The sequence below is a fragment of the Toxotes jaculatrix genome, chromosome 8 (assembly GCF_017976425.1).
Source record: "Toxotes jaculatrix isolate fToxJac2 chromosome 8, fToxJac2.pri, whole genome shotgun sequence".
NCBI lineage: Eukaryota > Metazoa > Chordata > Actinopteri > Toxotidae > Toxotes > Toxotes jaculatrix.
The window spans coordinates 11,202,553-11,473,028 of record NC_054401.1 but is presented as its reverse complement, the minus strand read 5'-3'; the positions used below and the strand labels follow the sequence as shown (position 1 = coordinate 11,473,028).

Sequence of the window (270,476 nt, the reverse complement as noted above, 5' to 3'; positions counted from 1 at the left end):
ATTTTTCTTATTAAAATATCTTAGTAGTAGTAAGGGTGTACACATTTAGAAAGTGTCTCATTCATTTTGATAGCAATGTACCCAACAAAGTATTGTTCAAAATGGGGGGAAAAAAAGCCAGCCTGTAATGATGCTGATACTGCCTCATCACACAGAAAAACTGGGTGCGCACAGTTCGAAATTGAAACAGGAAGACTGTAGGACTGTAAGCTGAGATGATGTTAAAATCGAAGAGTTGGGGGCTGTAATTTCATCATCTGCCCTCATTTTCTCCTCCTGATAATTATGACTAACTTGGGGGTTTGTTTCCAACTTGTATGATCATCTGACAGCTCATGCTTGTTGCCTCCGTTGGACCTATTCTTAGTGATAGAATAGAAATAACTTTGGTGAGTACCATGTTATTGGAGCCAATACAACCAATGGCCTGTGCCACACTAGTTGTGCTAAACTTTAGTTCTACTTTAACATATGGTTTTAATGATTTAGAAGACCACCCGTCCCCAGACCTCCCTACATCCATCTACAACGCCCCCAGGGACACACAAGCAGAAAGACCACAATACATATGATGATTCCCCTGTGTTGAAACACACCCTGCTCCCCATGCTCCCTCAGTCACGTCTGTGTGGTGATGAGTCCTCTGACTGGTGTAGCGAGGCAAGGGAAGCCTTATGGCTCCTGTTTACAAAACCTGCTCCTTCCCACGTGAACACGCCTTTCTGCCTGCATTAATTTAATCGATGGGCCTTGAAAAATGTGTTCTATCCAGTCCAAGGCATTGCAGTGAACATAAGGGGCGACTGCGTCAGCATGTATACGCCCAGTGTTAGGTGCTCATGTATGTGGTGAGCATGTAACATTGGCGTATTTGTGTGTGCGTGTGTATGTGCGTGCATGCACTGAGTGATGCAGCATCTCTCCAGGACCACAGAAGGTGAAATCTTGCTGAGTCATTGATGTCACGTTGTGGCACGTGGGTCCAAATTCAGAAAAAAACTTCTCACCCAGGTGCTTAATCATCAAGTCTGCATGCTGTTTAAACTCAGGTGTGGTTGATCAAGTGACTGGTGGAGGTAAACTTTCCCCTATATTATTTATGTAACTGGGAGACTACAATGGTTTCTCAAACTGTTTTCTAAGGGTCTTGTAAAGAAACCTTGAAATTTATCAACTAGCTTTGGAACTTTTCCTCGTTTTTCTTGGGATTCAAATCAAAAGCAAAGTCATAAAACTTCTTCTCTTTTCTTGCATGGATCCCAGCGGGTCTATAAAGGTGCAATTTCATCACTGATCACTGATGCTGATCATTCCGTTTCGCAAACCTCATGGTGAAATCTACCTATATTTTTATATAAATACATTTCTCCTTTTCTTTCCAATATTACATCAACTCATAGCCTGTTTGAGAAACATTTTTTATGTTTTACATTTCATTTAACCTTGTGCCTTTCTTGAGAAAATCTTGTTAACAGGAAGAGATTTGTTTTTGTTTATAAGAAAAGCAATAGTCAGTTGTTTTGAGCCACAGCCACAGTCATTTGCTAATTGGATGGTTGATGGTTCAATCCCTGTCTTCTCCAGTCTGCATGTCAAAGTGTCCTTGAGTGAGATACCAAACTCTAAAGTACCCCTGGTGTGAATGGGTGAATGTGGCTTGTTGCGCAGACCACTTTGACTAGATAAGTGTAGTCCATTTTCCAGTCTTTGGAATAAACAGAAAAATAACTTGGAAATTAATTTAAAAAACAGAGTCGCAGCTTGTTAGCACTACTGGAAATACCTTGTTTTTTTCTTATACCTTATTGCAGACAATACGTGTCTTGTTTGATGTTATTTAATTTAGGATTTGACTGTCATTTTACAGAATTTGTTATATGTAATCATAAGATATTACAGACATCTTTGCCTTTTCACAGTCACACTATTAGCAGCACAACAGTGGGGAACGTGTGAGCAGCCCACAAGCTTCTTGACAGAGAGTCTGGACACAGCTGAACTTTTCATTGCCATCAGCCATGAAAAGGCAAGCAGACTTTTGTGCCTCCTTGCTTCTTGACCAATTTAATGCTGCATCTCCATCTGACATGTGCAAAACAAATGACATTATGATTACAGGTTCTCAAAGCCATCCAGTTCTCGACGAAGGACCATGGAAATTCAGCAATGCCTGAATAAAGGAATGAAGTAAGTGCCTTCTAGGTTATCACTTCAAGTTCTGTGCTGACATGACATTTATATTGAATTTTTGTGGAGCAAAATTTGTTTTTGTTTTTTTTTTCCTCCTAAATAACCAGTAGTTTTGGCGTGAAGTGGCAGAGTTATGACTGCTCTTGTCTCTGGAGACAAAAACTGTCACGCACATAAAGAAGAAACAGTTTTGTTTGCATATTGAAGGAGACAGGAACACATTCACTGCCTACAGACCAACAATCACATCACAGTGACTTTAACACACTGAAATATTTTTATTCAATCATTTTGAAGGCTTTGATGACATGTTATGACACCACCTTTCTTATTTGTACATTTTGCTTCTCCCTGGTTTCTTATCCCTCAGGTGGATGCAATGTGCTTTGCCCAATCACAACTTCACAGTGCCTGCTTTCCTGTTTCTCCTTTTCTCTCATCCTCCCTCTGAACGGCTGCTCTGACGTTGTCAGTCGCCCCCAGATTTATGCTTTTGGTGTTAGTCACCGCCTGGCTTTCCCCTCGTCCCTTCATCACATGCGCCCCCCCTCCTCCCTTCTCTAAGTTTAGCACTAATCCTCTATTTCTGAGACAGAATCTGTACAGGCCCAACAGATGGGACGGTTATATTTACTCTGTCTCTCTGTCTGACATACACATCCATTCAATACACATGTTTTATCACTGTGCAAAAAATAAATAAATACACACTTGAGATGACTCATTAATAAAACTTTTGAGACTACAGAGTAAATATGTAAATTGAAAGGGTAATTTGATCCTTCATCTCATCCCAGTGTGGTTTGTCAGGTCACAGGGAAGCATCCAGTTTATACATGATGCACTGCGACATGTGACAGCTTACATGTGCATGTATAATTGAAGTGTGTGTCAGCCCAAGGGTAGTGCATTGTTATTGCATTATTAGAGATGCCTGTGTTGTGTGTGACTGAGCATATATGAGTGCTTTTGTGCAAATGTGAGAATTAATGTTAAAGAGTGTTTGCTGTCTCTCTCTCTCTCTCTCTCTCTCTCTCTCTCTCTCTCTCTCTCTCTCTCTCTCTCTCTCTCTCTCTCTCTCTCTCTCTCTTTGTGTATCATATATTGGAACAGATCTTAAGGTCAGACAAGGTATCAGATAGACTTAATGGACTTAGATCTAATTGATTAATCAGCGGGGTGAAGCTGTGTGGTTTAACTGTACCTCTAACCAGCCTGTCCTCTTTTCTTATCCTCTAATCACCAGATTATCAGCCCTCAGATTTCCGGAGTGACGGCCCTTGGTCTTTATTCTGGATTTTGTGCGTTACTGACAACAACAAGAAGTTGTTCTACCTGTTTAGGTTACTCGTACGGGTAGGAGCCCTCACAATACTGGCCTATCTGTGGCACATGACGTATTTTTTCTTGTATGTTTTTCCTGAGATTGATTATCTCATCTTTAAATGTAATCTAAAGTTGCCTTCCTAAATCTAAATTGAAGTAAATACAAGTTTGTTTGTTTTTTAATATTTTTTAAGGTCCACTTACTGTGATTAGTTTGTTTTTATGGGGCTCTCAACCATATTACATGGTCTTCCTCAGTGGATGGAGTTCAGGTTTAAGAGTAAGTCAACACGGAAGTCCTAAAAGTGCTATGGATGGAATCATAACAGATAAAGGACTCGCACGTCAACAGACGAAAGCCATGTGATATGGCTGAAAGCACTAGAAAAAGCTAGTAGGATGACCTTGAGTTGGGATTGTTCTATCAAAAAAAGTTTTTCGAGGTCAAGAATGAACTTTCTTGTTGAGGGAATTGTTTTCCCCTGTTGCTGAAGGTTTACTTGCATTGTTTGTGAAAACAACACTAAAACAGGCCTGTAGTTTCAATTAGGATCAGTTTAACACAAAATAGATAACAAAATATTTATTTTTAACCATAAAGTCAAACTCCTCAATCATACATGCCAAATTACCTGTAACTGATGCATAGAACAAACTACAAATTAGACCTGTAGCAAAATAGAAGAAATACATGGCCATCAAACAGCCATCTCGGAATTCCTGAGGTGTTCAGTAAAGTTTTCAGAGTTTTCAGAGACTTCAGATTTCTGTAAAACACTAACAATATGTAAATAACCCACACATGACACTGGCACCATTAAGTGACATGTGGTAAGTGAGACATGTCTGACGAGCCTGTCTGAATCACTTCTGTCGTCAAAGACACGACACACGCATGCACATACACACATGCACACGCCCTCACACAGCGCTCTACTGTACATAAGTTCGCATATGCATCACACAAACACTGACACACATACTGAAACTGACATGTGCACACCCAGGGCTGCCATCAGGTTGGACATATTGTGTTATTTGTTCTCATGTGAGGCCTGTGATGAATTTCTTCGCACATGCACCACATGTGCACATAGAGTACAACCAGTGCAACCAGCCGCAGCACTCAGTATGACCTCTGTTCCATAATTCATGCATTTATTCATTCATTCACACCACACATGAAGAAAATAATATGTTTACCTCAGAACCCAAATGTCAGGTCGGGATGACAGAAATGGATTCACTGATACATAACTAGGTGCAGATGCTCATCAGCATGGGAATGTGACAAATCTGGGCTTGTTTGCTTGTTTAAATGCGACAATTTCCATGCAGTTTTTTTTATGCCTTAAGTTGAGACATTGCTCAGATTTACATTCTGCTCAACTGCAATGTTACAGATGAAGTTAAAGTGATCATAAACCCAAAAAACATCTTTTAAATGATACGTTCACCTCTGTAAACTTGAACGCTTTAATGTTATTTTTAGTTTCCCTGTCTGCAGATGACAGTCGCTGTGGCCAGCTTGGATTCAGTCAGTCACAATAGCTTCCAAACAACAAGTGCTTATGGTGTAAAACTGGAAAAAAATCCAAAAATTTCATAGAAGCTTCTTTGATCACTTTTGCAGCAGCATCATGTCATTGTTCTACTGAAATTATGCAAAGTATGTTGCCTTAAAGGAATAGCTGAAAGTTTGGGAAATGGATGTATTCACGTATTCTACAAGAGATAGATTAGAAAATCCGTACTGTTCTTCTGTCTATGCAACTCTGTAGAGCGTCAGGCTATTGTTTTGCCCTCCTTCCATGTTAAGCTACGCTCTGCTTTCATAGCCTTGAGGTTACTGTTTAATACTAAAAAGTCACATTTTGGGTGGAGTATCACTTTAAGCTAGTACAGAGTACATTTTTTCTCGATGAATTACCGTGAATCCACATGGACTTCTGAAAGAATGCAATTGTTCATGTCCCATTTATTCATCTGGATATGAGAAGCAAAATAAAAGGCTTAATGTTCTACTTTACTGTTGTTTGGATAAAGTTGAGCTTTGAAAATCCATGGGGTGCACATAAGTGCATGCTAGACTGAAGTGGTGGATAATGGGCCACGGGGCATATGGTGTGTCATCTAGCTGCTGTTTTGTCCCTAGATTTCCTCTTAATCTCTCATGTGTCTCATTTTGTCTTGTCTACTTTTGTGTCCTGCTACTGCTTCTGTCCTTTTTTTTTTTTTTTTTTTTTTTTTTTACTCTAAGAGTCCCATTTCCATTTTTATCCACACAAGACCCTCAAATGCCCAACGACTTTGAAACAAACGTCTGGCCAGCACGCACGCACGCACACACACACACACACACACACACACACACACACACACACACACACAAGAGCTGATGAGCACGACTGAAGCTGTGAGCACGTTGCAATTTGCTGAGTCCTGCTTTGGCCAAATAGAGGAATTAATGAGGGAAAAAAAGTAACAGACTGTCCTAGTGGGACATTGTGACAATTGTGTGTGTTTGTGTGTGTGTTACAGAATAACACAGAAAGACTGCAGTACACTGACCGATGTGGACTCTGTCCTGACATTTAATCCAAATCTATTTTCTATCACGTTCTCATCGGATGTTGTTTAATTAATGTGGAATACTGCTTTTAATTTACAGTAACTCCACGTTCAGACTCTTAAAGCTGCTGTTCTTGTGTCCTATATAGCCTTATGATGAAGTGATTAAGTTACTTGAAACTTTGAACTTTGAATTGACAGTCTAGTTGGACTGATGCTTATCTGAGGTTGAGTGACCTCATACTGTCTGTCTAATTGCCCTGTGTTAGACTGGCGACCTGTCCTGGGCATACCCCACCTCTCAACCAGTGTCAGCTGGCATTGGCACTCAGAGGATAAGCTGTATAGCTAATGCATCAATGGATGTAGGTCTAATTGGAAAAAAATAAATAAATAAAAATTGGCAGGCTAAACATGTGACTAAACATTTGGCATTTATGTTTTTCCTGAGATAATCAAGATGTTTGCGACTGTAATAGCCTTTTAAATAGACTCCAAGGCGTCCAAGATTTCAGGGCACAAGCTGTGGTTTCACCAGCACACATACTACTCTGTCACTCTCTTTCATTCATTCTTAATTCAGTCCAGCAACTTTAAAGCTCACGGAGATGCTTGTCAGTTCAGTTCTGTGAAGATGAGGCTGACAATACTGTCAATTTGTCATTTTCACTTCAGCTCTTCTCTGCGCCTGTCTTTTATTCTTCATTTGTCTCTTAGTGTGTCTTCATATCTCTATTTTACAGCATCATTTCCTGGTGTTCCTAATGTCTCAGCTGCTGTAGTGCTTGAAAATCTTTTTTGGTTGACGCAGTATAAGCTCAACTGCCAGTGCCTCTCTCTCTTTTACACCTTAACACGCACTCAGACACTGATTACTAAGCATCTCGCAGGCTGTAACCTGTAACATGACAATGTAGGACAATGCATTTTAGGTGAGAAACAGGAATTGAAAACCAGAATAACATTTTGTCAGTATGTCATTATACCTGCACATGGTGCAGGCGTATGTGTGTCTGTTTGTATGCTTAATTACACGTGTAATTCTTTGCACATGGTGGCACAGAGGGAAGGAAGGAAACATCCTCCCATGGCCCTGATGCTCTGAACAGACAGCTCAGTGGCCCAAGCTTGTAAAATGAGTGTATCATCCCGAGTGCCCCGGAACACAAATAACCTCTCTCATTTAGTCAAGACATGCACTAAACCTCTACTCATCTTCTTATCTCATGTAATTACAACTCAGCATTGGCTTAATGTTGTTGAAGCTTCATGTCGAGTTTCTCAAAGCTGTTCTTCTTGTGTCCCCAGGCCTTTCATTTTATGGGGGTAAGTCACCTCAAATCAACCCTCAAAATCTAAATTTAAAATCTCTTTAGGATTATCTTGAGCTGTATCACACATAATCTGTGCCCTTTTCTACTTTCTGAAATAAAGATGTATCATTAGAGTGAAGATTTTGGCATGTGAAGATAGAAGCCAAATGTTAGAAACCTAAAATTGACAAAATGGGAATTTAATGTTTTCCTACAGAAAAAAGTTAGATATTTAAATTCTTATATACTTTGATGATCTGCATAAATCCAATGATATTCTTATGCAAGTTGTTTCTTCATAATGGGATTTCATTGAAGCCTATGGCCCATTATGCTCCAATAGTTTCATAACTGAGCCTGTAGGCTTTTTCGCTGCTCTGCCCTGATTTGCCTCGATCTGCCGTGACCCTTGACCTTCACATCAATCAGATGCCAAAAATACACCAACTGTTTTGATAATGACAATCCAAATGAAGTATTATGATGACAATTGTATAACGCCGTTATTATTGCGATAAGTCTCTGCTGGTACAGTAGATGTAGCCTCTGTAGCCAACGGATGCATTCAGGTCACAGCATTTCATAATATACAGTAGATTGAGCCAATCCTTATCTTGTCAGTACTGTCTCATTAAAGTAATGTGTTGCAATATAGTGCCACTAACCCAGAGGTTGAATGTATTAGAGACATTATTTTCAGCAAAAATGCAATAGTAATGAACTATGTAACATACTGATGCATCACGTAATGCATGGATATGTTATCTAATGTTCCTCCCCTTTGCAATCTGTCCAACATAATTTTGATCCTTTGTATCGGGACATGGCCTCAGGCCCCTTGATGTCCAGCCTGCTGTACATTTTAGCCTAATGGTTGCTCATAAACTCTATGGGAAATATTCTCCAAATTCATCACTGTGAATGTGAATTTTGACTGCACCATCAGGTGTAATTCTCCTTTTTCCAAGTGAGCGGCTTCCTGCAATATATTGGCTTTCCTACAAGCTGCTCTCAAAAAAAAAAAAAAAATCCACTCATAACTCACAACCAGTTTAATTTTCTGCAGCTAATTGTTACATTTTCTGCCAGGATTATAATTTAGTGTGTACTACTGTTGTGTTGGATCAAAAGAAACGCTTGTGCTGATGCTTTCTTTCTGTTCTGTTTCAGGATTTGGTTCCCTGTTTTCATGCTGGTCACAAATGAAATACAACAGGGTTTATACATAAGTGAAGTTGCAACTGCGTGAGGTACAAACATATGTTTTTCTTCCTGCACACATGCCATATTGTAAGCACGCAAGCTACGATAGCACCACCACTGCAATCTCACCATAAAATATCTTAAATAATGCCTTTTTCTTCTCCTTGGGCTTGGTGCAGACACAAACACAGGAAACAAAGATAACTTCAAAACCACATAAAGACTTTTATGCATTTTATACTTTCTGTTTACCTGCTCTGCTTCACAGAGATTCTTTCACCAGCAGCTGCACATGTACTGTGCTAGAATATGAAGAAAGTCTTACTAATATTTCTTATCTACAAGTGCTGACAGGATATCTCAGAATATTCCCTTTCATTTCTATCCACAAGGCAACAGCTGAAGGACAAGTATTCTCTTCTAATCTGCAACCTCTGATTTCTAATGCATAGTTATACTTGGCTCATCCAGTGTTAGCCATGTAAAACCAGCACCAGGCTATTCCAAAAAAGATATAAACACAAAACGTCTTTTGATGTTTCTATGAATAGAAAGCTTCTAGTTTTGAAGGGGGCAAGGACTCAGCCAGTGACATCCAGGAATGGTGGAAACTGTGTGAATAACTGTCGAGTTATTCACACAGTTTCTACCAATCCTCAGTCCATCCTTATGCAAAAATGCTGGGTTGCTGGACCTGCATTAGTTCAACAAACCATTTCCTCAACACCTGCCATAGCTTTTTTTTTCAAATGCAGTACATAAAGACCTTTGGCTGCTATGAATGACATGCTGTGGTTGCCCAGCATTTCCTCAGTTCTATAAAAATAACATTATCAGTCATGCAGATGGGATAATTTTGTACAACTGCCAGTATATGCAATTATCCAAAGTGTTTAATCAGCTTATTATCTTTGTTTAGTCAGTTGTCGTATTATTGTGCACGTCAACATAAACAAAGCTGTTAACCAAATGCAACATTTTTAATCAGGTACATTACATGAAGCGCAGACAGGCAGCAAACTAATGGAACCACATTTTATGGTGTTGCCACTTCAGATGGAACTGCACATCTGGTTACTGTGTCAGTCATCATCTTTGACTAAAAGCCTGATGATGTGCATCATTACACACAGAAAACGTGGTGATAAATATTTCAGTGTTTCCAGAAACGTAATTTCAGCTCACAGACGGACATGATCTGCCCTCAGGGATGTTGTCTGAGAGGATACATATTTATGTTTTGGGTTCTGTATATTCATATTTTTGAAATGGAGAGCTGAACGCTGAGTTACCAATTCATTTGGTACACCCACACAGTCAAGTACAATCCAATTTAATGTCAGATTGTCGGTCTATTGGTCTGTTGGTCTATCATTTTGGTCCAAATTGAAAATTTTCAACCGTCACGTAAATTGCCATGAAATTTTGTACAGACGTTCATAGCTCCCAGAGAATGAATCCAAATGACTTCAGTGATCCCCTGACTTCTCCTAAAAGCCATGAGGGTGTTTTTTTATGTGACTTTATATAAATTTGGTATAGACATTCATGCCCCCACAAAAAAATATTAAGTTAACTCAGCATATTCTGTCCTGGCCCCATCTTAAATGAATGGGGGGCTACCATAAGTGTACAACAGGTAGTGTATAGCTCTGAAAAGGTGGTGATTTGATTTTCAGTGACTGATACCTGGTCCCACTGCATCTACAGTACTGATAATGACTCTCTTCCCATTAACCCATTTCACAAGTCAACCAGTGCCTTAATTTTACTAAAACAACTGTAGCATTGCTGAGGGGGTATTTTGCTTTCTGCTTGTGCTTTCATTCATGAAAATAGGGCCATAAACTTATAGTTTTATCTGGTGCACATGATAGTTTGAAAACATCTATTTTGAGCTGTGAATGAGGGACAGGTTAACTATGCAGAAAATCTTGATGTGATTTTACTAGGGGGAGATCTGATCCCATGTTCTACTTTAGGTATTTACTAAGGACAAACATAATAGTTTGTGTAACATTCTCCCATAGACAGACTCAGATAAAACAACACAGAGCCAAGAGACTCAGTCATACACTCACTGACACACATAGTACAGTACATTAGAATGAATCCAAACACCTCATTAACACACATCCTGCAGGCTGTCCTTGATTCATTTTGGCATCAACAGCATATTAACACACATGTCTAATGAGGAGGTTGTACCATTCTAGTTTGAAGGCTATAAATACACTCAGACCCTCCACAGAAGAGTTTTACATGGCAAGTCCAAAAATACCACTTGTACCAGAGAAGAGATTAAAAGGGGAGAGTGATGGACAGACAAATACATAACGAAGACACGACAGAGGGAGAGAGAAGATAAAAGGTGGGGATTACACATATCAACAGCAGTAAGTCACTAGGGCAGGACAGAAGGGCAAAGGATGATGGATGATAGAGAAATGGAGGGATAGAGAGAGGAAAATAATAATCTGGAAACATCTGGACAGAAGTGATGTCTTACTCTGACAAACGTGTGCTCACACAAATCTCTTTTCTATCTCCATACATACTGTTCACACACATTGGTGTAATGTTCCTTTTTTCCACCTGCATCTTCAAACTAATCCAGCATCAGTCAAGTCATTTACTACATTTCCCAGAATCACTTTCACCATTCCTCAGCAAACATGCCCGGACTTATCTAACCATTGTTTATATGTAGGTGCAGACCGCAATGATGATAGTGAATGTGATAATGATAGTAACAGCAAGAGTTCCCCGGAGGGAAAAAGTGAGAATTGTTGTGCCCATTACTCAAAACACAACATGTCTTGTGGCTGTATTGAATCGTGCTTGACCGAGGCCACTGCTGGTGAAGAATTTGATGTTTTTCTTCTTTTCCTCTGCAGGGGATTCCTCCATTGAAAGTCAGTGCAAAATGGTGAGTGGCCTTGATCTTCTATTTTGACAGGGTAATACAAACAACTGGTGTTATTGTGTTTTTTTCTGTTTCACATTAATCTCCACTGCAGCATTAATTATTTATTGTCCTTTTTTCATTAATAACAAAGATATACAGATGGCATATATACACAAGTACCACCAGCATTTCCAGTATGGAACTTTCTTTTTCCTTTCTGCCTTTTTCACAGCAGACATTTTGACTTGCAAGAAAAGCACAGGTGTTACTAACAACATTAACAATGGTTCTGTTCTATTTAGGTGTCCCAGTAAACCATGACAATGTGACAGTGAGCCAGCATGAACAATACCAGGACCCTGAAACTGAGGCTGTTAACTGAAATTCAGCCAGCATTAATTTTATTGTTCACACCTGTGCTTTTTCTGCTGTCTTATAATAGACACAATACACTTGAATAGAATGAGGCTATTGTTAATGTTACTAGTCAGGCCCATGCTTTCCTTCCATGACAAGTAAAAATGTTTGCTGTAAAAGAGACCTTTACCACTTGAATACAGAGTGTACAAAGAGCATTGTGGGTTGTTGTTGTTGGATGGCTGTATGGCTGTATCTCATATGGGATATGAGATATGCACTTTTAAACTCTATTTTATGATGACAAGTGAATTACCTCATATTTTGTTTTCCTAATTAGCTGGGTAGTGGTTTCTAAACGAACTAGCACAAAGATCTGTTTTTTACTTGAGAATTACACCTCATGCAGTCGGAAATAGATGAATCAATTAGCACATTTGCAATTTAGCTTCATTTGCCGCCAGTCATTTTTCATGAGTTTTAACTCACTGATGCGAGAGAACAGTAGTATTTAAATGTTCGTTTAAGGGAATAGACAGCAAATGTGCATTTGAATGTGCATCTGAAAAATAAGGGGACTGCACAACCCAACTTGAAAGTACTTTTAATCGTTGTTCTTTTGGTGTTCTTAAATTTGTTTTACCATCTTTCTGGACAGAAAGAAAGTGAAAGTGCACTTGAAAAGTTGCAGAGTCAGGGAACATGCTGAGGCGCTGATGGGTGTTGTCACAGTCCATTTAACATTAATATGGAGCGAAAGGCTCATAGTGCGATCAGTTCCATCATGTACAACATCATATGCATATTATTTGTAATATTATGCCAGCATCTGATTTGTGTGTTGAAGTGTGTGTGTGTGCGTGTGTCTGCTGTGACTGCTGACTCAAAAGACGAGGATTTCCAGACTGACCAAAATGATCTACCAAAGCTCAATAATCATTAAGCCCAAACAAACTTTCTCTCTCTTTCTCTTTTGAAATCCATTCTCTTTTTCTTTCTCCCACATTAATCCCAAATCTGCTTCTATTCTCTTTTTTTCTTCACATCTTGTTTGGTCCTGTCTCAGGCCTAACAAATGGTCGGTTAATGAGTTTGTTCAGCGACGACCTTGAACGCCTGCTCTTCTCACGTTGGTACACAAAACCCACCAACCCATGCACACAAACACACATACACTGATCTAATTGTTTCCCTTTGGACACAAACAGAATTCTCTTCAGATCCATCACCGAGCAGGAACAAACAGCGTTTTGACAGACACAGAGAGCTCTGTGGTACGAGGAAATGACAGTGGAGCCAAACAGAGATTGGCTGACTGATGGGAGTGTGAAATGATAGGGAGGGCAGGGAAGAGACTAGCAGAATCTGTGATCCCCTCTTAACTAGATCTGCGAGCTGGGCCACACTGGTTCCTGCTGGTGGTAGCATCATAATGAGCACATAGACATGAGAGCGATAGCAGTCGTATTTGCTAAAATGTCAGGCATTTCCTTAAAGTTTTTATTTAGCTTTGCAGTATGATGTGCTTCACAAAAAAACAGAGCTTCTATAGAAAGCGAAACGTGAGAGACATGAAACCATTACTTAGTTTTGTCAGTGTAAAATGTAGTCAATAGTTTCATAAGGATGATGGTTTGACAATGAGAGAATTTCTATACTGCAAAAGCACCAAGTCAATTACTGTGGCCTTGGGTATTGAGGTTTTATAAAAGAAACTTTTATTCCTCACTAGGATTCTCAGCAGCTGTTGCTTCACATATTTACTGCATTTCACTGTTTATTCAGCTCAGTCTGTCTCCTGAAACCAAATCAAACCTCCAATAACACTGTCTAAGCCAACAAGAACAGACAAGCTACAATTAGCAGGTATACAGGAGTGGTAATAGAAATCCGGTATCATGGACTGTAGCACTAAGTAGGAGGTTTCAAGTTTCAGTTGCCTGTAATAATGCTGACCACACCACGGCATCACACAGGAGTGGATACCGTAACACGCTGAGGGTTGACTCAGATGAAACACAAAGCAGGTGGTGAGGTAAACAGGAGTAGTGTTTCTGGATGATGTAAACAGTGTAGTATCAGTGACCCGCCTTACCAACAGGCATGATGTCACCATGTTTAATGTGAGATAAGACAAAAGGACACTTTCTTTCTTTCTTTCTTTCTTTCTCCCATGATATTAAGGCATCAATATTTAGACAGACTGTTCTGTTTAAACTCTGGTTGATTGCACTGTTTTTACATGGATTTTTAACATTTTTGCAGGCCATATCAACATTTATTTAGCATCACAATGTTTGCTTTCTTTCTTTCTTCCTACTTTTGCCACTCTGTTTTGCTGCATATCTCTATCTCTGTCTCACGGTTAAAACATACACAGTTTAACATCAGTGCATGTTATGTTTTTTTGAGTCTACTAACCCTAAGTCCATGATCTCCCTCACCTAAGACACACTGACATGCCATCATGCATGCATACATAAACTCACATGCTTATGTACACTAATAGATACCTTGCACACACTGGTGCACAATTCAATAACTATGCCCATGCATGCACACACAGAGACAATGGTGATCTGATGAAGGGACAATAGTGCCTGTGTAAGCCTTGTGAGCTTTGCTGTGTCTGTCTCAACTTTAATGGATTCCACTTCAGCCAGACACACAGAGAGTACGTTTTCAGAGCTGAGTTAAACAATACAGCACAATACATATTGTCTGTTCAGCCAAAACAACCCAACTTTCAAAGTCCACTCTTGAGAAACAGAGGTGAACTTTGCACATACACTTGTAAGATTAAAGTTTTATTGAGTTATGATAACAAGTACAACCATACTGGCTCTCCCTCTCTTGTTTTATATCTCTTTCTGTACGACTTTCTTATCTCTTCTCCAACAAGGTGCACACACACACACCTAGGTAATAGTTTTCACAAATATCATGTTCACCATGACCTAACGCACGTAGACGTAGCCATGTGACTGAACAACAGATGCACATACATCACGTTAACATGAGCATGCAGCGAGTGATTATTCACGTACACAATCCCATACATGCACCGTTATTTTTTATTTGCATCTTTTGAGTGTATTCTCATGAGTCTTTGTGTTGCTTTGTTGGCTTAAGAAATAAGTAATTCTACATCCCATACATCCCATGATACCACCCAGCTGTGTCTGGTGTTGCCAAGGTAACCCAGACTGACTGGCCAGTCGGAAGCAGGACCTAATTACAATCTGCCAACCTCCGCACACTCACCCTTTCCCCGTCTTTCCATCCCTATACATCCATCTCTTCTCTCTGCATTAATCTCTCCTTTCCTGTCATCTCTCCGCAATTCAGGCTTGACAGAAACAAGAAAATGTGACTTTTTGATAGAAATGTGAGACACAGTGGTTACTGTCTGCTCTCTCTGTCTCCCAGGCATCTGTCAATTAAACTCAGTCCGTCTGAATCTGTCTGATCCTCCTAACCCACAGAGACCAGCCAGTCCGATCCAGGTTTGACTGTAATAACCAGCCCTTAATTTGTGAAGGCTCTGGTGGACTGGACAGTGCATTAAGGACACAGGGATCAGGGCTGAATTTCTAGAAAACCTGCCCTAAATACAGTTTGTCCGTTAACCATCACACTAACAAATGCGCAGCTTTCATTTTCTCCAACAGCTGTATTAATTCTGTTCTTATGGCATAGGACCAGCATCCTTTAAGCCGTAGTAGGTGTCTGTAATGTTGTGCATAAGCAGGGCTTAGCCTACTGTTAGCTGTCTGAAACTATGGACGGATATAGGTCAGGGCAGTCCCTTCGGATGGACACTGCCAAGTTCGACATACTGTATGTGTACATGCTGTTTTCATCCAGTCTGTTCTTTATTGGGTCAGACAGACAGTCTGAGTGATGTTGCTCTTGTTTAGACTGCTGTGTCTACACATTAAGTCATTCTCCGCGGAAAAGTCAACACCAATCCAAGTAAAGCACTGACACTGAGAAGTCAAACACCCCGTGGCTCAAGGCCAAGGCACATTCACCCACCCAAACACCACCCAGGCCTCAGAGACCAATAACTGATGACAATGTGTGCATTGGGTGTATGCCTCAAAAAACTGTGATTTCATTGACTGGACATTTTGAGTTGACATCACCAATTTGTCCATTTAATCATGACTCTTAGCTGCTGTGTGATTTATGTTGATTCCAGCTTTCCAAACAGCTGCTCATGTGCATTTTCTGTTAATCTCACATTAACACAAACATTTTGGTTCAGGTTGTCTGTAAACGTTTCTTCATGTCAGTCATTCACTCCTCTCTCCCCATTTTCGATTTTTTTCCCCTTCCTCTTATCAACACTAGTGTAATATGGTCACTCATTTCTAATTTGACATTTTCTTTTATACTGTACCTCCTGCTACAAAATCCACAAAAGGTTTCTCTCATTCTCTGACAGTGTGGGGCTCAGCTCTTCCTCTTCTCCCCAGCCCTGTGGATCTGCGTGGCGACACGGAGCTGTTTCTGTTACCCTCCAAAATAATTTTGGCTTTATCAGGACAGAGATCAGGTTACTCCCCTTCACCCTCACCCTATGCCCCTTTCTGACTCGCTCTTTTCTCCTCCCTCTTTCTCTCTGTTTCTTTAAGTCTCCCCATTTCCCTGTATCTTTGGATACATTTCTTCTCTTACCTATTTCCACCATTTTATTTCCTCCTTAAATTTCTGCCTCATGCTCATTTCCTGCGCTCTCTGGTTCCCTTGTGGACTGGCGCGCAGTAAAATGAATGGCATAATTAGAATCACACACTCTTAATTGGCTCTTTCCTGCTCCATTCATAATAACTCTATTTAAAATCACACCCCTCTCAGGCTGTGATTTTAAATAGGTGTGTGTCACTGGAGGCAAAAGTGTGAAATTAAGCTCGCCAGAATCCAGTAAAAGCACAGTGAACTCTGGACACAGTGTGTATGTGTTTCTGTGTGTTGCCAGTGTATGTGTGTGGAGTGCACTCATTAGCTCATGTCCTCTAATGAGAGCCATGGGTGGTTTAACACCTCAGCCCTATAGACGGGGCCTGGCTATGCCGGGCTGAATCCAGCCTGATTGTAATTATAGCAGTCAGTCTGAATGGACCACAGTGTATTAACAGCCCTCTCCCTGCTATGTCCTGTGCTGTAATTAGAAATGTCAGAGCTGACCTATTATGTATCTTTGGCCATTCCTCTGCCCTGCTTCTACAGGGACATACAAGACAAGCAGCTGGAGTGAGAATTCAACCGGCAACCCCGTTGGCAGCCATTTGTATTCAGGGAATTATTTCCAGTGCGGTCATGATGGAGTGGAGGCCAGCAAAGAGGTGATGCAAAACTACAGGGACTGGTCCCATGATCATGGTGTGCATGTGTGTGGAACAGAAAGAAAGAGTAGGGTGAGTACACCACAGTGAGCTAACCACAGTGAAGGACTGCAATTAAGATTTTTCCGAGAATAGTGAGAAAAGAGCAGAGAAAACAGTCAACTTCTATACTGACCTTACAGCTTATACAAACACACATCTGTGTGTGTGGACCTGCCAAGTTATACTCCTTCTCTCTTTTTATACATAAAAAAAATTCTACATGAAACGTCTCTGCAAAATCAGTTTAACGTTGACTTGCTTATCAGCAAAAGTACACACCTTGCACAATATGACAACCTTGATAGAGTTTGACTTAAGTGCTTTTCCAAGCCGTCAGGGTTCACTGATTCATTTGGCATTCATATCATCCAGTTTATTCTTCATTGAAATTTCAAGTCTGCTACCTTTTTATTTCTTTTCTTTTTTTTCTGCTCCCAACACACTCAGTGCAGTGTGGAGGCCAGCAGTACAAATCAATTTCAAAAGTTGACATTTTATTGAAATCCATATCAGTGTTTTTTGGTGGATCACATGAATGCTAATGCACCTGCGGCTCACACTTACTTGGAAATCCTCTAAAGTAAAGCAAGGTAACATTAAATAGAAATATTTTGCAGTGGAAAGGGATAATGTTCTGCTATATAAAGAGAGGAAGAATGGCACATAGCACAGATAAAATTGAGAGGAGTTATTTTTTGTTCAGAATGGAGGACGTTCACATAACTGTGACCCACAGAAAGAAGGATGTCTTTACATCAGTAGTTCCCCATCTTTTTTGCTAGACATACCAACACTAGATAATCATTTAATGATTTAAAGCATTATTTATTCCTTTTAGCTATTTCAGTTTCAACCACATTTGTCCATAACTTTTAGTTTATTCTGTCTCAACTGTCTATTTACAAGATATCCATTTGTCCATCACTTGTTGCTACACTCCTTTGTTTTAAGCTGCTTCAACTATTTATCCAGTATACATAGGTGTTTCCACTGTTTATTCATTCATTTTAGTAATCCATTTAGCAGTCCAGCAGCAGTTTGTTCCTTACATTTCGCTGTTAATTAGTTGAGCTACGCCACTGTCTTCCATGTACCCCCTGGCAGCTGCAGAATTATATATATTTATGCAGAAACTCAAACTCAAAGACACTTAATAAATAAATAAATAAATAATTGATTCTGTTTATAAAATGCACATACACATGATCCTAATGCAAGCATACTTACACACACTTGCAACACCCAAGCCTCCAGACAATATTTTTGCTATGATGTTGATAAGAGCATAAGCCAGTTTTTGTTTGCCATTATCATTTCCAAATCTGACACCTTTCTTTGACTGATTTAGGCCAATGCACTGACATACTCCACAGTGTTTTCATACTAGAACACACTGTAGAGTGAGCTGAATACACACACACACACACACACACACACACACACACACACACACACACACACACACACACAAATACACATATATCTCCCTCTGACAAGCATACCCACTGACGTTAACCCACTTAAGTATGATATCCAATAATGGGATTAGCTCTTTTATTCCACTGATGGAGAGGAGTAAAGAGAGGAAAGGGGTCCCACTTGCACTGAGACGACCATAAAATCAGTCCCCAGCGACATTGCAGGATTTATTCTACTCTTCCACTTCTCCTTCTCCATATCCTCTCCAGTTTAAGTCAAACCAATAACAGATGTGTGATTTTAGAAGTGAGGTGCTGTACAGATTAGATGACAATTATTGAGAGTTCGGAGAGATGATCCATGGTGCTTTGAAGCTCACAGCCCTTGACGTAAGCCTGTTGTGACCAGACTTACTACGCCTCCTCTTCATACCTTATCCCTTAGACGTGGACACAGTAATGCGATTGGTTTTAATCGTATAAGAGTAACAATAGAGACTTTTTAGGAGCTACGCAATCCCGTTCAGTACTGTTCTTTGACTGATCTTTGGATAACCCCATGGCCTGCCCTTTAAGTGTATCCTGGTTAACCTGACCTCTGGCTAGAAGGCTGTATTAGATTACATGCCTTCACTGTACAGGCATTGTTGACCAGGCGAAGGAGGAGTACATAGCCTTCAAATGGAGGTTTCACAAAGTCTTTTCCTATAAAATTTCTACAAACATAGGAAGTTTAAGTTCAAAATGATACTGTAAATACAGGAAAAAGAAATAGGAATCCCATTAGTAGATAATCGTTCAATATCTCAAGTCTTAGGTCAGTGTTACACCCAAATCTGGGACTCATCAGAATCTGTGATTCCATGTGTGAAAACTATGCAGACATTTCGACAGGTTTGGCCAGCAAGCCTATGCAGATGGCAGTGATTAAAGCCAAATATGATCACAAAGTCTTCATTTGCCTGCACGCACCCATCCAATTTTGATTTTAGTTAATTTCCAGCCTTACTGTCTTTGTCAAAATCAACTATGATCAAGGGACATGCCTTCTGCAAAATTTATTACAATGCATCACATTCATTTTTGAGGCTGCACTGATTGTGCATCATGCCACAGTGACTAAGACATCTTGGCTGTGAGCACATTCTGTCTCTGACAGTCTATAAAAGCCCACATCAGAAAAGAACATTTTATATGAATGACTTAGGTCCCTGATGAAAAGGCTACTCTAAAAGAACCTCCCTTTCTTTTGCAACTGAATGATCTCGAAAACATCCTTCAGATCCCCATGAGCCTCTTTCCTTGCAGGATCAATGTGTGTTTGTACGTGTGTCTAACTGAATCAGGGTATTTTATTCCATTAGTCCATTCTGGTAGAGGACACCATCTGTTAGTAGTTAAGAGCTTGGGAGGAGACCACCGCCCCAGCTGAACTTTCCCTCACTGCCTGTTTTAACTCACCAAATAACCTCTAAAATCTGACCTGACCTTTGTTCAACCCATCACCTGCTGTCATCAGAAAACTGGACGCACAACCTGTCCACACTTGGTAACTTGGACAATTTCAGTGCCTGCAAGTCAATAAATCACTCAAGTGAAAAATGCTTGTCTGTGTGTGTGGATGACTCTCTGCTGATCAGGTTTGGCAGTACTGTGGAAAATCCCACAGGAACATGTTGTGCATGTATCCATCTGCCAAGGATAAACCATCCAAACCTCCTAGCGTGTGTGTCTTTGTGTTTGTGTGTGGTCTAGCTTAACTCCTGTGCACTTGTGAGGACTGAGAAGACAGCTCACTGGTCTAATGAGGACATTTTGGTTTATGAGGACATTTTGATGAGTCCTCATACTGATTTAGGGGTTACTATCTGTGATAAGGGCTTAGGTAGGGATTATAGTTGTGGCCAGATTCAGGTGGTTAGCATGTAGCAGTACTTGATATCATGAACATGTAAATATCAAGGACATGAGCTTGATATCATCAATGGTCATAACAGCCCAGGTCTGACCACCAGTAAGCCTCACTAGTAAAGAAAAACAGATATGTATGTGTGTATTGGTCTGTGTGTTGGAAGTGTGATAGCTGGACTTGACATTGCTGCCGCCCACTTGTGTCATTTAGGAGACACCATGGTGACCACTCTTTGCCAAGAGGTGCACACACACAAACACACAAACAAACAAACAAACAAACACCCATCTCCTGTTTGACTTGAAGAGGGCATCAAATATTAATGGACTGTGCTCTCTAAATTAATTTCCAGTCTCCCATTAGACAGTCTCTTCAAGAGCAACATCTGCGCTCCCATTCTGAATGATTCCTCTTTGCACCCTTATCATTATCAGCATTTGCACAATGACTTCTCATAGATCTTTTTCAGAAAATGCAAAACTACAGAAGACAGCAACAAAAAAACTGCACATGAAATCTAGCACAGAGAAGCATGATAACTCAAAGTGTGTGGCTGAATGTGGGTGGATTTGGCTGTGTTGTATTGGAAGTTGCTTTCTGTAATTGCTTGTACAGGTGTTTTTCTATTAGCTTTATGCCACGCTTCTGCTCAATAGGAGAAAACAAAAGAGATGATGGTTTAGATAAAGACAGTGATTGACTTTGTGTGCATGAGTGTGCGACAGTGTCTTTGTTGAGTGTATTTATGTACAGAAGGAAACAGGGACAGCCCCCTGACATGGAAAGTGCTAGACTGAGCGTTCTTGATAATTAAGCGACTGTGCGGTTATGCAACGAGCGTGACCATGCCAATGGTAGACAAAGAAAAAAACAGAGAGGCAGAACAGGAGGCAGAGAGAACAGCATGACAAGGGTTGGATGAATTACAGAGAAATGAGAAGGCACAGAGAGAAAAAGATGTACTGCAGAGAAGGAATTTAAGTTGAGTCGGTATGTTTTACTGTTTGGCTGAATTTGGATGGAAACACGGTTTTATGGTGTGTAAGCTGGGATTTATGCTACTAGTGAGCATGCAGTAAACTATATTTGGAGGGGGTCAAGCAATGTGTGTATGCATTTAGAGAATGCTAACGTATCCATGACACACATACATGCACTTTGCCCTTGCACCTGTAACATTGTAACCTTAGCAGTGTGTATGTGTTTGTGTGTTTGTATGTGCTTGTGTGTATGTGCGTCTGTGTACCACATGACCTAAACTTGGTTAGCAGCAGGGTTTTAACTTTTGGCCTTCTCTAACTTGTTGATCCTTTGGGCCTATCCATAGACACATTTAACATAGCATACATGTTCATGAGTCTAAGGGTCACTTCAGAAATGGTTTTGCTCAATCACTGACATATTAGTATGTTTAACTGTAACATGTGCTACAATGTGAGCTAACAAAAGTAAGTGCATGCATGAACAAAGTAAAATGTGCCCTTTTGGAACTGCAGATTTCCAGTCAAGGGCGTGCGCGGATAAGTATTGGTATTTACATACCAAACATGTTTAGTGCCTTCTCCAAATTGTTGCCCCAAAGCTGAAAACACACCGTTGTCTAATATCATTGCATGCTGCAGCATTTGTATTTCTCTGAATTGGAACGAGAGTGGCCAAGCCCAAACCATTACAGGAAAAGCTTCACATTTTGAGAAATATGCTTGTCTGCTTTCTTGCTGTGAGTTAGATGAGATCAATACTACTCTCATATCTGTCCGCTAAATATGAAGCTACAGTCGGAAACAGGGAAACATCCAGGCTGGCTAACACCTCTAAAGTTCACCAGTCAACAAGTTGTGACTCATTTGTTCAATCTGTATGAAAGCCAGAGTTTAAAAATGACGATTTGCGGTTTTAATCAGCTTATGTGCTGGACTACCTAATGGCCGCATGCAGTGACTTCCTAGAGAATTGTGGTCACAATGAGGTTGCCAGATAATCAGAGGAAACTTAATTTTTATTTCCCAAAAGATCCTCAGATTAAAAGTGCTAAAACATATGGGCACAGATGTGACCCCATACTTTCAGCCATATAGTGAAGCATTTAATATTTTTAGGAAAAGAAATCATTCAGATCATTTATGAGAGCAACACAGCTGTACAGTATCCAGGGGGGCAAAATACTGCCTAAAAACTGATGTTGTTTCAGAATCAGTATCAGAATCAGAAAAACAACAATCCCTGTAGGAATTTTTTTTTGTTACGTACAAACTCCCAATTGAAAATGAAGAAGAAGAAGAAAATTGCACAGAGAATGTGTACACCAAGAGAAGAGAAAAATGTTTCTAAAATAAATATGATAAAATGAAGTGAAAGAAGTATAATGAAAAACAGTATAATGAAAATAAAAGTAAAAATATTGCAATACCCTCCTTAAGATATACATATATTCCAATATCAAACTGAAAAATATCATAAAATAAAAACAGAAAAACATAAAGACATCTTCATATTGGCATTATGTACATGAGGTATGTGGTTTAAAGGTTTAAAAAAAAATGATATTTGGTTTTCATGTCTAAAATTCTGGAGCAGCTTTTTCTCAGTTAGTAATTTCTAAGGTTTCCCCATTAAATAGTGATTAATATTGTTCCCAAAGGTGTGAAATCTTACTATTACCAATAGGCAATATGTATGAATATGATTCAGATCTGCATGACAAAGCTATTGTCCTGTGTTAAAGCGATAAAAGTGAAGCTGATTTTGTGTTTGGTTTGCCTGTCTTTTTAAATTTTCTCTGGTTCGACTTTGTAGTTAAAAGCAGAAATGTCACAACTCCTTTTACTCACTTTATATTCAAAGGCAGAAAAAAACTCCTCATCAGCCTATGTCCTTTCTCAGCTGCAGTCTGATAAACTGGCTTTCCAAAAGAAGGGCATCAGAGATGCATATCATCATAATGGAGCATTCCACTACCAGAACAAGCAATCTCTTTCTTACTCAATTGTGATTATGAACACATGTACCCACACACATGTACACATGTAGACACAATCATGCACACATGTACCCAAAAACGTGCATGCACACTCACACACACACACACACACACACACACACACACACACACACACACACACACACACACGCACACACACACGCACGCATGCACACGCACGCACACGCACTCGCACACGCACGCACACGCACTCACACACACACACACACACACAACCGCCCACACACACCCTTGGAAGAAGCCACTCACACTTCGCCCCCGTAGAGTACATGTCAGTCCATCTGGGATCATTAACACTATGTTAATGAATATAGGGCCAGGGCCAGGAGCATGTGAGGAGAGGAGAGAGAGAGGATACAGACAGAGAGAGAAAGAGAGAGAGATAAAGAGGACATGGGGTGGGAGGATGGAGGAGGATAATGGATTCTCTCCTAACAAATGCACTGCCCGAGGTACTTGTGTGTGTGGGGGGTGGGGGGGGGGGGGGGGGGGGGGCAGGCAGCAAGAGGAAAACCCAACCACACCAAGATGGGGAAAGTAGTAACTGAACAGGAACAATGGAGCATAAAAGACAATACAGGTAGGGGAAGATACTCAATAGTTAGTCGATATGAAAATAAAACAAGAAAAAGTAAAGTAATAAGGGAGAGATGTACTTGGTACATTCTGGCCAGGGGCTGATGAAGGCTCCACTGAAATAACTGAACAGATGAACAGAAGAAATGGAAGGAAGGAAAGACAGCAGAGACAACAGATGAGCCGAGAGAACAGGCAGGGAGACAGACAAGAAGATACAGTTTAACAAATGATGGCAGAGGCAATGCAAGCTGAGTAGCGTGGTTAAATATTTCACTGGGGCTTGTTTGTGCTTTTGTGTGCTGCTCTGTGTGCTGCTCTGTGTGTGCTGCTCTGTGTGTGTGTGTGTGTGTGTGTGTGTGTGTGTGTGTGTGTGTGTGTGTGTGTGTGTGTGTGTGTGTGTGTGTGTGCGTGCGTGCGTGCGTGCGTGTGTGTGCGTGCGTGCGTGTGTGTGTATGTGGGCATGTGAGTGAGAGTCCCTGGGAGACAGAAAGGAGGACAGAGCAGCAGGAAGAGAACGAACGAGTGAAGTGTGCCTGTTGACTGGGCAAGTTAATGATTCCTGTGGTCTGAATAGTGAAACAGTGTTAGTCCAGGAGTGAGGGAGGTGGCTCATTTACCCCCTGCTGACACACACACACGCAACATTGTTTTAGTTTGTTTGTATGAGTCTGTTGCTTGTTTTGATACCCTGTTAGGTTCTGTGTTGCACATTTGGAAACAGCTCAGTCTCCATGGCGGCTTTCCAGAGGATGCTCAGAGAAGAAACAACACCTTATCGCAAGCTTGTCATTGCAAGAATCACTATTGCCCCCCTCACCGACCCACTGGGTTAAATCTAGACACATGGAGCGCTATTAAGCAGAAGTGTGCCTCCCTGTGCTTGAATGGTTGACCACCTGTATGCAGATGAATGGGTGTGAATAGGGGCTGGGAGACATGCCTTTGTTGTCCCAGAGAAGGAGCAGCTTGTCGGAGTGTGCTGCTATGAGCCAGAGGGCCAAGGGCCCACAGGAGGCTGGGGATAAAGGGACAGAGGGCAGCAGGGTGACAAGCTGTCCATGTGTAGATGAAACAATGCCAAGTGTTAACAAGCCTAAGCTAGCGGTAATGACAGAGGTTGGGGGAACAAAAGGCAAGTATTTGAAATGCAATCTGTGATTAACTAGAGTCAATAAGGACCATATTACAGTGATTTAGCCCCTTTAAGTCCTTTTATACCCTATTCATTGTATCATAATGTTGATCTTCCATGTGACCTTTTTTCTGATGCCAGCTATGGTTATTCACTGAGGGAAAGGTTAGGGAAGAGAAGCACAAATGGTTCATCAGCAGTGGAGGCAGAAGCTCGAGGGCACAATGCATGATGACTCTATAAAGTCAGGACAAAAAAAAAAAAAAGGCAGATATCTGATCACCAGGATGACATCTCACTTCTGCCTATTCAGCAACAATAGATACAGCGGCAGGGATCAGAGCTCTCCTACACATCTTTAAACTCCAATAAAAACCTGCACAGGCACATGACTGGGTTTGGGCAGATGTGGTCATACACTCACCTGAACGACGACCAAGTGGTTTCTCCATCATCCCTCTTTGGTTCTTGTTATGTTTTCGTGTGGCTGACGCCCAATGTTTCCATCTGTCTTTTATCACCCTTCTGTCACGGTGTTCTTTTCAAAGTTTCACTCCACCTCATTTTGATTTATTCTCTCCTCTCTCTATTAAACATTTCTGCTTGATATTTCTTGGTGTGCGTGTGTCTCCGAAGAAACCTCTCGAAATCTTGAGACAGGGATCCCTGACCGGCTCTGATCCCTGCCTGGGGCCGACAGGATGTGAGTGGAGAGGAAGAAGTTGAAGAGTGAAGCAAGACTGAAAATTTAATAGGCTGAGGGGATTCAAGTCTTTCTTTTTAATAGCTGTCTCCCACATATCCTTAACCCCTCTTATCAAAACATTTACTCTAGCTGGGCTGATACTTCTCTTCCCTTGACACCATATGTTTTTGTTTCATGTATCTCTTCACTCCCCAAAACTCTCCTATATGTTCCTCTCCAGTAAAAATTTGGTTGAGACAGTAGGAAAAAGAAAATCAGGGATAGCCAGGTACAGGCAGCACCCTGCATTCTCTGTGTTTTCTTTTGTTTAATTACCTGAGTTATGTAATTGTGGGATTTCCATAGAATGTTGAATAACTTGTGGCAGATACTGTGACGCCTGGAAACAAGTCCCTAGAAAATAAACAAGCTGGTTTCCGTTTGCTGAAAGGTTTGTACGGCTGTCAGGTCTTCCCCCAACTTCCTTTAATCCTCTTTTAGAACTGTCGAGCTTTCCGTCGTCTCAAACACTTTTTCTGTGAGTTGCTTTTTTGAGCCACCCAGTTTTCTCTGCTTTACTGTGATTCACAGAAACCCTGGTCTTCCCTGTCTGTGTGTATCTGTGCGCGTCTGTGTGGGCTGTGGGAGGATTAAGTCTCACTCTGAGAGTCATCTGTGGTTTCTACTGGCAACAACCCTATCAAAAGAGCCTGTGGAGAAGACCTACATGTTTGTTTGCATGCGTGTTTCTGTCTATGTGTTTGTGTACATCTATAGTATGCATACGGTATGTGTGCATGTGTGCAACAGGAGATCTCAGCCATCTGACTCTTGGCTGCAGCAGCACAGAGGAGGTGTATTTGTGGGTTGTGATTTTCTACGCAACCTCACGACACGGTTGGTTATGTGTTAGGTGAATGCATCATGAGGAGATCCCATGTATGAACAACGGAAGTCTGCTGGCAATGAGGGACACTTTGACAGTCAGCTCTAGTTTTGTGTATGAGTGAGAACTGATCTGATGCTGTTGCTGGTAGTCTGAAGACGGTGAATCACTGGCTAGTTTGGGAGCTGCTGGAACAGTATTTGCATTTCAGTCATTCCTTAGAGGAAATCAATACGTGTGTTTAAAGCAGTCTCTTACAGGAATAGCTGTTTATAAAAATCTCCAGATGTTATGCATAAGCAGAATTTTTCATGAGCTAGAATTTATAATGAAGCTCTCGGAAATTGTTAAATTGACCCCTTGTCCTCATCATTCTTCATCACACATTACGCCACTTCCTCACTCTTCTTTCTCCTCATTTTCCCCTCATTTTTGGGGAGACGTTGTAGAATGGAAAAGCACCCTCAGCCATGATTACACCCCCCCACGGCCTACGGGTTCCACAGTCACTCCATGTGTGTGTGTGTGTGTTAGATCCTCTCAGAATGCCAGAGCGTGTGTGTGCTTGCCCAACCGAGCCTAGGGACAGTCAGACACAGTTTGTATGCACATAAAACACACACACACACACACGCACGCACACACACACACACACACGCACGCACACACACACACTTATGCACACACACACACACATATGCACGCACGCACACACACACACACACACACACACACTTATGCACACACAATGCCCCCTCCTGTGTCCCTGCAGCTCTGGAGGTCTGAACCAGCTAACCCAGGCTGGGCCAGCCCTCTCCTGCTGGGGCTACAATCCTGCAGACACCCCACGGTCTGGACTTTATCCACTCCATCTGGGAGGTTGTTTTGTAAAGTTACCTGTCTGGGGATGCAGCTAAGCAGAGGCCACAAGATTAGACAGACTGATAATAATTCTGTATTATCTGACAAATTACTATCAGTACACCACTGTGTCTAGACAACAAAAGCCTGCAAGAACACGTACAGCTCTCTGCAGAGGGTTCTCAAATGATTGAAATACAAAGGCAAAGCCTCTTCAGTATACAATAAATAAAAGTAATCTGTCTTAAGAGCATTACTGCAGCAGCATATTTACAGATCAGTTTCACAGAGCACAGTGAAAAAAGTAGCGCAAAACAATGCAATTTAGCACAACACAAAAAATAGAAGCTGACAAACATACAGAATTGCAACATAGAGTACGTCACAAAACAAGGCAACGCATCCCAGCCATTACATTACACTGTTACAACACAACAAAATAAAACACGATACCAACAACAACAGAAACCAGCCCAGGACAATGGCTGTAGGAATTACCAGCTCCGTTTCTTTTATGGATAGTAACTAAGTGCATTTAGTCAAATACTGTACTTGCCTACTATCTTGAGGTACTTGTACCTTGAGTATTTTTATTTAATGATACTTTACTCTGATATTCCTCTGCGTTTCAGAGGAATATCAGAGTAAACTTTTTACCAAATTACAGTTATTTCAATTCAGATTAGGATTTTACATATAAAACATACGATGATCATATGTATATGATTTGTAAAATAAACATATCATAGATTAAACTACCAATCTGGTTTTATTTTTTCCACCACTGCCATTTTTATTAATTAACTGTTGACAGCTGACGTGGCTTTATATTTAAGTCATTATAAAATATTGACCACCTGCCTTGTAATGAGTGATATTTATCAGAATCAAAATCAGTTTTATTGGCCAAGTTTGTGCACACAAACAAGGAATTTGACTCCGGTTTTACTTAGCTCTCAAGCAGTTCAGAAAACTATAAAAAAAAAACTAAAAAAAAAAAAAAAAAAAAAAATAATCGTGAAATAATAGTCTGAACGGCTAGTGCTACTATATACATACATTATATATATATAGTCTGTATCATTCAGTCTTATTTCAGTAGTGAGTTTTTTCTTCACGTTTTCTTTCTTACTTACTTATCTTATCACCCTAATATTCCTGTTAGACTTATATTAGTTTATTACGCTTCTAAAATGTTTTATAGATCCAGCAGTGAGGTTGTTTTTGTGTTTTTCTGTATTCCTGGTCTAAAGTGCGAGCAGCTGGAGGACCAGTAGCTGCGGTGGGCGAGGCATTCAGATTGCCTCGCTGCTATTGGTTGGCTTGTAGGGCGAGGGGTGGGTCTTTGACAAACAAAACACACAAGTTGCGCTTCTGTGAACCAGACAGGAGTTGAGCAGTGTAAGATCGTATTCATCAGCTTGCGTTATATTCATTACTACAGCAGGAAAGTAGAATCCACGTCTGTTTGCTGTGCGCGTATTTACGCATTCAGATCATCGATAACAGAAGCAGTTTGAAATCGTCGTTTACTGTCCGAACTTGTTGAGGTTCTTGCAGAGAAGAGGAGCTATGGATTTGGCGTGTCTGGTGTGTTTAGCACTGAGCGTGGGTGCCTGGTTCGCCTCTGCGGAGAGACACAGCGTCTATTGGAACAGCTCGAATCCAAAGTAAGTGCTGATCTTTGCTTTTGTGCGTGTGTGTATCCTGTATGTTTGTGTACCTGCAGTAGGACAGTTGTCTAATGTGTGAGTAGTTGAGAAGCAAACACTGTTTTCTGTCTTGTGTTGCTGCGTGTCTTTCCTGATGCGCCCAGGGGCGAATGGATCTAACTTTCAGTTCCACACATGTGAAGTCTCGACCTATAGCGCGCGCGTGTTTGTCCCTGGTGTGGCCCTGGGGCTGCTCACGCGCTTAAACAGCCACAACTTAAGCTTGTCGTTTTCATTAATGTGACCATTGAAGGCTCATGTGACGTTTAAAGTCAGGCTTGTGCAGTCTAACTTAAAACTCGCCTGGAAGGATTGTGATCAGTGCATTAGACCATGCAGCGGCAGCCGGGTGTAAAAGCAGAAGATTGGGAGCGGATGCCGAGACAGATGGACAGATTCACCACTATATTTAACCGCAACACATAGACACATACTCTAATAGCAGAAAATAGACTGACGAGTATGAACTTGGCCAGTGCTGCACCTGCGTGTGTGTACAGCGTGTGTCATGGAAAGTCTATAAATGAAAACGAATCGCAGGAGATTAATTCCATTATCAGTTTTACACAGATGCCACATCAGGACTCTGTCAGTACGTTAAAGTGGTTTTTCACTGGGGGAGATAGTGTGAGAGTGTGTTTGCGTGAGTCAGAGAGTAAGAGATAGAGAGGCACACATTGCTGTTTATTTTGTCTTGAGGTCAGAAATGTAATGCTATCCGACCACTCAGTGGGATCGATGGAGCTTGACAGGCGTGCAATATGGCAGCGCGATTTATTGAGCTTTTAGCGTGGAGCGAGTGATCCCGACGCTTGAAAGACGGTATTATTTTATAGCCGGGCTGAAACAGAAGGACGGTCCCCGCTTCTCTGCCACCGAGATAGGTCGATTAAAACCCGCCACCGAGACGAAACAAGGGCAAAAGCCATTATAGCCTTTTAGTCCTGTCTTGATTACATTACTGGCTCTCTAATTGCCCTTTAACAATGACAATAGACGCAGGGGCTAAAAAGAGCCCTGCAACAAGGAAAACAATTGTCCTCATAATTGGATAAGGAGTCTAATGGAAAGTCCTCTCGTCATGAGCAGGACTCGTGTCATGGGTTAGTCCATGTGTGACTCAGCGGCCCCGGTTTGATTCACCTGAATTTTAGTCCTGACTCACTACAGACAGAAGGGAGGAACTTGAGTTCAGGTGATATAGTAGAAGGGAAAGGTAACTTCACAGAAGGAAATGTGAAACCAGAGTCTTTCTGGTCAAGGCTGGATAAACGAGGAAACAGGAGCTCTAAGTTTTAGTTCTAATAAGAGAGACTGATAAACACAGAAAGAAAGCAGAGAGGTGTAGAAAGAGATAGGCAGAGAACAGAGGTGGTCTAATACAAAGTCAGATCTTGTGTCTGCTGTCTCTAATCCGGCCATGGACTATTTCTGCTGTCAAATGGGAGTTGCATAACCAGAAGAAAAATCATAATATAACACTAATCCCTTTGGCTAGATGGCTAAACCTAGACCCTAACACAGACAGGCATTAACTTAATACATCATCAACAATTCACACATCACAAACATGCGAATGAATGTTTTCTGTAGTGGCTACTCTGCTTCTGCTTCTCTTACATCTATTGAGTGTCTTTACATCTTCTGTTGAACCAAAACCTTTCGCTTTCTCATTCTCTGCCAGTCAAATTAATCTCGCGTACACACTTCGAGGGTTACAGGGAAATAGAGTTTCTCAGAAAGTTGCTGACAGAAATTTCATTCAGGGGGGATAAAGGCAGCTAAAATCCAAAAGTGAAACCATAATCGGCTGACCCCCGCATGCCACTCGTATTATATGCCTTGCCACATTTAACAGTCTAATTTTTATTTCTCTTCTATAATCTTTCATACCCAGACTCCCCCTCTAACTCCCCCCTTCCTCTCAATTCTCATTTCTCTCTCTTGTCCTCTCTTTCTCCATCATCTCTCTTGTCTTCTGGTTTCCTCCAGCTTGAATAAAAGGCCCACCTGCCTCAAACCATCCCCAGCGATCAATCAGTCACCTGTTCGAAGGATTACATAGATCCATCAGCAGTCTTTGACGGCAGCGGGCCGTGGATAATTGATGCTAATTGATTCTTGGTCTGATTGTGAGCGGCAGCGATTTGTCTTAGGTGGAGGACAGTGACCAGATGGCAGCAGTCTGCCCATTCATGTTGGGGAGAGGTGTGAAGCACTGGCAGGGCTTTAGGTGTGTGTGTGTGTGTGTGTTTCTCTGTAATGTATGTATGTAGTATGTATGTGTGTGTTCACTAACTTGTCAGTTGATGATTATGGCTTAAACCTGTGCTTCAGATCACAGTAGGGATTTGATAATCTGGGTGTGTTTGTGTGTGTAAGTTTTCCTACATGACAGGTGGAGAGGCAAGTTTTTCTCAGTCTGGTCCAGTCTTGTTTTTAACTGCGTGTCTCTGCCTGTGTCGACCTTAAGAGTGTGTGTGTCTGTGGATGAAAGAGAGTTTGAACTTGTGTTGCCCTTAATCGGACTTTTAACGGAAAGTGATTTTATTTTTGTTGTGGACTGAGATTGTGTGTTTCCCCCAACGTCAGAGTAAAATAAGGAGTGGCCGTTACCGTAGGCAGTCTTACCGAGACATGATAAATGTGTGACTCACACTTACACACACTGGGGGGCAAGAGGGAGGACTTGGATGTTAATATTAGTTACAGCCAGCATTCCACCCCGCTGTTACTATACTCAACTCTGTCAGCTGTGTGTGTGTGTGTGTGTGTGTATCTCTGAACCTGTCTGTTCCTCACTTCATCTTCACTCCTCTTCCTCTCTTTAGTAGCAGAGTCTCCTCCCAGACTGGCCCCTGGCCCTCAGCCTTCCATCTCTATACTAACTGATTCAAGTACATTCAAGACCTATTCTTCTCTGCACAGATATGGATGCTATTAAAACTCCACTCCACTGCCTCTTTTCTATGTGTTATCTCTGTGTTATTTATCTGCTTTCATCCATCTCCAGTAGCTGGGCTTTATTTCTCGTGCTCCCAGTATCTGTGCAAATATCTTTATCAGGAGTTTGGTGTAATGTAATACTCTGTTTATCTCCGTCTGTGTCTGGCTCTGTCTGCTTTTTGCTGTTATTGAGGCAGCCGGGCCTGCCTTGACACGTACACATGGCCTAAAGGATGAGTTTGGGGTGAAGGTGGTTGATGTCACACACACACACACACACACGCCACTCCTCTATCCTTCAACTCATACATTTTATACATTTTGTTCCCTCTGTTTCTTTTTTTTTCCCCCACTCATTATTTACCCCTCCCCAGCCCGTGTCCCGTCTGGTTGTTGGCCTCTAATCTCACCAGAACGAGAACACACACACACTAACATAGATTACAGACGGCTTGTAATCTGGCCATCTGACCCATAGACACAAAACCATCATCCTGCTGGCTTCATTCTATTTATATTTATACTTCTGTGATCTTGTGATGTAACGTCTGTGTGTTTCATTACATTATGTCCCCTATAGTCTGTGTGTGTGTGTGTGTGTGTGTGTGTGTTACAACATATATATTTATATATATAAAATAAACCCAGGTCATTCCCACTGTAATCTCCCAGATGCGATCCTTCCTACTTCAGAAAAATCAATTACAAGCACCACAGGATATCTCCATTTAGCTTGCTATGAAACCTGCCCATTCAGTATCAAAAGGCTCTGTGTAAATTCCCTGCTGATATAACTGTCCTCTTACCTAATACACTTATAAATGTACGTGCATACCTTCATGCATCATTGCGCACAGCGGCACCTGGGAGTGTTAGTGACTACATGCAGTTTATAAACTACAGTATAAACTTTATATCTGTGTTTCAGGTCTGTAGATGTCCTCCTCCCAGTCACAGAATCCATGCACCTCTGTTTTCTCCCTGCTCTTCCTCTCGCTTCCTTATCTGTGGTCCAGACTTCCTCCCTCCCCCCTCCCTTTCTCCACCAGTCCCCCTCTTTCTCACAGACCTTCCTCTGTTTTTGCCCCAGTAGTTTTCCACCGGAGGAGGACAGAGCACCCCTCAGCCCTGGCTCTGCTAACACTTGAGAGGGCTACGTTATCGTAGTATGAGTGGGCAAGCATGCTTGTATGTACGCCTGTGCGTATACTGCTCATTCATAGCATTTCAAGCATACCTTGCATTACTGCCCACTAACAGCACACCATCGCCCCCTAAAGGCCAGAATTAGAAACAGATGGACTTGTGCTCAAGTATTCGAGAATATTTAGTTTTACATCAATTAATCCAAAATTTATTCCAAATTTTAAAAAAACCCCTACATATTATGTATATTCTTAGAAGTTACTGAACCTTTTCCCTGTCTCTCAGCTAGACAGACAGACACAGATTAACTCTCTGTGACCCTCCCCAACATATTAAGCCATGCATGATACCATTTGGCCTTCCTCTATTCATTGCAGACAGAATGGAAGGCAACAAAATGGGGGACCGGGTGAAAAGATTTTGTGGGCAGAAAGGAGGAGGGGCCTGGGTGCAGGGTGAGAGAAGGGTGAACTAGAGAAAGGGATTTGTGTTGAGAAATTAGCCTGGATGAAGAGCTCTGGTATATTATGTCAACGTTAAGAGACAGGACAAAATAGGGGATTGGGGAGGGGGGATGGGCTAATTTTGGAAGAATAAAGGAGAGGCAGACGGAGGGAGGAGAGAGAGTGAACAGTGATGGATGAAGGGAGGGGAGAACTTTGGAATTGAATAAGTGAGAAACGGCAGTGTTGACAATTTTAAAAGCTCTCATCCTGCAAGGGCCAAAGAGATTCTCACTGTCTTAACTGTCTCTTTGTGACGTGCACATACAGATTTATACACACACACACATCTACAAAATACTCAAAACTGCAGACTTGTGTGCCGAATGCATAATCCTATGCATCCTAGGAAGAGAAACGTGTATTGGTGCCTAGTGGAGGATGAATTTCCGCGGAGTTTCTTAATGCAAGACAATAAGAGAGGAAGAATGAAGGTAGATTACATTGGAAGCTAATATAGAAAGATTTTTCAGCCTATATTAGATTGGGTTTTATGGCGTATCCCACTAGTGAGTAGCTAAATCCATTAGAACCACTGACAGCTCCTCAGCCTGTGTGAAAGGAGGCGTGTATCTGCCATACCACAACAAATTAATAGGGTATTAAGTGTACATGTCAATGTTAAAGTGTGTGAGAGTGCGACTGGAAATTTGATGAGTGCACCTTGCGAGAACACAGTGAACCATCCAAACCGCAGGCCCCTGTCGTGACATTCCAGTGTGTGCACACTTACTACTGATTACCTGCGGAGCAAATGGTGGGGGGATGCGATTTAGTGTTTCAGTGGTGCTGACTCGCTCTGTGAGTGTGTTTGTGTCTGTGAAACAAATATCCTCAGTGCTGACTCAGATGGTAATGTGTGTGAGAAGCTGTGACTCTGAACTTTAACCCCTTGACCCGACTGCCAGTTTGAAACGCTCCCCAGAGAGACTGTGAAGGACAGAGTTCCTGTGTCAGTTGTTTGACCGAAACCAGTGTGAGCCCAGGAGACAAATGGAGGAAGGGCAGGGTTGTCAGGGAGAATGGGAAAAGGAAAGAGGGATGGCAGGAAAAAAAAGAAAAGAAGAAGAGCAGAGCAAGGACAATGGCAGGACTTCAAAGCTCCAGTGAGGAGGGCCAAGTGTTGAACAAGTCACCTACTGTCATAACCACCAGCACTACAGCTATTTTACTATTTTATGCTCTTACCACACACTCACACGCTCACACACACAACTTGCCCACTGACGCAAAAGCTAGAGTAGCTCCATAGTGAGAAACAACCACCTTCAACCTTCGCTGTTTACCCACACCTCAGTCACATGCAAGAAATAACACAAACGTGCGCACGCGCACCCACACACACTAGGCTCCAGTAGGCCTTGATAAACAGATGTTCTCATAAGCCTGGGGCATGAGACGCCCTGAATAAGGGTCTTCAGAGAATCCCGCTCCCATGAAAACATGCGCACACACACACACACAGCAAGAGACAAACCAACACACAGGAAGAAGGTGAAGCTGTGTGGAAAGTGGGTTTGTAACGACTTACACACCTGCCTCCCGGTCTCACATACGACATAGCTATCACGTTAATGCGACTCTCACTCTCCCGAGAACTGCCAGTCAGAGGAGAGAGGGGACGCAGGGAAGTCTCTAGCATTTGAGAGCTTTGATGAGTGAAGACGTAAAGGTAGACAGCGTGAGGAGGTTGGAGGGAGAGGACTAGTGAAAGACATGGCTTTGCGCTGTAAAACTCTGACCTAGTTTGACAGGGGCTAAAGTTTTCCCAGTTTTCTTGACTTGTGGTCACATGAAGAACACAACTTACAGCAATCACTCGTTCAAGCATAAACAAATCTGGACAGTCATATGAGCACACATATTATACACATCCATAGCAGTCAGGGCAGTGAAAGCTCCACAGGGGGTAAGGTACAGGGGTTGAAGGGGCCCTGTAGCCTTCAGGCATTCTGTCTTTGGGGAGGGAAAGGGTATAATTACACCCTATTCATTCCTCCTCCCCTCCTTTTCTAGAGAACACATTGGCCCCAGACCCCTAACAGCTTTTAATTAGCCAGACCAATGGAGGAGAGGGGGAGGAGGGGGAAATGAGGAGGTGAAGAGAAGGATAAAAGGAGTTTTCTTAAAAGCATGCGCCTTGAATGAAATTAGCAACAGAATCTATCTGTTTTTGGTGGCTTTTGACAAGCCTGTGTTTTCATGCAGAGGGCGGTCAGGCCACTAATAAGGACACCGTGTGGGGAAAAAAAGTGTCCCATTCAATTTAAAACTATTCTTTACTTCAGAGGGAAACACTAGAGACCTTTAAGCAGCTTGTTTTCTCTGACTCTGTTATTACTAGTTTTATTCAAAGAAAACAGAGAAGAGAGAAACAAGACGAGAACAGAGATTATTTGGCCAATTAGGCTGCAACAGATGTTTCTTTTATCCTTTCACTGAAACAATTGCCCCGGCAAACACACGCATATATATACACACAAAACCAAAGGCGTGCACACCTACACAGGAGTGTACACACATACAAAGAACCTTTGCTGAGAGAGAGCAGTGATTGTAAATGGAGGGTGTTGATCAGCCTGTTAGCCCTGGATAACAAGTGGAGGGCTGTGCTCAGCTAACAAAGCATGTTTTGACAGGTAGGTTAGCGCTAACCGATACACACACATACAGAGGCAGGAAGGAGGGGTTAGAGGCCCACGTTTGGAGCCAGTGTGTCTGTGACTTGGCCGGGGGGGGGGGTCCTAACAGGAGTCACAACAACAGAAGCCACAACGTGCTTTGATGCTGGGGCACATACACTTAGAGCACACATGAACAATAGCAGACACACAGGAGTTGTTTTATTATCACTTTCACTCACTACAACATGCTCACACACTAACACAAGCAGTCATTCACTTCAAGCACAGATTGAATTGGCAGATTAGAGTTTTTTTTTTACTCCGGAGGATGAAATTGGAGTCATATGCAAATATCAATCTTTCCTCACCTCCTGGCTTTTGGCTGATCTAACAACACGCCCGCGTACATCTCGTGTACCAGCATAGCACAGCCTTGCCTGCATCATGTTTACTTTAAAGGAAAGACATATTAGTAATGTGAAAGTGCTCTACTAGGTTAGAGTTCACTCATTGCCTCAACAAACTTCGTTCCTCACTGACTTGTTAGCTATTTATTAACAATAAGTCAAAATTCTGCTAGGGTGAAAATTTAACACAACTCCCTGATTCCTGCTTTTGTATTCTCACCGCACACCAAATGTGTGCAGTGGAACTGTATGGGATTTATATTCAATTTTTACCATCTTTCCATACTTCATTAGGAAATAGGGGGAAACAAGGATGGGAAGTGAGCAAAGAGGAGACGGGAAGACTGAAAAGGAGCTATAAAACTAAATGAAGGGTAAAGATGAAAAGGGAGAAAGAGAGTGACAGTCTGGCTGTCTCCACCCACTGTGTCTCTGTCTTTGATGAAATTGGAGCGAAATTGAGAGACAGAGATACAGATAGAGACAGCAAATTAGGGTGTGGAGTCACAACAGGAGGTGCAGCGCCGATGTACAAACATCCAAGTGAAAAAAAAAAAACTGAGACTGGAACAGTTTAAAAAAACTTGACAGAGAGTCTGTGTTGTACAGAGAGAAAAGTGGACTTTCAGAGAACGTGAAAGGGTTGAAGGTGGGGCGGGGGTGAACTGTCAATTAAAATCTTGTCTACCTGTAAGCACATAAGAGAAGTGAGTCTCTGCTGAAGGCAAAACAGGAGAGGAGAGAAAGAAAGGTGTGTGAGTGGGATGGTGGTAGGGCTTAAGGAGATTCTAGGTGTGTTTTCTCGTCCAAAAACAAAGTGAACAAGTCCAGCCTGATCAGGCTCTTTCTAATTCTGTCACAGTGACGGGTTTGCACAAGCACAGCGACACGCGTCAACACATCCTCACATGGTACCCTACTCGCTTTACCTGTGTTAACGCACGTTGTTTGTGTGAATAAGCGTGTTTTCTGTTGCTGCACGTGTTTATTCGTGATTAGTCCTCATTATTATTCTCATCACGTACAGTGCCAGGGTGTGTGTTGAACACGTGTGCAGAACACATGATGTCTGCCTCTGTAATTCATGTTGTTTATCTTTTTGTAAAATCAAAACATTTCCAAACCGGAGGAGGACATTTGTCAGTAACCACCTCTCTCTTCCTGTCTCCCTGCAGCTTCCTGTGGGATGAGTACACTGTGGAAGTGCGTATCAACGACTATCTGGACATCATCTGCCCCCACTACACCCACGGTGAGGTGTCATCGCATGCAGCTGAGCGCTATGTGCTGTACATGGTGGAGAGGGAGGACTATGAGGTGTGTAAACCTCACTCCTTTGACCAGCTCCGCTGGGAGTGCTCACGGCCGTTCGCTCCCCATGCTCCTGAGAAATTCTCTGAGAAGTTCCAGCGCTTCACTCCATTCACCCTGGGAAAGGAGTTCAGACAGGGAGAGAGCTACTATTATATCTGTAAGTATCAATAATTCTGTAACTCTGGTATTTTAATCAACTTATTGTGATCCTGAGAAGGTTTCTTGTATTAAACTTTTCCTTCTTTCTGACTTTCTCCAGCCAAGCCAATGCATCACCATGGCCAGGAGTGTCTGAGACTGAGAGTGGATGTGGTCGGGCATAAAGGCTCTGGAAAAAGTCACCTAGACAAATCCAAGGCAGAGGAGACAGGGAAAAGCTTAGATGGAGGAAAAATGAAGTTTCTTGCTGCCGGAGGAGTGCACAACCCCTCTAACCACCTCCCAGCAGGTGAGGATTCTTCTACAACATACCAGACAGATACAAAATAGTCACAGCAGTGTCGTGTCTGAGACAAGCTCAGCTGGATGTGTTGACCATGCCTGAATGATGAAATCTGAAACTGACTCACCCTCCCCTTTCTTTCCTTAGATGACCCTGCTGTGATGGAGCCAAACGTCCAGAGGAGTATCGGCAGCTCAGCAGTACAGCTGTATTCCTTTCCACTCTTCTTTACCATGATCCCAGTCTTACTAGCCTTGATGCTACACTAAGGCTGACCATAACAGAGACAATACTACCCTACCCGATGCTGGTCGTTGGGACAATGAACTCTGAGAGAAAATTTTTTATACAGATTTTTTATACAAGCATGGACAGTGCTGTCAGCAGGAGTGTGTGTTTGATGTGTTTGTTTGCGTGGATGTGGAATGTGGATCATTCCAAAGAAGAAGACCTCAAAGATGTTTTTTCTTACTTCATTACGTGGATGGATTTCTCATTTTTGACCATTTACGATGCACATTTTTTCAGTCGTGAACAAAACTGGAAGCAACCTGATCAAAAAACTTTATGAATTAATGTCCAATTTAAAATTACAAGACGAACATATTATCCACATTATTATGTTGTCAGATTTTCATACCATTGGTACAAATGTGCATTGTATTACTGATCTCAAACCATCAGTGTCATTTTTTTCCTCTTCATGTAGAGAAGTTATTGTGTATTGGAAATGTTGTCACCTACTGCCAAACTGTTATACATTATGTAGGATTTTTGTCATGTAGCACTCAGCTCCCTGTTATATCTCTGTATGTCTCTGTTAAAGCACCACTGTGACATTTACACCAATACACAAGATACACAATCTTTTACTAATCTATTACATGGTGTCATGTAAGTGGTTGATCAAGAGAACAAAACTGATCAAACCAAAGACTAACGGGAGTGTCAGGGAGCTGAGCTTCTTCAGTACCTATGGTTCTTCACTCTTTTCTGCTGTCTTGACGGTATCATGGTATGGTACACTGGCTGATGTTTGCAGATGTGATCCCACTTGCACATTGTCAAGCCTCAAACTGAAGGGACTACCCACAATATATTTACAGTTGTTTTTCTTGTAAAATGTTCTTGTGTCATTTTGCAAATGTTTATATGTAAATTTGTACATAGAAAAAAAAACTATGAGAAGCTGTTTTAAGGTGTTAAAAATCTTTAGTGAAATAAAAAAAAAATTGTGATGTAATAAAAATATCTGTCTGGTTTTTATCAGCTCTTGTGAATTGTATTTTTGCATTAACTTTCTTTGGATCTTGAAATCCCACTGAGCTCACTGAGTTTTTGATGGATGACACAATATTTTGGCACGGCTATCCATCTCCTACCCGATGAAATCTCTCCAGCCCCCCTTCAGATTTCCACCCCCAGGTCTTTCCCAACCTCTATTTTCTCATCCCCTCTTCTCTGCCCTTTCTGTCTTTCATCCCCAGTGACACGGCTTGCCCTGGCTTAGATTTCACAGTCTGAAAACCAAACACAAGAACTGAGAGGGGGGCGATGAAGGAGCTATAACACGGGATAGTGCAGGGAGAGAGGCCCACAAGCAAACAGACAACTGGGTGTGAAGGTGTCACTCTCGCCTCCTCACTCACATTCGTTTTCTCTTTTTTGCTCTTTCTTTTACAACTCTGTGCATCCTCTTTGGAGGGAAAGCTGAACATCCGTCTGCACAGTTGAATGTTGGAATGAAGAGGAGCAGAGTGCACAGACCTGCAAACCTCAGAGTTGACTGAAAACTGTCAAAAGTCACTATCCCCTGTAAAACCATGCAACATATACATTCAAAACCAGAACATAAAACGGAATTGTTTGTGTTTCCACAATCACGTCATAGTTTAAATTCACTGTAGATGATCACACAGTCTCAGGAATCTTGCTGCAATGTAGCACCCATGTATCTGTACAGTAAGTTAATGCAGGACAACTTTCAACTGAAGGAGAAGTCCAAACATGGCAGTATTCACAGTACAGTCAATGGGAGAAATCCTTTAAAATACCTCATTTGCAAATACTGTAAAAGTACAAGAACAAATCCTTAAAGTTCATTAAATTTTCTCTTTCCTCAGTGTCAAGTTATTGGTGCCTATGGAGTATATAACATAGCTGTATCACTGCTGTAAATCTCAGAAAACTGAAAACTGTGAAAGGAGAAAGGATATTTAAATATTAATGCCAGACAGAAAGACATTTTGTTTTTAAAGTACTTAAAGGTTCTGGACAAGTTTCACATTAAAAACAAGTTCAGAAAAAGAAAATAAATTATAATGACAAAAAGATTCAATATGAACCAGAAAGGTAACATTGTTCAGCATTTGTACAGAACTGACATTAAAAATAATGATATAAAAAAAAATATGTGGAAAAAATGAAATGTCAAACTTAAAAAGAACTTAATAAAATGACAGAGAAGAAGTGAAAAAAATTATATGTCAGAGACTTTTGCTAAAGGTCAAGTCTGAGAGACTATTTTGAAAGAAGAGAGTGAAAAAAAGGTCTGTGGCAAGAGATTCACAGCAATGAGCTGAAAGACTCACCCGCCTTGGACATTTTAGGCAATTAGCATTAAATTCACTGGAACTCCTGCTAAACAGGAAGGCAGCGGTAGTTTGTTTAATTCCCAACTTTAAAAATGAACCTTTATCTTAATTTCTGGATGTAATATCCATAAAATGACACTCTGCCACCCTAACCCTAACCTAAACAATTCTCTGAGTTGGCATCTGAAATAGTAAAAATGTTAGATTTTGACTAGTACACTAGTGTAAGCATGTAAACTTTTATGATTTGCAATCCATTAAAGCAAAGTTTTATTTGCTGGTAATTGCTTGTGTAATTCAGTGTAACAGAAATATGTTTCCTCTGTTGGCCTCTTCTGTTAAAGCTGTACTCCAAGAATTTAGTATTGCATTTCTATGAGTATGAGGAACTCAGAAAAGACAATCAAACAAGAATGGTCAAGATCAACTTTCATTAAAACCCTAGATTCTCGAAAAAAAATTACAATATCTTAATTTGGGCCTCATGGAATAATGATGGGCATTGTTTTTACTGTTTTATATTCAATCAGCTAATCAGTTAAAGTAAATAATTCTCAGATTTACTGATAATGAAATGAAAGACACAGAGTCCCTCTGCAAGAGAAAGGCCATAAGACAGACTGAGCATCTATTGTACTTCAAATGTATGACTAACAAAACTAGGGAGTATTAATCCTGAGTGTACGTCCACTGAATTTGAGGATGAATAAAGTTTAATGCAACTCATTTTAACTCCCAATCCCCGCCCCTCTGACAGTCCTCCATCCACCACACTGAAGTCGTCCACATCCACCAGCCTACTCCATAGACTGGTCTACTCCTACAGCCTCCCAATTCTCTCAACGCGATGACGTAACACGCAGCCATCGCTCCAGCATGCCATTGGAGCAAATCAGCCTCCAACACGAATGTGAACGACGCTCTGTTCGACCCACTCCGATGCGATAGGTGACGGTATGCGCCTAAAAGCTGCAATCCGCCAAAAACGCTAAGAAGAAGAAGGAGAGGAAGAAGAATGCACCCCCACCTGTTCTGCCACATAGCCAATCGCTGTGCAGACAGCGCGTGGACACCGATTGCAAACACGGAAATTCAGCCAGAAGGAGGACGTCACCATAGTTTTGGTCCCTCTGTAATTTCATGTAAACTAAGCGTTCGTGATTAAAAGCAGACAGTGAACGTAAAGCCAGGTGGTGCATTAGCCTTTCTTCTCCCGCTCTATGGATTTGTTGCAGCTTCTATCATGGGCCTGCATCGTGTTCACAGTCGGGATGTTCTCGACTGGACTGTAAGTTGTGTTGATGATTAAATGACATGCGACATGGCAATTTCGTATTCTGATTTCCAGTATTCAGTAAGATGAATATTTGAGATGGCTACTAGTTGCACTTGGTTTTGTTAACCCATTTAGTGAAGTATCTGCATGTGTGTTGACTCTCTCTGGTTTTGTCTACTTGTGTGTGTGTGTGTTTGTGTCTGTGTGTTCATTTTTCTAGGACCGACCTGAAGAAGATGCAAGAATCCAAAAGTGCTGAGAATATCCAGTTTCTCCCCTTCCTCACCACATGTCTTAAGTGAGTGTGTTTTTTGTGTTTGTTGTTGCACAATCCTCGATCTTTCACTACGGTCGCTTCAGTACTACTATTGTCCCGCTCTGGTCATCTGATGCTTGTCCCGTTTCCATAGTAACCTGGGTTGGTTGTATTACGGGACTCTGAAGAGGGATCAGACGATTGTCCTGGTCAACATTATTGGAGCTCTCCTCCAGATCCTTTACATCATCGTGTATTTCCATTACACAAAACAAAAGGTCTGTGTAGATTTGCAGAAAACACCCCACTGAGGTTAGATCCACCATTTTTTAGGATGTGAAAGACCAGCCCACCTGTTTCTCAGCATCTCCCCACCATGTTTGTTTCAGAGGCTGGTGATGTCGGAGACTCTTGCTGCAGGGGCAGTGCTGGCCTGCGGTTGGTTCTACTTCACCACCTTTCTTCCTAAGGGGGACGCTCGGCTCAGTCAGCTGGGCTTCACCTGCAGCGTGGTCACCGTCAGCATGTACCTGTCCCCGCTCACCGACCTGGTACAGCTCACATACATTACAGACAAACACAGGATGCAGGCAGCATATATACAAAGTCACATGAACTTGCTCTTCTTACTTGACTCATAGACAGTGCAGAGACAAACTGGCTTGTGCTGTAATCTGGACTAAAATTACAGCTGGATGACTGAAACAGAAATGCCACCATAATCACAAAACACATTCATTCATTATCAAAAATATTCACAAAGTCAAATTGCTATACATAAGTGATGAAACTATTAGTCACTTAATTACCTAGCTGATGGACAGAAAAGTAATTTCCAACACTTGTGATGAATGAAATATCTTTTAAGTCTTTTATCAAGCAAACATGCCAAACATCTATTGGTTCCAGGCATTTGATGTTTTTCTCTGTTTTATATCACAGCTAATTACTGTTATGACTTAAACCTGGGCTCTAGGAAATTATTTATTTAGTTTAGTTTAGTTTAGTTTAATTTAATTTAATTTAGTTTGACATTTGATATGTAATCAACTTGTTGGTCGTCAGCATAGCTTTAACATCAAGTTGGCGCACATGTAAGCAAGCAAGATAAAACTGTTTGATTTTAACATAATTGTTCCCTAAATAGTTTCCTGTTATTTTTTTTTTTATTAGAATTAGTTAATTTAGATACATTTTTTTATTTAAAATCTTTTTTTTTTTACCTATTTTTTATTTAATCCTTTTAGTTATTTGTCACATAATAAATCTTTTGAAAGAAGACAGACATTGAGGTTAGTGACTCATTGCTCAGCTCTGAGCATAAACCTTCATTCATGGTGTCTAGTCATGGCTGCTTTTTCTCCTCAATGAAACCCAGAAAAAAACAGCCAAATGATGACTGTCTGCATTTTAAAGTGCAGATATAATACATAGACAGTCCATCATCAAGACCTCTGAAATACACTGTTTATGCTCTAAAGCCATACAAATAAAATGGGTGCATGTGTATGACTGAGGTGTTTTATAAATCTAAAAATGGCAAAAATATGATTTTTAATGATTTATAAAGAAAAAGTTAATTTTACCACTAAGAGTACAGATCTTCTTAGAACAGGAATTCATAGGAGTGCACCATTAAAATGACATATTTAGGAGGCAGGTGGGAGCTGTTATTTCTACAGCTGTTTTGTACACATCAAACTTCACAATCTTCATTTGAACACTAACCGTATTCAGATAATACAGCGCATTTCTTGCTGTCTTCTTCATGCCAACTCTGCACGTGCAGCTATTTACCAGTGAAGGCCTAAATCCCCTGTTCTCTCTCTTTCCTTTTGTGTCTTCATATCATCTTTTGGTTCCGTCTACTATCCTGTTTGTCTCCTTCACCCCATCTGCCTCCAGCCCTAAATGACCCCCAGTCAGTTTCCTGCCTTTCTTTCCCTCATCTGTGTCTTCCTGTTATTGTTCCTCTCTGTCTATTTGTGCCTCATCCCCTTGGCCACATTTTGTTTTCTCTTTGCAGTTTACATAAAGTGATGTTGGCACTACACAGAATGAGTAAACCTAAAGCCATCCTCATAGAGGCCATCTTTCCCTAAGCATTGCAGCACGTTCCAGATGTGCATCTGGAGTTTAAAAGGAAATTCCAGGTTAACATTTGTAGCCAACATTCCTGTCGGTAATAATACATTGTAATCACCAGATTAATCACTGAAATGTGTGGCGACATCACTAAAAGGAAATCAGATGGAGGAATAAACAGTGACAGTGAGACAGACAATCACGTTGGTTTTAAAACCAGAGCACAGAGGTGAAAGGTGAAATTATTACCCAAACTCTCCATTTAAAACATACATGCATAAATGAGCCAGCTTCTTGGGTCAATTTTGACATACCACACTTGCCATAGTTGTGCAAGCTCATGGTTTTCCTATGCACTAAGGGAGTGCTACTGACATTTCCGGTGAAGGCACTTTCAGTTTTACTTCTAAGTAAAGCGATTAAAGATAATCCGACTAAACTGCTGGTTTGTTTATAACTGTCGTTGAACCACTGGGGTTTTCAGTATTCCTGTGCTCCCAAATCTCAGCAGTCAATACGTTAGTGAGCCTAAGAACCAGTTATGCTTGAAAAGAAGTACTTCATACAATGTGTTGTACAACCAATGCTGCTTGTATTAAAGCAGCATTACTGTTTTTGTTTGTTTTTGTGACTTGGCTTGACTAGGCAGTGGAACAACTTATAAATCAAATTTAACTTGTTATGGTAAATGTATTAGCAAACACTTTCCAATTTACAGCTATAGCAGACACAGAGCAGCAGTCTAATATTCACTCTTCTTTGTGTTTTGTTTTATTTTTCATCAGTTCCACTTCCTGAGGGAAATATCTGGATCTTTAGCAGCTAAATGCTCCACTGAGTTCTCCAGGCAGTTCCTAACTTTGGTAAAGTTAGAGAAGTTCAGAGTCTCTTTTTAGCAGCTGCCTGCTCCTTCTGAAAACAAGGTTAATAAGACTGATCCAAACAATAAATGTGAGGGCTGGAAAACCAAAACAATGAGCTGAAAGACACTAAAATGCTCCATGGAACTTAGGGGAACTGCAGAGTTGGGTGAACATTTCATTTGTTCATTGCTCACTTGTCACATAAAGTGACTCTTTTCACATTACATCACGCATCATTCACATCAATAGTAAATTGATCCATTGCAAATATGAGAACATTGGCTACTGCAGCTTTAAAGTTTATTTGTTAACTAATTGCTGCTGTCCTCCTCTTCCTCTCTTCTCTTTCAGGTACAGATAGTGCGTAGTGGTAATGTGCAGTGCTTGTCCTTCCCCCTGACTGTAGCCACCTTCTTCACTTCAACGTCCTGGGTCCTCTATGGCCTACAGCTAAATGATTACTATATTGTGGTAAGACAGACCTGTAAACACAGCTTTCAACATTGTTTCTCAATTGAAATGAAAACTGCTATCCTTTTTGTATCTTTTTTTTTCTTACTCTACTGTGTTCCTTCCAGGTTCCAAACACACCTGGAATTTTCACCAGTCTCATCAGATTTTATCTATTTTGGAGATTTGCACCTGTCAATCAAAGCTTGCCTTCCTATAAGTCTATGCAGATATGAGTATATGAGGGTGATGAAAACAGAAAGAGATGACGAATTTGTTGGCTGCAGCGAAGCTCTCCCGTCACTCGTCTTTTCCTCATAATAGAGTGAGGTTGGGTCACATGACGAGAAACTGTCACTGAGTGACACCACTTGAAAAGAGATCATGTGATTGTTGACTTAGTCATTTCAGTTACTCAATTAGGTAGAAAAATGATGACGTCCTCAGTGCAATTCAACTTGGTTTTTTTTTCTGCAGCTGTTTGTTAAACCTGTGACTTGCGTCTCCTCCATGTCTTTCAAGTGCCTTCTGTCAGGTTAGATTTGCCATTAAAGATCAGTGGCATTTACTGATCAACAGACTTGCTATCTCTTCACAATCCAGTGAATTGAAACTTTCTCACCTCATACAAGCCAAAGATTTTGTGGAATTGTAACTTGTTGGCTGCTATTTTAATATTACACATCGTTTCTTTGTACTATATCGTGTCACGTTTCATATTTTCCCCCCACATCCTGGTGAGCCGATGATGATTTCACATCTCTGTAGAGTTGGTACTCGTGCTTCTATATCACCATGTAGACAAAATATTGAGTCATATCAGTGGCAGTAAGTTATATTTGTTCAGAAATGTTTTCTATATATATTTTGTGTCTGAACCATTTTGATACAGGATGTCTATGTTGGGCTTACATCCAGGTCAAATGTTGTCTACTTATATTGTTAATTCTATTTTTATAAGTTCTTGTTAGATTAAATGAAATGCAAGACCAGATTAACACCATAGAATGTGTTTACAAAAAATGACTGATCCCTATTTTTCTAGTGGCTGCTTGTCGTGGGTAACTAAACTGTGCTTGTCTCCTCATTATTATCTGTAATCAGGACATATGCAAATTAAACAGCTGAGTGTCAGTGCTAATTCACTCACTAAGATCTTTAAAGGTGCCATGTAAATAAATTTTTATCTTAACCATCAATGGCTCAGCATTTGCTGATTGGATATTGAGTTGTGAACAAGGAGAAGAAGACAATTTTTTTTTTTTTTTTAGTCCAGCAAATCTACACTTGAAGTAGGAGGATTTGTGCTGTAGATTGAAGGTTTTTTGTTTTGGATGCAGTAATGAGCTTACATGCAGATGTGTGGAGATAACTATGTGTGTGTGAGAGAGAGAGAGATTGGGGTAGTTGTGCAAGAGAGACAAAAGCCTGTTTGATGGTGCAGGAGTGCGAATGAGCTTGTTTGTGTGCGTATGTTGATACAGTGAGGGCAGTGGTGGGAAAGGCCACGCCAGAGGTTCTCATCCCATGTGTATGTGTGTAACATTGGCCTCTCTTCCTGAGCTCAAAGAGCACACACAGACACAACACAGCATTGTGCTGGAATTGAGTGTTATGTTGGAGAAAAGCTAAGCTGGGAAGACTGGGAGTGGGAGATTAATCAGCTACAGTTGAGAGAGAGAACAAAATAGAAGAAATGTTTGAGCAGAAGATGAGAAGGCAAAGAGGAAGAATATATAAATGAAACAGAGGTGGGAAACGGTAAAACCAACGACAAGAATAAAATAATTTCAAGAAGAAATTTATTTTTGTTTTGTTTTACAGTTGTGTTGTAGCATGACAAAGTTTAATAAGAGTCTATAGCCAACTTGTCAGGCTGTGCTTAGGTACAGTGGTGCTTTGAGCTTATCTCAGTGTGCCAACGTGCTCACAGAAAGCGAGGGAATCACACAAGTCAGTATGATTTATCCTCTGAGGACCAAGAATGTCTGAACAAAATTCTATGACAATCCATTAAGCAGTTATTGAGATATTTCAGTGTGGACCAAACAGAGAACAAAATCCCTAGCCACTAACATGGTTAACAATGTGAGTAGGAGATGAGAAATGAGAAGGGAAGGGTGTATTAATAAAGTCGATTAAAGAAAAAAATAAAACTTTGGACAAAAATAAGAGAATTCTATGGATTTGTCTTGTTAAGTCATCACATTGTGAAAGTTCAGTTGAAGTTTGATTATAAAAAATTGGGACAGGATTGTGCAGACAAGTGAGTCAGAGTCAACATGTCTGCTCTTGACTACAAACACAAGGCAGCGCGCTCTAATAAACAACCCAGCTAGTCCGAGATAAAGTGAGGGCCTTGTGAATAGGAGTTAGTCATTTAGGGGGAAAAGGGCGGTGAGGCGAGTTTGGCTGTAAGAAAAATGAGTAAATGATGAGTCCAGGAGAAGATAAGGGAGTATTAGATGTTGTCTATTCTTCTGGTAAAAAAGAGAGACATCAATAAGGTTGGAGGAACAATGCATGGAGTCAGATAGACTGGGCGGATGCACCGCTCATTAGAAACTATGGCTTTATTGTGAAGAGACAACATGCGACAAGTGTTGGGCAGAAAATCAAAGCACGGCCCTTACGCTGATGTGTACGCGACTTTGGTCGACAGCCAAATAGTAACTTGAGGCATATGTTTTGTATATGAGTGTGTGTGTGGTGGAGTAGGGGTGATGGGGGGTGTAATCAGCTGAACAATGAGTACAACTCACAAACAGGATCCCTCTGTTTCCTGAAGTAGAGACTGGCTCCTTCAACAAAAGACACACACAGGCTGACTCTTGTACTTTTTCACACATCCTTTAGGCGTCCACACATAGTATGTACAGTATGTTGTCTCTGACACAGACACTCTCACAGTCTCTCCACCAACAAACACCATGTGTGCATTCAAATGTCTATTTTTGTCATTATGGGCGACTTCTGATCTATGGGGTTTGTTTCCCCGGTAATTACACACAACAGAGTCTCTGCGTGCATGCAGTCTGCAGCTAGACAGTGTGCACACTCAGCATATAAACACACACACACACACATAAGGAATCCACACAGCACACTGGGAGGCAGTCAGCAGCATGTGCACTTTCTGCCGTCAGTAAAAGCACACCTGTCCCAGCTGCTGTTTTGAAGAGAACAAGAGAGAAAGCAGGAATGTGCTTCTCTCAGTTTTCCTGACAACCCTTCACCCATCCCAGTCATCTCTGTCACACTCCTCCCTTGACTTATTTAGCTAATTATTCCCATGGACAAGCTATTGTTTTTCCTCTTCTTCCACACTGTCTTTCTCACTGTTGTTTTTTTTGTCTTTTCCCAATTCTTTTCTCACTTATGTCATCTTACTCCTCCTCTTACTCTGTTTATCAGTCTCCTACCTCAACTTTCACTCCTCAGAAATATCTTGGTATTCCCACAGTCCTGCTCCTACTTTTATGAAAAAGTCTGCCATGTTTTGTACACTCAGATCATCTGCGGTTATAATCAGGTCTGCCTTGTGAAACTGTCAGCCAGTCTAAAATTTATATAGATTTTTTAAAGCAGAGGAGTTGTCTCACCTAAGAAAAATGCCTCAAGTTTTTTTTGACATGCAGGAGATTTTAGTGATTGACAAAGCACCGCACATAAAAGGTGCTCTGCTAACATTCACACAGAAGCTAGGTTTTTATTGGTTTACATGTATATGCATGCATTTTCTTGTTTGTAAATGCAGTTGGTGCTGTAGGTATTTATAGGGGAACCATGTGCAGGGAGCAGCAAGTTTCTATCCCCAGTTTACCAAGTTCTCCGCCTTCGCTTTGATTTTATAATCAGCATTTTTCTCCTGCAGGTTGCACAGCTGAGGGGCTCACACAAGAACTCAGTCCACGCATCGTAGCTCACACACAAAGACCACCTTCCTTTTTCTCATACAAATACGATCACACATGCAAAAATGTGACTCTTCAGCTCTTTCACTGCTGCCAGTTGGTGCTGAAAGACCGTTGCTCTGTTTTTATGCCACGGAAATAGATTAACAGGCAGAACCCCCAGTTTGTCCTAAGGGTTTGAGTGCAGTTCAGTATGTCCCAGTCTTCCAAATTGTTTTTGCTCCCTCCTCCTTCCTCCTCTTCTTCTACCTCCTGCCGCTCTTCAGAATGGGAAAAGTGAGTGAACTGATATGTGGACAGCTAGTCATTAAGCTGTCAGAGGACAGCCTATGGACCAAAATACTGTCAGCAAGGATGAACACACGCATTTTACCTTTGATATAAATCATTTGTCAGGTATCCCTCTGTTTTACCAGCAGAACTTATCAGAGATTCAATAACCGTGCTTGACACACCAGTGGATAACAGAAGCATTAGATGTTTCAAGCACAATATTTAATTCAACTCACTCTTGTTTAGCTGGTTTCAAAAGTTAAATAGATAAATTTACATTTAACTCACAAACTTCTTGTTCTTTAATAATTTCTAATATTTTTACAGTGAAAACAAAACAGGTTAAAGTGATGAAGAAAACAAATCAAGCCAAACAGGTGTTAGACTACAGTTAAGGGATTTATTGGAGAGCTAATGTTTTTCCAGTCTAAAAATGACACACACTCACACATAAATACTCACATAGCCTGCAGGGCTTTGGTCCTGTCTGAGCATGCTTGTTCACGTTGGCATCCATCCAGAACACACACACACGTGGCAGATTTGTGTGTGTGTGTGCGTGCCTTTGGAAATGTAGCATTTGGAAGTGTGTTTGAATGGCAACCATGTAAAATGGATTTGGATTTGACTGACTGGGTGTGTGAAAAATTCTGTGTAGTTGCAGACAAAAATAGTTTCAGTGATGTTCACAAACTTTTGCCATTAGTGGAGATTCATTTTGTTTGACAATTTGTCAGACTTTTTTGCTCTTTTTGAATAAGTGTAGACTGAAGTTGGAAGTTGGAACTTCTCTGGGGTTCTTATTACATGTCCGCTATGATGTGCAGAGGTGCTGAGAAAAGACAGGAGACACAGCTGTTCAGGGGACCTGGACTCTGTGCTTGCATTAGCAAACATTTCTGCAGCTTCCTGCACTGTATGCACATTTGAAAGTTTGCTACACCTCATTGTGTGTGGAACTTATTTTGCATGGCTCTCAGCATTTTTATCAGTTTGCTTCAGTCAATGCCAAAACATGAAGCAAAACTTTACTGGATATTCAGATAGATAGTTTCATAACAGGTAATGACTCCAAACAGACAATCTCAATCGGTGACAGTGTATTTTAACCATGAAAAATCTAAATGTTCTAAATGTTTATCTAGAGATACATGAAACAGGTAAATCTTTTAATTCCAACATCATCTGTATTCATCTGAAATTGTAAACTTTAAGCTTTATCCTGTTATTGGGACATAGTGTAGTTTTGTTGCTTATTCATCTCATCTTCTGACTAACCTTATCAAATGTCCTCATCATTAAATCATCTTACCAGGACAAAAACAAAATTCTGTCGAAAATAGGTGAATTTAACACCTTCCTGCTTGCGTGCAAGCACACAGAAAAACATTGGCTTGATTTTTGTGGGGTGGAGTTCTGTCAGGTAAACACATGTAAACTAATCTTAGCTGTAAGAAAGAAATGATGCAACCACACGGAGACCAGTGCCTGCAGAGGTGGAATTAGGACAAGAGAGAAAACACTTTAGCTGATACTTTATCTATGGCACATCTTGTAATGAAGTCTAACTATGTTTAGATTAATAGTGGGTATGAACGAGGTATTAATGTAGGATTTGTAGTGTTGTTCTTTTCAAGGTTTTCTGTCTCCTTTTGTTGTATTATCTCACTTTTGATTTGTGTCATAACAATACAGTGTAGCTAAGTGTAGCACATTTGTAGCACAGATTTTCAGTCATGTTTATATAAAATATCACTTACATATGCTTTTTCAGATGAAAATATGAAAAATGGGGGGAGGGGAAGAGAAGCAAACAGGGGGAGGGAGATGTTGTTCCAGGTGTAACCCCACAAAGATTGGCTAAGGTGAACCAAACAGAAGTTGAAAGCGCTTAACTTGTGGTGTCTGACATGTCATCACAGATTTGTGGCCAGACAAGTCAGTGTTGACACATCTCGCACCTGTTGCTGACAGACACTTTTTTTTACAGACGGCAGAGGAAATCAAAGTACAAACAATGTCGCCCCCTAATGGCAAACTTTTGATATTGCAAACTCCTACAGCTGACAGGCCATGATTGGCAAAGCTGTAGTCCAGGTTTGATTACAACATCTTCCTGTTAATGTAAAAACATAATGACAAATGCACAGTCATTCTGGTGTTACAGCATATCTATAAGTAACTCTGTTACCTTTGTGGAACGTCCCTATTTGTCACCGTCTGGGTGATAATAGCTTGTTGAAACAAAGTTCCAACTACAAGTCCAACTGGCTCATCTCACTTACCTTATTGTCTGTTCACATAAAATACAGATGTTGAGCTCTTAGTCCGCGTCTCTCTGTTGCAGTAGTTCTGTATCAGGTGTCCTAAGGTGTGTCCTGGTTCAAAACTGAATAGGATTATTATATTTAAACTCCATGGCACAAAAGATCCACTTAACTTGTTGAAGCAGCTCTGGCACAGTGGAACGATTAAGGGAGCGCTTGCCCTTACATGTAGGCTGGCACCATGCACTGACATCAGTTTTTTCATGACATTTAAACCAAGAGAGTCTGTTGGAGTACTCTTCTGGGTTTTGCAGTCAGTCAAAACGTGACACCTTAATAGCACGCGACAATTAGATGGATTTGACACGTTTATAATTTTGGCTGTAGGGTGGTAACATGACAGGTGTGATGAAAATAAAATAGGTTTACAACCCAGAGAGTTGCCAGAGTGAGGATTAGAATTTAAAAGTCTGTCAGTGCTAAACAGTAGGAAGACATACACCAAAGAAAGAATTTCTGCCTTAACTGTATCAAGGAAGCAAGTGATGAAACAGTCAAGATTGGATTTCTCCTAAACAGCAGCTCCTGTTTCCAACAGTTATATCTTCCAGTGTGATTATCATTTGACACAAAGTGACTTCATGTTACAGTTATCAGTCATTTATTGTGTTTTTCATGACATGATAAAAACATTCTAAATTTCAAGGTCTAAATTTGTAGATTTAGATTTTTCAGATGCTACTGTCTAAAGTCATTCAAGTGCTGTGTTGTAACACAAGCAGGGGAGTCTATTTAAGACAGGATACGCACACATACACACATCAGAAAGCATGAAAGTCACAGCCAGAGCTCATACACACACACACACACACACACACACACATGCACATCAGGAAATCATATTATATATCAAAATACAGTCAGAGCCAGTTGATTTGAAAATATTACAATATAGACAATCTCTTGCATTGAAATGATACATAACTGGGCTCTTACATTCCCCAAACATAACTGCAAATCGGCTTAGTCAATTTATAAATGAGAAGAAAAGAAAATAGAAAAGAAGTTAAATTTAAAGTCAACCAGAGTTCTTAAAATAGACCAACTTCAGCAGGTTAACTTGTCATCCATCCATTTCCTCTAACTGATCATAAATATGTATGTGCAAATCACTCAAAAACACCACAGTTTAATTCTGAGCAAGTAGGCCATCTACATTTTTAACTTTCATCAAAATGTAAAACACTGAAATGTATTCACGTTTATAAGTCAACCAGCACGATGAGAACAATTATTCTTCAGAACCTTTTCTACTGTGATTTCGGTTGTGATCTGAAAACACTGAGGCAACTGTGAGCATGTTTACCCAGCCACAAGTCCTTTTGAAATGCAAAACAGTGACTATATAAAATTCCAAGTGGGACTGTTTAGACGCAGAGACACGTGATCCTGACATGAGCCAGCAGAACTTTACAATTCAACAACCAAAGAATATTCACATTCTCTAATTCTGCATTTTTATACACACTGTCAACACTTGTTGAGGCTACATAAAAAAATGAAGATAGAAAATTAGGCATACAGTACATCTGAGGTGCTCTTACAAGGTGACAGTCAGTTATCTGCATATATTTAAGTTATGAAACCTAGTTACACTTGCATGCAGCTTTTGTTGTCCAGTCATTCCAGGACAAATTAAGACAAATGTAAACGGAGGGCAGATTTTTCTTACACTGCAAACCCATTTTTTTAACCTGTTATAAAGGTGTTTGATTCACCCTGTCAACAGAATCCTGCATAGTCTAAAATCACTTGTTGTAATGTCCATAGTAAAGGCGAGGGAAAGCAGGAAAAAATATTAAATGAATCAAGCCAAAAGAGAGATTTGATTTTTTTCAGGTGCAAATGCAAAAGAACATCAGATATTTATAGCCAGATCTCAAAACTCACACTGAAAGGAAAACATAACCGTATTTAGCAGTGACAGTTTAATCAAGTATCAAAGCCAATTAATTATCAACTTTAAGTTCACATTAAGTGGTGAATGTGAGCCACCTTTAACATTTGAGACATGAAACTTTGATTTCTGAGTAAACTGTGCCCATAAACTGTTTCCTTATTTATTTACTAAGATTTGTTGCTCGTGTTTGGATGGTTACCCTTCGTGGCGGCGGCTCTTCAATGCTCCGATTGGCCACAAGATCCTGCAGCTGCAGGGCCCCTCCGCCAATGAAGCAGAAAGCTGGACACACTGGCGCTGAGCAGTCCAAGTGTCCCTCCCACAGGATCCGCAACGAATGGGCATCATAGAAGGTGACTCGTCCTTTATCACAGTCCAGACACACTCCTAGTCGGGGTGGCAGAGGGGCAGTATGAGGGTGAGGCAGGTGACTATGGCTGCTACTGTGGGATTGCACTCCTCCATGGCTCTGGCTGTCCCCCTGGCTCTGACTGTGCCCATGTCCTTGAGGAAGGAGGATCTTGCCCATGCCCATGGTGAGGAAGCAGAAGGGAGGGGAGTCCTGGCCGTCCTCTGCCCCACTGTCATGGCCACTGTCTGGGTCACAGCTGAAGGAAAGGCAGAAGCATTTAAAGGTTTTGCCCCCCAAGTGGACAAAACATCAATTAAAAATCAATAAATCCTGATGTAAGCATCTGGAAAGAGAAAATTCTGGCATGGCTAAGTATTTGAGTCAACAACAGCATTACCAATATTATATTAAAAATTTTACATCATGTTTTGGTCTTTGAAACAGACTTGCAGGTTAAAAAATCTGTTGTATATTTAGGATAGTAAGATTTAGTTACCGAGGGCTGGCCATGTCCTGAGGGAGATGGAACCACTCTTGTAGCTTAGCCGCCTGCCCTACTCCCACCTGCAAGACAGAGAAACAGAAAGACAGAGAGCTTTGTTCACATCCACTTTGAGTTGGCATGTAAGGTGAAGCAGATTCTATATATACAGGTCATTACTGCACCAAAACAAACTGACCAACAGGACTTCTTCTCACCTTTACCAGGTAGGAACCAGGCTCCACAGAGCATGCCCAGTAGTGTCTGCCTTGAGTGACTGCCAAGTCAGCCACCAGCAGGTCAGAAGTCAAGTGGCAAGAGGTGAGCGTGCGGTCAGCAGCCTGCAAGAGGGAGAGGCCTGGCACACTGCGGGCGTAGGTTTGGCCTTTACCCAGTGCCAGTCTGTCAGCATGTAAACCCCAGCGAGAGTCCAAGGAGAAACTCAACACTGGGAGGAGAGGAGAGGAGAGGAGGCGTAACAGGAGGGAAAGGAGTGGTGAAGAGGGAGCAAGACAGCAAGGTAGGTAAAAGGAAAGGAGGGAGGAAGGTTTAGATCCTGAAACTGAGACAGAGGTCAGGCTACAGCAAGTCTGAACACATCATGGAAAAAGAGCTACAGAAGAGTGGGGAGGAGAAGACTGAATAAGAGGCAGATCAAGAGAAAAAGGTGTATCCAAGAGGAAAACAGGAAGTGACTTTAACAGAGAAACAGAGTAGAAGTAACATGAAACATATCGTTTCGGCTGATCATATGATGAAGTTTTTGATTTTTTGTTAAGAGATGACTATGTAGAATAATAGCAAGAGAAACAATGGACAATATAAATGAACAATAAAGAATTTTTGAAAGTGCAGAAAGACAGACCTGTAGCAAGAAAGACAGAAGCAGAAAGAGCCTGAGTGGGATGAAACTGGAATGCTGAACAAAAAAAGGAGGTTTGGTGAAGATGCTAAAAAAAAAAAAAAAAATTTAAAAAAAAAAGTGGGAATGGAGGAAATCAAGGGATGGAGAGAAAAGAATTGTCAAGATTAGTCAATCAATTGAAAATGACAATATTCAAATGAAATTCAAATACTGTATCTGCCAATATTTTCAAACTAATTTGCTTCACAAACTTTAAAACAAAATTCTATTTGAAGCATATCACTTCTTTCTTGTTCTGCATGAAATATTTAAAAAAAATCATAATGTAATGTAATAGGTTTACATATCTCACCAGGTGCTGGTGGAGTGTGGAGGTACACCTCTTCACTGTACTCTCCAAACCCGGCCTTGTTGCATCCTCTCACCCTGAGAACATACACACTGTCCGTCTGCAGCTGATCAATCACGGCACTGGTCCCTCTCACTTCATTAAGGCGCTGCCATGCTGTTGAAGCATTAGGGGATCTGGTGCCGCCCCATGTGGCTCCAGCTCCACCTGCCCGTCGCTGGTATTCAACAGAGAAGTGCCAAGCTGGGGCTGAGTCCTGAGGGAGGCGCCAGCACAAAAACAGCTGGTCATAAGCTAATGTCTTCTGAGTGTCAATGACCGGAGCCAGTGGGGCTGTGGATGAAAGAAAGAAATGGAGAGATCCAGGTTGCATTAACTAATCAAAAAATACTAAATATATATAAATATATATATATGTATATAGTTTCACTTTTGAAGGTTTCATATCACTGAAAGAATGAAGCTCACCATGTATGAACTCCAAGCTGTTGATGAGCCTGATCTCTTTGGATGCATCCAAGTGAAAATGTCTGAAGGAGGGATCAGCAGCAAGAGAGAAACACTGGAGATTTTCTATGGCCTTCACCAGCCTGGAGGTGGAGAGACACGGTCACAAAATGAAGATGAAAAAAAAGGAAACAAAAACTAAAGAAACAAAGCAGAGAGATGTCAACAAGCCAAACCTAACCAATTCATTCCTCCAAAGTTTAGTGTTTATTGTGTGATTGCTGCAGGTACCTGTTGTGAGTGACTCTGGCAGCCTGTACGAAGCAAGGTGCGTCGGTCTCCTTGAGCAGTTCCTGTGTGTAAGCCATCAAGCCTGCATGTTCCAGCAGTCCACGCCTCTCTGAGACCTGAGCCGACAGGGCCTCTTCCCTCCTGTTGCGAGATCCCTCCAGGGCCAGAGCCAAAGCCCCCTGACGCTCGGCTACAGCAGCTCCCAGCTCCCGTATACATTGGGTCAGTTGATGCAGAGCTACTGCGCTGTTAGCCTACAGAAAGACAGAAACAGGGCCCCAGTGAGTGGGGAAAATAGTAGATAAAGTAGTCTTGCTACTGGGTCAAGAGACAATGACAGATTAGGAAAAACAACACAGAGACAATGGTTTAGCTATTGCCAGCAGAGGAGTGTGTCATTGCTCTAGAGCCCCGGGCCTCTAGAGGGCACACTAATACTACCTGTCCCTTCGGTTGCAGTTGTAGTTACAGTAAAGTGACAGGGGAGAGACTAGGGATGGATTCTCACTGTATTAAGGCACAGAAAAAGTAGTTCCCACTAAACAAGACTGTTGTTGATCAGCATCAGGTACTCAGCTCGACAAAGCAGGGGTAGTGCAAAATGGAGAAAAGCTGGTTTACCTCCATCTGTTTGATGGCAGCCTCCAGTTGAGTGATCTGGCTCTGTATTGTCTCTTGGTTCGCCAGGATGAAGTTGACTTCTTTGGTAACCTTGTCCTGTAGGATCAAAACAATAGTAAACATTTCAAATCTGGATCCTGACACAGTCCAGACAGCCTTCGCACAAACTCACCTTGAGGGCCTGGTAGGCCTGTGCTATAGGTAACACTTTATGTCCATGGTGAACACGTCGAAGCTTACAAAGTGGGCACAGCAACCTCTGGCAGTTACGGCAGTACCACTGCAGTCTCTCCTGCTCGTGCTCTGTGCACATTAGGACCTAGAGCACAATGGAGAATTGAGGCACAATGACAAAAGAAGAAAAGCTCCTGTCTGTGATGTGCAAAACACAAAAACAGACAAACCTTTGGCCTAAAGTTGTTGGTAGGTAGAATGTGTTCATGCTGAGCTCGTGGCGTTCCCCAGGGGTGGAAGAGTTTGAAACACTCATTGCAGAAGTTGGACTTGCAGTCAGCGCAGCCTTTAGTGGCCTCCAGAGACTGAGGAGGCTTACAGAAGCCACACATGATGGCTACGCTGCCCAGACTCACCGTGTGCCTGTACCTAGAGAGCAGAAAGGGGTACAGGAAGATATGGCGATGGTTAAGGCAATTCTGATGCAGTAAAGAAAGAAAGACAGAAAGAAAGAAAGAAAGTAAGAATGAGTCCTTTAAACTTAAAGGAGGGAGGACTGAACTCTTCTGGGTTTGCCCTGCTCTCTTTTCAGTAGTTAGGAGTCCAACACTTTAACTGCCTGACCTGGATACGTCACCAGCAGCTGCCTTGTTAGTGCATTCTGTGCAGTAAAACATGCACCGTCACACTCTCCTGACCAAGACAACCACTGCCTGGGGAGGGAGCAGCTGCACTCATCAAACTGCTGCGTGTGAAACTGGGAAACTGCCTATCCCCATAAGTCTCTCTCCTCATCCCACAACATTTTTTTTTTCAAAAGCAGCTCCTCTCACTTTGATCTTCACTATTTGAACTCATAAGAGAACGGAATGATGAACATTTAAGAGGAATATGAAGATTCACTCTAAAGCTGCCCAGCTTAACTTTTGTAAAAAAAAATAAAAAAAAATTAACCTTTTTACCAGTGTTGTTGCTGTCATACACTGCAGTTTTTTTTAGCTGTCCCTGCAATCTGCTCTTAGGCTTAACCTTGCATCTGGGGTAAAGGAAAGATTCATTATTGAAACTCCTTCCAGCAAATGATTTTCTGTCTCATTTATTAAGCACTATTGACTAGGCCTCTCATTTGCTGCCTTTCTTCATTGCCTGCAGGAGTGGTTAAAGGGATTTTATCCAAAACCGTGATTACTTTGTTCCTGATTTCTTTGAATAAACTAAGGATGATCAGCGGACAAAAAAAGAAAACAGCCTACAAATCATTTTTTAAGCAGAATTATAAGTTCTGACTGTGACACCTGACTGTGTCTGTGGCTCTGTCTGCTATAAACTGTAAACTGTATTTATGCTGTTCGTGCATATGCAAACCTTTCCACAATACGCTCCAGAGTGAGATTGCGGAGGCAGTCGGTCAGGCCTCTTTCTCCAAGCTCCACATCCTGCTGACAGGAAGGACATGGGAACAACATGGGGGGATGGGCTGTGTCCTTCCGCCTTCGCCCTGGGTACGTCCCACACACTGGGAGAAGGACACAGGTGTGGTGGAGTTGAAGGAGAAAAAGTGAGTGTTTGTACAGTGGAAGATTTGTATGGGGATGAGAGACAGTTAATAAGGGAATTGAGAGAAACAGACTTGTGAGAACAGGTAAAAAGCTGAGTTCTTGTTTTTCCTCATATATCTATATAGAACACAGATATAAATAAAGGTCAATTCACAGCAGAAGAAGTGCTCTTTGCTTACTCGCACACACTCTAAAAACACACCTGCTTGACAGATGCTTACTGCCTTTTCTGCCTCCTTGACTCTCTCTGCATCTGTGGCCCTTGTTTTACATGTAGTTAAATAAGTCATAAGAAGAATGCATAAGGCCTCAGATGTACAGCAGCATACTGATGTGTCAGCTAGATCATCTATGAAACACTCAGCCACACACCACACCATCATCTCTACATGTTTAAATCATGATGTCACTCCTTGGTCACTTGGATGCTGAGATCATTCAGCTTTTTTCTCTCACACAAGATAATGCTTTTTGCTTGCACAATTAAAATGCCCTATCAGTTGTACCAAAAGCATAATCTTCACATCCTTCCTCTACCTGTTCTGAGGACCTTTTCCAGGCGGTCAGGGGTCCTTGGTGTGGGTCTGCGTGTCTGTCGTGGGGAGCGTGTGTTGGGTGTGGAGGCCGGTGAGTTGGGCTCTGGAGGGAGGTCTGGAGGAGGATAACCTCTTTGTACCAACACCTCAGCCGCACACAGCAGACACACACTGTGCTGGCATGGCAGGAGGATGGGCTGCTTCACCATCTCATCACACACTGGGCAATGCAGCTCCTGTTCCATACTCTTCATATTGGACTGGCGAGAAGAGAATCGAACAAGGAGTCAGACCAGATAAAGGCTGAGTCACTGATATAAGTAAGAAATCAGTTGCACTTGAAATTCTGCACCTCCTGTGACCTGAAATAAATGTATATGAGATGTGTAGGAGTCAAAAGCGAGAAGGGGAGCTGATATAGATACTGGTTACGTAGGCTGGTGTTGGGTATACTGAGCACAGTGAGGGCAAATGGAGAGAAAAAATAGCTTTCCCCTGCTTCAGGTGTTAGCCAGTCTTCCTTAGTATGACTGAAGTCATGTAGCTTCACCTTTCCTTTGAAAAATTCAGATGTAGCTTGGCAAGCTCTGGTATAGGATTCCATAGTTGATAACCAAGTATGACGCCTTTACCCAAGAGGAAAGGTTTTCAGATCAATAAAATAAATGCAGCTTTCAGTTTTTTCAGCTCAGTTTGTAACCGCCGGCCTTTACACACGTATCACTGGTTATGTAGGCCCTGTTCCAGTGTTGCAGCTGCTGAACGCAGCATCCCGTTTCTATGACAACGCGCATCATCTCTGCCTTCTCATGGTGTGAGGCCCGTAAGAAAGCATTTTCAGCAGCTATTAACGTATTTTGTATATTATCAGTATCAAATATCCACTGTTTTATGTGCTACAGCGTTTAGATTGTGTGGATATATAATTAGTGGTCTTGCTTCCACCTACAGTGCTAGAGCTTTGCCAAAACCCAAGTCATCTCTCTTTGTGATTCAATAGATGCATTAAAAAATCTTCTAACGGTAGCAAATGCCTCAGATTCCTCCAACATGCTACCTGTGCTTTCAGAAGGGTCGAGGGGTAATTTGGCAAAATTCTGATTTTAAATATGCAGATAGATGACAAAAGACATGTAGGCTGTGATATCGAGTCTAAAATGAGCACACATGGTTAAAATAAACAGGATAATAAAATGAGCGCCATACTTACACTAATGCGAACCAGCTCGTCCATGATAGAGGTAAACGTTTGTAAGTCCGCTTCTGCCATGCTGCCGCGATACCACTGTCTCTATGATACAGCGACTAGACCCTTTTTTTTTCTGTGGAAAACCCGGGCACGTTTTGTGTCGGTCGTGTCAACGTTAAGTCAATCCTATAAACCTGGACTAGTGAACCGTCACAACAGATTTGCTCTGAGTGGGTTTTTTGTGCTTGATGTGTGCTGTTGCGCACACGCTGGTTATGTGTTGTCTGTCTCAAAGCAACGAGTCGTCGTAGAACTAGAATGGGAGGGGGGATCTGGAGGCTATATCACAGCCGCATTGGCCAAGGAACTATGTATTACACTGTCAGAACGGCTTTTGGTATTATGTTGCAGTAATATCTATTTTATTTTAATTTATACATATTTGACGTTGTCAAAATATCAATATCAAACATAATATTTCTATAATAATAGGTAACGCAAGGTACGTGAGCAGAGTATTTTTTTAAACGCATAGCTTCATCCCTGTTTCCTCCCGACAGCCTCTCGTGGCCGTTGATTTTGCGGGGGTTGTTCGTGTGCCTCTGTAACCTTAAATTTCCATGGGCTTTGCCAAAATATGTTTGTGGCCCAGTTTTTCACTTTGCCATGTGGTGGCAGTGTTGAGCAATAAAAAAAAAAAAAAAAAACGAACAGTCCTCTCTCAATTGTGGTCCGTGTCCGGAACCCATGAATACTGTTTGTTCGTCCGGTCAGTTATAACGAATGCACCGACTCGGCGATTGTTGTAGCAACCGCTTTCGGCGTTAATAGCAATGACGTGAAAGTCGTGTGTATTGTAGTTAGTGAATATTAAGGGCGGTTGAAGGGGCGATGTGTCAGCTAAAAACAGTTTATCTGCCTTCAACATACGTTTAACCCCGAGCAATGTTGTTTATGGTCGTCTCGGATAAAGTTAATTAAAGTATCATACCGTAGCTACGTGCTAAATTAGCAAAGCACTGGAACTCAGCACTGGATTAGCTGCAGGACCCAACTACGGAAAATAACGAAATAAGAATACGCGCTGTTTTTCCGGAGGTATTTTAGTTTACACGTTGTCTGACTAAGTAAACAGTTGCAGCCTTAGCATGTCGGCTGTCAGCAGTCTCGTCCCTGCCCGGTTCCTCACCATCATAGCTCATCTTGTCATTGTTATTACCATCTTCTGGTCGAGGGTAAGTAAGAAAAAGCCTGCTTTTTTACTTATTCCAAACCACTGTGGTAAGTTAAATTTGCGGCTCATATGCGCGTTGAGGTTTAATGTGATCTCATATCTTGAGAACATATTGTCTCTTTCTTGCTCACCAGTTTGTAACGATTATTTTACAGGAAAACAACGTAAAGGCTTGCTTGCCTTTGGACTTCACGCAAGAGCAATATGACAATGAAGACAGAAAGTGAGAAAACGTTTGACAAATTTAACACATACAAAATAAGAAAAGCACACCCTCTACTTTAATATGTGTCTCTTTGTTTCAGGTTGGTAGTCGCATTGGCAGTCACCCTTGGTCTGTTTGCTATAGAATTGGCTGGGTTCTTCTCAGGAGTGTCCATGTTCAACTGCAGCCAGGGTCTCCTGTGTATCCTTCACAGTGACATAGTGGGTCCCTCATTGATGATAACTGATATATGATGATGATATCTAAGTGTTAACAGAATATCCATCAACAGGGAGCTCAACAGTCAGTAGTTTTTGGTCTAAAATATATCCCATCAAGTACCTTGGTAGGTGAATGGTCATAGTACATGACACATAACCACAAGGGCCCAGCTTTGATTTCAGGTGGTTACTTTTGTTGCTGGTCCCATGTCTTCCCCTTTCTTTCCTCTCTGACTCCTCACTGCCGACTGTCCAATGAGTGCAAACATGCCAATAATATCATCTTAAAAAATGTGTAGTTTTATTGAGGTTTTGAAACTGGGCTGCAGCGCAGAAAAAGATGAGGCACGAGATAAGAGCAGCAATTGTAGTAGCGTCTTCCTGGACTGGAGAATGAAAGGTGAAAATTCATTTTGATGAACTGATGTCAGCCTCAATGTGAGCCAGGAAATTAGTGTCGAATTAAACATTTATCGAGAAGGCCTCTAAATATATAAAAGCATAAAAACAGATAGAGATAATTGATATTAAAAAAGTCAGTCTAGTCTACAGTTACAATTCCATGACTCCAGCCTCTTCACCTACAATAGCAACAGGAGTCCATTCCAGTGCCTCAGTGGCTTTGCTTTTCTTTCTGTTTGAGCAGTGGGAGTGTGACATCTACTGGTGGATCCTTGCCATTTGCAGGTTAGTCTATATATACTTAATATTATTTTTCCAGAAGTTTGTTTTTCCCTGACAGATATTTCACCCAGCACTGGCTGTCCATTGCAGCGCATCCGTCTCCTTGTCCTTCTTTGTGTTTGAGAAGTGGGAATGTTGGACATATTGGGTTATTTTTGCAGTCTGCAGGTTGGTGTGTGTGTGTGTGTGTGTTGATGCTTACATTAGTAAAGAGAGCAAATTCAGAGAGTCCAAACATAAACAGTTAAGTATCCGAAAGTATTAAGTATGAACACACAAGCAGGTATGTACTGTGCCTGTGTCTTTAAAGTTTCTCCCTGCATTTCTTTGTCTGTCTCCCTCTAGTGTGTTACCTGCTTTTGTGGAGATTTTGCTGTTTATAGCTGTTTTTGGTCTGAAGAAGAAGCCATTATGAAAGACAGTCCTGATGCGTAGTGCTGCAAAATAGTGAGGACATGGACGTCTGTCTGAATGCATCAACAGCAAAACCAACAGTCATCAAAGGAATATACAAACCACTCTCTGTCTGTGGTGTTTTTTTAATATATATTTTGAATGAAATAGATGCAGAATATTTGTATGTTTACTTGTAATATGTCTGAGTGGTTAGCTTAGAAAGGACATGTGCCAGGATGTCAGTTGTAACTTTGTAACTTGGTCAAGAATGTGCTTATTTGTCAGTAAATACTTATGTATTGTTCTGTCAAATTGATATGCAGAATCTCAAAATCTACTTTAACCCCAAATACATTTTGTACACATTTTTTTATAAACTGTTCATGGTTGTATTTTCTGAACCGTTTTGCCTCTCTGTTGTATTTCTGCCTCTCAGGCGCAACTTTCACTGCGTGTGTACAAATACTGTCTCCTTCTCTCAGATTAGCAGACCATTACCACAACCATGATCTTGCTGCAGTGTCAGTTCAAACATGTCAGAGGTGGGCTTGTGCACAGCCTACTTTGTTTTGCTGCAGGGTTTAATGGTTGAATATCACATCTCCCATGATTTTCTGTTTCTATAGCTGAGAATAGAGGCATAATGTTTTCAGGTTGTCCGTCTGTATGTCCTTCCCATTCTTGTGAATGATATATCAGGAACATGTTGAGGGAATTTTTTAGAATTTGGAATTAATGTTCACTTGGACTCAAGGATGAACTGATTAGAGTTTGGTGATCAAAGGTCACTGTGACGTTACAAAATGTGTTTTTGGCCATAACTCAAGAATTAATACGTTAATTATGACAAAATTTTACCCAAATGTTTAATAGCATAAAATGATGAAGTGATGACATTTTATATCCAAAGGGTCAAAGGCCAGTGTCACTTTGACATCATAATGTCATTTAAAACCCCCTAAAAATATCATCTGTTTGGATTCTGTGGCTGCCTTGATGCCTTTGATAAATGGAAAATCAAGGACCTGGGTCTTTCACCTTTCTCTTTAAATGTATTTGAAAACACATGGGTAATCGTCAAATCCTTGTCTGTGGAGGGCAGCATTACGCTTTATAGTGTACAGCCTGCAGGAAATTTATTAGAAGAGGAAGAAGAAGCCCGGTCCCACCTGTCATTTAGACCGGGTCGTGAGGTTTTTAGTTCCTAGAGCCGGGACGTTTCGCAGGCTCGACGCAATTAAAACAGACTCACCACTGTTTCATTACAAGGACTATAATTTAACATTGAATCATGGGTATGTGTCGCATTATTATTTTATCAGTCAAGCAATATTACACAGCGAGTTTGTATTTGCATAGACACTTTAAGATGTTAGCGTCCAGTTTTACAGCTAAGCTAACGTTCAGAGGCTATTCTACGCTGTATGACTGATAGAAACAGAAATGTTCACTGCATGAAACGTCTTTTAAACAACAACAATGTTTTAATCTGTTTGTAGAGCGTTATATTAACCGTGACTTGTTTTTGCTAACCGGGGGTTGTTTAGCATGAAGCTAACAGCTATGTGTCGGAAACGTTTGTGTGCGAACAGTGACGTGGCGTTACACTAGGAAGAGTTCGGTCAGCTTTCTGCTTCACCTGAGAGAGCTGATGTCTTTGTTTTAACTCATAAAATGATATAGCCCCAAGTTTGCGATATCGCAACTGAAATGATGCAGAAAAGTCTTTCCAGCACCTGCTCTCATAATCCTAAAACAGATCTCTCGAGCTGAAACCTGTGCCCATTAAGAAAAAGCGGGTAGCTAATTGTAATACTTATCTAGTCAAGGTTTAGTTTATACTCCACATCCGTTTAGTTCCTGTTAAATGCCTGAATACTCTCAGTTGCATTACCGCCCCATACTATCATACTAATATTCATTCATTTGCCAGTTTATTAGGAACACTTAGCTAAAACTAATACAGTCTAATACAGGGGTCTTCAACGTTTTTCTGGCCAAGGACCCTGAAACTGATGGAGAGATGGAGCAGGGAGCAGGTTGAGACTGTGTGATGTAGATTGTGGCGCTGTCAACCAGCCTGAAATTTTACTGATGATATTTTTGTCTGGCCTTTTTTTTTTTTTAGCAGTGAACACAGGCACTTCACTAGTGCTGTCCAGCCTGCTGTCAGTGCTGGTATTTGCTGGGATGCAGATGTTCAGTAAGCAGCTGGGATCCACTGAGTGGCTTACCATCCTGGGAGGTTTCCTGGGCTCAGTGCTCTTCATCTGCTCCCTCACTGTATCCTTTTGGTGGCATTAAGGATTGAACTTCTTTTAACCCATGTTACAAGAATCTGAATGATTTTTATGCATTGGTGAAAATAGCTGTGTGTCAATGCACATCCCATAATGATGTTGTCTTTTGTGTACTAAACGTTCAGCCTAGGGCAGCTTTCATAGAAAAAAAGAGAACTTTGACTCAGTCTGTAACAGACAGGAGAAACATCATGTAGTATCCTGCCTTAACTTTTCTTCCAGGCATTCAATAATCTGGAAAACCTGATTTTTGGGAAGGGATTCCAAGCCAAGATATTCCCAGAGAGTAAGTGTTGACAGCACTGAAATCAAACTCTTGAAGTCAGCACAGTGTGTTGCTTAGTCTGATATTCCTGATTTGCTGAGTTTAATGTCAGCTCAGCTTACACTGAAACATCAGCATTCATGATTATTAAAGCATATCCAAACATCACCATGCCGGCCTTTCCTTAATACACCTGTTAATGCACATTTGGTCAGTGGTTTAATATACCATCTTACTAGTAGTCAGTAAAAAGCCCATAATATAAGTCCTGTGATATATCATTCATATTCTGCTCCTCACTTACATTATTCATTCTGTCAACTTCCAGTTCTGCTGTGCCTGTGCCTGTCGCTTTTTGCCTCTGGTCTGGTACACCGTGTCTGTGTCACCACATGGTAAGCGACAGTACCTCAGTAAATCATAAACACCTACATCAGCTTAGTTAAAACTAATCTCTACGTGCATTTTATTTTTTAAATATTGTATTCCTTTGTCTTTCTTTTTGTTCAGCCTCATCTTCTCCCTCTTTGCCTTGTATTACATCAACAAAGTATCTGCTGCCCTTTACCAAGCAGCTGTTCCCTCAGTAACACCCGCCAAGGCTTCCAGCAAGGGCAAGAGGAAGAACTGATGAATCTCTTGGATCCCACTTGAATCCATCTAACTAGTCAATATTACCCAGGTGCTGATAGCCAGTGTGACCCAGCAGTTGCATATTTTGTCACAGCAATTTCTTAAATCCGTGACCCTTGGTGTATTTATGCAGACTTTTTAAAAAATTTGGTATGGGAATATTACTTGGAAAGTGATGATCATTTCAGTGATTACAAGCTTGTAGTTGTTACAACGACATAGTTATTTTTTTTTATAATGATCTCAAATTTGATTTGTGGAGAAATGTTATTGGTATACTGTAGGTTCGGCCATAAACATAGCTCAACAGCTAACTACATTCCACTGATAACCTTTTCCTCAGCACTGTTTTTACACTGGTTGCAAAGAGATTCCTGCGTCCCATCATGTTGTTTGTATATTCATCAGCACTTCAGGTTGCTTTTTTTGTTTAATTCGTTTTGTAATTAAACTACGTAAAAGATATTTAAGGCATTGTTTTTTCTGTCAGACCCTCTTCAGTTCTCAAATGTCAGTATTTGTTTAGGTAGGTGTGGCGCTATCTGTTCAGAAAAAGATGAGGCAAGGAGGAACCATAAATTACTTGGGTCCTTGAAACACAGGCCTTTTTTTTATTTTTATGTTTTAAAGGGGCAGTAGTAGCCTAAAAGTTAGAGAAAAGGGCTTGACCAGGATTTGCATGCTTCAAACTTCAGTATAAATCTGGAGGGAAAGTGGAATAGTTGAGATTCCATTGAGCAACTCCCATCAGTTTCAGTGGGGCTGCTACAGATCAGACTGTGGTTGTTCTGGACAGATGCCAGTTAGAGCTATGTCAGTGTAAACAGGGCGTTCCTGACAAAGAGAATGAAATTTTCTTAGATAGATATAGGCTTTAAGGAGGATGTTTGATATTCCATCACTGCCTATCAAATCGTTCAATCAATTTGAGTAGAAAAGAGACATTTAATGTAACTGTATAACCGATTAATGCGGACACAACGCAGTGTTTTTTTTTTTGTTTGTTTTTTTTTTTGGTCTGTGTTTTTTTTTTTTGTTTTGTTTTTTTTGTTTTTTTTTTTTGGGTGGGGTTTATGATTGATATTACAACAACTGTGTGCCCCAAAGTTTGGGGAAACTATCCGAGACAGTCCCTATGGGATTTGCAAACAAGTGTCTTTTTTCAGATTTTCTCTGGCACATTTTCTAGATACGGGAGTTGGTTCTGGTGACATCATCTTAAAACCGAGAATTTAAGAAAATATTTTAACAACTTTTATGGTGTTGAGAGAAAGCGTGTCACACCCGAAAGTTACGGATTAATTTCTGTATCTCTTGCGGTGACAGTCGTGTGGTAATACGTGGGTTGGGATGATATTTGCACATAGCTTTTTCGCGTTGTTTGCTCTCACTTTCTCTGCATCCCTCACAACCTCTCCCTCCCATCACACTGGGCGTTGCTTGGCTGACTATAAATGCTTGAATAAACTGTCGGTGAGCTCCTGCACTCTTCACTGAGTCTATACCCACAGTTTCTGCCTCTTCGTGTCCTGGTAAGTTGATTGTTATTATTATTATTTTAACACCCTATTCTCTGTTCTCGTCGTCTCGCGTCCTTTCAAAGTTGCGTGAGTTCGTGCAGAAAACTGTCAATTTCTTACCGAGACTAAAGACCGTTAGTCTCAGTTCCTGTGAGTAGTTAAGGCGTGTGGGTTAAATGCAAAATCTGCTTTTTTCGTTGTTTAAATCTGTTCTTTAAAAGATCAGCATGCTTTCTTGGGTGGGGTCGGGCGGTGTTGGCGCATTACGTAGAGTTTTCCTCTTCTGACAAGTAGCAGCTGGCCCTCTGTTTGTTTTACTTCTCATGAGTTATTTCGCTCGTCTTTGGCTTTTAAATTCCGTATACCTCGTTTTTCTGAAATTCGACCAAAAAAGGACAAACTGAATTGAGAGGCGGAGGAGGGGTGGAGTGGATCCTGCTGATAAGGATTTCAGTTTATGTGCCGGAAAATGATGTCTAATATCCAAAGAATTTACTTGGAGAGCCAATAAAACCAACACCTACATCCTCACTTAACAATGCGTTTGTTTCATATGAGGCACTGAGACCTACTGCTTGCCAGCAGCCTTTTCCTTTGCAAAACTTAATGTGCAAATGCCTCAGTGTTAGTCTTCCACTAAAAGCTAAAGTTATATATTTTGCAGAAATAAAAGCTAAAAAGTAACAAAGTTATATTTCATAGTTAATATATATTCTAATATATAAAACAGTTGTTCATGTGTAGGTGGAGCTCTATGCGTAGACATTGTTTGGTACTTGAAACTATAGCAGACCATCACTCCATGATTATCTGTGTATGTAAAATGTTATTCTGCGAAGCAACTTACAACAGCTGTCAGGCGAGCATAGTGAAGTAAAAGAATATGTTTGAATATAAAGTATATATATGTTTACTTCCATACTTGTCTTTTCTCCTTTCAGCTCACATTTCTGGAGCCATGACTGATTTGGAGAAAAACATGGAGTCACTGATAGTGATTTTCCACCGCTATGCCAATGAGGACAATGATGGGAAGACTTTAAGCAAAAAAGAACTGAAAAAACTAATTGAGAATGAGTTACCTACCTTCATGAAAGTAAGGACTTCTGTCAAATCTGAGCTCTATGCTCAGTACCATTAATGTACATAAGTAACTTTAACTCTTTAACTTTGCACCCTGAACTTGTCTCTCGTTCACTCTCTTTCAGGCCCAGAAAAACCCAAATTTGGTGGACAATATCATGAAAGATCTGGACCAAAACAAAGATGCCAAGCTGGACTTCGAAGAATTTATTCCCCTCGTTGTCGGCCTCTCAATGGCCTGTGAGAAGTGTTACGCTCTCCATGAAAAGAAGGGCAAGAAGTGATGGGCAAATATCAGTGGAAATAATGATGCAGATGTTTTTTTTTTTCTAAGATTCACTAGTAAAACTACCTTTGACAAGATTCCATCCTCTGTTTGTCTGATTTGTGACTGATTCATTTGTACAAAATGCTTAATTAAGCTGTCTTCTGGTTGCATTAAACGTTGCTTTACTTTTATATGCTCTGTGCCACCAATTTCATGAACACCTGGAACCATTTTAGTCTAGAGGAGTTCTGCCAATGCCAGAAAAATTCCTCAGAGAGTACTGAGGATATTGATGAGTTCGCATCTGATACGCATCATTTCACTCATAAATCCTCGTTGATGGTATCAGATATGTGTGCTCCAAGGCCTGAACTTGAGTGCTTGCCTCTATGTCATGAACTCATGAGTTAGGGTTAGGGTTGTGCAAAACAAGCAAGCTTATAAATGCTTACAAAATTTAGTGGGATTCTAAGGTGGTGTTTCTCTCATGGCCTTCCCCCAGTTTAGATGCCAAACTGCTCCTTCCTCTGGGTTTTTCAGCTTATGTGCACATTCTTCTGTTATCTCACACATGTGGCACTGGTAGGCTTTATCCCAAGTTTGAACATTGTTTGGCATTCACCAGCAGATCTTAGAAATCAAGAAAAGAAAAGAAAGCGCACAGGAAGGAGAAGTACAGTGGAAATCCATGACTATAATGTTGGAAGAGTTGTAAAAAATTAAAATCAGTGTGTAATAAAACAAGCAGTCGGTTTGGCCAGTGGGCTACAGTTGTGTTAAGTAAGATCAATGATCCAAGACCCTGAAGCCAAGCCATGACTCAACTGGGCAGGTGATGGAGTTAAACTGCCAATGCCAACAAAACATTGCCAACTTGACAAACCACTAGAGACTCAGCCTCACCAGCTCACAGTGTTGAAAGATGTCAAGTCAATTGTTTGAATAAACAGAACATTTTTATCATTTTTAGAACCTCATTTTTATTAATCAATGTTTTATTGCTCTGTATTGCTAATGTGTGCAGAACATGGTTAATAGCAGCGCTGTTCGTTTATGTTTTGTTGCTCTTTATGATACTTTGCGTGGCTGTATGCACTGAATAGTGGATATGGTTATAGTACTGTTGAGTCAGTGTTCGTTTTTTTCCTGTGGCTTTGCCTGACTTGTGCTTGATGCTTGTCTTGTGCGTGTTGGTTTTGTTGCTTTCATTTTTCAGCGTCATACTGTCTCACGTTTGTCCACCTTGCTGACATTGTTACAGAAATGGTGATTAATGTGTGTTGTCCTTATAAACAAAGAAATTCAATATTCGATGAATAGGTCCTTTTAGCAAAAGGTCATGTATTGCCTCAAATTCACCACTAGATGTCCTGAAACTCTCAAAAAACACATCGGCCTGACAGTTCAGCATTCACCTCCACCGCCATTTCAAAAATATGAAAATATTCTCTACACAAGCTCAGCTGTATGGAGGTGGTGCTGATTGCTGTTGCAGTCAGTTGCATTTAAAATGTAGCTGTTTCTTCATTGAATGTTTATTTTCTGAGCTGCCCTTTTCTCCCACTACCTTGTGTAAGACCTTTGGGTATAAATAGATGAAAAATATGCATTACCTTGAGCATGACTACTGGATACTCAGTGACTTGTGGCTTATGTGTCAAGAACTTGCTTTGCCACTTTACTTGCTGTTGTTTTTTGCCCTGGATGGCTGATGACTTAACTTTCTCTTATATCTTAAAAAAAAATCTGTCAACAAACAGTTACACTTGATGGTTAACGACCATTAGGAAGGGAGTTCAAAACTATTACCACTTAATAAGTAATGTTTTCTAATACAGTGTGTATGTTCATGGTGCTGATTTACCAGGACAGAGAGGCAGAACCTCTGTAACTTATACCCCAACCAGCAGAGTGTGGAAAGATGAACATTTTTGTAATTAACACCACATGATCCTCCGTCTCTATTTTCTTTCCCTCCCCTGCAAGGAGAATCTGATAGTATTCAATAAGTGAAAGTAATATGGTCTAAGTGAAGAGAGGCTGGCCCTCAACCATCTGAACTGACCTATAAAAGGCACTTGGCAGGGGGCAAGTGAGCGGAATAGAAGAAGAAAATGCTGCCTTTCTGCTGCCTTGGAACAGAGAAATGGAAAATGGAGAGCGAGTTACATAACAGTCGAGCAGGATGAATGGGTGTGACTTGCGTCAGAATTAAACATGTTCAAACACACAGCTGAGAGTATCACACTCTTATACTTGAGATTAATATACAGCAGACTTTCAGCTGCTCTAGATTTGGTTTAGTTCAGCTGAATTAAAGTAGAACATTCACGGATACACTTAAGCTTAACTGCAAAGAATAAACAAATTAAATATTTCAGTGTTTCCATTGAGATCTGTGATGATGGCAGAAGTACATGGAACTATCCAGCAATCACAGATTTAATTAATTACAAACATACGTTCAGAAGTATAACATTAGTGCAATAGTGCAAAGAAATAAAATACCTGTTTAAAACTTGATTGCTTTATTTATTAACTTATTTCTAAACCATTTAAAAACCAGAGGTATTAGAGTATGTGTAACCATTTTATAGACAGATTTTTTAAGATATTATGAAGGAAGGTAAGTCACCCCCCACCCAAGTGAACAGCAAAAAAGCGGCAAACAAGTTCTTGACACAAAAGCCACAAGTGACAGGGCAATGGAAGGAATTTTCATGACATAAGAAGTCAAAAGTAAGGGGCTGGCTCACATTTTTCTCTACATTGTGGTACACACAAAACTATGTGGATGGGAGGCAACAGGTCTTCGAATAGGTATGTTCGGCGTGATGTATATTTTGCATGGTGATGGCTGTTGCACAGTAGCATGAGGTGTTGTTCTGATACAGTCTTCATCACTGACATAATTTGCAAAACTTCTAAAACATTACATATTGCCCTTAGAGTCATACTCATACTCATGTCTATGACCTAAACTCACCATTTTTTGTTAGAATAAGACCTACCCACTGTAACTTTCCATTCACTCTGACAAGTCTTCTCCAGAAGGCTACACAGAGCAGCTCCTTAATGAAAGAAAATAGTCTCCCTGTCTGACCTGACCTACTCCATTTGCAACAAATAGAGTACACAACACTACATTTTCTATGTAGAGCACAAACATAAATATTGTCCTTCAGAAATAGTAAATATGCTATTTTTATGGTATTGTATATGGTAGTGGAGAGACTTTGGGTGGAGTGGGGCACATTACCCAGGCATGAATCACTGCTGGAGCGTATGTGAGTGTAATTATACACTGTGTGTGTGTGTGTGTGTGTGTGTGTGTGTGTGTGTGTGTGTGTGTGTGTGTGTGTGTGTGTGTGTGTGTGTGTGTGTGTGTGTGTGTGTGTCAGACAACGTGCAAACACTCTTTAAGTGCAAGCCTTCTCCTCAGTCTGACAACAGTCTCATCCAGGACCAAGCTGGTGGAACAGACGTGAACTCTCTTCATCTGGTGAACGTGAACACGTAGGTGAGTACTGATGGAAAGTGAGATGTGGGGGGACGGAGTTATGTGGTAGGGAGAGAAAATAGTAGCTTTTTAATCCAGATACTGGGCATGAAGTGCAAGATAGCATGAAAGCTGCAATGCAACTTAACAGAATGTTGTTGGTAAACATTGTGTGTTTTATGGCATTTACTAAACTTTTACTCTGTGCTACTGCAAAGAAGGTAGCTCTGAACATTTGACAACTCCTTTGTAGTGTTTATTTTGAACCTCTGACTTTCACATCCTGTGCTTATGCTAATAAACATTTGTTTACAATATACATCTCTAACCACACAGTGCCTGCAAAAATGCTCATGACTATTTTCTATATTACTGCTCTGTAATAATACTTCTCTGTTGATTCATAAACTCAATAACAATCTTTGTCTCCAGTTTCAGCTATGGCTCGTCTGGATCAGGTCATCACAAACATTGTAGAGATATTTCTGGAGTATGCTGATGATGAAGGAAAGAAACGTCAGTTGAACAAGGAGGAATTAAAGAAGGTGCTGGAGCAAGAAATAAAAAGCCCTGAGTTAAAAGTAAGCAATGCAACACACTCAGTTCACATGTGTATATTTGTTGATAAAAAAAAAGGAGACATGATATCCTGCTTCTTTTTCACCAGTCTCATGTGCTTTTATGCATTTCATGCTCACCATTTAACTGTAAGAATTTATATTCCAGTGTCACATTAATGCAGATGACATTGAGGAAGCCATGGGAATGCTGGATAAAAACCACGATGGTGAGGTGAACTTCAGAGAGTTTTGTCGATGTGTGTGTGACCTGGCCAAATGCTACTACCACAAGAAGACAGGAAAGGGAGGCAAGAAATGCAAGGGCAAAGAATGCGGACAAGAGGACTGAAGGTTAACTTCGAACTGTTTACCATAAAATATTTAAAAAGTGTTTTAAAGAAATGGCATTTACTCAACACAAACATTGTTTGTGACACTGCTTATCGTGAAACAGGTACTACTGTTATAAAGCAATTTACACATCTATTGTAAAGCTCAAGCCTGCTGTTACTTGTGTCTTGAACGCTAAATGTGCAATTCATTGTCTTTGTCTCTTCCAACCCTTGTTTTCAAATAGGTTTCCATTCAATACTAACTGAAAAAAAATTAAAACTATTACTCCCTTTGCTGTTTATGGCAGTCACTTCTTGTTTTGTTGCCAAGTATCTGATGTCATTGCTGTGGAAGGAAACAAGTACTTTCTCATCAAACATTCAACAGACATCACTCACTATGTTCTCCCGTCAGTGCTTCATTAAAGGATATGTCTCATCTGTAACTTTCCAGTCTTTTTGACTGAAGTTCCCACCAATTCAAACTTTGAGTGGGATCTGTCTTTTTGTTTCTCTGTTTATGTCAAATCTCAAAAAGAGAGGTATGAATTAAACCTATCAAAAACAAATTGCATAAAAAATACACAAATAAAACTCCTCAATGCACAGTGGAGTTAGGTGAAAACAACAGAAACGTATCCATGCAATTTTTCTGATTACATAAAATTGTCCTTTTGTACCACTTAACATTCAGTTTTGTCTCCTTTTAACTGGATTTTCATCCACTCCACAAAGTGTTAACTCATTCACATTCCAGCAAACACATATTTCTATTGGTTGCCCTCTGCTTTGCTCCTGCCTCCCTGAAAGGCGCTAGTGATTGGCTAAGTGGCCTGTCTGTTGGGTGAAATGGGCTGCTGCAGACAGCACAATAAAGACATGAAACGTCTTTAACTTCTCTGTGAGAAAACAAGTATATAGTCAAGACAGGTTGAGCAGGTTTACTGTAAGTCTTATATAACAGTGGGACAACAGCCTAAATCAGCAGAGATAATTAGATTCAAGCTTTAAGAGTAAATTTGTGTCACTTGTTCTTTTTGTTGTGATTCAGCAAAAGGATGGATAGTCTAACTCTACTTCATATTTTAATTCTGATTTGATTTCTGGAAGTTTCTTTGTATGTAATCATGGCAAATTATATCAAAATGCTTAATAAGTCTCTAAGTTATCACCCTCAGCCCATGCCAGTTACTTAATTCAGAGGTAGTGTTTTTGTCCAGTGACAATAATATATTCAAAAACTGTATCCAAACGTTTTTATTTAGAAGCTTCACCGCTTCCTAACTTCCTTACTTATGTATCTTCTATGATGACTCCCAGTAGATCCCAACTTTGTATATGCAGTTTTGTCTTTGCCTGCCAGGTGGAGCAAGTGCATCAAACTGCTGAATGCCTTCACTAGAAGTGCACAAGAGTGTCGTATTCCCTAATGCATCTTTAGTGAATAAAAAAAATACTTTGATTCAAAATTTAAATGTGTAGAGTTTCTATCAACTAAACCCCCCACCCAGATACCAAATAGGGGGCTTCAATATTGGCCACACCTTAAAGTTCCAACATTTTGGATTTGATTTTTTTTTTTTTTTTTCATTTGCTGTCCTTCCCATGTCTCCAGCCTTTGTACTGTCATAAACCCCGGATGAAAACTATGTTGATCTTCCAATCAAAGTTCTGCACATCTGATAAGCTAATTTACTGCCGTTAAAGTAATATTGGAAAAAAAACTGTTGAAATGAACTGGCAGTTAGTTCTCCTAACATCTTAGAAGAAATACCCTAACCACTGTAGGTGTAACCTTTCTGCCTCAGCAAGAGTAAACAGGTTCCCTCCCTTCTTGGTTATTTGTTTTTAATCCCAGCTGTGTGTTGGGTAAGGCAAACTCATGAAATGTATGTACTGCATAAAACTGTCAATCTCATATTATGTCTCATTTAAATTTTAAAGCTCAACTTAAATGAAATACAAGGGACAAAAGAGAGAAGGGGCAGCCGGAGAGCTACATCTCAGCTTATTTACAAAGGACTTCTTGAGGGGTTGAGAATTTCCTCATTTGTTTTAGATGAGACAGAAGAGAAGACAGAAAGTTAGCTTTAATTCTTACTTTTCTTTTGATGTACAAACATGATGGCTGAACTTTTTACATGTCTAACACCAAGTGCTGACTGGAGAGAGCTCACGAGCCTCAGAGCAGGTGTATTCTGTTTGTTCAGTCTGAACTGAATGGCAGGTGCTGCTTTCAAACACACTGATGCAAATACAGGCACAGAAAAGTGGTTTCATACAAACAGATGGGAAGAAAGACAGAAGGTTGATAATACCACACATGCAGTGCTTGATATGAACAGGTAAAGAAGCCAATAACATTTTTATTCATTCTCAAACACTATTGAAAGGACATAATGTTGAAAACCAGTTTACAGAGACAGTGAAAGTCACATTGTGTAGCTTCTGTTGTCCATGTAGCTTGTGTCACATTTGCCATCGTTCTTCAGATTAATCTTCATCTTCTTTCCCCTTGCCTGTCCTCTTGTGGTAGCAGCATTTGGCCATGAAAGACACGCACATAACAAACTCTCTGAAGTTGATCTCTCCGTCATGGTTCCTGTCCATTCTCCCCATGGCCTTGTCGAAGTGAGCTGCACTGATTTTAGCCTGGAAGACACATTATTACAACACCATTAATGTACGTGCATATGAATGGTGAAGCAAGGAGAATGATGACAAGTGAATGTGTTATATATAGATGTGCATGCACACTGTAACTTTATCATGCAACCTGAGTGTGTTGAGTCTCTTACTTTAAGCTCAGGGTTTTGAATTTCTTTCTCCATCAGCTTCTTTAACTCCTCTTTGTTTAACTTCCCATCACCGTCAGCGTACTCCAAAAACATATCCACAATGTTTTTAATGGTCTCTTCCATACGAGCCATGGTTGTAACTGGAGAAAAAGACTGATGTTGGTTTTTAGTAATAAGAGATGATGCACAGGAGTTTTTTTTTTTTCCAAAATATTTGCAGACAGTGTATTTTCAAGCTTTGTTAAATCTCTTGATGTTGGTAAATTAGATGACAAATGCTGTTAGACTAAAGTTTACAAATAAGAGCTAAAATCAACACTACAAAGGAGTATGACACCTTAAAGTTCACATTTACCAGGTGAAGAGAGATCACGTCCGTGCCACCAGCTTGGTCCCAAATCAGAGCGATGTCAGACTGATGGAGAAATCCTCTCTTTATAAATGCAGACACACAATGTCTGAGAAACATGGACACACACATGTACAAAGAAACACATGTGGTGATTCATGCACTGGAAATCTGGCCCACTCCCTACAAACCAGCTTCACTAGTCAGTTTGTGCTGTATTGTATAGATGGAGCATTTATCATTGCTCAGAAGGTGAATGTATGTGGTGTAAGGGTGAATGTTTGCATTATTGACATTGATTTTGTGTGTATACTGTATGTGTGCGTGTGAACTGATACATGAGGTGATTTTATAGGTGGAGTAGATCACCTTAGGCAGGGAAATCCTCCTTGTCACTGTTGTGCTGCAAGGCGCAGCTTATTGTGTGTGTGTGTGTGTGTGTGTGTGTGTGTGTGTGTGTGTGTGTGTGTGTGTGTGTGTGTGTGTGTGTGTGTGTGTGTGTGTGTGTCTGTGTGTGTATGTGTGTGTGTGTGTATGTGTGTGTGTGTGTGTGTCCAAAAATGATGTTTTGGAGTTTAAACTCCCTTCCAAATAGTTCTTGAAATAGATATTCTTTGTGACGTTAGAAATAATTGAGCTGATTTTGCTTGTGGAATTTATTCTGTTTTCAAATGTAGTTTGAAAATTTTTGTGACATGAAAACTGAGATTTCATTTATTGCCTGCAACAATCTTGGCTAAATGTACTTTGTTGTCATTCTGTACATTTTAAAAACATTAACCTTTTATTACTAAAAACCAACATCAGTCTTTTTCTCCAGTTACAATCATGGCTAGTATGGAACAGACCATTAAAAATATCGTGGACTTGTTTTCGGAGTACGCTGACGGTGATAGGAAGTTAAACAAAGAGGAATGTGTCTTCCAGGCTAAAGTGCATATTGTCAGCGCAGCTGACTTTGACAAGGCCATGGGGAGAATGGACAGGAACTGTGACGGAGAGTTTTCAACATTATGCTCCTTCAATAGTGTTTGAGAATGAATAAAAATACAACGTTTAATGTGCTGTGTGCTTCTTTACCTGTTCATATGAAGCACTGCATGTGTGGTAGAATCAACCTTCTGTCTTTCTTCCCATCTGTTTGTATGAAACCACTTTTCTGTGCCTGTATTTGCATCAATTTGTTTGAAAGCAGCACCTGCCATTCAGTTCAGACTGAACAAACAGAAAACACCTGCTCTGAAGCTCGAGAGCTCTCTCCAGTCAGCACTTGGTATTAGACATGTAAAAAGTTCAGCCATCATGTTTATACATCAAAAGAAAAGTAAGAATTAAAGCTAACTTTCTGTCTTCTCTTCTGTCTCATCTAAAATAAATGAGGAAATTCTCAACCCCTCAAGAAGTCCTTTGTAAATAAGCTGAGGTGTAACTCTCCGGCTGCCCCCTCTCTCTTTCGTCCCTTGTATTTCATTTAAGTTGAGCTTTAAAATTTAAATGTGACATAAACAATATGAGATTGACAGTTTTACGCAGTACATACATTTCATGAGTTTGCCTTAAATGCAACCAACACACAGCTGGCATTAAAACAAATAACCAAGAAGGGAGGGAACCTGTTTACTCTCTTGCTGAGACAGAACGGTTACACCTACAGTGTATTGTTCCTAAGCTACCAGGAAATCTAACTGCCAGTTCTACAGAAGATACTCTGTTTTTTTTCAATATCACTTTAACGGCAGGAAAGTATCTTATTTATTGTGACACATTTGTGACATGTCACTCAGCATGAAGGCTACAAACAAGGCGGAGAATGTTCGGCCATCATGCATTTTAATTTAAAACAAAACTATGAAGTAAAGCCAGTTTCCTTTTCAAACAGAAAGATTCTCTTTTGAAACACGATGAATTTCTTAAGCCTTCAACACAGAGTGGCTTTATTGCATAGTACTTATTATGAGCAAAGCACAGAGGGCACACCCATAACAAAGAGGATCACACAAAAGAGTCAGAGCTGGCCATGTTGCCATAGAAACTGTATGTTGTCCATGCATTAATGAAAAAAATTCTTTGACAGAATCACTTAGGTTCACTTTTCGCAACTGATAACTTCGAAGGTTTCAGAGGCGCACTTACTCTGCTCAAGGGAGAAATGTTAGGTTCAAACGGTGGAAATGTCTTTGTTAAATAACATTTTTCATGAATTTAAGTGGGTTCATCCACACCACAAAGTCTTAAGTCACTATAGTCTGTCTAAAGGGGCTGATGCAGGCATTAAGATGAAGAAATTAATGTATTATTTTCACAAACCAACTGAATACATGTGGCAAGGAAGAAAGACAAGTCAGGTTAATGTGCCAATAATGTGTTTAATTAGAAGTAAATATATCTATTTAAAATAGATAAAAAGATAAAAATGGGGCGTGGTGTTGTGGGTGGAGTGAATGGATGAGTGAGGAATGTATGTGTCTGTATACGTGTTGAAAGAAGGGGTTGGCAATTATAACCTTCATGGAGGCTTACACTTGTGCCAACACCCATGGGGAGTAACCGTACCTCACTGCAAGCTCCTTCAAGACAGGACAGGTTAGACCGTGATAGAAAGAATAATATAGTGTCTTAGTTAGAAATCAGCTGCACAGTCAGAGCAGTTTGTGGGGGTTTACATGAGCATTTAGTGTCACATAAGTGGAGCCGTTTTAAAGTGACACTGAGTTTGTTACAAGTTTGACATTTTCATGTACTTACTGTTTGTGGTTGGCCAAACAGAATGGGTGAAAAAAAATCAAAGGTTCGTGTTTACAGACTCTGCATAATCACTGAATGTTATGTAACACTGGAGGAAATGTGATTCAGTGATGTTACTATAATTTTTTTCTGGGGAAGGACCTTCAGACGTTCTTCCCCTCACCACTTCCTGAATCAAAGTCACAGCCAAAACTCACCCATGGGTTTTAAACACTGGCTCCCTCTGCATTCTCCTTAATGCTTAGTGCCAGGTAAAGCATCAAAGTGATTATCTGCCAGCAGTTAAAATGTAATATTTTGATTTAAAACTGAAAGATATAGGGACTTAGCAACATGAAGCCTCCTCCAGATTCAGCATATTTAACATATTTTATGTGAACCCATTGTGTCAAATTAAGTTAATAAGTGGTCTGCGCTGAACCTAAATTACTGGCTCCAGAAACAATGTTATAGCAAAAAGAAGTGTAATCATAAATTAACTCTAATGTCTATTCTACTCCACAAAGTTTCAGTAAACGTCCCCCTGCTTCCTGTCTTTGTGCCGCTAAAGCGTGTCACAAAGCTGTGTTGGTACTGAACACATGGATGAAAATTATGTCGCTCTTCTCCTCTAACCACTGATGAGACTCCACCCAAAATCCACCTTTGAAGAATTAAGTTACTCTGCAGCAGTAAGAGGTTTGGCATTTTTCAGAGGACAGACAAAGGCAGTTTGCCTAATTCAGTTGAGCCCCTCCTTCTGTCAGAAGTTCCCACCATAGGGATCTTCTGACCACACCCTATCCAGGTGTGATCACTTCCTCCTTTACAGGAGGCTATACAGGTGGCTACATTGAGTGCTTGCAGAACTGATTAGTCACAGATACATTTGACGTGACAAAAAAACAGAAATCTTGCTTGTACAGTAAAATCCTGTTACTGCATCCAGCAAAACACCAATAAATGCATGCAGGACAGATAGATATCCTTTTGTAATTAACACCCACAAACAGGCAGTGGGGTTTGGAGCAATTTAAAGCTCCTAAAATACTCAACAAAAACTCAACAGCTACAGCCAGAGCAGAGTGCTGGCAGCAGAGGTTACTTTTTATGAATAGTGTTTTGTTGGAGCTGGACTTTTTGCTGTGGGATATGTGTGAGTTCATGAATATACAAGGAGGAAATTACTATACCTGCACATGTAAAAATAAAGTTATCATTTGATAATATATTGCAAAAAGTACAATTATCAGCAAGAGCATATTGTCAGTAACAGATTCAGCACAAGCAGTATTAATGTAAACTGACGAAACACAGAAACAATGTGGTTGAAACCAGAGATCATTAAAGGACAAAGAAAGAACGAAATGGAGAGAAAGATGAACTGAGTAAACTTGGATTCCATTGTGTTATAAACTGAAGGTCTCATGTTTCCTGGTGCCCAATGGTAACTCATAGTAAACCAAGCTGCGTGGTAGTAACAGCATTATTTTTGCTAAAATCACAAAACTGCCAAGAGAACTAAGCTCCAGTTTTGATCTATCATTCAGCCAAACCATCATAAACTATAACGAAATCAACAGGACTATAACACTGTTGCGCAAGTTGAACTGCTTGATGACTAGAGGCTTTTTTTTTTACTTCATCAATTGATTGCATATGTTCTGTGATTCACAGAAATCAAGTGGGAAGTGAATGATTTATTCATATCATGTCCACACTGCATAACTTTGTATTTTCTGTGCATTTTTAACCAAAAGACCGCTGAGAAGGAAAACTGTGTAAAGGGTGGGGAAAGTATGATGACCAAGACAGAAAGAAGAAAAGCTAGAAAAATTATAGACCTTCTTTCTTTTTTCTTTTTCTTTATTGATTTATAGCAGCTGGAACCAGTGCTTCATAATGTAATTTAGTTCTTTCCTCTGTGAAAGCCTTTTTTCAGGGTAAACAAACACATATTTGCACACACATACACACACATCCAACCACTGGGTTGTAGTGGAAAGTTTTTTTGGGCTGTTACCAACAGAGAGGCAGAGAGCTCACAGTACACAACAGCTGCCTGTTTTGCCAAAAACAGAGAGCTCTGCCCTTGCACAAGCATTAGTATGTCACACTGTATTTTTGCCCACAAGAAAGTAGATTTTAGTAACTTGTTAGTGTAAAACTTTTACTCCTACTTTTAATGGCTGAATGTCTCCACAAATGTTTGTGGCAATCCATCCAGTGGATGTGTTTCAGTTGTTCATTTCAGTCTGGATCAAAGTGGGGGACCACCAGACTGACTGACAGACAGAAAGTGGCTAAAAACGTCAAAGCAGTATCTTCAGTGAAAACAGATAATTTAATGCAGTCTTTCTGGTGCATTCCTGCTAATTGTTTGAGCTGACTGTAAAGCATATGGCACAGTGGATGAAACTTACTGTGTGTTTTGTGTCAGGGCTGTTTGCCATTCACAACTTAACTGATAATTATAGTACAGTTAGGACACAGTTTGGTTGAGTATCATTCCCAAAGTAGGTTTAGTAGATGTTTGAGACTTTGTACTGCCCTTCTAATTAACTTGACAATCCACAGGGACTCCACCACAAGCAGCTGTGTTTCACCATAGGAACTCACAAAACACAACTTCTCTGTATCATTCTACTGCACAGTTCCTAATGTGTTTATATACACGTTTATACAGATATATTTCTCTAGATGTTTGTGTGTGTGTGTGTGTGTGTGTGTGTGTGTGTGTGTGTGTGTGTGTGTGTGTGTGTGTGTGTGTGTGTGTGTGTGTGTGTGTGTGTGTGTGTGTGTGTGTGTGTAGGGAGAACAGTATCAGCTTTTCACTAAATGGTTAATTTAAATTGCATTTTGTGCCAGCTAACATTCTCTGCCAATGAATCATAATGTCTCCTGCCCCCGCCTACCCTCTCTTATTGTCTTCCTCTCACTGCATGGACTGGTATCTCTGTCTAATCAAAGCCAGCCCTTCACTCTGATCATCAGACATTCCAGTACACAACCACAACTCACGTTGTGATATTATCAACACCCCACAGTTGCAACGTGTGAGTGCAACGGCAAGTTGTGGTTGTTGAGACTCTTAGTAAAAATAAAAAAGCCTTAAGGCTTTAGTTTTCTGTACTTGTTGTTTTCGACAAAACAGTCACGAAGCCAGTGAGTCACAAAGCCAACTAGTTGACTAAATGGAGTAGTAGATTAAATTCTACGTGATAAGAGTCCTATAAATGTACATATATTTGGTTTGCTTGAACATTTGTGGTTCTATTTTGACTTGAACAGAAACTCAGTAAAGCTCACTGTTTGATGCAATGTTAGTAAAAAAAAATGTTGTCAGTGGTTGAAACAATATGCATCATAGGTAAAAAATTCTGCCTTCAAAATATTACTTAAAAATAAAAGTACAGATATTATGACAGTAAAATATAAGTTGTAGCAAAAGTAAACTGCTTCATAAATGTATAAATGCATAAATATACAAGAAGAGTCCTCCAGAGATTAAGAACAGAAAGTGCGCACTGATTTATTATTTGGGCTTTATGAACGAAAGTGACCTAAACTTAAACAAGAAATACAAACATCAGTGGAACACATAATATAAATAGAAATGCATAGAGATCTAAATCAAATTGAAAAAAATATAAGACCAAATTCACAAATTATTAGTTGAAAAAAATGGAAACTAAAGGATAGATTTCTTTCATTAAGTTGGCATTTTCTATTTACACGCTAGTTTTCTTTTTACTAACTTACTATCCATTAGATGACCTCACTTTGAAAATTGTGCTCTGAATACCTGATGTGCAACCAAAGAAAAACAAGACTTTTCACACTCTTGAAACGTTTCTTTTGAAGTTATCAAATTTATAAATATCAGTTATCTGTCTTGCACTGATCTAGAAAGCCCCTGTGTCCCCCAGTGCTATGATACAGTGCGGAGGTGGTGCTACATCAAGTTAATGTATGTTCTGTTGAGTACTTAATTCAATGCACTGCATCATTAAGTGTAAAAAGTTATTCTTCTGGTTGGAAACATAGCTTTTACCCTAAACTGTACATGGCCACAGATAGCAAAAGCGCTCAGATGCTCTCTCATGTGATTTGAAAAGCCAGAAAGAGCAAATTCCAGCATTGACAATTTGGAAGTGAAGAGAAAGAAAAATGAGGAAAAAAAGAGAGGAAGATGGGTGGGAGCTTGGAAAAAGGGTGTGTCGAACTCTGTTTAAAAGGTTTGTGTCTGTGCTCTCCTTTCAAATCCCTCTCTTCCACCCTCTTGAACTACACAACTTTTCATACAACTCTGGTAAGTAGAAATATGTTTCAAAATTCTATTTGAAATGCAGAGTTTGTTTTTGTTTTTGATTTGTTTGTTTATTTGCAGAGAATTATCCAAATAGATGATGCCCAACATGTAGCATTATACGGCCTGAGGTGCATGAAAGAGCTTCTGGGTGTGGTTTCTGTTTTGTGTAGAGTGCCAAATCTGAGTAGGATGTTGTCAATCTACAGTATGTCGTATGTAAAACAAATAATATAGTAATATTGTTCAAAGAGTTATAATTTTAAGTTACTGTACTGAAATTGGTGTGAATTCAGTAAATGTACGCTACCTAGATTTCCATTTATTCGCTACAAAACTTTTTCAAAGTTGTTTAAAAAGATCTGCAGTCATGCAGTTAGACAGGAAAACTCAGAGGGACTCAAAATTAGCAAGTGAGGACAAGATTGTCCTCACAAGACTGTCCTCAGTCACGCTGAGCCAGATGTGTTGAGAAGAAATGACCAGTGAAGTGAGCTGGTGAGCAGACTATGCTCGGAGGCAACACTTGAATAGTTTTAGAAAAAAAAGTCCAAGTGACCTATTTTCTTCCTTGTTTCACCACCCATACTTGATCATATATAGTGGTCTAGTGGTCTAGACTAGAATTTTTTTTTCTCCTGAACGACAGAGTAAAGATTGGCACGAGAAAGAAAACAGCACAACTCTGAGAAAAGGAAAACATTCCTTTTAGTCTGCACTGAATCAGTTTGTAAAATGAATTAAAAGCTGTTCAGCCCCTTCCAGTAGTTTCATTGGGCGTTCCAAAGCTGTAGGGTCCATTCCACATGCTTAAATGTAGCATGAAGCATTATCCTCACACTCATGTCAAATGAATAAGTATAGAAATAAATGCTGGGATACACTATCAACAATATTTTCTTGTTCCAGCCAACATGTCACTCCTAAAGGCAATGGAAGTGCTCATGGCTACCTTCAACAAATATGCTGGAAAAGAAGGAGACGCAAAGACTCTGACCAAGTCAGAACTCACTGATCTGCTCCGTAATGAGTTTTTTGGGGGACAAGTAAGTAGATAAGATGTAGCACCCTTGTAACACAGAACTGTGAATGCCTCGTTGCCATATTTCTGAAGCTTTATAATATCTACAACTACAATTCCTCCACCTTCTTTTTATAGATCCCAGACAAAGCCACAGTGGAGCAATTCTTCAGCGACCTGGATAACGACAAGAGTGGCGTCGTTGATTTCAAGGAGTATGCCACTTTTGTAGCTGCCCTCACCATGGTCTTTCATGAGTGCGCTAAATGAAGATGCTGAGTGCTCCATCTTGCACCAGTATCACAGTCACATCTATAAACTTGTCATTATCAAAAGTCCTAAGAAAGAAAATTTGGTTAAATATACAAACACATTAATCACAGACATGTTGTTACATACAATAGGCTTGAGGGACTTGAAATGTGCTGACTATGAGTGCATATCACTAATTTTGAATGTCACAACTGGCTAATAAAGAAATGAAATAAATTATGTCACATGAAAAAAAAATTTTTGTTTTCTTCTGAGTGAAATACAACATTGTGCAAACTCAGGAGCCTGATACTCCCCACTGCACGTATTCGGGGCAGAACTGCCTTTAATTGTCTTTTAATGTAACACATTAAGCTAAGTGACAGTCCCTTAGCTCATTATTCATGGACCCATTTCATAGTTAAACTTACACTATTATGTCACAGTTTGGATGTCTTACACACAGAACAGGAAATGACACTCAGGAAACGCAAACAGCTTAAAGTCGCTGTCATGAATCATGTGTAAAATACTTTTCCAAACCTTATAAGTAGCTCATTTTCTTTCCAGAAAAATTACATCACATCTTGAAGTAATCTTCACACACATGCTCATGTAGACTTCAATTTAAAAAAAAACGTACTGTGTTCACACTATACTCACTATGCTCTTTTGTAAACATAGTCTTTCCAATACTGCCCCCCTGTGTTCAGGTTTTTCACTCTAAACCAGAGGTCTCAAACCTGTTCCACAAAGGGCCATGTGGCTGCAGGTTTTTGTTCCAACCAAGCAGCAGCACGCCATCAACTGATCTCAATCTTCAGACAGTTGATTGACAGACAGTTGTCAAACTCTGTGCTCTTGATTGGTTGGAACAAAAACCAGCAGCCACATGGCCCTTTGTGGAACAGGTTTGAGACCTCTGCTCTAAAGTGTCCATGCAAATGTATTTCCCTGTGGTCTTGCAGCTGGAATCAATTTAGTGTAAAACATGAATGACAGGTGAATCAAAAAACAAAACAAAACAAAACAAGAGTTGCCCTTTGCCCTAAACCTCTCACATTGCAGTTGAAGGGCAAAACAGCAGCCATGTGTGGATTAACCCATAGGCCTTAATGACCTCCACCCCAGCCTCCTACCTTCTGAACACGAGCTTGTATTATGTCACTTTCAAGTTTCCATCTAGGACAGAGCGCAAAGCAGACTCCACATGATAGTTTCATTATTTGCTAAAACGCAAAGAAAGCAAATGGTTCCATACTGCCTGGAATTAGATAAATAAATTATCATTATTAAACTGAATTACTATCAATACAACTTGTCATAGCAGAAAAAGCACAGGTGAACTGATAACATTAAAAACAACCACATTCCATTTAGGTGAGTTTGTTTCAGGGTTATGGTCTGTCATGGCCCACCGGGGCACTTAATGGAGCAGGAAAAACATAGATGAAACAAATTTTGTTAACAAGGTTTCAGCTACATTAAGTGCCCCGGTGGGCCATGACAGACCATAACCCTGAAACAAAGGCAGCAGATTGTAACAGCTCATGTATTAGCTCTTATTTTAAACATAAAGTGGTTGGAATCTTTGTTCCAGATAGGGCGTAGCATTTTGTTCTGTTTGCTGTTAATTTATAATATATATATATATATATATATATATATTTAATATACAGATTTTTCTTACTGAATTTATTATTTCATTTGACCAAGGCTCACCACCTGAAGTATTTCACTGCAATGAAATTAAACAAAATGCCAGTTCAGTTAGATTACAGACTTGAATGAGTTTCATGCACACTCAGTGGCTACCTATTATTTGACACACCTGTAAAATCAAATGCAATCCAGTACAACAGCTCAACCGTAATTTCTTCCTTTGCAAAGATAATAATGTTCAGTTTTTACTGAACCTGGAAAAGAAGGAGACAAAGCACTCTAAGGCAGAACTCACTGAACTGCTCCATAATGAGCTTCCTGTGGGAGGAGTAAGTAGACTAGATGTAGCACCCTTGCAACACAGAGCTGTGAATGCCTCATTGACATATTTCTGAAGCTTTTTAATATCTACAACTACAACTCCTCCTCCTGTCCTTCTTTTTTAGGCCTCAGACAAAGTCACAGTGGAGAATTTCTTCAGTATGCTGGATAACAACAAGGATGGCGTTGTTGATCTCAATGTATGTCACTTTTGTAACTGCCTTCACCATGCTCTGCCACAAGAAATAAACACTTCGGCCACACTGCTTCACAACTTTCTGATGACATGAATTATGTGTAAAATACGTTTCCAAACCTTATAAGTAGCTCATTCTGTTTCGAGAAAAATGACATCATATCTTGAAGTAATCTTCACGCACATGTTCACGTAGATTTCAATAAAAAAAATGTACTGTGTTCACACTATACTCAGCATTTAGTCATTCACATACAGATGCTCTTTTGTAAACATAGTCTTTCCAATACTGCCCCCTTGTGTTCAGGTTTTTCACTCTAAAGTGCCCATGCAAATGTATTTGCCTGTGGTCTTGCAGCTAAAATCAATGAACCATAAAATAAAATAAAATAAAGCTGATGTATAATATTTACCAAATGTTTTTAAAGGAGAAGAATAACATACTGGATGTGCTCATTTAGCATATAGTAAGCATGAGTGAGAGGTGAGTCAGAAGAAAACCAAGAATTGTTCTTGGCTTGCAGCTGTCACAGCGCAGTTGAAGAATACAAACCAGTTCAACAGCTCAGCCATAATTTTTACCTTTGTAAAGATGATATGTTCAGTTTATATTGAACTTGTCAGAGATGTGTTGATTTAACTACATGTTCATTATTGAGGTTGTGGTTTGCAGAGCTATTGAACTGGAATGCATCATAATGAGAGGTGTTTCTGATGTTTTGTCCTCACCATTTACAAACATAAAGGGGGAAGAAATATAGAAATATATATTGGTACCACTTATTTATATTGTAATATTTTTCCATTAGTGTGGGTCAATAGACTCATTCAAAGATTTCAGGGCTAAGCCCTGGATTTCCCTCTGGTCATCCATGTTTCTGGAGGATTTTATTTTCCCCTTTCACGTTGACTGAAAGGAGATTGCATCGACAACCATTCCCTACAACATGACATGACATTCACCTATTTTCATGTGCATCTTTATATGAAAACATGGCTTGTAGTTTTCCCACACTGGTCTCGCTGTTGTGAAATGAGGTTTAAGTGACAGGAATTGCAAGAAAGAGTGCATTCCAGCATCAACATTTTTGACACTATCTAAGTGTTACTGGAGGCAAGAAAGAAAGAAAAATTAGAAAGAAGACAGAAAGCGGGGTGGGGGCTTGGAAATATGCTGCACTCACCACTGTTTAAAAAAGTTTGTGTCCATGCTCTCTTCTCTAATCCCTTTATTGCACCCTGTCAGTCTACACAACTTGTCATACAACTTTGGCATATATATGCAAAATATGACTTGGTGCTTTCCCATAGTGGTTCCACTGGTATGACAAGAGGTTTATGTGACAGGAATTTCAAGAAAGGGTGCATTCCAACATTAACATTTTGACATCTTCTAAGTGTTACTGTCGTGACAGAAAAGAGAGAAAAATTTGAAAAATGACAAAAAGAGGGGTGGGACTTTGAAAGATGTTGTCTTAACCACTGTTTAAAAAGGTTCGTGTCTGTGTGCTCTTCTCAAATCCCTCTCTTCCACCCTGCAGATCTGCAGAAATTTTCAACTCAAATTTTCAAATCTTCAAACTTTGGTAAGTGGAAATATGTTTTTAGATGTTAGACAAATCATTTTTGCATTTACTTTATCTCAATACTCGATACTGTAACATCATGTGGCATGAGATGCATGAAGCTTCTGGTTGTGGTTTGTGTGTTATGTGGAGCGCTGGGTTTGAGTAGGATAATGTCAGTCGACAGTATGTTAACCTTAAGTTGTTATATTGAAATTGGTGGGAATTCATTAAATTGAAGCGACCGGGGTTTCCATCTAGATACCATAAGAAACCTTTTCAAAGTTGTTTTTAAAAAAAAAATAGTATGGAAAATCTGAGAGGAACTCAAAATTAGTGAGTGAGGACAGTTTTTGTCTGCACTGAATCAGATTCCTTTCATGAAATATATGAGGTAAAGTGTTGGGCAGAGACATTCTGATTGAATCTTAACAAGCTGTTAAACCATTCCACATGCTTAAATGTAGCATGAAGCATCATCTTCACACTCATGTCAAATGAATTATGAAGTATAGAAATAAACACTGGCATACACTATCAACAATATTTTCTTGTTCCAGCCAACATGTCAGGGATCCCGCATGCAATGGCAATACTCATGGCTACCTTCGACAAATATGCTGGAAAAGAAGGAGACAAAACCACTCTGACCAAGGCAGAACTCACTGAACTGCTCCATAATGAGCTTCCTGTGGGAGGAGTAAGTAGACTAGATGTAGCACCTATGTAACACAGGGCTGTGAATGCCTCTGCCATATTTTTTAAGCTTTTTAATATCTACAACTACAACTCCTCATCCTGTCCTTTTTTTAGGCCCCAGACAAAGCCGCAGTGGAGAGTTTCTTCAGCGACCTGGATAACGACAAGGATGGCGTTGTTGATTTCAAGGAATACGTCACTTTTGTGACTGCCCTTACCGTGATCTTCCACAAGGAATAGACACTTTGGCCACATTTCTTCACAACTTTCTTGCCTTATTAAATTTGTACAAACTGAAAATGCTGAGTGCTTCAATTTGCACCAGTATTGCAGTCTACAAAATATTCATCCAGATGTATTGTTTCCAGTCCCTATCCCTTTGCAATCAGAGTGGTTCCCAACCTTTTCTCTTGTGATTCAAAAAAAAAAAAACCTGCTCATATCTCATTATCTCAGGTTATTGCGTGTGGACATGAGCTGTGATTTTTCCTTCTTTAATTTCTAACTGCTATATTATGCTGTTCTCTGCTATGCTGTTATACTCTGTCGTCACAGACAACCTTCTTTATTTGTTCCATTTAAATGATTTTAAGATATCTGAATAGGTGAAACAATCCACTGTTTAACAATAAAACAAAGGCTAAATGAGAGAACAGTTATGTTTTTCTGTCTTGTGTCTGTCTCCTTCGTAACCCCTGAGATTCCTGACGCACAGGCTGGGCACCACTGGGTCACGGTCGGATCTGATGTTGCCTACCCAGGAACTCGCCTATCCACACTCAAAAAAAAAAAGGGTCTAAAGTGACCCACATGGAACGCATCCTCGGGCGGTCTCGTGTATCATCGGACTCTATCGCTTTTTTCCGGGTTATCTCGGTCAGCGAGCTAGCCAAGCTGATTAGCCTGCTACCACCAGCTAATGTTTGTAGGATATTTAATGTTAGCTGTATCGGGGTGGATGATACTAATTGCGTAGAATAATGGCGGACGTGGAGGGACAAGGAATTTGTTCATCGGTCCCTCCGTTGCCTCACCCTTCCTCTCGTAACGGCTCCGGTGGCGGTAACGTTACACCGGGCACCGGCGGCAGCTGCCAGACCGCAGCCACCGTTACCTCAGGCCCACGGCTTGTTCGGATAGTGAAGTCTGACTCGGGCTATGGCTTCAATGTTCGGGGACAAGTTAGTGAAGGAGGACAACTACGGAGCATTAACGGAGAACTGTACGCTCCACTGCAGCATGTTAGTGCTGTTCTACCGGGAGGTGCCGCCGACAGAGCCGGCATTTCGAAAGGGGACCGGATTCTTGAGGTGTAAGTGGCTACCGCCTTAGCTTAACCAAAAGCATAATAAGTAACCCACACATAACTCTTTAATCTCAGAATGATTGTCCGCGAAAACCACTGCAAGCTGGACCTGTGAGCATGATTCACTCTCTCTCTCTAGTGGGTCCAGTGATGGCCACCAAAAAGCCTGTTCATGCACCACAGCGCTGGTCCTCTTGCAGGGTAGAATAGCCGTTCATCCTCATGAAAGAGGTGTCTGTGTGTGTCAGAGAGAAAAGATCCAACGATCATTAGGAATTCCCGTCACACTGAAACCTATTCCTCTCATCCACAGCATGCCAAATATTCTCAAGTCATCCCTTGTACACATTCACATCATCCTAAACAGATGCAGTGTTTAATATTTCTGCATCCGGCATACCTTGCATTGCTTACACTAATCAAAAAGGTTAAAGCAAGCCAAATCATTGTCATCAGCATCACGGAATTTGGTAAATTAACCACACGTGGCTTTGATGTGACTATCAGTGAGCACTGCTGTGTGTGTGTTCTGCATGTAGGATGGCTGTCCTCACTGGCATCTTAGTATGCATGGAGATGGTTTGCTGATGTTGGGCTCTGTTGCTATGGAGAGCAACACACAGCATACAGCACAGCATCAGTACTGGAGCTTCAGTGTGTCTGTGTGTGGAATAATATGATGCAGAAAGGGAGGGATGCCTTCAGTTCAGCTGTGATTGGCTTCACGCTCCAAAATCCACTCTCTCATTGGCTGGCTTTTGCACACTGCTTTTTTAATGGATGGTCTGCAGTAACCTGGCAGTTTGTTGACCCCATTATTTCCGTGTGCTTTTGTGCAAACATGTGGATTTATGTACAGAATGTACACTTTTGTTTATTGTATACAAAGGAAATCTTTCCAGGTCCTTTATTTCTTCCCTCTATTATCTATTTTGATCAATATCGCCCATAGCTTGTGCGGCCTGTGTACACTTTTACTAGTAGTGCTTTACTGGCCTCATTTGGGACTGTCTCATCAACTGTGCCTCCCATGCGGTGGATAAGACAGGCCCAAATATGGCTAGATCTTTACCCATCATAGTTGTATTCAGCTGAAGATTCGGCTTTGGTGCACTGGAGCCTTTCAGCCTCCCTGTCAGGACATAGTATGTACACAATAAGTAAGTATACACACAGTGGAGTGCCTGCAGACTGGCTGCAGTGCTATACAGCCTCTGCTATTCTCGATGCAATCAATACTTCTTTGCACATTTACAAACAGCTCATGCTTCTCAGCCTTTGATCCAGAATAATCTATAGTGGTAGACAACTGTTTTCAGCCTCCTGCTGCGTGATAAAGGCACAGTGTATTTATGTGATCTGTAATGGATGTAATGTATAACATTACATTACACATATCTCTTTGAAGTGTGTGGTGTATAGTATTTTGACAGATTTAGCCTTTTGATTGAGAGTATGTATGTGGGCATCTTTGCTTGTGCATGTGTATTTGTAAGTAAGTAAGTAAGTGTGCTTGTTTGTAGTACAAAATCGAAAACACTGAACTCTTCAGCAGCAATGTAAACGGATGAATCAATTATTACCTTGTATTGTAATGACAGACAAACTGACTGTCACACACAGAGGAAAATGTCTCTTTAAAGCTGTTTATTACACTCAGTAGTGCTGATAGTGCAGGTGCAAAGGCTGCTACATCACATGCTAATAATATAGTCATAAAGCTGCTACAATGAAAGAGCGGTGAAAATGCTTAGTCTGTGTTTTGTGTTTGTGGGAGATTTTTGCTGTTTCTTCTACAGCACCTGGAAGGTTTTTATGTGCTCCATGTCTCTCCTGTTTGTCTTTGCATATTTTTATCTACACAATCATCTTTCCTCACCAACACTAGTTCAGGCTTTGCTATATGGGCCCTGGCTCAGATTGTCTCCATTGGCTTGATTGCATATTCATGCATAGCTGCTTCTTGCCACTGTGTGATTAGGTATTAGAGAGTTTGTGTCCACTGAGCTTTATCCCTCTATCACCTTACCAATGTAAGCCATACCATAACGTAATGGCTGACAGTAATGGCTGATCAGCTGTCAGTCACTAGTTCTAGCTGAAGCATTTCCTGTCCTGTTAGTCTATGTTCCTGTGGACAGTTGGATGTTATGCTTGAGACAGCAACTTTCCTAGCTGCATCCAGTTATATACCAGGGATGGTTGGGGAATTTTATGAGAGAAATATATGTCCTAAGTAATGTATACCTAAAGGGGAATTCTGCTGATTTTACACTTCAAAGTCCATTTTCAGGTCTTACTAAATACTACTGCATATGTGAAAAAGCTGTGTGAAGTGTGATCAGTTGCCTCATGTGATGTCACTTGACTCAGCTGCTGTTGGGGTTGAAGACTACAAGTTTGAAAATGACAAAAATCTGGGGGTGTGGAGTTTAGTGAGTTTAATAGCGGAAGCCATTGTATTAGAAGATCAGAGCTTTGACTTTGACTAAATTGACTGTACGCCACACAAATTTCAATTAAGATTTCCTCCAAAGTATCGACTGGGTTGTATTCAGGTTATGCAAATAATATTTGGGGCACTGCTGGTTTTTGTGGTCTTTGAAAAATGTGCAAATAGAAGTTTGGTCAGCTCTTGTATTCAAGCTAACATTTGCAAGCTATTGATTAAATTTCAAAAATCGATTACATTAGCACAAAATGTAAAGTCCAGAATAATTTAATTTACTGAATCTCATTCTGGCATGGTTTAAATACCGCCTTTATTTGCCAGCCTATCCGTAACATTGAAATTAGTTTTAAAAAATGTCAGAAACAGCTAGAGGTGATGCTGAGAGCTGTTAGAAGGGATGCTGTGGCTGTTTTTGAGTAAAGTTAACTATAGGTCAGGTTGCTGCAGCACTGTTATCAACACTGCTGTGCCTCTGACACACAGCTGCCAAAGTGCACACACCCAGTGTTGCTCATGTTCAGTTGTACTAATGCCACAAACCAAAGGTCTTATTCCTGAGGGGGTAGATGTGAGCCCCAGAGTGATTTTGAGGACAAAGCCTCTGTCTCTCTGCATGCATAAACAGAGGCTGTCTGTAATTTTCACAGTCCATTGTGCTAAGAAAATCAAAATTCAGTCCTCGACCTTGCTCCTTGAGATAAGCTTACAATTCAAAATGATGACGGATTGTAAGTGTCTGAAAATAACAGCCGAGTATAAATGCTACCTTTGTGAAACATATCAATTTTTCATTGTTGTTGGCTGTGTGTCACTGATGTATTACTGCTGCCTCAAATGTGCCATAGACACATATAATGTAAGTCGTACTCTTATCAAAAATTTAATGTTTTAACTAACATTAGGAAGATTAAATAAGATTCATTACAGTATATAATCCTTACATCTGCATCTCTTTTTCTCCATTTGATAGAAATGGAGTGAATGTAGAAGGAGCGACCCATAAGCAGGTGGTGGACCTGATCCGAGCCGGAGAGAGGGAGCTTGTGCTGGCTGTGCTGCCCGTCCCACCCCAGGAGGCCGACTGCTTGGACCCCGGGGATGATGGTTCAGCTCAGTCGTGCTACGACTACTCAGACAAGCAGGCTGTCCCCATCTCTGTGCCTAGCTACAAACACACTGAGCTTAACCAGGAAAAGTTTGTGGTGGGTACACTTGTGGATGAATACATAGACGGCTTATTTGGAAGCATAAATTGATGAAATTGAAATTGATGAAAAGCAGAAAATCATGATTAGCTTTATTATCAGATGCTAACATAGGTCTGACTACAGAATCCACAACTTTAAAGTGTCTTTAGTGACTCTTTATCTAGGCCTGTGATCAGACTAATCTTCCAACTAAGTACTATAGATAATCTTTTTTGTGGTAGTAAGATATTTTAATTAGAAAACCAATTGACTTTAACTCTGGCTGTGTAATTTCTTTGGGGTATTCATTTTCTTCATTGTCTTTGCCTTCCTCAATCCACACTCTCTCCTTCCAGGTATATAATGTGTACATGGCAGGCAGGCAGCTGTGCTCCAAGCGTTACCGGGAGTTTGTGATCCTACATCAAAACCTTAAGAGGGAGTTTTCCAACTTTACATTCCCCAAGCTGCCTGGGAAATGGCCTTTTTCCCTGTCGGAGCAGCAGCTGGATGCACGACGTAGAGGCCTGGAGGAATACTTGGAGAAAGGTGAGGGAAAAAGTTCTCAAGAATTAAGTAACCAGCATAATAATTTCTGGGGTTTGAAAAGTTAATAGAGCAACTCAGGGAGAAATATTATCCACTCCAAAGTTCATAAATGCACAGTTTATGTCATTGTATAAACTCTGTTATTTCACATACATCTAAAGCGTTTGTGTTATAATATTATGTGTGTTTTATCTGCAGTGTGCTCTGTACGGGTAATCGGAGAAAGTGACATCATGCAGGAGTTCCTGTCTGAATCAGATGAGGTAAAATGAAAAAAGTCTATTTGTGTCTGGTTTTGTGGTCCTCTGCCTGCCCGTGACTCACTCTACAGTTTGTCTCTCCTTCTCATGAACTAGAACTATAATGGCGTGTCAGATGTGGAGCTGAGAATAGCCATGCCCGATAAAACCACGCTCACTGTCAGAGTTCGCAAAAACTCTACTACAGACCAGGTCTACCAGGTAAACATATACACAGGCCTGTATATCCCCTTATTATAGTCACTATATCTTTTACTCAGTCTGTTTCTCGTTTTCAGCATCTCTCATTCTGTCTCTGTCTCTCTCTCTCAGGCTGTAGTAATGAAATTAGGGATGGACAGTGTAACAGCCAGCTACTTTGCCCTGTTTGAGGTCATCAACCACACCTTCGGTGAGTAAGAACATATAAGTAACTGAAGCATGAGTTTGTTTGTATGCTCGTGCGTTTTTCCACACTGAAAATGTTTTCCATCTTTGCCAAAGTACAGCACAAATCACACAACGGCTTCAGTTGCCAGTGTCAACTTAGGAGTTTTTTCCACAGAAAGGAAGAGAATTTGCAAGTTTTTGTATGAGTTACTCTTCCATATCCACCCCTTTCAAAAACAATCTAAAATAAATACCTGTGTCTTTGAAGATGTATTTCCTTAAATGTTACTTGTACTGGTTCTCAGTCCTCCAAGCCACTGTGTTACATATATATGTTTGATTTACAAAAAAACAAACTAAATGGCACTATATCACAAGTGGCTATTTTCAGCCTCCAGCCCATGCAGCACCACTGAATTTATTCTCCGTTAACTATGTTCTCTGTCTGTTGCTGCAAAGACAGAAGCAGCAGTACAGTAACTGTTTTTTTTATCTTTCTTATGTTTATGAAACCTTTGGTTTAAATTTTATTTATTCTATGGATCACATCCACGAGCAGTGGCAGATTGATTATAGAATGTCAGATAGAAGAAAATATTTGGGCATCGGTTATTGGTTTACTATTATGAGCTGTAATACTGATACAGAGGCACAATTTAAAATATTGCAAAGGCTCCCTTGTACACCATCATTAAGAGGCAAGCTTGGTCTAAGCTCTCCTAAATGTATTCAGTGCAATTCAGAAATTGCCACGTATGCACATATATTCCTGGAAATATGCAAACATCCAAAAATTTTGGAGAGAAGTGAAAGATGGAGGTTCTTCCCTTGATTGAATATGACTTGGAGCTGTCGCCTCTTCAGTGTGTTTTGGCAGCTAAAGTGGACAGTGAGAGGAACAACCACAATGCTTAACTGATTGGAATACTTAAATATATAGCAAGAAAGAGTATTCTTAAATTCTGGATTTCTGAAGACACCCCTTCAATGGGTGATTGGTATAAGGAAGTACTGAGAATACTGCCTCTGGTAAACATTACATTACATTTAAACCTCATATCTTTGGCCTGTTTGTACATGCAGGTAACAGATTTCTTGTCTTAAACACATGCATTGAAAACAATACAAAAATATCACATTCTTACAACACATGCTTTTTATAGAGCTATATGTGTATTTTGCTGTTAATTTTGCTCACTTCACCACATGAGAATGGTATCTCATTCTCTCCCTCCTTCTCTTTTTCTCTCCCTTTCTTCCTCAGTGCGTAAGCTTGCCCCCAACGAGTTCCCCCACAAACTGTATGTACAGAACTATACTTCAGCCATCCCAGGAACCTGCCTCACCCTGCGCAAGTGGCTCTTCACCACAGAAGAAGAGATTTTGCTCAATGACAACCAGCTTGCTGTCAACTATTTCTTTCACCAGGTATGTGCGTATGTCTGTCTTTCTTTGTGGTATATGTATGTATGTGTTTTTCATGTGTTTCCCTTATTTGATCCTGTCTTTGCAGGCTGTGGATGATGTGAAAAAAGGATTCATCAAAGCAGAACAAAAGTCCTACCAGCTGCAAAAGTTGGCAGAGCAGAAGAAGATGTCCATGGTCAGTCTCCTGCATGGCCACAAACCACACAGACAGATAGTTACTCGTTGTAGTTCACTGTGTCTTATGTCATCCCTCCTCACCTACCTGTTCTTCACTGTGAGTGATATAACAAAGTGGAAAAGGTGCAGAGTCCTCAGGGGGTGGAGGTAGTCTAACAGCGAGAGTGTGGGTTTGACTGGAGTGGCACAGACAATAATCCTTGCTCGGAAAATGTGCATAGAGAAAGTGAGTGAGTTCTCTTCTGTCTGAAAACAGAAATAAATTACCCTCATTTAAGAGTGATTAAACCTTCCCAGCAGGTATATGCTCACACCATATACTGAGAGCAGTTAGGCGGCAAAGAATTACTGTGGCATATGACTGTACTCTGCTTTATGGCCGTAAAGATTAATTACAATTAAACATCAGAAAGTGCATCCTGCATCTAAACTTCAGTCAGCTGCAGAGCTACAGCTTGCAGTATATAATAAAAACACTATCTGTCTCTTTTGTCCTCTGCCTCTTTCTCTCTTAGTATCTGAGTTTGTTGAGGGGCTGCGAGGGCTACAATGAGATCATATTCCCCCACTGTTCCTGCGACTCCCGACGTAAAGGCCACGTTATCACAGCCATCAGCATTGACCACTTCAAGCTACATGCCTGCACCGAGGAAGGGACTCTCGAGGCAAGGGCAACTGTTTTTATAGTGTGACTTAATTTTACGTAGTTTGTATGTACAATGGAGTGTAATAAAGCCTCAATGTTATTGCAGAACCAAGTGATTGCATTTGACTGGGGGGAGATGCAGAGGTGGGACACAGATGAAGAGGGCATGGCCTTCTGCTTCGAATATGCACGGGGAGAAAAGAAACCACGTTGGGTCAAGATATTTACACCTTATGTGAGTATCACACAAACGTTATTACACATGTGAAGTATTCTAGTGAAAACAGGGCTCATACAGTAATGAAAAACATGATTTTTTTTTACTGTAATTCATGGGGGAACATAAAATTTGGTAACGTGAAGGAAATTTATTTTCATTTTGGGTACTCTCGCTGTTCAAAGTGTCATTTGTTCAGTTTTATAAAATAATGACCATAATAGACCGTTTATCTGACTGTTACTGTGAAAACATTGCTTGCAAACAACTTTTTATTCTTTAAAAGATTCTGGATATACAGCATTTTAATTCCTACTCCTGTAATTTAGAAGAATAGTTTGACATTTTGGGAAATATTCTTGTTTGTTCTCTACAGAGAGTCCCCAGGACTTAAATGGTCCCAGCCAAGAAATAGTGTAGTGACAGAGGCAAGCTAGCACCTTGTTTCCCCTTGTTTCCAGTATTTGTGCTAAGCTAACCAGCTGCTGACTGTGACCTATTGATCGTCTTATCTGTCTCTCCACCAGAAAGCAAGTAACAAATTTCCCAAAATGTTGAATTACTCCTTTAAAGGAAAATATGTAAAACTGATCTTGTTTGTCTTTTTGAATCCATATCAATGTTTCTCTCTTTTCGTTTGCCAATGTTCAGTTTAACTACATGCATGAGTGCTTCGAGAGAGTCTTCTGTGAGCTGAAGTGGAGGAAGGAGGTAAGGGCCATCTACTTACTTACTGGTTAACCTACTCTATTAAAAGCCATTTACTTGTGTGCTTTACTCATTGCTGCTGTGTGTCTGTGTGTACAGGTGGAAGAGGAGGCCACAGACAAGGACAACAAGAACTGCAGTAAAGATGGTATGTGTGGCAAGGTAAGGCTTTGCCTGCCTCTGTCCAGTGTATGACCCAGCAATAGCGTGGGTGATTTGCTATGTTTTCTGACTCTGACTTTGTGTGTCTCGGTTTTTCTGTTGTCCTGATTGCTCTGTCTGTGCAGAATATTTTCCAGCTGCTGAGGCACAGAAGGGATGGAGGCACCTAGGAAGGGAGATTGTTACCTCTTAACTACATACCGTCTTCATCGACTCCGCTCAGTTTTGGCCCTCATCCAGCCCCACACCCAGCAACACTCAGCTATTAACTACACGGTCATCATTTACACTCCGTCAGCTACAACCTGAGAAACTACCCTTGTTACATGCAAACCAACAAACATCTGCAAATGAACAAATCAACAGAAGCATAAAAATGCTATACACACATGAACCAGGAACTTGTGAATCTAGCACATTGTAATCTTGCATTAAGCCGAGCTTTGTCAAAAAGAAATGAGGATGTCTACAGACTTGAAGTCACAGAGACATGCAAGCCTTTTTTCTAATTAGCAGGGACTTGAAGTGGAATGTGACATGCAGATAAGGAGGTTCTGAGCCTCCTTTGTAGTCCTACCTGGACAAGGAGGTGGGATCTAATGAGGAAATCATGGTGGACTAAGAAGGGAAGTTGAAACCTGTTGAAACAAGGATCAGCAATACTGAGGGTGGACCACAGGGAGACACCTGGCTTCTTAATTTATAGATTAGAGTAGCAGTGTCTTCTTTAGCAATGCGTGCTGGGGGCCCTAGAAAGCATGGGGCCAATCACAATTAGGCCCTCAGAATGTAAGTCACAGCTGAATCATTTCACATACATAAATTTTCACGTGTTTGGCGCTAAATCTGCATTTATAAAACTGTTAACTTTGTAATGTGGCAAATGAGAGAAAGGAGAGAGAAAGCAGATATTATGTAGGAAGGTTAAACACTTTTTTTTTCCTGGAGATTTGGGTGCACATAGCAAACAGCTGTGATGGTTTAACATATGAGCAGGAACACGATAAACTTTACACATTTTGCACTTTATCCAACAGTATTAACAATGTCCAGGTGTGGGAAGTGTGAGCTAAGAAGCAGATAGCGGGCATTATACTGGAATAAGCCAGGTCTTGTTTTGCTTACATTAATTTCTGACTGACTACGGTATGATAATGCATTGCATTATCAAATGGTGCGTGCGGTGTGCAGAGCCATGCATTAAACTTTTATGTATTTATAATATTATGTTAACTCTTCCTGGAAATGTTTTGAGGCTATTGTAGGGCAGCAATGCTGCAGAGCACTGGCCAGTCAGGTGACAGTGTAGTACATTATATTTAGTGTGTATTACTCAGACAAAACAGCAGGGGTCCTCCTCTTTCTACCTGCATTCTGGTTGGAGGTGATTACTTTGTGTCTGAGAGCTCCCACAGGATTTATAATAGGCCTGTAATTCAAATGGCCTTTCCACACAGCACTATTTATCTCTGTAGCTGGTATGTTCCAGTGCTGTTAAACCAGTCATGCGCTCCAGATTCAGGATAAGTGGGACAAGGATTTCTGAGCAAAAAGAGCAGCTTGCACTCTCCGTCAACGTCAAGATCACTGCGCACATTCACTAAAGGCTTTGTAGCAACTGATCACTTAACTGCAGTGTAACGTGATAACCTGTTCCTCCAAATAAGCCCGGTTACTGTTGTAATATTTAGAATATTTTAATAATGATAATAATTATAATGTAATAAGGCATAACATAATTATCTGATGAAGCCATACTGACTTCAGTCATTAATTACATCATTAACATGACACTCTATATGATTTACTTGATCCTGCAGATATTACATGTTCGCTTGCTACTAGCTTTTATGAAGTGAGCCCTTTGATGAAGGCTGGGTCATATGGTTGAAATCGTTATCCTGATAATATTAAGGATATTTAACAAAATCAATAAACTGTATATCATGGTTCGTTTATGCAAAATTACATGTAAAAATCATCAAATTTATGGTCAAAGCAAAGACCTTTTGTTTCACTGTTAAACATTACATGGGGCCATACTTCATACGTGCAAAACAACTCATTTTCTAACTGTTTTTAATTGAAAATTAGTTAGAGATTAATTAGAGTTATTAAGATGATCAACAGAAATTTGTAAAATGATGACATTTATCATGTGATCATTTATTACTGTATGTGCTCACAATTTGAAGTCACTGAATGTCAGTAAATGAGAAAATTCAATTATCGCCCTGCATTAGCTCATATTTGGCTCGTAATGAGAACATTGTTATCTGCAAGTAAAAAGTCATAGATTGGCATCGGTGGCTCTAAGAGTGCTTGTGATGTTGATGGTGCTGTACTAAAAAGCCATGCTGGATGATGAATGAGCTGCAACAAACCTCAGTGGGTGTGTAAAAGAGGTTTAATTGAATGTGTTGAGGCTTGAATTGAGAGATTGAATGCACCATTATAAAGGCCGAACGCATTTCCCAGGATTCTTGTCTGTTTACCGAACCATGTCCGGAACAGTCGATTGTCTGACATTGTCTGATCTGCCCACCTTGAAGTGTGTGCTCTCTTTGGCTCACCTCTTTCTCCTTCTCTCCCTCATTCTGACTAAAGTCAAGAGTCACTTGCATTATTTATGAAGAAGAAACTAAGTTAAATTCAGTATCTCTGTTGTTAAGTTTTTCACCTGACATGGTTTGGTTTTCAAAGGGACACGCCAAGAAGAGCAGAGAGATTAACAACCTGCAGGTTCTTTTGACATGTTGAAAAATGTAAAATTTAAGACAAAGTGTTTGGTTACGTCGCTTACTGTAATAAATTGTAACATATTCTTTTAAATAAACCGATTTATTGATTCAAGGTTTTTGGTGTTTTGGTTTCAGAGTTAACATTGTGTGTTAGAGCCCGAGACAACTACAGTATGTGGGAGCTGACTGCCAAAATGCGGACGCTACACACGAGCCCCCCCAGTGAGCTGAGTGAGATTTATCCTGTAAAGATGATTTTACACTCGTTTTCCCACTCTCCCCTTGTGCCTGTTTCCTTTCTTCCTCTCATTGCCTTCCTCTTCTCTCCCCAGCTTCAGCGTCTTTTAATGAGATCTGGGAGACAATTACCCAACAGGCATTGAAATAGCCTTTTTATATTGACCTGCATCGAGTGTCTGCACCCAGTAATTAATAGGTATTGACTGTTGGTGGTGTGGGATATAATCCTGAGACATCTGAATTTTGAAAAGCCAAGACCTCTTGTGAGAAACATTTGATCAGACTTCAGTTTTGATCAGTTTCATACCGAACCTTCGTTACATGAAGGGAAGAAGCTTATGTGTAGGTTCAAGCATATTTAAATGCAAAAACAACACAACATAAAAAATAGAAACAAAACCTGAGGATTTGAGATCACAAAATTCAAATTTAGAGATGTGGAATATAAAGAGCATTGCATTGACTCAGTTACTGCCATTGTTGTCTCACTTTTTATACCCTGTATGTTATGTGCTGTATTCTCCCTGACTAATGGACTTTCTACAGTTTCCTCCTACATTGCAAAAACATGCAGACTGTGATCGTGGAAAACCTATGACGGGCAGTCTGTCTGGGATGTTTCTACTCCTTCTGCCTGACAGGCCAGTAATGAGTGAGTAAACCACATAAATATTGTATTAGTATGTTTTCATAGCCTTTTTTTATTGCAGTTGTTCTTTGACAATTCTTTAGTTGATTAAACTCTATTAAAATACAGCACATCGTTTCGGTTATTACTCTCTCTTCTTCTATAGTCTCACTCTCTTTTGCTTTTTCCACATGAGCAGAGATAATGCAGAAGTGACAGCACTGCACAAGCAGCAGCGTAAGTGAACGGTGAAATGTGTGTGTGAGAACTGGAGAGCTGGCATGCGTGGTCACTGCATCAGGTCTGCAGCAGGGTCTTTACTTTGCCATTTGGTGTGTGTGAGTGGGTTTCTGTTCACGCTGCACACTGTGTGTCTGTGGATGTGTGTGCAAATTTGTGCGACAACTGCAGCCACACATTGCGGTGGCCCCTTGATACCAAAGACATGTTTTCTGCATCCCACTCTGGTGTTCTCTTTGTGTGATCCGGTTTGCTTCTCCTCTCAACGAACAGCTCTGCATGATCTACACAGAGCAGGTGGACGACTGAGTTTCTGGAGGAGGAGAGTATCTAGATTTATTACCTGTGCTGTACTGCATCCTCAGCAGCCCCACCAGTACTACACACAAACGGAATACAGTATGACATTGATATGCATACTGAGTTGCTCCAATAATGAGCTAACCTGCCGGCGCATACTGTACTTATGATGAAAAAGTTTAAAAGCCAGATTAAAAGCCTCAGGGCTGAAGGTTTGAGTACAGCTGCGCCAAGACACAAATTAGCCAAATTCAATCATCATAAAGTGTTTGCATTATATCATAGTCAATCATTTGACATGGAAATGTTTGCCAAGATCCAGCTCATAAATTGTGATAAAGACACCCTCTGCCAATTTAGAATATATGTCCAGTCACCCCTAAATGCTGGTCTAAGTACAGTTTAAAAGCAGCTGCATCCCAGAGGAGGAGGAGGGAGGATTCATTCCTCCCCATCCTCCCCCTCCCCTCCTCTCTCCTTCCTCCTCTCCCTCTCTCATTAATGAGCAATCAGTTAAAAACTTTATTGGTCCCTATCGGCTTCCTCAGCACATTTTCCTCCCTTCCCTGTTTCCCTCAACCATGCAACCACCTTTGTTCTTTCTGTATTCGCTTTCATTCTGCATCCTCTCCATCTCCTTTCCATCTCTCTTCCTTCCTTTTGCCCTCTTTTATTGTTGTGCTTCATTACCTCCATCTTTCTTTTCTTCTCTCTGGCTCATTTTCCTCTCCAGCCCTCCTCCTGCCCTCGGTTTCTGCATCTTTTTTGAAACTTTGAGCGAGGGGGAGGCAAGCCAGAGGATGGAAAATCTGATGCATGTCTTGAGAGTACAAAAGACTAGACAATTTATTTCACAATGTTTACAGCTTAGTCTGTCGAAACTTGGCATTCAAGTGTCCAACATTTCTGCAAAATGTGTGCCATGATTTCGACTTTCGAAGCCAGGGTCATACACTTTATATTTTTCTTCATATACACGAGTGTGGATGTGTGGATGGATGAGTGAAGATGTGTGTTTCTGGAATAAAAAAAAGCCGTGTGAAAAAGGATTCTTTGAGAGCTGACATGACCTGTGATTTTTTTTTCTCTTCTCTTTCGCACACTGCAGTCTGAGCCTTATCGGTGCCCGCACACGGAGACAGTAATGTTCCACATTGTGAGTAAAAACTGGAGCTTTCAAATATTTCTTTAAGCTGTGGCTTCCTTGTACTGTCCAGCCTTTTCATTTCAAATATCAGCACTGCACTGTGTAGCTTAATAGAAGGTAAATGACAAGAGATGGGAAAGATCCCTAAGGCAGTATGCTGGTTACTTTCCCAGGGATATTAATAATAATTTTCTCCTTCAACGTAAGGGCTGCAGTATAAAAATAAAAGCTAACACGACTGTTGATGGTGACGCAGAAATAAATCTCCATCATTATCATCCCATTACATGGGTGATTTTCAGGCTTTATGAATTTTTTTTTTATCGGTTTTCAATTTCTGGAACTGAGTGTTCATGTGAAAAAATACTGATGACACTGATTTTGGACATCCTATTAAACAATAACCTCGAGAAAACAAATTAAATTGAAAATTAAATTGAAACTCCTACATCCTAGAGAAAAAAACCCTCAGTGTTGACAAAATGTGTGTACTGCAGTATTATTTATATTTGGTAAAGTGTGTATGATATGACAGCACAGAGAAACTGGTGTGTGCTGTCATCACAAAGCCGCCTTAGCGTCTCGATTGAAAATCAATGCAAGCGAACAGGAAATTTAGTCAGTTTTAATGAAAGTGTGAAAGTGTTAATTCTTAAAGGAATCCTGCTCGAGTGTAAAAGCTTTACCATTTTACATGCAGCACATTAGTGTAAAGTTTTTCTACTGAGTAAATTCAAGCCGCATCTCTAACTGCAGTACAAATACTTTACAAATCTAGTAAAGTCATGCATTCCAGTTCTCACATCAATTCAAAGACATTTTTTACTTTAGGATCCTCATTCACAAAACTCTTTTTTTTTATTATTTAGCTGATGGTTTTGTCAGCTAGTCCACAGACCTTCAGCCAAATATCAATGAAACATCCATAGAAACCACTGCAAAAACATTGTATGAAAAGTAAATAGAAGCATGAGCCATTATACTCTATCAGAAAGGAAGAAAATAAACCATAATGTTGCTAAATCATAGTCCACTCCACATCTGATACAGTCCAAGCCAGCTTGCTGAACAGGAAATGTTCGCTGCTATATGTCCCGGTGTCATTAACAGCAATTGTGCTTCCAACAAATCCACATCTGAATCCTTATCCCTTAACATCCCCTTCTCTCTCAAAGGCCTCTCAGAGGAAGTCTTTTGACAGTGCTTCTCCAAAGTTTGGGGCAGCCATGAGAATAGCGATGGTACAGATGATGTTGAAAACACTGAATCCCACCAGGCACAGGCGGTCGATGACAGCTGCAGCAAACTGCCACTGCTCTGCCAAACTCAGCTGCCGGTCCTGCTCACGAATACGTTCGACTAAGAACTGCACCTCCGCCAGCAGAGCCTGCAGCTGATTGTCCACTGCCACAGATCGAATCACACTGCTGTGGGTATACATGGCACCCGATCTCCCTGCTCCAGCCCCAGTCTCTAAACCACAGGGTCCAGAGGATGTAGTTGACGGATCAGGGTCTGGGGACACTGGAGGTTCCTGTGGAGGGTTCCCAAACTTGGAAGATGGGAGGTGATGATGGACTGGTGTATCTCCAGCTGGTCCTCTTCCTCCTGCTGCTGGTCCCTCTCCTTCTCCTCCACTTAGTCCACTGTTAACCCTCCCATGACTGGTAGTTCTGCTCCTTTGAACTGGCTCCAGTTCAGCAGTAGTCTGGAAGGTCTGGAAGCCCATGTAAGGCAGATGACCATTGGGCTGAGGGTGTGGATTAGGGCTGGGATCTCTGTGGCTGGAATTAGGGAGGATAACACCCTGGGAGTTGGGCCTGTGAGGCAGTGGGTGTGACAGAGGATGGTTGAGCTGGGCGAGGCTGGCCTGCAGGGAGTTGAGGCTCTGCGGGAGGATGGGGGGCACTGGGGTGGGGATGGTGGTAGTGGTAGTGGTGGTGGTAGGAGAGGACAGGGTCTTGCTCTGAGAATCTGCCTGGCTGTTGGAAAGAGTAGGCTCCACTCCCTCCCCTGGACGCTTCATCCGCAGAAACCAAGGTACCCATTGCAGCAGAATTAAATGCACCTGACAGAGAACAAGACATATACTGTTGAGAAAATTAAAGGGCACAAGTGCACATTTAACATTTGTTCTGGCTTTCTTTTCAGACTGTTTTTAGATTTTAACCTTTAACTTTGACAGTATTCTATGGCCAGACATCTAGCTGTACAACAAGGCTGTTAATTTCCTTATGAATCTTCATGCAATCTGAGATCTCGAGCATAAGACCAGGGATGGTTGAGCCCCTAAGATGCTTGGGTGAGCTGATCTATTTTATAGCTATTTTATTCCATCTTTTTTTAACCACTGAAAGCCTGGCCTTGTTTTATTCTGGTTTTATTTTGTATTTCATTGTAGTATTGTGGTTTGTCTTTTTTGAATTTATGTTATCAAGTATTTTGTACTCATCATCATTGTAACTCACCCAACGCGGCATGTGTCCACTGTTGGGGTTGTGGTGATGAAACTGGAGGACAATGACTGTGGCTACTACTGACATGCCTACAATCACCATGGTGCTGGCAAAGTACTGACCTGCGACAGAACACATTGCACTCATAAGGGCGCTGACAATCTGTATTCTGTGAACAATGTCAGTGCCCCCAGTAACGACTAAAACTCACAGAGGCACACGTGCATAGAAAGACCTGAAGAACTGACCTATCAGTGGTACAGAATCTGAAGTGGCGGGCATAATCTCTGCAACCATCAGCATGAAGACAGTCAGAGAAAGCAGAACCGTGATGCCTGGAGGCAGAGCAGGATGCCAGGGTGTCGTGGGTTGCAAAGAAAAAAAGAAGAGAGAATCCTTAAGAGACCACAGTACATGAGTATACTTAGTGGAACAGTGTATTTGGTATGCTGCACTTGACTTTTTGCCACAATCATCTGTCTTTCTGACACTCCTCAGAAAACTCATTCGATTCTACTCTCTCATCTTCCTTCCCACCTTTTCTATCTTTGTCTTTTCTCTGTCTCAGCTTCCCTCCTTCTCAGCCCTCCTGACACCACACAAATGTTCTGTGTAGCTGATTGAAAGTTGTGAGTGAAGTGAAATAAGACCATGCTTTCACAAATAAAGTGTAAAGACTTTCCAGCTAGAAATATATTTTGTGTTGTTCCAGATGCATCTCTTGTTTCCAATTTTCTTGTTGTTGTATTATTAACAAATGTCTTATCTTATTCCTCATTTCTGTTTTTCTCCTCACTCCTCTTACTATTCCTCACCCAGGCTGATCTTCTCCCCAGAGTTGGCAGGGAGCAGGAAGACCAGCAGGGTCATGGAGGAGAGGAGCACACACGGGATGAGGAGGTTTAGAGCGTAAAATAAGGTCCTTCTCCGTAACGTCACCACAAAGGTAACGTCGGGGTAGGGCTCTGCACAGCAGTCGTAGAAAACCTCATGACGATCTCCAGGGACCTCTGAGAGGAACAGACACAGGCGCAGCAAAGATGACATTATAATTCAGAAAACACGGCTGAGGGCTGAGACAGCAAGAAACCGATTCATAAGAAATCTCTGGAACTCAGTATAACTAATGAAGTGTAATTTGTAGCAACTATTGAATATTTTTGACTGAGTGAAAAGGAAATGGGTTGTAAAGTGCTGTGAAATGAGGGTTCTGTCTTAGGACCAGCATTATAAAAAGACATTGTAGCAGAGCATAGAAAGAAAGACCTGACTTATTCAAATCAAGTGTGGTTTCTGCAGGAATTATGTTGCTGTAAGTGCATAAAAGCACATAAAAACATCAGCGCTAAAAGTGTATTGCCATTCATTCAGTGAAATGTTTATGAGGCATTCTCCGACTTCTCCTAATTACACATCTAAGTATCAATCTAATTATTCTTTAGGTCTTTACAGTTACAGTGTCATATGGCAGTGATGTAAGCACAGTTACTAAGCAACACAGTTTATCATGCAGAGGTTCGACAGCGCGCCTCACCCAGTAGGTCCCACTCTCCGTTGCGCATGTATCCCGATACATCTGCCTCCTTCATCTGGATGTCCAGCAGCCAGCCATCAAACGTCCAGGAACCAAACTTCAGCTCACAGCGCTGGATGTCAAATGGAAACCATCTCACATCCACGTTACATGTGCTGATAAATATTCCTTAAAAACAGGGAAAAAAACCACACAGGGGAAAATAGTGAATTGGAAGTAAACATTCAAGTCAAGTAAAATTACCCCAAAATTTAATGGGGGGAAAACACTTCATTAAAAATGTTGCTTGGTGCATCCGGCTGGAACTAAGCAAAGAAGAAAATATTTGATTGCGGTAAACACTCTTAACATTAACTAATGCAGCAGAATGAGTAATGCATGCATGCATGCAGAATGACTGAAGTCTGGTTTTGAGGACAAGGTGGTGATTAATAAAAACTCACCTGGAGGCAGATACTCACAGAAGCCGCTGGAGTTAACCAGTACATTGGTCTTAAAGGTGGCATCAAACTTATCGTGAGCGCTGAGGGATAGTAACACAGTGATAAGATGGGTTAGAGCTCAGCAGAAGGCCCTGTGTATGTGTGTGATTTTATGTCACGTACCTGTTGTAAAGCAAAATATCAGGTGTCCAGACCTGGTCGGAAGTGAAACGGAGGTTCTTAACTCCAGGATACTCCGATTGGTTCCACTGGAGGTAGTGGTCATACCACTGCTGGAAGACACAAGCAAAACGCTGGTTTTATATGTGAACATATATAAAATTCACACCGACATAGATAAGACACACACTGTCATCAGTTTCCAATTTGCCTGTTAATTCAGTTTATTCTGCACACACAGCTTTGTGTTGTATATGTGTCTGTCCTAGAAGTGGGAGCCCTCCTATGTTGCTCCTTTCTGCCTTTTTTATCGATTAAAGGAATTCTTTTGGAATTAAGTAGCTTGGTCGAGTGGCCCTGAGAAACAAATCTGCGCTGAAGTCTACAAGTCTTCCAATATCACCCTGCTCAAGTGTCCATGCTCATGACGCTGAAACCCACCCTGCATCTGGGATGATGCTGTGCATCTCTTCCCGCAAGGGATGGGTGGGTGGGGGCATGGAAAAAGATTTTCACTACACAGATCGATACCACATTATAAATGTTTTTCATTATACTCACCATCTGCAGCCAGGCATTTGTGGTGAGGATCTGATTCTTTTCATCCTTGCACAAGACAAAGTAAATGAGAGGACAGGTTATTTAATAATTTAAAGACAGGTTCAAGGTTTTTAAGTGAACAAAATTCTCAGGCCTGTATGTACATTGATGGAGTTTTTAGTCCTACAGTCGTTCATCCTGTCCATTATAGAGGGTCCTGAAAGCGATCCCTTTCAAATGGGATTCCAATGTAAGTGGTGAAATACATTTCTAATTTTTTTTTTTTTTTTTTGCCTAAGCTAATATCAGCAGCTTTGGCAGTATGCAGAGGCGGAACAGTTACAGTGATGAATATATCTTTAAATGTATGTGTGTTAATGCGAGTATTGTATTAAGATAGACTTGAAAAATGTGAACCTCTCCTTTTATGTTCTTTGGGTGTATATTTATTGTTTGTATGTATTGTGTGACTGAAACATTATGTGTTATGTGCCATGCGTACCACATCCATGACCTGCATTAGAGTAAAGGAGAACTGAACAGTGAGAGTCTGGGAATCGTTGGCCACCGGCCTCTCCATCGGGTTGTAGTCCCTCAGCAGCTCCCTGAGCAGAAAGCGCTGGTGAGGACCCTGCATTGATACTTAACAGGGGATGGGGAAGAAGGTTAATGGGGGGGAAGAAAGAGGGTGGAAAAATGTGAGAATAACAGAAGAGGAGCGAGAGAAAAAGTGACAGTTACTGTCAGGAAAGGCCATGAGAAAGCACTGAAGGGAGAGCAATAGCAGAAAAATGGTGTGATTACAATGATATAAGAGTTTGGGGAAAAAGTGGTGTAGAAGCTGTAGGTCAGCTAACACAGAAACAGATGGAGGTTTTGGAGGTGTAATTGGAAGTAATGTTTTAAAGAAGAAAGATATATAGTAGAGTTGATGACCCAGGACATAAGAAGAGAACACAGGATGGAAATTTGTAGGAGAAAGAGAGGAGAGGAGGCAGGAAGAAAAAGGAGGAGTGCAGAGAGAAAAAAAAATCCTGCTCCTCCTAATCAATTATGCCTCTGACTGATCACCAGCAGACAGTCAAGAGTCTTTCCACCGTTAAAAATGTCACTTTCATTCCATGCAGGAAATAGTGAGGCTATTAAACACTGAAACACCCCAGACAGACAGACACAGCACTCACAACGATGAGAGCAGGGAACTTTCTCTCTTCGCCCCATAACTCCACCAAGGCCTTCGATTCACTCTTGATTTGTTCTCCACAAGGCGATCACTTTGATGTGGAGGGGAGCTCTAATTAGTAGACATAAGAAGCAGCCTAAAATTGTTCAAAAACTACTGCAAACTTAAAATATCTTCACAATGCCTGTTCTATAGCCAAACAATACCTACAACTTTTCAAACAGTAAGAGTGCAACAGCAAATGCTGTGAGATTAATGCGCTCACTATGAGGTGCCGAATCTATATTCACTAACTAGACCATAATTAATATCAATATGACTCCACAGATTGTATGCCCATAATTCAGATGAATTGTCCCTAGTGTCCCTAGTGTCCAGCCATTGTAAATTAACCACTAGCAGCCTCATAATCACCCTTCCCTTTCTTTCAGCACATCTATCTTAATATCCACCCATCTCTCTATCTGTCTATATGTCTATCTATCTACTTGTTGTCTTATCTGTAATATAAAAAATGCACAGCTCAGCTATGTAATCTGCAGTAAAGATGATTACATTTCATACTGTTGCTTGCTCATCATAAAAAATAAATCTATTTTTTCTGTTTGGCTGCACATCAAAGGACATTCTCCCAGCATCTAAAGTGAGCTGCTGTGCGCACAGTTATAAGGAACAAATCGCTCGGTGGCACAGACAATAAACAGCACATGTAGTATATACAGCACACGTAGAAAACACACACTTGTTCGAGCACAGCCTCACTTAAAGCGCCAATGAAAGTCACTCACCTCGGAGCAGAGTCGCGAGTATCAATAGCCAAAGAGCCACAGCCTGCCACATTCTGCATTCATCTGAATTAACAGAGAGAGAGTGGGAGAGGGAGAAATAGAGAGAGATGATGAAGGTGGATGAGAGAAGTAGAGAGAGAGAGAGAGAAGAGGGGTTGTGGAAAATAAGTGGAGAGGGTGTGATACAGGCAGTGGCAGAGCAGAGAAAGGAGGAGAGAGGGAGAGGAAGAGAGCAGGAGAGACAGAGAGGGTGAGAAACGCAGTGAAATGAACACTCCTCTAAAGAGGAAGATGCTGTGTTTCAGAGTCAATCAGCCTCTGACAGCCAGGCATACCCCTACCTACAGCTCAGACTCACCCTTCATGCTTCTCTGCTTATCAATTCCTGCAGATTTTCTGACATGTACTTTTCATGCATTTGTTGTAGGTTAGGTAATGGGATTGTATAGAAGCAGTTGTCCAGGTGTCTAACTCAAAGCTTGAAAAGGAGACAGAAGGAGGAAATTAACATTTTCATGGTAAACATACTAGTGTTCTTGAAGGAAAAATTTTAAATCAGTTGTAACATATTGAAAGGTCAAACATTTCTAAGTTTTACAGTCCCTTTTCACCATCCAGCTGTGTTTGAAAGCTGCTTTGCTTCTTAACTGCCATCAGCACATTCACAGAGTAATGCTGACACCCACAGGATATGTTGGTAAGGTGCAAAATGTCACTTGACAATCTGTGGTCTCTCTCAAATGCACTGCACACCAGCTCTTTATAAGTCCTCAGATTCTCTGACTATTCTATGGCCCGTTTGCACCAAAGAGGATAGTAGAAGAAAGCACCTTGTCACGCAGTCAAAATTTAAATAAACGGATTGTGTATCTTTCTAATTTTCTAATTTTTTATATTTTACCCAATTACTGTTAAAGTGAAACTGATGATTTTTAAATAGAATTAAATAGAAGAACCTAGAGCGGGAAGGACAAGATGACAAGGTTTTCCAGTTCAGATAGTACTACCTATTATTTTATTCCATTTATTTGATGAAAAAAATTACGAGTGGCAAAAAGGGCTTGAAAGACAGTGGTTGACTCCCATCATTCCTCACATGCATACATCACAACAACCAAACCAGAACCTAAATACTGCTGAGCACTGAGACAGAGCTGCTTCCCTGCAGCCTATTAACCACAATCCTTACCAAAATAAAACTCAAATACCAAGAATGTGACACACTCTCAGAACAAATCCCTAAAATCCCAAAGGATCAGAACTTTTACAAGTGTGGCCCCTAAACTCTGGAAGAGCTTAGAGATCAGAACGGTTGATCCTATTAATATTATTTTACAAAGACTTATTTATATACACTAGTTTGGTCTTTTTATTGTAATTTCATTTATTGTCCTTGCCTACTGCATGTATCGTGTTTTAATATCTATTTTCAGTGTGTTTTATTTATCATAGTAATGACACTATTATACATTTTATTATTATTACTCATGCATTAATGTGTAAGCAGCATTTTACTGTTGTTTGAGGTGGAGCAAATTTATAACTATTTTATACAAAGCTGCAAAAAGAAATGACCATCACAATTACTCAGAGTCCAAAGTGGCACCTTCATATTGTTTGATTGGTCCAACCAGTGGTTCAAATCTCATAATTATTAAATATCAGTCAAAATTATTGAAACAAAAACCACCAAATCCTCATGTTTGAGAAGCTGTATAGTTAAATGTTTGGCATTTTAGTTACCAACTAATTTTTTCAACTAATCATTTCAGCTCTACTTGTATATATAGTTGGGTAATTTAATCCATAATAATGCATCATATTTTTAAGCATATTTTAAACTCTTGTTTTAAGCTTACATGTTGTGTACATTAAAAAAAAAACTTGTGCAACTCCACGAAATATATATATAGTGGAGTAAAACGTACTTTTCTATGGAATGCAGTGAAGAAGAAAGTGGGACGAAGAGAAAATACTAGTAACTCAAATGTATACTCAAGACAAGTGAAGGACGCAGTTACAAATAAACATATCCGAACCTTGCCGGTTAGTTGCGTCACTCACATGCGACGTACGATCGTTGGTGCCAGTCGCCAGCATATTGCGTCACTCATGCTCGCATCAGTTCTTTGATTGTTTTCCTATCACCGCATAATAAACATTTCACACCAACAGGAGAAGAAGGAGCCCGCAGAGCCGAGAGGCTGCGAGTTGAGGTAATCGATTAAAGCTGTGATGGGTCTTTAAATCGTCTGTTGTGGTTTAGGTGAAGAGCAGTGTGTATGTGTGTGTTTTTCGTTAGCAGATAGTGAACTGACTATGCTGCAGGCGGCAGTTGGAAATGGTGCAGTGCCAGTGCAGAGCTAGCAGGCTGGCTACCGTTAGCTGGAGGAAGGACGATGTTTAACGGCACGTTTTGTCCTTTAATGTGGCTTTACCTTAACACAAAGTGCCTCCGGTTAATTTTTTTAAGGATTTCAAGTTCGTCTTACAGTTTAACTGTTTAAGCTACAGCCTGTATGTTTCACCCTCACTTGTAAGTCACTTTGGACAAAAGCGTATGCCAAATGAGTAAATCTAATGTTTCTTCAAAGAACCATGGACTTGTTAACAGCGAGGACTTCAGAGCTTCATCCTCAGCTCTGCTGGTGATTTACCCCCTGAATTAATCGTGCCCTTAATGGTTATTAGAGTGTATCCATCTCTTCACTTGCATAAACCCCGGTGATAACTTTATTCAACGCCTCAAGCAGTTAGATGCAACGATTTTTTTCTCTAATAACTTATTCCGTCCAACTTTTATCATAGCGTGTGTCTGTGTCGTCCAGATTAAGTAAACAATACATAAATGTGAAACAGACTGTTTGTACATATCCTAACGTCACATGGCTAAATATTAACTGTGTGTATCCAATATTTTGTAATGCAGCTCTGTTTATTTTCAGTTGACTGTGGACATATCTCTAAATGACATGTTCATAATCTAAAATTAAATGAACCTGTTAATTATTTGCTATGCTAATAATCCTGCTGGGGCAGTTGGGCGCAATTACTGAGATATAAATGGCACGAAATCACTTTCTCTTTGATGTGGCCGTATCTTTATGTGAGTGCACGCCTCCCTGCTGCACTGCTTTGAAAGATAGACTGTGTGCATTTTAATGAGTGAATAAAGCAATACTACAAGATCCATGTGTGCAAACGAAATAGTGCCCTTCACCTTATAGTACTCTTATGTTATTCTTACCTTCCTGTCACAATCCTGTTACTGGATCTCGCCTCTTTTTTTTTTTTGGCTGTGATATATTTGTATTCCTCAAAACGTATTACATTACTATCAGTCTCTATCATTTTCCCTCCTCCGTTTCATTTTTAATGCGAGAACCTGATCTGAGTCTGGGATGACTCCTCTGCCACGGTGGACTGTTTACAGCGTTCATTTGAGAGGATGTCCTTGTAGCTCCTCAGTAACACTGGCACATTGGTTGTTTGATTGGAACCGCAGATCTGTCTCTTTAAGCGTGAAAATGAAATCGATAGTCGTAGATGAAGGAGAGCTATTCTTTTTGAAATACTTCATAAACACGTTTGCCCTTCTGCACATGCCTGCAGGTCACGTGACTCACAATAGAAACCTAACTTTTATCCAAAAATGAAATCGAAACTTATTTTGTCCTGTCTGTCCCTGGTTTCCTTTTCCTTACACGAGTCAATCTCTTGAATTCCCCTAAACCTTCGTGGCGTAACTGTTTATTACCTCCTAGTTACAGCACTTCATACAGGATTTATAAGCGAGCGACATCTCAGGTGTTCACATTGTGGAGGCTGCGGATCGGACCTCGCTCTCTCAAAGGCCGTTTAGTGATTTCTAATCTAACACCTGTGCCGTTCTTACTTTGCGTACTCACTCTGTGACTCGTGTCTTGTTCGTTGCTATTATTTTTATTTTTCGTGAATTTCTCTTTAGGTCACGTGATCATTGGGAAGCTGCAGGAGCAGCTAAGTTAACACTACCTTCTTTTTTTCTCAGCTGACACTTTCGCTTGAACTACTTTAGGTGAGATCCACAGTACTCCGTGAGCCCACTGGGCCTTGTGTTGCCAGTTTATTGTGTATGTGTTGCATGCAAATGTGAATTTGTGACTCTGGATCTGGAGCATGTACCAGTTTTAATGTCTTCAGTGCTAAGCAATCAAAGGACACAAAGGTCTCAGGACAGTGGTATTCAGCTGTTTCTTGACATGACAGCATAAAGTATTCAAAAGCGTTGATTCATCATCAAATGGTTTGTCCAGCCTGTGCCTCTGTCCAGGCTCAAAACTGAAAGGAGCATAATGACAGTGGATTCTGAAAAACATGGAGTTGTTATTTTGGCTGTCAACTGTTGCCTTGCATCAGGGTCAAGATGAGTCAGCTCCAGCCCTGTTTGGCCGCCGGGCTGCCGGCCTTGTCGGCCTTGTCAGCCCCTATTACTGTGATGAACCAACACTGTGGTGTTCTCTATTAAGGTGGTGGGATTGGGCCCGCTTAGCTCTATGTGACAGACCAGTGATGCTGACTGGGCCAGAAGGGATGAAACCTGACTCAGTATTGGGTGTCTCCTTGTTGTTAGTCTCACTGATATGGACATTATTGAGTGTTGTCACATATGACACTTGAGGCTGAATCAATGTTTGTTGTACTGTAGAAGGATATTGGAATTCTGAACTATGCTGTTTCACAGTATCTACATCTCTGCTGGATTATTATTTTCGACCATTGCGCTGTGTGTTTTTGGAGGAAGAAATTATCACATCCTTCCAAAAATCCATACAAAAATGTGTCATTATAGGACTGTTGGCTAGCAACTGCATGGTTTCCTGTCTATAGCACATCACTGACAGGTAGCCCTTTACATTCTTTTGTCCTTGGAACTGTCCCTTTTGTCTGCATTGGTGTCTCACTTTTCTCCACCCCCGCTATGGATCCAGATCCAGCAATAATTTGTAAGGCCAGAAATAAAACAGAATAGTCACAAGAAGGTCTGAATTATTAATCACCATCCTTTTACCCTGGGATTAAGTTTCAGTGTGACTGGGAGAGACAGTATGTCACCCTGCAGTATCCTTGTAGACTGACTGGGGTATAATCTGAAGATATACACAGCAACAATAAGAGCATTGGTATATGTCAAAGCTTATTCTCTGCATATAATCCTCGTTTTTCCCCAAATACCCATATATTTTACTGTCCCCTTTCTCTACACTGCTCTTCAAGAAAGCAAGAGGTGTAGGGTGACTAAAGTATATCCTTGGAGAAGGTACAGATTCAGTGACTTATCCAAGGACACTTGAGGAGGTTGGAGGCTTGCCCAGTTTCTCTTATCCTCCTAGCTGTTTTTTCGCCTTTCAGTTTTCTTAGTGTTGTTTATGTCTGTTTATTAATATTCTCCTGACACTGTCTTTTGTTTGTATTTCAGGTGCTCTCAGTGTGCAACCCTGACTTTGCATCAGGGTGTGCTGTTTGTGCTCGAGGACGTATACTGATAAAGGAGCTGCACAGCCAGCTGCACCGGCCCCCTTCACGCTCATCCCCTGCGCTATGAGCAGAGGTAGAGGAGGGCCTTCCAAAGAACACTACCATAGACATCCACCACCGCACCTCCAGGCCAAGGAGAATTACAACAGATCTGGCCCAGCCTCACTCTACCCCAGAGCTGGCCCACAGCAAAGCCCATATTCAAGTTATTACAACAGCTCTGCCCCTCCTGCAGTGTCCATACAGGCCCCAACTCCCTCTTTCATTCCCTCCAATCCACCGATACCATGCCACAGTAAAGCAGCCCCTAAACCTGTGGTCCTTCACAATTCACATAATCCACGTCCCAGTCCTGATCCAAATTCATTTCACTACCAACAGGTGGAGTTCCTGAGAGGACACAGCTCTGAGGCTCCACAGTTCAGAGCCAGTCCACTAGGAGGGGGAGGGGGAGTGGGAGTGGGACCCAGCAGGCCACCCAGTTCCTCATATCAGCTCCAGTCAGGGTACAATAGATATTCAAACCCCAACAGCAGCCCTAGGTGGAGAGACGGGTATAGCCAGGACCAGAGTTTTTCGCACCCACCCAGTGTAGGACCCACACGAGGTTCCCAAGCCCCTCGACACCTGAATCAAAACTTTTTACAACAAAACCACAATAAGTACTCCAACAGACAATGCTTCCAAACAGACTCTTTGTGTGATAATTTTCGGAGTTTCTCTCTTCAACGAGAAAGGCCCAACAGAGGAGAAAGGTTTGACAGACAATCTGCATACAGCAGCTCGGCAATCTCCAGCTTTAGTAAAGTTAACATCACTCTCACTCCTCACATCCAGGATCAGGTACAGAGGGCTTTGGCTGCATTGAAGCCAAGTGAGAGTATCTCTGCAAAATTGTTAGCTAAAAAGCTGCGTCTGCCCAAAAAGATAGTGAACAAGGCCCTCTACTCTTTGGAACGCTCACAGAAAGCCTCCAAGCAAGGACTCCTCCCTCCAGAGTGGACTGTTTACAGAGGACCTCTCAGATGCAACAGAGATCAAATCTCTGATGTACAAAGTCCACCATCCCATCTGTGTGTCAGCTCAGAACACCCTCAAAAACCTAAAGCCAAGGTTGAGCTAAAAACAGAAACAGCAAGAAACAAGGGAGAGGCCAAAGAAGAGGACTCTGACACAGAATCCAGTTCTTCTTACTGCTCTTCTTTAGAGTCATCTGACTCTGAAGAATCCCAGTCACCAGCAAAAGGTCAGCACAAAAAGAAACAACATCCCGGCACTACCAGCTCTCCTGATCAGGAACTTCAGCTTCCCACAATGACAGACCAGAAGGAGCTCGTTCTGCGTTACCTCCTGCATGCAGGGGAGGCAACTGCTCTGGTCATAGCCAAAAATCTGGGTCTTAGGAGTGCCAAACAGGTCAATCCCACCCTTTATGTTCTGGAAAAGCAAGGAGATGTTATTAAGAATGGTGAAGTCAACCCTCACACCTGGGAGCTCTCCACCCGGCGCAGAGAAAGGATGGAGAGGATCCTCAAAGCCGCACAGAGCACCCCAGCTGAGGAGTGTCAGATGGAGGAGGAACCTAGTAGAGAAGAGAAGGGAGGAGGGTCCATCTTCCTGCCGTCACCACCACTACCACCAGGTCCATGCCTCGAGCCGATACGTCTGCTAGAAGGCTTGATGCCAGAGCAAAGTCACAGTGATGCGGTACGTGAAATACCTGTGTTTTGCTTTGTGTCTTTGTATTTATTCAGTGGTATGAAGGTGGCTGCTTTCTTTTGAATACAAAAAGATTTAGCTGGGGTTATCGGCCTTGGAGTTCTTGTCCGATTTTATTAACCGCACCACTTCTTTACTTTTCCCTTTTCTGTCCCATTCCTCCCTTTAGCCCCCCTCCTCTACCTCATGTCAAGACAAAGAAACCAACGAAGGACAGTGGGCCACTGATGATATCCCAGAATTCCTCAACGCCATTCGCCGGGAAACGGACGCTGAAAAAGTGGCAGCAGAGAGGGCCAACGCCATGGGAACTGTTGCTGTGTCACTTGCTGCCCCACCTCCCCAGAACCTGTGGGCCAAGTTACAGGAAGTGAGGCTGAAGAACCCTGTCAGCGGCCTCATGGAATATGCCCAGTATCTGGGCCAGAACTGCGAGTTCCTGCTCCTTGACCAGTCGGGACCCTCCCACGACCCAAGGTCAGCGACATAATCTGCTGTTAAAGTTTTGATTGATACAGGGGGTAATGTAATACACACATGCACATACACATACTTTTTCCACCCATATGTTTGCTACTCTCTGCAAAGCACCTGGTTACGAACCTGTTGATTTAAGTTCTGTGAGAAATCTGCCTCAATGAAGATGTAAGAGGCTGCCAATTAAGAATGAAAATTTACTTTGTTATGCAACACAGCGGACTCAGAGAATTGTAGCTTCTCAATTAATCTTGTATTGACCAATCACTGTATATTTTCTCTCCCTCTGTCAGATTCCGAATGCAGGTGATGCTCAACGGGAGACAGTTTCCTGTCGCAGAAGCTTCCAGTAAGAAGGTTGCAAAAAAGGACGCTGCGGCGGCCACCCTGCGCGTTCTCATCGGAGAGATGCAGGGAGGGTCGAGCTCAGGGGACGATGGAAATGCTGCCAGTACGGACCAGGTCATGGATATAGTCCCAGACACTAGTGTAAGTTGTGCTTGAAATAAGCCCCAGTCAACCGTTTCAATTTCGGTTAATCAAAGTATGTCATAACTAGATCTCATCTGTGAAAATGCTGAAAAAAACAAGCACCAAACTGCTGGCCCTTTCTATAAATAAACCCTTTACTTCCAAATAGGCATCACTACTGTACAGTATCACAGTTCAAAACTCATCCACCAAAAACATGTTTTAATGAATGGTATTTTTTTCTTTTTTTTGCTGTGTACCAGGGGGCAGTTGAAGGCATGGGGGGAATTTTTGGGTCTGGTAACGTGGAAGGGATGGGGGCGGCAGAGGGACCTCGCCAGCCACTGTCCCGTTCCCTGCCTGGTGGGAAAAATCCGGTGTCTGTCCTGATGGAGTACAGCCAGCGCAGCGGGAACCCCATCGAATTCATCATCACTGGGCAGGCAGGCCCACCACATGACCCACGGTACTGGCTCCTTCACCTCCCTCTGAATGTGTCCTTCTGGATGTTGTTCTCCCCCACACTGTATGTTCTTAGATTGAGTTTCTCTTTGGTCGTACATTTCCTCCTCAGGGAAGCAGTTGATCAGCTATTTGTGTTCAGTCTGTCCTCAGCATTGCAGTCAGCTGACAAAGACACAATACCATCTCTGTCCATCTACACTTTACCACTCTTTCTGTTTATAATCCATCCCTTTAGGCAGCAGACTGGTTGGGAGATACAATACAAACTTGTGTTTTCCTCCGATCGCTTTCTATAAATGCTGTATGCTTCTGTTTTTATGACTGGTATACCATAGGCTCTAGTGTTACTGTGACCCTGTCGCATCTAAATGTGATAAGTCAAGAATCTAGAATAGTAACTCAACCTAGTATGGCATCATCTCTGATCTCAGTTACAAACCAAAATAATTCTCTCCGTCTCTCTCTTTCCATCCTTTTCACCTTCATTGTTCTGTGTTCAGGTTCATGTACAAGGTGAAGGTCGGCGAGAGCTTGTTTGCAGAGGCCTCGGCTCCGAGCAAGAAGGCAGCCCGCCAGCTGGCAGCAGAGGAGGCCGTCAAAGAATTAATGGCTGACGGGAAATTGCAGCTCAACAAGGTGTGGAAAGAAAAGCAGAGAATATCTGAATTTGTTCATTTTGCGTATTTTCTCGAATGACTTTTGAGAAACATCAGGTCACTCAGGCAGAAAAAAATGATCTTGTCACTTCTGTCACACTGTTTTGCTCCCTTTGCTCAATACCGTTCACATCTCTCTTTTTATCTTCCCCCCACTGCCATCTCTGTTTTCCAGCCTCAGTTGCCCCTAGGCTCTTCCAGTGATAGTGATGGCCGTGGTTCTGGGACTACATGTCCCTCTTTGCCCCCTCTGACTGCAGATGAGTTGCGAGCAGCACACGAGGCAGGGGTTGGGGACCTCATCAACCACCTGAACAACAACGCAGTGTCAGGTCTTCTGGAGTACGCCAGAGCCCGGGGCTTTGCTGCTGAGATTCGCCTGGTTGGCCAGTCTGGGCCACCACATGAGCCTAAGTATGTCTGAGCCTGATGAATGCATAAACACACATTTAACATGTTCATATTGGAGAAAAAAAAAAACTCCTGCTCCCTGGGTTACCATGTGCTTTGGAAAATATATTCTTTGTATACTTAAGGAAAAAATTATGCTTATTTAAAGTTGTGGGACATAAATGAACTTTTTGTTTAATTTCTCTGAATCTCTGTTTGTTGCATTTATGTGTTCATGGCTCAGCCATGGTTTCCATGGGATCCTTGGGTCTTAAAGTGAGCGAGAACAGCATTTTAAGTCCTCCTCTAATCACCTTTGTCTTTTCCTCTCCTGCTCAGGTTCACCTACCAGGCTAAGCTGGGCGGACGGTGGTTCCCTCCAGTCTGTGCGTCCAACAAGAAGCAGGGAAAACAGGAGGCAGCAGACGCTGCTCTACGCGTTCTGATTGGAGAAGCTGAGAGGGCAGCCCGCACTGGGGAGCTTATCCCAGCTGAGGTGAGCTGACTTTTCACATTTTCTGTCATGCTGTCCAGCTCTGCGTGGGGGACAAGGCAGTACATAATGGAATGAGAAAAATAGCAGAGGCCTATCAAGAGGTTTTGCTTAGCTTGGTGACTTGTGTCGAAAGATTGACCTTCAGCTGAACTACAGTAAAAGCCTTCATGTAATTGACCAACTACCTCACTTCATCAAAACTTTTTCACTGAACAATATAAATGTCCTTATGACACTGAGAACAACTTGCAGCCTTAGTTAAAACATAACCAAGTAAAATTCAGTCATTGACTTTTTAACTCAACACATTCGCAGCTTCACAGTAAATAAATAATTTCTCCTCTCTGCTCTCTCCTTTTGTCTAAGGCCACCTGTCTTAGATCTGCGGTTCACACATACAAAAAAAATATAATTTTCTTTGGTATTTTTTGAGACTTGTCATTGGATTGTGAAGTCAAATAAATTTCACATTTGCCAAATATACAGTAATCCTTATTGCTTTTCTGTTTCACCAAACCTATCCTGTATACATCCTTCTCTTTCTAGCTTCCAGTGAGTGGCAGCACTTTGCATGACCAGATAGCAATGTTGAGCCACCAGCGTTTCAACGCCTTGACCACACGTATCCAGCACAGCCTTCTGGGACGCAAGATTCTGGCCACCATTGTCATGAGGAGGGGGGAGGGCCTGGGGACTGTTGTCAGCCTGGGCACTGGTATATCCATTACGTTTAGCGTACAAACTATGATACAGCAGATGTGGTAAAACAATTTTCCCATGATGTTTAGTTTTATGGATTTCTGTGCCGAGAGGCATACACTGTCAGAAAGCTAGAACAGAACTAGGTCACTGCAGAACTGAGAGGTGCTGCATTGTTGTGTTCTTTGACATTGAAAGTATTTTTTTCTTTGTGTCAGGAAATCGCTGTGTTAAAGGGGAGGAGCTGAGCCTTAAAGGGGAGACGGTTAATGATTGCCATGCTGAAATCATCTCCAGAAGGGGATTTGTTCGGTAGAAATAGAACTTGCTCTTTTATCAATGTTTCTCTCCCAGTTCTAAAAATACCCCTTTTTTTCCAGTCCCAGTCTATGGGACATTATTTATAAGTCTAACTCACCCTCTCCTTTCCTTTCCTTTCAGGTTTCTGTACAGTGAGCTGCTCAAGCACTATGATGGCGCAGATGACAGTATATTTGAGCCAGGGGAGAAAAACAAACTGCAGATCAAACCTGACATCACCTTTCACCTCTACATCAGGTTGGAGTATCAGTATCATCTGTTATCTTCCCCCATAATCTCTCATCTTTCATTTCCATCCTGCCCATTAGTCACATACATCAATATTTCATGTGCTCCTCCTTTAAACCGCATGTCATTTTTGTGTATGTCATATCCATATCGTATGTCTCTTCTTTCTCTCTTATCCATAGCACGGCACCTTGCGGGGATGGGGCTCTGTTTGATAAGTCCTGCAGTGAAGCTGGGGATGAAGTCGGGGGCCACCAACCGCTGTTTGAGAACGCTAAGCAGGGCAAGCTCCGCACCAAAGTGGAGAACGGTGAGAGAAACTCACCCCCATCTGTCTACACAAATACTATATATAACTGCATGGAAATAAATTATTCCTGCTGTACGCAAGAGTTGTGACCTTTGTGGCGTGTGTGGTGGGTTGTTTGTGCCAGGTGAGGGCACAATCCCAGTGGAGTCAAGTGCCATTGTGCCCACCTGGGACGGCATCCAGCACGGAGAGAGGCTGCGAACCATGAGCTGCAGTGATAAGATCCTGCGCTGGAACGTGCTGGGCCTGCAGGGGGCATTGCTCACCCATTTCCTGCATCCGATCTACCTAAAGTCTGTCACACTTGGTAAAACATGCAGCTGCATTGTCATTGTTATACCCAGTTGGACAACAGATAATGTGACAAATATGAGAGTTAATGTCAGTGAAACTGGATTAATTTCCAGTTTTACATTGTGTCTTGTCTCAGATTTCTGTTTTACAACCTGTCGTTGTTGTTCTGATCTGTTAGGCTATCTGTACAGCCACGGTCACCTGACACGTGCTGTTTGCTGTCGGCTGGCCAGAGACGGTGATGCATTCGCCCAGAGTCTTCCTCCTCCCTTCATGCTGAACCACCCAGAGGTGACTACAAAAGTTTTTTTTGCAGTGTCACATGTGGACATTAGTCAGAAATATGGAGTTAAGCTGCCAACACTCCTATTTGGGTCTGCACAACTGTTTCTTCATTGCTCATTTTCTTTCAATTTGTCTCATCCATCAATTAACAGAAAGCTTGTTGGCGACTATTGCAAAGTCAAAATGCCTGAGAAATACAGTAGCTGGCAGCTTCACGCAGTTCAGCTTTTTCCTTGTTTTAACCTGTTTTTGAACACTTTGATTGCTTTCAGTTACAAACCAGTGAAATTGGTTGGCGCTACCATCACCAGTCGACACACAGTGCGACACAGCTATCACACTGACACATGCTTTACAGAACTAATTTTACACGCTCTGTTTGGAATTGCTGACTCATCCTGAAGGGCTAAATTAGCCTGATTTAACAAAATATGTTCTCTCTCCCCCTCCCCTGTCCCACACCACCTGGCTGGACTGTAGGTGGGCAGGGTGAGTGTGTACGACTCCACGCGTCACACGGGCAAGACCAAGGAGTCCAGTGTGAATTGGAGCTTTCCAGACCAGCACAGTGTAGAGGTGCTGGATGGGACCAAAGGCAAACTGGATGGGTATGTAGTAAAACAAAATCCTGTCTCTCCTGATCAAACACGGTTTAGTAATACTTAATAAACTAGACACATCAACCTGTAAAGTCTATTATTGTCCACTTAATAACTTATTATTTAAGGAGTGTAAAGCTGCTGTTCAATGTCTTTGTCTTTCCCTAGGGGCTAATAGTAACTTTGTTAACCCACAACAGATTCAAGTCAATTTTTTGCCTGAGCATCGATTTTCTCTGTAGCTTAATATGCCTCTAAAATGCTTTACAGAAATATGACTGTGTTTTTTCATCTGTGTGAGTTATTGATCATCCTGGCATTGATCAGACACCATATCATTGTGAAGAGACATCCCTGGAATTTGTTTCCAGAAAAAATAATTTCAGTACATCTCAGTTATAAATGATTCCAATTTCAGCTAGTGCTGGTGTCCCAAATAATCCACAACCATGAGATAATAAATATTCAATGTGGTGTTCTATTCACAAACTATTTAAAAAACACACAGAAACTGAAAACCCCTTGACAGCATTTTTATTTTGGATAATCTCAAGTGCTCTGTTTTATTGAGTAAAAACTGTGAAGTAACAAAAAACGTTTTAATTTTAATTAAATCGCCTAAAACAGTGAGCAGCTGGCTGTAAAGTAAGCTAAATAGGAAACTGCATATTCAGGCCAGACAAACTATGTTGTTTTCCAAGACTGTCACACTTTTTTTCCTGAACACTCAGCTAAAGAGTCCTCTGGTGTCCTCCCTGTAGGAACAAACTGGGCGTGTCCCGTGTGTCCAAGTCCAACTTGTTCTGTCTGTTCCGCTCTCTGTGCCAGCGGTGTGGCCGCACAGACCTCCTCTCCCTGCCCTCCTATGCCCAGGCCAAGATGTCAGCCATGTCCTTCCAGCTAGCCAAGCAGCAGTTCTTCCAAGCTCTCAGCGTCCACGGTTACGGCGCCTGGATCGGCAAACCGCTGGAAGAGAAAAGCTTTGAGGCAGGGGAGGGAACCGGGAACAATGGAGCAAGTGTCCCTGTGGGATACGGCAGCAGTAGAAACGGAGGAGCCATGGAGTACAAACAAGAGGAGGCGTAGAACAGTGCAGGGTGCTTTATTAAGTGGGTAATATAAATATGTGTGGGGTGGAGAAAAGCACAAGCCAGGGGCAGATATGAAGAAAGGAAAAGGACAATCAAGTAATGTGTAGCCAGAAGCCAGAACTGTATCTTCTGATGGAACATGGTTAAAGGCTGCTCAGGAAGAGTGATGGAAACGGACAGAATAAAATTAGAGGGAGATGGCAAGGGCAAAGCCTGAAGGGTGAGTGGGGTCACAGTAGACAGACAGAGCTAGGGAGAGATTCAGGGGGTGTGTACTACATGAAAAAGGAATTAATTTGAAGTCAATAAATCACCATGGCAAACACTGCTGCAAAGCTGGATTGTGTTAGCTTGCAAGATAATTTCTGTTTTTGGTCTGTTTTTGTTTATTCTTTTTATAAATATATGTTAGTTTCAGATTCTAATTTCAGTTTGTCTTTACAGTCGTAGTGCTTTCAGCTGTTCTACTTGATATGTTAAATCATTTTTGCAGGTTCTTTGACCATTGCATGAGATGATTTGGGCCTCTTTAGACCACTGTTTCCTTAAGTAGCTGACAAGTGCTACTAATAGGGATTCCACCTGACATGGTCTCAGCATTGTAGCAGTGTTTGTAACTGTAATTAACTTAATTTACAGTTTAAATCAAGAAGTGCTTATTATTTTTTTCTGCTCCCTGTGTTCTACTGCATGGGAATACATGCAGCTGGTTTTAGGACGGCGAGCAGAAGCAATGGGACACTCTCAGCAGGAATCTTGATTTTTATTTTTATTATTATTATTTTATAATTGCACTCAACCGAGTTAAATTTCTTGAGTAAACTTGGGAATTAGTCCTCGCTCTGTACGGTACCAGCTTACAATGTACACAAAAAGCTTTCTTTGTACATAAGAAGAATATTAATGCCAACTTTTGCTCTGATCAGTGACTAAGATTTTAAGCTTTTGCTCCTGTACATACTGTGAAGACTTCAAACTGGCCCCTCTCTGAGTTAAACCAGCTGTAAGATTTAAACTTACTGTGCGCCCTCAACTGTCCATCCATCCACACGGTGTTGCCATGGTTTCCATTAGCACAGCATCAGCAAGTGCGACCCTTTGATCAGTCCCACAATTTCTCTGTGCTTTTGTGCTTTTATATGGATTTACTGATGTCAAAGCCTCCAAGAAGTACCACACTTCTGATCTTATTGCTTGTGTCTGTGTTTTTGAGTATTTCTCTTTGTTTTCCTTCACGTCTGTCAATAAGGTTATCAGTAGCTGGCCATGCTAAGGATTCCTGGAAAGTCTCTACTGTCCTGCCTGCACGTTGTTTTATACATCTCAATAAACAAAAAGGCTTTCAGGTTCTCTTCAGTGGCCAGTTGGTGAGGACAGTTTTGTTGTTTAAGGAGAGTGTAGTATGTTCTTGATGTGGTTAAATGTAGATGGATGATGCAATATATACATCGGTTATATACAAATACATGAACACACAGATGTATCATGGGTCCAAAAGCCAGAGTCTAGTTCCAGAAAGTCTAATGTAACAAAAAAACTGACACTTATACTGTTCAAAGTGCATGATGCTGGCGGGGGAGGAGTGCCTGGAGCATCTCAGACATATATAGTAATACCTTATGATGTTACAGTGGTCTCACAGATGTTTATTGTGCTTCAGGTCAGGTGGCTGCAGAGGAAACGCCATGCAAGTCAGCACTTGCCACAGCCACTGTTTTGCTGGAAAATGAATCTTCCTTTAAACGGTTTTAAGCTTGAAATCATGCCTCTGTAGAACAGTGGCACTTCTCTCTGCTCGACATGTAGGTAGCTTTCTTATTCAGCACTCCTGAAGTTCAGCATTTTATTGAGGACGTTCTTATTGTTTTACAAGTAGACAGAATTTTCTCTTTACTCATTTGCTTTAAATACCTGTTGCAATTCTTTAAACTTTACATTATTTAGATTTACAGGTATTAGAACAAGAAGCTTAAAGGAAAATGTCTGTTTTAAATGTACAGTTTTCAGACTCAGACTTTTGGACCCCACTCTTTGAGGGTTTGAGTATAGTGCTGTGTATATATATATACATATATAAAAAATATATATATATATATATAAATATATATGTCTGTGTGTATGTGTATATGTATAGGTTTCATGTATATATTTTGTAAATCATCTACAATTGTTTTCTATTATTTTCCCTGGTATTTTAATTAAACTGCCATGGAGTATGCTGTTTTTTTTACCAATGATTACCAAATTTGAAAAAAATAAAAAGAAGTTTCAGTGGAGTGATGTTTTTTGGTATTCTCGTTTTAGATTCTGTTATAGTGTATTTTATAATTAATTATCACCTGCTTCTTTCTCCAGAGAAGTACTTAGTAGTTCAGGTGCCTAAATGATATGGTGACTTTTTGAAGGGATTATAGATAATTACTGTGTCAGAGCAGCTTTTGAGTTGTTGTAAGAGGACTGGAAATGCACAGTAAAGCCTCTGGTTCCGACTCTTCATCCGTGATAAATCTTTGAATTCCAATTATGTAGAAACAATGACTGGAAAGAGATTTTCTAGGCTGAAAGTTTGATTGAGTAGAAGATGCAAATTTTTACAGCAGGGGCTCCTTTCCTGAGGGTGGCGTTTAGATTGAGTCTGGCTCTTAATAATTGCAGAGCCTCTTGCAATGCTCCAGAGGATCAGCAGATGGAAACATGTCCTCACCTTAGGTCCAGGGGCTGCGTGCATGTGTTTATGCATGTGGAGAAAGGCTACATCAAATCCGCCCGTGGTGACCTGATATTCATGATGGATGCACGAAAACAGCGGGTAGATTTTCATATCAAGATCTGAGCAGCTCTGACACTTATTTTCTCTATAGACCAGCACATCATGTGATTCTACAAGCTTATGATATTTTGGTCGTTGATTATTTTTCATTTTCACTCAGTGCAAGTCTAAGTATGTTCATGTTCTTGTACTTCTGTCTTGTGTGGATCAACCTGAGTTTTAGAATTTCAAGTTTAGGACATTAATATCTTTAATAGACTATTTTAAGTTAAGGACTTCCAGAGGCAGAGTCACACTTAGTATTAGTATAATACTGTGTACAACAGATTCAACTTTAAATACCAGTGCAACTCAAAACAGCTTAGCACCTAATCAGATGGTGCAAACTGTAGCTATAATGCATAATGATGTGTATATAAGGATTAAGGAATGTACAGAATGAACAATAGATCAATAAGGTAGTAATAAGAAGGGATAGGATATATACAAAATAAGCAACGCAATACAAATCTAAAGAAGCTGTGACAATGAGGATCAAAGTTAAAATGAAATATTTTGGAAGTCAGTTCTTGGTGTATTCTGTGAGAGATGTTAGCTATGTGTAATACTGATACTGTTTCAGCAACATCTTAATGTGATGCATTAACACTTTGAACATTTGAACAAGCCATTTAGAGCCGTCGCTCGGTGTGATGTCCCACAGGGAACAAGTAGTGACATTCATTGTCTAATTCTGAATCAGTTCAGTGTAGCGTTAGACCCGATCTTGTCTCTGATTCAGCAGTGTTTGTTTCTGTCTAGGGACAGGACGATGGCAGGGACATTGCAAGCCAATCAGTGTAGTGCCTTGTAAATAGGTTTACTGTTAATGTCCCCTAAACAGCCTGCATCATTGGAGGAGGGCGCAAAGCAAAGGAATCTAACAACAGTGAAAACTCTCAAGATAAACAGTAGTTCAAAGAATTTGCATAATATCCCTTAGTACTTAATTATAGTTAGGACCAAATTATTTAGCTCCCAACTATAATTACATTTATATCACTATAGCCTCTCAAGTAAGTAATAGTGACAAAAATGTGCATAGACATGTGTACGCATGTATGTGCTGTCCAAATGGTCTGTGCCGAGAGTCTGTTTCAATCAGGATCTTGACCCATCAAGTTGGATTCATATTGTCTCTCCAGTCAAGTATTTGCATGGTGGGGGGTGGGGGGGGGGGGGTGGGACTAATGACAGAGGGAGAGGAGTAAAGCACGATGGAGGGAAGGATAGAAGAGGGGAACAGAGCTGCATAGAGTGAAATATTAGTCCAGACCGAAGGGCTTAAACGACCCAATCGATGCTCTCCAATGGAAATAAATGAGAGAGGGGAAGAAGGGAATATATGAAGGCTGAGTGTGGAGAGGAATGGCTTAAATGCTAAGCTAAAAAAAGACAACATAGAAGATCATGAGAACCTGTGAAGTCCAGCACAAATTTATAATGGTCATCAAAGGTGTGACAGGAGAGATGGCGCCTCATATCCTTGAAGCATCAGTGAGCTGAAAAGAAGGGAACCTGGAAAAGTACCATGGTACTGTGAAGGTAATGGATGGTATTTTCAGATTGGCACAAAGACTGTACCATGGTACCAGCCTCAGTATAAAAACAACAAAGCTGTACTGCAATTTTGCTGGCCCTGTTACAAAATAATGTAACGTGGTAATGGAAATGGTTTCGTGTGCCACTTGAGCTGACAAAGTTACTGCCATGGTGCAAAAACACAAACCATGGGACAGCAATCTGACAGCCACTGTGGGAGTGCCAACATGACATCCAATTTTTCATGGGTATTTGTCACTGAATACAAACAGGATAAATTGTCTAATTGTGTTTAATTAATACAATAGCTTTAAAAACATAGACTGTGACTTGTATTTCCATATACAATTTGAATTCTGGATGTGTAAAAATATACTTACATTTTGCTGCAGTGGGTAAATGAATGTCATCAAGTGTTATCTCTTCTGAGACTTGAAAACCTTCTTGGCTTTTATTTTGACCTTTTGTGTGTATGGACTTAGACCGTCTAGAACTATGAAGCCCAATGCTTTATAAAGGTGTCACACTTGATTAATGCAAGCCTGGGTTGAGTGTTACAAACTTAATAAGTTCTGTCTGATAGTTAGTAAGTTCACCACTTTGGTCCAGACAGAAAAATGTGTCGACATTTATTTTTAATGTATTGCCATTAAGTTTTGTACAGAAATTCATGATCTCCACAGTATGACTCCAACAGAGTTTTTTGATCACCTGACCTTTCCTCTAGCATCACAAGCAGGTTGACATATTTGACTTTTACTGAAACATCTCAACAGTTTGATGGATTGTCATGAAATTTGATTAAAAAAAATATCCATGTTGCCCAGAGGATTATGACTTTAGAGAAGACTGATCATTTACAGTTCCATGGTATCTGAGCAATCTCAGTCTGCTGATCAGGATTTTGCGATACAGCTGAAAGCTCCAAAACCAGTGAAGAAGAAGAAACTTGAAGTGAGACTGTTTTGACTGATTTGTTAGAAACAATACAAGTTTTGTTTTTTTGCTTGGTTTTTTATATTTTTTTCTCCAGAATATTCAGGTTTCACCACATAATTCGTGAAAAACTGCAAAAAAAATTTCCCATAGAGAATGAATGGGACGAGGTAAAAAAAGTCGCAATTTTTCAGTGTTTTTCAAACATCAACCACTCTGGCATACTTTCACCTAGAAACGCCAATCAAACTTTAAAATGTAGACACAAGCCCTGTGTATTTGAGGTGTATTCAGTGTTATTCCTAAGTTGTGTAGTTTTTGAACGGTGACCCTTTAATGATCATGAGTGATTTTGGAAAAATTCAGAGTTTACAATGGGTGTGTATTGCGGAATGTTCCAGCCTGGAGTGGGAGCTTAGAGTGTAGAGGCTTTTAAAAAAGTTTTTTTTTTCACACGACGACTACAGCCACAAATTTTACTCTACAATAGTGATATTCCCCAAATTTGTAGCCACACTTGTCTTCTTTCTCACAATGTGTTTAATTTATCGGTAGGATTTACAGAGAAGAGGATTTTTGGAGAAAAATGACCTTTGATTTTAAGGTTTGATTCAATTATCACTGGCAAATTATTAGCCAATCAGAGATGACGGCCCACCTGGTTGTTAGAGGGTGGGACTTAAAAGGGGCAGGTGGAGGCCGCGAGGATGCTAGAAACAGGTGGACACGGAGACGCTGTTTGAGAGTTCATTGAAATCTGTGAAATGCTGTTGTTCATCAGGTGAAGACCCGGGACTTTGAGTCAAAGTGTAACCTGATAAAACCGGACGCTGAGCCGTGTGTTGGAGCTGGTTTCAGCTCGTAGTTAAGCTAAACCACGGTACCACTTTGACCACCACTCGGTTCACCGAGTCCGCCATTACCGCGCCGGTTTGGAAGAGAGGAGAGCGCGTGTGCGCGGTACACAGACTTCCACCGAGTTTCTGTGTGACAATGGAGACAGTGCGAGCACACCGGGGGAAACAGGCCAAGTGTATCAGCCTTTGAATCTCGCTTCAGATGCTGCAACAGAGGATCCCGGGTCATTCCACCGTGGGCCAGAGGCGTCACTTTCTGCACACGCCCGCAGTGCGCGTGTCTCCATCGCACCGCTCACCTTGGACAGACGGCTTGGAAACGGCTTTCTGGACCTTCTACGAAAAGTGAGCACACACAACATTTCAGTCCACGATTTCAGACGAGGCCCAACGAGCGCGCCAACTACATGGTTCCGAAAACAGTCACAGTTTACGGCACCACGGTGCGCTCGTGCCACCTGGGGTTATGGTTTAAGGTGGAGATCACCTGGTTCTGTAATAAATATTCCTTCAGTCTTGGTGGTTTGACATACTTAAATTCTGGACCGTGATGTGGTTCATGTGGTAAAGATAAAGGCTGACACGCGGGACAGCGCAGCCGCACAGAGATAATTAGGCCTCAGCGGCCTCCTCAGTTCACGTTAGTAAACCCTCACTTCATCTCCCACTTGCTCAGGTTATCAGGGGTATGTGGGTATCCGCATTTTTTTTAAAGGAAATGGTATCTTTAAAAAACAAACAAACAAACAAAAAAACAAACACAAAACAGGTCGAAGTCAAAGGATTTTTCTGTCCCTTTTCTTATATGTTTCTCATTCAGTTTTGTCACTTGGATGAAGAAAATCTTGTATTTTATAGTGTTTTTGTATTTGTAGTGTCTTTTATTTAGTGCTCACAATTTAGTGTCATTATCAGGATCCAATTAGCCAGAACTTCTCCATTACACAGTGAATAAGGTCAAACTGAGTCGATTCATATGACATAAGATGTGATACTAATATGACATAGTGCTGTTGTAGTTTTTGTTCATTTAGACTGTTGCTGACTCTGTCTTAAAGCTGTATGTTTACCAAGTGAGTGATTTTATGAATTAATTTCAAATCTGTATTATGTGTATATTTAACAGAAGAAACCATAGCAAATTATTGTTCTAGTTTTAGGTTCTTATGATATGGGATATTCTGCTGTTTCCAATGTTCCATTCTCAGTTTGTACTGTGAGTTCAGTATTAGCTGTTATTGTGCTCTCTCCTGATTGTTAGCTGATGCTCTGTGTCGTTTCCAGTCTCTGGTCAGTCTGTGTTGAATTGCGATAAGTATATTCATGATATAACTGAATATAATGTAATTACAGACCCAAAGGAATTTGTTCATATTTTATTGAATTTTATTTAAATATTTTGAGTTGTTCTGAGTTGAACGTGACTGTGAGAGACCTGTTGTTGAGACCTGAAGCCAGAAATGGTGTTTTGTTGTCTTTGGACTCAAACCAGGAATAAACCTGAGTTCAACACCACGTGTCAGCGTCCAGAGTCTGGCTGTAAACCAGAACACAGCGCGGTGTCATTGGGACTGTACCTCAAACTGCAATAAAATGAGAGAATGAAATGCCATTCCTCATGGACCAACAACAGTAATTTCACATAATTTCAAATGGAAGTCTGTATTCATAAGAAAGAGAAGGATTTGGCATTTGTTGCTATGAAGACTCAAAAGTGAATGTGAGTGGAGCTTAACAAACTGTAAGATGTGTGAGTGTGTGTGTGTGGTGCTGTGAAAGCGAAGTTCACCACTACAGACATGTGTTTAACATTACAACACTCACACATACAGATTGAGTAGGCAAATCACGGCACATGGATCGTGGCATGGTCAAAGTGATGGATAGATGCCTGGATGGCTTCCCTGCTTCCCATTCCATACCAGCCGTATGGAAATTACACACACAAACACCAACCCTGCACAAACTTTACTATCATGCTGACACTCTGAAACTGTAGTTAGCTTCTGAACTCCTTTAACACCTCTAAAAATTAGTATGAGAACAGCTGCGCACACTTGCAGGCACACTTAGTCAGTTGCCTCTTCAATCAAGTGTGACACATAGCATATAATATGACATTCCTTTTGTCAAAAGGCTTCAGACCTTGACTCCCTGCTACCTATGCATTAAAAGAGGCCTAAATTTGACACTGCCTCTCAGAAGTATGAGGACGCACATCAGCCAAGTTGTCACACCACCTTGTTCCATACATTACAACTATCACTATCATCACTGTCCACAGAGGAGAGGGTGGTGTTAGCTGACAAGGAGTGATCAGTGGTAGGAATCAGAACAGGATCAAGGGCAGCATTCCAGATATCTGAAATCCTGCCTGCATGTACATCTCATATTGTTAAGGGATTTAAGTAACCCTGGTCTTGTGTTCATTAATGGCTGTTGCTCCCAGCTGAAGGAACAATTGACCAATCAGAAAGTGGGGAGGGGGGCTAAGGCCTAAACCATGAACCGCAACATGCATGGTTTGAGTCTTGCTGGGGAGCTTTGTTGTTTGTCATTACCCATTCATCCTTCACTTGTTATCTCTCTACTGTCAGATCTATTATGAAAATGACCAGAAAGTACTTCAGAGGAAAACTGTCCCTGAATGTAAAAAAATAACAGGAAAAATGTGTATGAATGGAAATCTGTTGGTGTCACTAGTCTGGTGACTGGTGTTCTTTAGTCCACAGACAGATGGCAAATCCATAATAAAAGGCATGAAAAAATTACCAACAAGAAAAAAAAAAACATAACTATGTTGGTGGGAAAGCAGTCAAAGCAAGTCACATTGGCTCACATGGCACTGATGACACTGATTCACATGTACAAGCTGTTGTAAGCCCATATACTGCCCCTAACATCCCCTACCACAGCTTCTGTGTCCACTGAAAATGACATTGGAGGGGCGACAGGGAATCTCTGTGTGGGGTTTTGTTGGCAGCCAGGACAAAAAACTGGGAAAGCAGTAGAGTAACATGAGAAACCAGTCTTGCACACACTTCAGACTGGATATCAAGGATGCTGTTCCAGAAGAACAGGCCTGGCCAGGAGAAGCCAGTCATCTCAAAGAGGGATGTTGAAGGAGTACTGGCCAGAGTTGTCATCTGTGTAATCAGTGGCAAATGGAAACATGATGTTGCCATCCCCAGTTCTGTGATAGAGGGGTCACAGTAGAAGCCAAGCTAATCACCTAGTCTGGTTGCACATTGACTCGGGCTGCTTGGCATGAACGTATGGCAGCTAAACCAAACAGGAGACTGGCTGTCCAATCTGTAACCTCAAAACTCAGAGGGAACAAAATGAATGTTAAAGTGACAGGAAAAGTGTGTATGAGTGGAAATCCGGCAGTGTCACCGGTCTGCTGACTGGTGTTCTTTAGTCAGCAGACAGCTGACACAAACACACACATCCAGTACATCAGCATGGCAGCACACACTTTGCTAGCATGCTGACACTGTGAAACTCCAGTTTGCCTCTGAACTCTTCAAACACTTCCAAACATTAGTAACATGACAGCTGCACACACTTGCGAGCAGCACACTTAACCAACTGACTCTCCAGCCAGGGGTGATTACGCTCCACGTAATATCTTAAATGTTATTTTATATTTTGTCTTACGTAAAAAACCTGAGATGGAGCGATGAGCATATGTTGTTATTTGATAGAATTTCTGGCAGTGTAATAAAGCTGTGTCGATATTCTGTGAGTGTGTTTGAGTGTGTGTGTGTCTGCATGTGTGTCAGTCCTTTCATTAAAAGGGCACAGTTGTTTGGAGGCGAGATGTTCTGCACTGCTTGCTCGCCACTTAAATAGGAGAGCGGGCGCATTACCCACAGCTTTCTGCAAGCTCGACCATTTACCACACACCCCCACCCCCCACCCCCACCCATGTCTCACAGGCAGTCAGATCAGAGTGCTGTTTGCTGTGCAGAGATGCATCTGCATACAGAGGCCAGTTTTAGGCTGTGGGTTAGCCAGCACAGCTTCCAGGCCCCTAATGGAATCTGAGCCATTACGATACAATGGAGCCGGTGTAGGGCAATGATTAAAGTGTGCTTGATGGAGTGCGGCCAGTCCAGTGTTCTACTAAGAAGAGCCATGCAGCTGTGCAATACACTTACTCATCACTTCTCTAACATTTATCATAAATCTGGTCAACAACAGGTGTCTGTTTTGGAGAAAGTCAGCTTCTCCATTTCCTTTTCCTCACAGAGTGACCTTGTAGCTCTGTCAGAGTGCGGTTATGTTATTCAGCACTTTATTCAACACATTTCACATTGATCTTCAGTGCCGTTTTAAAGTACTTGTACTTTACTTGAGTATTTCTAGTTGATGCCACATCCACTGTACTTTTTGCTCCACTACATTTGTCTGACAGCTTTAGTTACTTTGCAGATTAAGATGTTATACCCCAAGTTTTAAAATGTGATAAATTGAAAGTGGTTTATCAATTCTAGTGGTATATAAAGTAGTATAGATAAGCTTCTTCCAACTGCAACATTAAAATGGTGCTTAAATATGTTGATGCATCAGTGATACTGACTGAATAATTAAAAATGTGTTATAAAATATATTTTTGTAAGGATGTCATTCTGCGTCATGAGCATTATTAAACTACTTACATATTTACAGTGAGTATATTTTGCTGCTAATACATTTGTACTCAAGCTAAATTTTCAAAACACAACTTGTAATGGAATATTTTTTCAGTGTGTTATTGCCCCTTTTGCTTAAGGGGAGGCTATTTAACTTTTGAGTTGAAATGTTAATGTTCCCTCTCAGGGGAAGAGTTGGATTTATAAGCAATAAAACCCTGTCTCAATGCGAAACACACTCAAGAGTTTTGAAGTTACAGCCTTACTTGCTCTGGTATGACCAGTAGCTTATGGTGGCCGATGATAGCAACTTTAGATGAATATCGCTATGTAACAGACATTACTGAATAAGTTTGCTAACTTGTGCTAACTCTACTTGTGCTACTGTTGTACTATGTTTTAAAACTAACCACCATACATAAGTGTCACTTATAGCCACAGTGGACATTTCTCAGCAAAAGGTACACTGTCTCACTTTAAAGTTGGGACATGTTGGGAGGCCTCTTTGCTCTCTTGCTAAGAGTTTTTTAAGAAGATGGATACTACTCTCATGTCTTTGTGGTAGCCTAAATACAAGGCTACAGCTGGTTAACTTAGCCTAGCACAAAGACTGGTAACAGAAAGAAATGGCAAGCCTGGTTCAGTCTGAGGGTAACTAAGTCCACCATACACATCTAAGAAAACCCAGAAGGGAAAAACTAACCCATGTTTTCTATAAGATAATCCTTGTATAATTCAAAATTAGAAAAATATGTAACAGTAAATACATGAATGCTGAGCACTGTACTCAAAATGCACTAATTGCAGTTTGTGAATGTGTATTTGTGGTAGGAGGGTCTTTTGTCCTTTCAGACAGGATCTAATCAGTCCCTCTCTTCTTTCACTCATGGGCCTCCTTGTCCAAATTCTAACATTTTCTCTACAACTCTCTTTTTTTTTCCACCCAACACATTACTTTCTTGGTATATTTCTTCTTCCACCCACCCGCCTGTTGTGTCACTTAGAAGTTTTATGTGATTTATACAGTATCATTCCCTGTAGTCAAGCTTTTATGTGGCTTTAAACTCAGAGGGAGACAAGACAGAGAGATAGATCAGGCTGAGCGAGAACTCATCTGTGTACTACATCGTTGGCATAGCAACTGCCATCCCACTTTATTATTCCTCTTTGTATTCTATTATTCACTTTCTCGTTCACATATTTTTCACACCATACATCTGACGTATGCTGCAGGGCAGGACACTGGACTTTTCATTCAAAAGGGCCAATCACTCCTCCTCTCTGTCACTCCCCTCCGCTTTCATTGCTCCAAACTCTCTCTGTCTTTCTCCGTTGCCCCCTAACCTCTGTCGACAATATTAAGACTTGTGAAAGATATACAGCGTGGCCTGCCACCATTCCTATTTTCTGTCAGTCCTAATGTCCCCCTGGGCCTCTGGCAGCCCTTTTTCCATTTACCATGCTTCACTGTATTGTATTGTGTTTGTTCTCTCTCTCACTTTCTGTCCTGTGTTTTATTGGCAGAGCAGCTGTGAAGAAACTGCTGCCAGAACATTAAAGTTTATTATTCTTTTACATAATTTAGGTGAGACTTTTTATTTGAAAGGATAAGATGAAGAAACACAAATGGGAGGAATTTACCAACTTTGCATGTGCAAGCAAGCAAAGAATGTAATTACTTGGTGCACTTAACAGAGTATACTATTAATGTAATATTCAGGATTTTTTTAACGACAGGCACAAACTGCGAATACTTTTATTACTTGTATAATATTTCATTTCATTTAATTATTTACAAGATAAACGCACTGACATGGTGCATAGAAGATATCTATTCAGGAGATCCAGACATTTCATCACAAACTGACCCTGAATACAGGTGCGCGTTCAACTGTGTGTGTGAGTGTGTGTGTGTGTGTGTGTGTGTGTGTGGTGGGGGGTGGGGGGGGGGGCATTGCTTTGACTTTGTTATTGATACAGGTCAGAGATACCAGATATACGTTTCAGTTTGTTCGTTAGGTGAAGCAGTGAGGTCGGGTTGAGCGTAGCGGTGAGGTCATCACCACGGAACTTCCTGATAAAAATCAGGTTACAAGAGTTACAATAATTATAATAATAATAATTATACACACACACACACACACCAGACAGCGTGTTGTTCTCCTTACAGTTAGATATAAATGACAGAAGTAAGTTCATGTTAATTTGTTTGTTAATTACGGCCTAATAGTCGGTTACAGAGTTTAGCGTTAGCTTGAGTTGAGTAGTTACTGATTGTAACTCGCGTGCTGTGAGTAAGTACGCTGCTTATTTTTGAGCAAAAATAAGCACACACAACAACAACATCAATTAAAATAAACAAAAATTACCTCAAGCAGGCTGAAAGACATTTTGAGCAGATTTTAGTAGAACGTTTGAATTTGAGATTTTATTTCACCACCAACGGTTCAGCAACAAAATGTTACAAGTCAGACAGCTTGAAATGTAGGACACATGGCCACTAAATGCAAGCTTCAATGTGGGGCACACACAGCAAACAATCATTTGCAAAAATGTCTTCAATTAATGTCAACAATTACCACTTCAGCACATTAACAAAAGCACAAATAAATAACTGGTAAGTTGCTTGACTTCACCAAATACCTCTCCATGACCTTCAAAGAAGGAAAAGGCAAAAACATGACGCTCAAGCAGAAAATTTTCTCAGATGCTCTAAAATAATTCTTAAAATTTAAAACTCTTTGAATATTGAATATTCAAATTATCCACATATCCAAGTGCAAAGTGTCCTACAAAATTGATTTAGTTAACAGTAGGTGAACAAATCAACAGTGAGCAAACTAAGAGAACAAGTGATGTGACTGTGTGAATGAGTTTTGACTTGTGCTGGGGATTAGTCTTGGTGTCTACTGTTGAACTTGGTAATCAGCATCATCTTAATGTTTTCAGTCACGCTCCATCTGTACTGTGTCAGCAGCATCATGTCATGGGAGAAAAGTCTCTCTCCACCCACTGAGGTAGTAGGTAGGTGGAGGCACAAAGCAGCTATCGAGGCAAGAGTGGGCATCCTGTCCTCCCTGGGGGCCCACCAATGCACAGAACTGATCTCCGCAGTGTCGCTCTTGTTTATGTGAATGCAGCAGCGCCATTCCTGACACTAAGGTAAAGGTGTGTATGGTCTGGACATAATCATCAATGTTCCCTCTAAGCCCTGTCACCTTTGCTGGATCAAAGACTGGAAGGGATTTGAAGTTCCTCCATGCAGGGATGCCTTTCCATCACAGCCTGCAGCTTTGTAGAACATTTGGCCTCCTGGAAGGAGCTGAGAGCTGAGAGCAGGCAACCTTCTCCCCCTCATCCAGTACCTTCAGCTGCTCTCTAGTCTTAGGATGCTAGTCTTCAGCACCTGTAATGCTTCCGTACTCAAACAGCATATAGAGGTTGTCCCACTCTCAATAGTTGGTGGCAGAGGACAGTCTGGATGTGTTGCAGTTTGGTGAGGGTGGCCAATATCCCTGTGGTGTGCTCAACAATGAATGACGTAGGCTTTTAACATGTGTATGCCTGTGTGTAAGCGTAGTGTGGCTACTGTTTATAGAGTTAGCTTGAGATTCATGCAAGGACTATAACAAATAGCTAGCTAACTGCATTCCAGGCTGTTAAGTGGAGCATTAACTATAGGTGTGCTGTTTATACTGTATTTGCTCCTGTTTAAATATAAGATAATGACAGAGTGCTGTGTGATGTATTTGTAACATTACTTTGAGCATCGTACTCAATGCTCTTATTTCTTTGTGCATTGGCAGAAAACCAGACATACAGTCACATTGAACCATCCTTTGTCCTCACCTCCTATTCTCATTTCCTGTGGGAAGTCCACCCTTTGCTTGAGCAGCAGAAAGTGCATCCCAGCCTTAAGTAGTGTTCTGGCCGACACTCCAGGTTGAGAGTGGTGATAGATACGACTGGTGCCTTATTGTCCTACAGCGCAAGAGTTATCTCACATACAGTGCCAGTGTTTTCTTTTGTAAACTAACTGAAGTAGTTATTTCAATGACAACTTTTACTTCTGCTTGAATACTTGTTTGAACAAAATCACAGTACTTTTACTTGAGTTTTCGGTTATTCTACACACCTCTACCAAAGACATTTAGTTTACAGTGAATTAAAACTGAACCAGGAAACTGGAATCAGAAAACACTTGACACTTTTGCTTGAAAAAATGACACAGACAGCTAATTGATATAAAATTAGCTGTCTGTATATATAAAATAGCTGAAAGCAATAGTCTGTTGATTGACTAATTGGCAAATCATTTCAGATCTATCCCTGAATCACAGTATTATCATCATTATAATCATCATCATAGCCTAACTCTGCTCTTACCTTGACCAAAACACCAAGTTTAACCTTAATCCTGAACCACTGTTCTCATTCTAAAAATGAAAATCTCTAACTAATCTTCTAATCTTAACTTTAGTGGTCTAAAATCAAGCCCAAAAAACACAGAAATGCAGGTACACTCCCACATACACATTTTTCTTTCTTGTTTCTCTCTGTCTTACAATTCCACCCCACTGTCCCCAGTAAGACTAAATAAATAAATGGCTTTGATCTGTGATGGTGAAGACATGACCTTTGACCTTCATGAAGAATTTAAGGCTCGCTGAACCAGCCACTCTCCATCACTGACCCATCACGAATCCGCCCAGGGCAGAAACAACACATTACTGTGTTTATTTGCTCCTCATGGGGAAGGGACGGATGAAATAATCCGCTGTCGAATTTGGAGGGACACAGGAAATTTGGAGAATAAGATATGACGAAAACAGACACACAAAAACACAAATAAATATGATTCGGACAGTAGATGAAAGCATAATGTAGGAGCTCCCCCATCTCTTTCTCCCTCATAAATGGACCGCTGTCTGTCTTCCTTCCACATTAACCGTGAGAGTGAGGTGTTGGCATATGGCCGGTGTTGTATAAATACTTGGAACCATCCTCATTGCGATATGATTTGCTTTATTGATGTCTGTCAGGTTGCATAATCGCAGGAGAGACTGACCTGTTATAAGGAAACGGTCTAATCCGCTCCCACACAATTCGCCGCTGTGCTGATCCGATTAAGGGAGCACGTAACGCACACAGAAAACCATAATATTAAACCGATTAGGCCAGGTGGAATAGTCTAATTATGCAGGATTATGCTGCACAGAGTCTATGGAGTTGGAATTATAAATTGATTAGTCTGCAAGAATGAAATGGGAGACTGACTGCCTAACGAAAAACTGCGGTTACATCCATTTCCTGTAAATTATCCATCAGAATTTTTCTTTGCCACAACTTTAATTGTTTTCCTTATGACATTAATTATTCACATAATATTCAACTCAGCGCAACATCATCTCTGTAAGAGCAGTCGTGTCCAGCAGCTCGCCAGATACGCACAGAATAGATGGGAAAAGAAAGGAAAACATCGATTTAATCACAAAAAAAGGAGAACAGCGCAGGTCTTTCCTGTGTACTGAGCTGAAGGCGCACCCTTCTTTTGAAAAAATAAATGAATAAAAAATTACCTAATGTCAACGTCATGGTTTTATAGTAGCGAGAGATGTGTTGTTTTACAAATCAGTAAATGTGAAAATTAAATTAATCTCTGAATACTTGTGTTTTTGGCATGGACTTGTCTATTTCAGCGTCCTTCAGCGGGTGTAACAGGTGCCATGAGCGACCAAACAGGCCTTACATTCTGTATTATAGTCAGCAACTACGGATGCCAAACGGATTACACGTTTTCCGAGGCTACAGTAAAAACAATAACCCCCCCTCACCAAGTAACCCGGGTATAATAAATTAGACATTTGTTTGGCGGCTGCATCTTACAAATCCTGTCACCTGTTTTCAGCGCTTATATTCGCCTTCCTGATTCCGTCCAATGAGAATGAACGGCTGAAGTGGAGGCGGAGAAAAGAGGCAGAGAAGTTGGAGGAGAGAGTGAGAGACAGATCCGGGGAGAGAGTGAGCTGTAGATTGAGTGGAAGTCGGTGGAGTCACATATTAAATCACAGACTTCACTGCTCATCCGAGAACTGTAACTTGACGTCCAGCTTTGCGTTTTTGTCTGCCCCTCCTGTTTTGCCGGTTTATATTGCTGCACATTTTTGACGTGCAGCCACAGGTTGACCGATTTAATCCAGTCAACATGGATTACTCCTCTTCATTTCGTGTCGATTGTCACTGACTGGATCGAAATGGGCACCATCCACAGATCACTGATGGCAGAGAGAGAAACAAACTGATCGTATCAAGTGAGCGAAGACGGAGGCAACATCTGTGGGAAACGACGCGCAATTTCGAGAGACAAGCGAGAACCTGTAGAGGAGCTATATGAAAGGAAGCGAAAAGATGATGGGATGGCCGTGACAACATGAAAAAGAAAAAGTCTGTTGGTCTATTTTCATCCAGCCAGTGATTCAACACAACTAACCTGGGGGACAGGGACTGAGAGAAGAGGTAGGAGGTAGGTAGAGAATCAGACAGGGAGGAGGGGAGGGGGGGCGTGAAGGTGTCTGGTTATATCACACTGAAAGTAGGTTATTGTTTTGGATCAATCAAATGCAACCAAATTCAGTCAACTTACGGTTAACTAGTCTCAGTACTTTCCTTGCTATCAAAATTGACTCATGTGAAATTATTATCCTTCAGTCTCTGAGCCTGATCTCATTTCCATGGTGTAAAGCCGGAGGATTTGCACCATCCTCGAGGCTAACAACAATGTAACACAGATAACATTTTATGGCATAGACTGCTGGAAGCACTGTGGGATGTGAGAGAAGTAGAGGACACTGGGAAACAAAGAGAGAGCGCTGAGAGAGGCTGACTGGGCAGCTGAGTCAAATGTGACTCAAAGAATAACATATTCCCCAATTACGACCACTTTTCTTCACTCTGCTGCCTCTCTTTGTCACACATCTTCAGCTTTTGGAGTTCAGTCTTTCCCCTCATTGGTTTTAACAGACCATTATCCATCACAATTCCCTCCCACTCCTCCCTTCATCCCCTCTCTCTTTGTCTGTCCTGTCACCATTACTACTGCCATGACAAATAGTATATTGTTTGTATCATTTTTTTTCTTGTGTCTGTCTTTTTACAGTCTCTCTTTACAGTTCTTTTCTTTTTTGTGTTTGTCTATAGACAGGTACGTGGCCACAGCTGTGACCATGGAGCCTCCCCCCTCTCTGAGCTTGGCTCTGCTAGGAGGGAGTGAGGATGAGGACCAGCGCTTCCTCTTTCCCCTGGGCATTATATCCCATCCCTCCACCACTGGCAACCAGCCAGGATCAAACCACTCCAACCACATGGGAGGATCAAGCCTCGATCGTCTAAATGGCAGCACCCCGTCCCCCTCCCCTGCCACGCCCAACTTACCTCCAGCATCGCTCCCCAAGTTACCCCTGTCCTCCTCTGGAGCCCAGCCTCTGCCCCCACCCATCCCCAATGCCCTGCACCCCACCAGCACCCCACTGTCCTCCTGCTTGGGCTCGCAGCACAGCCTGAGCGGAGACAACTCCCCGGTCTACAATGCCCTCTTTTACTCCTCCCACTCGCCCTCCATGGAGCGGGAGAGGGACAGGGACCGTGACAGGGACAGGGAGAGAGAGAGGGGCTGCAAGCACAGACAGGCCAGCCCTCTGGTTCATCGTAGGGACAGTAACCCCTTCACGGAGATCGCCATGAGCTCCTGTAAGTACACAGGCGGGGTCATGAAGCCCCTGAGCCGCCTCAGCGCCTCCCGCAGAAACCTCATCGAATCAGACAGCAGCAGCGAAACCAAAGAGGGTGGGGTTTCAGCTGTTGCCGGGGCAACGGCTGCTGGGGGGCATGACCGACAGCGAGAAGCCCCTCCTACCTCCTTGGTGACCCAGTCCTCTGCCAATCAACCCCTAATCCAGAGCCCTCCCGAGATTGTGATTTCATCCAAAGAAGACTCACCGTACCCAAGAGGAGGGTATGACATCACTGACTCCACATCCAACCAGATGTCCATCTACCACCAGAACCACGCGCTGGTGGAGAGCAGGCGGGCGCAGCAGGGGAGGGGCAGTAGGCAAGGAGGGGTTGGGGCGGTGGGCACTGGGGCCAGGAGCAGCACCTCGAAGGCCCCCAAACGGAAGAACCAAAACATTGGCTATAAACTGGGGCATCGCAGGGCGTTGTTCGAGAAGCGGAAGAGACTGAGTGACTATGCCCTCATCTTCGGAATGTTTGGCATCGTCGTCATGGTGATTGAGACAGAGCTGTCATGGGGCGTGTACACAAAGGTGAGGGGGCAGACCACTGATACTTAAAGAGGCACTCCAATGATTTTACACATAAAGATCACTTTACCAGCCATAGTTAGCATTGCTTGCCCTGGGAAAACCGTTGTATAATGTGTTCTGTGGCTCTGGAAGAGAAAAATAACATTATGACGTCACAGTGATGTTATCAGGGTTGTCTTGGCATGGGCGTGGAGACCACAAAAAACAGAAAGCCTGTGGCATTTCCAGTGCTTGACACATACTAGGGGCTAAAAGTCATAATATCTCTGTATGTGCTACTTAAATTTTGACCATTCTGCTTTTAATCTGTCCCTTTAAAGGTCTCCTGTAATTTGATAGAGTGCCCCTTTCAATGTTCTTCATTTACATACAAGTGTACAAAGAAGTCCACAAATGTCACATCAGGCTGTCATTCATGCTGACTGTAGCTGGTGCTAGCTCTTTTTAAACATTTTCGGGTTCCTATTGCCTTTATTTTGATACTAACCAGTAATGACTGACAGGAAATGTAGGGGAAGGGTCAAAGAAAGGGGATGACATGTGAGAAAGGTCACCAGCCAGACTAAAACCAAGGGCGTGAAATGCTATACACCATCAACCCAGGTCACAAGGGTGCCCGAACGTGGACGATTTTGGACGGGTCAGTGCTAGCCAATCAGAGTCAGTTTTCACCAGTAAATCACCACATTCATGATTGGTACACCCCATTCAGTCTGACCAGCGCCATGCCCATGTTGTTTGAGGGTTGTGTACTGTAATGACCAGGCTTGACAGTTGCTGCTTCTGGGTGATGTAATGCAGCGATGCAGAGGACATGGGGGGCAGATTATCAGTAGGAGGCCAGGATCTCATTTGTCTGTGTAATGGGGAGTGTAATAAGCTGAATCGGCCCCTGGCTGCTTTTGTCTGTTTATTTTGTGTGTGTGTGTGTGTGTGTGTGTGTGTGTGTGTGTGTGTGTGTGTGTGCCACAGGGTCCCAGTGAGCCTAGGAGCACGTTGTGCTCACCTTCCTGATGTAGAGGTACTTCTATCCTCATTTCATCCTTACTTTTGATCTGACATATCACAGAGGGGTTTTTTTTAGCTAATAAGGTGGAAACATTAATTCCACTTATGCAGCTTGTCATATATGGATCACTGATCATCTGAAGGAGGATGTAGGATCATATGAGTGCACAGATTTACAGGTATCCTTACTACAATAGGCCAGCTGGGTGTGTCTCTCATCTTTATCTCCCTCCTCTCTGTTTTTCTTTCAGTCTGTTTGTAGACTGTGGTCTCCAGTTGATAGTTAGTGTCCCTCTGTTATTGTCATTGCTAGAAAAATCTGCCCGTTTTGTTTTGCTGGCTGTGTCTTAGCTTCTTTTCTCCTTTACTTCTGTTTCCCACTCAGTACTTTATGAAAATCACTGTTTTAGAGGCAGTCTCTTCTTATTAATGAAAATTCATGGTTTGAATTTCTCTCTCTCAATCCCTCCTTGTCTCTTTTCTTTCTTTCTGTTGGCCTATTCTCCTCCCTGAAGGAGACGGGTTACCCTTTCTCTGTCTGTCTCTTTTCTATTTCAACTCCACGCCTGTCTCTTTATGCTGCTTTCTTTTTTCCTTTCTTTCATTTTCCCCTCACTTTCTCTCTCCCTCTGCTCCTCTGCTCTTCCAGTGGGCGTCAAAACTGGGGGAGTGTGATCGGAAGAGAGAAATGGCTGGGCGAGAAATGAAAGCCTGTAGAAGGAGAGAAAAAAGGAAAGGCGATAATGAAAAGCCTGATTTAGGATCTTAATCTACAACCAATACAGTCCTCATCTGAATAAGGCAGCATTGCAATTGATGGACAGCTGTGAATTTGAGCTGGGCAGCCACTGTGTTTGCCGTTGCGCTTAGTATATTGATTAATCTATGTTAATTAAGACATCTAGTTAAGAACAGGAAGTCAGAATTGAGGAAGAAGAGTATGTAAAATATCTTTGGACCTCATCTTCTCCTTTCAGGGTTGTATATTTTTAAGGAGAGGCTGAATCCAGAGAGTTATGTACGCTTCAGCAAAGCCTGATCAAAATTCATTTTGAAAGGCCAAGTGCCAAGTTACATATTTTTACTTTTTTTTTTAATGGTTGAGGATTTGGTTTGACTCCAACAGATACTGGAGTTCCATCAGACAGTTCAAGCCCTCACTTAGATAATTGAGGTGGAAAGAAGCCCGCTGGTTGTTGTGAAAAATGGTTAGAGATCATGAGGATGAAAGAGAGAACAGAAAAGGAGATGGATGGGAGGATGGCAGAGGGAGAAGTGGAAAGGTTCATGCAGTGCTTTAAACCAGTCTAAAGGGGGAAGCCTTGAATGATTTCTTCTATTGATTATTGATAATCACTCACGCACACATGCACTGTCCACCCCCACACACACACACAGGCTGTACAAACTCGCACACTGAAAATGGATGCTGCCTTTCAGAGGTGCTATATTGCGTGCTGTGTATTGACATCCATCCTTGAGATGTGGTGTGAGAGCTTGTGAGGAAATGTGATAGGTCCAGATCATTTTTCATTATTGAAAATATACACAGTATATATGTGTATGTATATATATATCCTGTTAACAGCTTCATAAGACTGTGTCTTTGACAGTAGCTGTAAACTCAATGTCACTATTTACGGCCAGTGTGTGTATGTATGTATGTATGTATATCTACCAAACGCTCCTGCACTTTTTTCAGCAGGTCCAGCTGCTCTATGTTGCTCCCAAAAATAGAGATGAAGAATAAGAATGGAACTAAACAGGGTGGGTTGGATGGTGCATGTGTGTGTTCAAGAGTGTGTTAGCAAGGATAAAGAGAGAGAGGTTAACAGAGAAGGACATTGTGTTCGTGACTGTGGATATAGTGAGTAAGCATATGTATATTCATGTGCAGAAACAGATTTCAGACCCTGTCAGCACATACTGAAGCTACGGCTGAGATGTCCCATTAATTGTATTATAGGCTCTATCTACAGTTATTATCCAGTCCAATTCAGTCAAGTTCAAGATAAACATCAAGTCCATGATTAAGGCCACATTTGAGATCAGAAGGTTATGTTTTTGTTGAAGATAAAAGCTGTTCTACTGTACGTAGATCCAGCACTCCAGGCAGTGGCAGTAAATTCCTGTACTGTAAATGCATAATCACAGTTGTTGAGCCAAGATAGATTATGCAGAGAATATTGGATGATGAAATAATTTATGAATGTGAAATAATTTGATTTGCTCTCAGGCAGAATTCAGAGTTTTTCACGCAAAAGCCATCCAACACAAAAGCAAAACTGAGGCTTTCAAATTGCTATCATAACTTTTCTTGAGACATGTTTTGAGAGTCTGTTAGATACTGTACATCTTCAGAGTGTCAAGCATTGCACTGTATTCTAACTCTACATACCTGTGGCCTCCCTTCGTGACCAGTGTCACCAGTTCACTGCCATTGACCCAGGACCTTGACACTTCAAATGGTAACAGGACAGTTCCTCTTAAAAACACTTTTATGTGCTTCTATTATTGATTTTATTAGGAACAGGTTAAAGGGGAGAGTGTTCCTGTCTGACATGTGTCTCTATCTTAGAATAACTGAGGCCCTGGGACACCTGGGACCTTAGCATGTGGTCTGTCGCTGTCAGATCAATAGATCATTTCACAAAGGCCCACTGGGCTCCTCGGGGCCCCGGCTTCATGCCGCATTTCAGGCCCTGCAATGAAACATGGCTATTCTGAGAGAATGCACAGCTGTTGTCAACTTCACCTGTCACACTGTCAATAGACACACTTGACACCTTAACATACAGATGGGTGTTATGTGTTAGAGAGTCAGAGGGATGGGGTATCATGTGTGAGCAGGTACCCACTTACTGTCTGTTTCTCACCACCAGCATTGATGATTTTACAGATAAGCAGTAGCGTTCTCTTTCATTCTCCCTTTCCTTCCTTCTTCCCTTCCTTCCTTCCTTCTTCTCACTTACGAGGAGTGTTTATGTTCTTCCCCTGGTGAGTCTTAAATACGTCCCCATTTCCCCAAGGGGGTCATTGCCATCTCAGCAGTCTTACAACATCACTCCCATTCTGCCTGCGCTGCCTCCGCCTTTGCCCCCCTATCTGTGACATTTCTCACAGACATTTACTGCGAGACCTTTCCGGGCCTTTCTCTGCTAGGCCACTTACAGTGGCTGCGTGCTGCTTTTCAGACAGTACACGAGGATCATCAGGGAATTAAACTCACCCACTGCCACCATATTCTCTAAAGGAGCGATCAGCCATCTCAGCACTTCTGCGCTGCTCTCCCCCTCCTTTCCTCCTCCACCTCCTCTTCCTCTCCTTTTCTCCACTCCACTCCACACTCCCTTCATCTTCTAGATCACAGGCTTCTAAGGGACGGTAGATCCCACAGGTCTTGATACTAACAGGTACAAATATGCTCATTTCTTTCAGTGTAACAAGGCTAGGCCAACTCTGTCTGCAAGTGTGAGTGTGTTGGTACACATGGGTGTGTTAGAACTTGCATCATCTGGCAGTAACGTAAACATTCACGTCACTGAGTATATGTCGTCTCCTGTGTGTATACACACCTATGGAGCGTGTGTCTTTATGTATTCAGCGCTGTCATATTAGTACCTGTGGATGCACCTGCTAGTGTGTGTGTGTGAGTGTTCACATCCCCTTTGTCTGGATTAAATTGAGTGTGTAAGGCCGTAATGGTGTGTGTCAATGTGCAGTTGTGTGTGTGAGTGTGAGTGTGCGTGTGTGTTTATCCTGGTAAGGTGACATCGCTTCTCTGTCTATTGCCTGTTTCCCTGGAGACTGATTGCAAGAAGGTATTGCTCTGGCAGGGAGAGACCCCCAAGGCTAACTTATTAAACACACTCACACGCACACACACATACACACACATTCATATTCATTACCAGTGCATGTAGTGAGCGACTTATCACTACGAGGGTAATGTGTTGGTAAGCGACATGTATTTGCTCTCACATTTGTGTCAATAAGGGGGAGGTAGGGACAAATGGGGAAAACCCTCATCTATATCCTACCTGGTTTTGTGTGTGTGTGTATGTGTGCGCATATGTGTGTGCCTGCCTGCTGATTGAACTAAAGAAGCTCGAAAAGCTCATTATCTCTGCATGCTATCCACCGAGCCATTGATCAATGCACGCTAATCACACACTTATGCACAGCTGGACAAAAAGAAACACACTTCCACGTACACACAACGTACATGCAAACATAAAGAGTATATGTCAGTGATAGTAGTACACCTTAGACTACTAGCTTCACTGTAGCTAACATTGTAGGAGGACAAGAGTCTGATCTTGTCCTTCCCCAGCTGCTTGTTAATATGGATGTTGGAGTCAAAAATAAAATAACGAACAAGCAGCAAATAACAAACTGATTTAATTATTATTTGTCATGTCTGTTGGGTACATATGAAACTAGACAGATAGCTTATCATAAAAACAGGAGGCTGCTTGTCGGCTCTGTCCAAAGTGAAAAAAAAGCCTGTCTACCAACACTTCTAAAGTTCACTAACACAATTTTATTTGATCAATCTGTACACAAACAGAAGTGTGGTTTTAGAAGAAGTTACTTGTTATGCAAGAAGGCAATGAACAACAGTTTGCCCATCTGCACTAATATTTTTTAGATTAGACATTTTTTTAGTAGCCATCCATGTCTTTATGATTTGTCTGTAAGGGAGTACAAATGACTTTTTCTTGTTGTTCAGCTAGAGTTTAATACTCGTGCACTGATGTAGAACAGCAAACACCTGCATCAGAGGTGTTCCATTACTAGATATAAATGGACCCCTGCCAGCCAATCAGCAATGAGAATTCTCAGTGGTCATGGTATTAAAAAAAACCCTGAAATGAACAGAAGACAAACAGGTACACACACACGCCACTGTCACAGTCAAGTCATTCGCTATAAAGCTAGAGTAAGTGAAGTGGAAACAGGCAGAAACAAAATGCTCTTGACAATGTGATGGGCAGAACTGGAAAAAAAAAACTGAACGGCCAACAGATGGCTGGTGTTAAACGCAGTGAGAGAGGTGAGAGTAGGGAGAGAGAGAGGAAGTAAACTCCGAGCAAATCACATTTCAGCTCTCCAGTGTGACTGCGTATTTAAACAGATTCGCTCCTGAAACCCAAGTCTGCATTTCTCTCATTAGCACAACAATGTTGGCTTCCTTTGCACCTAGTTTGCTTCAGTGAGTACAAATGAGATGTTAGCAGAGGAGAGACAGACCAAGACAGGAAAAGAGAGCTCGAGCAAATAAAGACCAAAAGACAGCTAGAGCTTTGGGCAAGCTGATAGAGGAAATCAGTGGAGAGCCAAAGCTAGATGGTATTTTCCCAGTGTTGTTCAGTGGCTCATAACCACACTGATATGAGCAACAAATGAACAACACTTACTTAATACTCTGCTCATGTGAGTCTGTACGTATGTGTTTGTGCATTTGTGTGTGTTTTATAAAAGTCGTAGAAAGGATACCCAGTCTCATGTTCAGTCCTTGTAAAGTTTTATAATTATAGGATAAAGACAGCCATACAGAGGAATGTGCGAGTGTGGATTAACAAACCAGACTGTGTGTTTGTTTCTGAGTGTTTGTGTAATGTTGAATTAATAACGTTAAGGCCACGAAGCATTTGGGGAGACCCTAAAAAGACACACTAACACACTAGCACACTTTATTTTCCAGGAGGCTGATTTGCAATATATATTCATGAACCCAAAATGCAGTGTATGTTCTGCTTAATAACGTCATGAAAGAAAGGCTGAGTAATACATGTCTAAACTCAGAGAGCACACTCAGTTCAAGAGTGTTTGGTAATGAATGCTTAACAGCATGCTACTTAACAGATGAAATATCTAATCTGAGATGCTGCAGTCTTAAGGTGGCTCAACTCCTCTCCTGACGAGGACAGCAGGCTGTTGGGTTCACATGTGACCTCGGTGATACAGAAAATGAATGCACTTTGGGTCTTTTTGTGTATTATATTCTGCAATTCAAAGCACAGTCCTTGAGCTGATGTAGACAAATGAATCAATTTAGCAAGTGTGGCTTTCAGAAATCGAAGCACTGAAAACAGCTAGTTGTAATTCTATGGCTCAGAAAATGAGTCAAACTAAATGTTTTGGTTGCCCGCTGATTCCTGACATTTTGCTTTCGTGAACAGAATCTTTTTTGCCCACTATTTGTCAGATAGGGAGCAGCTGTTGAAACAGAATATTGACGCTAAAATACTCAGTAAAAAATTAACTGATGACACCTGAAACCTGGTGAACCACACTGACAGAATCCAATTTCTGATAAAAGGTCAGCAAGCCAATATCAGTCTAATCTTTCATCATATTCATACCTCTGCTTGTTTACAGATAGACAGAGATAGGAGACAGAGACAAAACATCTTTTACCTGAAAAACATTTAGTTTTTATTGTTTATTTTTCCTTTCTTTTTCTCAAAATTTAAAGGATAAGTATATTTACAGTCTTCATTTTTGTTATTGTCGACAAATCATGTGAAAAACTAAAACCGTTACCCATTTCACCAAATTCTGATATATATCTCATTCTTCTGTGCCATAGAGCTCTGTTGTTGTCCAAAAACTGTTTAAAACACATCAGTGGGGTTCCTTTATACCTCCATCCACCTGTACATATTTACAGGAAGACTAAATGCATACTAATCAATTACTGAAAATAGTCCTCAGCATATTTACCCTTTATTTCATTTCAGACACAATAGCTAAAAACTAAAGTGACTAAAGTTTTTTTTAAATTGGCCTCTTCAGAGGGAATGAGCTTGGGCTGAGTGCCAAAGACATGGTAGGGACGTAGAAAGTTAAAGTTAGAAGGTATTAGGAGAAGCATTGATGATTTTGATATTTTTGTTAGATTTATTGACAGTAAGAAAAATACAAGAATAACACCAGCCTTATTCTTTAATGTTTCTTATTTGCAGGATCTGTCGATGTTTGGCACCTGTGCATAGCCTGGTATAAAACTGTGCCCCTGGCGAGTGTGCTTTATATAATAACTAATTTAATTGTTTAATTGCACTCACTGATTTCTCATAATCATAGTTCTATACTTTATTAACTTTATTAACTAAATAATGTCATTGTTTCCCCGTAATTGGAGTTGAATGACTGCTGCTTCTGTGTAGATTTTAACCCGTGGTTAGGCAAGTTTACCCACCAGTATGATGCATCAGTGCTGTTGCTATGGTTACCTGCAGTTTAACATACCTTGCACACTGATTTAAAATAGTGATTAAACTGTTTACCGGAATTACAAATGAGCTGTCCTGATGTCGAATTTTAATGGGCATCTGTCAGCCAAACAGAAATAAATAAATTCCATGGCTGTTGTATGATGTTGTTCAAGTGCTCTGCATGATGTGTAATCACAGGAATTTTTCTTACTATCCCAGGTGTGTACTATTCAGGTGTGTAATTGTGGTAATATACAAATGTATTTGTCTGTATGTGTGTGAACATGTGCATGATAACTCCAGTAAGTTCTGCTGCAGTCTGAGTGTGTGAGGTGAGGGGGTTAAAGAAGCCACTGAAGTGCTATGAGTTGTATTGATCGGAAGTTCCCCAGTGCATTGATTATAAACCCTATGAAACTAGGCAAGCCGAGGATTTAAAGCTCGACTGCAGAGTGATATTGACGGGTGGCATACTACCATCCTACTTCTGTTCAGCCTTTGAAAGTCTGTTTTGTAAATGTTAGTTCTTATTGTCTATGCTGAGGCTGTACTGCCCTGGTACACATGCCATTTTAGCAGAGCAGTGACATGGGACATCGTGTTACATGTAGGACATCTGGCAAGTTGAATCAGACTTTAAATCTGGACAATCAAGACAATTCCTGGGTGGTTTCTTTGTCTTTATACTTTGAATGTCCAGCCAATCTCCATTTTGAAGTCAATCTGAAATATGTATTACATTTGTGCATTTCTCTCTGCAGAGCTCCATGTATTCTCTGGCCCTGAAGTGTCTGATCAGCCTGTCTACAGTCATACTGCTGGGCCTCATCATAGCCTACCATGCACGGGAAGTTCAGGTAAACAAACACATGCATCCACACACAGATATTTATACACACTGACACAAACTAAATCGCAGGCAGCTGTTTTACATTTTGGCAGCTCTGGTAGCTTAGAAGTGTGGAGCACGAGCTGGACAACTTTGCTCTGTCTAAATGTAACAAAATATGCCTCCCAGCACCTCTAACACTCACTAATTAAGATGTTATATCTTGTTTGTTTAATCTACACAAAAAGTTATAGTGTATCATAATTAAAGTGTCAAAACAACAGTTTATGGTTTTACAAAGAGTTATGTGCAGAACTAATCCAAGACTTAAGGAAGTCACAGCACTGGGCCACGAAATAGTTCCCCATATAACTCACTGTAAAACCACTGTATTTGATGTTAAGCTGCTGGTAAGGTGCCTATCAGCTGCTGATAGGCAGACGTTGTTACCTTCAAACAGAGCCAGGCCAGCAGTTATCCCTCGTTTCCAGTCGCTAAACTTAGCTATCCAGCTGCTGGCTGTAGCTTCATATTTAGTGAAGAGATATGAGAGTGTTATCGCCTTCTCATCTCACTCTTGACAAGAAAACTCATTTTCCAAAATAGCAACCATTCCTTTAATGCCTTTTGTTTAGGAGTGGGTCTCGTCAAATATAAACAGAAGCACATCTGATCTCCGTCCATAGTGTACACATTTGTTGTCATCCCCTCAGGCTCTGGAGATAGACCAGGGGACCCAGGTGTGTGTCAGCTCGAGCCAATTAATGACATTAATGAGAGTCATAGTGGGATCGACGAAACAGTCTGCATGGCTTTGCATCGAGTAGATACACACCGAATGTTAAATACACACTCAGCCAATAACAGCCTTGTCATTCAATAGTTGCATAGAGAACACACATAAACATGTGAACACACTCACACAACGCAAACACACACAGACTCAACCTCTTGTAAGGCTGAAACAATCAATCAGAAATGCTTTCATGCTTCATGATATCTGTTTTGCTGTTTGTCATTTCACTAATATAATGGTACCACGGTCATTTAGCCGGGGTTTTCATCTGAAGCCATTTGCAATCGATGCACATTGACTATTTATGGGAGCCTTGCGGGAACCAGACCCAATGAGTGCCCCCACACCAGCTATTACTCCCACCAGCTAAACCATGGAGCCACACTCATCCATCTAACCACATATTAGTTTAATGCTGTGACTCTTTTTTTCAGTACATCACAGCTTGGATGTTGCTGGAAATGTCTATTAAAGTTCTAGCGGGTCTGTGATGAGGATTCTGATGCATTCTGCTCTGAGGTCCAGGCTCTCCGTCTGTGGATCAATAAATAGATGGCTGTAGCTTATTCACTGTCATACACAGGGACTGATAGACTGGTAGTCACTCTGTAATAGGGAGCTATTATGTATTAAGATGCACAAAGAAAGGGAGCAGACTCAATGTATGCACATGTGGTGCATGTGCATGTGTGTGTTTGCGTATATGGTTGCGCATTCATTGATAAAAGAGCTCTCTAAAAGAGCTCACAAGTTTGATGTCACATTCACATACGGAGACAGTCATCCACCCACGCACACTGTGGCTGCCGCACGTGACAGGCACACTAATACCGACAGGAGAAGAAGAGATTGAGAGAAGCTGCTGTAAGGCTGACAGAGAGAAAAAGAGAGAGAGACAGTGAGAGAGAGATAAAATGGTCGTCTGTTAATCTCTTTGAGAAATAATTCCTTTTGATTAAATGAAGTTAGGAGTTTGGGGACGGTGCTGTGAAGGTATGGGTGGGAATCACAGCAGGGTAGGGGGAGGTGAATTTGGGATTTAACCCAAAATCACTTTTGATAATAACTTCAGTGAAGATGGTGATCATTTATATGCATTTTGACTCTACAGCAGCTTACCACTCTAAAGGATAATTAGAGTGGATAAAGGATTATTACAGCATATTTGTTTTGACCATCATTTCTATTGACTGCTAGAACAGAGTACTCACCAAAGTATCTGCTGAGATCAGAAACATTGCACTCTGATGGTCAGATGGTTCTAACAGTTCAGCCAGATCATCTAAACTACTTTATTAGGAGCTAAGAGCAAATGTGAGCACAACTGAAATGCTGGTAGTAATTCCTCATTTAACAGGATGTGCACAAGGGAATGTGTTGAAAGTTAAAATGCTAAGTTTAATCATTTTACATTTCATCTTTGTTTTCTCTTCCAAATAAGTTTAACTATTCTTGGGATGTGGTTAAAACCTGTATAATCACTGCCAATAAGTGACTGGCTGTTCTTTTTGCCCTAATTGGCAACTTTCCATAATTTAGCAGTAACCTCATGTGTGAAATGTTACCATGACCAGTAGAAAAGATGGCCAGACTAAACAAATAAAACTCGATTTGTAGTAAACTGGTGTTATCCTTTACATTGTTAATAAATAAAAGGGGAGACATGTTTCTGGCCACTTACTTAATGTAAGTCTTACATTCACTCTCCTTTTAATTTTGTTTTGCTCTTTGCCAACTCCTGAGAGAAATATCAGGCTCTTCAGCTGCTCAGTGCTCCACCACGTTCCCCAGCTAGTCACTAACTGTCTGCTGTTTGGTGCTGTGCAGGTAGAGAACAGTTTTTTTGGAGCTTTTATCACTCTAAACAGCTGCCTACAGCAGCTGAAAGCAATGCTGATGAGGTGAAAGTGAACCAAAACAGTAAAGTTAATGAAATATTGATTATGTGAAGCTGGAGTTAGGACGTGTTTAGCCTAGCTTAGCAAGAAGAGAGAAAGCAGCGGTGAACAGCTACCTTGGCTCTGTCCAATTTCAAAATTACACCAACTAACGACTCTAAATTTAACTAATTAACAAACTGTATGTTGTCTTTTTTAACCTCTTAAATGAACAAAAAAAATTAAAATAACAATTAGAGGTTTTAGGGGGAGTTACACATGAAGACAGTTGAGTGCAGTGACAGTGTGCAGCATCTCAGAGTCTTGCACATAGTTCGGTGCACGCATGCAAAACTGCTTTTGTATCTGGGCTACACCTGAAACCATACATGTTTCATTACATGCATGTTAATTTTATTATTTAGTACCTGCCTGGTAGCACCAGCCCTGTTTGCTTTTTATACATGATCAGCATACGAAGTGCCAGTTTGTCTCTGGTTTTTATTGTTGGATTGTTCAAACACGTCACGAGAAGTAATGTTGTGCGAAATGAAAGGCATTGTTCAATAAAGATCTCATACTCAGATTATGACACACTCTGTTGGAGCATTTTGCCCAGCATGTAACAGGATATTATACGCATGTACACACACACAACACACACACATATACTTGCACAGAAGGTTGGAGAGGCAGTCGCTGCAGATCAGAACGATGTTATCAGGTTTAGCTGGCATTTATACCACCTTACTCTCTCCCTCTTTCACTGATCTTCATTTCTCTCTCCCCTCGTCTTTTATCTCGCAGTACTTTTTGTTTACCACCATCAGTGTGCTTCTCTTTTTCTTTCTTTCTTCTCCAGCTTCTCTGTCATTATCAGATTAGATCTGTCTCCCTTCTCCTCCGCTGGGCCTCAATTCAATTTTGTTGTTGAGTTTCTTCCTGATTCCTCTCCTCCCTTGTTACTCAGCATTCAACTTATCACCTATTCACCCCGCTCCTGTTGTACTTTAACACTCGCCTGTATTTCTCTCCTTCTAAAAACCCTCACGCTATTTTTTTCACCTTTTATCTTTTCCTCTTTTCACACAGTGTTTCTTTGCTATAGTCTTCTCTTGCATCTTTTCTCTCTGCCCTCCTGTTTTGGATGTTTCTCTCTTCTTCCTCCTCTCTTCACTGTCTAATCTAATCTGTCAGGGGACAGCCCAACCCAATTGTACTGAGCATAAAACAAGAAAAAAACATTCAATACAGTGCAGTTCATTGGTAATCATCACAGATTACAAAGATTTCTCTTGTTCACTGTTATCAAATAAAATAACCTGAGTTCATATTAACTACTGACAGTAATTAGATAATTATTCTCTGTAAATGGGAACATGCCGTAACTGATAAGAACGTGAAGCAAAACTGCATTTCAACAGTTTTTGTGCTCTTGTCATTCCAGTGTTAAGTAAAAAGTGACAGAGAAATGCTTGATCTGAAGTGAAAACATTGCAGTTTTGTGTTGTGCTTAGTCAACTGAGCCACACTGCTGCTCCTGGGTTTGTCTCTTTCATTTTTAATCCAGCAAACCGGCCAAAAAATAAAAAGTGCAAACTTTAGTGAAAATGCTGTTGTTGTAACTTTTTCTTTTTTTTCATCATTTTACTGTATTGTTTAGATTAAATCCCTGGAGCGCAAATTAGCTCATTGACAAATTCTCTAAATCCTATTAGTGAGATATTTGCTGCTAAAATACCAAAATGTTTGATTTTCATCTCTCATGTTCCAACATTTCTCTGGATGGCTTTTGATTCTTAACGTCACGTTTTGTGTGTTCTCGGTTGTTCTCTCATACTCCTTTGAGCAAACTTCAGTTTCAGGGTCCTTGTATTGTTCATGCTGGCTCACTGTCACACTGTCATGGCTTACTGGGACACTTGAATAGAACAGAGCCATTGTTAATGTTATTTAACCAATGTGCTTTTCCTGCTATCACAAGTCAAAATGGCTGCTGAGAAAAGAGCTTGTGAATTTCAGGAATTTACCTAAAACCTAAACAAAATGCTGAAAGCTTTACAACTGAGAAAGAAGATAATATCCCTGACATAACACCTTATTATCATTAATGTTAACTGTTTGCTTATTAGTTAAAATAATACATATATTTTATGTATTGGATGAGCTTCAGACCTTTCACTCAGACCTTTTTTTCTTTTTTTAATATTTAATGGATTTAAATAAAATTTTGCAAAGTCCTGTCAAGACCCGATTGTTTACAGTTATTTACAATTAATTATGCTATGCTAACATATTAAAATGAAGCCAAATTAGATTTGCCTCAGAGAATTATAAATATTTCTATTGTGTTGTAATTGAAAGTGTCTTAATTGATACAGTAAAAATATTACATTATAGGCTTTATAACAAGATATTGCAGGAAAAAAAGCTGAAACATTTTCCCAAGAACATTGGTGTAGCTCTGGTCATTCCTTTTTCCTTCTTTTCCTCTGTGGGAGAAATAAGGCCTCTCTTTTGTCCTGATAAATGTACAATTCTCAAGTCCTAGTTCAGGTGGTTACTGGTGTGCCATGTCCGATATTTTCAGCTCTGCTGTGCAATTTGCATAAAAGCACAAGATTGGACTGCAAGTGCCCATCAGACCCTGCTGGCTCTGACTCTGTGAAAAAGTTATGACATTTTTTCTGAAAGCAGTCTGGAGTAAATGACTTCAGCTCTTAAAAGAACTGTTTGTTCCTACAAATCTACACATGTACTTCTGCACAGGTCAGGTGTGTGCAGCGTAGAATTTTAAGAACAGCTTTTTTCTTGATAGTTATTTTAAGATTTCTTTGGAAAACAATGAGTTGCACAGATTTAAGTTAACTCCTAAAGGTAAACTCCACCAGATTTGCTGTTTGCAAATGTTTAGGGGTACTACTGTACATGTGAAGAAAGTTGTATGACATCTTTTGTAGCTCCACAGGGAGCTGCATAAAGTCTGATAAACTGCCTCAAGCAATGTCACTTGAGTCACTGTCAGTTGGGACTGAAGACTGCATGTCTGAAAATGAGAAAAATTTGGGGATGTGGAGTTAGGCTAGTGCTATTCTTTCTGCATCTGAGAGTATGTGAAGGTCTGCTAGGGTCCGCATGATGTAAAATACATCATCAAAGGGTGCACAAGTGGCTATGTGTGGATGTGTTGATGTGTCCCCACCAATTTGTTGTGACCATGTAGACGTGTCCATATAGCCACTACGCTACAACAGCCAACTGCAAACTAAAAAGCAGTATAATAAGAGCAATGTTTTCTGTTGCATAAACATGGATGTATAATAGGAGACAATCTACAGTATATGTAAATATATAGTGTACACTACATGTTTGTTATATATGTTTTGAGACAGAGAAACCCCTTCAGACAGAAGGGGTTTGTTTTTTCTGTTATTTCTTTTTCTTTTGTTTGTTTCTCAGGCTTGGATGAGCTCTGATCATATTTATTTTGCAACTTTTTGGCTGTTTGTCATCCCCTTCTTCTCTTTTGTCAGTTTTTTGCAGAACATTTTAATGACCACATAATATAAACACCAACAAGAAGAACCATTGTTATTACAATTAAGACTGGATTAACTTAACAGTGTTACTATGGTAACAATGCCATATTCCTGCTGGACTTTGACAAATCATTTAGTATTGTACATACCTTAGGAATTTGAGATATTTTTTGCATGCATAATACTTAAGCAAAAAAGGTCAACATCTTTACAGACATTTTAGGCAGAAAATGTTTTAATGCCTGCTGCCTGGAGACCCAGGCACTGACCTCGTCATTGAGCTGAGCACTGAATAAGAGTGAAATAGACTAAAAACCGTGATCAGGGTTTGACCTGAAACATCAGCATAATGCAGTCTTGCCTGATTTTGCAATCATGATTTCATCACTGACCTTGACAGTGTGTTTCTTCACTAAATCACTATTAGTCTGTACTGTAGTACTACTACTATACTGTGGTCTATTTCTATGTAAAGTTTTTTTCTTACAAATTTTTTGTGACCAAAAAAATTCAAATTCTTGTCTGACAAAGACGATTATGGTACAGATATTTTTAGAATTTGAGGAGAGATTATTATCTCCTTCAAGAACTCAAGACACATTTTGAGAGTGCTGTGATTGACTGCCCAATCTGTGAAACCACACACCATTAATCTGAGTTAACACTGCACCCAATTGACTGAGATTGGTCAGGAATAATGGAGGCTGAGGATTGAAACATCATTGGTCTAGCCAATGATGAATCAAAAAAACATTACCCTAAAGACAGTCGTTATGATGAATCATAGTTTCCAAGTGGCCCTTTGGCTAATCAGAGAGATAAATGATTAATAGAGCCAAAACCAGGCTAAATGTTGGCTTAAAAACTCTTTCAGAAGCAAATAGAATATAACAGAATATTTCAGAAGCTTTGCACCTTATCTTTCACTGCATGTTCATGTATTTGAAGTTTTGGACTAATGTGATAGCTCACCAGTGGGCTCTTCCTTGCTTCACACATACACACACACACAGAAACTTTTTCATACTTGCCAACAAGAAAAGTACTCTATAACAAAATGATTCATTTTAACTTATAAACTTTGGAGAAATTCTGACTTGAAGGGCAAAAATTGAATTGTTTTTGAAATTAATCAAATAGAAACTCAAAGAGAGTGTGTGAGAAAGGGATATTTCTCCAGTCCATTAGTGCACTTTAAGCATTAGTGAACTGTGTTATTCAGTTACTTTTGGAGGATTTTAGAAGGAGTCCATTGATCAAGAAAATGCAGGCTTTGCACTCACAGCCACTCAAAGACAGGCAGGATGGCATTAGGAAAATAAAGCAGGCAGTAGTCTTCTACAAAGGGTTGTCTTCCCGTCTTTAATGTGAACCTGCAGTCCTGAGATGTTTAATACTTGAAGTGTCCAGGACTGGGCCCATTTCATGTTGTCATGATCTGCAGATTCTGCATAATGTACATCCGCCCTGGGAACTATAATGGAAGAGAAAATGAGAGTGACTTAAAGATCTGCATCCTCCTTAGACTGTAGACATGAAAGAAGCACTTTACCCACTTATTTCCAAGAAATGTTAATTTATCAGATGCCATTTGTGTCTTGTTAGCCTCTGGCCATTTTTAGTAACACAGTTTGTCTTTTATATTTCCACTGAACAAGGGAAATTCCTGGTCTCAAGATGCCACTGGTGGAATCCTCTGTTCACGCTCTCACAGTTGCCGTTTTTAGACTTTCTAGTGGCAAACCAGGCAACATCACTCATGCACACACCGCAAACCGTGAACCTTTCCTCATCTCTCGCACTTTCTAGCACTCCCTTTTCACTTCCACGACACCCTCTCCCCTTCCTTTCCTGTCTCAGCTGCGTAGAAACAGCCACAGGGGTGTTCACTCAGAGCTGCAGTTACAGTCAAAGAAATCGTGTTACCCTCTCTGCAAATTCACGTATATCTGGGTGTGTGAACCTGTGTGTGTGTGTGTTTGGCTCTCCCCAGTTATTTTCTGCCAGTTCCAGGGAATTCCATGCTGTAGGACCCAGACATTTCCCATAGGTGTGACTGTGCAAACGTATGCGTGAATGCTTTTCAGTGCCCGTTCTGTCAGTGTCTCCTTCAGTGATTAGGACCGTCTCCGTCCCAGACTGAGCTTTAGTGTTTTTCCCTCTCGTGGGAAATGCCAACTTGACGCTGATTTGCCTGCATCTACCTCATTTTGAGAGTCTGTGCTGCATTTGACAAGGCCGTCTGGACGTGTGAGGATGTGTGTGGATGTGTGTGCATGTGTATGCGTGCATGCGTGAGAAATTTCCCTGCATGTCTCGCTTGCTCACTTGGCAGAGTCTGGCCAGCGCTGCGCCTGGTTCCGTGATGAGAGACATCTGCAATCAGGGACTTAACACGATTACAAAGCTACAATAGCCACGGGGACTGGAAGGGGTTGAGGCATGGATGGATGGATGGATGGATGGATGGATGGATGGATGACTGATGAGGAAAGATGGAGGGGTGACAAACTCCTCCAGCAGGTTGCAGATGTAGCAGCAGGAGCTGAGGGGGGACGCTTCAGGTGGAGAGTGTCCTCTCAGACCTCACACCTTCACCTGTGAAGAGACCTCAGCCTGTCTTTGGCACCATCATTTTCACACATTTCTCCTTTTTCTTCCTCTGTGTCTCCTGCTGGCCTGCTCTTTGTTTTTCTCTCTGACTTTGCCCTCCTTCTGTCCTGTCCACTTTCTGTTCCCTTTCCTTGTCCCTTGCCCTCTGTCTTGTGATGCCACAATCGGTTAAAATTAAGAAAATAACCGAAGACACTTTTTTTTTTTCCATGATCTTGTTCATTTTTCCCGACGGGCTTGTTCTTGATGTCCAAGTTTATTTAGCTTTGCTGTTCCCTGACCTTCCTCCTTGTTTCTCTCTTTATAGAGTTGACAGGGTGTGTCTCTTATGCATACACACACACACATACACAGACAATCCTTACCTACTTTTCCTCTTCCCAACCCCCCACCACCACCAACCCCCCTTCTTCCCTCATTCCCTCCTTCTGTCCTGGTCATGCAGGGGCAGTGGCACTCACTCACTCCCATTGACAGATTACTTTCCTAATGGAATTTAATTATTTATCCCTTCCTCATGGCGATTTAGCCAGGAAAAGACTGACAGCAGGAGCATGAGGGAGGACAGGACAGGAGGGGAGGGCGGAGGGAAGAGGAAGGGAGAGACACTCATTTCCTCCAGTGGCAAGAAACTGGATCACCTCTGTTTTGATTTGGAGACATGTCATTCAGAGGGTGCAGGAAGGGAAGTGAGGGATGTTAGAAGGAAAAACAGAGAGGTAAACAGAGAAAGAAAGACAGAGAAGGGGCTGATGGAGCGTCTCATGCACACACACACACACACACTGGGAGAAAAGAATGAATGATTTGCAGACAAAAAGCGATGTTCCCGAAAGTGTGAATGAATATACATGAAGTTTGGTGCCCTACTCTCTGACTCAAACAAACACACACACAGAAACTTTAAGTTTTTATCACTTAGGAGGACATTGCATTGAGTTACATTCATTCCCTGGAGACTGAACATAACTCAACCATAACTATAAATCCCTAACTCCTATCCTAACCCTAATTTACACTATAAAAGGAGCATTACTCCTGAATTTCAGTGGTTACCCTTGTGGGAACCAGCTTTTTGTCCTCAAATGGGAGGTGAGTCCCTATAATGTGACAGTGCCAATAGATTTTTGTCCCCAAAAATGTGAGCACACACTCATGTAAACCTGTACAAGTTTCTGCAGAGAACATGAGTGTTAGACAACTTGTCTTTCCTTTCTTTATCTCTTCACTCGCTGTCACTCACACCTCTCCATCTTTTTTCCTGTGTCTCCTTTTTTCTTTCTTCTTGCCTCGTCTCTAGCTGCATTTCTCCCTTTTTGACTCACTCTCTCTTCCTCCTGCTCTCTCTCTCTCTCTCTCTCTCTCTCTCTCTCTCTCTCTCTCTCTCTCTCTCTCTCTCTCGCTGGGGATCCTAATTAAGCTTGGCTGCTCTTTGATGTTGTCGCCTTGGCAACAGTCACCATGATGAGGCTGGGTCTGCACACTCTCTCTCAAACTCACTCAGGCATACACAAATACACACACAAGTACAGTACATACACACACCTATATACACGCTCACTGAAATCATTAAAGAATACAGCCAGCGTTTGACCCTTGGTTCAAATGATAGCTTACACAATGACTCAGGCATGTGCGTAGGCTACAGTATGTGTGTGTACACATGTTGGTTGCATGTGTGCACACATGTCACAACCGCAGAACAAGGAAAACACATATATCCTGCTGAGCTAGATATAGATAATGAGGAAATAGTGTGTGTATCCCAAGGTGGTTGAGCAAGTGGCACAGTTTCAGTCCACCTTCATCGGGACTGTGACCATTTGGCCACGACACGGAGAGGCAGGCTGTCATACCTGTTTGTTCCGACGTTTGACCTGTTATCGTATTTGTTTTGTTTTCCTAAATAAATGTTTGTGTGGGCTAAAAGCCCTTGAGATGAATCATGTGGTAAAGAGCAATTGTTAGCACTGTTACTCGAGGCAGTACAGCATCTGGTAAACTTGGCTGATTTACAGCAGGGGAGTTCCTCATTTCTCTCACTGTGCCCCGGCCTTTCTTTATAGTCTGTGTTTTGAGCTTCTCTCTCACTTTAACATTTTTTTGTCCACTGCAAGAATCTTTTATCAAGGCATTTTTGTTCTTGATTGGGTCCTAAAAAATTTTCTTATCTTTTTAAAAATGAAGACGTGCATGCCATTGCTGCACTGCCAGATTCCATCCTGTTTCTAGTTTTGTTTACTGACATAAATTTCTAGAAAATTCTTGAAACAAGTTCTCTATGCTAGAAACTTTTTTTTTTTTTTGCAGTGTCCTCCTTTCCCCCAATAGTTCCTCGTTCCTATCTTTATCTCTTCATTTCCTTTGCACTTCATCCATCTTTTTCCACCACCTTCTCCCTCTCTCATCAACCCCACCTCCCCACCACCCCCAGTTCCTGTCAGCACAGTCTGGAGGAGGACCTCTGTAATGAAACCTGCTCTTACTGCTTCCTTATAACAGCAGTTTTTGCGACAATATCAAGAGTAACCACAGCAATTACGAACACAAAATGTCACCATACAAGGAGGCAAAACTGCAATTAAAGTAACATTGTTAGCCGCAAGCTCATGAGATTCACAGAAATACCAGCGTAGTGGTCTTTTTTTAGAAAAATATTGTGACTGTGATAATTAGGCATCTGTTTTACTTAAGAGCAGCAGCTTCAGATGACTTGGCTGAATGGATTACTGATTAGATGGATGGTGCTTTAAATCTCTGCAAAGAGACATTTGCTCTAAATTGCCTCTGGTTCCTTTAATCATCAGATCAGTCAACTGTACTGATGAGTGGACTGTGCCAGCAGAGGATCATGATGAAAAGTTTGCGCAGCGCTGCATTAAAACAAGTGTAACTCCTCTCTTAACTCTCCTCGTGTCCTTCCTGTCCCTGCAGCTGTTTGTCATCGACAACGGAGCGGACGACTGGCGCATTGCCATGACAATGGAGAGGGTCTTGCTGATCGCACTGGAGCTGCTGGTGTCTGCGGTTCATCCGGTGCCGGGGGACTTTAAGTTTCAGTGGCGGGCACGGCTGGCCTTCTCGTACGCGCCGTCGCAGGCCGAGGCTGACCTGGACATGGTGCTGAGCGTGCCCATGTTCCTGCGCCTCTACCTCATCGCCAGGGTCATGCTTCTGCACAGTAAACTCTTCACTGACGCCTCCTCCAGGAGTATAGGTGCCCTAAATAAGGTCAGAAGTGTTTTGTTCTTGCAGGTGTGTGTCTTTTCAGTATGCATTCAAGATTGTGGTTGTCAAAGGTTTAGCCGGAAAGAGATGAGGGAGTTGTAAAGGTATTAAGGTCAAGATCTCTCTCCTCTGAATTAAATCTGTGTCCGTGCTGTCCCTTTCATCCCTGGCCTCTATCTCTCTAACTATCTCAAGACCTTCCTTCCGCTCCGTCCTTCTAGTCACCCTGTTTCTTATCATCTACCAGTTCAAATCCCCTTTCTCTCCTTTTGTTATCACTGTGCATAGAGACTTAGATGTAAGCTATGGTGGATCTTTCATAATACAATATGAGATGGGAGCGTGAAATGGGAACAAGATATTGCATACGGCTCAAATGGGGCATGAAAACAAAGGACTAGAATGAGATTGCAATACAAGTGCAGAGAAACATGCACAAGCCATGCAACAAATGATTGGTGCCAGTTTTGTAATGACTTTTAATGATAAACGTTACTGTAAAATCAGGAAGTGGCGATGTAGCGCATGTTGGAAATATGCAAACTACGACAAGGAGGGGCGCAGGACAGTGGGGGAGAGATGGAGTAGATTTTAGATGAGTAATTTAGCAGTTTGTGAGTGTATCTGCGATGGTACTCTTCTGACCCTCAGGCTACAGTGATGGAAAGAGGAGGTGAAGCTGCCATTGACGTGCAACTCTAACATGACTACTCATTTATCAGCTGCTTAACCCTTCCAGGGCCGAACTGTTGCTCTCACATCATCATTTTGCCTGAAGTTGATGGTCTACCTCTTAGTGACAAAGACTAAACCCACTAAACAACTACACTAAAATAGGCCAGTTACTCAGAGACACTGTATAGCTTGACCCCAGTCAAAGGGCAAGCCCCGATCTCGACTCCAATTACAGTGGAGATTCTCAGAGTGTGGTCGCTATCAGAAGCTCCTCAGAAGACTAATTAGTAAAACATCAAGTGTGCAAAACAGTGTACAGGATGAGGCTTCACAGCAGCGCAACACTAACCCTTGAAAAAAATGTGTATTACAATAATATTTTTCAGCTCTGCTGTGCTGATTGCATGTACTTTTGTGTGTACATGTATTTCAGGTGCATTTTAACACACGGTTTGTAATGAAAACCCTCATGACTATCTGCCCTGGGACGGTGCTGCTGGTCTTCAGCATCTCTCTGTGGATCATCGCTGCCTGGACCGTACGAGTGTGTGAGAGGTGAGTTACAAAGCTGGTCCATTTGTGTGTGTGTGTGTGTCTGTGTCTGTGTCTGTGTCTGTGTGTGTGTGTGTATTTTGTGAGACACATGAGTGTTGGACTGTGATTGGACCAGGAATTCAACTGAGCAATTAAATTCATTTGGCAAGAAATATAATCTGGGACATGTGTGCAACATAATCCATCTTTAGATCTCAGTTTATAAGGCTTTCACACCAGTTGTACACTTAATTTGATCCAGGCAATGGAGTTGTTACTTAGTTTGTCCATTTTGTCTGAAAAAAACTGAAGAATAAAATCAATGTAATAACATCCTGAGAGAAACATTTGCTAACACTTTAATTTACACCCGTGCCACGCCTTCAGGATTCATAGCAGACAAAAACACTTATGTAACACTATAATGTGGTTGCAAGCAGATAGAAGGATATTGATATTTGCTAATTTGTTAACAGCTATACATTCTCCTACAACTTGCTGATTGATAACATAATATAGCAGAGCTGTAATCAGAGTGCAGTAGATGATGGGGGTGGGTCAAACAACACTGACCTCTTTACAAAGCTACAGCTTTTTCTAGGAGGTTATGTCATTTTATGAAAGTTATTTTACATAGGTAGGCAAAGAAGTACATATTGTTCTTTCTTAATAAAAACCTTAACAGCTGTAACCATATGGCTGAGCAGACTAGTGTTTTATCGGGCATTTTTTTTTTATCCAGTAGACATCTTAAAAATGAAATATTGTCCAGTTACATTTAAAGCCTAATAATCAGATTTTCTGAGTTATGTAACTTTAAAAAGTGACAATCCCTTTTAAATGTCTTTAAATGCTTTTGGAGATAATCAAGGAAATACGGGAAAATGTCAGTTGGTTAATAAGCTTGGTTAAATGTATCATTGCCCAGCTGCTGGGAAGCCATTGTTTGGTCAACATCCAACTTTAATTGGCATTTCCTCTCCTCTCCAAACCAAATTAACCAGGGAAAAAACACACATAAAATTCAATTAAACTGCTTCAAACAAGGTGCAAATTTGACAATTTGGAGAGCATGTCCCCTCAGGCAAGAGAATACAGAGCTCAGAGCGATTACATCTGCCGCTAACATCCAACGCTAAAATTTAGGTTGTTCAGTTCAGCAGTTTTTGAGAAAACAACTTTTTTTCAAATCTATGTTTGGTTGTTGTGGTAACAGTGTTGTGTGTAGGGCGGAAATGATGGAGGCAAGAGCTGAAGTTATGTATTATCTTCTGGGTCAGGACACGTGCTTAAGCTTTGACGCCCACATTTGCGGACAGGACCAGTTGCCCAGTTTTTTTTTGTTTGTTTGTTTGTTTTGTTTTGTTTTTATTATTATTTTTGATATCTTTTACTATTGTCCACCTTTATCCTCTTAACATGGATGCCTGCTTTTAGGTATCATGATGCCCAGGACGTGACCAGTAACTTCCTGGGAGCCATGTGGCTTATCTCCATCACCTTCTTGTCCATCGGCTATGGAGACATGGTTCCTCACACCTACTGTGGCAAAGGAGTCTGTCTGCTCACAGGAATCATGGTCAGTACATTTCCTCCTCTCTTTCTATCACTCTCACTCACTCTCCCTCCCCTTGGCGTTGTCCTCGCCTCATTCAAAGGTCAGCAGATTAGAGAGCATGCTGTCATTTGCGAGAGAAATTCTGCCATTTGTGTAATTTGGGCAATCCTCCCTGAATTAGTCTGCATCTGTGCTTCTGTGTGTTTTGGGTGTGTAGGCGTGCAAACAAGAGCACATTAGTGGTTTTGTGAGTGTGTGTGTGTGTGTGTGTGTTTGTCTGTGCGTGTTATTTCTTTGTCTGTCCTCATTGCATAATGAAGGTCCCACCTTTCTGTGTGCCATGTCCTCCCACTCTGTTTCTCTCTTTCTCTCTTTCTCTCTTGTCTTTTATTTTCTTTCTGTACCACTATCTAACTCTCATTCTGTCTTTTTCTGTTTATCCTTCCATCTTTCTTTTCCCCTCTGTCCGTCTCTCCTTCCCTGAGGCCATGTGTTTATTTCTATCTACCCTCCATCTGTTAGTATCAGTGTTTAAGCTGCCGACTGCTTCTCTATTTGCTTCACTTCACAGGTGTTCTTCCCTCCTCAAACTATTTGTTTTTCTCTGTTTTTTCTGTCACTGCTTTGTTATTCTTTCCTACTTCACCTTCATCTTCTTCTTCATTTCTAGCTTCCTTGTGTTTAAAGGAATAACCACAAGACTTTGAAGATTGGTCAACTCATTTTTAGTGATGTGAATTTAGATGCTACTCATCTTTTTCTTTGCTATCACATTTAAATGCTGCTCTGAATTATCTGAGGGAATTAGTCACCTTTGGAAGAAGATTTGATTTTTTAAATTGCTTTACAGCTAAATGTCAAGTAATCCTAAATGTGCCAATAGGTATGGTGGCTTTTGTTGATTTTTATAAGGTCATGAAAGAGAAAAAAATAGGACTCAAAAACATGTTACCTGGGAATACTTTTCTCATAGGACACAGTGTGCCACATGTTTTCTGTTGCCAAAGGGGAGAGTACAGAGAGCTAAAACAAGCTAAAAAGCTGAAAATCACTGCAGAGTGGGTGCTCACATCAGTTGGGGATGTTTTCTGAATTACAGAGTTGTGCAATGCATTAAGCACTACATCATCAAAATGGCGTTCATTCAAAAAGTGGAGGTAGCCTGGAAATGAAATTGTGAAATAATGCCAGGAATACTGTTTTTTTTTGTCATTTTTATGTTTTTAAAAACTAAGGGAGTCATTTCTCTTAGTCTTTGACTCATAAAAGTAACTCCAGTAGCATCATTGTACTAGTTAGAATAAATGAAAAGTAAAGGGCGATGTGTTTCTACAAAAGAAGACTGGCATTTGCTATTCTAAGCACCTCTAAACAGTCTTCAGATTAGTCACGTTACATGTTAAGATATGATAATGTGACCACTGGGTGAGTGATCATAAAATCAACCAGCAGAACTTCTGAATTGCTTCAGTTTCATCAAGAAAATAAAATAATAGGCTGCTAAAATTTTATTCTCAATATTATCACTGCAGCAATCTTCTGTATTGCATTTACACACTTGCATGGCTCGTACTTTTGCACTTGAGTGTGTTTTGTTAAAGTACGCCTAACATCAAGCATCAACCAGAATGGCTGGATATTGAAGCCAGTGAGATGCAGTCTAATGACTGCTGGATGACGGTTTGAGCAAAATCAAGAGTGGGAATTAGAGAGCCCTCAACATGCCCCTTAAAATCAAAACCCCACTCATTTTTTTTCCCTCAGTTCGTCTGATGTTTTATACTTGTGGTATTTTGAAAATCATCATTTCACTAGTTACTTATAACTTCCTCAAAACTCCCCAAAAACCTACCTGTGTGTGTTCTTTCATCTTCACAGCATAGTCTATAAAATGTGTGAATAAGCACACACTTTCACAGAGACACACACAAACCCCCAGTTTTCTGGGTGAATCATTCAATCAGCGTTTTAGTGTTTAGAGTGCAACTCTTACTGTAATGTTAACACACACGCGCAAAGACACAAAACAGAGGGGTGGATACACAGTCGTCCCAAGCCCACTGCTACAGACTGCATCCTCCACACAACACTGACACAGAGCTTGACATACACTCTCAGTATGACTCCCACACACACTCTCCTCTCCTGTCACACACACAAACACTCTCGCTACACTCTTCAGAGTGTTCAAAGTGGTTTATTTTCGTGGATCATCAGAGAAGGAGTGGGGATGCAGGTAGAAAGAGGGAGGTGAGGCTCGTACGGGAGGGAGAGCAGGCGCAGCAGGTCGTGGGAAAACAGCGTGGAAATGATGTGAAAGGAAGATTTTAAAAAGGAGGTGGGGGCCAGGGGTGACAGGTTGAGGACAGAGAACAGGATATGATTTTTTTTTCTTGGTTGAGAATTATTGAAATGAGTTTCTATAGGAGAAATTCTTGCCGTTGTTACTATGACAACACATGAAGGCCAACGGTGCTGGAATGTACCACTGCCCCGAGGCTACCTGGGGGTGTGCCAGGTGTTAGCACGTTTATATGTGTACTTTCATGTGTCTGCGTGGGTAGGTGTGTGCTGTTAGGGTAGACCACAGCAACATATTTAAACAGGGGGAGCTTTTCATTGTACATAAATGGAGCATGTTTGTTGCACACATCAGAGTTCGCAAGTCATGGATGTGTACATATGTGTGTTTACATACTTAAGTCCTCATTCATGCATGTTGTTATGAATGGTAACACTTTACTTTAACTCCCCCTGTTTAGCATCTGTAAGCAGTATTTAAACAACACAACACAAGGCAGTTGTGCACAGATATGTGCTGAAAAATGAAGTTGTCAACGACTATAACTCCCCCTGTGGGCACCCATAAGTGGAGGCTGCTGTATAAACAACTTATAACATAAAACTAACAACAAATGGCAATAAGGTAAAACATTGCTATAATAACAAAAAAAACATATCTTGATAGGAGAAGTTAGAAATGATGACAAATACTGTAGATTAAATAACACTTAAATGTCATGTCTGTGTACAGCTGCTATTACAAACCATTCAATAAATGTTTTTATACTGTTTATATAGTGGTGCTAAATGGGAGGGTTTAAGTGAAGTGTTACAGTATGAATGTGTGTTTTTGTTTGTCCTCCATTTCCAGCAACGTCTGGATACACTGGGTCTGGATCAGTCGTCAGGTTAAAGAGATGCAGAGTAGCTACCATTTCAAACATTTTTGTGCTCTTTGTGTCTCTAAGTGCTTGTTTTGTGCATGCTAATTGAGCAAATTAATGTTTTTTTTATGTTGAACATCTTTTCCACTTTCCACTGTGCCTTCCTAGTGACCTGTTTGGTAAACTATTTTCCACTGGTTTTTTTTTTTGTTTTTTGTTTTGTTTTGTTTTGTTTTGTTTTGGTTTTTTTTGCATGAAGCTAAAAGATGTAGTTTTTACCTGGAGTGTGTGGATATCACACAGAAGCACAGATAGGTGATTCCCCCTTTTCTGACAGCTAGGTAGATGGCTGCACTGTAGAGGAGCGAGCAAGGGAAACACCCAGGCATATGAAACAAATCACAGCAGCAGAGCCATCATTCGCCGTGTCAGTCTGTGGCGATTGCACAGGGAACCCTGCTGGAATCAAATGGATGCAGGCGTATACACAAACAAGCTCTCATATATATGCACACACACACACGCACGCACTCACTGGCACATGCATGTGCATATACACAAAGCCTGCCTTGACAAACCAATCAGCACCCCACTGTTTTTGACCGAGGAGGACAATTTTGAACACACACGCAAACACATACACACAGCTGGGTATATGCACAAGGCACTGCAATTGTAGGCTACATACTGTGCTAAAGCAATTGGTAGAGGTCTCTTTTCCCTAAAGCACAGACATGTATGAATGCTCTAAGGGTTTTCCATCGGCTCTCATCATATTTTATTCATAGTTTTTGAATAAACACAAATAGAGTGGATGAGTGTATAGACGTGGGCACTAATGCCTGTTTGTGCGTTACATTTTTCTGAACCCAGCCAAAGTTATTTTTGGCAAACCTGTCTTATCGTTCAAGAGTGTGCACCATGAAGTCTTGGCTATTTCCTACACGCTTCAAAATGTTGTATGCTCCCTCGCTCTCACTCTCTAACTCACTTTGTTTCTCTCCTTATATCTCTTTTATTCTCTCTCTCCCATTCTCTCCCACTGTGAGTTGCACAAACTCGCAAGCAGGAAGGAAGATCACTCATACATTTTCATTAAACACTCTTAATCTTAATTCATTACTTATCAGATATGTGACCTCATTAACATTGCCTTCTTCTCCATCTTTCTCTCTTCCTATTCCATGCACACACCCTGCCGCCTGCATTCATCCCTCCCTCCACGATTCCTTCCTTCCCCATTTATATTTACTCATAGCTCTTCACTCTCTTTATCTTTTCTTCCCTTCCTCTCGGTGCCTGCCCCTTCAGAGGAACCTGTGAGCGCTCAACAGCCCCATTGAAAACAGTGTCTAATCTGAAAGTTAATTAAGTCTGTCTTCCTCCCCGTGTTCCTGCTCCTCTTCTCCTCTCAAGCATGTCTTTCTGGTTGAGAAACTGCTGTCACTCTCTCCCAAATGAATTTGCCATATGTCCCACGTGGGTCAAGCTGGAATACAAGCTGGAAATGTTTTACACTTTTACACTTCCTGCAGACCTCAAACCTCTGGTGACAGGGGAAGACTGACACCCTGTAATTCAGATTGACAGCATCTAATTAAATAAAATTAGGTAATGTCAATCTTTGGAGTGTTTTTGTATCTATATGGGGCATATTTTTCAGCTACATATAGAGGCGATATAGACGGGATCTCACACCAGATGGATTGGAAGTGAAAATAGACTTGGCTTGCGTCTCAACATGAGGAAATATGGATCTGGAACAGAACTGTCCCTCCTAATCCTCTCCTATCTCCCTTTCACTTCTCCTTCTGTCGTGCGGCTCCCTTCCTCATATTTGTCCTCGCTCCCTTCAATCATCTGGGCTAATTCCCCGGCCAAAAGCCACCGATTTACCAATTCCTCCTCTGTACTGACTGACTCAGTGCTCTGTTTTCTCCTCCTCCTCCTCCTCCTCCCTCTCTCAGGGCGCAGGCTGTACGGCTCTGGTGGTTGCCGTGGTAGCCAGGAAGCTGGAGCTGACCAAGGCCGAGAAACACGTACACAACTTCATGATGGACACACAACTCACCAAAAGGGTGTGTAGGCTTGTGTGGTGTCTGTGGTGTGAATGAGCATGTTGTACTGTTGCAGAAATAAAGCAAAACTATAATTTGTAAAAGAAAGCACACATTCTCTGCATGCACCATAATTGGGCTTCCAACAGAACTGTAATTTGTAAAAGTACAGTTTTTATGTGTAAGCGGCATTTGGGGGGGATTTTGCACTATAGCATTAGGATTTCTTTGGGTTTGGAGACAAGGTAGTTGAGAGCCCGGCTAAACGGCTTGTCCTTTCCCTGCCCCTCCTTCACCCTCTCCATCTACTACATCACACTATCACCCTGTGTTGTTGTGACAGATCGCCATGTTATTTGAGTGAGTGAAGGCAATACAAGGTCATCTCGTTCTCACCCTCTCTGTTCTGCTCCCTCATTTACTGTCTCTCTCTCTCTTTCTTTCCATCTCCAATCTTTTTCCTCCCACTTGGCCATCCGTCCACCCTCCCACCTCCCCTCTCCTCTGACATTTGTCTCTTTTACAGTAAATCCCTTTCTCTCCTCTCCTTCCTCCTTTGCCCTGTCTTTCCTCGCTGCCTCCCCTCCCGCCTCCCTCCATCCCTCACTCCCTCCCTCCTCCAGTCCTTTTCAATTTTTCATACAGTTGAAAGACCCAAGTTTTAAAAATAGCTCCCATATCAAATATGTAGGGTACATTATGGCAGCAGGATAGCTGGGTGACTGAATGGGGTAGGGTGATCAATAATTTCAGTGTGGATAAAATATCGACAGAGGAGCCAAATCACTCTGTCTCTATTGGAGCCAGACTCTCACCTCATCTTCCTGCAAACTCTGGCCAGGTCAGACAGAGTGTGTTCTCACAAGATGTCTAGCAACTTTATCCGTGTGTATCTCTGTGAGCGCTTGCATGTCCATCACTTACAATCTGGAATTCAGCTGACCATTTCAAGCAGTTATTCTCAATGTTCTTTGTGTTACGTACCCCTAATTTAAAGGATTTTAAACTGCATATTATTTAGCACTAGTAATTATGCAAAAGTTTTTACAATTTTGTTGTGTTTTTTAATGTAATACGCAATGGTCTTGCAATTGTCACATTTAGCCTCTTTGTAATTTCTTTTTGATGGCAGTGTCAGTCTGTCAGTCTTTCTGTTGACCACACTGGTCCAGACTGAAATATCTCAGCAACTACTGGATGAGCTGCCGTGAACTTTTGTACAAATATTTGTGGGCAGCAGAGCATGAAGTCTAATGACTTTTGAAATTGCCTGTCCCGTCTTCTAGTGCCAACAGTTGACAACGGTTGACATGTATTGCTTTTAGCAAAATATGTTGGGTTAGGGTTAGGGTTAGTAGCCCGATTATTCTTTTATTAGCCGCACTTATAAGCCACACTGAATCTAAGAATGTGTGCATCATGTCTGTGTTTTCAGATTTAACTGAGTTATAACTCCAATTTTTGTACAGATTTCAACAATCGGGTGCGTTGTGTTTTCGTAGATGGTCATTGTGAATGTAAATATATTAAATATCAGCCTCACACTAACTTGTAATCTCATTTGTATGTTTATTTAGCTATTTTTTTTCTAAAGCCAATCATCACTTTTTTTCACACTGAAATTCTAGAAGTTCAAATCATTTTAGTATTTAATTCGTAAATGGAAAATGTTTTTTTTAAGTCATTGCAATTCCATTAATTGTTCAGTATAGAAAAAAAATGATGCTCCCCACATACTAGCAGCCCTTGAACAGAGAAAAAAAAAGTTCATACCATACATTTTTTTATTAAATTTGTTCTCCCATCTATTAAATAACAGTCTTGACAAAGACAATCATCAAGTAACGGGGGTGCCATTCAGCAGTTTCATTCAACACGATACAGCGTGCTGCTTGGTGACATTTCCTTCAAAGGGTCTTCGGTTTATGCAGTGGTAATTGTCTCCTGCCCTCTATTACTGAGAGACCAATGATTGAAGCTGTTGTATGCACATTGATTTACATGGCTGGGGCCATTCTCTGCCATATCATCGTAACAAGAGAATACAATCACTCAAGGCTTTATAATGAATAATGCAACGATAGACCCTACATCCTGCCATCATCATATGTGCACGCACACATGCACGAATAGACAGAAAAGCGCACACACACGGGGGTTTTCTGCTTCAATGAAAATGTGGTTCCTTCCCTTTGAAGGATTAACAAGAATGTCAATTAAATGCCAATCAGTGAAGCCGTTAGCTAGTGCTCTGTGTGTCTGGTATCTTATATTATCTTTACACATGTTAGTGTAAAAAAACAAAAAGAAAAGAAAAAAAGTTTGAGTGCTGTTGTCCTCCGGCACCTTAATACTGCAGAGCTACACCCATAAATCTGCAAGTAACTTCTGCAACACACAGTAAAATAAACTTTTCCTCAGACACCCATGTGCCACACAGATCATTTTTCGTCCAAATGTGTGTGGTACTTTTGATACTGTCTGACACATACTTCAACATACTTCAAAATATTTTCACTCTACATCATTTGAGTGTTCTCTGCTTTCATCCTTAGATCAGATTTTCAGACACACCCGACAAGACTGAAGTTGAAATCTTGAAATCTTGTGTGGTGCAGACCTAATAACCTTATCAGGGAGGATGATGTGCTTTAAAGACATCATTCAAAGTTCAATGCACAGGGTTAATTTTCATGCAGTGTTCACTGAAGTGAAGTGTTTCTCTCCCCTTGACAGGATTAACATGGATGTTAATTAAATAACAGTTAACATAGCCCCTAAGTCGACCGTGTGTGAGGTTTAAATGCTCGTGTTTGATGCCAGGGCTTGTTGTCTAGATGCAGAGTGTTAAAGGTGTGTTTAAAAGGCTGGTGGCAATTTACTGTGGCTCCATGCTGAAGTATTGGTCAAATCAGAGCACTGCTGGAAGTCCATCTGGTCAGAATATCACCCGGACATTCACAGAGCGCTCTCCACACTGAAAAAGCAGGACGTGCTTACTGTAGGCGCTAAGTCAGTGGAGTGGAGTGGTGTCTCCTTCCTTTTAATGGCACTATGATGTCAATTAAATGCCACTCATTGAAGCAATAAGCCTATTGAGTGTGTCAGTGTAGCTGACAGAGTCTGTTTCTGAGGTCAGTACTTTTATTTCAAGCTTTTTAAATTGTGTTGTAAGAGTTGAAAATGTAAGGTCTTTCTCTAAATTTGCACTCTGAATGTGTATTCTGCCTCCACGTTGGACCATTGGTTAATTCAGAGCACTTTCAGAAGTCCCTGTGGCATATTCAGAGCTTCGCCCTCTCTGAATATTCAGAGTGCACTCTGGGCTCTGGCCAAGGAGGAGGTGCTGCAATGCCTTCCAATGTTTACACCACCAGCCAAATGGGAGCAATCTAACCCCCGAAGATTTCTTCTTAGCTAGCTTTCAATCCACACAGTAAAAATAACTCCTCTGACAGCCTTTTAATTCACACGCAAGCCAGATGGATCCTTATTAGTGTCAACGTATTGTGACAGTGACAAAAAATTAATTTGGCTCACAATGGATGCGTTTACACATCTCTCTGATGTTTTTCACTTGTTACCAATTGAACCTGAGTGTACTCTTCCCTGTCATGGAGCTGGACTGTCTAGATTTATCAAGACTCTCTTTGGTGTGCTGTGGTGTTGTCGAGCAAATGACCTCATTCAGGAGACAAAAAAAATTATAAAACCACCACTGAAGCCAATTATTATATAAAATCTATAAAATGTTCTGTGAACCCTTCTTGATTGGTTTGATTCTTAGTGAACCCCCAACAGCGTTTGCTTTAGACATTAGCATGTTGATATTTTTCTTGTGTTTGTGTGCATTCATGGATATGCGACCATGTTTGTGTGTCTGCTTCTGTGTGTGTGTGTATGTGTGAGACTTGTCTCTTCCCTTTGTCACCATGCCTTTGAGGGGAAGGTCAGAGCAGGTGAGGCCGCGTGATGCCGTGGCACATGGATGAGGTGAGAGGTTGTTGCCAAGGTAATTGGCCTGTTTGTTTATGTTTTCTGCTCCTCTAGAAAACACCATTGTATCTGTAGCACCACAGTACATAATTACTAATTGCATACACAGGTCATTAAGACCCTCCTGGGTTGGAGGGGTCAGGCGCCTCGGCTTTTCCTCTGATGTTAGAAAAACATCCCTGTGAAAAAATGATGGGAAAATAATGATTATTTTTTTCCCCATTTTCAGTCTAAACAAACATTCTTATTTTTAATTTATGATACCAACATTTATATATTTGAGTTCATGCTTATTTGAAAAAAAAAAAAAACTTACTTACATTTCTGTTATAATAAATAGTAGCAGTTGTATCTGTAATGTCTGTAGTGACATCTCCAAAATATTTCTATTTGTATTGATTGATTTGTACTCCACAATATGTCATCAGCTGCCCAACATGCTGAGATGTGGAAACCCCTTGTCTTAACAGATTTTACATGTACCTGCCATAAGGTGTGCCATGTAGGGGAGCAGCCAGAACAGATCTTTGACCCAAACCATCCATATGGCCCCAACATGGTTGCCCAAGTACATGCCATATGGTCCAGGAATGGCTGCTGCTGCTATCATTTGGTTTCTTGTGGAGTATTCTTAGCAGTTTATGTTGAGTCTTTTATTTTTGTTAATGGAGTTGCCGTCTTTGCCTCAGTTTCTACATGAATTCCCAGGAGAGGGAAAGAAAAAGAGTGTGGTGCGGGGGAATTAACTGTAAAATACAAACAGTCTGGTATTATCCTTCCCTGTTATTTGTGTGTGAGGCAGTTTTCGAGGATTTATGGAGGGTGAAGTTTTAGCATGGTCTAATTAAATGGCCCGAAGCGGTGTTCCCCCCCCCCCCCCCGCACAGCTGGACAGATGTTGAAAGTTTACGTGAAAACTTCCACAGTGAGCTGGCCCAGCAGACTAAAGATGCCATCGTTCATCATATTTCACTCACCCTGCAGTGATTAATCAACTGATAAATAGGATTTGACATATCAATTTACCAATGGGCCTGTAGATATGAGGGGTATTAAATGTGCTCTTCAGTAACCTGGCCTGTGATTAAAACTAGATGAACTGTGTTTTGTTCCAACATAATCCAGACAAATTAACTCTTTACTCGCTGTCACTGCTTCCAGATGCCCTTTGTGTGCTGTTGTGATTTAAAATTTTATGTTAAAACACTATCTTTAAAATAATGCAACACTACCATCATGATATTAGGAGTGACGTTGACATTACTGCCGCAGGCCCACTGACAGCATGTCATGGTTTTGATGCCTTTTTAGGATCTTTGCAGCTCTGTCGGTGCCTGTCTTTGCTACATGGATAGGAGTTCTGTAATCCTATTGATACGCACTGGGGGATGAGCCTCAGAGGGACATGGGATAGCAAGGTTTACCACATACTGCAACCCTTGATTTACATCCAAATCACATTTGTCATGGCCTGTGAAGTAAACATAAATATGTTTTTTATTTTGTTGCGTTTATTCACATGAGATTTACATACTATATTTGAATATCTTATGGGTAAACAAGCTCTATAAAGGTAAGAAATAATAAGTAATAAATTCATAATGCTAACTGTCATTAAGATTGACTGGTAACATGGAAAGTTGGCTGTATGACTCTTGCTCCTGGAGGGGCCTTACATATTATCTAGAGTATGTTAGATTAGCTCTTTTTGGTTTGACTTCCTCTGTGTCATTGAAAACACATCTGCAAGGCCCAGGGCCTCCTACTCTCTTCATCTGTAGCCAATAGTGTGTGTATGTCTGCATGTGTGTATGCGTAGGCGTGTATGTGTGTGAGCAGTCCTTGACTGTGGTGGATGGGTGCTGATTAGCCAAGCTGCTGGGGTCTTTTGTGCTCCTCAGACGGGGGTATAATTGTTCTTTGTTGAGTGCTCAGCATCTCTTTGAAGTCTCTCATTCAATTTATGTCCTTAGAGATTCTCTCTCCCTTCTCCCTTCTCTATGGTATCCACCCGCGCTTCTAGTGGGGTGTCAGACTGGGTGTCAGACCCCTGTGTTGTAATTACATAGCAACCTATAGAGATATACAGTACATGAAACATACAGGAGCAGATATGGATATAAATTAATGTAACAGAATCCTGATCTTTGTCCACAGAAATCGACCTGAAGCCTACACTGACATTTTGAATCTGTATTTTATTAAATCACAGCAATCTCACATTCAGATGTTACAAACTAAAAGCATCTGAAGCCTTTGTCTGACCACTAAAAACGGAGAAAAATAACCATCCTGCTGGTGACTCAGATGGCTATCAGGCTTTCTATAAGGGAGCATCATTGCATTGGCTATTTCTCTAATGTGTCTCTTCTGCAGGATTGAAGATTCTCTCTGACAGCAACTTTAAGACCAGCAACTCATGCCGCTGTTGTTTCTTTCAGTTGTTGTCATAATTAAATGGAAGATCACTGGTTTTAATGAACTGCGGTGGTACTGTGCTGAATTACTTTCCGCTAGCTGAGATAATGCGGCCCATTTGAGTTAGTCTAAGATATAATGTGGCATGTAGACAGACCAAGAGAAGAGAGAAGTGTGTGTGAGGGAGAGACTCCTGTTGGTTCTCATTGCCAAATCTCCCTAAGGAGAGAGCTGTTTATGCACGCATGAAAAGCATTGGCAAGCAAGCCGGTGTGTGTAGAGAGAGAGACAGAGAGAATGAGGGCAGCCTCTAAGAAGAGAATGATGGTTTAGTGTTTTTTTGTTTTGTTTTTTTTTTCACACGGAGACAGTGGAGAATGGAGGAAAAACGTGAAAGAGAACAGGGATGGGCAAACCTGTTGCCTGCTTCAGTTGCCAAGGGCTACCTGTTGCTAACAATACGTGTGTATTTGTGTTTGTGTTTATTGTCTGGGAGCAGATAAAGAATGCGGCGGCCAACGTGCTGAGGGAGACCTGGCTCATCTACAAACACACCAAGCTGATGAAGAAGATCGACCACTCCAGAGTCCGCAAACACCAGCGGAAGTTCCTTCAGGCTATACACCAGTGAGACCACACCTCACATGCACCCACACACACACTCGTGCACTTGCACACAACAGTGCTGCTGAGCTGATGAAGGCTTTGAAATCAGCTGTACTTTCTATCCACCCACAAGCTGAATCAACGCTGATAATCAGATAAAGTGCATGAATCCCTGCACACACATACACACACAGACACACATGAAATGAATCATCATCTACTAAAGGGCAGGTTCACTCCAGGCAAATGCAGTTGTGGGACTGGATTATCAGTGCGTTGTGTACTATCAGAGAAGCTTTGATCATCATATCATCTGTATTAAAGAGTGTTGTTGATGATACAAATACATACAGCAGAACTTAATCACATTGCAATTAATTTCTCCCATAGAATTGTTTAGTTTTATTTGAATGGCCACAAGTGGGGATGCTTTGTTAATGTCTTGTTTTGTAAAAGAGTTTTGTTTATCCCTTGTCTAGCATCACGATGAAGAGGCCCTCAAATGTTGCTTGCTCCTTTGATCTTGAACAGTTCAGTCTAGACTTGAAAACATCAACAAGTGCCTTCAAAACCCAGAGCCAAGAGACCTAGGACTCTTTCAGTTGTGACATAGAACGGCTAATCCTGAAGCATGTGGACTCTGGATGAGAGGCTGATTCAATGAACACAGTAAAAGGGTGATTTTATTGGGATATGAGTACATTTTTTGGTTCTGATAAGACAATTTCATACACAGTTGCAGCCTCATAAAATCAGTCTGCACTCCATTACAACGGAGGAAGCCAAAGGGTTTGTTTTATGAAAACACAGATTAAACCTTTAGTTCACTAATTATAGTATTATGTTTTGGGAGTCATCCAGGTGTTGTCTTTAATTGGACTGAAGAAAGATTTATTTTATTTTCATTCCTCTTTTAGTTTATTTCCCTGTAGGCCCTATTCCCTTGAAGGTTTCTTATTATTAACCACAATATTTATTTATTCTCGAGCTTTAGGTCTCAGTCTACATTAAATGTGTGTATATTTTCCCTTGCATTACAAAATTACAGTATTTCAGAGCACAGTGTGTGCTACCTGTATTTGTCCATTCATATCCAGCGACACACTGCAGGTAGAAATGAAGCTGAAGTAGGCAAGGTGACCGCTCCACATTGCGTTGTTGTCTGGACCCAGAGGATTAGCTCTCTGGACCAACCACTGTGTATTTACTGGGTTTCAACTTTGTATGTGTGTTTGTGTATTTTATGAGTGTATGTGTGTGCATCTGTTTGCAGACTACGCAGTGTGAAAATGGAGCAGAGGAAACTCAGTGATCAGGCCAACACACTAGTGGACCTCTCAAAGGTAAGACACACACACACACACACACAGCTGACACACTCATCAGTGCTCTTAATTTATGTAGGACACACATTTCACAGACATATAACCTTTATACAGGTTTGAAAGTCAAACCTAAAATGCCTCTGCCCCCCAAAATATACTACAACATTCCTCTGTTTCCATGCTGACCTGCCCGTTTCTGTGGCATTGCGTCGCCTAGCAACCAGAATAAGTGTTCAAACAGGGATGACTGAGTGAGAGAGCGAGGAGGAAATGAGAGGAGGGAGGGGAGTGCTCATGTTTTTCTGTTACTGTGTGGGTGTCTGAGTGAGAATGTGAGCACACACACGTGTGTGTGTGTGTGTGTGTGTATATATGATTGTGAAAGAGGAGATAGATGAGATAGAGACTTGAATAAGGGGGAGAAAAAGATCAAGTGAGGGTGTGTGTGCTTGTGTCTTTCCAAAGAGCAATACCTTTAACACCAAATATATTGCAATTATGCCATCTCAGTGACTCCATCTCAATTGGCCACTTGTGCGTTTACCATGGTTACGGAGGCCAGGATGTGCAAGGCTGGGACACTCTGCCGCCTTCCTTTCATTCTCTCTCTCCTGTCTCTTATTCTCTCTTTCTTCACAACGTTACAACGCCCACATAGAGACTTCCCTCCAGCCTCTTCTTCATTCCAGCTTCTACTCCCTCTTGGACATTTTTTTCCTTCTGCTCATTGTCTTACTCACTCCTCCCTAGCCTCGTGCTTGCCCTCTTTCCACTTTTACTTCACTCTTTAATCCCTTTTACTGTCTCTACTCACTCTATCCAAAAGAATTTCCTTTAAATAAGCTTTAATAAAGCAACCCTCATAATACTCCTGTTTACGTATTCGCAATCTGTCTCCCTTCTTCAAAGTACTTTGTGTTCACTGAGTCATCTCCCACTCTCCTCTCCTGTCCTCTCCTCCTGTAGATGCAGAGCGTCATGTATGAGCTCATGTCAGAACTCAACGATCGCAGTGAGGACTTGGAGCGCCAGATGCTGTCGCTGGAGCAGCGGGTGGAGCAGCTCACTGCTGGATTCAACGCCCTCCCTGCCCACCTCTCGGCCACCCTCAGCGCCCAGCATGCCGCCCTGGTGCACTTGCTGCGAGAGAGGGACGCGAGGGATGGTAGAGGAGGCGGAGGTGGTGGTGGAGGAGGAGGAGGAGGTGCTGTGGTCCCACTGTCCCCAGCAGCTTCTTTTACCCCAGCTTCAGTTTCTCCAGTCCAGGTCACAACCCCAGCACCACCCCCTGCCCAGGTCCCTACTTTGGCCTTGGAGTCCCCTTTGTCACCCCCTCCACTGAGCCCAGAGGGAAGCCTGGAGGCTAGTCCCAACTCCAACACCTGCACCTCTAGCTGCTGAAGACAGCCTTGAGGACCAGGAGCGGACGCATCTGGGGAGAGGAAGGGGGGCTGTGCTAGTCCTCTCACTTCAGACTAAACGAGAGGAATGAGGGAAGAGGGGGAGAGAAATGTGAGGTGATCCTCTGAAAGTAGCGCTCCATGAGAGAGGGATGAAGATGGGACTATGAGGAGAAATAATGGGATTAAGATGGAGGGCCAGTATGAGTGATGAGACATGTTAGGGACTTTGGGGCGCTTTCCTTGACGATGGGAAGGAGAAGAAAAATGGAGATAAAATGGAGACTCTAAAAGGTGTGAGGGGGAGGAAGGATGTCAAGAGGGTGAGAAATGGAGGTAGAGAGGATGAGGAGGGGGAAGGAGAGAGGAGGAGAAATAACGAGGAATAATTATATGAACTCAGAGCTCCTAAATGGAATCCACTCCAATTACTGAAAAAGGCCTTTTATTCTCTCTATCTCTCTCTCTTTCTCTCTGTCTCTCTCTTTCCTTCCCCCTCTTGCAGTCTCTCTCTCCCTTCATCAGGAATTAATGACCATGACTTTTTATCCTTATGATGTATTTTCTATCTGAATGCTAATTGTGTGTTAACGAGCATCCCTTTAACAGAAGGTTCGATCAATACGACCACGATTAAAAAAAAAAAAAAAAAGAACTAGTGGCATGCACCACACACACACACACACACACACACTTGCATGCACAAATTATATCGACTTATCATCCACGCAATACAAGTTAACACAGCACAAACATAAATACACAATCTTTCACAATGCAGGCCCTATTTCCACTCACATAAAGAAATTAATGCACCAGCCCATAAGATAATACTAAAGCCTATACTGCCAAGCACTCGATGCACTGTCAATCTCCACAGAGCACTGCCAAGTAATGTAGACACACTGTAAAAAAAAATGCTCATTCTAACGACTTATCTTTTTTAAGTGTGAGCTAATGCAGTAGTTCAGTCATAGCATAGTTGTGACATTTTAACTACTCAGTTGGGAGAATTGTTACGGTTCACCAAACTAAACGAATCACAAATCAAGCTGAAATAAGCTGACATACTGATACTGAGGGACATGAGTCATCGTAACATCTATTTGTGATGAAGAAGACAGTAGCAGATGATAAAATAATGTAACACAACTATAACAGGACTTAATTACTGCATTTACTGATATACAGACCAAGTTGAACCAATGTTTAAGTGTACTTGTAGGTCTGCTATACTGAAATGAGACTTTAAATGAGTTTAGATTTTTGTTTAATTTCTGTGAGCATTTCTTATGTAAACCTCAGAAAATGGACAATTAATAGTGATAACAAGTGCATTAATACCAGGATGGTTGTCGCAAGAACAATTAGATTATAACAAGCGTTTATTTAATTGGCATTTTCAATCTAGTTGATTTATTCTGAAGATGGTATCGCAACTATTTATGAATCACTGACTCTACAACACAGAACTTTGCACAAACTTAATTGTCTACATTCAGTGAGTCTTCTCATTATATGTTATTCAAACATTCATTGGAGTCTGTCAACCCAGAGGTATACCAAGATAAATCAAAACTTTATCCATCAATAATAAATGATCTGCTTAGTCTTTAACTTAGACATGGCCGAAGTCAGTGGAGTCATTGACTGAGATACTGTAGTCTCTATTGTTTTGCTGTCATTTTCTGAAAAAAATGTTATATTAAGTAAAATATAGATTTTTGCATTAGTAATTTAATTGACTTTAAAAATCCAACAATGATTTAACAGTGTGATTATAAGTTGATGTGATTCATATTTTTTCACAGTGCATGGTTCTGTCGATGACCCTTCGCGAAGGAAAGAAGACCTTACCTACTACTGCCACCCTTTTTCAGGCTTGCAGTATCAAAACAACTCACTGTTATCATGAATGTATTCTGTGTAAAGAAATACACTCAAACAATCTTGCTTGCTCGATCACTTAAACTGCCACGCAGACACAGGAATAGGCACCCACACGCACATACACACAGATACACACACCTCGACAACCAAAGTGCTCTCTCTTAAATGGACTTCAATAAGAGGCAGGGAACGCTGCTGTCACTGGGGACAAAAGATAGCAGGAGGCGTTGCAGATAGCTTGACAATATTTCTGAGGGAATAACTGTGAAAATCTGGGCATGGACTTGTTACAGTGCTGTACATGGATTGCTCTGCACTGCTTTAAAACAGATCAAGATGGTCTACGGATGAACACAAGGGAACACAAATAAACCTTATAAAGGAAAATGGCCATGAAGGAACAGCTGTTCATGAAATAAATAAAACATGGAAATAGACACAAAGGTATATCTGAGAGGAATTATAATGGTGTGATGGGAAAAGATTCAAGCCTACCCTTGCATTGGAGACAATATCGAAAACTGTCGTATAGCGACACGCTGTGGCCGGAATACTGAATTACATACGCTTGGAATATTGTACAGTATGCTGTTAACGAAATCTAGCTTTGTATTGCTTAGTCTTTTCTACCATTATGATTAAACGCAGTTATAGCTGATATCTAATATTATTAAACTATAGTATTCTTCTCATTCGTCATGACAATTATGATATATGTATTAACAATACGTTAAATAATTATGAACAAGGAAAGTGCCGTTTGAGGTTGAAATTATTTTGTAATTTTATTTTATCAGAGAGAATTAATAAAGTATATATCTATAACATTACAGCTTCCATGTTTAATGTGTTGCTGTTTTTTATTTTTTAGGTTGTTTTTGTTTTATTTATTTGTTTATTTTCGGTGCTTTACATGGTGAGATGGCTTTGGTGCGATGAATAAAACATTTCTTAATTTCTTAATTCACGCTGTACAGCCTAGACATCTCTTTCATTCAGTGTAAACCATTTCCTTTAATGTGTGACAACTATAAGCATATCTCCAATCCGAATAATTACCATTTGGGCATTTAAATCGATTATAGAGATGCAACGGGTTATTTTTTAACTCATTTTGTCATTCACTCATGGGTTAATTTTGTAATTTGTCACTATGATTAGATTATCTCTCTGTGTGACTGCGGTCAACTCATTCTTGGGGCACAAATACTGTTTGATATAAAACAATAAATACAACCTTATTTTTTTCTGTGGAAGATGTTCATATTCCTGCTTGCTGTCAGGTTGCTATGGATTCAGTGGTTCCCGGGTTACGTGGTGACGTTGTTTTCACTGGCTCATCCTCTCGCGATCTTTGGAGAAAGTATCATGGCCGACGGCGTGACAACTGTTGCGTAATCAACTGTACCTAATTTTGAAGTGAGTTGGTCGTGTTTTCAAATATTATTTTAAGTTAAAGAGTTTTTTGTCTTGTTTTGTTTTGGGGTTTTTTGTCTTTTTGATGGGGTGTAAAACTGTTAGATGTTGGAGTTTTGAGCTAGCTAGGTTATAGAAGTCCAAGCGAAAACCCTTCCCAAACAAATCCACTTCACTGCCACAGCTTTTGTTTCTTTGAACAAATGTTTGTCAGCATTGGCTGGGCAAATGGTGCAAATGGTACCAAAATAAATTTCATGCTTGAATCCGAGAAGAGAACTTAATATAAAGTTAGTCAGGACGAGGTTAACGTGATCAGAATCAATTTTAAAAATTATCTCCTAAAACGAAATAAATAGTGTACAGCTACAAGTGCTGAAGACATTCACAGAGATGATAGTCAAATTAAAATTATATTTTAAAGAAAAGATGATGTATTTTCTGGTGTAGCTATTGGGATCAATTTCACATTTTAATCCAGCTAATTAGGGAAGTTGAGATAAAAGATAAATAACTTGTTCCTTAGCTAGGGAAAATGTCATGGTTCTATCAAGCATGTGTTGACTATGATTAGGTTTGCAGTAAGCCTCCTATAACCTTTACATGACATATAAGTCAGTGAAATATCAGTGAATAGAAGGTTCGGTAATGCAGCTGAAAGATAGAAAGGGAAATCTAATTTACTTGTGGCAAAAATGAGAGCAAAAACACACAAATCCAAGAAAAAAAAATTGTGCTTGTATCTCCTACAATGGCTGATGTGGCTACGGAACTGAATTTTAATTAGCTTCTTGCTTAACTGGATTTGTCTACAATGCCTGTGGTAACAGCCTCTCAGGTCACTCACTCAGTCATACGGTGGGATTGTTTGTCTTATTTTCCATTTTTATGTAATTCATATTCTGGTTGGAAGTGTTTCTTGTCAGTGAGAGATGCATTTTAAAACACAAGATTGATTTGTTTTGGGATTTGCACATTGTTGAAGATGTTTGTCAGACATCTTCTTTCTAATTGGGTGTAATCCTTTGTTTGGTTTATAATCTTACCATAGCAAGCGTAGCAGTGTGAGTTAGGAGTAACATTTTAGCAGTAAATAATGCTCACAGTTGGCAGCTGTAGCAATAGGGTAAAGTTAGTTTTCTCTTGTCACTTGCCTTTGACTTTTTGTTTTGTTCATGTGAACAGATTTACACTTGCCAGGCCTTACTAAGTAGAATAGACTATGTGAATTTGTCTATTATTGGACAGTACAAGGTTTTAAATACTGTATGATTACCAGTGGGTTGCCTTCGTTTATCATCGGGGTAGTGAAAACGTAACTGTCTTCTGTCTAAACTGGTCTGAAAAATGACCACACACTTTAAGTATTTATTTATTATATCACATTATTTGTGCATGGATTGTCAAAATGCACCCAAACTAAGTTTTTTCTTCAATAATTGCTCAATGGACATACCTCATGGTGTGAAATGGTGAGTCACAGTCAATATACTGAACTCCTAACAACAACAACTTGTTATATGTTAAGTTCCCTCCTTATATTCAGGTCTTCTAACTAAACAATGGTAGCTGAGTCAAAGCTTTAAATGAAACACCCTTCCATTAGTTCACACCAATGCTCATCCCAAAGGTGACAACACATCAATCTTCTCGCGGCTCATCATGTGTAAGTACATTTACTCAAGCACGAAGACAGGCGTCACAGCATTCACACAATCTCTCCTTAACAGAGGAAATTGATTTTTATTTTTTCATAAGACAAGGGTCATATAAACCCAGCCTGTTGTTTGTTTAGCCCAGGGTGAAAATACAGCAGAGTAACAGAGGTGTGAAAGCCAGGCTGCCTGAGGCAGTGCTCTGCCCAGGGCACAGCACATACCCAGATGTGATGAGCTTGTTATCTGTGTTATTTACTGGCAGTCTCTACTGCCTCTGGGCTTTCATCATCTCCCTCAGACTATGTGCATCATTTTCATGATTGTGTTCTATAATTTTAAGGCCAAGATAATGCCCATAGCCTTTTTTTTTAACATTCTGCTCTCTGCTTCTCTCTTTTTCTCTTCACCTGTCTTTCAGCCTCTCTCCATTTTTCAGGACACTCATTTAGAATTGGTCTTTGAGCCACGGAGAGCAAAGGACCCAGAGACAGCCAAAGTCATACGGTAGAAGAGATTAGATTACCTGAGAAAAAGGAAACTGAGATATGATTTTACACAAATTCCAGTCAAATTCAGCCAAAAGAATAAGAACTTTTTATTACGCTAGAACATTTTGCTATGAGCAAAAGCAAGAAATGGCCAAGAGTGTAACACAGAGAAGAATTTACTTACATTTTAATAAATGTAAATGCGCTGCATCAGTAGAATGAATCAAGCCTACATTTTTGCAGACTTTAAGCCATTTATTATAAAACGTAAAATTTTAAATTACAGCTTAAAAAAACGTGTCGCTATGGCTCATCAGGTAGATTGATACACTTATCACAAGCTTGGCGTGTCAGTCTCAGGCTCCTGTCCATGTGTTGATTAAAACATTGAACCCCAGTTGCTGCTGATAATTACGCTTTGATTAGTGCCTCGCATGGTAGCTTGTTAGCCATAGGTGTGTGTCAGTGAATGAATTAATGAATGAGAGGCCATATATATATGCAGTCCATTTAAAAAAGCACAAATCACTGTGAATAGGAGCATCAGAGGCATTAAGTACTATAGTGTAAAGACACAAAAGTAACTTTCTTTTCCTTATTTGCCTTTTTATACTCTTCCTCCCTCTGACTGTCCAGATGGGACCCTTGGTGTGACTGGTTACTACTTACCTGTAGAGCAACAGCACTCCGACAGTGATAATGATGACTCAGCCAATGTGACAGCTGTATAGGCAAGATGAGCTACACTGACTTTTCACTCCCACTGTCCTGGTGTTCATGAATGTATTCTGTGTAAAGGTGCCATCATGGAAGACTACTTTTTTCTCTTTTTTTTCTTTTGTCTTCTCTTGAGATATACAGACAGATGTTCATTAAGGAACTGTTAAGGATCACATTCTTCTTGGCTAAGGGTTCACCCTCCACCCCAACATTATTAAGGTGGCTCTATTTATAATTTGCATTCTAATCCTCTCCCTTACCTCTAAAATTAATTAGAGAATTTTTGCTAAGTGCTCCAGAGGACAGTTTCACTATGCAGTTTCTAAAGAAGTGCATAGTTCACATGCGTGTGCTCGCACAGAGCATACGACAACACAGCAATGTGGTTTCTTTATGTATGTTTTTCTCCAGCCCTGGTTGATTCTGCTGTGCTCCCGGTGCCCTGCTGCTCTGTCTGCATGGTGGAGTCCAGCTGTCTCATTATGCTTAAAAACAGAGACCCAACCTGGCACTCCTGTATTGGCTAGTAGGGCTTGTGTGTTTTTTTTTGGAAGAGGAGACAGACTGATAGGTGCTGGATGGGTGGCCACCATTATCACCTGCCCGTGTTGCTCCATGATCATGTGGTATACCTGTCAACTGTAATCTCATCATCATCATAACAACTGGCCCAAATGTCACCTGGTTCTGTCAGCAGGAGACTGTTCCCATCGCGACCACATCCCTTGTCTCTAACGTCTCTCTGTGCTGAGATGACTGGAGCTGTTTTCTGTGCTGGAAGCTTCTACTAACAAAACCTGTTATGCTGTTGAGATAATAATGTAACTTCAAAATTGTTGCAAATATGCTGCACACACATAACACAGGAACAAACACACACTCTATTGGTAACTGTGCCTCCCTTTTCATGACGGTAAAACCGTTCTGATGACCCCATCAGTCACAGTTCACCAGGAAGTGAAGATCTATTTCTATGCCATTCTTATGCCTGTGGTCTGGTGTTTCCATGGCAACCAGAGGGACAGCTATACCAACACATACAGCTCTGTACCTGTGCGTGTGTGTGCATGCACATGTGTGTATTTATGTATATATGAAAGAGATCAGAGGCAGTACTGAATTCACAAAGACTGTGTTGTGCGCTTGAGTGTATTTATGAATGTATTTATGAATGTGTGTGTGTGTGTGTGTGCGTGTGCGTGCGCACGCGCGCACCTAAGTGTCTGAGCAGGTAGAAGTGGGGAAGCCGCATTGTGAGCTGGTCAGAGAGTGATAGTGATGTTGCCGTGGAGATGATGAAAGGAGAAATAATAAGTGGGAAGGAAGCTGGGCCAGACTGCGATTCACATGGCGGATACACTTAACCCTCAACACACCACCACAGGATATGGAAGTAGACACACACACACACATTTAGTGTAAATACATGGAATATTCATGCAAACAAAAGCAGAATAGCTGATCCCTGTATTTTAACCTGACAGCGTCATTTTCCATCTCACCACCAGATACTCTTAGACTTTCCTGTCCTTTGCCAGTCACCCTGCTCTTCCCTGCACATCCCCTGTCCCTCATTAAGTCCCAGAGTACACAGACCATGCACTTTGCCCACTCTCATTTACCATGTTGTCATTGTTGCTGTAATGTCAGTGTATCCCAGCCATTTTGGCCTGTCTGCTCCTTGTTATATGACTTTGCCTTCTGCCAGTTTTGTATCTGTCAGGTTTTTTTTCACCTCTTTGGACTGCCTTCGTGTTGCCAAACTGTAAGATAATGTAAGACACTGACTGTTGTTTCAGGTTAAGTTCCTTCACTTCAACCTGCTTTGCCTGTGTGCATTTGTATTCCTGTTGTCCTGTAACTGTCACAGCTCGACTATTTCTATTTTTACACTTCCTCATAGTTACCTGACTTTTTTTCTCTATCTCATCCGTCCATATGATCTTCACTCCCTCTTCCCCTTATGTGCCAGCTGTTCTTTGTTGGTACAGGCTCTCCCAGGTTCCTCTGTTTTTAAAGACCCTGTTGGATTTCCAGACTTCTTCCTGACAAACTACTTTTAACTTCATATGTAAATGTTTAATGTCAGACGGACAGACAGTGTCCAAAGTTGGTGATACTACAACAGCATATTGTTTTTGTTGGATTTTTCATTTTGGGCTGAGTCAGTATCTGCCTGCCCAGCACCTCCATATCGTCAGTGCAGCACTTTTCTTTACCTCAGCACTTTAGCATCTTACATTAGGTTAAAGAGTTATGGAAGCACATGATCGTCCCTCAATTACTTACTGCCAACCCCACCTTTCATAGACACCTACACAGACATTTTCTTTTAATGTGTACTCTTATGTAGGGCTTGATGCACACAACAAATGGCTTAGGAGTTTGTAGCAATATGCTTTCAGACGTTTCTGTTCAATTAACGTTTCTTGTGCTAAGTCCATTAGAAACTTTATTGGATTTGTGGGTTCTCTAACACATTTAGGCTGTAATGTTGACATTCCATTTGTGATACTGAAAAAAAAATTATTAAAGTGTGTTGTTTTAACAGATCAGATTACGGGCTCTTAAATGTCTACCTGCTCCATTCAAGCTTTAGTTTAGTGTGCAGTCAGCTTCCTGGGCATTGAACAGGCTGTATTGCAAACGATTTGTGTAACTTTAATGCCAAGAAGCTTGGCCAGCACCCAAACAGAAATTTATACAGTAATGTGAACAGTGCATAGATTTCCAGCCAGCCAGTTTAATGACAGGGGATGGTCATTCCTAGAAAGAGCTGATTAAGTGCTACTCACATGGCCTGTAGAAAGCTGGCTGTTGTACATGAGTGAATTTGTTGTCCTTTTTCTTTTACCATAATACACATAATTTTTTTTTTCATTTGTTAACATCAGCTGCAACAAGTTTGTGTGTGTGTGTTCTTATGTGTGTTTCTAAACCTCGTTGATCATGGTTCAGGTTCCCACGCAGGTGGAAGTACTGGGTCCAAAACATACCCTTGTCACCATCACCACAAAAGCGTACCAATACAATATTAGCTCCATGGCAACACTGGCCACCCACACTCCCCTCAGGCTGCGCGTAGGGGATGTACCTATATGAATGTGTGTGTGTGTGAGAGAGAGAGAGAGGAGTAAGAGAGCAGAGGTTGTTAATTGACCTATTTTTCAGGCTGTTCAGTTGAATCTGGATGAAGGGAGAGACGATGGGGTTTTTAATGATGCCACAGGGGAGTTGTGCTTTGCTTCCTCCCTTGACAGGACTTCTACTGTTGCCACTTCCACTGACATAACTCGGCTACCTGAAACTACTCTGCATATTATACTCACAGTCAGGGCCCAGTGCCACTCAGACATTAATTCCCAGTTGACGTTCTATTTTCTCTCTGACTGTGTGCCTTTTTCTATTTCTCTTTTTCTTTCTAGGTTTCTGTATCTGAGGCAGTGCCCTCTGTCAGAGTGTTAAACCTCATTGTATATGAGGCAGGTCCCATGTCGTGGCCTCTGGCCCTTTGGAGGAGGATGTGGAAGGGCTGAAGGTGGAGACACTAAGCCAATTAGAGTCTAGGAGCAGTCAGCAGCATGCCAGCAGTGTTACTCGTCTGACTCTCAGCATCCAGGTGGGACTCTGGTATGTGGTTCAAAACAAATGAGATATTTTTAGCACCGTAGCCCTTCTCTACAGTTGTCCCTTGACATTTATTATCATATTAACATTGTGCATGTGTGTGTGTGTCCACTGGCTGGTATTTGTCAGTATTGAAAATTTTGGCCCCTAACAATCAGCCATCAAGGAAGGAGAAAAGGCTGAAAGTAGCCCGTAGCCTTTTTTTTGTCTCTTTCTGTCCTCATCCTCCTCCTCGCTCTCCTTTCCTCCTCCTCCCCACCTCCCTCCAGCCCAAACCCTGCCCTCAATCCCAGTACCCCACAAGCACAGCAAGTTTTTTCTTTCACTTTAATTTCCTCTGCTCTTTTCTATCTTGCCTCCCTGCTGCAAGCGGTGTACCTTCTGCTTATCACACTTATGCACTCATAGACAGACACTGAGACGTGCACACGTACGAGCAGACACACACACAGACAGGATAACATTAGAATTTCATATTCATTTGAACTCAGTGCTTTTACACCCCGCCTTTTTTTTCCTCCTTCCATCCCTCCCCAGTTGCTTGCCTGAAAAGTGATGTTGCGTTTCCATAGCAACCGTATGCGTCTGCGGAGGGGAGTTTCCTTACACAGACTAGAAAGGATTCCGAGCAAGGGGTGTCACAAAAACGCACACACATTAATGCATTTGTGAGAGTGTTGATTTGCAATCAGCGTGTCCTTCACACTGACTTTTTAATGAGCTCTCAGAATGCTGTTGATTGTTCCAACAGGAATCGGCTTGAGTACATTACAAATGGGACACTGAAGTCAAATTGATTTTGTGGCACATGATGTAATATGAAAAACAGCCAGTGTGAATCCCCAAAGATTTCTTTTTTTAATTCCATACTGGAATTAAAAGCTGAAGTGCCATTAACTGTTGCATTAACGTTATTCAAACTGATTGTACTGTATTGATCAGCAGTTCTATAGGGCATTGCATCTTTTTTTTTAGGATGAATACATTTCGACAACTAACGACATGACTGGTGCTACATATATAAGAATAGTGTGTGGCCTTTCTGCATCTCTGTGTGGAGTTTCTATGTTTTCTGACATGTTTGTGTCTGTCTTTATGTGCTGCTCTGCTGCTCTCTCACTTTCCAGAGGAATGTAGGTCAGGTGAACTGGAGACTGTAAATTGCCTGTTGAGTGTGTTTGTGTGTTTGTTTGTTTGTATGCATGCACGGATAGATCCCAGATCTCTCAGACACTGAGTAGGAATGAATGGCGATAGACAATGAATAAATTGAATGAATGAACAAATGAATGAATGGAGCTAAACTGACCTCAGAACATTTCTGTCAGCTCTATATAATGTACCGTAGCAAAATCATTCAGTTGCATCCTTTTCATTTTTTTGCAAGCATCATGACTTTGTCCTTTTGAAACTCATCCTTTATAAATTGTTGCTCAAAACAGAATGTATCTGCTTGTGTTTTGTATGAACTACCAGTTGACATAAATATGAGTGTACTCATCAAATTCATGTTTCTGACTGCAGAAATTGTCTGACTGGAGGAATAATCCTTTTGCGGCCTGTGTGTGCACACATTCAGTAACCACTTGGCTAAGCAAAATATCTGAGTGGCATCTGGCTAGTGATTGTATATTTGCATTTTCTGAGCCTCTTCCTCATGCAAACTATTGACAACAGGCCTAATACATTATCTGTCTTCTCCATTAGGAGCTAGCCTACAATTAGCCAACACAAAGCAGTATGTTCAAACATTTTGAGTGGCTGGAACAGCCTGTGTTTGCATCTTCTCTCTGCCACCACGTTTTTCTCCTCCAGCCCATTCCCCTCTATCACTCTACTCACTGCTTTGCTGAATGAGCTGAACAAATATTTTGGTGCCTAGTTATTTTTACCACCAAAAAGAGCTGTGCCAGAGAATGATTTATGTCTATCCCCACTGTCCTTCTGTAGCTTTATCCTTTCATTTTCCTCTGTCACATAGGAAAGGGTGTAGAGCTGCAGTTAACTGGGTTTGACCAAAAGGGGGTGCAGTTTGACAACCTCACTTCATTTGCAGTGATTCCTCAAACTCCTCAGCATCTCCTAAAATGTTCTTACACACATGGTGCGGGCAGACACGCTCACAGCACGCAGTCAATTTAAGCCACATGTCAGAATAATTAATGCACAACATGATCACAGACCCAGGAATGATTCATTTCAAGCTGTGGCAAACTGACATGAGTGATTGTTTTTACCAGGTCGCCAGGCTTTTAATGCTCACGGCCATTCAGGAATAGCATCCATCATAGTGACCCTCATGCAGAGGTGTGTGTAGTGTGTGTGTTCCTGTCTGTGTGCATGCATGCAAGCTTGTGTACATATGCAATGGTACAGATGTGTCTTTAAGCATATTTTTACTAATTTATCAAATTTGTGACTGTAGAGCTCAGAGGCCACCTCTCTGACTGCCTCTGTGAGATGGTGAAAGATATGCAGCAGAGCAGACTCTAACCCTCTGCAACCTCCCTGATGTAACCCATGAGGGACACATGCTTACACTCATATTTCATCATATTTATCTCCTTTTTCCTTTACATGATAGGCATAAAACTTGTCCAACCAAAATACATTTCTTTTGCTGCCCTTCTTTCCTTTGGTCTCTCTTATGTGGTGCAATCTGACTGTAGTAGGTATGTTTTCCCCACATATTTTAACGCAGAAAACAGGATCATGTCATATTGCAAAGACAGTTTTGGAATTATAGAAAGAGTGGAAAATTTGGAGATTATGCAAATGACTTGCTGATTGTGCTACAGATCATCCAGAGTCATCAAAGTCATTACAACTTCATGAGCAATTAAATTGTGAGAGTGCTGCAAATGGGGTTTTTTACAATCCAATTACCACCAGCCGCCGTGTTCACGTACCTGTTGACATTTGTGTTTTATTTTGATGTATGTAGCTGCTATAAGGTATCTGGCTGCTGTGACATTTTAATTTCCCTCTGGGGATTAATAAAGTCAACTATCATCTATCTATCAGCACATTTTGACATTAATAATTCTTTAATCCAATTTTCAGTTGTTTTTAATCTTTAAATTGAAGATTCACTAGATTCTGTGTGTGTATGGCATGTAGTAGTGAGTTGGAAGACTGAGTCAAGTTTAAAGTTTGAAATGAACACTTGGTGAAGGGTCCTTGACCCTCAGTCCTTACCTGTGCCAGTGGAGGGGCTTTAAACCAGAGCTAAGGGGTTTAATAAATTCTAGCTATGGAATGTAAATTTTTGCTCTGAAATCAAGAGTCTGTTTGTTATAGCCACTGTGTGTTGTTGTCTTGTGTACCAGAGATGCCATCTGCCCTGTGCACCACGCTCCGTGTCAGTGTGTGACAGGACGCCGTGGACTCCCAGGGGGTTCTGACAAGTGGCCCAGACAGTGGCTCCGCTTTGCTGGAGGTCTTTGCCATGGAGACATGTGGGGTCAGTCAGACTTTTCTCATCAGTGTTCAGGTTAGTTAAATGTGCACTGGAAACTAATGATGTGTAATGGCTCCGTCCTTGGGCAAAGGAGAAATAAAAAAAACTGTGTTGTGTGTGCAGATGAACTGTAGGTCTCTCCAGTGTTTGTGTTTGTGCTTCTGTTTAGGGTTTCATCCATATACAAGCGTGGGTGGGCCAAGTCAGCCTGTCTTCCCTTTGTCATAGGGTGCTCTTCTGTGACAACCTTGGTCAACAGCTTCTCTCTCACACACACATACAACCTTTCCTGTGCAGTCTTGTAATCTCTACGCAGTTTCAGGTTCTTTTTCTCTCTCTCTTTCTCCTTAATCCTCTTTCATATCGCTTTTTCATTCAACAGCTTTTGTCTGGCCAGATTTAAAGCTGGGCTGCAAATGCAAACTGCTCAGATCAATACTGTAAAAACTCATCTGGCCCTGTCTCAGAATGATTTTTCTCCCCTTTGCTATCAACCCCTGTCCAGTCTCCCTCTCTGCCTCGCACTCAGAGAAGACCCGGCACAGCTGACAGATGGATTTCAAGGGAGCATACAGCAAATCAGATTGTCTCTCAGGTCAGAAGGGTGTTTCATGAGGAGTTTCAGGGCAGCCCAAAAGCATCCTGGGAGTGTGATTGTCTTCTAAAGGCTAGAGGAAAGACAACAGGTAAGGATAGTTTACAGACACATGCATAAATACAAAAATTTATAGAGACTGTGTATCTGTGGGACTGTTTCTTGTGTCTTGGGATAGTGGAGATCTCCACTATCTCCAAACACTATCTCCAAAAAGCCTCACACTACTCTGTTCCCAAAGAATTAAACACCAACCTGAAATACCTGGGAAAAAAACAGAACACCAGTCAGAACTTCTGATTAAACCAGAACACATGAAGACCAGCATAAACCAATATCAATATCAACCAATGGTCCCACCCATATGCATCTTTTCTGCTGTTGCTCTTAATGTGTGTCCATCAGCTTCATGCACCTTCTCAAAGACTAAAGCTACACAGAGCAAGGCTGCACCCTGAGATGTTGCATTGTAGCACCCCCTGCCTTCAACTTCATATTTTACAGGAACTATTACCACACTATAATCACATAGTCTTTATTCTTGGCATGGTATGATTTCTCTGTACTAAGAGAGTGTAGTCTCCTCCTATCTTTCATTCATGGCAGGTGTGTGCAGATGTCGAGTGTCTGTCCACTCTCAGGAGGGGTCTGTTTTCCAGCTGCTCTCTACCAACCCTCTCATTTCTCTCTCTCTGATCCTCTTTGCAGGGTCAGTCCCCTCTCTGTCTCAGCTGCTCAGCTAGGTGTCCCAGAGACACTGCCCTGCCTGCTGGCGATCCACTGCTCTGTGACGGCCCAGTCCCTAACTGGTCCTCAGCCCATCGTTGAACGTACTGTGATGGGCACCAACGATATTCTCTCATCCCTCAAGGTGTGTCTCTTACAAGCATACACAGAAAAACACAGAGTGTTACGCAGCCATTTAAAACCCTTCAATGAGCCTTAGAGTGTATTTTGTCATGAGTGTGTAAAAGCAGATTCAGATATTTAGTATAAAGGCTGTGCATCGACAGCCTTAACATGATTTGATTCCATTTATAGATAAAACAAGTTGTTCAGAATCCTTTATCAGCTGCCATTCTCTGTAGACACCTCACTTTGAAAGATTCGCTTTAGTTGAATTTTCAGTTAATACTGAGTTGAATATTCTTATCAGTTGTTTGTACATCTAGTACGTTAATATTAGTTTGTCCAAAGACAGTAATTTAGTGTTGTTTTAAACATTTTTTTGAAGATTATATCTTACCTTATTAGCTGGAATGAAACCAATGTTTTTACTGTTTGGTATGTATCTTAACCAGATGGCTTTTAGGACACCCACTTTTGAATGAGTTTAAGTGTTCATACGTTAAGAGTTTTTACTTTAAACAAATTGGTTCTAAGTAATATATCAATATTGGGGGTTAAATTTAACAGTACAAAGAAATTATTACCAAAACCACACATTGTTTGACAAGTTTAGGGCTATCTACTTTGAAAATTCATATTTGGACATGACCATAGAGTGTATGAAGTATATTTCCACAGATGATGTGATGTCTGAGGGCCCTTGTACTTAGAGCAGAACTTTTCTATAGAGCTGTCTGTCACAGCCTCACTGGACAGGGTTCAGACCCCGTCTCTACTCCACCTGTGTAATTACATCTAGTAGACAGACATCAAAACAGTCAGTGACCTTGCTGGCAGCCAGAGGTCCACAGGTTAGAACCAGTGGTTCTCACGCAATTGCAATTATTGGCTTACAGTAGAACAGGCAGCAAAGCAATCAGCTCATCATTATTGTTGTGGTGAGGTGGCTTGTTTTTCAGTTTCTGGACTTGCAGCTCATTATGGCAACTGCTGAAATTGTCCTGTTGTCCATCAATTAGATTGTTACTGCCATGTCTGCTTTTTATTACCTGTACTGTAAATCTTCAGTTTTGATAGCCATCTTAAAGCTAATGCCACTCATAATCTTGTCCTTTGTGAGACAATCTATTTGCGTCATAAAAAAACAAGTTGAAATTATGTGCCAAGTCGTGGCTGTATGAAAATAGTGTGCACTGTTAACTGTTAATCTCTTAAAACAGAACATAGTATGAGAATGAATGAATGTAGAACATTTTTTATCATGTGTCAGACATTCAGTAACCAGAAGGCACAACAGAATTACATTTCCTATGATTTTATTTGTAAGCTGTGTCCAAATTACAAGAAAGACAGAAGAAAATTGTCACCATAGCAACAAGAAAGTTAATCATTGAATCACTCCCTCTCCTGATTTATCTTTTCTTTTTTTTTTCCCAGTGTACAACTCAATGCTGTCACTTACAGAGACTGTGGAAACGGCCTTCATTGCCCACAAGCCTAAACAAAAGCTGTGAGTAAACTGCAGGTCACAAATCTTAAAGTAGATTCCTCTCACTATTCCCATTCTTCTCAAGCTACAGTGTTGTTGTTTTTTTTTTTGCAACTTCACAAGATTTCATCCCACATTTTCATTTTCACAGGAAGCTTGCAAGCACACGTAAATTCACAACCACAATGTTCATTGTGATGTAATTTAGTGTCACATCACTTTGTGCTGCGTTTGTGTTATAAGCAGCAGAAAACACGAGAAAAGCCAGCAATGACTTTCCCTGAATCAACAGTCATTCTGACTGAGAGCGCGGGGCCCTGCACCAACACCACTGGCTTTGAAGCAGGCACTGAAAATCAGAAACTGGATGATAAACATGCAGGATTATTTTTTTTATTCTTTACGAAAAATGGGGTATAAACAAGGCCAGGTAATTCTGTAGATCAACTTATTCTAAAATTACATGATTTGTATTCCCGCTCTCTCCATTTCCTGTTTGCTGCTTCAGCTCCATGGCAGTGTCACTTGATGTCCATCAAGTTTTGTTCATTTTCCTCGACGACGGTGTCCAGCCACGTCTGGTCAAATTAGTGCTGTTTTCTCCTGAATGAGCATCCTGGGAAAAGATGCAGTGAGACTGATTAATTATAAGATTAACAAAAATCTGCTGACTTCTGCGTAACTAGCATTTTGTCCACCCTGTTTGTATTAGTGAGGATAAAATAAATATTAGACATACCTCTCAGGTAAAAAACAATACAATTAGGGGTGTAACTAAATTATTTTTATTACTGAATCTGTCAAGTATTTTCTAGGTAGATAAATTGTTTAGCCTAAAAAAATGTCTGAAAATGCCCATCACAATTTCCCAGAGCCCAAATGTCTTGTTTTGAGCGACCATCAGTTGGAAACTCAAAAATAAATTAACAAAAATTAAAGTTTGCAACTGGAATAGACAAAGGAAACCAGAAAACAAACTTGAACCAGAGAATGGTGGTATTTTTTTTCCCTTAAAACAACTTAATTATTTTTGCTCTAAACACAATTTAACAGCACTATAAACAATCCATAAAGCCTCCAACATGGCCATACAGTTGAATCAATGCTCACATCAACTGCTGAAAACTGTGAAATGCAACTCAAAGGACTGAAAAATGCTAGTAAGTGGACCTCGAGTTTTTGGTTTTCAACAAAAGCTAATGTATTAGACTGTATCAATTTTAGATACATGTCCCTAATAAACAATCTTTAGTGGACATTAACAGTCTAACCCCCCCCCCCCCCCCCCCCCCCCAAAATAATCAGTTTACAAGTCAACATATCAGGGAGGGTGTTCAAACTGACTCACTGACAGGAATGTAACACCTAAGTGATCACTGAAATCCTTGTTGCTATCTGCCTTGTCGAAAAACTGAATCACCTCCAAACAAGTGTGGTTTTGGTGCCAAGGGTTACAGCTGCACCCATAGTAACTCAGAGCAGAGCGCACTGAGAAAGCCCTTGGTTACCACGGCAGCAGAGCAGAGGATAGAGTGGCTGGGTCGGTGAGAACGTCAGTAAATAAAACCCTGACCTTAAGCTCAACCAATTCACTAACATGCTGTATACAGTGTCTGATCATTTCTTCAACTGGTGAACCAATCCTTGTCCATCTTTTATCAGAGGGAACGGATTTCGCCTGAAACTATATCCTGACTTCAAGACTAAAGAAATTTGCTTGTGCATGAAAGAGCATGTCTTCTTTGTGCTTGCAGCTGACTGTGTAGAAATGGATCAGCGATGATGAATTTCTGTCACAACCACAAGAATCACTGTATGCCTTAGTCGACACCCTGTTCATGAAGAACACAATGAAAGGGCAACACAAAGGCAAATATCCAGGTGTGTGTGTGAAGTTCTGCCACCTCACCCCAGCCCTACAGGCCCAGACAAAAAATTTGGCTTGGGAACATTTTGTTGCATAGAGCTTTGGAGTTGGGCAGAGTTCAGGTATAATTAACAAATGTAATGTCCTTAATAAATTAAATAATATCTGCTTTTGTTCTCCCTCTGACTGAGCCAACCACCTGAAAACTGTTGCACCTAGAAACTAACCACTAAATACTACAAGTTTTCTTTGTGTCAGTCCATTTGATTTAAGACGCTTTTTAAAAAAATATACAGCATGTGATGCAGATGGGCCACTCTAATCTCTACAAGGTTAGATACTAATGCAGGTGTTGATATTGTACTTTGGTAATGCAAAGTCCAAACCAAAATCAAGGATCTGTTTTTTTTTTTTCCTCATGCCAGGTAACCACTTGGTAATCAAGTTGTGGTATTGGTACTTATGCTTTAGCCTGGCAATCTAACAGTAAGGAATGGATGAAATAAAGTTAAAAAAAAATATTGGGTTGGGTTTAGGTCTCAAATTTGGCACCAGATGGGTTCAAGCAGGTTGGGTTTTCTTCAGTATGCATGTTAGATTTCACAGTGTCCTGTACCTTCTGTCAGACGAGCTTTCCCTCCTGTGGGCTGGCAGAGGACTGTGGAACAGCCGACACACAGCACTACAGTCTGAGCGTGACTGAAGACTGTGGTGATCTTGTAGCAACCTGCAAATGACACATAAACCCGCAAATCACTTTTAATGAGATGCAATGATACAACTATACAAAGAACAACAGCCAGCTGCCAAACACTTTACAGTCACTGCATAATTACATGTAGTCTCTGTCCTTGCAACTGTTTGTGTAAAGGAGTCACTTGAAACTCATTTCACAGACAACCACAAGTGTTACTGTATGCCTTATTTGACACCCCAGTCACTAAAGAAACAATGAAAGGGCAACACATAAAGGCAAATCTTTATATAGTTACAACTGGAAATATTCAAACCCCAAGACAGAAGAATCTTCACCGTGTGACTAGCATCATGGATTCACATAAGTCCCAAGCCATTTTTTTTAGGAGGAATGTTATGCCTCCAGTGGTGAACTTGAACCTTGGTGATGGACTCTCCAATTAAAAAAAAAAAAAAGATCTCTAACACACTTCAAAGTCAACCAAAGCATGGTAAGGGGATCAGTCTTGGAGAGGCCTTCTTAGTCTCCAGATTTGGGGATTTTAATATTTCCAGTTGCAATTGTATATAAGCATAATGTGCTGTACATGTGGGAGAAGTGCTGAAAATCTTTTCTTTTTCAATAAAATTATTAAAATCACAATTAAACTACAGTTACGTGCAAAGCAATATGAATTGCATTTAGCGTTTAGATTTAAGCTGTTAAACATGCACTCCGATATCAAAAGTACTGTTTGTAAATTTTAAAACATCATCTTGGACTCTGAGTAAATGGGATGTGTGATTTTCACTCCTCTCTCACATTTCATGGGAAAACTGATTCATCAATAATAAAATAGACTGTTAGTAGCAGCTTTATTGTTCCTGATTTTTCTCCATTACCTTTTACTCCAATTTGGTAGTATAAAAGTACATTTGCTTCTGAAATATTTTTAATTGTAAAATCTTAAAGAAGGGAAATTTGTAAATAAAATGCCACTTTAATACCAAACTGTAAGCAAGCACAGCACTTCAGTAAATGTACCTGGTTATTTAACACCAGTTTTCCTCTCTCAGTTATCTAAATTTTGTCATTTGATATCTGAATCAGAAGCTGCTGCAAAAACAAACTGACCTGGACATTTGACATCCATAAAATATGAATTAGGACTCTGCACAAGACGTTTTTTCTTGTGTCTCCTCTTTTCCTCCTCGGGACTCGGATGCAACAAATCCTTTGCGAGCTGAAAGGAAATCAGACCTAAGATCAATTTTTACTAACATTTTAAATGTATCCACAAAATCTTAACTTCTATAACGTTATAATGAGGTTTAAAAAAAAGAAACTTTACAGCATGATAACTGGAAGGCAAAGGCCGAGATATCTTTACAGCTTTAAATAAGGAAATATAAAAAAACATAACACATAACAAAACATATTCTTCACACTGATGCCATTCACAAGATAAACTGAAATATCTTAGAAGAGTTGAGTTTACCCTAAAAAAAAATTAAAAATTTAAATAAAATCAACACGTGACTGGAGGTGAGAAGGAGAAACGCGGTACCAGCCGTCACCATCGCAGAAAACTATCGTTCAAACCTACTGTTTTAATGCTAAAACAAACCACAGCAAAGTGGGTTTAACCCGTAATAACCTTGACACCGGTATTAAAATCCCTAAATCTGGTGTCGGGATTTGTACAGACTGAGCTGACATGGAGCAGCGTGGGCTGCTTTGCTGAACACGTGTTTCGCCATATTGCGTCTGTTCTCAGATCTTTACATTTACATTACATCCACACGCTGAGTCCCACAGAAACAAGACACGATTTCATACTTCTTTAAACGAGCCCATCAAAACACTTTTAACGACTGATTGAATTAATAGAAACTATAGTCCTACTTACAGGCATGTCTGCGTGTGTGGACCCTCACCGGAAAAGGAAAAAAAAACTCCTCTTCAACGCACCGGAAACGTCTGGAAAAGACCCGGAAGAAGAAAAACTTTAATGAAAAATAACTTTTAGATTTTTTTTTTGTGGGAAACATTCAGTTGCCGATTACATAACATAACATAAAATTAAACATATTTGGGTTACACTAATCTCCAATACAGCCTAGACAAACTGAACTAATGGCCTGTTATGGATGGACCAACTTTTTTATACTGTTTACACACACATACACTCATTTCTTTTATGTGTGTGTGTATAGATACAGTGGCTTTATTACGATAGGCAAGGCAATGCATTTATAGCACACTTATATACTATTATTATATGCTATATTTCTTACCAAGGAGGAAACTGCTTTGCATTGCATTTAGTCTTGAAAAGAAAAGATAAAGCAGAAGAGAAAGGGGAAGAAGAAGAAATTGTATATCTTTACATCGTATCGTCACCACACAAATACCATTTGTTACATGCAATTTATTTATTGTGCTCACTTAATTTTTGATTGTGAATCTGCAATACACATTTTTTTATTTTTTTATTTCTTTTTGAGAGCTTTCAAATGATAAAGACAGCAGCTTTAACCTTGTTTTGTGATCGCCATAGTGATCACCAACCTTGACACCAGAAAAGGTGAGATTCATGTCCCCTCGGGTGCATTATAGTTATTTGTTTTTTGATCAAACGGCGCCATCCAGTGCCCAGGCTGTGTGCCTGCAGGTCTGAGCCTTTAACTCCCATGAAGCACTCCCACACTACGTAGCGTTTCAGGGGATCTGGGCCGACAGCAAGTTTTTTTTTTTTTTTCTTTGGAAGTTGAAAAAACACGTAGCCACCCCGGTATGTTTGTAAATGGAGTGATACTGACTGTGAGATGAATCCCGTATAGATTTGGTGATGAAGACTAATCTGCAGTAGATAGTTCAACTTTGGATGGAGTGTATTTCTTTATCCAGCGCAGTCCAAACAGAGCACAGAAGCACTGAGGGGGATCGGAATTTACCGGTGACAAGTCTGGGAGGAAAAAAAAACGGAAAAGAGGATCCAGTCGTTTCATGGAGCAACATTTTTAAAAAAGCCAGTTTGCTTTTGATCACAAGAAAGGAAATCAATATTTAAAGCCTAAAGTCGATGAAAAGCGTTTTCTTTAAAGGGACAACCCAGACGTATCCCCTTTGAGTTCAGCCTCAACTTTGAAGAACAGCTCCGACCATGGCGAAAAAGTATGATTTCCTTTTCAAATTGTTACTCATCGGGGACAGCGGAGTGGGAAAAACATGTCTGATCATTCGTTTTGCTGAGGACAATTTCAACTCCACATACATTTCAACCATCGGTACGTTGTAACTGTGTAATGTTTTCCTCATAAACTATGCGACATTTCTACACCAGCTAATGATTGGCCTCTCTGAAACTTGGGATATGAGCAAGACAAATGTTTGCTGAACTGTCTGCTGACTTTTCATTCTTCCTCTATTGGATGAACGACACTGCACAAACTGGTTTCCGAGACTGCTTTCGTGTCTCAACTAGTCTGTGCTCTCTCATTTCTTCTTCTTCTTTCATTCAGTCTCTTATCATTTTTCCTTTTTTTTTCTTCTCCTTGTTGATTATGTGTGCTGTCTCTTCCCTGACCCTCTTCCCGATCTCTCTCTCAGATCTCATTCCTCTCACTTGGCTCTCAGAAGGTCCACCCACCCTCATTCCTATCTCTTTTACCATCTCTATGCTCCCAGAAGAATGGTTGGCTTTCTGGCATGCACAGTTTTTGCACAGGACATCCCCCTACTCTGCCCCTCACTGTCTATCTGTCCCTCAGCCTGTCCATCCAGCAGGAAAAAAAAACAGAAGTCACAGACAGTGTGTCCTCCAGGCCTGTACATCTTTCCTTTATGTCTGTCTGTGGATGGGAGTGCACTGAGGGGTCAAAATCACAATTGAAATTACCATGAATCGGCCCCCACCCAAGTGAGGATGACCTATATATTCTGCAATGTGTGTGTGTGTGTGTGTGTGTGTGTGCGTGTGCGTGTGCGCCTGGGTGGGTGTGTTTTTAGTTCATATCTGAGGTATTTGACTCATTCTCTACCCCCTGTCCCTCCTCCTCCACGCTCTTTCCTGTCCTCTTGTTATCTCTCAGGCATTGACTTTAAAGTAAAAACCATTGAAGTGGATGGAAAGAAAGTGAAACTACAAGTCTGGTAAGAGGTGACACTTGGTTGCTTTCTGGAACTGTTTTGTTGGTGTTGGTGAGGCAGGTCACACTGATGCTTTGAGTTCTGTTACTCTGTTTTCTGCCTGCCCCTGTCTAATTCTCCTGAGAGGAAAGAGGAACCTCCCTCTTGCTCTCCAAATCAGGACTTTATGACAGGGTTTATTGTCCAAGTATCCATCACACATGGCTGCCATACAGTGCCACTTCATGTCATGTAAGGCTGTTGTTACAGCAACATAAATTCAGTGTAAAATGCACATTAAATGCATCACTCTGTATTCTGCTACTCCTACTCCTACTTCAACTTTCTTTTGACTACAATTGCGTTTTTAAGTCCTTGTGAAATATATGCATGCATCAGTGCACATTTTTTGATTTTGTGAATGTGTGCGCTTTGTTGTGCAGGGACACAGCAGGGCAGGAGAGGTTCAAGACCATTACGACAGCCTACTACAGAGGAGCCATGGTGAGCACAGGACGCCTGCAGAACAAGCAGACTGGATAATCAGGCTGACATCACTGCCCCTTTGTGTTCGCTCTGTACCTTTGACTGACTCTTCTCTCTCTCCCCTCTCTCTCTCTCTCTCTCTCTCTCTCTCTCTCTCTCTCTCTCTCTCTCTCTCTCTCTCTCTCTCTCTCTGTGTGTCAGGGCATCATCCTGGTGTACGACATCACAGACGAGAAGTCCTTCGAAAACATTCAGAACTGGATGAAGAGCATCAAAGAAGTGAGACTGTTTTCACAAAGACAACCAGGCAATACTTAAAAATAGTGATTAGTCAGCTGGATCCATATTAGTCATGAGTATGGGCCTTTACTCCCAGCAGCAACAAAGCTATTGGCAATAGGGTCATTGCACAACTGGTGATTTTAAAGGGTCAGTTCACACAATCACACAAAACATATTTTAGTCCTGTAGCTTCTTTCTACTGAAGACAGAGCCCCAGTGAAAACTGTCCACAGTGAAATTATCTTGAGAAACCTCTTGAAAAGTTTCAATTGAAATTTTTTTTTTCAGAGGCCAATGCCAAAGAACCCCATACACTGTTGTTCACTTGAACTTACTTGAAAATCAAAACATGTCTAGATGCTGACAAGGGAGCTAACTCTTTCACTGGAAAGTTTTTCTTAAACTTTTTAACCGCAGAGGTTTTAATTTTTAATTTTCTATTTCATTTGTTGGACACAGAAGGATGTAATATGAGGAAAATATGAAATTATTCATACAAAAATAAATATGGATACTGCAGAGTCAAATACCTTCACACAGTCTCATAAAATGGCTACAAAATATGCAAAATTCTCAGTGAAATGAAAATCACAAATCTCTCTGTGATCTGTGTCTGCCGCCAAGCAATCACCCTTACCTAAGAACAATCGAACTCAACTTTCCCTAATCAATTAATTGCATTCCCTCTTCTCCAGAATGCATCAGCTGGGGTCAGTCGGATGTTGCTAGGTAATAAGTGCGACATTGAGGCAAAGCGGAAAGTTTCCAAGGAGACGGGAGAAAAGGTGAGACAACCCTAACAGAAACTCAGTTACAGTCCATAATATATTGTGTTGTTTTGATTCTGGAGAAGTGTAATTTGGAAATGTTTGTAGTGTTAAAGTATAGAGTCGTTCAGAGAATAGTGGGCAGATGGATGAAGAGTTGCTGTACCATCGAGAAAAACAAGTCAAAATTTCATTATTGTTTTATTTCTATTTCAGCTATAGAAATAAAACAGTAGATGACTTTATATGGAGTCTCTTTTAACTTTAAGAGGGTGTGATTATTTGAAGAAGGGACAAGTATGTCACATTTTTATTGTGCCAGCCTTGGATTTACTTTAGATAAGAAGCAGGAAGTGATTATTACCCGTATCCTGACCTACTATAACCAGTTCTGTGTCTGTTGTTGACAGTTGGCCAAAGATCATGGCATCAGATTCTTTGAAACCAGTGCAAAGTCCAGCATTAATGTTGAGGAGGTGAGTCGTAACAAAACCACTGAAAATCAAAGCAGTGCCTTAACACGTCATTAAACTTTAACTTATGAGCTGGTTTTGTTATGATCTTACACAAATGCTGCAGACCTTAACTTTCATTTTCTCCCTCTCTTTTTATTTTTCTGCTTCCTTCAGTCTTTTCTGGCTTTGGCACGCGACATACTACAGAAATCCAGCAAGAAACCAGTAAGTCAGAACAGCCTTGTTATACCAAATAACACTAAACTGAGGCATTTGTTCCTCCATAAACAGCGGGATTACCGGTGTATGTTATAGTTCATGTGTCTATAATTTCTATTCTTATCCTGTTTTCTTCGTTTGGCAGGGCCCCACTGGTCGAGAAGTAAAAATCACCAGCAGTACCGAGAAAAAATCCTCCAAGTGTACTCTTCTCTAGATTTGACACCAGCTAAAACACAAAAGAAGGTGCCATACAAAGTTAAGGACACATCAGTATTACTGGAGGAATACAGTACAACACGTTTTCTGTCTCCATCTGGTGGGCTTAAATGTCAAATACATACAGGTGCAAAAAGTCTTTTTATATCTAATCAATCTATACTCCCTTTACAAGTGCCTGCATTTCACATTGAACATAATTCCTGCGACATCTACTGTGATAGAGTTAATGTCATGAAGAGCTGGTGAAAAGGAGTATTGTATGACCTTAAACAGAGCCCTGATGGAAATTCAAAAAACAGTCCCCACCATGTTTAGTACAGCTCTGCATTTCAATTTCATTTTTCTGGACTGGGGTAGCTCTGAAAAAAAAAAAAAAAACACCAGCTTAATGGAAACATTACAGACATTTCTTAGGTGTGAGCACATGTAGTCACAGCGTTTAGGAGCTCAGAGTCAGACAAAGAGTTTGTTGTAAAAATGTTTTGATTCACATATGTGCAGTACACACAGTAGGCTTCTGGCTAGAGTCTGTTCTATAGTCGATATCAGTTCTGTTCATCTTAAATTCAAGGGGCCATGGGCATGTCAGTGATTCAGTTAGATGTAAATTAGCTGGAAATGCTAAAATGTCTGAACAGTAAGTCATAAAATGCCTTTGGTAAGCAATACACTTCCTCTTTTGTCAGTTCACTGTTTCAAATTTAATGATTTTTATAATATCGCAACAGCACAGACATGTGGAAATCCCATTCCTGCAGTGCCACACGAAAGACAAGGGAAACATTTTCCTTCTCAGCATTTGAGTGGCACATAAATGCATTGCAGAGATGTCATAAACTGAACATCAAGCTCATGAGATGTTTCAGTAGTTCACAGCAATATAATCAGTTCCACAGAATCCGCATTACCAGATGCCATTCCATATTGAACACCCTGAGTCCATAACATGGACATTTCCGGATTTCGTCCTATGAGAAACTGATAACATGCTCTTCACATAGATGAATTAGACAAGTTGATGTGTGATGCTGTTTGTTCAAGCTGAAACAAGCGCAGGTGGTAAACAAGTTTTGTTTTAATAGAAGAATGGATTGACAATGTGGAAGATAGGAACTGAGATAAGTGCAATATGAGAGGATGAGTGGAGAGATAAAAGAATGATGGATAAAGCAAGTGAATGGGCAGGATGTGAGAGCAGGGGAAGCAGCAGTCCTCATTTTGAATTGATTTAGTGGGTCTTGCCTTTTATCTGAAGTGCCTGGTAAATGTCTAAACACTACCACACATTCGCTACATCACAAATGATAGTCTCTCTGTTCAGGTCATTTTCAGAACATTCAAAATGACTGAGATTACAGGTGCTCACCTGATCCATTTTTTTTCCTGCCCAGACATATGATATTTTCTGTAACAAGTTTTTTTTTCCACACTCTGTCATCTGTGCCACAAGGCTTTGTATGTAGTTCCCACACATGCTGCTTACTGAATAAAAATGCAAAACTGTAAACATGACAAGTGTGTTGTAGTTTGAAACTGTATGTTGGTACAATAGTATAATCAATATGTTGGGTTAGGGTTGGGTTTTTTTTTTATTGTTTGGAGTCAAGTTAAGAAACTTTTAGTTATATAGCCTAAAATTACAAATTTCACTCAAGGGGCTTACTATCATATTACACCCTTGTTTGTTGATAAGGAATAATTCCCAAAAAAAACTTTGCAAAAAAGAAAAAACCAACACACATGGAAAATCAAAATAAAAAGTAGATAGATTGTAAACATATATGAAGAATAGATGAAGAATGGACCCAGGAAGATATACATTTGATACTGTGAAAGGGGCAGGAGAAATAAGCAATGACTTCAGCCCACACATTTACGCTTATTGTGATCTGTTTTAGGAATGCACTTGTCACTTTGAGGCTGTTTAACCACTTTTTTTTTGTTTTTTTATTTTGAGACCTAAATAAAGATAAATTTATATTAAAGAGTAAAACAGCTTACAATCAAACAGCAGACCCTCATTTCCACTACTAAGACCCCCTGTCGCCTTCTTTTCAGCTACTATCCTCCCAGTACATCGAGTACAGTGATATGCACCCCCACCCCCCATTGCTGCAGCATCAGGAGCTGGAGCTGGAGTGTGTCTCTAGGCAACCGCCCCTCCTTCCCAGCATCAGCACCACGACGGTGTGCGCGCGCTCTGCCGCATCTTCAAGTTGCCTGCACGTTCTGCGTGCCTTGTCATCACGCAGGGCAGGTTTCGGTTTGCAAACACGATACATCCCTCTCCCAGTGTCAGAGCTGTGCTGAGGAGCAGAGGGGAGACGTGAGGGCAGCAGAGGGAGGGGCGAGTAAAGAGAAGAATTCAAAATAAACTTGGAAGGATGTAAACGTGTTGTTCCGGACACATGTCGGCTACGGGCTGTGTTGTTATGTTTATGTGACGTCTGGTGGGAGGCAGTAAGGTAAACGTCCGGGATACATACACACACACGCATACAAACACACGGGCTGAACGGGATGCCCGCGTGACTGCAGGGAGGAACGAGGCAGAGGAGGAGGTGTGGGGGGTGGGGGGGTCTAGGTGCGTGTGGACCACCGCAAAAAAAAAAAAAAAACCCGAGGTGGAGTTGGCAAAGATCATAACCTGCGAGGAAAGATTCATTCCAGCCCGGGCGCTATTTTTGGTGCAGTTTGAAAATCGATGGAAGATATTTATTTCCTGTTCATGTCGAGGTAATTTGTCTCGCTTCCCGAACGAACAAATGTGATCTTGGGGCTTTGATCCCCACACCGTCTTTTTCCTTTTCGGTGACAGGATGAGGATCTAACCGTAAGGTCGCGGGAGGGGAGCGCACATGTTCGGATTTTGCTCCTACTGAGTGGACGCACGGACTGACCGGCTCATGTCACCGCTGCTGCTGGGGGGTGAAACAACGAGCGATCAGCTGGTTTTCTTTGGGATGCTTCAGCATTTGCGGCCTGCTCGAGTCTCCAGTTACCGCAATGCCACTGGCGAGAGGAGGGAGAGGTGGAAGGCAGAAGACAGAGAGAAGAGAGCAGCATAAAGCAAATGAGTATAATAATAATGTGAAGATTGCAAAGAAAAACTAGCTCCGTTTGTGTTATAATCTGAGAATGGCAGAGTAGGAGAATGGTATAGACTGTACTCTATAGGCTGTAACGGCCTGTGAACTGCATGGTGTGAAAGAGACACTGTATTGACTGGAGCAGCCTCTGTATCATAGCTGAAACGTCAAATGAGGCGAGTAAGGTGGCTGTGAGTGTGTAGTGGCTGCTCATTTCTCAACTTTCTGCTGACAAAGTTCTTGGACTCACTGACCAGACTATAGTGCACACCATGGGGCATTGCGCAGCACCTGTGGCACCTGCCAGTGGAGAGCTTGGTGCATAATTGTGACAGAGTGGAGCTCTGAAGCCAGCATTTATGTCTCTCCCTCTTACACTCTCCTGTGCTTCTACCCACACAACTGAGCTTTGTGAACCCAGAGTGAGCGTGAAACCTCTCCCAGCCGCCTCCACTCACAGACAAGCCTAACATGCCTTCACCGTCGGACTCCAGCAGCGTGGCCTCCGCCTCAGGGTCTCGAGGCTGGTCGGACAGCCGTAGGGGCATGTCAGGTCGGGGGCCTGGTGGTGCGCGGCTGCTCCTGTACCTGGGGCTTTGCCATTTGGGCCTTGGGGCCATGGTCCTGGCCTTCTCATTCACCAGCATGGCATTCACCTCCTCAGCTCGCGTGAGGCAGTCCTGTCCATTTTGGGCTGGCTTCTTTGTAAGTGTAAATCTGACAGCAACACGCAGCATTAAGAATTAAACACGAGATCTTAAAGTGTGTGTTTTCTTGTGTCTGTTATCAGGTGGTGGCATCAGGAATAGTTGGGATAATCTCATGGAGGAGACCTTTGACACTTGTGGTATGTACATTTCCATCTGATAAAAGAAGCACTCATGTCTCTGAGCTGCAGATATATTGACCAGTTGTTGTGGAATTGTAGAAGTTAAAATTACAGATTTTTTTCTGAGAGCTTTCGGCACTTTTCATCCATCTTTGCTTAAAAGCTGTAGTTTATTCACTTTATTCTTGTCCTTGGTGTCAAAGTGTAAAATATTTATACACTTCCACATAACAAGAATATTATTTTATACTGTGCTTACATTTTGCAAATTCATGTCTTCCTTGAGTGAAATTACTATAAATGTGGGGGTGGACCTCGCAGCTAATCTAGCCATGCCATTAAGTGAAAAAAGTGCAGGTTTTCTGTCAGTCCAAAAACCAAACTGAGTACTTCACTAATGAGCTCTCCTCCTCTGACTCAAGGTGAGTTTATGTGTGAAATCTCAGGCTGTAGTCTTTGCTTAGAAGAATAAAACTCTGCATTCACTTGGCACTGTGTGGCACAAGTTTTAACACCCTGCACTACATCAGATCTTGGCTCTGTGCTCCTCCACAGGTGTCACTGTTCATGCTGCTGTCTGCAGTTTGTGTGATCCTCAGTCTGGCCGGCTCCATGCTCTCCTGTCAGAATGCACAGATGGTCAAGTCTATGCTCACCTGCCAGGTACACAACAATAAGCAAGTGTTATCTGCTGCCTCATGCTGAAATGTCCTTCCAGCCAGATGCACATGGGGGACATGCCAGGAATAGTTTTTGATTAGAGGAATACGTTTTTAGTTTGCAGATCAGTACTTCACATCAATCCTCTGTGTATGGGAATGTGTGTAGGTGGAGAATGGTCTGTGTGTGTGTTGCGCGCCCACTCACTCCTGTTCCATCACAGAGGAGGAGACCCTTGTCCTCTACCTGAATGCTGACTGCCACTCGGTCAGACATCAGCTGAAGGTGGGTAGGATGTGTATCTAGACCAAAATGATCATTTTATTGCCCTCGTTAACCATTAAATACGACATATGCCACGCATAAAATGCCCATTTAATGTAGAATTGTGGTTTCTCTGAATGCATATTTCTCCACAGGACCTTTTGTTCAGTGCTTGTGGTCTCAGCATTCTCTCCACTATCATCTGTACTTTGTCCACTGTGACCTGCAGTATTCACATATTCTCCCTGGACCTTGTGCACCTGGTGAGCACAGACACAGCACATTTTACATCTACCAGACTGGCCTTTTTTTCACAATGACAAGTACTCTGCAACTCAGCTATACTGCTGCCTTAAGAAATTAGGATTCATGTTTTAAAAACACTTTGTACAAATGTTACAGCCCATAATATTTCTGTTGTGTGATGCTGTGTTTCCCACTCTCCCTGCCCAGCTGGCCCCCCATCGCTCTCGTTCAGTCAACCCAGAGTGCACCACTCCTCAGGATGCCTTCCTGACTAATATCATGGACTTTGAGGAGTTTGTCCCACCCATCCCTCCGCCCCCTTACTATCCTCCTGAGTACACCTGCAGCTCAGAAACAGACGCTCAGAGGTAACAAACACAGAGCAGGCACTTTTGGTGTTTTATTATACATCAGCATCCTGAATAACAAAAGACTTGTGTACACTATGCAATATTCATGAACTTGCAGTACATTAGTGGAGTACAGACACACTATACTGACCGAAAATGATTGTTTGATATTTTTCTATTAACATCTAGCATCACTTATAATGGCTCCATGGAGAGCCCTGTTCCCCTGTACCCCACTGACTGCCCCCCTCCTTATGAAGCTGTGATGGGACAGAGAGCTGCCAGTCAGGTGAGTGTATGTGTGTGTATGTATCTGTGACCTGTGTGTGTGTGCTTGTCATGTGTGATGTACCCGGTGACCATGCTGATCCTTCTCTACTGTCACTATGAAGGCAACAATGTTTGACCCCCACGGCACAGAGCTGTCTGGAGAGAGAGGAACTTCTACCGCCTTCAGTGGAGAGGGTGAGAAAACATCACGTCTTGACAGATTCACTGCTTCATTCAATGCCTTTTTTATATGATTGTCAATTTAATATTTCTTTGACTATTGAATTAGGAAATTGATTAGAGTAAGTTTCATAATTTGCGGGAGTATTCAAAGTTAAGTATATAAACAAAGGAGACCCTGTATAGACAAGGACTTTACCTATCACACAGTGGCATACTTTTCAGATAACAAGGTTCTACACAGATTCTGGTCTTGATAATAAAAGATTACCATTTCATTTTTACTAGTGTCCATGGACAGTGGATCTCTGTTGATGTCAGAGATTGTGGACATCCCTGATGATTCCTCCCCATCCGAGGACTCCTGTCTGATGGAGGTTGGGCTAAGGTACCAGGGAGAGAGGAGCAACAGGACCAGTGGTGAGGGAGGAGATGGGGGAGATGGAGGGGAGTACATCAGCTTCCGTGGACCCCCATCTCAAACACCAGAGAGTCCTCTGGCAGGAGGACCGAGAGCCAGACGCTTCCTCAGAGGAGAGAGGTCCAACTCCTGCTCTTCTCCCAGCACAGCCACCACCACATACAGGTGCGGACATAATCCAACAAGTTAATAGTTGATGTTATACAGAAATTCATTTTTTGCTCATCATCAGCACAAAATTATTGGGGAGATAAACTAATTTTTATATTAAAATCAAGGTTAACATCCAAAATTAAGCCTATATCTAGTACAATCGTATACAGAAATAGTCTGAGTTTTCCTGTGTTCCCCTCCAGGTCTCCAGTATTGCGTCGTCAGGCCATATTAGCCAGTAGCTGTTCCCAACTGGAAGCAATAGGTGGCTCTACCTGTCAACCGCGTTCCCCCATCCCAGAGATTCAAGTCCGACCGTCCACTCCCTCACACCAAGGAGCTGCTCTGACCACCTCTGTTCCTCCCACTTCATCCTCCTCAGCTGCCAGTGAGCAGGGCAATGGTCAAGATAACGGGCTGCCCCCCTCACGTCAACCGCTGTACCTTCGACGAAGGGCAGGGAAGAGTGAAAAGGACGGAGAGAGTGTACGAAGAGATAGTGAAGGGCTGCTACGCCTCGTGAGGTCGCATAGTGAGCCGGGCCTCGGCTCCTCAACTGATACAGGTGATTCAGACACCTACATGAAAACATCTCTTTCATTAGTTTTACAATTTCCATAACCAGTCCTTTTATCCCCTCTTCCCTAGTTGACTATGGCTCTGGAGGCAGCAAGGTATCTATAGATACAGGTAAGAGCTTCTATCTAAAGAGCTTTAAGATTTGATGTTCTGGTCTAAAGTGCATAAAATTCTCTATTTAAATCTGACTCAGAACCTTCGCTGCATGCTGGCACTGCCTATTTTTTCTTCCCTGTGCTCATTTACTATAGAAGTAAAGGGGGGCGGGGCTGAAAGAAAACACGTCTAAGTTGCCTTAATAAGATATAGCTCAGCAGCTCATTTGTCAAACACCATTAGAGCCTAGTGCAGATTTAAGCGCTAGAGGAGACATGCAAATCTGCCCCCATGTGGCTGTGATTCATGAAACTCTTCCACAACATTCAAATTAACTGTGATTTGATTACAGATTGATAAATTGGATTCTGCCATGGAAACAATAACGTGCCTCAACAGCTCCTCATTTACATTATTTTCAGATGATACGCTCTGATTTATGAATGGTTCTCGACTGATCAGAAGAAAGGCTTACACAGCAAAGTGTGCACACAGTACCTGGCATGCAGGATGTAATGGACACAGCTAAGGATAAGCCGTGGTTACTGGGCTTCAGTGTAGGAATCACCCTACATGTTTACATCTGTAAGATTGTAGATATCTATGACAGATATGCAAGTGATAAATTCTGTCAGTGAAATTAACCCAGACCAGATCAAGAGCAGAGAGAGCACTCCTGGGCCTCTGGGCCAATTTCTGGTGTCTGCTTGCACCCAGTATTTGTGTGCTGTAAGTTGTTAGACGAGGACTTAGTCCATAGCCCTTTCATATGATGCAATGAGAGGAAAGCAGTGATTCTGCTGTCAAACTTAAGGTAATCAGTCAACTTAGCTCCTACCATTAATTATTTGCCAGGAAGCTCTGTAGGGGAGAGGTGCCATTAGCTTTTCTTCTCTTTTTGGGGTAGTTTATTCAGTATTGTGCTTTTATTTCTAGTCAGGTCTCCCTTACTTTCAATTTAAGAATGAGAAAAGGTGCAAACTGACTTCTCTTTTTCTTCATCTCTACCTTAGACCAACTTTGGAACGTGACAGTATTATAACTTGATAAATCAGGGCAAAAATCTTCCTCTTTTTTCCTGACTCCAAAGGTCCACCCTCCGAAGCGTGTCTGTTGCCCCGAGCTTCTTTGCCTCCTGCTGCTGCTTTGCCAAGGAAAGGCAGCATGAAATCAGCAGCCACGGGGGTGCAGGTCCCCGCAAAACCTCCACCCACATCTCCACTGCGCTTACCTAAAGACTGCCACCGTTCCCTCGGAGACCTTAAGGTAAATCTGAAAAAACACAGTTAATGGGATTGGACAGTTTGCATTTAAATCTTAGTAACAGATGGACTATTGTCTGTTTGTCTTATTCCAGCCTCCCCTACACTGGTCTTCTTTTTCTGTTCTTTCAGGTGACTCGAGTTCTGGTGGCACGTTTCCTGCAGCGCTCTAAACGCAACTTAGCTCCCTCTTCCGAGCATGCTGGGAGCACAGCGCAGGGGCCTAAGAGGCGGAGTGGAGTTGAGGGTGCGGCCAGCAACCATATACCCCTGGAACAAGTATGTCAATGAGCTCTGATTTAACAAATTTTATGTATTCACCTGCAGAATTGAAAAATCACGTTACTCCTCCACTTACTTTTCTACACTGAACTACATACATCTCCAGTTTTCAACCTCAGAATCAAACTGTCGGGTGTTTGTCTAAATCTTTTTAAAATCATTTTCAGGTGTTGCGGACCCCTTGGAGCACCGGCCGAGGACACCCCAACCATCACGCTCATCATCCTCCTCATCATCGTGGACACCACCATTCCCATAGTGACAGTCGACACAACCGGCACTACAGCAGCCGGGCGCCAGAGGGGATCCACCTGCGCAGCTGTGGAGATTTAAGCTCCTCCTCAGCGTCACTACGCCGACTGGTGACGCCTTGTCCATCGCATGGGTCATCGGGAGCCCTCTACTCAGAGTCTGCACTGTAAGGATGGGAGGAGGGATTGGGGAGGAAAATAGGAGGCATACAAGATGGCAGGCTTGTAGGGAAAAAAGGCAGGCTGATGATAGGAAGAGTCTAAAGCAGGATTTAGTTAAGTGAAAACATCTACTATTTAAATTTTGAAAGTCTTCCCTCCTTTTTCTCTTTGCCACTTGTGTTTCCTGACTGTGCCAATGGCCTTATTCAGTGGTGCTCTTTATCACTTGGAACATCCACCCAGAGCTCACACTTATTTCACTCTTCAGCATCAGTGAACCAGTCATTTGATGCTTATTTCTGGCTAGTGTGGTGTTTCAAATCCATTATTGGCTGAGACCAACCTACCAGAAGCATCTTTTCAGCTGTATTCTCCACTTCCTCCCTTTCAAAGGTCATCAGGAAACATCTTTCCCTCAAGAATGGAAACAGAACTCAACTTGCATTCATGCTACAGCAACGATTTACTCACGTGTACATTCAATCTATTACATAATTATGGGTTGCAATATGCATCTGGCCATTTTGTACATTGCTATATATCAACAGGATCGCTCAGGTGAAGTGATCATGGAAACTCTTATTTTGTCTTCCATTGATTAAAAAAATGCATCTCAATAAACATGTAGTTAGCTGAGTACAGTGTAAGATAAACAGATGAGGTGGCACATGAGAACAAATGCTCTTATACGAAAAACCCTTTACTGTGTTGCTAATTTTGACTTTTTTTCCAATTCAGATTCCCACTTTTTCCACACATTCACACCTCCACATTGGCCTTTGAAGAAAGGCAGCCAGCATTTCTAACACTGACATTACTGCACACCACAGGCACACATTCAGCCTTTGAAATGTATTCTCTGTGAGTGGGCCCTGGACACGGTGGTTTGATTTGCGTATGTGCATGTTTTGCTACAGCCTCCCGAATACAGCAGGAACCTTGTGCATTAGATCCTGACCTGTCCGTGTAACTAAGTAACGTCCTCAGAATGTCTTTATCTGCATGTTTTGACAATGCTTATTACTTTTTCTCCTCTTGCACCCAAGACTTATGATAGTAGCCATTTGAAATGTGTTTGTGTTAATAGATAGCTGAAGGGAAAGGTCAGAGTCAAAGATGTGCAGTGTTCCCAAAGTTTAATACCAGATGGCTCCAAACATGCCTCTGCATCCTAATTTGATTTTGATAGGGTTTGAAAATGTTTGAAGCGCACAGGCATATCTAAGACACAGGCTAAAGAAGCCTGATCCTGTAAGATACAAAGGTGTTAATTGCACTGTGACTCATGAAATGAAGTTTCTTGCAATAAATGTACAGACATTATTTGTTACAAGGTCGAGCTTCACTCTATGTGTTGGCACTGTTCCCTTTGGACTTGCAAGGGGCTGTGTGTGTGTGATTAAATGAAAAAAGAAAAAGAACCCACCATGGGCTGCTGACACTCCAGTGACAGTGAACATATAATGGGTCTGGCAGCTCTGGATACTGGATTTCGAAGTGTATCAATATATGTGTTTCAGATTGGAGTTTTTTTCTTTGGAAAGTCTTTTTGGTGTAAGTGATGATATTGACTCCATATCAGTAAAGGCACACTTTAGAGACATTCATATGTATGTAACTAATTTTAAAAATTTACACACATACACACTTAGCCTGCACACAGATACAGGCGCACTCGTACACTCCCTTATTAAGGCACTGAGCTGTGTTTCTACCTCCTGTCTTGCATAAAAATCTTATTTATTTGAAGAAATGTACATCTGTATGGCAGGCTTAACAGGATAGAGCCTTGAAACCTGAATAGTAAATGTATCTAAATATGACACATATTCCAGATTTTAAATGCAGTGTCAATGGCAAAACTTTCAATGCAAGTTATGTATTCTTATGAATTCAACTTATGAAATAAATAATAGACATAAAATAAAAATACCTATGTTCATGTTTTGTACATATCATGAGGGGCAAAAAGTCTAATATGCTTTTTTAATCTCTGTTTTGTTCTTTTTTTTTCTTTTTTTTTTTTTGTAGTCAATCGCTTTAACACTGGTTAGAATACTGGAGGCTCACCACTCCACTTAAACCCTGCCTCTTCTCAAAACCTATTGGTCAGCTCATGTGAAAGCCCATCCTGGTTCGATGGCACCAGCCAATGAACACGCTCAATGTCAAATGGAGCCTTCGAAATCCACGCCCATGTGCACTACTCGCAAGGGATTTTGGGAAGCCTAGTTCTGCTGCTTTGTAATAAAACGAGCGGCAGCGGGACAGTGAACTACAATATATATATCCTGGTTTTAGGAGACGTTCACAGACTTCAGTTGGAAAGCAACACGAAGAAAGAGAAGAGCAGCGATTTTGTTGTATTTTACTGAACAGTTTGGGATAACAGGACTGTATCATTATGGTACGTAAAGACATGTGTACAAGCAGAAAACACGTCGATTCGGTGTGCTGTTGCTAGCTTAGTTAACTGACTGGATGCAGGATAACAGTGTAGACTAACGTCATCTAACGCTTCTTTTCATGACAACGGAACTTGCTAGCTAATGATAGTAATTCTCTTCATCTAATCCCTGCTCGTGCTAACTGATCTCGGTAGGATATGTAGCTAGCCATGGAGCTAATTACGTTAGCCTGGCAGTGTACCTCATCTAACTAGCTAGTTCAGTCCGACAAGTTACATCGCAGCTTGTTTGCTGTTGGTCAAGACCAGTGACATACGGTCATCGGTCAGGACACTGGTTGGGAATGAGACGCCTGCTCAGCGTGGCCATTAGCGTCCCTAAAATGTGGCTGGCCGTGTCCCCGCTTAAGATGAAAAACACATGTCTTCTGATGTGTACCTCGTCTCTCCAGGGAGACAGCACTTGCAATGGGACCCACACCAAAAAGGCGTTGCTGTCAGACCCTCAGCTGTTTGAAGCCCAGTTTGAGGAGCTGGTGACGGAGCTCACAGAAAGGGACCTCACCGACCCTGTGCTGACTGACGCTCTGAGCAGATTGAGAGAGGTATGGATGTTGTGTTGTCTCTTGCCGAGTGTTGTCTTACAAGTGCTGAACTGCTGGTTCATGTCATTTCTCTCTGCATTTTTTCCCGGTAGGTTTTGGTGTACAATTCTCCTGGAGGCAAGAGGAACCGTGGCCTGTCTGTGATTGGCTCACTGAGAGAGCTTCTCCCACCCACTCAGCTCACGCAGGACCTTGTGCAGCGGGCTCTGTTGGTTGGATGGTGCATTGAGTTGGTAAGGAGATGTTATGCCATATTAAAATAAAGTTTATCAGTAAAACGATGTGCATTGTTGTCCAAAAGTTAAAAAACACAGTGACATGTGCACATGCACCTTCGCCTTCTACATGCATTGTCCTTTTGCAGTAGATACAAACTAGTGCACCAGATCCTTATGAATCATTCTCTTTAAATAAATTTTTTCTCTGTTTGAGAGGCATTTTCTAAAAACTGAACTGTCTTGCGGTTTAAGGTTACTAGACCTTTTTCAAAAATGTACCCACACTACGTATTTTTATTATGTACCCCCTTTTAAAGATGTATGTGTCGTGTAGGGACAAATGGGCAGAGGAATTTGTTGGTTTTGGTCTTTCTTGTTGTTTGTTGAAATTAATAACATCAACTTTATACTTTAGAATTGAGCTTATAGTACTTTATAACATATGTCACTTTTGGGTAGTAATTCATGGTCAGACTGCCATCTTGTCACTTTACAAGACTCCAGAAACTCAGAGTAAAGACAAGCTCTTGTTAAACTTCGGACCAGTTAATTAAGTAAATCTATTTGTCTGCATGTTATCTTAATCTTGTTGGTGTATTTAACATTTTCTTCAGACTCTAGCTTCATAGATTGACACCTTACTTCACAGTTTTGTTTTGTATTTTCTCGTGTGCACCCCTAAGTGTCTCTCAAGCAGAGAGAGACTGGCTGTTGTAATGACATTGTGCAAGGTTGTTATGTCCTCTAAGTCATTAAGTGTTACAACTGTGTTTCTGCTGATTTGCAGCTTCAAGCATTTTTCCTCGTGGCAGATGATATCATGGATGCATCTGTGACTCGGAGAGGACAGCCCTGCTGGTACAAGAAGGTGAGACTCGATGCGTTCCAGAAAAATAGAGGCTAAAAAGGCTTTGTTTGTAGCGCAGTCATCATTTATTTTTCACTACTAATGCTTTGCTCAGTTTCTCGTGTAAAGTCTGCCTCTTTGTTTTTAAGGATGGAATAGGTCTGGACGCCATCAATGACTCATTCCTCTTGGAAGCGTCAATCTACAGACTACTTCGCAGGCATTGCAGGGATCAGCCGTACTACGTCCACCTACTGGAGCTATTTACTGAGGTATTATACGTCCTGACTGATTACACAAGCAGGCACACAATAACACAGGATTCTTACTGCATCTTTGTGTTTTTCAGACATCTTTCCAAACAGAGCTCGGCCAAGCTCTGGACCTGATGACAGCCCCTCCTGGTCAGATTGACCTCAACAGATTCACCATGGAGAGGTAATGATGTCTGTAAAGTAAATTTGCAGAGAATAACGTTGTTTCCCAAAGCAAATAACACTAAAGATTTCTCTCTTACCTCTTTCAGGTATAAAGCTATTGTAAAATACAAAACGGCTTACTACTCTTTTTACCTCCCAGTGGCAGCTGCAATGTACATGGTGAGTGTGTTTATACTGCAAACACACAACAGAACAAAGTCTTAGACATGATGGTGATGATATTGAAGAGTGGCAGTGGATTAATGTTTACAGAACTGGCTTTGAAAAAAGGCTTAGAAAAAGACCAGCTGACACAATCTGGACACAGAAAGTAACAGAGTAATGTCACACTCATAATTGTTTTACCACACCTTTGTAGGCAGGAATCAACAGTGAAGAGGAACACAACAATGCCAAACACATCTTACTTGAGATGGGAGAGTTTTTCCAAATACAGGTAATTACTTTTGCACATCACCCCCCTTTTCACCTTGCATATTGGATAATATGCTGAGGACTGTATAAAGTTAAAAACCAGCCAAAATATGTCATTTACAGGATGACTACCTAGACTGTTATGGTGACCCTGCTGTGACAGGAAAGATTGGTACAGACATCCAGGATAACAAATGCAGCTGGCTGGTAGTGACAGCCCTGGAAACCATGACCCCTGAACAGAGAGCAGAGCTGGAGGTGGGACTAACAACCCTTTCTATTTCAACAATTATGTGGCTATGTACAACATAGTGTATGTTTAGAGTGAAGGTTCTAACAATTGTATCTCAGAGAGAGTATGACAGGTTTAAATAGTCACCTTTCTATATATCTGGACTATACAAACAAAAATGCATTCAAATCTCAATTTCAATGAATAACTTTTTTTTTTTAATTCTTTGACTCCTCCATGTCCCCTCTGATCCCTCCCTTAGGAGATCACAGTACTACAGTCACTTGCTGGTTCATTAGCAAGAGTTGATTACATTTTCATCTCCTCCTCAGGCATGTTACGGACGCCACGATGAGGCCAGTGTAGAAAAGGTCAAAGCACTGTACAACACACTGCAAATGCCAACACTGTACCAAAAATATGAAGATGAGAGCTACCAGCGGCTAAAGAAACTCATCACTTGTCATGCTCAAAACCTTCCTCACTCAGTCTTCCTCAACTTTGCCAAGAAAATCTACAAGAGAAACAAGTGAGAGGGAATGATGGTCTTTGAAAGTTATATAAGCAATGTCAGGTGCATCAGCATCTTTTTGACATTTATCATGATGCACAAATGAACTGCTACTCTTTTGAAAACGGGTTTGCCAGGGACAGGGCTCTGACTCCAACAGCATGGCCCGACCAGGACATTGATATCTAAAAAAATCTTGCAGGCAGTTTCTTAATTTTTCAGTGATTTGTAGATATTTGGATGTGAATGTCATCAAATAGCCCGTCTTTTTGGTACTATTTATTGAACTCAGTGCATCATGGACAGTGTAGCCGTCTAGAACGATGACTTTGGATGGAATCACACATGGATTGATCTAAATTTCGTATTTAAATCAAATGATATAGTGAACATAGTGGTTTTGTAGAAACTGGTTTATTAATTGCTAATAAACTAAAAGGGACAGTACATATATGGCAGTGGACGTATCCTGTTTGAGCACAGAGGGTCAGGTCTGATCAGCTGTCTTAATTCCATATATTTTTATATTGGTCATGGATCTTATTGCTTTTAATAAATAATATATGCCCAGTACTTTTCTCTCTTTGTGTGTGTGTGCGCGCGTGTGTGTGCGTGCGTGTGTGCGTGTGAGTGAGCTGTAGATCTTAGAGAATTAAACAAAACAAAAAAATATATATCTGCAACTATTCTGATAAATAATTAATCATTTCAGTCTGGGTCCAGCTTCTCAACCTGAATATGATTTGGATCTGGGCTTTTGCTCCAATAAAACAAGCAATGTAAAGACATTATCATTATCTTGGGCTCAAGGGAAATTATAATGGCCATTTTGACTTTTCTGAAGTCTAATCGATTTATCAAGACAGTAATCTACAGATTAATCATTGATGAGCAGCAGCCCTGGCTGGCTATAGGTGAGGTTTTCATATTAGGACAGTTGTTTTAGGACAGAGTAATAAATGCATGTGAACTGCAGATGATTGAGTTAAGAGAAATTACAGGAAATTATCAATCTTCCTCTTAACTCTTTGGTCCTAAAATTAACCCTTTAAAGGAGGTTAAGCTGAAAATGACTCCAGATAAATTGATTGTGATGATAAGGCAAGGAAGGGGTGTGGTTTGGTCGGGCTGGTGGGGGGGGGGGGGGGGGGGGGGGCGCGGTTTGTTGGATGCTCGCGAGAAGACGGATGCTGAGGCTGTTAAACGTCGGAGAGAGACTCACATTCACACGGTCTGGGATGTGAGAGAGCCCGACGAGATGGAGACCTTCATCCATCTTTACCTGAATCCGATCGTGAGTCGAGTGCCATTTTATTATCTTTCTGTGTTCTGTCTGTTGTTTTTTTTTATTGTTTTCAAATGAACCAACAGGGTCCAGTCGGGTAAGCAAAACCTCCTATTCCCACACAGAGGCTGCGTAGATCCACAAACATTCAGTTCCGCTCTTTAACAGCGAGATTTCTTTAACGCGTTTTGCGTAAATGTTATAGTTACTGTGCATTTTATTGGTAATCTGATTATTATGTGCAACATTTGAGTTATAATAAGGGTGGATGGGGCCTGCATATCAGGGCGATGCGGTTGGAGGTACCCCCTCCTCCCCCCTCCTCCTCCTCCCCCCCATCCTCCCTGTCTCCATCAGCTCTGTGGGATCAATAAATGCAGGGGTAAATACTGTACTCAGGACGGGTTAGATTACACATGATGATGTGCTGTTGTTTGTTTGTTTGTTTTATTTCAAGGTTTTCTTATCTGAAATGGTCATTCCGACATAGGCCCAGTGTAAGCAAGCACTTGAGTGATTTATATTCCTCAGTAATGTGAAGGGCACTGTGGAGGAATATATGAGCAATAGCCTTTGGAACATGGTCTTTAAAAAGAGGCAGGCTCTGTGTTTTTCAGTGCTGCTTTCCGATTATTTCATGCTCCAGTTAAATGTGCCTTATGTTCAGTCATTGCTCGAGGTATGGTGGGGTTTTTTAAACGTCATTTCTTTTGATCCAGATCTTACTGCCTCTTGTCCGCTTATAAGGATGGACTGGCACAGATGGAGACAGCTTGACTACTGTAAACTCATGAATATCAGAGCTCAACGAAGCTGAGCAGAGCAGATGAAGATGATGAGTGACAGTTATTGGGCTACAAATTAGGTGACAATTATTATCATGGGGGCCCATTTCATGTGATATGTGTGCGCGTGTGTGTGGGTGGGTGGGTGTTTGAATTTGAACAGACAGATAACACCTGAAAACCAAGGAGCACAAAAGATGAAACAAGGTGAACATGTCCCCTGAAGAAAACCTGCATAGAAATGAAGTGGTGCTTCTGTTATGTACATATTCAAGTATTTATTTACTGAACTATTGCAAATGCAAATTATTGTAGCATCTAATGTTTTGCCCCCAAAAAAGACTCTTAAGAATTTTGAATTATATTACGCACATTTTGTAGATGAGTCGCTTCTTACTGCCTTACAGCAATTCAGCTAAAAGTGTTTTGCCCAACAAAAAAACATTATTTAAATGCTGCAGCTAAGTCTTATTTTCATTATTGCATGACTGATCTGCGGATTACTTTCTTTTATTTTTATCTATACAATGTCAGAAAAGTGAAAATTGTCCACCACAGTTTCTCAGAGTCCGAGGTCACTTCATTAAAATCAGAAATCTGGTTTTGTACGATCAACAGTCCAAAACCCAAAGATATCCAGTTTATTATGATCAAAGACTATGAAAACCATTCACAATTTTAGAAGCTGGAATCTGCAGTTAATCAAATATCAAAAGAGTTTTTGATTAATTGCCTGTTAATTTATTGATTCACTAATTATTTCAAGTCTAATTATTTTTCTTAAGTGGTGATCCTTGATAATGTTTTCTTTTTTTTCCTTTTTTTTTTTTTTTTTTTTTACAGGAATGTGTCCTCCCAGGACTTGGGCCATGATAATTATAAAACAGAAAGCCCAAAAGCAGTTGGGTTTTAATGAAAAGTCCAAATGATGGGTTTAACTTCAAAGACTAAGTCTAATATGAAAACATATGTAGAGCAAGAAAAATGGTCTTTGATGAGCAGAATTTGCTCGTAGTCATTCTTCACTGTGTGTCTCCTTTGATGTTACAGGATCTCGGGAGTGAAGCCAAGATGTGACCGTCACGGCGCGTCATTGTTTGGATCCTTCCAGCCTTTATAACACTTGTTTCTATAGCAACAGAAATATCAGAGTATCCTAAAAAGTCCCATTCCCACAATGCAGTCTTCTAGCTGCTCCTCTCAGCCTCCAAAGCCACGGCGTTTTGACGTCAGCAGGCGGACCAATACTTTAGCTGGACCAAAGTCTCATGGCCCTGGCTTTCAGAGGGAGGATAAAAACATGAACACAATCACCACATCCTCCCCACGCCGGGCTACTAAAGCCCCCACTGCACCCACCAGGACAAGGGTGGCAGTGCAGCCTCGGGCTCCAGTAAACCAGTCCAGGTTTGGTTCTCAAAAACAGGGTTCCACCCTCTCCAAATCAGCTAAACCTAAACCCAAGAGTGCTCGGGGATCGGCAGCAACCCAGATTGCACCTCCAGCCGCTCCTCCTCCTCCGCTTCCATCTGTTCTCCCTCTTGACCCGAATTGCAACGAACCAAGCCTCCCTTGTCTGTGCTGCGACGGCCGCTCCCCACAAGATAACAACAGTATGTTCAACCATAACCACAACAACAACAACACCATCTCTCTCAGACAGCAGCTACAGCTTCCTCCTCCTCCTCCAGCCCCGTTGCCCCAGAAGCAGGATGGGACAGAGGCCAAGGAGCAACCTCAACCTCCATCACAAGCACAGGCCCAGGTGGAGTCCTCTGCCTGTCCTGCTGCCAGTCTGGAAGATGAAGACAAGAATGCAGATGAAAGTGCTGATCTGGACAACAAGAAAAATGTAAAGGTAGAGGAAGAAGACGATGAGGAAGAGAGCAGTGGGGATATTGATATTGATGATGATGAAGAGGAGGCTGATAATGATGACGACGACGACGATGATGATGATGACACTCTGGTCCCCTCGTGCTGTGACTGCCCTCCCTCCCTCCTGGAGTTCTCGCTTTCTACTTCTACCTCCTCATCCTCCACTTCCATCAGCTCCTGCTCTGATCTGGAGTCTGACTGTCTAGATCAACCTGCCTCCATCTGCTCTTCCCATTACCAAGATAAGCTTTCTGTTGCGCTGTCCCTCAAAGACCACTTTTTTCCACAAGCCCCTGAATGCCAGCCGCCTGTGCGATCACCCCCATCTCTTCCTCTTAGCGGCAATCCCTTCACCTCACAGTCTCCGATTCCACCTTGCTCCCCAGATGAGGGCTACCCCTCTGCCCTGGACTCCCCTTCGCCTGATTATTTAGGAGTTAAAGGTGATTCTGAGGTCACCAAACTAGGTTTGCTTGACTTTCTAGAATCAGTAGGGGAGTTTGGGAAAATGGAGCGCTTCAGCCAGGTGATCCAAGTGGCACGTTGGGATCTGGAGGGAGAACAGCACTGGGATGTCCTAAGGGATCGCTTAGATCACCTGGACCGCTTGGAGAAAGTGAACCGGGAGGTGAAACTGGCCTACATTGCCAGACTCCATGAGAAGGGATTTGATCTCGGAGATCTGGAAGAGCAGAACCTCTCAGATGTCATGGATGAAATGGGCAACATTGACATTCCCTGGAAGCTGTATAAAAATCCTGGGGGTAAGATGGGAGACTCGCAGGAGTTTTCGGATGCTGGGGTCGACCTCACTGCTCCATCAGACTGCGATGATCCTCTAGTTCCAGATTCCCTCACCCCTTCCCCTATTCAGCCACCACCCAGACCCCCTAAACCTCCAGCACGCCATGCCAGCGTGAACTCTTACCTCCACACCTACATTAATATTAGCAGGGAGACCACCTCCATGGCTGTCTCCACCTCTCCTACATTATCTACTTTCTCCCCTAACTCAACATCCCCCACATTCACCACTTTTAGGTGCGAGAAGCCTCTACCGCCATCTCCGCCATCAGTTCCCCCTCTCCCTGCCTCTAAACCGGTCGCTTATCTCACCCTCTATACCACTCCTTCTCCACCTCCATCTATCCCCACTCCAACTCCTCCCATTCCTCCCCCTCGGAGGCGCCACCTTGCCAGGAAGGAGGCACAGCGGCTTGCTGCTCTTCAAGCTGAACAGGAAAAGACCCCCCTGTCCCTCCCACCTCCTACCACACGGCCACCACCTCTTCCTCCTCCACCTGTTATCTCAGTCTCCTCCTCTCCCCCTGCCATACCACCTCCGCCTGCCCTGCCTCCTCCCCCTTCCTTCCATGCCCTGGATGTAGAGATTCGGAAGCTACTGATGCTTGCAGGATTGACCCAAGCGGAGCTGCTCAAACTCAGCCCAGAGCTTGGTGTCTGTGTTGGAGGGTTAGAGGATGAGGGTGATGGAGATAATCTTCCATCTAGATCTGTGGAGTCATATGAGTTCAGACTAAAAGACAGGGAGGAGGAAAAAGAATGTGACGTCGAATTCATAAATAGAGATGGATGGAGCAGCAGAGGCAAGTTGGATGGAGATCAAAGAGTAGAAATAGCTGAGGAAGGCAAAAAGAAAGAAGAGAGCAAAGACACACAGAGAACCACCTCGTTCACTGAGATGGCAAGAAGAAGGAAGAGGAACAGTGGTCTGACTTCCGACCATTACTACAGCACTGGTCTTAGCAATACACATGAAACTAAAGCAAAGAACATGAGCTTTGAGACTTTCCATTATCCTGCTGAGTTACCAGATTCACCTCCCCCTCCTCCTCCTCCTCGCCCCTTACCCCCAATCCCTCCGTCTTTGCCACCCCTCAAAGTCAGCACTCTCCCTGCCAACTCTGCACAACCTGAGCGATTTGATTGGCTCATAGCTTTCACACCTGACTGTGACGCCCCGCCCCAGCCACCGCCCCTGGAAATGAGACAGTCTCATATGGAAACCCATAAGAAGCTCAGTTCATCTGGGTCATCTCCAGGGTCAGCTCCGAAGGTCACAACCTTCAAAGAGCTACGTTTCCGCAACAAGAACGCCTCCCCTCCAACAAAGGTGATTACTGAACCAGACCCTGACCCCACAGTCATCACTCCAGATCCAGATATACTGTACAACCTGAAGTGGAGAAGAGAGAAGGCAGGCAGCGATGGCAACCAATGGGAATACACCTCTCAGGCTCAGGCCCTGTTCATGCAGCCGCCACCAGCTCTCACCTCAATGGCTGCCCTGAAGGAAATGCTCCAGAGAGCTGACGAGGAGGGTGGACAACCAGAGCTGTGCCCATCACAGAAGATTGGCTGCTCAGTCAGTGACAGCAGCCTGTGGACCACGGGCAGAGAATGGGAGGGTGAGGAAGTTAAGAGGGAGGAAAAGGAGAGGAAGGAAGAAGAAAAAAAGGAGGAAGTGGAAGTGAGAGGACGAGCCGATGGAGGAAGGACTTTTTCGTCAAGAACAACAGGTGAGAGTGAAAATCGTGGTAATGCTGATAGTGTTAAAGAAGGCAGTCAAATCTGGGTGTGTGTGTGTATGGGAGAAAATAAACACATCAGAGTAACTCTGAGTAAATTGGATGACATAACAGAACTCAGATGGGCAGATGATGGAAGAGAAACAGATGGAGAGAGACAGACTAACAGTCAGCTGGTTCACTTTCTCAGTGGTGCACAAATAATATTCCTTGGGCAGGACAATAGGAAGAAATAGAAAACCAAGGGAGATGAAAATGTAGACTCATTTTTGTAAAGGATGCCTGGAACGAGAGCAAAGAGATGGAGGATGAGCATGAGTCACAGAAAAAGAGGATGCGTGATGTGATGGATAAATGATGACGAGTGATAAACAGAGGGTGATTTCAGACGAGGGAAGGAAAAAAAGGCAGCAGAAGCTGGAGGGGGAGCATGAGCAAGAGGGAGAGATGGAGGGATAAAGACAGGGAGCGGAGTGGAGGTAATATGAGGAGAAAGAGGAGGTTGGAAACTTTCCAGCCAGTATTTCCTGTACTGGTTATCGAAGTGTGATGTCATCACTGCCTTATTCAATTATTCATCCAGCCTTCAGAATGGGGAGGGGGGGGGTGGGGGGTAATGGAGGGCCCACTGAGCTCTCTATCTTTCTCTTCCTCCTTTCTCCCTCCACTTCTCAGCTAACATCTCTTTTGTTTCATCTTTCTATTTGTAAAATGTTATTCCCTGTCTCTTTCCCTTTTTAGTATGGGATTTTAGTGGGATTTTTTATGCTGTATGCTTTTCTCTTACTGTCTATCCTGTCTCCCCCACCCCCACCTGCTCCCTAGAGTGGCACAGATAGCTCAGATCATGTTACCCATCTCATACAGTACACTGCAGTAGGCTACATAGAAGCTAAGGATTAGATTGTCAATGTCCAGATACAGAAGGGTGTTTTTAAAATTGCTCAACTTTTCCCATGTCCAGTCAGCCACTGATTTTATTAGTTTATCAATTTCTGAGACAGTTGGTGATATTTTACAATTTTACCTGTGGTTTCTAATGATCAAAATCAAATTAATGCGTCAGGTATGTGCTGTAAAAGTTTCCGCAAAACCACTGCAACAAGGTGCAGCAGCCATGGCATCAATAGGTGTGTACACCTTTAAGAGCCCAAGGGGTGGATCTTAGTACATGGACCAATGGCTGAGAGCCAGTGTAGGGAAAAATAGGAAGTATCATATGTTAGTTACAGTTTAAAGACAGCCCAAGTCTAACCAAGGTATGGTTGCTTTCTAGCTCATTTTGTTGCCCATAGCTTAGCAGTCTGTCACAGGTACTTAAGTGTAATGAAAATTGTGTTGCCACAGTCTCTGAGGCTCCACAGAGACAGTCATGGTGATTGAGCAGGAACGAACAGAACTCTACTATCTGTTGACTGACTCAGCATTGCCCTGTATGCTGTACTGCTGGAGGGAAGGAGGGGGGCAGCGGTGGTGGGGGGGAAGGAGCTAGAGAGAGATAGAAAACAAAGGCAGAGAACAGGAAGAGAGCGAGAGAAGGTGATCCAGAGGTGATGATGGCAAGCACTGCAGTACAAAACATTTAGCGTAAAGATTGCCAGTCATAGTGGTGTCTTACGCTTAACATTCAAATACGACATAGAAAGTGAAACCAGATGCCTTACAGCAAACTTGGATTTTTATCCTTTAATCAGATAAATCATTTTGATTTGATGATGTGTTATGATCATGGTGAATGAGTGGCTCATTGAGTATTTCAACTCTGCAGCTGTGAGCCTGCTCATCGGTTATTCCTTTATTGCAATGGTATCATTTCCTGTTTGTGTCGAATCCTTCTAGGTGAAAGACTGCCATTATTGCCCTTCATAAATCAACTCCATTGACTCTCATGCACTGTCAATTTGTAACTGTCAATCAACTGTTTGACTTGTTAAAGATACTGCATTACTGCATGATGTTACATGATGACGATTTCTGCTGGAATACATTCACGTATGTGCATTTTTCTCTCGAATGACACTAACATTTTCTGCATCTCTCTCTCCTTCCCATTTCTTTGCCACATTTTTTTTTACTTTACTCTTCCTTATTTTCCTCACCTTTCCATCCCATTCTGTTGTTTCCATTGTTTATCCATGGCTCTGCTTTGCTCCCTCATTTTACTCTGCTTGTGCTCCTGCCCTCTCCATCTGGACTGCTGCGCCTTGCAATTTTTGGCTCTTTTACCCTTCTTTATAAGCAGTTTCCTCACCCCCACTCTCCCTCGCCCAGTCTTCACAACCCTACTTCCTCCACACAGACCTCCTTTCCTATCGCCCAGGCTATTGTAACTCCCAGCCCCTTGCAGATCCCAGGCCTCACACCCATGTAGGCAGAGAGTCCACAGACAAAAACTGCGACACACAGTGGACCCCTGCTGCTAGCTCAGCTTGCATCCACAGAGATGATTCCAACACTGATACAAGCTCTGGGTTTAACTATGATTCCCTGGCTGATTTTGGTGTAGAATCTCCGCATGATAATGGGAATATCTCAAAGCAAAACACACACTCTTCATACCAATCTAACAGCGACTCCAAAACTAATGGCAGGGAGTTTGCATCAGACTCACTTTGTAATTTTGACTCTCTCTACTGCAGTGACTCAGAGAAGAAGAAATACACACACATTATGTCAGATACACCTGTTAGTGTCACCGTGGAGGCACCAGGTTGCACCACTCCGTATAAAAACATTGATGTCATGATGACGTATTCCAACAGTATCAGTGCTATAGACTCGCTGTATTCAGAAACGCGCACAAACTCTCACACAGACCACAATAGCACCAAGGCCAGGGCGTCCAAAGAACTTCCTCCTCTCCCCACCTGTTATCTGTACTACCCAAAGAACTGTCCTCTGCACAAGGGTGCCCCTCCTCGCCTCTCCCCTATCGGAGCCCTCTCCCCTCCCCAGCGCCCCGGTGAGCCCCCTCCAGGCTCGGCAGGCTCCTGCCTCAGCTCCCCGCTTTTCCCCCGCTCGCACACCTTGCCTGCCCTTGCTGCTCCCCTCTACTATCCAAACCTCTACCCTCCTATACCGCCCAGGGCACCCCCCCTACCCCCAAAACTCTACCAGGCTCCTCCGCAGTCACGTGTGGCGAGTAAGATTTCTCTCTCTCTTCTTCCTCCCTACATCTGACGCTCTCTCTCTCTTTGTCTGACATCTTGCTTGCATGCACGTCGGTCTGTCTCTCTTACTGTCTGTTTCTGTCTGTTGTTCTCTGGCTCTGGATATGGTGGCTCTCACACTTTTTTATCACTTTTTCAACCCGGAAGATTTGCAGATTTGAAAGAACTGGGTAACTCGAGCTGTTTTATGTATCAGAAGGCAGCACCCTGCAGGTCATCTGATACCTCTTATCTACACTGTCCTTTCAAATCTGCAAAAGGTCTTCAGAATGGTAACAGCTGTTCCTGTCAGAGGGTGTCTGGAGTCACTATCATCACTCACTCACTCACTCACTCACTCACTCACTCACTCACTCACTCACTCACTCACTCACTCTCTCTCTCTCTCTCTCTCTCTCTCTCTCTGTCCCTCTCTCTCTGTCCCTCTCTTTCTGTCTGTCTTTGTGTCTGCCTCGTCTTGCCTGTCTCCATGTTGTATTTGTTTCCTTTTTGTTTTTGCATGGTGCGTTGAAATGGACACGCATTTCATGCAAAGCACAACCCAAGTAGCTTGTTACTGGTGTTGTAATGCAAAGAATTTTTATTTAAGTTCTACCATTATATCTTTGTGTGTGAATTTAGGCAAAGCAAAAGCAGTTAAGGCCCACAGCATCCTGGTCTTTAGATGAATGTTTGCATTTATGTAACTGGTTTATATAACTTCATTTATATAAACAGGAGTCTGTAAACAACACCTGCCCTTTGCACACGTGTTATTTTACCTGATTCTTGTGGTAGCTCATACCATTGTTTCCCTTCTAGATCTGCAGTTCCTCCTAAGTATGCTTATGCTTCTATTAAGTGTGTGTGAGTGTGTGTATGAGTGTATTTGTGTGTGAGTCAAGATTAATGCATGGGATTCTGTTTATCCCTAATGCAGACAAGAAGTTGTCTTCACAGATCCAGATGTTGAACGCTCACCACAGTGAACCAGTATTTACAGAATGTGCTCACTCACTGTTTGTTGCCAGTAGTACCATCTGCTTCTATCTGCCTTTATCCAATGCTTCTCCACCGCTTGATTGCTCTTACTAATAATGCTGATATTTCAGTTACGGTATTTCTGTCTGTGGTGATTCATTTTTCTTCTGTTGAATTTGTTTTTTTTTTTGTCTTTTTTTTTATGTTTGTACAGTAAGTAATTTGCTCTTGTACTGTCACTGTCAGCTGTTCGCAGTGTCTCATTCGCTGGCTCTGTACAGAGGGGAGAGACGTCCTGGATGGGCGAAGATGTGAAGTTTCCAATGAGAGGTCTTGGCCTGTCCTCTCTGTGCCTGCAGGAGAAGAGAGGTGTGGGTTGTCCCCTGTCCAGCTGTGCATCTTTGTCTTTGACCCAGCTATAGCTTTCTGTGTTTAACTGTTGTTCTCCTTCCAGCTCTGGTCAGTGCGGTCAGTGTGGCAGTGGAAGCCATTTTGGCCCAGTTCAGTTCTTCTCGGACTGTAGTTCAGAAGGTCAGTCATTCCCGAATTTACATCATCATGGGTATTTTTTTCACTTTGAATGACTGGATTTGGTAGTTTTTTCTTTGTTTATTATGAAGATTGATGTCGCTCTGAATTACATATTATCAGTCTCTTTATATCTAGAAACAAAATGTCATATTGTGATAACTGTCTTGTTTCTATCTGAAAATGATTTCCCTCCCTTTCTTCTTGTTCTGACTCTACATATTTTGTTCCATCTCTCCTCAGTCTCTCTCAGTTAACAAGGTACTAGAATATCTTTAGATAACCCAGTCTCGTAGTTGTAATAATTTCTTTGTAAACTAATTCCAAACTCCTGTCACAAATCACCTCCCATCACATCATACCGACCCCCATCGCCTTTGTATCTCTCAACCCCCATTTGTGTGTCCTATTTTCCCTCCCTCCCTGTCTTGAGTCATCCTTCTGTGATCTCGTCCCTGTCTCTCCTTATCACTGCACATCTTTTTCCTCACCCTGTCCCATTTTACCCCCACCATCATGTGTCCCTCCCATGCTCTTCATCCCTCTCCTCTCTTCTCCTCTCCTCTTCTCTCCTCTTCTCTCAGGCCTTATCAGGAGACAGCACTATAAATCCATCTCTGGGCCGTCTGGTGCTGCAGTGCCTCTGCCCCGCCCTGCACAGCTTGCTGACCGATGGCTTAAAACCCCACCAGAGTGACCTGATTGCAGGCAGGAGGCCAAACTCCGCCTGGGGTCTGGTCCAGGCCTCAACCAGGCCAGGTAGCATACTGAGGATCATAGAAAAATGAACCTGTTCATACTTAGATATTAAAATTTGGACACTAGGCTGTAGTTTCTATGGGTTTTATTACCTGGTAAATAACCTCTGGACTTTGTCTGTCTCCTTGTTTCCCACACATCCGTCAATACTTGTTGATTTTAATGTCTAAAATGCTGAATAAAGTGATCCGCAGGACAGAGATATCGATTGGCCCATGAATGCCAAGCTTCACTGCAATTTTTCAATAGCCTCTGTCAGGTCTCTGTTGATCCCTTTTCTCTCTCTCTGCCTCTCTTTAAGTGTATTTTCTCCTCTTCCTCTCAACCCCATTTTTAAGGTCCTAAAACACAAGCCTTGTTCAACCTACAAGTACGAGTTGGAGAGCTGCCCCAGCTCAGACAGAGCAAACACCGGTTCAATGCATTCCTTCTTGGCCTACTGAAGTAAGTATTCCTCTGTAGACTCCACTGGATGCATGAACAGTGCAAAAGTCAGTAGATTTCCCTGCACACGTCCTCTTTGTATTCTCAGTTTTCTTCTTCTCTTTCTTCTTCTAGTATCAAGTTTCTTGATTTCTGGCTCTCTCACCTTCAGTCTTGCAGTGGTAAGTTTCCTTCACTTCCATGTCCTGACTGTTCTGAGCATGCATAGCAGTAACAGTGATTTCTTCTTTTCTCAGATGTGTTGGAGACATACTACTGTCCCACCTCCTTTATGCGTCTGTCCTTGACAACCTGCCAACCTCTGTTTGAGGAGCTGCTCCTCGTGCTGCAGCCTCTCAGCCTGCTGACCTTCAACCTCGACCTGCTCTTCCAGCACCACCATTTAGAGCCAGATAGTCACAGCCCAGAGATCCCCAGTCCGCCCTGTCAGGATGCAGGGTTCCAGCTGTCAACAAAGAGGTCCCAATCCAAAATCACAGGCAGCAGATATATTGAAAGCCTCTCAGAAGTAGACTTTGGAAGCCCAGAACATCAGGCAGCTAAAGAAAAATCGTCACCATTGGCTAATCCAAAGAACAGGGGATCAGGGGAGTCAACACATGTCGATGCTGCACCCGTAAAGGCTTCGGTCACTCTCGGTCAGACAAGTCCTCAGCTGTTGTGGGTGCAGGAGAAGGAAATTGGAGAGTTACCTCCTCCTAATGTGGAGGAGGACAGCCTCGCTCAGCAGGCAGGACAGGTAGCTACGTCTGTGTAACTGTTCAGTGTTTGTGATCATTTATGATTGTGTGTTCCTGCAGGGCCGACATGTCTTTTTGTTGTTTTTTTTTAATCATAGGTGATCCAGCAGGGGTGGGGGGCTGTTATGCGCTGGGGAGGACGAATAAGCCAGAACCTGGCTGAACTGAGCCTCTCTGCAGGGAAAAAAGAGGAAATGAAGACAGATTTGTCGGACCTCCAGACCCAGGCAGCGAGTGACTACACTCCAGTCAGCAGTGGTGCTCAGGTTCCCTGGGGTCTGGGTCGGCTGTTTGGAGCCTCTAAAAGCCCAAACAGCCCAACAGGTCACACACCACCAACCAGGTTAGCCAATGATTGTGTAGTATGCTGACTTGTTGTGGTATACAGTACACAACATCAGCCAGTTTCACTGATTGGCAAATCTTCAGCCAGTGAATAAATAATGAGTCAATTACATTAAATCAGCTACTACTGTGTTTGGCTGCAGAGAACTACACTTGAAATAAACTACACAAATGGCAACTAGGATCCAGGTCTGTTTGTGATTTCTCTCTCTTTTTCACATTCTGCCCAGACGTCCCTCTCAGTGGTTGGCTCCTGGTGTCACGGCGCTGACCCGAATGGTGAGCAGCAGCTCCACCCCGATGATCAAGAGGGCCCCGGAGCCTCAGGGAGAAAGTGAGCCAGAGCCAGAGAAAGAGGTCAACACACTGGAGATAAAGGAAAAACCCCGACCACTCAGGTACAAAAGACATGAGGTGATGGAGATGGTAATATGAAGGTTGGTTTTTCGCATTTTTGTTGGCTGAGACTGATTGAAATTTGGTGGGAGGTGACAGATCAGGCTGTGTGACATTTTTTTTTCCGTTATAAAAGGATTTCTTTGTCACTTAAAGAGCACCAGTGGGTGTAAGGGACACCAGAGGTGCTCCTGTTATCCTTTTTGTCTTTGAAAAGACTATAATTGGTGACTCATTTGTCTGACTTTGAGTGATCCTGCATTGTGACTCATCCAAGACTGGTCTACACCTTAACCTGGAGATGACATTCCTGTCTGTGGTTGGTGTATAATGCAGATCATTTTAGTTGAGAGGGTCTCTGCTGTCTGTTCTCAGGTCAGTACGAACGCTGTGTGACCACACTGGAACGGGCTCGGAGCTCAGTTTCCGCAAAGGGGAAGAACTTGTGGTGTTGGGAGGCGTCGATCAAGACTGGATTTGCTGCCGTCAGGGAGACAAAGAGGGGCTGGTACCCATTGGCTACACATCCCTCATCATGTGACTTCGGCACCGTAACTGCTGCACTCAATCAATAAAAAAAAAAAAAAAGAAAGAAAAATTAAAAAAAATATATATATTTTAGGCAAGTGTTGAGAGGTTGTGGTGAGGCTCCTCTACTCTGAAAGGGATATTTCACACTTGCTCGGTTAGAGTTTGAGTTGAGTGCATAACACCATCTGTTCTGCTTTATGTTCATCAGGAGCAGTCTGCAGCCCTCTCCCTTTGTGAACATATGGGAGTTTTTTTCCCCGTCATAATCCATCCAGTTTGGTAGCATTCAACTAATGGACTTTAAGCAGCAGGAATGCAGCAGATGGTGTGAAATAATGACTCAAGTCAAATTTAGACCGTTTCACACTGGAGGACCTTTGATCTTGGGGTGAAGTATCCCTTTAAATGCTCTTGTCTCAGTTTCTGCCTTCATCACCTTTAGCCACTGATCTGAAAATGATCACGGGAAATTCTGTGCAATCAACCACTAGCAGATTCAAGTACTTTCAGATCAGCGGCTGCCTGCCGTGAGGAGGCGACAGTCGACAGCCTGGTAGTAGCCACGTAAATATCTCTGTTCGTCAGTCGTAGAGAGTCATGGTTCACAGGCTGTCGAGCAGAGAAAGCATGTTAGAGTACTGGGCCGTAGCTCCTGTTGCATACCGCGTAGTAATGTAGTGGATTGTAGCTGTGTAGATCTGTGTTCTATTGACCTTTCACCCCTATTGACCTCTCACCTTTATCGCTTGGTTCATGTGTGTTTGACATGTTTCTGCTACTATATTTGACTGTATAAATATACATAAAAAAATCTATATATAGGTATATAAATTGAGATTGTTATTACCAAGATAGATAGAAAGATAGATGAACAAGAGAAACCAGATAGTGAAACACAAGCCGCAGCTTAATTCTGTGGCCATATTGAGGAAGTGGATGAATAATAACGAAAGGATTCATTCTTTATCTTTACATCTGCAACTTTCCTTAATGCAAATCAACTTTCATACATGCAAAGAGAAAGGTGTGTGTATGAAATCCAGTATCTTCCCTCTTTGTGTGCTTTATGTATTGCCATTGTCCTGACATCATATTAATCACATAATTAGATATAGTGTTATTCACACCTTTAAACACCGTATGCATCATAATGTGCCATGAATGCTTTGAATTAATGCCAGAAAATATCTATCTTTCCAACAGCAATCAGACAACAGCAATCTGTAGCTAATCTCGCCACTCGAAAACCAAAACCTCACAGGGCCATCGTGGGTCAGAGGAAGCACCTCACAAAACTATGCTTAGCTCTTGTTCATCACTATCTAAAATTAAAATTATGAGAAAATCCATGATGTATGTAATTCACAACTGCTACTGTAAAGTCTGTAGGTTTGGTGGCTGGTCTTCACCTTGTACCTCAGCTTTAGTATTTAACTTACCCCTTCCTGCCATGTTTGCTGATCATAATCATTGATATTAATGACAGTGGTAGTAGAAGTGGTAGTGGTGGAAGTGATATGTTGATTCTAATGTTGCTTATATGAAATATGTTGCTTTGTGTCATATATTTATTAGTTATTCTCTAGAGTCTGTATTTATGACTATGCATATGGTTAAATGTACTACTTTAAGCCTTTTTTGATTGTTTTACACAGTCATGATTATAATTTAATGTTCTCATGCAAGTTGACACCTAAAGCCTAAAGTAATAGCTTAAATGGTTAAATGTTAAAATAAGAGTGTGGTAAAAAAAAAAAAAAAAACAACAAAACAACAAAAACAAACAAAAAAAGCCTGACACTAAAGGGCCCTCATTTAATTCAGCAGGAAAGTTTCAATGCTATCAATCAGGGAAAACTCAGTCCTTCAAAGTTTCCTCATGTTATTGTGTCAATGCCATGTAGCATGAGATTACTGTCACTATGGCAACAGTCCAGTAGCATTAAGTTAAACCAGTGCTCGTAACTTGCAATTAATGGTCACATAATTAATGATCACAGTGACATGCCATCAAATGGATGATACCTAGGTGTTTACAAGAAATATTGTCTAGATAAAGATAAAATATCCGTTGACACTAAGCATTTTTTTTTTGCTTTTGTGTATATTAATTTCAGATGTGAGGTTATACTCTAAATGCATTTGTTTGAAAGGTGTTAATTTATTGGATGTGCTATTTATTGATCTTGAGGTTTTTGAAAGGAATAGCTCTCTATCTGACCCATCTAGTGTCTCTCTATCTATCTGGGTTCTTTGTGTGTGTGTGTGTGTGTGTGTGTGTGTGAGAGAGAGAGAGTGTGTGTATGAGCGTGCACATGGCAGCATATGAGGCAGTGAAAGCAGAGGTGAGTGTGAGCACATCTGTGTGTCTGCACATCCTGCACTTTCACTTACGTGTGTGTGTGTGTGTAAGTGTAACAGTGTGTTCTGTACCTTCTCCTCCTCTCTTTCTCTCACTGGTGTCATGTAGCCTGTAGACATCTCCCAGTGTCCTACTATTGCATTTAGCTGAGTGCCCCTCTAGTGTCAGTCACTGTCCACCTCTTGCATGTGCTTGTTTGTAAATACACCAAATAAAATGATCAGTATAAACCAATCTTGTATCAGCTGTTTAAGTCACACTTTTACAGCATAGTTCATGAAAAAAAAAACATCCTTACGAATCAGGAGAGTTATTCCACCATAAAAAAATGTAGTGGATAACTCACTCAGAAAATGTGCAACATAAATTTCAAGTCCTGTACTTGTTGTTGACTGAAATGTGACAGGAAGCTACCTGCATGTGTCAGTTTGCAAAGGAAGTGAAAACACATGACTGAGCCTGCTGCAAAATACTGTTAATACCTAACTAAACACTCACGTCCCTTTTAAGCTCCTGGAGAATATTTCATTAGATTCCCCTCACTTCTTCGCTCGGATGAAAAGATCTCAGGATGCCCTCAGTTGTTGTGAAGGGCAGAGAGAGGAGAATAAATCTCCAGAGTGAGCTGCAGCCCTCCCCCATCTTGTAACCGTGTTCCTTTGATAGTGTCCTCCATTGTGGGTCATTATAGAGGACAACACAGAGTGAGATATACAATCTAACACCACTAGATAGCACTGTTAGCTCAAGCTGATTAACATCACTGCAGTGCTCCCCCCAAACACACACATACACACACAAGAAGGAGGCTTTGTAACTGATACACAGAGAGCCTGCAGGGTTTAGTACTAGTAGACATAAAATGCTTTTATTATTATGGATATAGAGGCAAAAAGTCTGAGCTGACATTCTATGGCATTGAGTTATAACTGTTTTTGATGTTTTGTTTTTCAGATGCACATTATCAGAGGCAACAGGCAAAGGTTACATGTCATGCAAACTAGATAAATAACTCTTTATGTGTACCTTTGCTATAAAGTTAATCATCCACTGGCAATAATGTAGTGCTCTTAGTTAAAAAAGGAAAGAGGAAAAATATACATACAGTATGTAAACAGTCAAAGAAATTGCACTTTCTTGGCTTGTTATTAGAAGCCACACTACTGAAAGAGAGCAGAAAGTTAACACTGGAAAAACTAATTCACTGTCACTGATTGTCTGGCCAATTAAAAAAAGTACGCTCAGCTAAAAAGAAAAAAAAGAGACATTATGTAATTCTACAAAAAAAAATCATATACAATCATCGTCACTTTTAAGGAGAAATGTCTGATATATTGGTCAGCTGTGTAACTGGTTAAAAACATCTTAGTAAAATGAAAGATTTGATTATTAACCTTTATGTATAATCCCAATAGTATTGTCATGTATAATACTAATTTTACACGCTACTGCTGATAGAAGGAAAACAGGTCTCTCTCTATGTACATTCACAAGAAACTAAACGCTTATGGTTACGTCCACTAAGTGGATTAGCCCAATGCTCCTAAGATGAGAACAATGTACTATGCATCTGTACAGAAAAATGACCTCCAATCCTCAAATATTCACAACTTAAAAAAAAAACAAAACAAAAAACATAACAAAGGAAGTCCTTACATAGTCCTTATCAGAGGAGATATTGCTTTTAAAGACTGCATGAGTTCGCTTAGGTTACGTACACAAGACAACATGGCACTTCTACAGAGCATTTGGGGCAAATCAATTCTGGTTTTCATTCCCTTTCCTCTCTCCTTTCTCCCCCCGAGGACATTCTGATTGTCAATGCTCTGAAGCAAAGAGCTAAACATTCTCAAAGGCAGTCTGAAGTAAACAGAAACACTTTTTACCCCTCTCCCTCCCTTCCCCAGGAAGCAATACTGAAAATAGTCAACAATAAACATTCCTATCATGAATATACTTTGTCCATTTCTTTAGCAGACAGTACTCAAGCTGTCCTTTTTTTTTTCAAAAATAACTTCTTTCTTAAAACCTCATTAGAAATTCTCTTGCAGCGATGCCAAAATTCCTATCACTAAGCCCACCCCCCTCCCCTGCCTATTCACTGGTACATAGCAGACACTGTCTTGGTAAAGTGAAGAAAAACCCTAACACTGTCTCAACAGACTTTAACTGGCTCACTTCTCCTCGTGTCATTTCCCAAAGGTGCAGTGTGACTTTGAAAGCCTAACGACTAAATGAGGGTTCAATTTTGACCTACTTAGGGCCCAGGCTACATTTTTGTTCCCCCGGGCAGCTTGTGAGCTCCTTGTCTCTTGGAAACTTCAGAGCCGAAATGCTGAGTACTATATATGTCCATGTTCGGTCTCCGAGCAATGTCTGTCTTTCCCAGTTTGCTTAAGGTGCTGAAGTAAGAGCAATCAAAGTGTATGTGTGTGCATTTATAGTGTGTCCACTCAGCATACATACAGTCTTTAGTGTGCTTGTTCATCCAGCACTAGTGCAAATTCATTTCAGCTGGTCTGTTTCTTTCTTTCATCCGGGACAGTCTATCTCTGTTTCTCTCATCCCTCGCCGCTTGGACAAAAGATGCGTTGCCATGGTTTCATCCTTGGTGTGATGCCCTTCAGAGCGCTAGGTTCAACACACTCATCTGTCAGTGTGTGAGATGTCTTTCTTGCATTTTCAGCCGCTATAATTCTCCAGCTCTCTTCTCCTTTTCTCAGTTGTTCTCTGCGGCACTACTACTGTTAGTAGCAGTGTTGTGACATCAGTTCGTGTCCATCTGTCCGGTGGTGGGCCTGGTCCCTTTCTCAGAGTGGCCCCACCTACATAAAGGTAAGATACTATCAACAAAACAATGCACATACCTCTCCGAGGCAATCTTCTTTCTGTATCTGATGCTCTACTTACCTCCCTCTGTGAGCTTATGAATGCTGCAGGGTCAAAAGTAAATCATTGAGCCGTCTCCTCCTCTGTTTTCTGCTGCAGACCTCTTCTTCCCCTCGTCTTTCTTCCTCTCCCTCCTCCTCTTCTCTGTTCTGGGTTTTGGTGGGCTGTGGTGAACAAGTACGTACAACTAATTGCAAAAGCAGATCTTCATCCTTGTGGAAATTTGCATTCATGAAAGGATTTTTTTTTTCCGTGGGTAGTGTTTTTAACTCACACAGGGGCTGGCAGTGAGCGAGCTGGAGGTGTCCTGACTCTGCTGGTGGGGGTCACTGCTGATAACCGTCACCTCCACCCCCACTGGATGATCTGAGGGTCAGAGGTCAAACAGTGTACTTTATGTTAGTGAAGGCGTTGCAGGAGGAAAAGAAAACAGCACATCATCTCTTTTACAGATATATCTGATATTATGCCAGTGTCCTTATTTCCCCTTGATTCTTTTCTGCAATCAGTCAGGGAGCCTTTGATGGAAACTGTGTGGTTTCACTGCTAATGGGGAAAGTTGATGCCTGCTGGGTTTCTGGACACCAGGAGTGGATGACAGAAATGGGGAAACTTTTCTGCAGGCTGAAATTCTGTGGTTGGAAAACCACTTAGTTTGTGCTGCTGAGTATGATATGGAGAGACAAGCCAAATATGAGGATGATGGGCTGTAAGCAGAGCACACACACGCACACATACATGCACACATAAAAGTAAAAGACACAAACACAGGGAACAAAAGGAAGTCTATACAGATGTCCAGTAAAAATGAAAATGTGTAGAGTTCAACCACATACACGTATGCATACACAAACACCTACAGAAACAAAAACTAACACACACACTTGCTTCATGGACCTGACTTGATGTGGCTGTCGTCCCCATTGGCTCCATCACAGGACTGACGTTGTGAGTCCCTCTCCTCCCCCTCTGCGTCTCTCTCTCTCTCCCTCTCTATCCTCAGTCGGATCTGTCTGTCTCTCACGAGCTCCCAGTTCCTCACGAGGAACACGTGGTGTTTCACCACAAAGCTCCTGGCCCGGCACACAGGGGAGAAACATTAGCCGTCCACTCTGACATTAATTCAGTAACAGTGCATCAAGTAGTTTATCTTGAAATGTGAATCGCTGCATTTTTTTTCCATACCTCTCATTGCTGGTCAAAGGTTCCATGTCGAGGTGAGGGAACAGGCTGGTAATGTCACTAGAGCTCTCCTCCTGTACAATAAAAAGCAAATGGAAGGGTGCATGTAAGTTTTAGAGTACCAACCATTAAAGATACATTCTTCACTGGCATAAAACAACCTCAAGCCACATAAACTCACCACTGTCTGGTGAGAGGATACAGTCCTCTCCTTCAGCCGGCCTGAGTGAAACAGAGAGAAAGAGTAAGATACTGTATGAGAGTATTGATCTGACCCATCAACTAAACCTAAAGCTAACACATCTAATACTGGCAACTCACAGTAACGCCGCTTCCTCTTCAGTGGGACAGCAGGCTGCCTATGAAGCTGTAACCAAACAACATGAGAATTAAATCCCTGTATATTTGTGACACTGCAAAAACCCACTTGTAAGACTCCTTTTATCTCTGTGATATGGGGTTCTACTGTACCTGGTTGTGTTGCCACAGCCACATTACATCATAGGGTAACTGAAAATGAATCCGCTTCAGCCTCAGGTACTTTCCTAGACGACACAAAGGGAGTTTATATAGATGATCACAGCTACAAGAAACTACAGCAGTGTTTGCATTTTCTTATATACTCACCAACATGTATGGGAGCAGGTAAAAGGGTGTACTCGCGCTCCCCTGGTATGTACTCCAGACTCTCTCTGCATATCTGCTGGGGTTGAGAGGGGGGGCTAGGAAAGACATACCATAAATAAATAAACAGGAAAAACCTGGTAACAAAGGAATATTATAATAGATTGTTTATGAAATCTGTCAACTCACTCTGTAGTTTTGTAATCATCCGAGTAAAGACCTGCCCTCAGAAACTTCTTCCTAGGAGGACCATCAGCTCTTTCCTCTCTTTGGATGGTTACTGGTTGGGACGGAGCCTGATCCACATCTGACTGGCTAAAACTTTCAGGGGGGGTGTCACACTCGGGTTTATCCACAGCGACACTAAAAGGAAAGCATAAAGAGAGAGATAGAATGATAGAGAGGAAAAAGAGAAAGAAAGAAAAGGCACTGGTTTAGCACACAGTGCTGAAAACAATAGGTTAATATAGCAATAGTGAGTGGTTGTATTGAATTTTCAAATCAACCAGCTCAGGTGCTTTTTGATGCAGTGGTGAGTGTTTACCTCTGATGACAGGGAGAGTCACCATGTTTTCTCTTCCGTCCCCTCTTCCTCCTGGCCTGCAGCTCCAGCTCTGTCACCTGCTGCACTGTGTCGCCTCCTCGGTCTCTCTCTGGCACTCGTTCTTCTTTTCTACCGCCCGCTTCTCTTCCATCTCTGTTGTGGCTGTGTCCTGGCAGGAGGTCGAGTGATGACTTGGAGGGAGCTGCGGATGAGTGTGTGGGGGAGGATGCAGTGAAGGGCAGTGGGTGCTTCCTGGGCCGGCCTGGCCTTCTTTTGTTTTTCACCGCCACACTGTCTGGCGTTGGCACACTTTTCTGTTGCCCCCGGCTTCTTGAGTCACCTTGTAAATCTGCAGTCATTGAAATAGAAAGAGGGAGGGGAGGGGAGAAGGGGGAGTTGAGGCAGGAGGGGAGGGTGGGGTGTAAGTGGCAGAGAGGAAATGAGACAGATGTGGATCAGTGATTGAGGCAGCAGGAGGTGTGAGGTGAGGCCAGTCTAGGCTGAGTCATGCGGATGGGCCACAGATTAGGTGAGTCACAACATTTCCTCTGACCAGATCACTTCTGGGAAATGCATTAACAAGTGATTTATGTACACAGCAAAAAAAAAAACACTCAAGAATGGACACAAACACTGTGTGGCATGCATACTTTTTAATGTGAGCATGCACACTTGCGCACAAACGGTTTTTGCATGTTTAGTTAATGTGGCACACAATCTCGAAAGGCTGAGCAGAAAGAGAAAGAGAGAAAACAGTGTGTGTGTGAATGTGCCCATGACAGCATGCCATTCTTTAAAACACGTGTGTTTAGTTAGATGATGAACTGATGTTAAATGTATTCCACTTCCTTCCCCTCACAGGCTCTCTTTGGCCCCCTTCTGACCCCAGCGCTATTCCTTCATCAGTCACTCCTGAGGTCATCTATCTTTTTGTTCCATTTTCCACAGTTCCTGACAAGACTGACCACTCTTTCCTTATTGGATTTTTCCAAGTCAAATAGGCCCTGTTGGCCAGCAGTGAGGGATAGGCCAAGCTTTAAATAGTCAATCTGGTGGTTAACTAATGACTGTGTTCACTGGGTAGCCCGGGGCTGCAACAGTGTGCGGTTCGCTGCAAGAAGATTTCAAAGATTTTCTGGCAGATTCCCATCAAGATGCTGCCCTCCTGCTATAACACTTTTTAAAAATTCCAACAGAGAGTGGTTGCTGAGTGGTTGCATTTGTGTGTGTGTGTGTGTGTGTGTGTGTGTGTTTGTGCATGTGTGTCAGGCACGTTCCCTGCACAGCAGAGGGAGCCTGAAATTGGCTATAAAAAGAACGGAGTCTGATTTCCTCTCAGACACCCTCCAGGTTTTGATGTGTGGCTCAACAACACCTGAGAAAAAGCAACGCTGTCACGATATTGGGCAAACTCTTGGTGCCACAGTCTCATCTCCACATTGTGCAAATACAAAAATCTGTCATGCTGCGCAAGTGAAAAGAGGCTCTTGGCATAAAACCTTTTCACTCAGCAAGCTGTCATGATTTGGTTGCCATTGTTGTATTTCAATGGTAGGCACAGTTGACGTTCGATTTCCCATATTATCTAGATTACTGTCAGTATTCTACATATTCACCTTTTCTGGAGATGAAACAATAACAGAATACAACTGTGCATTCATGTGAGTCAAAAAGCATTTATCGGCACAGTTTCCAGCCAGTGAAATACAAATATTGCAATGCTCAAGTATTTGCACCAACTTTAGCGCTGATGCTAACAAAATCTGATTTTGAGCCGTCAAACGGAAGCACAGATGTGTTGTTGATCTTTTCATTCACATATTTAGCGATCAGATCATTCATGCATCCTCACCTGCTTCTCTCCTCTCTCTCCAAGCTGGCTCGTCTCTCCTCCACGACCTGTCTTCGCTTCCTGAATTCCTACTGGCCAATCCGCTCCTCTGACCCCTCCCACCTGTTGCCATGGCAGCGGATGTAAACAGGTTGGTGTGTGTCGGGGACGGGGATGCCCTGTACAGGTTTGACTCTTGAACATCCTCACCATCCTCGTCCTCTCCGTCTGATGCTATCAGTCTGCCTGTACGTTGCTCCCCAGTGAAGCCTCTCCAGCTGGGGTTTGAGTTTCCAAATCTTGGCCCTCCCAGGACCCCGAATTTCATCCAGCTTTGGCCTAGGCCGCCCCAGCCTCCTCCAAATGAAGACAGGTGAGAGGAACCCAGCCCCAGTGAGGTGAGAGATGTGTGTTTGTACCTGTCTGCTGAGGAGGAGGAGGAGGATGATGATGATGTGGCAGCAGCAGAGGAGAAGGAATCATTTCCGTTCTCACATAACCAAGGCGATTCTTTGGACAGCATGCTCCCCATTCCTCTTGTCCCTTTCCTTCCTCCCTCTCCTTGCCCCAGAATGAACCCAGATCTTGACTTTGAACTGGCCAACCCCTCTCTCTCCATGCTGTCTTCCTCCTCATCCTCATGTAACTCCTCCTCCTCGTCCATCTCTCGCCCGCAGTGCCGGTGACGGTGTTTGTGTTTGTGTTCGCTCCTCCCACAGCCACAGGAGAGGCTGGATGTGAACCCTGAGCTGAGATGTGGGCCTCCTCCGCTGCCTCCTCCTATATCTCCCTCAGCCTCTCCTCCTAAAGCTCCCTCTCTCAGCAACCTGCTCCTGCGCCTGTGGAATCTGGCGGGGTTGAGGAGGAAGTGGGCATGGTGGGGCTGATGGGGGGCATACTGGTGGGGAGATGGAAGCGGGTAGGAGCTGGGGAGGTGGTGGTAAAGTGTTGTGGCTGGGGGATAGCTGCTGTAAAAGCCCATATTTTCAATGGTCTCCTGGAACTTTGACGGGCAGCCACACTGTCTGCGGTCCAGCTTCCTGTTACAATGCACTGGTTGGCAGGGGTAGAAAGGCTGGGGGGAGAAGGAGGGATTAGTAGGGTAAGACGAAGGGTGAGGCGAGTAGAAGCCATTCAGATTGATCCTGAAGATATTAGAGCGGAGAGAAAGGGAGGAGGGGTGATGTCGCCTTCCTCCAGCAGCATTCCCACTCCCATCAAAGCCCTGTCCTAGTCCTGTCCTCACCCAACTCCGCCGTCCGATGTGGACCTCGCTGAATTGACCGATCAGATCTTCTAGTTCAGCCAGAAACTCTGGATCCTGCATGTGCAGCTGCTGGTGCTTCTTCTTATGTTTGTTTTTCTGTCTCTTCAGTGCATTGTGCCCAAGGCAAGGATAATAGTCTGAATGAGTGCACTTATTGTGTCCTGGGCAGGGGCAAGGACACAAGCAAGTGCAGGGAGAGGAACAGTCGTAATCCCTCCGCCTGTGCCGGTGTCTGTCTCGATGCCGCTCGACAGTACTTGAGTTGCTGATGGGGTTTGTGTGTCTGGGAATATGAGAGGGGGGTGAGGAGACAGGAGAGGGATGGTCCACAAGAGAGGAGGGGTGTCTTTGACCCCCAAGCATCACTCCCGACCCCTGACCCAACCTGAGAATGCCTCGAGCTCCCCTCATCTCCCCTCGTTCTGAAACACTGTTGTTATCTGTTCCAATTCCGCTATCGCTAGGCAGTGTCTCTTCGCTGTGTGACTCACTCCTGGGGGAGGGGGTGGCCTCTTTCAAGTGGCCAGGAGAGCCAGGTGTGTGATGCAGTGGAGGCGTGGGACAGGAGAGCTTACATGAAGACTGGTGAAAGGGGAAGTGATGCCTCCCCTGACATGGGCAACTCTTCTTCACAAAGGGAGAGAGGGAAGAGGAGGAGGGAGGACGCGGGGAGGTACAGGAAGATGACGGGGAAGGGAGGGAGAAGGGGTGAGGAAAAAGTAGGGAAGATGACGGTTCTGTGAGGCTGCCCTCACTGTAAGGACTCTGGGCCCCACTGGAGTGGGTAAGAGATGGGGAGGGAAAGGGATGAGAAGGAGGAGGCTGGGGCTGGTTAGATGAGAAGAGAGAAGTTTCAGAGGGGTTGGTAAACAGAGACGACTGAGAGGAGTTCTGGGGGTTAGAATTTAGGTTAGCTGGTTGGACTTTAGGCTTGCGTCCTCGCCTCTTGCCCATGTAGATGGTTCCTCTCTTGCTCACATTGATCTGAGGGCCCAACTTACTCCCAAAGGAGGAGGACAGGGCTGAGAGCGTGTGTACTGTTGTAGCCTCTATTGATTTACACATTTTCAGAGAGGTCTCGCCATCTGCTGCCCCGCCTCCCTTTCCCTCCTTTCCTAAATACCCAGACAGCATTACCTTGTGAAGTCTCCTCTTCTTTCTTTTCTTCATCTCATTAATCAACCTCCTGATCTTTAGCTGCCTGTTCCCTTTTTCAGGAGGATGAAAATCTTTACTCCTGTCTGTATCATCAGTGTGATTCAGTGCAACTCCTCTCTGGTCCTCGGGGAGGGGTCGTTTGGGAGGACGGCCACGCTTCTTGGGGCTGGATTTAGACTGAGAAGCACTCTGCAGTACTGGACTTGGCTCAACCACAGGGGATTTCTGAACTCCGTTACACCCCAGAGGAGGCACCTCAGCTGGAACAGCGTTCTGTGAAAGTCTGGGGGGAGGATCATCTAAGCTGGAGCTGTGGGATTTGGGGCGGCCCCTTTTTCGGGCAGGAGTTATGGAGCATCTGGATGTGGAGGGGCTGGGGTCTGATGTGGGGTGACTCTGCTTTGGGGATGGAGGTTTGGTTGCAGAGAGAGGGGAGGAGCTGCTGGTTAAGGGGCTAGACGCAGTTGGGTGTGACTCATCAGTCTGCTGAATATTGGCCTTGGCAGAATGGGACGTCTTGGGATTCTGGGGGAAACTCAGTAAAGGATTATGCTGGGAATCTGAAGAGACTTCCTGATTTTCCGCCCGCTGAGCCCGGTGCACCAGCTTGGTCCAGCTGGGACGTCTGGCTTTACGTTTCTTGAGCGGTCGGCTGTCTTGCTCTTGGGGGGAAGAAGGGGGAGAAACAGGGGCACGGGCAGAAGGAGTGGGCAGAGAGGGAGGAGCAGAAGAAGAGGAGTGGCTTGGAGGCACAGTTGAATGTCTTGAGATGTCTTGTTCTTTTGATTTACTGTTGTCACCTGTTGTTGTTGCTGGCTCAGCTTGTTTAACTGGCTTGCAACTGTCGTCTGTCTTGTCCTTCTCCTCTAGTCTGCCTGGACTCACTACTTTACAAGTTTTATCTAGTTTACCACTATCAACTGTTTCACCACATTTTGCATTATTGTCTTCTGTTTTTTGTCTGTCTGGACTAGGCTTATCCCTCTTTTTCTCAGCCTTTCCTCTTTCAGTCTTTAGTTCATCCCTCCACATATCATCACTCTTATGTCTTTCGACTTTTTCTTTACCATGCCTTGACTTTCCATCCTTCCCTTTCTCTTTTTTCTTCTTCTTGCCCTCCTCCTTTCTGTTCTCACTCTTGGCTCTTTCAGCCTCCAATCTATCTCGCTTTGATTTTTTGTCTTTCCTTTTCTCTTTCTTTGCTTTCCTATCTTTCTCTCTCTTCTTCTCTAGTGAGGGTTGTAGAGAGGAATCCTGATCTTGGGATTGGGCAGAGGAAAGATCCACAGTGGGGGAGGACTGTGGTTTAGGGGTGACTGAGGGAGAGGAAGGAGAGCCTGGCCTACTCTTATTGGACAGGCTAAGTTCTTTATGGGAGCTGGTGGAGGCTGGGGGTCTCGTCGAGGAGTCCATGGAAGAAACAGAGGAGGAACTGCTGTGTTTTCCAACTTTGATTTTAGACGAGGTGGAAGTGCCAAGGATGTCCGTAGAGCCTTTCCCATTCGATAGTCCCTTCTGTCTTGCTGTCTGTACCAAACCATTATGTTTCTTGGAGGTGTTTCCTTCATTCCTGGTCTCCGATGCAGAGACAGCCTGGACGCATGGTGTGGAAGGAGTAGTTGAAGCTGTCGGGTCTGTTGTGGGCGAACAGGGTTTGTGTCCTGCAGGAACAGGCTGGCCATTAACACTAGGAAGCTTCTCTTTTTTCACTCTCTCTGACGAGCCATTTGAATTCACCTCTGTCTTATCAGCCAGTTTGATAGGAACCTGGGGAATGCAAACATGCAATCTCTGTCATAGACAGCAAAGGCTGTGACATCCATTCGTTTTTGTAGACAACAACAGTGAACGACAATGGGGAAGAGACAATAAGGAAAATGCTTTTGTTTTTGTCTGCCCATTAAAAGAGAGAGTAAGGACAAAATGACTCAATCAGGCAGAGAAAAGAGGGCATACTGTGGAGAAGGAGAGAGTGAGGTGATGGAAACAGGAATGGGGTTGACACAGAAAGGAGAAATACAAAGGCAGAGAAACAGAGAGGAAGGGAGTGGGACAGGGACAGAGGGGGAGTGAAAGATAAATGAGAGCAGGTAGAGAAAAGAGGGGATGTAAAAATAGAAGAGAGGGACAGATATAGAGAGCCTGGCAGAGACAGAAAGAGAGAGAGAGAGAGAAAGCTGTGCTATTGGTGGCTATAAATTGCCACTAATACAGATGAGAAGGCTTGACATTTCATACTTGTCCTGTAATTTTGGTATGCTGCAGCCTGAGTGGCGTTTGTGCAGCTAAAGCAATAAGCTTCCCCTTGGGTGATTGTCATAAGAACTGATGGACCAATGTCTGTAATAGCTGCAAGTGGTTGCCGTGCTGTTGTCCTATTTATAGGTCTGTTTATTTAAATGCGCTGCTTAAGCTTCAATATTGAGACAATAGCTCATTTGACCTTATTACAACTGAGCACAAAGTTGGGAGATTTTGTACCATATAAGCCTGTGTGGTGGTTAACTACAAAAACCAAAACAGGGCTACATGTGTTGGCTCTAATAGGACTGCCATTAATCACATATGAATACCTTCAGCCACTGTAACTCTTGGGTTTTTTTCCATCTTATGTAAACTTCAATTAATAACAGGTTTAATATTGGCAGCTGACAGTAGGGAATCTGTATGTGTGTGAGGGAAATTGCCCTTGTCCTTAACTTACCTGTTTGGCAGACTTCGTCCCTTGGCTGGCTGTGGCCGGGACTGAGGCGGGGGTGGAAGCTGTAGTAAATGTTGATGATAACGGCAATGGCTGCGATGACGAAGATGATGATGACGATGATAATGATGATGATGCAAGTGGTGGTGAAGCAGCAGACGCAGTTTGTTTGGATGTGGTCTGGACAGCATCCAGGCCTGAGCGTTGCTCTCTGGTTGCCTCGTCTGGGGTAGAGCTGGTTTTACTCTGCTGCCCCACTCCTCCTTCACCATCCCCCCTCAGCAGGCCACCCCTGCCTTGTCTCTGATAGGTCCTGATGGTGGGCTTGCAGACGTAGCTCTCCAAGATCTTGGGCGGTTTCTTGGTGCGCTTGGCCTGGAGTCCAATCCGCAGTCGTACATTCCCCTCGGGGCAGCTGGTCTCTCTGCCAGAGATCTGAAGCTGCTGCTGCCCTGCGCTTCCACAGCGCCCCTCAATGAACAACTCCAGCACTGCCCCTTTGTCTCCTTCTCTCTTCCTTCCTGCTCCCCTTTTCTCCTCCTCCTTTTTCCCTACATCTCCATTCTCCCCCTCACCTCTTCTCTTTTTCTCTGCCACTTGGTCCTGTTCAGAGTCCTCAGGTGCAGAGGTGGGGTCCAGAGTGGAGTTTGTGGCTGGAGGGGTTCCCCCCTTCACTCTCTGGTCCATCAGAGAAGTCAGGGGGGAGAAGCAGGATGCTGTGGGGTTCCCAGTATAACACTTTCAAATGTAGCTGGTGGGGTTATTGGGGTCAAGGGCTGAATGAGCAGAATGCAGGTGTAGGTCAGGAGATTTCCAAAAGAATATCCTATAACAGTCCAAGCACAGCTGGCTGCCTTCATCCAGCGAAGGTCTCTCTCTCTCTTCTTTAGGCTCGAACTGAGAGGGAGCAAGTTAGAGGCAGAGAGAGAGAAAGTGAGAGAGAGAGGGAAGGGAAATACAGACAGAAAGACAGAAAGATAGAGAGGCCAGTGATTAGTCATTTCAGTGAGCTCAGATGCTGAATAGCAGCCGTACAGGAATTGAGGGGAAAGTCCCCTTCCTGCAGGCAGCTGTAGAGAGGTGCTAAAGTCTGTGTCCACAGAGATGATCTCATCATACAGAAAACCCAGGGGGCCAATCAACGCTGCCGATTCCCAGAATGTCGGCACTAACGGGAAGAAAGACCTACTCACATTCTCCAAAAACACCATTGGCTAGATTTCTCTGACAAACTGTAAATAACAGCAGCTCTGAAAGACGGCGAATACTCCTCAAGCCTCTGCGCTTTTACTTATGATCTAATCCTTACTCTGCCTCCTTTTTCCCAAATCAATATATCAATCAATCAGCTCCTCACTAATTCAAACACTTGATCCAGTCTCCTCCCCTCCTCTCCCCACTGTCTTTGCGCCTTCTGTTCTCAGCTACTCCCACAAGCACTTCTCCTCCCACCCTTCCCTCTGCTGTACTTTCTTTTCTCTCCGAAACTCCCCTTTTCATGTTTGGCAGAAAGCTTTTGCATGCATTCTCTATTAGTCCCATCTACTCTCTCTCTCTCTCTCTCTCTCTCTCTCTCTCTCTCTCTCTCTCTCTCTCTCTGTAGACCACACAGTAAAATGGTCAACTCATACACTGTATCCATGTTAATCAGAACCATATTTCCTCCTCCACTTCGTTCTTTTTCTCCACTCCAACCTAAATCCCTCCATTCACGGTCCGACCGTTCCCCTCCTCCCCTTTCAGTAGTGGTAACACAAATCCGTAGGAAAGGGTAAAACTTATTTTTGGAAAGGAGTGCAAATTCCTCCTCCTCCCATTGCTTCCTCTAAGTCAAGTAAGCTTTTCATTGACCCCATTGTAAATGGACTTTTAATGTGACATTACAGCAAAGTAACACACCCTGAAATAACATTCTCCTCACCAGAAAAACTTTCGCTCTCACTCGCACCAGTTTTTAACCCAATGTATCACGGGGAGGCAGCATCTTCTGTCATGCCTCCTTCATTACACCCTCTCTCTCATTAAGGGAGACACTCATCCATTTTCTAATAAAACACACCCTGCCAAGCATTCTTGCAGATCTCTCCTGAGAGCCTCTTATGAAATAGCTCATCTGTCTCTCAACACACTGAACTGCCCCCTTAAACTTACAAGAGCATCTCAGATAATGTTTTCATTTAAGAGCTCAGTGGGCTATCTCTCCTGCCTCTTGGTCCCTCCACACCCAAACCCTTTCCTTGAATCATACTGAGCTCAAATCAACATCTGTTCCAGTAACTGCTGTTATGTAACCATTTTGGAGAGCATTTCCAAGGCCAAACCTCCTTACAATAAAATAAAAACGAACACAGAGATGGACAGTGGTCCTCCTAAGTAACAGCAACCACTCTTGTTATGACCTCTATTCCAGACGCCTGACCCCTGCGAAGAAGAGCAACCTTAAGAGGATCCAGGCATGAGGAGGAGCTTGAGTCACACGGGTTCCAATCATGTTGTGCAAAGAGACTATAAGAAGAGAATAAGAGTGGCAGGTTTTCAAACTTAAAAGGGCAAGTACATTCAACATCAGTCAAAGTGCATACTAATAGCTTTTTATACTCTCCAGAGCTATACCTCTCAAACATAACTCAAAATTATTCTAACATTAGACCAGAAGCTATTTCCAGTGACAGGATGATGGGTGGACTTGACACTGTAGTCAGTGTGGTTCCTCGGCAGCGCTGAGGCGGACGATTAAATCATGATAATGGGCCACCATATTTCCAGCCATCATCATCATCCCATGACGGTGTGATCATCAATAACTACAACACCGTTGTCATCTGCCTGACAACAGCGGGAGCACAGCGGCCCTGCCCCCTGGAAATTAGGGTGCTGTGATGGCATCTCACACATATATTGAACCATCCACGAAGGTTCACACACACACAGTGGGCGCAACCTGACTCCACATACACAGGGAAGTTTCTCACGTGAGTCTCTCCCTCCTCCTCCCCCTCACACACACACACACACACACACACACTAGTTAGGGTATTAGAAGTGTGTTGGTCGTACATTGTGTACCCAGGTCGCAGCTGCGTAGGCTGACTGATGTTTCTACTGTAGATACAGTACGGGCAGTGGGGGTGTTACCGCACTGGAGCAACCTATCACTGGTTTACTGAGGACGTCAACAGGAGCTTCCTTCTCCATAATGACTTTGCGCACCTCTGAAAATCACTATCCGCCTGATGCTGTCGCACTTACAAATGATACACACATGCACGTGTTGTTGTTGTCGTCACTCCGATCTCCATAATAAAATATGTCGCACATTTAGGCGCCCTAAAACATACGCGGCTGCACACCGAAACTCAACATGGAAGTAGGGGCTACGTAGCATGAAAATGTGCGTGCTGGTGGTGTTTGTGATGTGGATTAGTCCTCCGAGCCACCTTTTTATTTTTTTAATTTGTTTATTTATTTATTTATTTATTGCCCCCCCCCCCCCCCAATCTGTCCTCTGCTAGCCCCTTCTGCTGGTGTCAGCAACATTGAAATAAGAAATATCACCGTGCACGGAGAACAGAGGGGAAACACACTCAGCAACAAGGGATAAAATTAGCGCAAAGCGGATGCACAAAATTCTCTCTAAACCTACTGTGCTGTGAGCTCGCTGATGATGACAGGCCTGCACACATTAATACAGACTGCCATGACAAGCTGTAATAAGGCTACGTAGGCTACTTACCCGAGAGCGCGTCCCAGAGCCAACTGCGTTTAGGCAGGAGGTTAAGGTGTTGCTGTCCTGCTCTCCTCTTCGCACCAATAGCAATCCACAGCTTTTGGTGCATTAGATGTTGCTTTGATTACATAACTAAGGCCAGCGGAGGTTAAAACACCTCCTAAAACCGAGTTTCAGTCCCATCGGAGCGCAGAGCCTACTGTGCAACAACATTGGCGCGGGTGTTTTCATAATCATACAGTCGACAGATCTCCGTCGGCGCGTCTCCGCAGCTAGGTGGCGGACTGGTTACGCTGGATCTTATTTTTCGCCACTTCTCTCGGGGAAAGTTACATCGCTCCCGCCTGTGATAATGGCTCAGACTGTGCTCTCGTATGCGCACAGGCTGTTAACGTGTCAGGACGACAGGGTTGAAGGCTGCGGCGGTGTGTGTGTTTGTGTGTGTGCGTGCTTGCGTGTGCGTGCGTGTGTGTGTGTGTGTGTGCCACAGTGGTTACAGACTGACAGAGCAGAGGGGTTGGTGGATGTGCGGGAATGCAACTGCGTGGCCATTTTCATGTGGCCAGAGGAGGAGATAAAACGGTGAACACAGCACAGGATCTCATTGCGGTTCATAATAGGCGATTGGGGAGGGCTATTTAGACGCTTAATAAAATGGCGACGACTTGGCTAAAATAGGCTGTTGGTAGGATTTGAGGAGCTGCTCAAAAGTTGCACCGTGTAATGCAATACGGCATTGAGCTTACACAGTGAGGGAGCTCCAGCAAAGACATGCAGGCTGGGCTGGGCACTTATTAAAAAGTTAATTTGTCAGATCTGACCATCACACCGATCAAAAACTAGAAGCAATTTTTTTAAATCATGCAGTAGGAATAACACAAAATCTATATAATGCACGACATAGCCTATTTATATTACAGTTACATATTTAAACATATGTTTTTGTAACAACATTATCATAAAGTTATAACTAATAAAAACAAAATAATTATAATTACAGCAATAATAATGATGAGCATGATGACTTTTATTAATGTGGAAATGTATTATTATTATTATTTTTTTTTTTTTTGTTATTTATCGTGTGATTATAGTAGTAGTTAGTAGTACTGGTAGTAGTAGCTATCATTTCTATGGCTTGTTGTTTTATGTCTATGCATGGGACCCACTATGGGGCCACAGGATAAAGATATGCTTTTGGGCGTCTATTTGCCCCCTGTTGTTCCTGCGCTCTGTGCATTGTGTGAGTGTGGACGCTGTAATCTCCGAATTCCCAGTAAGTGCATAAGACTAAACATGAATTTCACTCACACCCAGTAAACAACCATTACTACTGTACAGGGCTTCCTGCATATCAAATAGATACCGGTAATTATCCAATACATGGTTTTATTTCAGAATATGCAAGGGCAATATCGACTAAAAACAAAGCTAAATTTTGATTTAGATTTAGATTTAGGGTCCCTCTACATTACAGACCCTCAGGATGAGGTAATGATGCAGTGACTGGCCCCTGTGGTTCATATCAAATGTTGAGAAAGAAAGGCTCTGCAGACTTAGGCACAGAGGTATTTAAACAAAAAGATTACCTTATTGGTAATTGGTAACATTTAAAGAACAAAACTTTTTTTTGCCACATTTGCATTGGATCCAAGTGAACAGAGCCTCTCATTAAATGATTAAGGTCTTTAAACTAGATTTGGACACAGATTAAATGAGAATACATGACCACCTTAGTTGATATTGTACTATAATGGTGCATATTCTGAAACAAATTTGAATTAATACAAATAGAGTACAACTAATCCGCACACAGTGTTGTTTGCTCTTGACTGTATGTGTCACTTACAGGCACACGTCATGTCTGGAAATTGAATGAGTTGATAATTAAATTATAGAATTAAAACAAAAAGGGTTTATTTGTCACACACATCCACACACAGCACAACGTGCAGTGAAATCCTCAGTTACCACATTCATAGACTGCATAGTCCAAGTAATGAAACAGAAAAAAATACCATGATCTCCTTTTATAATAGAAACATTAGAAAGAGCAAATTTAGATGAAAGAAAATAGAAAAACAAGGAGTAAAATCAAGTATAATCCTATAGAGGTAAGTGTCAAATATATTGGGTAGCTCTGAGAATAATGGTAGTATGGCCTACACAGGGTGATTTGTTTTTCATTATGGATACCTACTGTGTAATAGAGGCTTGTAACTTTTTTTTTAATCTCCCCAGAGCCGCTGCAGATCTATTAGCTTACTGGGATTATAAAGTTGAAAGTACTATTATAGCCCCACTGGGCCTTCTGTTGATTTAAAAAACAAAGTGGGCAAAATCTCACAGGACTCCTGTCAAAAGAGCCATGTTTAGCGCTTCTAAACCGGTTATTAATTACTGAACACCTCCACAGTATGTTTACAGCCGTCATGCATGTACCAGCGTGACTTATTATTACAGGTGAAACATATCAAAGTCTGATAAACTCCATTTTCCTCTGCTGTTGTCGCCTGGCTCCTGGCATCTGATTGGCCAAACAGAATTGTGATGGCGTGACGTCACTTCCTGCACCGTGCTACATGATGGCGGTGTCCATGATGGCTCTGGCACATTGACTTCGCCTGGAGCTGTGTGGTTTTACTCTCTGCTAAACTCAGAACTAAGGACGTTTGTCTCTACATGACATTAACCGAAATCCTCGCCAGTGAACCTTCAATGAACTGAACCGCAGGTAAATGGCTTTATGTGCTCATATAGCTCCTGCACTGCTGATGTTAGCTGTTAGCTAACGGTTTACGCAAGGTTACAGGACTGGGGTGTGAATGTTCATATTATCTGCTGCTTTAGTGTCTCTGGTTCCCGAAATATGACTTATATCCATGTTGTCTTCCATGTTTCAGACCATGGCGCTTCATAGACTGTCCTTCAGACTACGGCAAACGGTGAGGCAAATGTTAAAAGAAGGTTTGAGCGTTAACTGAGAAGCTGCAGACACATAAAATTACCAATGATCCCTTTTAGTTATTTTTGACCTGGGTCAGCTGCTCTGTTTAGGAGGGAAGTGTTGCAACTGTGCATTAGTTAATTTGAAAAGGCCGTCAATAAACCCACTCTTATTAACCAGAGCTTTTACTGAGGCTATTCAACGAACTATTTATGGACAAGGTAACTTTTGTAGTTATTTTCTAAGATTGCTTAAGACTCAGCATCCTCCTTTTGGACGCTGTAGGCTTCTGTTCAGTCTCAGAGGAGCTACAGAAAGGTTCAACTGGATGATTTCACTTTTTAAGGCACTTTAAATTTAATATTTGGGTTAAACATTTGCTTAAAATACACGTCAAGCATCTAAGTTTGTTCAACAGAGAAATGATGATGTATAAATGTTGATTACGGTATATATTCACATTCAAGCCATTTTACTTGGGTCAGTTTTAGATGAAGAATTTCCATCAATGTTTTAAGGCACTGTATGGTTAATTTACTTGGTTAACATTGTACATAATGTTTAATCACTTATCAACACAGTACCATTTGTTCTATTTGGATTATTTTTCTGTTTTCTCTGACCCTCAAATAAAAATATGCCTTCTGTTAAACTTCTTCAGGTAACACATGTAAGGACTCTTCATACCAGTGAATGTGGGCACCAGCAGGAGGCTGTGGCTGTAGAGTCAGAACCTGAGCCTTTCTCAGTTTTCAGAACGCAGGAGAAAGATCCGGTAAGCAGAAGTGTTCTGACAACTAAAATCCTCACCTTGGTTCTAACAGTGTGGGCACATTGTACACATACCTAGCTGCATCAAATTTGTGTTTGTAGTGACATTTTCTGTATACTTATATGATTTCTAGCTGGTGAACTCACTATTTGTGTATTTCGAGGCGTGTCAGTCTGAGAAACAGGTCGGACAGTTTTACACTCTGCCCCCTGCACACGTCCGTACTGCATTCCCTCATGGCTTTCCTTGGCGCTATCAACAACAGGTTGGTTCTTGTTTGTATTACTTCATACGCACAATTTTTTTTGTTATTTTACAAAGTCATGGATGATATTTGGTTACTGTGTTTTCCTATTTTAAAACAGTAAAATGTGTACAGTGAAGACACTTTTTTCATGTATGGTTTTATAGGTAAAGACGTTCAATGAGGCCTGTATAATGGTGAGGCAGCCTGCCCTGGAGGTCATCTCGTACCTGAAGAAAACAGACTACAGCAAACCTGCACAGCGATATTTATTCTGTATCCTTCAAAACACACAGTCATTCTCACACAGGCAGAAAATGAACGCACTCTTCTTATCCAGATGATCTTGATTTGCTGACAATTGTTCACCTTAAGAAGTTGTTCAGATGGGTTGAATGGCAGTGGGAAGACGATGTCTCTCTGTCACACAGTCCACTTCTGCTACACACAGGGGTGGCTGGTGCTGCATATTCCTGATGGTGAGACAACCACAGTCACACATGACAGATGGCTAACTGGTGACCAGAAAGTTTCCATAATTACCCATCTACATCTTCTCTTTCGTTTTTTGTTGTAATTTTACAGCCCACCTTTGGGTGAAGAACTGTAAAGAGCTGCTGCCCTCATCCTATAACACTTCTCGCTTTGACCAACCATTACAAGCTGCTGAATGGTTACGCAGCTTCAGAATCACCAATGAGCAATTCCTTTCAAAGGTAACAATTTTTAGGCAGTGTGCCTGTATGAACATCAGTCATCAGATGATATTTACATGGGCGGCAGTTTTACAGTGTCATCTAAATGGTTTTAAATATACACAGTCAAGTTAAGGCTTGTAGAGTTTTACAGAATTTGTCACATTATTAACAATCACTTGGGCATTAATAGGCCTTTAATGAGCCTCAACTGTGTCTTCACAGCAGTTCAGGTCACATGCTGATACACGTAAAGCAACTAAACTGCTAGGTGAGACCGCCTGACTCTACCCACGTGTGCAGCTTTAAATAGGTTCTCTGCATAGCACAGTAGCAACTGAACAGATCAAAGCAAAACAGTCTTAAACACAGTGACACTCATGCAATTAATGTAAATGGACAACATTGCGCAGCTTAAAAAAAATCTGGGTAAAGATATTAATGGGTGTAGATATTGTCATGGAAATATTTATAACTTAATATGAATCATAAACCTAATTTTCCACATTTCATGAATGGGGAAAGAAACATTGGAAACTTGGTGCAGGAACTCAAAGGGGAACCAAGCCCATAAAAAATGGTCAGTGAAATTGTGCTGTTTCCTTCCCAGATAAAGACAAAGCACCGTTATGTGTGGACAAAGAGAGAGTTCACTGAAGAGGGAAGTCTTCTAGGACAGCTGGTGGATCAGGTGAGTCCTCTCAAAGTACCAAAGAGTGGGACTCTGGGCATCCCGACCTCAACTCTTTATTTGTTGAGTATTTATTTTTGTCCACTGGAGGTGTGGTTTTTGTTGCTCTCATTTTCATGTCTTTGTTTTATTTCTCTCTGTTACCTGTTCTCTCCTTCTGCCCTACAGATTTCCCCATAGGGGTCATTAAAGATTAATCTTTCACCTTGTCTGAGCTTAGTGGTGATCAGTAGCTGACGAACAGAGCATGGTGATGGATTGGCTCAATATTTTTGTACCACATGCTGACAAAGGCAGAAAGGAACAGTAGATTTATATGCAGCCTGCTAATTTCTCACTGTTTGCAGTCAGTTGTTTTGCTCTGCTATTGTTTACATATCATTTGCTCTAAGATAATGAAAACTTTGGGACATTAGCGGTGCTATATCGTGTCTGACTTGTCAGTGAAGCTATTTTTAGATGACTGCTAGTGTTACTGTGAGCCTGTTGGTGCGCTAATGTGGTTTGATCAAATATTGGTAACTATCCATCTGACAGCACATTATTTGACAAAATAGGTTAGACTGACAGTTGTGGTATTTTCTTTCTCATCTGAATCTATTTCAGACCTCCAGTTCTGGCATTTTTATTAAACAGTTGGACGTTTGCAGGCCTAAAATTAAAGAAATTATGCATGAAATTGCTTCAGTCCTTTTGATATGCCTACATAACACATTGTTATCAGGCTTTGATAGGGTTTCCTTTGCCGTAGGGTATTTCTCGTGTGAAGAGCAGCTGTGATGTGGTGGGGGCGGTGATGAAGGAACTGAGGCTGCAAAGCGGGCAGCCCGAGTCAAACTTCCACCTGGCCGTGGCTGTGGATGCTGTCAACGCCCTGTGGGGAAGATCCACTATCAAGAAAGAGGATAGGAGCAGTGTGAGGAAACATATTCACAATCATGTCATGCTTCATATTTATCTTCATGCTTCTCTTTCAGTTTCCACAGACAGAAAGTCTTATGTGTCTCTTTCTCACCATCATCAGGTGGATCCAGAGGAGCTCACTTTGGTTTATAATCTGAGGAAGCTGATGAGGAACGACTGGGTGAGGCGTAGGCCATAGTTACTTGAGAATATTATATTTCTTTTGGGTTTATTGTTTTTTAACACTCACTCTCCTGTCTCAGACTGGAGGCGCCATCATCACCACTGTGTCTCAGACGGGCTCTCTCTACATGCCAAAATCTGCCTACTTGCCTCACGAGCTGCTGGGAGAGGTCAGAGGTCATTTTGTTGTAGCTGTCTTTTTTTTTTTTTTTTTTCCTAGCACTTGCCCTCAAGTTCTAACAGTAGATCACTGTTTTCTTCTCTAACTGTGGTCATTAGTCAGGAAAACGAAATTTTTACCTCAAGACTGCACCATTCCAATCATCAGGTCTCAGGACCAAAGCTGTTTTTTAGTGATACACACAAGACATAATGATTATGCTTTGTTGTTGCTTTGTGGTGAGTATCTCAGCTTTTTGTTGTCTGTAAGGAACGAAACAGCCAGTATATTCAATAGAATTGCTAGAAATTTGTGACATCTATCACCAGTCTCACTCTTTGTTCAGCCCATACGGACCTTCCCTCTTTACTAAGTGGGCTATTTTATACAATGGAACAGCACATACGAAAAGCTTTGTGGAACAGCTTAACAGAATAAATCCTCAAGTGTGTGTGTGTGTGTTTATTAGAGTCGTATTTATCTGATGTCTGCTTCATGTCACAAGATCAATGTTCCTAATGGACAAGTAAATCCATCATGACCACCCACCTCTTCCATTTATGCTGGACAGTGATTGAACCATAAAAGTCAAAGTGGGGTCATATAGCATCACTCATCTCACTTAAAAAAAAAAAAAAAAGATATAGTTGCGCAATATTAATTGTTTAGACCTCTGTTCATGACCAGCAAGCATGTGGGCTTGACTTCAACTCATCTTTTTTCACGGGTTTAGTAATTTAAATGGATTTCTGATTTCTCTGTGCACCTGAATTATATAAATACTGATATCTGATTTTATTTGGATATTATGACCAGGTCTGTGGTGCTTATTATTATGTCTATTTTTCAAATGCATTTTATTGTGATCATACACATGACACTGACCTTGTTTGTGATTATATTAGATCTCTGAACATGTTATTGAAGCCAGTGACGTTTTTCTCTGCTAAACACAACTGAAGACAACAGGTTTGATTTCCTGTATTTTGACTTCCTGTCTGTGCTTGGCTCTTCAGAGAGGTTTCAACAACATGGACCCGTTTATCCCGGTGTCAGTGCCCAACTACAGCGAGAAAGAGTTTGAGAGCTGTTACCTTTACTATATGGACCGTCACTGGCTGCAGCATCCACAGAGTAAGTGATAATGATTTTGATGCATTTTGCCATGACATACTAATGATGTCTAAGTGATGTTTTACCAACTCTGATATATATCTATTTTTTTTTCCCATCAGGCCGAACAGAGGATGGGAAGAAAGAACTCATCTTTTTGAGCAACAGAAATCCAGCGATGTTGGACAGAGTTTGTTCCTTCCTATAAAGTCACACAAACACTTAAATCACACACACAATATCAGTGTCTGAGAAAGACATACACATACAAACGTCCATGTCTATGATGTGTAAATTACAATTCATGTGTGCTACTTTGATAATAAAATGAACAAAGTAAAGAACTTTTGTTTCTTTTTAAGTATAAAAGCAGATTTAAGTCATTAACTCTTTATTAATTTAAATCCACTGCAAATAACTTTTTGTCTTTTTCTTCTTTTCTGTTTGAGAGTGGAACTCTTTATTAAATCTCCAGATATAGATAATATTAATCCCAAAAGGAAATGTCAGAATGACAGCAGCCACTATGCATAAATCTTAAGTGATTTTCCTGTGAAAAACATACAATTTAAGGCTAAATCACATCCAATAATTTAAAAGACTAAATGAAATATAAATATACTAGACATTTTATCTACACCATACTATGTTCATTCACTCTAGTATTCAGATGTAAATCAGGTGCCATGGAAAAGATTCAATCACATCATTCAATCTAAGGTTTTCTTTTGGAATAGAGTGCTATTATCTGCAAATAAAGTTATGACTGTTTTTTCTGCAAATGTCTATGTTTAAGAAAGTCTTCAGATGACTTTACTAAAACATTTCTCAAACATTTATTTCACCTGCTCAACTGGATCACAAATGATATAAAAGATAAAAAGCATTGTTTAAAATTAAAGCTGCAAGCAGCAATGGGTGGGCCCTCGCGCCCCTTGTGAGCTGCGGGAGTCGCAGCCATGCACAGGAGTCCTCCTATGTCCTCTCCTCTCTCCTGCTCTTCTCCCCAGAGAAGCACAGCAGTATACAGCAACAGAAAAGACATGGCCCCCTCCCAGCAGGGGGCGCTATGGTGTATCACCATATGAGCATATAAATGAGTTGAGAGTGTGAAGGTCATCCTGATTATCTGTGCAGAGCAAACGTAATTTGGTTGAATGGACAGTGTGTTATTTGTAAATTACTTTAGTGTTTGTGTAGGCATTTTAATGGTGTTATTTTCAGCCACATATGTTAAGAATACCATATGTGTATGTCCTTGGTTAAATACATCCTGGTATTTGTGGATATATATATGAAAAAGTTAACTTTAATGGACATTTGTACTTGTGACTACATGTGTAATGTGGTTACAAGAAAGTTGCACATGTTAAGGGTAAAACGTAAAACACGTAATTTGGTTTGATGGACAGTGTGTTATTTGTAAATCACCTTAGTGTTGGTTAGAGTTTGTGGATGGAGGTTGAGAATGTTTTAGTGATTAAAAGCAATTTTACAATGGTTCTGGCTTGTTGATGTATACAGGTGTGCATCATAGCATTTCCTTTTTATCTTAATTATTTATACTTGTTTATTACTGATACACAACAGAGCTGTGTACCTTTTTAATCTCTTTTTTCTTTAATGAAATTTGTATTTTTTTATATAGCTGGTGCACAAGAAAGTTGTGATGCAGCCTTTTTTACTTATACAGTTTTTTTGTCATGCACACAACAGAGATGTGCACTGCCATTTTTACCATTTGTCCTTTACTTATATTCTTATTTTGACTGTGTTTCTATTGGTGATGCAGAACAGAGATATGTTGCAGTCTTTTTTACCTGTTTTTCTGAACTTATATTTTTATATGTACTGTGTTTTTATTGCTGGAGCACAACAGAGCTCTGGTGCATTTTCTACATTTCTACTGTGTGTGCTCTTTACATGTCCAAATCCTATGCTTTCTATACTTTCTCAACAATTAAGAACTATTTCAAATCATATACAGTTATGTGCATCACCACTTACCCACAGACGTAACGCAAAAATACATAACACATTATAGATTATATGTCATAAATCCATGCTTTGATTCTATAGCATTAATACCTACTTTACATATATGTCATATACATTATTCATAGTACGGTTTTCTTTCCTACATTACAACAGAATTTCCGCGAATGCCATATCTCATTATAACTAGATTTGTTAATAACACAATATTTAAGAAATGCTGTTGAAATATAGGTTTTGCTTTACCTTTACATCACTTCAAAAAGCAAAAGGCACTGGTTATGGTACACCTATTACACTAGGGTGGGGTTCAATTCCCTGCAGTGCCCTGCTGATTGATGATTTAAGATCCACACAAAATCCTAAATTTTGCCATTTCCTGTGTGTTGGCGAAGGGTCAATTTCGTGGTGGCGCCCAGACCAAAGCTTTTCACAACTTTTATTCATGAAGACCTTAAGAGCAAACAGAGAAACTTTCAGCATGATCGGACCATTATCCTAGGATGAGTTTGTTAAAGTACAAGCTGTGCGAAACACAGAATGGCAGCATTTTTACAAAATGGTGGAATTCCTGTACATCATAGAACTTTCCTCCAAGAGACTTTTTTTTCTCGTATGGACGTGATGCATCTGTGTACCGAATTTCAAGTCCATGAGTCTTTATAATATTTTCACAATCTAGGGGCTGCGCTTGGTCGCATGGGCAAAGTTTGTGGAATTTTTGAGCACGATCATGGAGTGAAATTAGCCGATAAAGCGGTGGGAGAAAAGTAAAAGAGGAGGAGAGTAATAATAATCCCTTCAGTTACAACAGGGCTTCACACGAATTTCATGCTTAGGCCCTAATAAAAAACGTCATACTAAAGTAAGGCTTCAAAATATTTTTGTAAGACCTCAAAATGTCATTAAAAACGTCATACTATAGTAAGGAGTCAAAAAATGTGAAAAAAGTCATTTTTTGTAAGACCTCAAAATGTCATAAAAAATGTCATACGGCTGTGAAGTGTCAAAAAATGTGAAAAAAAGTCATTTTTTGTAAGACCTCAAAATGTCATAAAAAACGTCATAGTATAGTAAGGCGTCAAAATCGGCCAAAAAAAGTCAATTTTTTTTTGGGGACTTTTTTGTCATAAAAAACGTCATAGTATAGTAAGGTGTCAAAAGAGGCCAAAAAAGTCAAAAAATTTTTTGACCTGAAAATGTCATAAAAACGGTCATAGTATAGTAAGGCATAAAAATCGAACAAGAAATGTCAAAAAAATTTTTGACCTCAAAATGTCATGAAAAACATAATAGTATAGTAAGGCGTCAAAATCGGACAAAAAAAGTCAAAAAAATTTTTTTAACTTATTTGTCACAATAAAAGTCATAGTATAGTAAGGCGTCAAAATCGGACAAAAAAAGTCAAAAATTTTTTTGACCTCAAAATGTCATGAAAAACGTCATAGTATAGTAAGGCGTCAAAATCGGACAAAAAAAGTCAAATTTTTTTTTTGACTTTTCTGTCATAAAAAACGTCATAGTATAGTAAGGCGTCAAAATCGGACAAAAAAAGTCAAAAATTTTTTTTTAACTTTTTTGTCATAAAAAACGTCATAGTATAGTAAGGCGTCAAAATCGGACAAAAAAAGTCAAAATTTTTTTTGACCTCAAAATGTCATGAAAAACGTCATAGTATAGTAAGGCGTTAAAATCGGACAAAAAAAGTCAAATTTTTTTTTTCGACTTTTTTGTCATAAAAAACGTCATAGTATAGTAAGGCGTCAAAATCGGACCAAAAAAGTCAAAAATTTTTTTGACCTCAAAATGTCATGAAAAACGTCATAGTTATAGTAAGGCGTCAAAATCGGACAAAAAAAAGTGAAAAAATTTTTTGACCTCAAAATGTCATGAAAAACGTCATAGTATAGTAAGGCGTCAAAATCGGACAAAAAAAGTCAAAATTTTTTTTGACCTCAAAATGTCATGAAAAACGTCATAGTATAGTAAGGCGTCAAAATCGGACAAAAAAAGTCAAATTTTTTTTTGATCTCAAAATATCATGAAAAACGTCATAGTATAGTAAGGCGTCAAAATCGGACAAAAAAAGTCAAAAAATTTTTTTTGACTTTTTTGTCATAAAAAACGTCATAGTATAGTAAGGCGTCAAAATCGGACAAAAAAACTCAAAAAAAATTTTTTGACTTTTTTGTCATAAAAAACGTCATAGTATAGTAAGGCGTCAAAATCGGACAAAAAAAGTTAAAAAATTTTATCACCTCAAAATGTCATAAAAAACGTCATAGTATAGTAAGGCGTCAAAATCGGACAAAAAAAGTCAAAAAAATTTTTTTGACTTTTTTGTCATAAAAAACGTCATAGTATAGTAAGGCGTCAAAATCGGACAAAAAAAGTGAAAAAATTTTTTCACCTCAAAATGTCATAAAAAACGTCATAGTATAGTAAGGCGTCAAAATCGGACAAAAAAAGTCAAAATTATTTTTGACCTCAAAATGTCATGAAAAACGTCATAGTATAGTAAGGCGTCAAAATCGGACAAAAAAAGTCAACATTTTTTTTGACCTCAAAATGTCATGAAAAACGTCATAGTATAGTAAGGCGTCAAAATCGGACAAAAAAAGTCAAAATTTTTTTTGACCTCAAAATGTCATGAAAAACGTCATAGTATAGTAAGGCGTCAAAATCGGACAAAAAAAGTCAACATTTTTTTTGACCTCAAAATGTCATGAAAAACGTCATAGTATAGTAAGGCGTCAAAATCGGACAAAAAAAGTCAACATTTTTTTTGACCTAAAAATGTCATGAAAAACGTCATAGTATAGTAAGGCGTCAAAATCGGACAAAAAAAGTCAAAAATTTTTTCACCTCAAAATGTCATGAAAAACGTCATAGTATAATAAGGCGTCAAAATCAGACAAAAAAAGTCAATTTTTTTTTTTGACTTTTTTGTCATAAAAAACGTCATGGTATAGTAAGGCGTCAAAATCGGACAAAAAAACTCAATTTTTTTTTTTGACTTTTTTGTCATAAAAAACGTCATAGTATAGTAAGGCGTCAAAATCGGACAAAAAAAGTCAAAATTTTTTTTGACCTCAAAATGTCATGAAAAACGTCATAGTATAGTAAGGCGTCAAAATCGGACAAAAAAAGTCAAAAAAATTTTTTTGACTTTTTTGTCATAAAAAACGTCATAGTATAGTAAGGCGTCAAAATCGGACAAAAAAAGTCAAAAAAATTTTTTTGACTTTTTTGTCATAAAAAACGTCATAGTATAGTAAGGCGTCAAAATCGGACAAAAAAAGTTAAAAAATTTTATCACCTCAAAATGTCATAAAAAACGTCATAGTATAGTAAGGCGTCAAAATCGGACAAAAAAACTCAAAAAATTTTTTTTGACTTTTTTGTCATAAAAAACGTCATAGTATAGTAAGGCGTCAAAATCGGACAAAAAAAGTGAAAAAATTTTTTCACCTCAAAATGTCATAAAAAACGTC

The 270,476-nt window shown here is 41.5% G+C and overlaps 20 protein-coding genes, 1 long non-coding RNA gene and 1 other non-coding gene across 33 annotated transcripts; 16 read left to right on the top strand and 6 right to left on the bottom strand.

The window, feature by feature from the left end:
* The first annotated feature begins 29,127 nt into the window (after positions 1-29,127).
* On the top strand, positions 29,128-40,072 carry efna1b (ephrin-A1b). Its single transcript, XM_041045234.1, has 4 exons — positions 29,128-29,405; positions 38,249-38,544; positions 38,647-38,835; positions 38,977-40,072. Exons 1-4 carry the CDS (start codon positions 29,308-29,310, stop codon positions 39,096-39,098), a joined length of 705 nt encoding a protein of 234 aa, XP_040901168.1. The 5' UTR covers positions 29,128-29,307; the 3' UTR covers positions 39,099-40,072.
* Positions 40,073-42,418: 2,346 nt separating this feature from the next.
* Positions 42,419-47,548, top strand: slc50a1 (solute carrier family 50 member 1). Its single transcript, XM_041043413.1, has 6 exons — positions 42,419-42,711; positions 42,920-42,997; positions 43,110-43,233; positions 43,345-43,506; positions 46,255-46,374; positions 46,482-47,548. Exons 1-6 carry the CDS (start codon positions 42,644-42,646, stop codon positions 46,587-46,589), a joined length of 660 nt encoding a protein of 219 aa, XP_040899347.1. The 5' UTR covers positions 42,419-42,643; the 3' UTR covers positions 46,590-47,548.
* A 6,017-nt stretch (positions 47,549-53,565) lies between these two features.
* Positions 53,566-61,873, bottom strand: trim46a (tripartite motif containing 46a). The gene is made up of 12 exons (XM_041044536.1): positions 61,653-61,873; positions 60,444-60,702; positions 59,713-59,863; positions 58,578-58,776; positions 58,346-58,492; positions 58,174-58,269; positions 57,553-57,806; positions 57,283-57,404; positions 56,818-57,147; positions 55,819-56,048; positions 55,616-55,683; positions 53,566-55,375 (listed from the first exon to the last, which is right to left on the bottom strand). Exons 1-12 carry the CDS (start codon positions 61,710-61,712, stop codon positions 54,928-54,930), a joined length of 2,364 nt encoding a protein of 787 aa, XP_040900470.1. The 5' UTR covers positions 61,713-61,873; the 3' UTR covers positions 53,566-54,927.
* Positions 61,874-62,393: 520 nt separating this feature from the next.
* tmem107l (transmembrane protein 107 like) lies at positions 62,394-64,747 on the top strand. 2 transcript variants are annotated; one of them, XM_041044800.1, is made up of 5 exons: positions 62,394-62,866; positions 63,021-63,088; positions 63,171-63,271; positions 64,047-64,143; positions 64,321-64,747. In XM_041044800.1, the coding sequence occupies exons 1-5, from the start codon at positions 62,780-62,782 to the stop codon at positions 64,388-64,390; spliced, it is 423 nt and encodes a 140-aa protein (XP_040900734.1). In that variant the 5' UTR covers positions 62,394-62,779; the 3' UTR covers positions 64,391-64,747. The 2 variants fall into 2 exon arrangements, with proteins under 2 accessions (XP_040900734.1, XP_040900733.1); XM_041044799.1 differs by lacking the exon at positions 64,047-64,143 and adding an exon at positions 63,882-63,978.
* Positions 64,748-65,531: 784 nt separating this feature from the next.
* On the top strand, positions 65,532-68,034 carry krtcap2 (keratinocyte associated protein 2). 2 transcript variants are annotated; one of them, XM_041044965.1, is made up of 5 exons: positions 65,532-65,666; positions 66,500-66,654; positions 66,894-66,957; positions 67,265-67,331; positions 67,447-68,034. In XM_041044965.1, exons 1-5 carry the CDS (start codon positions 65,663-65,665, stop codon positions 67,565-67,567), a joined length of 411 nt encoding a protein of 136 aa, XP_040900899.1. In that variant the 5' UTR covers positions 65,532-65,662; the 3' UTR covers positions 67,568-68,034. The 2 variants fall into 2 exon arrangements, with proteins under 2 accessions (XP_040900899.1, XP_040900900.1); XM_041044966.1 differs by having other exon boundaries at positions 65,547-65,666; positions 66,503-66,654.
* A 912-nt stretch (positions 68,035-68,946) lies between these two features.
* LOC121185569 (trichohyalin-like) lies at positions 68,947-75,281 on the top strand. Its single transcript, XM_041043798.1, has 5 exons — positions 68,947-69,101; positions 70,031-70,185; positions 70,298-70,454; positions 74,372-74,520; positions 74,666-75,281. Exons 2-5 carry the CDS (start codon positions 70,048-70,050, stop codon positions 74,846-74,848), a joined length of 627 nt encoding a protein of 208 aa, XP_040899732.1. The 5' UTR covers positions 68,947-69,101; positions 70,031-70,047; the 3' UTR covers positions 74,849-75,281.
* A 1,890-nt stretch (positions 75,282-77,171) lies between these two features.
* On the bottom strand, positions 77,172-78,112 carry LOC121186293 (protein S100-A1-like). Of its 2 annotated transcripts, none has more exons than XM_041044982.1 (3): positions 77,985-78,112; positions 77,630-77,782; positions 77,172-77,483 (listed from the first exon to the last, which is right to left on the bottom strand). In XM_041044982.1, the coding sequence occupies exons 1-3, from the start codon at positions 78,108-78,110 to the stop codon at positions 77,325-77,327; spliced, it is 438 nt and encodes a 145-aa protein (XP_040900916.1). In that variant the 5' UTR covers positions 78,111-78,112; the 3' UTR covers positions 77,172-77,324. The 2 variants fall into 2 exon arrangements, with proteins under 2 accessions (XP_040900916.1, XP_040900917.1); XM_041044983.1 differs by having other exon boundaries at positions 77,630-77,769; positions 77,985-78,023.
* A 6,770-nt stretch (positions 78,113-84,882) lies between these two features.
* Positions 84,883-86,542, top strand: LOC121186489 (ictacalcin-like). The gene is made up of 3 exons (XM_041045237.1): positions 84,883-85,014; positions 85,921-86,057; positions 86,171-86,542. The coding sequence occupies exons 2-3, from the start codon at positions 85,926-85,928 to the stop codon at positions 86,300-86,302; spliced, it is 264 nt and encodes an 87-aa protein (XP_040901171.1). The 5' UTR covers positions 84,883-85,014; positions 85,921-85,925; the 3' UTR covers positions 86,303-86,542.
* A 3,357-nt stretch (positions 86,543-89,899) lies between these two features.
* LOC121186490 (ictacalcin-like) lies at positions 89,900-91,371 on the top strand. Its single transcript, XM_041045238.1, has 3 exons — positions 89,900-90,049; positions 90,589-90,728; positions 90,842-91,371. The coding sequence occupies exons 2-3, from the start codon at positions 90,594-90,596 to the stop codon at positions 90,965-90,967; spliced, it is 261 nt and encodes an 86-aa protein (XP_040901172.1). The 5' UTR covers positions 89,900-90,049; positions 90,589-90,593; the 3' UTR covers positions 90,968-91,371.
* A 244-nt stretch (positions 91,372-91,615) lies between these two features.
* snx27b (sorting nexin 27b) lies at positions 91,616-103,034 on the top strand. Of its 2 annotated transcripts, none has more exons than XM_041045354.1 (13): positions 91,616-92,039; positions 95,456-95,687; positions 96,029-96,221; positions 96,420-96,484; positions 96,578-96,682; positions 96,794-96,872; positions 98,115-98,278; positions 98,364-98,453; positions 98,971-99,120; positions 99,208-99,336; positions 99,970-100,029; positions 100,126-100,174; positions 100,314-103,034. In XM_041045354.1, the coding sequence occupies exons 1-13, from the start codon at positions 91,708-91,710 to the stop codon at positions 100,379-100,381; spliced, it is 1,716 nt and encodes a 571-aa protein (XP_040901288.1). In that variant the 5' UTR covers positions 91,616-91,707; the 3' UTR covers positions 100,382-103,034. The 2 variants fall into 2 exon arrangements, with proteins under 2 accessions (XP_040901288.1, XP_040901289.1); XM_041045355.1 differs by having other exon boundaries at positions 100,126-100,188.
* Positions 103,035-106,093: 3,059 nt separating this feature from the next.
* Positions 106,094-112,642, bottom strand: LOC121186022 (neuronal acetylcholine receptor subunit alpha-7-like). The gene is made up of 10 exons (XM_041044602.1): positions 112,588-112,642; positions 111,119-111,258; positions 110,638-110,682; positions 110,080-110,189; positions 109,918-109,997; positions 109,475-109,642; positions 108,756-108,950; positions 108,189-108,275; positions 107,953-108,062; positions 106,094-107,552 (listed from the first exon to the last, which is right to left on the bottom strand). The coding sequence occupies exons 1-10, from the start codon at positions 112,637-112,639 to the stop codon at positions 106,665-106,667; spliced, it is 1,875 nt and encodes a 624-aa protein (XP_040900536.1). The 5' UTR covers positions 112,640-112,642; the 3' UTR covers positions 106,094-106,664.
* A 3,637-nt stretch (positions 112,643-116,279) lies between these two features.
* On the top strand, positions 116,280-128,881 carry adar (adenosine deaminase RNA specific). Its single transcript, XM_041044458.1, has 16 exons — positions 116,280-116,644; positions 118,046-119,811; positions 119,993-120,300; positions 120,594-120,789; positions 121,035-121,237; positions 121,737-121,872; positions 122,068-122,306; positions 122,622-122,778; positions 123,325-123,493; positions 123,696-123,789; positions 123,919-124,035; positions 124,209-124,336; positions 124,461-124,643; positions 124,809-124,921; positions 125,396-125,523; positions 126,276-128,881. The coding sequence occupies exons 2-16, from the start codon at positions 118,168-118,170 to the stop codon at positions 126,598-126,600; spliced, it is 4,140 nt and encodes a 1,379-aa protein (XP_040900392.1). The 5' UTR covers positions 116,280-116,644; positions 118,046-118,167; the 3' UTR covers positions 126,601-128,881.
* A 15,728-nt stretch (positions 128,882-144,609) lies between these two features.
* Positions 144,610-187,244, top strand: kcnn3 (potassium intermediate/small conductance calcium-activated channel, subfamily N, member 3). Its single transcript, XM_041044471.1, has 9 exons — positions 144,610-145,710; positions 154,703-154,798; positions 166,530-166,826; positions 167,932-168,053; positions 169,470-169,611; positions 174,725-174,835; positions 181,728-181,855; positions 183,108-183,177; positions 184,126-187,244. Exons 1-9 carry the CDS (start codon positions 144,610-144,612, stop codon positions 184,558-184,560), a joined length of 2,502 nt encoding a protein of 833 aa, XP_040900405.1. The 3' UTR covers positions 184,561-187,244.
* A 578-nt stretch (positions 187,245-187,822) lies between these two features.
* LOC121186404 lies at positions 187,823-190,686 on the top strand. The gene is made up of 3 exons (XR_005894464.1): positions 187,823-187,868; positions 189,942-190,027; positions 190,648-190,686. It is a non-coding gene; the product is annotated as an uncharacterized LOC121186404 (long non-coding RNA).
* A 9,875-nt stretch (positions 190,687-200,561) lies between these two features.
* rps27.2 (ribosomal protein S27) lies at positions 200,562-205,277 on the bottom strand. The gene is made up of 4 exons (XM_041045018.1): positions 205,204-205,277; positions 204,429-204,537; positions 203,235-203,345; positions 200,562-201,367 (listed from the first exon to the last, which is right to left on the bottom strand). The coding sequence occupies exons 1-4, from the start codon at positions 205,207-205,209 to the stop codon at positions 201,339-201,341; spliced, it is 255 nt and encodes an 84-aa protein (XP_040900952.1). The 5' UTR covers positions 205,210-205,277; the 3' UTR covers positions 200,562-201,338.
* On the bottom strand, positions 203,462-203,593 carry LOC121186674. The gene has a single exon (XR_005894529.1). It is a non-coding gene; the product is annotated as a small nucleolar RNA SNORA13 (small nucleolar RNA).
* A 748-nt stretch (positions 205,278-206,025) lies between the features above and the next one.
* On the top strand, positions 206,026-211,368 carry rab13 (RAB13, member RAS oncogene family). The gene is made up of 8 exons (XM_041045003.1): positions 206,026-206,584; positions 207,389-207,449; positions 207,869-207,929; positions 208,113-208,190; positions 208,889-208,978; positions 209,371-209,436; positions 209,590-209,640; positions 209,780-211,368. Exons 1-8 carry the CDS (start codon positions 206,461-206,463, stop codon positions 209,849-209,851), a joined length of 603 nt encoding a protein of 200 aa, XP_040900937.1. The 5' UTR covers positions 206,026-206,460; the 3' UTR covers positions 209,852-211,368.
* Positions 211,369-213,416: 2,048 nt separating this feature from the next.
* On the top strand, positions 213,417-219,123 carry fam189b (family with sequence similarity 189 member B). The gene is made up of 14 exons (XM_041044954.1): positions 213,417-213,650; positions 213,736-213,792; positions 214,330-214,437; positions 214,603-214,719; positions 214,854-214,961; positions 215,152-215,312; positions 215,484-215,583; positions 215,687-215,759; positions 216,033-216,330; positions 216,522-216,883; positions 216,967-217,008; positions 218,084-218,259; positions 218,388-218,534; positions 218,705-219,123. Exons 1-14 carry the CDS (start codon positions 213,417-213,419, stop codon positions 218,957-218,959), a joined length of 2,238 nt encoding a protein of 745 aa, XP_040900888.1. The 3' UTR covers positions 218,960-219,123.
* A 2,118-nt stretch (positions 219,124-221,241) lies between these two features.
* Positions 221,242-225,191, top strand: fdps (farnesyl diphosphate synthase (farnesyl pyrophosphate synthetase, dimethylallyltranstransferase, geranyltranstransferase)). 2 transcript variants are annotated; one of them, XM_041044665.1, is made up of 10 exons: positions 221,242-221,357; positions 221,810-221,962; positions 222,055-222,195; positions 222,968-223,048; positions 223,177-223,299; positions 223,377-223,465; positions 223,554-223,626; positions 223,826-223,903; positions 224,005-224,139; positions 224,446-225,191. In XM_041044665.1, the coding sequence occupies exons 1-10, from the start codon at positions 221,355-221,357 to the stop codon at positions 224,644-224,646; spliced, it is 1,077 nt and encodes a 358-aa protein (XP_040900599.1). In that variant the 5' UTR covers positions 221,242-221,354; the 3' UTR covers positions 224,647-225,191. The 2 variants fall into 2 exon arrangements, with proteins under 2 accessions (XP_040900599.1, XP_040900598.1); XM_041044664.1 differs by lacking the exon at positions 221,242-221,357 and having other exon boundaries at positions 221,449-221,962.
* Positions 225,192-233,314: 8,123 nt separating this feature from the next.
* On the top strand, positions 233,315-240,808 carry rusc1 (RUN and SH3 domain containing 1). 2 transcript variants are annotated; one of them, XM_041044940.1, is made up of 11 exons: positions 233,315-234,263; positions 235,498-235,620; positions 235,706-235,782; positions 236,023-236,040; positions 236,364-236,538; positions 236,877-236,982; positions 237,097-237,143; positions 237,219-237,721; positions 237,821-238,065; positions 238,298-238,465; positions 238,839-240,808. In XM_041044940.1, the coding sequence occupies exons 1-11, from the start codon at positions 233,792-233,794 to the stop codon at positions 239,002-239,004; spliced, it is 2,100 nt and encodes a 699-aa protein (XP_040900874.1). In that variant the 5' UTR covers positions 233,315-233,791; the 3' UTR covers positions 239,005-240,808. The 2 variants fall into 2 exon arrangements, with proteins under 2 accessions (XP_040900874.1, XP_040900875.1); XM_041044941.1 differs by lacking the exon at positions 236,023-236,040 and having other exon boundaries at positions 233,318-234,263.
* A 1,395-nt stretch (positions 240,809-242,203) lies between these two features.
* Positions 242,204-257,701, bottom strand: LOC121185565 (histone-lysine N-methyltransferase ASH1L-like). 5 transcript variants are annotated; one of them, XM_041043790.1, is made up of 14 exons: positions 257,286-257,698; positions 253,556-254,449; positions 248,448-252,618; positions 246,596-246,944; positions 246,241-246,414; positions 246,055-246,149; positions 245,899-245,972; positions 245,749-245,794; positions 245,609-245,649; positions 245,431-245,501; positions 245,143-245,318; positions 244,520-244,611; positions 244,267-244,409; positions 242,204-244,181 (listed from the first exon to the last, which is right to left on the bottom strand). In XM_041043790.1, exons 2-13 carry the CDS (start codon positions 254,237-254,239, stop codon positions 244,281-244,283), a joined length of 6,102 nt encoding a protein of 2,033 aa, XP_040899724.1. In that variant the 5' UTR covers positions 254,240-254,449; positions 257,286-257,698; the 3' UTR covers positions 242,204-244,181; positions 244,267-244,280. The 5 variants fall into 5 exon arrangements, 3 of the variants coding, with proteins under 3 accessions (XP_040899724.1, XP_040899725.1, XP_040899726.1); XR_005894373.1 differs by lacking the exon at positions 242,204-244,181 and having other exon boundaries at positions 244,268-244,409; positions 245,148-245,318; positions 257,286-257,699; XR_005894374.1 differs by lacking the exon at positions 242,204-244,181 and having other exon boundaries at positions 244,380-244,409; positions 245,130-245,318; positions 257,286-257,699.
* Positions 257,702-259,858: 2,157 nt separating this feature from the next.
* dap3 (death associated protein 3) lies at positions 259,859-265,328 on the top strand. 2 transcript variants are annotated; one of them, XM_041045348.1, is made up of 13 exons: positions 259,859-260,013; positions 260,183-260,224; positions 260,888-261,001; positions 261,162-261,263; positions 261,410-261,518; positions 261,629-261,721; positions 261,828-261,958; positions 262,548-262,628; positions 263,380-263,544; positions 263,653-263,712; positions 263,795-263,884; positions 264,891-265,008; positions 265,110-265,328. In XM_041045348.1, exons 2-13 carry the CDS (start codon positions 260,186-260,188, stop codon positions 265,193-265,195), a joined length of 1,188 nt encoding a protein of 395 aa, XP_040901282.1. In that variant the 5' UTR covers positions 259,859-260,013; positions 260,183-260,185; the 3' UTR covers positions 265,196-265,328. The 2 variants fall into 2 exon arrangements, with proteins under 2 accessions (XP_040901282.1, XP_040901281.1); XM_041045347.1 differs by having other exon boundaries at positions 261,132-261,263.
* Positions 265,329-270,476: the final 5,148 nt, after the last annotated feature.

What these genes read in the sequence shown, in the direction of transcription:
- kcnn3 (XM_041044471.1), top strand. Translation starts at nt 144,610, where the DNA reads ATGGAGCCTCCCCCCTCTCTGAGCTTGGCTCTGCTAGGAGGGAGTGAG. An exon ending in ACCATGCACGGGAAGTTCAG is followed by an intron (nt 154,799 to 166,529) that starts GTAAACAAACAC and finishes CTGTCCCTGCAG; the next exon opens with CTGTTTGTCATCGACAACGG. An exon ending in TTCCTTCAGGCTATACACCA is followed by an intron (nt 181,856 to 183,107) that starts GTGAGACCACAC and finishes ATCTGTTTGCAG; the next exon opens with ACTACGCAGTGTGAAAATGG.
- tmem107l (XM_041044800.1), top strand. Translation starts at nt 62,780, where the DNA reads ATGTCGGCTGTCAGCAGTCTCGTCCCTGCCCGGTTCCTCACCATCATA. An exon ending in TATGACAATGAAGACAGAAA is followed by an intron (nt 63,089 to 63,170) that starts GTGAGAAAACGT and finishes TCTTTGTTTCAG; the next exon opens with GTTGGTAGTCGCATTGGCAG. An exon ending in GTTATTTTTGCAGTCTGCAG is followed by an intron (nt 64,144 to 64,320) that starts GTTGGTGTGTGT and finishes GTCTCCCTCTAG; the next exon opens with TGTGTTACCTGCTTTTGTGG.
- rps27.2 (XM_041045018.1), bottom strand. An exon ending in TATGGATGTCAAATGTCCAG is followed by an intron (nt 203,346 to 204,428) that starts GTCAGTTTGTTT and finishes TGTCATTTGCAG; the next exon opens with GTTGCTACAAGATCACCACA. An exon ending in GAAAGCTCGTCTGACAGAAG is followed by an intron (nt 201,368 to 203,234) that starts GTACAGGACACT and finishes ATCTTTTCCCAG; the next exon opens with GATGCTCATTCAGGAGAAAA.
- LOC121185565 (XM_041043790.1), bottom strand. Translation starts at nt 254,239, where the DNA reads ATGGACCAGAGAGTGAAGGGGGGAACCCCTCCAGCCACAAACTCCACT. An exon ending in GGACGAAGTCTGCCAAACAG is followed by an intron (nt 252,619 to 253,555) that starts GTAAGTTAAGGA and finishes TGCATTCCCCAG; the next exon opens with GTTCCTATCAAACTGGCTGA. An exon ending in GAGAGAGAGGAGAGAAGCAG is followed by an intron (nt 246,945 to 248,447) that starts GTGAGGATGCAT and finishes CAATGACTGCAG; the next exon opens with ATTTACAAGGTGACTCAAGA.
- trim46a (XM_041044536.1), bottom strand. Translation starts at nt 61,712, where the DNA reads ATGGCAGAAGCGGACTTACAAACGTTTACCTCTATCATGGACGAGCTG. An exon ending in AGGCCTACCAGGCCCTCAAG is followed by an intron (nt 58,270 to 58,345) that starts GTGAGTTTGTGC and finishes TTGATCCTACAG; the next exon opens with GACAAGGTTACCAAAGAAGT. An exon ending in CAGGACATGGCCAGCCCTCG is followed by an intron (nt 55,376 to 55,615) that starts GTAACTAAATCT and finishes CCTTTCCTTCAG; the next exon opens with CTGTGACCCAGACAGTGGCC.
- rusc1 (XM_041044940.1), top strand. Translation starts at nt 233,792, where the DNA reads ATGTCAGATACACCTGTTAGTGTCACCGTGGAGGCACCAGGTTGCACC. An exon ending in GGTCACACACCACCAACCAG is followed by an intron (nt 238,066 to 238,297) that starts GTTAGCCAATGA and finishes CATTCTGCCCAG; the next exon opens with ACGTCCCTCTCAGTGGTTGG. An exon ending in GAAAAACCCCGACCACTCAG is followed by an intron (nt 238,466 to 238,838) that starts GTACAAAAGACA and finishes GTCTGTTCTCAG; the next exon opens with GTCAGTACGAACGCTGTGTG.
- efna1b (XM_041045234.1), top strand. Translation starts at nt 29,308, where the DNA reads ATGGATTTGGCGTGTCTGGTGTGTTTAGCACTGAGCGTGGGTGCCTGG. An exon ending in AGAGAGCTACTATTATATCT is followed by an intron (nt 38,545 to 38,646) that starts GTAAGTATCAAT and finishes GACTTTCTCCAG; the next exon opens with CCAAGCCAATGCATCACCAT. An exon ending in CTCTAACCACCTCCCAGCAG is followed by an intron (nt 38,836 to 38,976) that starts GTGAGGATTCTT and finishes TTCTTTCCTTAG; the next exon opens with ATGACCCTGCTGTGATGGAG.
- fam189b (XM_041044954.1), top strand. Translation starts at nt 213,417, where the DNA reads ATGCCTTCACCGTCGGACTCCAGCAGCGTGGCCTCCGCCTCAGGGTCT. An exon ending in GGAGACCTTTGACACTTGTG is followed by an intron (nt 213,793 to 214,329) that starts GTATGTACATTT and finishes GCTCCTCCACAG; the next exon opens with GTGTCACTGTTCATGCTGCT. An exon ending in CGGTCAGACATCAGCTGAAG is followed by an intron (nt 214,720 to 214,853) that starts GTGGGTAGGATG and finishes ATTTCTCCACAG; the next exon opens with GACCTTTTGTTCAGTGCTTG.
- LOC121186293 (XM_041044982.1), bottom strand. Translation starts at nt 78,110, where the DNA reads ATGTGTGTGTCCATGTTTCTCAGACATTGTGTGTCTGCATTTATAAAG. An exon ending in ACGTGATCTCTCTTCACCTG is followed by an intron (nt 77,783 to 77,984) that starts GTAAATGTGAAC and finishes AACCAACATCAG; the next exon opens with TCTTTTTCTCCAGTTACAAC. An exon ending in TTCAAAACCCTGAGCTTAAA is followed by an intron (nt 77,484 to 77,629) that starts GTAAGAGACTCA and finishes TGTGTCTTCCAG; the next exon opens with GCTAAAATCAGTGCAGCTCA.
- slc50a1 (XM_041043413.1), top strand. Translation starts at nt 42,644, where the DNA reads ATGGATTTGTTGCAGCTTCTATCATGGGCCTGCATCGTGTTCACAGTC. An exon ending in TTCCTCACCACATGTCTTAA is followed by an intron (nt 42,998 to 43,109) that starts GTGAGTGTGTTT and finishes CCGTTTCCATAG; the next exon opens with TAACCTGGGTTGGTTGTATT. An exon ending in TCCATTACACAAAACAAAAG is followed by an intron (nt 43,234 to 43,344) that starts GTCTGTGTAGAT and finishes TGTTTGTTTCAG; the next exon opens with AGGCTGGTGATGTCGGAGAC.
- LOC121186490 (XM_041045238.1), top strand. Translation starts at nt 90,594, where the DNA reads ATGTCAGGGATCCCGCATGCAATGGCAATACTCATGGCTACCTTCGAC. An exon ending in ATGAGCTTCCTGTGGGAGGA is followed by an intron (nt 90,729 to 90,841) that starts GTAAGTAGACTA and finishes TCCTTTTTTTAG; the next exon opens with GCCCCAGACAAAGCCGCAGT.
- snx27b (XM_041045354.1), top strand. Translation starts at nt 91,708, where the DNA reads ATGGCGGACGTGGAGGGACAAGGAATTTGTTCATCGGTCCCTCCGTTG. An exon ending in GGAGGAATACTTGGAGAAAG is followed by an intron (nt 96,222 to 96,419) that starts GTGAGGGAAAAA and finishes TTTTATCTGCAG; the next exon opens with TGTGCTCTGTACGGGTAATC. An exon ending in CTACAGACCAGGTCTACCAG is followed by an intron (nt 96,683 to 96,793) that starts GTAAACATATAC and finishes TCTCTCTCTCAG; the next exon opens with GCTGTAGTAATGAAATTAGG.
- fdps (XM_041044664.1), top strand. Translation starts at nt 221,702, where the DNA reads ATGAGACGCCTGCTCAGCGTGGCCATTAGCGTCCCTAAAATGTGGCTG. An exon ending in TGGCAGCTGCAATGTACATG is followed by an intron (nt 223,627 to 223,825) that starts GTGAGTGTGTTT and finishes ACACCTTTGTAG; the next exon opens with GCAGGAATCAACAGTGAAGA. An exon ending in GAGAGTTTTTCCAAATACAG is followed by an intron (nt 223,904 to 224,004) that starts GTAATTACTTTT and finishes TGTCATTTACAG; the next exon opens with GATGACTACCTAGACTGTTA.
- krtcap2 (XM_041044965.1), top strand. An exon ending in TCTTCATCTGCTCCCTCACT is followed by an intron (nt 66,655 to 66,893) that starts GTATCCTTTTGG and finishes CTTTTCTTCCAG; the next exon opens with GCATTCAATAATCTGGAAAA. An exon ending in CGTGTCTGTGTCACCACATG is followed by an intron (nt 67,332 to 67,446) that starts GTAAGCGACAGT and finishes CTTTTTGTTCAG; the next exon opens with CCTCATCTTCTCCCTCTTTG.
- LOC121186022 (XM_041044602.1), bottom strand. Translation starts at nt 112,639, where the DNA reads ATGTGGCAGGCTGTGGCTCTTTGGCTATTGATACTCGCGACTCTGCTC. An exon ending in ACTCGCGACTCTGCTCCGAG is followed by an intron (nt 111,259 to 112,587) that starts GTGAGTGACTTT and finishes TCCCCTGTTAAG; the next exon opens with TATCAATGCAGGGTCCTCAC. An exon ending in CTGTGAGTATCTGCCTCCAG is followed by an intron (nt 109,643 to 109,917) that starts GTGAGTTTTTAT and finishes CCTGTTTTTAAG; the next exon opens with GAATATTTATCAGCACATGT.
- adar (XM_041044458.1), top strand. Translation starts at nt 118,168, where the DNA reads ATGAGCAGAGGTAGAGGAGGGCCTTCCAAAGAACACTACCATAGACAT. An exon ending in GGAAATTGCAGCTCAACAAG is followed by an intron (nt 121,873 to 122,067) that starts GTGTGGAAAGAA and finishes TCTGTTTTCCAG; the next exon opens with CCTCAGTTGCCCCTAGGCTC. An exon ending in GGGAGCTTATCCCAGCTGAG is followed by an intron (nt 122,779 to 123,324) that starts GTGAGCTGACTT and finishes TTCTCTTTCTAG; the next exon opens with CTTCCAGTGAGTGGCAGCAC.
- LOC121186489 (XM_041045237.1), top strand. Translation starts at nt 85,926, where the DNA reads ATGTCACTCCTAAAGGCAATGGAAGTGCTCATGGCTACCTTCAACAAA. An exon ending in ATGAGTTTTTTGGGGGACAA is followed by an intron (nt 86,058 to 86,170) that starts GTAAGTAGATAA and finishes TTCTTTTTATAG; the next exon opens with ATCCCAGACAAAGCCACAGT.
- dap3 (XM_041045347.1), top strand. Translation starts at nt 260,186, where the DNA reads ATGGCGCTTCATAGACTGTCCTTCAGACTACGGCAAACG. An exon ending in ATGAGCAATTCCTTTCAAAG is followed by an intron (nt 261,959 to 262,547) that starts GTAACAATTTTT and finishes TTTCCTTCCCAG; the next exon opens with ATAAAGACAAAGCACCGTTA. An exon ending in AGAAAGAGGATAGGAGCAGT is followed by an intron (nt 263,545 to 263,652) that starts GTGAGGAAACAT and finishes CACCATCATCAG; the next exon opens with GTGGATCCAGAGGAGCTCAC.
- LOC121185569 (XM_041043798.1), top strand. Translation starts at nt 70,048, where the DNA reads ATGACTGATTTGGAGAAAAACATGGAGTCACTGATAGTGATTTTCCAC. An exon ending in AGTTACCTACCTTCATGAAA is followed by an intron (nt 70,186 to 70,297) that starts GTAAGGACTTCT and finishes ACTCTCTTTCAG; the next exon opens with GCCCAGAAAAACCCAAATTT. An exon ending in TAAAAAGCCCTGAGTTAAAA is followed by an intron (nt 74,521 to 74,665) that starts GTAAGCAATGCA and finishes TTTATATTCCAG; the next exon opens with TGTCACATTAATGCAGATGA.
- rab13 (XM_041045003.1), top strand. Translation starts at nt 206,461, where the DNA reads ATGGCGAAAAAGTATGATTTCCTTTTCAAATTGTTACTCATCGGGGAC. An exon ending in CACATACATTTCAACCATCG is followed by an intron (nt 206,585 to 207,388) that starts GTACGTTGTAAC and finishes GTTATCTCTCAG; the next exon opens with GCATTGACTTTAAAGTAAAA. An exon ending in CCAAGGAGACGGGAGAAAAG is followed by an intron (nt 208,979 to 209,370) that starts GTGAGACAACCC and finishes TGTTGTTGACAG; the next exon opens with TTGGCCAAAGATCATGGCAT.